General features: G+C 48.3%; 4 protein-coding genes across 9 annotated transcripts; 1 reads left to right on the top strand and 3 right to left on the bottom strand.

The window, feature by feature from the left end:
• Window positions 1–28,123: 28,123 nt before the first annotated feature.
• On the bottom strand, window positions 28,124–55,885 carry TRAF3IP2 (TRAF3 interacting protein 2). 3 transcript variants are annotated; one of them, XM_051613132.1, is made up of 10 exons: window positions 55,615–55,884; window positions 47,412–47,495; window positions 46,396–47,154; window positions 42,880–43,066; window positions 39,739–39,914; window positions 38,784–38,872; window positions 36,594–36,662; window positions 34,224–34,340; window positions 33,006–33,080; window positions 28,124–28,698 (listed from the first exon to the last, which is right to left on the bottom strand). In XM_051613132.1, exons 2-10 carry the CDS (start codon window positions 47,425–47,427, stop codon window positions 28,552–28,554), a joined length of 1,635 nt encoding a protein of 544 aa, XP_051469092.1. In that variant the 5' UTR covers window positions 47,428–47,495; window positions 55,615–55,884; the 3' UTR covers window positions 28,124–28,551. The 3 variants fall into 3 exon arrangements, with proteins under 3 accessions (XP_051469092.1, XP_051469093.1, XP_051469094.1); XM_051613133.1 differs by lacking the exon at window positions 34,224–34,340 and having other exon boundaries at window positions 55,615–55,885; XM_051613134.1 differs by lacking the exon at window positions 46,396–47,154 and having other exon boundaries at window positions 55,615–55,870.
• A 7,980-nt stretch (window positions 55,886–63,865) lies between these two features.
• FYN (FYN proto-oncogene, Src family tyrosine kinase) lies at window positions 63,866–192,905 on the bottom strand. Of its 4 annotated transcripts, XM_051613136.1 has the most exons (14): window positions 192,690–192,905; window positions 166,347–166,494; window positions 135,527–135,596; window positions 101,798–102,055; window positions 100,737–100,833; window positions 96,997–97,095; window positions 95,813–95,916; window positions 91,009–91,158; window positions 87,633–87,797; window positions 82,586–82,765; window positions 80,686–80,762; window positions 80,436–80,589; window positions 71,481–71,612; window positions 63,866–65,905 (listed from the first exon to the last, which is right to left on the bottom strand). In XM_051613136.1, exons 4-14 carry the CDS (start codon window positions 102,042–102,044, stop codon window positions 65,697–65,699), a joined length of 1,614 nt encoding a protein of 537 aa, XP_051469096.1. In that variant the 5' UTR covers window positions 102,045–102,055; window positions 135,527–135,596; window positions 166,347–166,494; window positions 192,690–192,905; the 3' UTR covers window positions 63,866–65,696. The 4 variants fall into 4 exon arrangements, with proteins under 4 accessions (XP_051469096.1, XP_051469095.1, XP_051469097.1 ...); XM_051613135.1 differs by lacking the exon at window positions 166,347–166,494; XM_051613137.1 differs by lacking the exons at window positions 87,633–87,797; window positions 166,347–166,494 and adding an exon at window positions 86,998–87,153.
• On the top strand, window positions 118,693–244,793 carry CCN6 (cellular communication network factor 6). The gene is made up of 5 exons (XM_051613583.1): window positions 118,693–118,838; window positions 238,839–239,101; window positions 240,506–240,736; window positions 243,465–243,658; window positions 244,512–244,793. The coding sequence occupies exons 1-5, from the start codon at window positions 118,693–118,695 to the stop codon at window positions 244,791–244,793; spliced, it is 1,116 nt and encodes a 371-aa protein (XP_051469543.1).
• Window positions 244,794–245,347: 554 nt separating this feature from the next.
• TUBE1 (tubulin epsilon 1) lies at window positions 245,348–258,610 on the bottom strand. The gene is made up of 12 exons (XM_051613149.1): window positions 258,535–258,610; window positions 258,380–258,453; window positions 255,927–255,979; window positions 254,145–254,202; window positions 253,462–253,577; window positions 252,690–252,811; window positions 251,652–251,839; window positions 250,641–250,816; window positions 249,775–249,915; window positions 249,078–249,218; window positions 248,023–248,197; window positions 245,348–246,508 (listed from the first exon to the last, which is right to left on the bottom strand). The coding sequence occupies exons 1-12, from the start codon at window positions 258,557–258,559 to the stop codon at window positions 246,350–246,352; spliced, it is 1,428 nt and encodes a 475-aa protein (XP_051469109.1). The 5' UTR covers window positions 258,560–258,610; the 3' UTR covers window positions 245,348–246,349.
• Between the last annotated feature and the right edge of the window lie 4,664 nt (window positions 258,611–263,274).

Here is a 263,274-nt window from a genome sequence, read left to right as displayed (position 1 = left end):
TTGTGGGAGACATTCCTCATTCATGCAGCAGGCGAAGTGAAAGAAGCCTCATTCCAGCATATAGATCACAAACAGCCATCTGTTATCCAAACATAGAGAGAAGTGTCACCATAAGAGTAAACTTAAAGTGTTTTAAGATTAAATCAGAGATGGTGAAGCTCCATCAAATGCTTTGTCCACCCTGGTCAGTATTTGTCCCTGTAATAAATGCATATGTACATCATGCTGCAGTGTCAGATCCCAGCTGTTTTCTTCTAATAGAGCAGTTACTTATACTTTAGAACTCAGTGTATGTGTCCTGTCTGGTTTAAGTCTGTCTGTTCCTAATTAAGTATGTAAATACAACCTTTTATCACCTCAAAAAAAAATTTTTCCTTCTTGGGGTTTGTTCCTTTGAAATAATTTTCCAGAACAAACTGAATGTTAAAAAAAAAGCATTTTGAACCTCTTACTTGCTTACCTTGAGCACCTGAGGTAAGAGTTGTTTAGATTTGTAATATTTCCTTTTCAGTCTCTCCAGCTGCCCAATAATCTCTGTTATTTTAATGTGAATTCCATACAATTTACAGAGATCTTTCTCACAATATGCCTAGAGCTCCTTGGTGAGTTCCAGGCTTGATTGTAAAGAGCTTGGATAAAGAACTTATGGTTTATGTCCAGGTAGACTTTGTTTCAGGCATCCGTGTGACCTCCACGTGTAGGGCAGAATTAATTACTTGAGGGTATTAATGTTTGGTCCACCAAGAGGATAGAAAGACTTCATTGCCTCTCAACAAAGAAAATGTTGTACAGCCTGCTCTACAGCTGTATGTAGAGAAACTGTTACCTTCCTGCTCCAGGATACAGTGCTTCCAAGAATGCAAGTCAAATCTAAATTAGTCTCTTTGTGGGTACTTTGTTACAAATCTATTTGTAGTTTCTGCTAGCTTGTTATTCCTATATCCTTTACAAATATGATGCCTTTGGAGTGTTTCCGTCTTATGGAATATATTCCAGAATCTGTTCCCTAATATTCCTCTCAGTCCTTTCCATAGCAGTAGCATGCTTTTTCTTGTACTCCATTTTGCTGTTTTCTCACTGTATTTTAGTCACACTAAGTCACTTTGAGGCATCTCAGTATGACCAAAGTTGTCCACATTGTGGCCTCTCAGGGATTAATGGATGATGTCAAATAGCACCTCAGCACAGTTCCTGGGGCACCACACATATAGGTAGGTTGCTACTTGTCCTTTGTCATAGGATTCTTGTATGTGCTGTCAGTTTTCTGGTTTATCATGAACCCACAATACTCACTGTTTTCCTTGAGCTTCAGGATCTGTCCCTGTGTCCTAGTACCTCTTGTTCAGCACTGAAATCCATCCCACACATTCCAGGTGATTTCTGAAGTTTCAGGAGAGCACCAGATGCTTTCCTAAAGCTGATAGGATACCTGAAGATTTCCTTTGCACTGTGTGTTTTGTTCAGCTGTTGGGGAAAGTGGTATTGATTGCCCTGTGGTAACCAAATTGCTTAGTTTTCTGTGGTCCTTTGAGGCTCACATTTGCAGGCTTGCTTGGCCTGAAATTAAGTTTAGTGTAGTTTAGAATTTCAAAGGTAGTGCTCTTATCTAGATGTTTAAGACCCCAATTTTATGACTAGTGAAGCCTAGTTTCAAAAGCATTCACTTACTGAGCACTTCTTGCTAGTGCTCTTGTTTGCTTAGTACCTGCATTGAAGGGACTTTTCAACTTAATGTTTAAGGGTTTGCTCCCTCCAGTGCCCATCTTAATGAAAATAAATAACAAGAGAGCAAAAAAAGAATGGTGTGTGTACATTCAAATGCATCTTCCTAGAATGCAGGAAGCCACAGACTACCATGGAACTATCTACCAGGTATGGATATTTATCCAGAAATTAGTAACATTTTATTTTAGCGTGACAACCCTCAGTTGAACACACCTTCACTTCTTCCCAAAATCAAAGCACACCTACATTTAAGACTAAAATGCTGGTATTAATGCTAATCATTAACACTGCTCAATCAATAACACTTTTCAGAGTCTCAAGGCAGTGCACAAACAAAACATTGTTAGGCATATGACACCTGTGAAAAAGGCTGTGCAAATAGGGATGCACAGGTAATCCCAGACATACATCACTGGAGCTGAGGTGCATCCAGAACATGGTCTTCCTAGATATATATATATTCCCTTTACAAGTACATCTTGGTGTGCTTGAGATCTTCATTATTATTATATTTATTTCTTTATTTTAATGAATTTTTCTTGTTGTTGTTACATTACCAGTTCTAGTAATATCTACTAAAGGATGACACTGGAAGTGCAGGCCCCATCAGCACACAGATCTACCTCAACAACCTTGGAGTCTTGAATTAACATTAATTTTCTTACCACTATATGATTCTTTTTAAATCTCAAAGCATGAGATAGGTAAAGTTGGAGATAGAAACTTTGGAAGAAAACAAATTCCTGGAGTAGAACTGCTATTCTAATGTGATGTTACTTGAAGTTAGGAAAGACTGAGAGGAAAGACACCATCATTGTGTTTCCACATTCTTGGGAGGAAAATATGTGTGTACCTGACTCCAAGTCAGGTACAGAAATAGGGAAGCTGAGCAGTTAAGTGACTGAGCCTGGATTCTGTTATAATATGGTGTGTGTTTCCTGCTGTCTGAGTAATCTTGCAGCTGCTTTGGTTAGAAAATCAGTGTTCCTGCTTTCATCCAAAAGCAGGAACTTGATGACTTGGCTAATGAGATTAAACAACACTGCCCCCAAAATCTGTAAAGCATTAAGTTCTGTGCCATATTCCAGTTTCCCCACCCACTGCACCTCCACCTTCCTTTTCCTGTGCTATTTTAAAAGATATTTTGTGGAAATGGTATTTTGCATAGCTGTTTTTCTGAGGACATAACTTACTTAGACTTTTGTCCTGTTTATTTTTTTTCCTTATAATTGTTTGCATTAGGACCAGGCTTTTTTCAAAGAAAAGGGTTGTTGAGTGAAAGTACTAATATGCAAGGAAAAATAGGAAATTATTATATTGTAAAAATAACTTTGAAAGAGTCTCAGATTGTTCAGAGAGGAAAGAGAGCTTTCCAAGAAGTGATCACATTCTCACACACAGCTTTAAACACATTCTTTATCTTTAAAAGGAAACAGAAGAGAATCAGTCAGTAAATCAAATGTAGTTGTGGGCTTGTCTGCAAAGCTGTATCATTCTGAAATAATGTGCTAAGACTGGACGTGTGAGACAAGAATTCTCAGTGCCAAGGCCTCCTGTGCTGTAAGAAACGTGGGCATGTCTTTCATTAGGTAATTCCTGTCCTGCATCCCCTGCCTGTTTTCCTTCATCATTGTCAAAAGGTAGCTGTTAGGATGATGATTCTGCAGGACTCTTGAGGTACACATTAAAAAGCAGACTAAGCTTTTTTACTTTAAGGAATGAGCTTGTAAAATCACTGCCAATTTTTGGGGGGGTTTGTGGGGGTTTTGTTTGTTTAATATCTATTTGTTTGAAAAGGAAATTGAATTTCTTAACAAGAAATCTCCACCTTTTCTTAGCTGTTGGAGAAAAACATACATGTTTAAAGAGCACTTCTCTAGCAGCAACTTTTAAGACCTGTTTTGTGATAAAGATTTCACGACCAGTAACCTGAGTCTCAGTCTGTTGCTTCAGCATGAGGTCACTAGTCAGTTCCCTTATTTCTTCTTTTCTTGACTGTCACAGAATTGCTTTTTGTCTGGAGTTCTTCAGAAATTGCTTATTTTACACAAAGTAAATTAGCAGCATCTGTGTTTTTCAGGCTTATCTAGAGTAGCTTTATTTTTTATCACACTTGGAAGTAATAGAGTTTTTTTAAATAGTTGTACTTAAAAGTAAATTTCACTCAGATCAAGAGAACATTCAGCAGTAGCTGCCAAAAGGAATTAAGTGCACTACCTGGAAACACCATTATATCTTATCTTCTGACCCAAAAAGGATTCCATCCCTGGCAGTGTTGAAGAGCAGGTTGGATGGGGCTCTGAGCAACCTGGGCTGGTGGGAGGTGTCCCTGCCCATGCAGGGGGTTGGAGCTGGGTGATCTTGAAGGTCCCTTCCAACCCAAACCATTCCATGATTCTCAGCTGCCACACTGCATGCCAGCAGCTTCACAGCCTGAGGAATGAGCAGCCTGGCGTTCAAGCTTAGACCTTGGTACTGTTTTAGTTACCAGAAGAGGCAGAACATCAATATCTCAGATAAGGGTCTTTAAATGTACCAGTTTGCCAAATTCAGAAGAAGACTTGTAGGAACTTTCAGTTCCACTGATTTCTTTCTTTTCTGAGTGCATCAAATCCATTACTTACTTTCCATAACTTTCAAATAAATGAGTAATAAGAGCACTTGCTTAAGAGTCCTTAGTCCCTGCAGTCAGTACCATGTATGCAATCTATATCATTACTGTTTAAAGAAAAAACAAGCATGCCTAGGAGGTGAAAGCTTCCTTATTCTTTTTGGCCTCCACATCTTCCATTCTTCAGCCCTGATTGGCAAAAACCCAGGCTGGATTTAAGAGATGCTTCACGTGCAGCCACCTGCTGATAGGGGCACTCTCCTAGGAGACAGGTTTGGTGTCCTTCAAGCAATGGAAGGCCTAGAATCCAATCTACTGTTGCCTCTTCAGCTGCTGCTGAATAATGCAGTGTCCTAACCCCTCTGCTGCTACCTTGGAGTATGCACCAAAGGTGCATGAGGTACCCTCAACCCCTGCCAAGACTGAGTTGTAGACAAGCTCTTCAGCAGCAAATGTAAAACCGTGCCTAATGACTGACCTGGATTCCACCAAGGAGAGAGACAGACTGAACAGCACTAAGTGGCCTTCTGGAACCTGCTGTCTTAGCTATTGTCAGTGTGTCTCTGGTTGAAACTTGTAAGAATTCAGGAGCCCTGGTGCATTTGTGTTGCTGGTCCTGCTGTTGGGGGACTGAGCTCCCCAGCTCCACACATTCACTGGCCTTTTGCTGGTCGGGTGGCATGCTGGTCAGGAGGGTTCTGTGCACCAGTCCTGTGGGCATGACTGGCCATGCCAAGGACAAAGTTGTAAGGAATTAGGTCAGTAGGTTTTATAGCTAATTAAGCCTCCAACCCTACCAACTGCTCGTGGTTTTGCATTATTGTATGTTCATTGTGCCTTACATGGAGCTACACGTTTGAGTGAAGGTTTGGGTGGAATTGCTTGAGGGATCAGATCAGATCAGATCCCATTTTAGATTATTATTCATCCTGTAGCACTGTTACAAATCAGGTATCTCTGATGCTACCCTTGCCCTTGCAGGGTGAAGGGGTTTCTGAAGCTGAGTATGTTTCTGTGTAATGGCTCCATTTCCATGTCTTTCCAAACCAGGCACTTGCACAAAGGCACATGGAGAGTATGTTAACTGTTAAGAGAATCATAAGGCATAGATTTTCAATGCAGAAGGTCATGAGGCTGCAGTTTCACTAGCTTATGTGCTGCATTTGCATAGACAGATATTCAGGCAGTTAATGGTAGTGCAAAATGCTTTAATGATTTTCATTTGCATCAAGCTGTTCTTGCCTCTTAGGAACATAATGGATAAATAAAAGAGGCCTTTTGTTTGCTCTTCATGAAAGTTACCAGTGATTAAGTGGTGCTGAGGGAACAGACTCATTTAAAAAAAAACCAACAAAACCCAACAAAACAACTGTCCATCAAAGCTGACTTCAAAGTGACCTACTTCATTTGGATTTAAAATGGCACTTGAATAATTTTATTTTAATGTTATGCACATTTCCTAACTTAAAACACAAGAACTGGTCACTCCTAACTTAAAATAGAGAAGGAGTTCTTACATCAGACACAAAATACTCATGATTTGTTAGGGTACTCTTTACAGTGTTGAATTACAAACAAAGCTGTGCACACTTAGATCAGTGTTTCTTCCAAATGGTTTCAGCAGTCACTTCTATTATTTAAAATTATGTCCAGAAAGTAGTTGTGGGAAAACTGATACTTTTTGCACTATACTGTGGTGGTTCATAAAAGAGTTGAAGGCAGGGGTTTGCTAGAGAAAATCTTGTCATTATTTCTTAAGGTGTTTCCTGTAAGTTTTATTCTTAGGGACAGTCTCCTGGTGGAAGATTGCTCCAGACCTTCCTGGATCATGGCATGTGCTCATGAAGGTACCTTTTTGAGAGGTTTCTGTCCTATGTCTTGGCCCCTTGCAGATCAGCATCAGCCTCTTGGGCTCCTCTGCCGTGCATCAGCTTAAAGCCCCTCCTTGAAAAAGGCTCAAAGGAATTCAGCATAATCTCTGGCTGTGTTAAATTTTTAGCCATTTTCTGAAGTATTTTATGTGTAATCTTGAAAAATATCTGAGTGGCCTTCACAGCTCTTTCAGAATAAACCTCTGTTCTTAAATATCTTTGTGTCAGAATGGTCATGCTTAAATTTTTGATCCTAGTTCATAGGCACACACATCATGATTCCAGGGCACCTTGGTGCCAGTATTTTTTTTTTATTACATTTTTCTAAATGTGTTGGAGTTTTGACTTTATGTGTCACCTTGAGAAGCACAGCCAAGATGCTCTATATCCCAATTACCCAGATTTCAGTCTTCTCCAGTTAGGGTGCCAAGAGTACAATGTTCCTGGTAGTAGCTAGGGGGAACAGGCTTTCAAGTACTTGGGTCTCTTGTTTTCAGCTGATAACTTCCAGTCCTTTCAGTGCCTAAGCTCCTGCCTTTCAGATAGTGATCTGGAGTGTTTCTTGTGGCATTCACATTCTCTCTCTCAAGCCTGTGTAATTTAAATCAAGATACAGAACTTGACTTCATGTATTTGGAACACCCTCCATTTCACAGAATTAATAGGATATTTGGGGAACATGGAATATGCAAATTAAGACCTGCTGAATACATAATTTTTATGGCCCTTCTGTTTTCTATTGGCTTTGTAATTTGTCCAGTGTTTGACTGAGGGCTAATTAAATTACTGAATTTACAATGAGAATATATTAGTCCATCCTTCCCTTCACTGATTTTAATTCTTCACTCCTCCAGTTAATTTTCTTTTAAATCTGCCTTTGTGTTCTCAGTGTGGCATAAAGGAGCAGTCGACAGCCTGAATACAGAGGCTGTTGAGGGGAACTTCTGCAGTCAGTGTCCCCACTGCAGGCAGTGCTGGGTCTCCTTACAGCTGCAATAGTGATCACCCCCTGACCAGCTCCACAATTCCATAGTGCTTTCATAGAATCACAGACTGGTTTGGGTTGGAAGGGACCTTCAAGACCATCCAGTTCCAACCCCCTGCATGGGCAGGGACACCTCCCACCAGCCCAGGCTGCTCCAAGCCCCATCCAACCTGCCCTTCAACACTGCCAGGGATGGGGCAGCCACAGCTTCCCTGGGCAACCTGGGCCAGGGTCTTCCTGCCCTCATGGGGAAGAATTTCTTCCTGATGTTTGACCTAAATAACCTCTCTTTCAGTTTAAAACCATTACCCCTTGTCCTATCACTGCCCTCTCTGGTGAAGAGCCCCTCCCCAGCTTTCCTGGAGCCCCTTCAGGCACTGGAAGGTGCTCTAAGGTCTCCCTGGAGCCTTCTCTTCTCCAGGCTGAACACCCCAACTCTCCCAGCCTGTCTCCAGAGCAGAGCTGCTCCAGCCCAAGGATCATTTTTGTGGCCCTTCTCTGAACTCTCTCCAACAGCTCCACATCTCTCCTGTGCTGGGGGCTCCAGAACTGCACACAGCTCTCCAGGTGGGGTCTCACCAGAGCAGAGCAGAGGGGACAATCCCCTCCCTGGCCCTGCTGCCCACGCTGCTGGGGACGCAGCCCAGGACACAATTGCCCTCTAGACTCCAGTATAAAATGGCAGCTCATCTCCAGCTTCTCATCTCCTCCCACCCCCAAGTCCTTCTCCTCAGGGCTGCTCTCCAGCCATTCTCCCCCCAGCTAGGTCTCTTTTAGACCTTTGAGATCTGTTTGGAGGTCTGTGTAATTTCAAAGTCTAGTATAAGAGACAAAGTGTCTTCACATTTGGGAATAAGATCCATTACTGACAATGTACTTAAGTACTTGTGGATAAAAAAGTATTTCACATGTATTATCAGTGTAGGTTTTTAAAATTCTGTGTGTTTATAGCCTTGTTTATAGCCTTGATCATCTTAATCTCAGGTTTTAGTCATCTACTTACGTGCACCAGATGGAACTATAACTTACTAAATATCTATGACTAAAGGAGATACTCCAGAAACAAATCCTACAAGTGAAGGTGAAGTCATGGAGCTGATTCTGACAGAATTATAGCAGCTCCTTGCTGCAGTGGGGAAACTTTGTTCAAACCCAAAATTGTTCTTATGGTTTTAATAGAGTGGCAGAAAATTACTTCTGTGTGGTCATCCCTGCTAAGAGATTCTTTGAAACCAACATTTTCCATTTTTCCTTGTTTATTTCTTCTTTGGCTAGTAGTCGCCACCATGAATTGGAATTAGAACCTATGAGTTTAAGGAGGGTAAAAGGTTTTGTGGATAATTTGATCCAGATGTATATAACTGATTCGATACGTAGATTTTAAGTATTTAAGGTGGAGGAGCTGGTCGTCACCTTTTTTTGGTTCTTTGGGCAGGAGGGGCTTGTGTTTTGTTTTGTTTTTTTAATATCCTGGTTAACTAATATCCAGCCAAATTGTTGCTGTGTAAACTCCAGGAAAGTCAATAGTATTTCAGCAGGGATTCATGTGGCCCTTGGGTTTTGGACTGTATCGTGTTGCAGGCTCCTAAAATAAGACTCTTTGGAAAGCTACAGCTTCCCATCTTTTTGTCTGGAGAAGTTATAAAATGGAGCAGGCAGGCTTTTCACTGAGCTGCTGAGAATGCAGTTCTGGCTGTGCAATCAGGACTAAATAAGGAGCAAGATCTGCACTAAAAATAGAAATGGAGGCTGATCCAACTGCAGCGTGAGTTATAATCCTCACACAGCGAAGGGCTGGCGGGTTCAGCTGAGGACACTGGGTTACAGAGCATCAAACTTTATCCCACTAGCAAAAAGCCACCCTACTCTAGCTGCCCTGACCAGATTGCTACCAGTCAGCAGAACTGCTAATCATGCCTGCAAATTATTATTTCAGATTTAGGGAGGGTTTTTTAATTATTTTTTTTTTAATGGGAGCGGGTTGTACACACAGTAAGAGGGAAATGTGGGTTGGGTTTGTACAGCTGTGTGTGAAGAGCAGGGTGGGAAGTGACGTTGAGAGCTTTACTGCTCTGTCCTCACAGCTCTACAAGTACATAGAATCATTCAGGTTGGAAGGGACCTCAAAGATCATCCAGTTCCAACCCCCCTGCCATGAGCAGGGAACCACTAGACCAGGCTGCACAAAACCTCATCCATCCTGGCCTTAAAAACCTCCAGGGATGGGGCATCAACAACCTCCCTGGGCAGCCCATTCCATTTCCTCACCACCCTTAGAGTGAAGAATTCCTTCCTAATATCTCACCTAAATCTCCCCTCTCTCAGTTTAAAAGCATTACTCTTCTCCTCTCACTATTTTCTCTGATAAAAAGCCCCTCCCCAGCTTTCCTGGAGCCCCTTCAGGCACTGGAAGGTGCCCTAAGGTCTCCAGTGTCACATTCCAGTGTCTTTCTTATCCCTCCTGTGAGCATTAATCTAACATGCCCAGAGACATCACAGGGCTCCCAGTGGGCTTGGCCAGGCCTGGTTCCTTCTCACAGACTGTGCAGTTCTTGGTGTGTCCTTCAAGGGAAGTTGCTCTGCTGGTTTCAAGAACAAAGCACAAGCATTACCGGTCATTCCTGCCCCCTCCCCCCCTTTGCTGGTAAAATAATTCAAAAAATGTTAGTCTTTTACTGTGTATTTCCTTTCAACTGCCACATGCCTCATAAGCTTAAGCCAAAACTTGCCTAGGGAGTTCAAATACATCCTTTGATACAGAATAGATTAGTACTGATTATTTATTGTTAGGAACATTTGGCTATTAAATATTTGGATTACATGAACACAGCCAGCTACAGCTCTGTTCTGCTTGCTTTCTCTGCCTGTTCCTGTGTTTCTTCAGGCAGTGGTAAGAGCAAGCACAACCACATTTTCTGTTACTCCAGTCTTAAAAATGAGAGATTATCTAACAGCCTTTGGTAATTCACCATATGATTTCTATTTCTTTAAAAATAATTACATATGAAAAGTAACAAAATGACACCAGATCAATCTCTCCTATTATCTACATGTTAAAAATATTTGTATTCTTTTTAGTTTTCAGTGAGCTGCAGGATTTTTTCTTGAAAATGCACACTGTGCACCTCATGCCTGTTAATCACAGGAGCAGGTCAGTCAAACTGGAAGACAGTTGCTCAGTGGAGGAGAGACATTTGGGACATTTGACACATGGGAAAGCTTAGACAGCAGTGGGAGTATCTGGAAGGAGACCAGAAGACAGAGATCATCAAACTTGTCCGGGCCAAGAACAAGGCAAATAACATAAACAGTGTCAGTGAGTCACGAATTAATTGTGTGGTTGCATTTTCCTGCCTTGCCTCCCTCTCCACTATAATATGAGCTACAATATTCCCTGTTCCCAGAGTCCTGTCCCAGCACCCTTGTCTCTTCTCTCCCATGTCCCATGCTGAGTGCACAGCAGCTGCCTCCTGGAAGGCAGGCTGAGGTCTTGTCCCTTGGCAGGTGAACTCCAGCTGAGTGCAGAGTTTGGTTTTGTTGTTGTTGTTTGTTTGTTGTTGTTCTCTTCTCATTACTTGTATTTGAAAATCTGCATTTTCAGGGGAAGAAAGGAGTGTGTGCAGACCAGGAGGCACAGAGGAGGGGGTGGTGATCAGGAATTGCTGTGAGGGCTGGACAGAGGAATATGTGTATCCTTATGTTTTGGTCACATTCAAAACTTACACTGGTTAATTCTTTCATCTTACAACTCAAGCTAAATCTTTACAGGACTATGCAGGGCTTTGTATCAGTTTAACTATGGGCTACACACACCCAGGTTTTGTTCAGCTGTGTGGAACAAATCAGTTGGTGTAATAAAAGCCACAGAAGCCTGCGGTGTGGATGCAGTAATTTTAATGAATTTATTAAAATAAGCCAAATACTTGTGTCAGCATAATGATTATGCTTTAAAAAATCACACCAAATCCAACAAAGAGTTGTTAAAATTATATATGGAAAGAGAACAATAATTGTAATAACTTATTTTAGGTAACCAAAGGCTACACAGTTTCAGCCCAGGCTGAGGCTTCCATGAATGTGGTGCCAGTTTACCAGGAGTCTGGCTCTAGATGACAAAACAGTAGAGGTGAACTATGCAGTATAAGTGAAATGTTGAAAAATAACTCCAAAAATAAATATGAGCAGGTGTGCAACTTTACCCCAGCTGCCTCTTCACTATTAATTTTTTAATATAATGAAAATATGGATTAATTCAGTGAGTCCTTACACATGCAGAATGAATGAATTCAAATTAAGAATGTTCTTCTTAAGGAGGATTTGTTTGTTCTGCCAGAGCCCTTTCAAAGTACAAGGGGAGGTCACAGCTGTTCTTTTCATTCACATGTGGTCTGATAAAACAAACAACATATGTATGGGGCATAAGAGTTTAGCACTCAGAACGCAGGATTTGTATATGACTTTGAAAACTGTAAATAACAAATTATGCTCAACCTTGATCCTACTGCCCATCAACCTGACCTGTTGGGAGCAAAGATTTGAGTTGGAACTGAGGTTTTCATCTGTTACATTGTTCAGAAAAACAGAACTTCTCTCACTGATGTGAGATAGCAAGGTCCACATTTACATTCTCAGCTTTAATTCCAATTGTCATAAGTCTTCTGTATTTACATAACTACTACATTTACATAATCACTTATGACCTTCATCTGTACTTAATGAAAGCAGACCAGAAACTTTGCTGAAAATCACATTTAACCACATTTTACATGGCAAGCAACAAGGACTGACCTCAGATTTGTGCACATCACCTTTCCCTTGGAGCACATTGGTATCTGGGCACCTGAGTGAGCTTGGTGGGTTACAGAATCACAGAATCACCTTGGTTGGAAAAGACCTTAAAGATCACCGAGTCCAACTGCCAACCCAACACTGACAAGTCCTTAATTAAACCCTATCCCTCAGTACTATATCCATACTTAAATCCCTCCAGGGATGGTGACTCCATCACTGCCCTGGGCAGCCTGTGCCAGGCCCTGACAGCCCTTTTGGTGAAGAAATTCTTCCTAACATCCAACCTAAACCTCCCCTGGTGCAACTTGAGGCCATCACCTCATGTCCCATCGCTTGTAAGTTCATTGAACAGCCCGATCCCCACCTCTTTACAACCTCCTCTAAACATGGTTAGTACCCTAAGATGGTTAGTACACTGGCGTGCTGGTGCTCACAAGCAGGCTGCTGGTGGTCCTTGCTGCCGTGTGTCTGGGGCTGGAGAGGGCCTGGGGAGAAGGGGTGCAGAACATGCCACACTCACTTCTGGTCCAAAGGACTTTTTGTTCCATTACAGTGTAGCAACAGCTCTGGTGGTCTCATTTACCCCGGGGGTTGGAGCTTCCAAATACTGAGGATTAGAAAACAAACCCCAAATACATCACTCACTTTCTTACAAGTCAGGCAGGAAGGTTAGCTGCACATTTCACAAATACAAATAAATTCATCCCTCCATTTATTTTTTTTTTTCTTGCTGGAGGCAGAGAGCTACAGAAACCCATCAGTTTGCACATTGTCACAAAGAACTTTGCTTTCAATTCAGACCTTGAGCTTCCCTTTGACCTCCTCAAACCACAGGACCCTCACCTCTCATTTTAATCTAAAAATGCCATCAATTCCAGGAAATTATGCTTGCTAGACTGAAACACCAGAAAGCAGGCAAATATTTCAGTGCAGAATAGGTGGTTGCTGTTCTGTTCTGTGATAGTAGCAAAGATTAATTTCCTGTAGGAAACGGTAACTCGCAGGATATAGGTTAGATCTTGATGCCACAAAAGTCATGACAAAAAGTTCATTGGCATCTGATGTGTTTAGATAGCCTTTTTACAGTTAAGTCAGACCCTTACACCAGTTTCCAGTGGACAAATATCTAAACCAGAAAAGCCATCGTGATCACTAGCAATCTTACATGGCTTCATGTCAGTCGTGTGAGAATGTGTGAGGACATTCCTCTCTGTGCCAGGAAGAAATTAAGTTGTGGCACTTGCATAAAATCTTTTTTTGTGTTGTGCTTAGTCTGCAGAATAGCTGGGTAAGAGATTTCAGCAGACACTCCTCTTCAAAACACGGGAAAAATCAAAACCATTTGAAGGCATCTTCTCAAAATAAAGTTATCCTGAATGGACATCTTAAAAGCACAGGTCAACCAGACAATTATTTCCATGTTCCAGGGGTAGCCATTTCCCCTTATACTTACCTGTCAATCCTTCTAATTCCTAGAATACTTGGCAAAATCAAAGTAAGACTCAGCAAAATCAACATTTTTAGATCTCCACATGCCAGAAGAGTCCTGGTTTCCAGATATCCTGAGTAGAACATCTGCAGAACTTAGAGACTTCCTGCATTCGGAGCCACCAAACAAAGGAATGGTTTCATATCTGGACTCCAAGTTGTTCCCTCTCTCAGCCTGCATGCTGCTTGGCTGTTCTCCCCCCTCAGGCTGGAACCTGTGTCTGCATCCATCAGCTCCCAGGCATCCCTATCCTTCACAAAAATGTTGTGTCCCTGATGACTTTTGTCAGCTAGGATGACCTCCTGGCCATCACTTTGGTGAGGAGTGAGGGAGAGGTGCAGCTGATCCTTCTGCTCCACATGGACACAGAGCATTCAGTGGCATCCTCCAGTTGCTGCCAGTGATGAGTATGGAGCTCCAGCTGAACTAGAATATTCATCTTCTGTATTCTTCCCTCAAACCACCTGGTCCTGGAGACAGTCATCACACTTGGGATGTAACAGGCACCCTGTTAACTACAAAAAGTGAACTATTTTAAGATATTCACTTGACTTTTCCTACCTAATCCTTTTCCAGCCTGCAAGTGCATTGTAAGATTGTCATGGCAATTCCAGGTAACCTGTTAGATCATACACTCTCAGAGCAGCAATGTGCTGGCAATTTCACCAAGAAAAGTATTGCTCTTAGACATCTACAGAGCATCAACCTGGAGCTCTGTCCCAGTTCACCAGACAGTACGTGGAGAAGGTTAACAACTCGTGATGGATACAACAGAAAGAGTTTTTCCATCTGCAACCTCCGAAGAAGCTGAGTCTTGCCATGGAAGAAACCAGTGACTGCTAGTGAGTACCCTGTGGTGGGAGTATGGATGGAGATTGCGTGGAGCTAACTGCCAGGAGGGAGCAGGAGGTGAAGCTGCCTGCCAGTAACTGCTCTGTGTGAGGTGTGTGCCTGTCCCGCGCAGCCTGCGGCCCCTTCTCCTTGCACTCCTGCACGCTTGGGCTTCACATACATGTGAGGTGCTCTCAGTGTGTTCTCACCCACACTGGAATCTCCAGGAGCCTGTCACGGGCCACTTCTCGGTGGAGGCATGATGGTTGGCTTCAGCTGTGATCCCAAAATGCAAGAGATGGAGTGGCAATAAGCCAGGCAGTTAAGTTACCAACGCACAGGGACTGGATTGGTCTTGCCCATAAAGCAGCATGTGAGAGAGAGGAAGAAAAAATAGGAAAGATGAGGTAAAAAGGGGTGGGGGGAAAGAGGATAACAGCGACCACCACGGGTCCAAAGGTGTCCCTGTGGTCCTGAATCCAGCAGGTGTTCTGCTGCTGCTTCTCCGATCGTCGGGATCTCTCTGTGGGGAAGGTCTTCCAAGTCTGGTTACTAAGGAACCATCTTTCACCCTGGGGAGCACACCTTGCTCCTCCTTGGACCCACCTCCGCTCCACCTCTGTCCCGTGGAGATGTGCCAGTCCCCAGCTGTCTGGAGTCAGGCTGCCACGCGTGCCCAGAGGCGTGGCCAGCTTTGGAGGTGGGTAGCTTCTCACCAGGAGGAGTGTTTTTGTGTTGGAATAACGTTAGAATGAGGAAAGTTCAACTGAGGCTCCACGGGCGTTGGCACAGCAAGCGTGATCCATCTTCCTCGGCAGCAGTTCTTCTTCCCTTTGCTGCTCCAGTGGAACAGACCTGTACCAGGTGCCAGCACTGCTCCCACCTCACTCCCTGCTCCATGGTTTCTGCATCTGCAAGCCAGTTCAGCAGGACACTGCAAACTCATGTTGTGTTAGTCCCAATTTGGGGGTCTAGTCCCTGATGACAACGTTGAGAAAATGCCCATGTTCTGATCGACTCTTACAGAGGCTCAAGGCTTTCATGTGCTCTGTGGGTCTATCAGCCCCATAAGCCAATGTGCAGCACCAACAGATGTGCATCTATCCCTCTCCCTGACCTCCTGCTGCTAAATCCTGGGTAACTTTTCACCAGAGGCATGGAAAGCTTCCCTCCAGGTTCTCTGTGCAGCCGTGATACCTGACAGCTCAGGATGCTCAGCCAAACAGAGGATAAGGCAATTCTAAAACCCCCACACAAAGCAACAGTGTCTGAACAAAATGCCTCTGGAATAGCATAAGCCATTACTTTTAAAGTATTATCCTTAAACTCCAATTTTTAAAGCCTTCTAAGGAATTTCTAATAAATAGCTTCTTTTAAAGCTATATCTGCATAGGAAGTGTGCAGTCCTGCTGTCATGTACATTGTTTAAGAACCCAAGCAAAATCAACACACACCACCAGGCAAACAATTACACAAAAAATTGGCAAGAACACATCACATTTGCTCTTGAAGAATTCTGTACATTTCCAAATTACAGCCAAGGAAAACACAGGTAGACATCTGTCTGCAATCTGCGTAGTTGCAGGATGTCTCTGCTGCCAATTCAACCCTTAAATAATGAGTGTTTCCTTGCAATTATATTGTTGTCATTCCTTATATACTGTGGCTTGAGCTTTTCAATGTCTCATTAGGAACAACAGTAAACAAAACTGGGAGCTAGAGAATGCAGAGCCTGATAGGAAAATAAGGATTCAGGAGACTATGCAAAAAAGTAGAAAAGACTGGGAAAAAGAGAGCAGAGCAGAAGGAGAGCAAAAGTGTAAGCTTTAAGGAAAGAGTCAGGGCCAGTAACTGCAATATCCTGCTCTCAAGGGAAAGAGTAAAGGACAAAGAGAAACAGGAGGGCAACTTCATCCAAACCTATCATGAGAAGGGAAGACAACTGTTCCCCTCTCATCCTTCCCCATGGCTCAGTACCCCTCTGCAGAGAGCTGTGCATTGTGGCTGTTGAGGGCAAGTGCACCTGGAATTCAGCTACAGTTCCAAGCAAACACTTGCCACACAAAGAGTCGTGAGCCACGAGGGTAGGGAATAAATAATGGTGGTCATTTCTGGAGAATGCAGGGGCCTTCTGAAATCCAGGGATCAAACTGAGACTTGATCCCCCAATTTAGTTCTATAACTGTTACCAGCAGGTTTGTTTTCTTTGTGAGTCAAACTCTTGTCTTACCTTTGCCCTTTTATTTCAGTGGAAGACCAGCATGTACATATGAACAGAGAATTAATTTATTTGCTGTAATGATCAAACCCAAATGTTATTTTACCTTTGCCAGCTCTGTGTAGGGTGATGTGCCATCTTGCATATTTATTTTCCTGGAGTGATTCCCAGAAGTATGCTCTGCTTTTTCTTGCTCCTGTCTCACTAGCTTTATTTATGAGTTGTGCACACCAGGTTTTCAGTCCCTGGGGACAAGGCTGCACAGGAAATCTGTGGACAATATTTAATACATACAAGGATGAGACTAGTAAAAAAGCTGCTTCCAAAGGGTATTCAAAATTTATCTAATTCCAAATGTCAGACTAGATGGTGCATAGGTTAGCATCAGGGGGTTAAACCATAAACACCTTTATCTGTTTTGTCCTACAGAAAGAAGAGAAATGGTAAAATGAATGAATCAGAAGGAAATGTTACACAGCACTCACTGGGGCTCTTCAGGTGCTAAATATTTAAATACTGAAGTCTTACAATAGACCTTTGTAATAGGATTATGTGGAGCTGGGTGAGTGGAAAATGAGGTACCAGTGCCTGGTTTTCTATTTGGAATATCCAGGTTCAGCATACCTCATGTTTTCAAGTCTGCCTTAGTTCTTGGGGAATTTGAGGGGTTCTGTTTCTTAAAACTGGGCACACAGAGCTTGGGGGACACAAAATTAACACAAAAACCATACTGCCTTTTTTTTCCTGTTTATTTGCTTCCTAGAATTAAATTATTTTTACCTGAATTGTTTTAAGTGTGAAGTGGGGAAGAAAAAGACTTTCATGTCCAATACCCATCCCTGATCTGAAATACCAAGCTTGCAAGTAGAACTGACGGGAATGCTTTGGAGGAGGAGATTTAGTTCTGAATACCAGAGTGTGATTAAGGACAATGAGCCAACATTTCCAGGAGTCTTCCTTTTTATGTGGAAGCCAAGTAATTTAAAGAGCAAATTTTCACTTGGTTTACAGAATTGAAGTTCCATTGTTCTCTGATGACTGAGTCTAATAGCAGGACTGTTATTGATTCTTACTGATTCCATAGAAAGTATGATTTAAAGATCCCTTTTTTCTTGCTATTAGTTATATGAATTCCCTTTGGCTGTAAAATAAATCAAGATAAGGGTTGCTTTCTTACCTGCCATCACAACTGATGAGAGCTGATTGGTATCAGATTATCCCTTCCATTCCACCTGTGCAATCCCATTAATTGAAAAATGACATGATCTGGGGAAACTTGATGGCCAGTGCTGGTGCAGGGAAAGCTGCTGCACAAAGCTTGGTGCACATTTTGAACTGCAGTTGTATTTACAGGTTGGCTGCTTGAAAAACACAACCAGTTTTTACCATCCCCTGGGGCTTCTGTGAGATGCCAAAACTGCTGGACCTCAAAGCAGAACTGCTGGATAGGTTTTCTGATGGGTGAAGCCATGGAGCCTGGCCCTTCCCACCTCTGTGATGCTCTGATTCATTTGACAAGTCCGTTTGATACTCATGCATGTGTTCTTACCCGGCTGATGTTTCATCCCCGGGTCTGTCTGTAGCAGCAGCACTCGGTGTGATGAGCCTGTCATCCCATAGGATGCTGTGCTTGGGGGTGCTCCTGGGCTTGCCTCTGGGCTTGTCCCTGCAGCCTGCAAGCCCAGGAGCTCACCGGCAGGGTTGTCTGTGTGTCTGTGCAGTTGTTTGTTGCACTGGTGGTCAGTGGGGTGGTTTAACACCAGGCTCAGCACATCAGACAGGGGATGTGGGGCTGCTCGTGTGCATGAGGAGCAGTCAGGGCAGGGGGCACAGTGAGATGCCAGCCAGAACCAGGGTCATTCTCCAAAGTGCTGCTCAGAAGCAGCCTGGTGGCCAGGCAGGCTTCCCCAGGGTGGTGCACAAGTGATGGCACTGCTGCTGTTCCAGGCTGGGCACTCTTGCCTGGTGTGCAGTGCCTGCCCAACGGGAGGGAAGGGCAAGGGCTGCAGCTGTGGTGGAGGAACCAGCACTGCCAGTTTGCTGCCACCGTGCTCCACTGGCAGATGCCAGACCTGCTGGTGATGTGCAGGGCAGAACTGCTGAGGTGACTTGCCCTTTACCACCTTCTACCCTCTTGCTTCTCCTGACACCTGAACTCCCAAAGCAATTCCCTTTAAGGGGATTCACCCGGTGACCCTGAAGAGCTGATTACTCCGTGGGATGATGCAGGGCGAGGTGGCCTGAGGACAGGCATTACCTGGGGCTGGCTTTGCAGCTTCTGCACTCTCAGCTGCCACTTTATGAAGTCTGGGATCTGACCTGGGGCAAACCTAGTCAGTAAGCAGCTGAAAGGAAGGGCATCATTCATGCCCCCACCACCCCTTCGCTGAATTAAGGGTCCTAAGTAAAAGCAGTTGCCTCAGGTAGAGCCCAGCCCTGCTGTCTCTCTCCCCATGCTCTCTGACAGCCATGCCATACCCAGCTGGAGCTGCTGCCTCCTCTACCCTGGCACCTCCAAGTGCCAGCAGAGCTGCTTGGCCCTCTTCTGTGTAGCAGGCCCTCTTACAGGAATTTTATTCAGTTATCAGACCAGACCAAGGTGTGTGTTCTGGTGCAGAGAGCTGTTGCCCATGGCAGCAGGAGCACGTGGGTGTTGCTCGTCAGAGAGCAGAGGCTGTTGGGGCCTTTCCCTCATTTCAGTCCCAGGACCTGAAGAAGGCTTTTTTAAAGGCTCCCCATCCATCACCCGTGCTGCAGCTGACACCTGAGCCAGGGATGCAGCACTGGCCTTGGAGGAGCAGCAGCACTGTCGTTCCTGACACCTGGGGGGGCAGGAACAAGGACATCCCACCCTCGATGCCCCAGCCTGGGTGCCTTCTGCTGAGACACCAGCTTGTTAGTTGGAGGCAACTGGGGAGAGCGGGGTTGAGAAGAGAGGCTGTGCTGCTGAGAAGGAGGAACAAGAAGCTGCCAACTGGAGGGGAAGGAGAGAGCACAGCAGAGGCTGGTACCTTCCCTTGGTCCCTGGTCCTGCAGGTATGGGGCAGAGCTGCAAGGGATGCTCCTGAACGTGGTCTGCTGCTGGACCTCGCTCACTTGCCAGTGAAATGAGGTTTACCCTGTGGTGATTCAGGTTGAATTATATTTATGTGTTTTAAACAAATCAAACTAGCATATGTTGCTTGTGAGTTTATGCTCAGTTTTCGTTTGGTTGTGGGTTTTTTTGTTTGTGTCATTTTGTTTACTTTGACAAGAAAGAAAACCCTCAGAAGCAGGACTGGACTTGCTGGCAAGTGGTTACGTTTAGCTGCAATCTGCCTGGTGAGCTGCAGCAGGGAAATTGCACTAGTTTGAGCTGGATTTAGTGGCAAGGGTGTTTTAATTTGGGGCAGCAGAGAGAAAACTGCATGAGACTGTTGTGCTGTCCTGAGTAGGCGAAGAAACCAGTGAATTGCATGATTTTTCCACCTTTGTAATCAGTTTGTTATGCAGGGAGCAGTGCTGTGGGATTCAGCATTTTATCTGCTGGGTTTCCCCTGGCAGCATCTGAAGAAGTTCATTATAACTGTTTATCACATGATCCACTTAATCAAACCGCTGAAACTGGGAGAATAAGTCATTCTAACAAGACCCTTCAGAGCTGCCTTGTAAGCTCCTCACTGACAGCCTCTTCCTTGGTGAGGGTACAATGAGCTTCCTTGTATCCCGGGCTGTGACACAGGAAGTTCATTATCCCCACTCCAAATTCAGACGTAAAGAAAGGAAGCAGGGCTTACAAAGGAGTGACAGATAATTTGCAAAGGATTAGAGTCAGCCACTCCAGTCCCAGATAGAGTCAGACTGTAAGCTCTTGGTAAGAACTGCCTCCTGGTTTGCAGCATTAAGCACAGAGCAGCCATCTATGGAGCTGGCTCTCATGTTATAAAATACAGAAAACAGGTGATAAATTATTTTCCTCTTTCGATCAGAGGTTAGCTAATGGAAGCACGTGAGCAGAAAGAGAAATCAGAACTGAGAGTGTGCTTTTAGCTGGGTGACAGCACATGTGCTGCATGGCAGGAGCAGAGCCCCTGTCTGGGCTGATGCAGAGCTGCTTGGTCCCAGTGAGCACTGGGGTCTGAGGTGCTGGGGCTTGTCTGACAGGCTGGGAGCTCACAGAGATGCTGTTTGCCACCTGTGTGTGGGCACTGCACGTCTGGTAGGATGAAATGTTTCCCTGGGATCTACCTGCTCTGGTGGTGGGCAGCAGGGAGCTCAAGGGCTGCTCAGTCCCTGGGAAGGCATTCATTTCGTGAGCTCACTCACAAGCCACGGGACACCAGGCTTTCTGGCAGTCCCTGGATTGTCTCACTGATGCTGTTTCACAGACAGGATCTTGTAAAGGCTGCTTGCTATCTGCTGAAGACCAGTGGTGCCACCACAGATGTAGGCTTGGACCAGCCTCAGTGTAGAAATGCCCTGGATGATTTCCCAAGCCCCACCCCATCTCCAGGTGGTAGCTCTGCTTGGCTACATCTCTTCTTTCACTGGTGTGAAGGCAGCAGAGGGTCACACCAGACCAAATGCTGATTTTGTGCAGGGCTGCAGGCTGAGCATGATGTGGGTCTCCAGATGAACCTATTTTTGTACTGGAAACTGTCACCAGGACAAGGAGCATCAGGCAGTTCAAGGCCAGCAACTCTGTAAGACATCTAAAACAGAGAAGTGTGCAGGAATGAGAAATACAGGCAACAGAAACAAAGCCCTCAGTTTGGTTTGACAGGGATGAGGCTTTTCCCTCAGCAAAGCTCCAGTGAAGCAGGTCCCAGGAGTCACCCCACTGACTGGGCACCACTCGGATGTGATGGTGAAACCTGTCTCTCCGATGCCAAAGCCCAGAGCTTTACCATTCAATCTGTTAATTACTCCTGGGAGTAATTAACTGGACCGAGCAAGGAGTCTGGACTGCATCAATCAACAGATGTGAGGATTTGAGATGTGCAGTTTTCATTCTTTGTGTCCAAGGAAACCCCTCTGTTTTCTGTGTGCTTTGTGCCTGCCTGGTCTTGCAGCTCTTGGTCTCTTCACTGCTGACACACCAGTACACCCACAGGCACCAGTGTGGCTGTGTCCTCACGAGGGACTGTGCTGCTTTGGTAGGTTGGTTTCCAACTAATAAGGTAAAACAGGACACAAAAGCCTGGAGGAGAATACTGTTTTCTCTCTTTTCCCTCTTCCTTTTCCCTTTCCCCTTAATTTAAAAATAATAAATGCTAAATGATTTCACCTCTTTTGAAGTAATACATGAAGCCCGAAAAGATGAATCTATGCTAGCTGGTTGGTTTTGCTACTTCACTCAGTGTTATTACAGTATAGTTCCTTTCCTCTTTCTCACTTCTTTATCCTACTCCTTGTCTGTCTTCTCAGTTCCAACTGTGCCTGTTTGAAGAGCCCCCTTTCATCTCTCTCTCGGGACAGTCTCACTGGCTTTCTGCTGTTTCAGCTTCTACACAGCCAGTGCTTCAAGAAAAAAGTGTCTGTCTTGTAAGGCTGGAAGGAGAATGGACCCATACAAATAAATGTTTGTATGCTCATAGTGCTTCAATCAGTAAGTCTCCAGTAACTTCACCTACATGGCCAGTTTGTTGTCACCTGGGCTCCTTAGGCAAGGAGCAGAGCTGGTAACTTCCTGCTGTCTGCAGTGATGCAGCAGTAAAGTGAGAGTGAAACTTCTGTTTCCCAAATAGTTGTTCAGTGCCTGCCTCACTGCCCTGCTCCTGGGGAACAGCCAGTGCTGAGCATCTGGAATCACTGTTGGCAGGGGTCTCTTCAGTCTGCTGTAGAGAGAAGTGGTCACTTGTGCCCTGTGTCCTGGTCGTTTGGCCTTCAGGAACCACCAGTGCCCCTGTGGATGGTGAGGCTGGATCTCAGTGTCTCTGCATGACCTGCCTGCAGGGAAGGGCTGGGAGGAAGGCTGTGATGGGTGCTGGGTGTGCTCACACCTGGGGGTGAGTTGCACGTGATGCCCAGTGAGAACTGATGAGACCAGATGCTAACATGTCTGGGTTTGGCCAGAGCCAAGCCAGGCTCAACTCTCTCTCCCAGCCCAGGGATGAAAGACTCTTTAATGCTCTTGCTGCTCCTGGGCCATTCACCTCAATCCCCAGGACTGTTCAGAAGTCTTTCTTACTAAATGGCTTCCTTTGAAGACTCCAGGCTTTTTTGCAGTGGACAGAGCACCTGCTGCTTGCTGGGCATCCCAAGGCTGGTGCAGGAGAGCACTGCTGTGCTGGATGTGCCAGTCACAAGGCATCATCTTTACTGGATTTTCACTGGAGGCAGCTGATGAAAACCAGAACAGACGTGCTGCAAGGACTGTCAGCCCAAGTAAAGGGAGGCAGCTTTGAAGGAAGACTCTGAGATAGTATTTCCAGAATACACCCCTTCAGAAAAAAAAAGTGGAAAATCCAAAGAATGAAATTCAGCCAGAATGAGCTCACTGCAGGTGGTGCTGCTCATGATTCTTTGGAATACATTTTAATTATTAACTATTTTAATCACTGGTTTTTGTCCAGTGTCTGCCATCACAGCACCCACTTTCTGGTTCTCTGGGGCTTTCCCACAGCCCCCTTAGGAGACTGGTACAATACAGCAGAGAGGACTTCATCTGCCCACCCTGCAAGCTAGGTGCTGGGAAGTCTCCTGCTCCTTGGCAGGATTTAGGCCCCCCTTTCCTCCTTCCACACCACCTTTCCTGGAGGCTTTCACACCCCTTGGGTGCATCTGTGTCTAGCCTGAGGTTCCCTGGATCCATCCCTCAGTCCCACAGGCTCGGTGGCCACAGAAGTGACTGCGAAGGACCCAAGGGCCAGGGACCCAAGCAGGTACTTGCCCTCCCCTGCCTCTGGAAACTGGAGAAGTCCCCAACACCTTTCAATGAAGAGCAAATGTTTAAAAAACCCCACCCCCCTGCCTTTTCTTCCAGGGGCATTTCTTCCAATTGGTGTGGATCTGCAGAGCGCCGTGCGGCGCCCAGGGCCACCCTGGAGGACAAGTGTGTTTGTATTTATCTGGTCCCATCTACACCAGTGAGTCCTTGAAATGTAGCCTGGCTGGCAGATCTGGTCAGGCTGGGAAACTAAGTTTTACATGTTTTGTTTTTTTTCTTCTTTGTTTACAAGTTCTCTTGGCTGCAGACAGGGACAGGCAGCTGGTGGTCTGTGCGTGGCTGGGAGATCAGGCTGAGGCAGGGCTCCCAGCCCGGGAAGGCTGGATGGAGAGGGGCTGAGCTCTTCCAGCTCACTCCTGCCTCAGTTTGGAGCCAGCAGTGGAGATGCTGCTGCTCTGCTGCCTCCTCCTGCAGGCTGGCACCTCGGGGCTTGGTTTGGGTTTGGCTTCGCCTGCGCCAGCGGCAGCGGCCGCGGCTCCGAGCTGGTGCCTGAGGGACACCCCTGCTTGCTCCAGACATGAAACCACAGCCCAGAGGGCACCTCTCGCTGGCAGCAGCCAGTGCTGTCCCACAAATATCACACAAATCCTGGTATTGTTCTTCCTTCACTGACAAGAGCGCTGGCAAGGTGGGAGAGGTGCGTGTCTGGGAGGTCTCAGGGCTCTGCGAGGGGCTGTTGTGAGACCTTTGTGTGCCCGTGGGGTTTGTGCTGGGGGACCCGTGGCAGCAGCTGTGGGCACAGCTCACCAGAACGGACACAGCCCCTCGGTCCTGCCAGCCTGGCGCGAAGGGAGAGCTCTCCTGCAGCAAGGTTGTGCTGGAGGGAGGTGGAGGGGGAAGCTGCTGAAAGCTCTGACCTTCCAGGCAGGACCTGTTTCCCAAGCACACCCGAATCACTGGCAAACTCCCACAGGCGTGGGCATGGGGAAACCTGTTAAACTAAAGCCAAAGGGTAACAGGAGAGATGTTTGCTTTGGAAGATAACACACACCTGTTCTGCACACTGAGGGCAAGGAAACCCTCCAAGACACGTTTTCCCTTGTTCCCATGGCACCTTTGGCACTGTGAGGCCAGGGTAGCTGCCCCTCTCCCCCTCCATTACATTCTAAGACCAGGTATCTCCTTCAGTTTTACCAGCACCTCCAACCCACTACCCAGAGGCATCATAAATGGTGGCAATGGCTCTTTTACCTCCAGCAGTACCTCTCCCCACCAAAGTCTGCTGCCCAGGCTGATGCTGTTATGAAGATGCCTGGGTCTCCAGTACCTGCAGCCCAACTGCCAGGTGAAGAGGGAAGGGCAGGCTCCTAGCAAAGTGCCCTTCTGTGGGGCTGCTGTCAGGAGCCAGCTTCATTATCTGCCTTGCTGCTGGTCCCAGGGAGGCTGCAGGGACCCCAGCTGCTTTATTTTCTTAAGTGGCACCAAATCACACAGAATCACAGAATCTTAGGAGTTGGAAGGGACCTTGAAAGAGGTCACTCTCACAATAAAGAAGTTTTTTCTGATGTTTATATGTTCCAGTTTGCACCCATTGCCCCTTGTCCTATCACTGGACATCACTGAACAAAGCCTGGCTCCATCCTCCTGACACTGCCCTTAACACATCTGTAAACACTGATGAGGTCACCCCTCAGTCTCCTCCAAGCTCAAGAGACCCAGCTCCCTCAGCCTTTCCTCATCAGGCAGATGTTCCACTCCCTCCATCATCTCTGTGGCTCTTCCAAGCAGTTCCCTGTCCTTCTGGAACTGAGGGGCCCAGAACTGGATACAATATTCCAGATGTGGCCTCACCAAGGCAGAGCAGAGGGGGAGGAGAACCTCCCTTGACCTACTAACCACACCCTTTCTAATGCACCCCAGGATGCCACTGGCCTTCTTGGCCACAAGGGCACATTGCTGGCTCATGGTCATCCTCCTGTCCACCAGGACCCCCAGGTCCCTTTCTCCTACCCTGCTCTCCAGCAGGTCAGCCCCCAACCAGTACTGGCACATGGGGTTGTTCTTCCCCAGATGCAAGACTCTGCACTTGCCCTTGTTGAACTTCATCAAGTTTCTCTCTGCCCAACTCTCCAGCCTGTCCAGGTCTCCCTGAATGGCAGCACAGCCTTCTGGTGTGTCAGCCTCTCCTCCCAGTTTAGTGTCACCAGCAAATGTGCTGAGGGCACACTCTGTTCCCTCATCCAGGTCCTTGATGAAAATGATGGCAGTTAAGAGCCTACCAGGAGAAAACAAGCTCTTTGGGCAGCTTAGGGCAGCATTTCATGTCTTACTTGCAAGGCTTTATTGGATTAACTTTGCACTGGAGTTACGTTCCCTTCCCTCGCTGGAGAGGCCGGTTTAGCTCAGCTGTGGGAGAACAACTTCACAAGCACATTCTGTCACACAGGTGACTTGCACTAAAAAACCTTCACATGCATTAGTGTCACCTGAGCTTTGCCAGCCCACAGAGCAGGCTCTGCCCCAGTGATCTCTGTCCCAGTGCTGGGATGAGCATCCCACTAAGCATGTAACTCTCTTGCTTTGCTTCCTATTTTCTACGTCAGGGACAGTGTTTTGTGTCCCCCACACCCCTTGCAAAGGTAGAGGTGCTGTTAGAGAGACCCCAGCTCTGCTGTCCCCTTCAAGCCTTTTGCCTCTCTGGGTGCCTGCCAGCCTGTGGGAGGGAGACTTGCATTCCTTCAGCTGCCTCCCCATTAGTTACACATAAAGTTAATAACTGACTCAAGAGTTCATCTACCTACAAATAGATTTTTAGGGCTGCTTTTGGTAAGTTTTTTCCCCTCCTGGCCACAAAACTCTTCTTTTCTGTAATTTCCTTCCTACATTTTCTCCCAAACCTAGTCCATTTTAACATGTTGCTTTTCAACCAGCCGGTGTATTCTCAGCCTCTTCTTCTCTCTTACCTGCTGATTATTTCTTCATCTCACTGTCCTCCATCCCTACTTTTGTTGTTTGCAAAAAAAAATAAATAAAAATGAGGCTTTTCTCCTCCCTCTCCCTCTTCACAGCTACCACCATCTGTCTCTCTACAAATACAAAGCTTTAGGGGAGATGATTCACTAGGCTGCTGCCTCATTACTCACACTCTCCCCATCATGGTTCCTGTCCTTGTAGGATGCTCCAACTAATGTAAAGATCAATGAATCCTGGGAATTGTTATTCAATTAAAAAAAAATAAATAATAAAATAATGCCCCAGCAGTTAAATAGATTGGGCTCTTTGTACTTTCTAAACACCAAGGCTTAGTTTAGTTTGTCTTCCTTGCTCTGCTATCCTTGTTTTGCTGGAAGGGATCATTGAAACAGAAGAACAGAAATGATCACTGGGCCATTTAATGCAACCTTGTGTCTCACATGATGCAGGAGTTACTTAATGAAATTCCCTGGCCCAGACCAAGCAAATCTGTGGTAAATCTAGAGCACGTATTTCAGGATGACAGCCAAAATGATGAAAGGAATTGAGTGCCCAGCCTCACTAATCACGCTGAATGCTTAACTGCGCTCCCTAATGCGCTGCTTTGCAAACAGCAAAGCTGACACAGCCTGGCTCCCTGCAGAGCTCCCTCCTCCAGCCTCATGCAGCCCCAAAAGCCCTGCCAGCTCTGGCCAGGGGCAGGGTGGCCAGCTGTGCCTGCTCTGGCCAGCTGCCCACCTCTGGGAAGGGCAGGCCTGAACCCCTGCTGCCTCTGCCTCCACAGCAGGCAGGGCTGGGGCTTAGCTCTGTGCTCAGGTCGTTATCATAGGATCCCAGACTGGTCTGGGTGGGAAGAGACCTTCAAGATCATCCAGTTCCAACCCCCTGCATGGGCAGGGACACCTCCCACCAGCCCAGGCTGCTCCAAGCCCCATCCAACCTGCCCTTCAACACTGCCAGGGATGGGGCAGCCACAGCTTCCCTGGGCAACCTGGGCCAGGCTCTCACCACCCTCACACTCCAGAATTTCCTCCTCATGTCTCACCTCAATCTCCTCTCTTTCAGTTTAAAACCATCACCACTGCCCTCCCTGGTGAAAAGGTCGTTCTATAACTAATACTAAAGCTGAGAAGGATCTTGGAAAGAGCCTGGATTGAGCAGGACTGAAGTGCTCTGTGCCAAGCAGGACATTCTTGTATGACTAGAGAATAAGGGCTGCAGAATTTTAAGCCAAAAGGGTCCACCATTACCTCAGCAAGGTTCAGGCAGTTTTAAAATGTGAACCCTCACCAAAGTCACACTTAAGTGCTCTGTAAGAAAAAAAAAAAACAACCATTACAATTTTAGCAGATATGATGTTGTTGAGCCTTCCTGGTTGCCAACACCCCATGGCTTTCCAGCATCTTGGATCATTTTAGTGTCCCACACTGCACACAAGTTGCAGGAGTCAGAGTTATTTCTCTTAACAGTTGTTGGCTCCAAATGCCAGCTCCTTTGCCATGCTCTGTTTTCAATAAGGACTGAAGAGCAGATGTGGAGCTCTTTGGTGGCAGTGGCAGCACACATGCAGCCATGGGTTCAGCTCTCTTTTTGTGGACTCTGGCTGCGTTTCTGAGAGGAAAAGAACTGCAGAGATTTCAGATCTCAGTCCTCTAATTGCAGACAGTGTCTTTCTGCAAGACAGGCCAAGGAAAACTTGCATCACCCAACAGTTACTGCTCCTCCATTGTTCCCAGTAATCATAAAAGCTGACGCAACGTGTTAAGGTTCCCTTCCAAAAGGCAAAGATATTTAATAGTGTATATACAAATCAACTGGTCCATAATGCTCTACAAGGCAGGAGGATCTTTAAAGAAACCCTGAGCAAAAAGGAGGATGTCATTTTTATTTTACACTTATTGCATCACTATTTCTGGTATTTGTTTGCTCTATGAACTAACAAGGGAATATGTGAATAACAGATGTTATAGTAAAACTGGGCACTCTTTCCACTTGGAAATCTAGAAAACAAGAGTTCTGCCCCATCAGCTTCAGGAACAGATGTTCAACATGGTAGGGAAGAAGCTGAGCCTGAGTTGCCCAAGACAACCAAGTCCTGTAGCAGAAAGTGTCTCCTGTAGTCAGGAAGAGCCACCTGGAGTGTGTTGGTTCCCTGCCCTGCGGCAGCTGCTCCTCCTGCACCTTCAGGTTCATAGGGGCACAACCTGCAGGGTGGGTAAAGGGCCTATGGGAGGAGCAACATACTCCTCCTCCCTCAGCAGCCGCAGCAGGATGTTCTTCTTATTCTTCGGCCAGTTGTAGATGTGGGTGTTCTGCAGCCAGGTAGGCACGTGCTCCTGGAAAACAAGGTGGGGAGAAGCTGAAATCCCATAAATCCTCCTGAGTCTGAACCAGAACCTTGCAAATTCCATCAGAGCCTGCCAAGCAAGATTTCATTCTGTCTGTTCCAGGCACTTCCCCTAACAACAAGAAATTTCAATTTGGCTTCAGAACTGTAGTTGGGTTCCTAAATAAATGAACTTGTGTTATCTCACAGCTTGCCTGTCTCTCTTTCTTTTTTGCCATCACACTGGCTAGTTTCACCCCATTTCAAAGGGACTCTGATCCCAGTGACAGGCATCCAAAAGCTTGTGAAAAAAAATCAACACTGAGAAGACAAGGGAGACCCTTCAGTGCCTGCACCAGGTAAAGGCTGCCACCTTAGTGAGGGATCCACACACCTCTACAGCCTTGGGAAGTCTCCACACAGACAGCCTGTGTTAAAATTAAACTAATTAAAAGAGGGCCAAAGACTGATCCTTGACAAAACCAGCTCATGGCCACTGTGGAGATGGAGATTTGTTCCTGGAAAGGAGTTGTTGGAGACACCAGAACACAGCCAAAGTGAGACAGCATATAAGCAACATTAGCAGTCAAGACATCCAGCACTTGCTTCCTGGACCTCTTATTTTCCCAGGGTGGCCCCTGTTAGGAGCAGCACAGTCCCTGCCAAGCCAGTGGAGCTAGTTCCAAGAGCTGCTGGTGTGCACCATGGCTCTGGCATCTCACCAGGGGATGCCCTGGCATGAACAGCACGTGTCCTTCTTGCCAGCAAACAACTGATCTTCCATTCCCAAGCCTCACGCTTCTCCAGTCAGCTGTCTTTTCCTGGCTGCAGGAACCAGGCATCCTTGCTTCCACTGCTTAGGGAGTGGTTTGTGTTAATGGGTGTGACTGCTTTATTAGGTCCACAGGATTCAGGTGTAGGAAGGAGGAAAGCGACCCAGGCACCTCCAGACCCATCAGTCCCACCTCACACAGGTGCTGAACAAGCAGTCTGGTGGGTGGGAGACGTCTCTACCAAGCCTGGCTTTCTCCTTTCTCCTCTGGCCCAGAGGGAACAGGCTTTGGTGAACAGACTCCCTGAAGTGAAGGTTTTAAAATGCTGCTCTTCCAGGTGGACACCCCCGTGCCCAGCAAGGGTAAGATCCCACAGCATTTGCTTTGGCAGGAGCACAAACAGCATTTCTTGCCTCCACCAGCCCCTGCATGGGGCTGGATTTTAATCTTTGTGAACTTTACTCCTTTGACAAAGCTGTTTGGAATGAGCCAACAGTTTAAAATGTTGCTAGGAGAAAGATAACTATGTTTGCATGCAAGTGCATACCCTTGTTACCTAAACTGTTTTTCTTTACTAAATCTTGTAGCCATAGAAGAAAATGTGATAAAATAGAGGATAGTTTTACCAAATGAGCCCTCACTCTGTCTTTGATAAGAGACTAAATGTTTTTTTGCAGGAGGAAATGCAGCAGACCCAGTCAGTCTGGACTTCAGCAAAGCATTTGATGTAGGCCCACATGGGAAATCATTAGTTAAGCTTGAAAAGATGGAAATTAGTGAGAAATATATAGCAGGTAAGAAACCAGCAAGCAGGGATATAATGAGAGACCCTGCACATCCAAAAGCAGCCTCTGTGCCTTCCCTCCAGAGCTGCTCCTGCAGCCAATTTCATTTAATATCCTCCATAATGAACTTGGTGCAAAAAGCACCTCCACGCTCATCAACTCTGGCAATCATTTTAATTTGGAGGAGGTGTGTAGAGGTAAGGGGTAACTTTAGCTGCTATTTTGATCCAGAAGGTGAGCAGAGGGAGTGAGAAGGGGGGTTTTCCTTGCCACGCGACACCAGCCATCACTGCTGGTGGGAGTAACTGGAAAATGGTTACTGCTCTTTTAATTTTTCTATTCACCTGTGTATCTGTAAGCTGAGAGGAAACTCCCTCTATGCCATTGAGACAGTATCTGGTAACTCTGAGGCTCCAACTGGTAGGAAGAGGGCACAGCATGTTGGTGCAGAGGGCAGGGCCGTGCGCTCAGGGCAGTGCTGGTGGAGCTTGGCTGGAGCTTTCCCTGCTGCCCTGCCCCTCCAGCTGCAGAGGGGCCTCCCGTGTGGGGCAATCCCAGCAGAACACTGCACTTATTGGGTGGCCAGGTCAGGAGGACACATTTCTGTGGACTGGCCCTGAACCAGCAAGCCTCAGGCTTCCTTTAGCAGCGTGCAACGGGAAGCTGGGGATGCCAGTTCCACCTTGACTGTGTGTTGTGCCTTTTCTCCTCATTATTTAACTTCCTAAATGAATGTTCTTTGGATCACAGAGATCTCTTCCCATTGGAGGTCAACTAACTTTCACAGACCAGCAGTGCTTTGTGATGTGTTTCATAGGAGATTAACTCAGCTAATAGCCACATCCCCAAATGATGCCTCCCAAACCTTGCTCCCCTGCTCTTTTCCACTGCTACAGGAGTGCTTGAACATCTAAAGGACAGTATAAAAAAAGACAAAAGGAAAGTAATTTGCCCACCAACATCATCCAGTTGTACATATTCGTGGTGTTTTTCAGGTACCTCACCTCCTCTGACTGCCCACAGACTTCATTACTGCAACTTGTTCAGGCTCTGGTGCTCTCCTTCCACCTGTGATGTCCCCAGTTACATTATCATTAACTAGCTAAGACGAAGGTAGATGATGTACCAAAGACATGTGTGAATTAAGAGACCAAAGCTTAACAGCAACAGAAAATGCTGATCTGCATAATTTAGATGAGAAAGGCACCTCTGGAAGCACTGAAGGGCAATGTGGAGTACAGAGGATGGGTGGGGAGGCTGCCTGGAGCCTGATGCTTTGCTAAGAGCAGCTGAACAAACCAACCCTGGAAATTCCTTATACATCACTGTCCGAGAGAGCCCCTGCTAATATGCTAAACAGTCTTTTGATTCAGCCAGAATTAACCCAAGTTTATTGTTTTTGCATCTGCCTCGAAGCCCAAAGGTGGCTTTAGTGCCTGCTGGGCCACTTCTCCCTGCAGCCCCTGAGCTGCCAGGAGGTGCACGGGCACCCGAGGAGCTCCCGGGGTGAGATCAGTCCTGCCCTTCCCCAGATCAAGCTGCAGTGACTGACTGAAAATGTGGACTAGTTCCTTGCCTTTGGGCTGCCACAGCCCACCAGAGCTGCCCCCCAGCCCACCAGAGCTGCCCCCAGCTTTTCACACTTACAAGTGCCAGGCTGGGATGTTCAGGAAGGAACCTGGATGACATGAACTACCAGAGGCACTCTTAATTCCAAAAGGTGTGCAAACTCAGGGACATATTTTCCCATTTTAGCATATTAACTCAGTGCCTAAATAAATAACTTGATCACACTCAAATCCACAAGTGCTGTGGGATTCCAGGGCCCTACAATCACTGGTACCATTTTTAAATCTGGACTTATGTTCCAAAATTTGGGCACCCAAATAAATATAAAGCATCTTTTCATACCTTCCCAAAAATGCTGCCGTACCTGGGAGTAACAGGACAGCCACTCAGCAGGGCACACAGCATGTAGTCACAAAATGCAAACACAAATCCAACATAGCTGTTCTAAAGTCTGGGGAAGAAAGCCATCTCTCTCTCAGCTATGACTGAAGCTGTTCAACTTTTCTGGCCTTGTAAAAATCCAAGAGATTATTTTGGAGTAAGTACAGGAATCTGTTAATTACTCATTCTCAAATGGGTCCTCAAAACCAATGCAGAGGGCAGATGAAATTGCAAGTCCTAACAAATCTTACAGTTGCCTTTGATGGGCTGCCCTGGTTTGAGCCAGGATGAAGCCACTTTTCCTTTTACTGATTTTTTTTTTTCCCATCAAAGTTGAGGCAATAGCACAGTAATGTAATATTTACTATCCTCTTTATTTTTATATTCTCAACCCACCCTCTTCCAGAGCCTCACTTCACATCAGTCATAAATCTCTCCCATCTCACTCCTTGGCATGACATCTGGATAAAATTATAAAAGGGTTAATACAAAAAGCCTGCTTGCTGGATACATTGTCTCTCTGCCTTTCAGTTATTCCAATGCTCAAGACACTTTAAGTCTCAGTTAAACATTCATCATCAGAAACACATTTATGCCCTGATTAATACTGCAGATGAAAAGTTTTTTTTATTTGTATGGTCATAAAACTATAAACTTTTCATGTAAAATGTAGCTTTGGAATATTACTAGTGGGATGCTGAGAACCAAGGCATTGAGGGTTTGGGTTTTAAGATTTCACCTGGTGCCTTATGATCAAAACAACATGTGCTTAACCACGTGACAAGAACACACACACGTATGGATGTTACCTTTTTGGCATTTGGGAAAAGCACAGGGATAAATCTGAAGTTCATGCTTCCTTGTTGTATAAACTCGATCTGCATCTAGAACAGAACAAATTGCCAGGTTTATTGTACTGACACGTTAATTTTTCTTCACCACTTTTCATGCATCTGAATCCCATGTGTAATCACATTTGCTGCTTTCTTACTCTGCTCTTCCATTAGGTGATTTGATCTGTCACTGGTGGACTCAGTATCATTTTGTTTGGCCACTTAGACTGATTCTTCATTACTACAGAAGGGATCCAGAAAAGGTCTGTCAGTGTTTCTTGAGCATTTAGTTCTGTGGTTTAGAATAACTGTGGGTTTAGCTGCAGTTGCCATCCCATGAAATCCATCTAGAACCAGCACACTCTGACGTGACTAAGGCTCCTGTTCAGCCTCCACTGGGGTGCAAGATTTCAGCTGTGTCCCAGCTCCATGTCCAGGCTGGTACCCAGCCTGTGGTGGGTGTCCTTGGACACAGGCATCCTGGGGGGGGTAAGGACAGCAAGTCCTGCTGAGAGCTCATCTGATGGTGACAGCTGCTGAGACGTGTGGCTGCAGGATCAGAGTGGGGACTCAGATGGGTGACAGGGGGAGAAAGGCAGCAAGCTCTGAACTGAGGGCTAAAGAACGAGTCTCATGGCTCTGCAGGTCCTTCTGGGCTCCATGTCCTGTGACAAACTGCAGGGATGGGGGTCTGGGACCCCCACTGCTCCCCTGCCCTCCTTTTTGCCCCCAGGGACCCCCTGTCTGGCTCTGGCTTTGCTTTGCAATTCCACCTTTCAGCCACTTTTTGCTGCTGCCTGAAAAAGGACCTCAGGTACAGGGAGGCCTGAGCCCCAGGGGCTGGTCAGAGTGAGGAAGGTCAGGCAGGGTTAGGTGAGACTGAGCTCAGGGCTGGATGAGAGGAAACAGGGGCTGGAGAAGGTGAGGGAGGGGAAAAAAATACATAGAACAATAAAGAATATGGAGGAATAAGATGAGCAGGTTTAATAGGATTTTTCTTCCTTGAATCTCTTAGCAGACATTAATGAGCATATGGAGCTGATGAGAGGGAGGATTAATGAATTCCAAAGGGGGGTGTTTAACTATGGGGATTAGGGAAAACAAAGCAAAGCACCTGCCATTTGGAGACAGATTTGTCTTGTGAGAAGAAGAGACAGAGCCTTTGTAAAACAGCAAATGCACGTCCTTGCTTACCATCCTGTGGATGTATTTAGTATGTAAGCCGTGTTCATCCCTGTCCAGCTGGGACTCAGCCCCTTCCACATCCTGTTTGTATTTTGGACTGATTGCTATGATTATCATCACTGTCTTCTGTTGGGGAGAAAAGCACTTTTATGAAACTGGGAAACGCAGCATGTTTGGGAGAGGCAGATGGGAAACCTGCCAGTTTGTGTTTTAAGTGATCTTTATGTTCTTGGCAAACACGGGAGGATCTCGTTCATTCTGGCAGGAAATCCAGGAGAACTTGCACACTCCTCCTCCTCATCATTTCTTGAGATCTCATAATACAGAAAATCTAAATGTCAGGAGGTACATTAGCAGCTACCAGTTTACAGTTGGAATCCCTGTAATAAAAAGCTACTTTTTTATCAGTGTAGAGTCTCTATGTACATACACAGAAAAAAATTATCTTCAAATTCAGATCAAAATGTTTTCCAACAGCTTATGTGAAAGTGCATCTATTTAACCATGTCTGGCTTTTTATACAGCAAGGCACTGCAGGCTGTGGAAGGTACATCTCTGGGCAACAGAAACAAGCTCTTCCTGCTGATCTTAGCAGTGGGCTGTGCAGAGAGGTGGGTTTTTGCAGACAGTCTGGGCAGGTTTAGGGGTACCTAGAAGTTCTGTCCCACCTCGATGCCATGGGCCACAGGAAATGCTCCTCACCTTGCTGGGACAGCTGGGATCCTGCCTGTGACCTTTTTAATCCCAGGCCTCCAGTGAGCTCAGGTTTGCTCAGAGGGGCCATCCTTCATATCTGGGAAGCCTTGCTACTCCTTTGTGGCGGGACGGTGAAGAGGATCAGCAGATGAAAGCCTCCTCCTTGTGCTTAACTAGTGCCTGTCTTTCATCCCTGACACATCAGGCTGTGTAAGGCTTCCAAGCCCGTGGCTCACACTCACCTAATTATCTCCTTCCTTCTGTGCAATATCAAGGGAATCTGCCCCACCACAGCGTCAAATACAGTAAGGAGCCACTATCCCTTACACCAATTTAACATACTCCAGAATTACTTCTAGGTGTGCCTGACATACATGTAAGCACTTACAGAAGTGGAGGGTTTGAAGACATGCCTGGCTGCACACATCCCACTGCTGGTGTCCAAGCAGTCCCTTCTTCCTCAGATGTGTAGAGTTTTTGAAGTTAGAAACTACCTCTACAGTCAGTGGAGGAAAAGACATTTCCAGGGTGGGCAGTCAGAGAAGGGTCCTCATGTGGAGGCAGGGAGTTGTTCTCTGCACACACTGGTCTCTCTTACTGACTGTGCAGGAGTCCCAGAGATCTGCCAGTTTGTATTTTCAGTGATAATGATGCTCTTGGCAAAAGCAAATTCACCCTGGCTTCTAGTTTCAGTCCCCTCCATTACCCATGGTGAACTCAAGCCTAATTTGTCCTGACAAAAGCCCCCAAAGACACATGAATTGTACCAGCAGAGGCCCCGAGCTGGTTTTGCATGCAGAAGCAGCATGCCTGTGTGGTGGTGTGCTTGAACTGAGGTGGACACCTCCAGGAAACACGTGTAGTGGTGCTGTGTCAGATGGTTGAGCTTCCTTGCTCAGGTCAGGGAGAGCCCACCGCCCTGCTGTCCTGCTCCCAGGCCATGGAGATCTGCCCAGAGGGAGTCAGAGGCCTGGTGGCTGCCCAGCAAGGCACAAATCCAAGGAAGCCACCCCACGATGGCATGGGTCTGGTGACAGAATCACCAGTTTGTGTCCAGTTGTGCTGGACCACGTGGCTTGATCCTAAAGGAGACGTGCACTCAATGCTCCTTTCAGCTTCAGAGGAAGCTGCTGCTGCAGGGGACTGCACTAGCATCAAGATGAATCTCCATTTTATTGCTAAGATACACGCCACGTGAGGCAAGGAGGTCACTTGACTAAATAGAATGCCAGTTTCCAGTTTTCATAGAGGATGGTTTATCTAGAAGAGCCCTCCAGTGTTTGAGAGGAGCTAGAGGTGAGCGGCAGGATGAGCACGAGCCACTGCTATGCAGCCTGGGATGAAACACAGGCACAGCCAAAGCCCCCTATTTAGAAACGAGGTGGAGGAATAATTTCTCCAATGGCAGCTTCAGGCTGAAGGTAACAGCCAGCATTGGAATTTGGCAGGAACGCCAAGATTAGCACTTTGTTTCTACAGGAGAGAACCTCGGGAGCATAAGCTGCAGAAGTGAGTGAGCTTGGCCTGTGCTCTCGCTGCAAAACCCGGGCTGTTCCCGCAGGGGCAGGGAAGGTGGCAGCAGGGCCTGGCATTTTGATTCTGCTCCTGTTGCTGTCAGAATAAGCTCAGCCACTTCCCTCAGCCCCCCTCTGCCATGAGCAAGGCCAAGCTGCCCGCACATACATCACCCAGGTAGCGCTCCATCCACTTAATGATGTCGATGCCTCGCACCGTGTCCTCAAATATATCAATCTGCAAGAGAATGAAGGCCTGTGGTGAGCATCCTTCTGCTGGTCCTCCCTGGCTGGTGCCTGCTCTGTCCCCTAGATTCTCACATACATGCCTCATTCCCTTAGGGAAGAAGCATCCCTTAGGAAAGAAGGTTGGACATTAGGAAGAGATTCTTCACCCAGAGGGTGGTGGAGCACTGGAACGGGCTCCCCAGGGAAGCAGGAATGGCACTGAGCCTGGCAATATTCAAGAATCACTTGGAGATGGTGTGAACTTTGGGGTTGTCCTGTTCTGGGGCTGGAGTTGGACTTGCTGATCCAGGCTGTCCCAGGAGGTGGTGGAGCCACCATCCCTGGAGACATCTAAACAGACAGACGTGGTGCCAGGGGACAGGGCTGAGTGGTGGAAGTGGCAGAGTTGGGGTGGTGGTTGGACTCGATGATCTTGAAGGTCTTCTCCAACCAGAATGACACCATGATTCTACACTACTGTGATCCCACAGACAGGTATGTGCAGGCACACCTTCTCCCTGCAATCCAGGGGCAGGCTGGATGGGCACCCCAGATGGGTGGAGAGGTGGGGGTGCTGCAGGACACCCCTGGGCTCCCGCTCAGCCAGCCACCCCACAGCCCTGCCAGCTCCCAGGCACTTTTGCTCACTGGAACAAGAAACAGCCACTGATGGTGAAAGCTGTACACTCAGCTTTTGCTAACTGGCTCCTTTTGCCTCTCTGAACACCTCGGGAAGGTGGATGGCTGCCCACCCTCCCCATCTGCAGAGCTGCAGTTGTCCACCAGTGTCTGCCTGCACAGGCACATGCGGAGTATCAAGGCTGAGCTTCGTATTGAACTACATTTTCAGAGGGTGTGGTGGGAAGTCAGACAGGTCACTGGTGCTGGATGCAGGAACCCAGACCTGAAGGACTTCCCAGGACTGCACAGAACCAACTCTGCTCCCCTCCCTGCACGCCCAGTAGGCCCAGAAACTGGCAATCAGTGACCGGGACCAGTGGTGTAAGTATTAACTTCTCCAAGTTTTTGACAGCATAGTCATGTTCTGCTCTCAAGTCTTCCTTTCTGCCCTTTTGAAATGAAGAGAACATCTTTGTTTTCCCTGCTTTTTGGCCATTTTGCTATTTATTTTATTCTGCAGCAGGCTCCAAGAATTGCCTCTCCAGCAATGGTGCTACTGATGAGCCTTCTACTCTGTGCCTCTGTGGTGCCCAGAGCTTCCTTATGAATTGGTCATAGTACAGAACTGCTGGAGAGAAGTGTAATTGCAGTCTCTGGAAGAAATCTTTGATTCATGAAAATAAATAAGCATGTGCAAAGCCCCCCATGGAGCCTCATTCAGTTTAATGATAGCCACTTGCTTAACTGCTTTCCTGAACTGAAGCCAAGGAGTGAAGGTTGAGGGGTCAGGTAGCACATGCATTTGAGATAGGAAAATATGGCTCCAGATTTTGATAAACACTGAATCCTACAGTCTCTGTGGAGGGTTCCCTCAGACAGGGCTGTTCTGATGCAGCAAACTCATGACAAGTTAGTGAAAATCTGGATGGCTATGGGATAAGACTGTAGGACACAGGCCTTTTCAGGCCAGGGATTTTTAGAATCCCTTTTAAAAGTGTAACAAAGCAAATGAAACCAGGAGATGGGCTGTTTCATTAAGCTGTGTGAAATACACTGATTTTAGATCATTTTTTAGCAGAATGGTATTCACATCTGAGGATCCAAAGATTTAATAGCATCACAGAAAAAAACCTGGGATGGTATGAACATGAAAATTAAGCTTTTTCATATTGGTATTACAGCTCAAATATGAGACAATGTTAATGGAATAGCTCACAAACCTCATACTACTGCCCATCTGGTATCTGGTGTCACTAAATGAAATTTTCCAGGGCCATTATTAAAACACAATTCAAAGCATAAAATTCAGTCAAAATATAAGCAAACAAAGAGGTGAATATTTTAAGTTACAACTTTTAAAGCCACGGCTAGTTATTTCTGTTTGTAGCTTCTTTAACCTACAAAATGCAATGATAAACAGGAGAACATTTACATGGACAGTGCACTGCTCAAAAAAAAAGTCAGTTTTCTCCCCTGGTTGAAAGCCATTTTCTGCAGAAGGAATACTTACAGCAGTCTGAAATCCATTTACTAGCAGGAAGTTCACAAATTTCATAACCTCCACTGCTGTGTCAACCGAATAGGTTATAAAGACCTTCCCTGGGAAAGAGAGTCCATATGAATTTGCAGGCCAGGGCAAAGCAGCTGGTTAATTTAACCCAGCTGTGTGTGTGTAACAAATGACACAACCTCATCCCATAACTCTTGTGCGCAGGACACACTGACTGATGACTGGGGCTTATCCCAGAGAGGTATCCGGCGTCATAGCTCACTCCCACAAGCCAGAGAGATGCAACTCTCTGGATTTGAAAGGTGAGGCACAAAATGAAGACTAAAGGAAGACTCAGAACCCCGGGAGATGTGTGGAGAGCTTTTTGCAGGGTCTGTCTCACCTGCCAGTCAGAAATAAGCCCGTGTTCTGAAACCTGACTTTCCTGTAAGAGTTGAAGGGTGAAAGAGTCTCAGGGTCTGGCAGTGGGGGAAGCACCTCAGCCAGCACCTGTGCTGCCCTCACTGTGGGCTCCTGGCCCTAAGTTCTCTCCACTCACCATGGCAGGGAGAAACTGAGGTCAAGACTCTACATATTTGTCTGGTTTGGGACAGGCAGAAATGCTTTATCCCGGGGGCTTTGTTTGTTATTAATCTTTTACTGTAAGAGTCAGTGCCTCCTCCCTCCAAGGGACATCCTGTTTAGCAAGAAGTCATGAAAGCAATCTAATTGGTATTTATTTTTTGTAAACAAAATAACAAGCAATTAATGTTTTCAGGATTCAAGGGGCTAATTCCCTCCCACCAAACACAAACACTCACACCCTACAGATGTGATGACACTCAGTATTTGCTCTCCTTGTCGTCTCTGTGTCTGAATGTTGCCCCCCTGCCTTCCCCATTCCCCAGCTCTCCCACCTAGAGCTGTCAGGCCCTGCTGCAGGGTCTGGCAGGGGACAGATCTGCCAGGCACTTACTCAACTCCTCAGGCAGATTGCTGGTTCTCAGCGTGCCCCTGGCTGCAGGGCTGCTGGGAGGTCTGGGGACAGCAGCTGGAGATGGAAAATTGTCAGAAGGGCAGCAGCAACCTTCCTCTGGGCCACATGCCTTGGGGGGCAGCTGCCCGTTAGGGAGCTGGTTGTACAGCTGGTTTCTACAGAGAGAAAAGCAAGGGAGGATTTTAAAAATACATATATTTCTTTTCAGGAAAAGTTCAGATTGTTTTTTTTCTCTTTTAATAGCACACGAAGAGCTTTATCTGCACACCAGCTAGGAAAAGTTCTTGCAGAAATGCCTGGCTCAGCACTTCTATTTACTTATTACAGCATCTTGTGAATGGCTACCTTGGTGACAGTCTTACCACAGGCTGCAGTTCATTGCAGAAGCAACATTAGCCACAGGAAGTAAACGCGCTCGTAGCTGAAAGCTGAACTGGCAGAAGCAAAGGCTGCTCCTGAGCAAGAACGCTGTGCCCTGGGGGTTCTTATGTGGCAGCAGGGTGGCACCTGGGTAACCTCTTCCCACTACCCAAAGGGGGCTTCATGGCGCCTCCAATGCTCTCAGGATGTTCTCTGCAGCAAAGGAGGCACAGCACAAATGGTGGACCTTGGGAAAAGGGGGGTACAAGGGCTCTCCAGCTCTGGCACAGATTGGAAGGGCTGCAGTTTTGGACAAAAATCAAAGTTTTGCCAAAGGGAACAAAGTTGATTTCTTGACCAGCAACAGCAGACCCAGTGAGGGTTTCTCATGTCAGGGACCTGCTCTCCAGACCTGCCATAACTTTGGCCAGTGTCCTCTCCATTGTAACAAACAGAGAGAAAGGGATGATCATAGGAAGCTTAGCAGTTCTCCTACTGCACTTTGGCTTCACAGTTCAAGGTAATAAGAAGAGGAATCTATAGAGATTTTTAAGTGAGGTGTGCTTTAATTCTGTTGGGTTGGATCAGCTGGATGAAGGTTAGGTTTCTCTGAAAGCCTTTCCCCACAGAGCAGTGAAGTTTAGTCAATCAAGCCCACTCTCTTTTTTTGCTTTGCCTTCCTTAAATGACTGATGACAGGCTGGTCACAGCATGTTTTCTGTTGTCACATTAAGATTTGGTTTATTCATTTTGTACAGATGTTTTCTGTTACAAAATACTCTATAGGCAAATATTACCAACATATAACTGCTGTTCCTGGAAGCAGCATGGGAACACCAGCCACACAGGCACAGGACAGACCCTGCGTATTCCTCATTTATTTTGGCAGGAGAAAGTACCAAGAAAAGCAACACAAACCTCATCAGTAGCTCATCAAAAAAACCAGCCCTGTGGCTAAGTGACCGATCTGCTCAAAACTTCACCTGATCTAACAAATGTGCCAAAAGTTAGGAGTCTGGTTTTAAATTTTCCTGCTGCAAAGGAGGATACCCACTGTTCCTCAGCATTTTTACATTCCCATGCAAACTCTTCAGCACAATGACCTCTGCTGCAGGTACTTGCAGTCACTTTTCTGTCACAGCCCCTAACTTTTCACAGCCCAGAGCACACTCTCTCACTCACCTGCCTCCTTCGGTCCCACCTGCTCTCCCAGCTTTCTGCCAAGACCGTGTCACACAAGTGTACATTTTCTAACACAAATTACTGTAAGTTCAGCACCTCTAAAGTTATTGTGGCACTTAAATACAAACAGCCTGATTTCAGATGCCCTCAATACCTAAAGCTTGGGTTTGCCCTCAGGTAGCTCAGTCTAGAGAAAACCCTGCCCAGATATTCTTTCCCATCTGTCAATGACATGCTGACAGGGAGGGAGACAGAAAGCCTGGTGAATTAATATTTGAAAACCAGTCAAAAAGCCCTAGATGAAAAGTGCTGGACACGTGGTGTTTTATTACTACATGAAAAATCACAGAAAAGGCTGCAAGCTGCAATGTAGAGATCTGTGAGTCATGGAAGAGCTTTTCTCCCTTTTTTTCCTGCACTACAGAAGAGTTAAGAAGGAAATCACTGGGAGCCAATGATTGAGGCATCCCAGGCTGGTACAGCATAAAGCTGAAGGCTGCAGCAAGCCACCAAATTGACCTTTCCTCTGAAGCAGGAGAGCTCTAAGGTTTCAACTGAGATGTTTTTCAACCCCTCATCCTTTTAACCTTCAAGCGTTTATCTTCCTTAATGCCTCCATTTAGGGTGCACTGTAACCACATATCAGGTATCCAGCTTTGAAGTTCTCTGGGGTAAGGTCAGGACCCTGCTGGGTGTAAAATAGCAAATAAAGACAACTACCCAGCATCCTGCCTGTAGCCCTGCAACTCTAGCATGCTGAGCTGGCAAGGCTTCAGAATTATTGGTTGAAAACCCACAGAAAAGCACAAAGACAGGCTGGGTGGAGAACGGACCGAAAACAACCCTGAGGAAAAGGACCTGGGGGTGATGGTGGATGAGAAGCCCAACATGAACCAGTGCCATGTGCTGGAGCCCAGAAACAAACCATGTCCTGGGCTGCATCCCCAGCAGCGTTGGCAGCAGGGCCAGGGAGGGGATTGTCCCCTCTACTCTGCTCTGGTGAGACCCCACCTGGAGAGCTGTGACCAGTTCTGGAGCCCCCAGCACAGGAAGGACATGGGGCTGTTGGAGAGAGTCCAGAGGAGGCCACCAAGATGATCCCTGGGCTGGAGCAGCTCTGCTCTGGAGACAGGCTGGGAGAGTTGAGGTGTTCAGCCTGGAGAAGAGAAGGCTCCAGGGAGACCTTAGAGCACCTTCCAGGGCCTGAAGGGGCTCCAGGAAAGCTGGGCAGGGGCTTGGGACAAGGGCAGGGAGGGAGAGGACAAGGGGGAATGGATGAAAACTGGAGGAGGGGAGATTGAGGTGAGACATGAGGAGGAAATTCTGGAGTGTGAGGGTGGTGAGAGCCTGGCCCAGGTTGCCCAGGGAAGCTGTGGCTGCCCCATCCCTGGCAGTGTTGAAGGGCAGGTTGGATGGGGCTTGGAGCAGCCTGGTCTGGTGGGAGGTGTCCCTGCCCATGCAGGGGGTGGAACTGGATGATCTTGAAGGTCCCTTCCAGCCCAAACCATTCCATGATTCTATGAAAGCCAGACCAGAGGAGCTGCCACTGTGCACACCCCACCCCTCAGGGGTACTTACAGGAACCGAGGAGCAGGGGAGGAGCATGTCCTCTGGGGAGGTCGGTCTCCAGCGCCCTTGGGAGCACGCAGGTTTGAGTAGTTGGGGATGAGGTGCTGGGCTGGGAGGATCACTCTCTTGCAAGGTGCAGGCACAGGAGGAAGGGGCTGCGGGGTGTGTGCGCAGGGCTGGCCCGGGGCTCTGCCATCTGCGGGGGGAGACAGGGGCAGCAACTGTAAATTCACCCTACACGTTCCTGCCTCCGTTTGTGCTTATTCCTTTCCAGGCACGTCCTCTGTCATGCTTATGGGAAACTGAGCAGTTGGGAGGCATTTGCAGGTGTCTTGGTTTGCAAGGAGCCGGATTAAGGAACGTTTCACAGTCTGAAGTTTCCTTTTCCCCATTCACACGCGACACGGTTCAGATCCCTGCCCTGGGTTGGGCTGTTGGGACACCTGGCAGCTCAACCTGCAGGGCTGCTTTGTCCCTGCACTCCCCATGCCTCTGTTTTTTATCTCTGTGTGCTTTTTGTGGTGGGTTTGTTTTTTCAAATTTCTTTCTTTTTGGCAGTAGCTTGCAAAAATGAACCATCCCAACGTTCTCATGAAAGCAGATGCAAAATCCTGGAACAAATCAGTTTGCAACACTAAGGCTAAACAGACTGTGATTATTGGAAATGAAAAGAGAGGGGAAAGAAAAAAAAAAATAATCTCTTGGTTTGTTACTTCACCCTGTTTGGATTTTCTGCCTAAGTGACCTCTGAAGGCCTTGCTGCTGCTCCTCTTGCTACCCAGAGGCTGCAGGAGAAGCCTAAAGTGACAGTTTTGCTCAAGTAATTCTGCACAACCTCACATGTTGGCCATGCTCATGAAATGCTGTTTAACGACTAACGTGCAGTGGAACTGTTGGCATAAACTGAAAGAGAAGGCAATGTGAGCTGGTTTGTTTCCCAAATGGGGAAAACTGGTGGCTTTTTTCTGTTGTGTTTTTTTTTTTGGTGTTTTTTTTTTTTTCCCCCCAATCTTTCTGCTTGCAGTTTTCATCAGGCAGCAGCTCTGTGCACTTTCAAGCTGCTGTGCACAGATCAAAGTCCAGCCTGGCAGGGCTTATTAGCACTGCATGATTGTGGTGTTATGAGCTGGCTCTAAAAGCTGCAGTACTCAAACACTCTTTTTTTGCCCCATAGATTGCTTTTAAAAATAGTTTTAGTTATTTGGGGGTCATGCTTTCCTTTTCCTGGCAGCCATGAGGACTCAATCTCTTTTTTAAAAGAGGGAGGAGAAAAACCCAGAAAGAAAACAAAGCTTTAATGAAATTCTCCAATTCCAGGAGCCAATACTTTAAGCAACCCCAAAATTGCAAGGAGATTCCTGATGAAAGGGTGAGTTAGCAACATTATATTTGTTGAGATTGTTTTAGGAGATTTTCATGCTCCCTCTCTTAACTATGAACCTGGCACAGGTTGCCCAGGGAGATTGTGGATGCCCCATTCCTGGAGGTGTTCAAGGTTGGATGAGGCTTGTGCAGCCTGGTCTGGTGGGAGGTGTCCCTGCTCATGGCAGGGGGTTGGAACCTGATGGTCTTTAAGGTCCCTTCCAACCCAAACCATTCTATGATTCTATGATTCTATTTGCAACAGGACAGGGTGAAAGAGGCTGGGAGAACAAAATTGAACCTAAGTATGGTCCTCCAGTGGGTCCCTCCTGACCAGCTCTGGGGAAGGTGGCCAGGGCTCTGGGAGACTCAGCTTGGTTTACAGGATTTCAGGTCAATGTTTCACCAGCTCCCTTCGGATCCATCTGCTGCTACAGTATTTTCATGGACACAAGCACTGCCACCCAGAAGCACAGCACGGCCAAGTGTGTGTGCCCACACACACCAACAGCTCTCCTGTGGGAACACCTGAAATAATGGGCCCTGGGCACACGGCATCTGCCAGCACTTATTGGACTTCAGAAGCAGTTTTGCTCTTGTATCTCCAATAGCAGGTGTCCAGAGCCAGCTTAAAGCCTCTGGGCACAATCCAGGCTATTGGGAGAGGCATGTTGCAACACACAAACTGGAGAGCTTTGTTGTGGGTTGCCACTGCCCAACAATAACCTGAAAGGCAAGGAGCTGTCAGGAGGTGATTTACACTGTGCTGGGCATGTGACAAACAGGAGTACAGTTGCCAGCTTCTTGGTCCTGTCTAAATCTGCTCCAGCCATCTGAGTTTATTTTATTCTTTTTGCCCTCTGGATATGGTTGAAATGCTAGTGATTTTTCTAAAGAAAGCTTTTCAAAGCTCCTGCTTTAAAACAAAATGGCCTCATTCAGTAAATGTCCTACTTCTCACGATGCTTGCATGTGGAGGAGGTAAACGGAGGTAAATAGCCAGGGGTGTTGGGCAACCAGCTCTTTGTCTGCTTGAAGCTGAACTGAAAGCAGAAGGTGCAGAGAGAAAACCAGAGGATGTTTTGCAAATGTTCAGCTGTAGTCAATGATAAAAGTCCATCTGTAGCCCCTTCCCCTTTACAAAGTCCCAAGATCAGGAGTGAAAACTGGGGTTCTGACACTCTCTCTCTCTCATATATCTAATTATAATACATTACTGGAATAACAAAACTCATTAAACAGATGTAACAGAAATGCTGTGGAGCCAACAGAAGGTTTAAAAAAAAAAAAGAAGAAAGGGTTATCAGAACAGGCCTACAGCTTTTTATTACAAAGCCAGCCCAAAATGGGTTGGGGTCTCCTGAGTCTAATGTAATATAAATTATATTAAAACAATGATATTGCTGTTGAATGTTCAAAGCTCACTTCATAACAGATAAAAATCTCCGAGACTGAAAAGGAATACTAATTAATAGCAGGCTGTAAACTGCCTGGTAGTCTCCAAGAGCCAAAACCCCCATATTGAGGGAGTCACATCAGGGCTCAGTGATCCAATCACCAGCAGCTGAGAGGGCTCCATCTTAAGTAATGAGCTTTCATTTCAGCTGACAGCAGAAAAAAATGAGGATGATGGATGTCACGCTCTTTTCACATAGAAATAAAACACATGGGTGAGCCTGGTCATAATGCTGGGAGATGCTATTTGCAGAGATCAAGGGTAAGCTGCCATCCTGATTCTGGCAGGAAATTCTCAACTTTGGGGATCTGAGTGGGAGCAAGGGAATGTATGAACACAACAGGAATGAAGCCAGTATAGGAGGCTGCAGAGTGACTGATGCAAGGAGGAAGGAAATGACTAGAATATGAAAGAACAGCAGGGAGAGGGCTGGGTAAGCTCAGCATGACCCACAAAGGCTAGTTCCTAGGTAAAATCATTAGCCCTTGTTTGATGAATAACTGTGAGCTCTTCAACTTTTGATCTGGCTCAGAGGTTCTGCAGCAGAGAGCCTGGCTGCACAACCCAAAAACCTGACAATATAAATAAGAGATTTGAAAAGGTGAATAATTGCACGCCCTGCATTGCCAGGAGGGAAACAAAAGCCTGGTGGGTGATGGCTGTGACAGACACAGAAAAACCCCCGAGGGGTGAGTGGTGCTACTCACATGGGCCCTGGGGGAGCTGCTCTGCAGGGCAGCAGTGCCCAAAGCAGCCGTGGGCTGGCGAGGAGGTGTTGGGGTGGCACAAGTGCTGGCACATGGGGCACTGCTGACGCTCAGGTCCCAAAAACTCCCGGGAAATCAGCGGTCCTGGCAGGTCCTGGGGGTTCAGCACTGACACCAGAGGTAAGGGGGGCTCCAGGTGCCTGATGCCCATGACGTCTTGTGACTGGGAGCTGGAGCCTGTGGTGTCCACAGTCCTCAGCTCTGCTGGGGGTCTGTTTTCTAAGGGTAGCATTGACTGTGAACTCCCTTGGCTGCTCTCCTCCAGGGAGTCCTTGGGAGTGTTAGACAAGCTCTGCTCTGGTTTCCTGGAGTTGTGCCCAGTGTCAGCTGAAAGCTGTGATCTTGGCTGCATGCCTGGTTTGTCCACAGCTACAAGATGCACCTCGGAGGGAAGTGCTCCAGTCATTGATTCACCAGGGGAACAGAAGTGTCCATGGCCATCAGGACTGGTGTATTTTGCCCACAAGCTGCTGCCTGGCTCCATAGACAGGGCTGGCTGATGACCTGCTGGTGCTCTGCAGAGGCATGATGCATTGTCCACAGGCTGAGACATTCGAGTGATATGCGGTCTCTGGGACTCCTCATCCTCTCTATCCTCTCCAGAAGGCTGTGAGGCCTTTTCCAAGACATGCTCAGGAAATGGGGACCACGGCATGGATTCATCCACCTCGACTGGTATGCTTCGGCCCTCAAAACTGCCTGTAAAAGTGGGAGAAGAGACACTGCATATGGGCAGCTACACAGACACATGCCTGTCGTCAGCTGTCACTCAGTGACCACGGGCTGCAGTACTGAAGAGCAGCTTGTATTGGTTATGCTCTTTATATCTTTATTCTTTTTTTAAAAAAAAATGACAGGCAGAAATCAGCAAGAAAGGTCTGGATGAATTTTGGCAAAGCAAGAAAGCAGAGGGTTAGCTGGAGTGTGGCTGGCACAGAGTTATCATCTGGACTAACCTGAGATGGAGGCCATCTCCAAGTTCTGGAGTCGCACTGGAAACGAGAGTCAGCTGCCTTGCTGCAAGCCTGGGATTCTCCAAACTGGAAAACAAGAGAAAGTACTCTTGTGAACATGGGACAGTTTCACACAGGCAATAATCCCAAAATAACTCTATCTCAGAAGCTGGAAAAGAAATGCTGGTTAGAGTTCTGGAAATCACATGGTGCAAAACAAACGCTTTTATGGGATTTCGGGAACTTACTGTTCCTGCTGAGACTGGAGCAGGGAAAAGCACATGAACTGTGTCTCAGAGGTAATTTCTGCACCTGACAAAAGGGCAGGCTGCTTAGATTTGGAGGTTTGGCTCAAGCATATTCCAAGGAATACAATCACTTGCAATATTTTACTCTGGACCTGCTAAGATGCCTCAGATCTCACCTCCACCGCACACGTAGCTGCATCATTTCAATTCCAAAGCTGCTTTCCAAGTGATGATGCTTATTTTATTGAACCACTTCATCCATCCTATTATCACATGGCTGTTGTTATTTCAAGTTATTGAGAATTTTGAGATGCTAGTTACTGTTTGAATTGTTCTTTCCCTTCCTTTGGAGCTGGCTTGGGATCCAAACATCCTTTTGGGGGTGTTGTAAGGAAACTCGGTCCATCCAAATGATCCCTGATGATGGGCATCTCTGCTCCACCTTCACTCAGAACAATGGCAGCAGTGATGGGTGAATGCTGAGTGGGCTTCAGGAAATGCAGCCACCTTCATCCTCTGGTACAGGGGTGCAGATCAGCTTGCTCTCAGCAAATTTTATCTGTTGCCAGGGAGCAGAGAAACAAGCCCAGTGCTCACCATTTCCCCAGCCATTTTCCTTCTATGGATAATGGTTTTAAGCTGGAAGAGGGTAGATTTAAGTGAGACATGAGGAAGAAATTCTGGAGTGTGAGGGTGGTGAGAGCCTGGCCCAGGTTGCCCAGGGAAGCTGTGGCTGCCCCATCCCTGGCAGTGTTGAAGGGCAGGTTGGATGGGGCTTGGAGCAACCTGGTCTGGTGGGAGGTGTCCCTGCCCATGCAGGAGGTTGGAACTGGATGGTCTTGAAGGTCCCTTCCAACCCAAATCAGTCTGTGATTCTATCACATTGGAGAAACTAAAATCCCAAGCAGGAGAATTATCAGAAAAGAATGGACTAAACACTCCAGCAAAGGGAGTGACAGTGCTTGGCATCAGAAACTGGCTTGAAAGCCTGGTAAAGAAGGTCAAAATCACAGCATATCTGAGGAACAATCCAAGATTTTTTCCCAACTTCAGTCACAGTAGCTTTAACAGAAAGATCAAATGAAGAACATATTAAAATGACCATAGTATTAAGAACACTAGAACAGGAGCTGTGACGCAGTGTCCCAGCATTGACCCTGGCTCCCTCAGCAATCCTATAAAAGCAAAGGAAGTGTCCCATGCCATGGGGCAAGAGCCAGCCTTTACATTCATGATAATCAGATCAAGTGACCTGTATTCCCCCTGAAAGTGTCTTTGGCATAGAGAACTCTGGGTTTAACATTTGCTGGGAAGCAGGATAAAAGCTGTGCTTTGCTTCTGGGCTACAATGTCAATATTCCTCCTCTGTGTAACTTAAACCTCATCTATACATAAGATTTACCCTATATGCAAAATACACATCCTATGTTATAATAAGCACGCCCACAGGGAGAGTTATCCTGGGATAATTACAGTGGGATAATTATGCTGGTAAATATTCCCATGCAGGCAAGTCCTGGGAGCAGCTCTTAGTTGCCCAAACACAGGAACACTCTGCTGTTCTGACAGCTGCAGCCCCTGCCTGAGAGCTCAGCTGCCAAACCAGCTCCTTCCCGTGCAAGCATCCAGGCTTGGCATCCTGCTGGCCAGCTCACCAGAACCACACAGCTCTCCCTGTGGTTCCCATCCCTCTTCCTCCACCCACACGTCCCTAACACCCTTCCCTGCTTGCTGAGTCACGCTGCTCTGACAGTCAGAGCCACTGGGGTGGGAGAGCCCTGAGCTCTCATAGTTCAGGGCCGTGACAGACTTGTGCTGTGCTGTCCTGTGCAGCCGTGGCAGCACGTCCTTTGGTCAGATGGCAGCTTAAATCATGACTGCCCTGTGGGGATGACTCACAGGACAGCACAGGGCAAGGTCAGATCTGCACCGTCCCCTGCCAGACTTGGTGAAACGCCTAGGAAGTTCAGAGATCAAACTCCCTGCAAGGCATCTGCCTTTGGCTCATCTCAACAGCTTTGTAAACCTGACCCTTGGGTCATCCGGCCTCAAAGCGCCTGCTCAGACATGCTTGGACTTGTGGATATCTCTGCCCGTTTGCTCGTGGGCTGAACAATGCAGACTGGAGCAGCACAAATGGTACTGCAAACTTCTTTCCCCCCTGAGCATCTCCAGTAACTGATCCTCTGTGCCAAATTCCCTGGGGAATTCCTCTGTGCCAAATTCCCCCTGGGGTTCACGAGGCGCAGGTTCAGCTGTGGGTGTCAGGGGACAACTCCAGCTCTTCAGCCACACATGGTGTCTGATCATCCCACCCCACGAGGCACAACCCTTAGCACCCAAGCATGGCTTTCCAGAAACAAATTAGCAATGCCTGAAGATGCTGCTTTGATTGTCTCTGATGTCAGATCAAAACGCGAGGAAACACTTTGAATTCACATCCTCCATGCTCAACAACAGCCTTTAGTTTAGCATCGTGACAAGAAGAAAAGATTTCTGTGGGGAAACCACCAACCCAGCCCAGAGCTCAATGAAGTAAATGGGAATCTCTCTAGTGACTTCAGTAGGTTTTGGATTGGGTGTCAGATGGGATTTAAAAGCTACTAAATTCCTTTGGAAGCTCCAGCCTCCCAGGCTTTTGGTCTTTGTTGTTTTGTTGGGTTTTTTTTCCAGTTGCACTGCTAACATCTGGCCATATGTGAGAAAGACCATGCACAGACTGTGTGAACCTAATGAGAGGCACAACAGGGGCAGGAAAAATTCAGACTTGTTTTCTCCAGGTTTGTTGTTTAGTGTATTTACTCTGCCTTTTGGAGGAGTGATATTAAGATTTTATGACACTGTACTGCAAACGAGAGGCTACCAAACTCTTAAAAATAGCTTATTTCAGAATAGTTTTAAGATGTCTTTCCAAATAGTTTAGCCCTATGAAAGGATAAACCCCTCTTTATCTCTCCAATCAGCTTAATATTGAAACGAGAGCCTTATTTCCTTCCTGTGTAACATGAGCTAAAACATGAAAATTACGCCAAATATCTGAGAGAAGAGGCCTGATTCCATCAGCTTTTTACCTGCAAAAGCTTCTAGGTCTTTTTTTTTTAAATATGATTTTGCTTAGACCTGGCTGTGGGATAGCAGAGCAGGGAAAGCTGAGCTCTGATACCCACGCACAGCCCCTGCCCCTGGGGGCTGAGGTAGGAGGCACCGAAGGGCCAAAGGCTTTAGCATTAAAACAGACACAACATTAAAAGGAAGAAAAGTGACTTCAAGCTCCGCCTCCTCCCTCAGTAACTCTGGCTGGAGAGAGAAGCTGTTAAACAGCAGAGCTCAGTCTGCAGAGATGGCCCCGAGGATAATTTAACCCCAGGATATGCTGAACACTTTTTGAGCAATGTGGATGGGAATTCCCGAGAGAAATCCCCAAGCTGCTGGAAATGCTAGAGATGATTCAGAGACACCCTCTTCCAAAAACAGTGCTTCAGGACGCTGTTTCTGCCCTGGTGAAGATCCTCAGCTTTTGGAAAAAGACACAACCCTGGGCCCATTATCCCGGTGTTTTACGTTGCCTCGTGCTGCAGAGCTCCATGAGGTTTCCTTGGACTTTTCTAGTTAGCTTATCCTGCAAGTACAGTCATGCATAAGACAGAAAAATAACTCGCTTAGGTCTCCTGTGCTGAAAAATTAAAGGAATGCTCCAGCATATGGAAATACCCTCAGGAACCTGTAGCCTGATCCCTTTTCTGGCACGGAGACCACCGGAGAGTGGAGATCGTGCCCAATCTCATTTCCAAAGACACTGCAGCCTCAAGTGAGATCCTGATATTGCCAGAAAGCTTTGAGAACTCAATATCCCCCCTGCACCTATGACTATGCAGGAGATTACTGATAACCAGCAGGAGCTGCTGCATATATTCCTGCTTGTAATAAACTGAAGGGGCCCTTCCTAAAGGGACAGAGTAGCCAGGCCTGGGCTGCTCTCAAAAATGTTGAGGGAACTCCTTAAACAACCCTTCCTCCTCTTCCTTCCTCTGCTCTTGCACCCAGTTCTGTAGCATGCATTAATTCAGCAAATAGCCTTCCTGGGTGGGTGCTGAGTGACCCAAGATTCTGGGAAGAAACCCCATTGCAGCTCCCTTGTGATGCTTCCCAGACCTGGACAAGTTTTTCTGCTGCTCCTGTCAGGGAGCTGGGACACAGGCTGCCCAGCCTTCCCACTCACGGCCAGCTGCTGCTGCTGGTGGCCACTTCTGGGAAGCTTTAGGGAGCACCCAAGTTTGAAGCTAGGGCCAAAACTCCCCTAAAAAATGTCCAGTAGAGGAAAGGGGCTGGTCAGGGAGAGGAAGGGTGTCTAGCTTGGGCTCATCTGTGCAAGTTTTCTTGTGGCTGATTGCAAAACCCATCAGGTATTTCATCTGTTTCCCAGCACAAAGACTTGTCAGGATGCTCTGTCCCAAAACACATGCTAACCATCGATCTGCTTTTGATTAGAGAACTTCTGTCGTGGAGAAACAGAAGAGAGACTCTGCACCACCTACACAGCTGCACTCCCTGTCTTCCGGAGAGGGGGAAAATACCTTTGCTCTTTTGATCAAAGTTACATTGCCTACATTGATAAAAAATAAAATAGTAGGACAAGAAAAAAAGAATCTCACCCTCCTTGGTGCACAACACACAAGGGAGGGTTGTTTTATTCACTGGTCATGGCATTCCTGAATGGCACTGGAATACAGCAAGGCCAAGCTGAGATCTCACAGGGTGGAGATGGGCAGGAATTTCTTTATTTCCAAATCATTCCTGTGTACTTTGGCTGAATCCTTGCAGCTGCCTGGTGCTGCTGATACTCATCTGCAGGGTGGGAGTAAGCAGATGCAGAATGTGCAAGCTGCTGTGAGGACCTACGTGTTGAGATTGCAACAAAAGCTGTTGCCAGGGGGTCAGATAAGCCCAAATCTGCAGGTACCCGTGACTTCAGTGCAGCTTTCTCTCCAGAAACACTTGACACAACCTTCTTCAAAAAAAACCCAGGACAAATCCTTTTACGAAGAGCAAGTGCAAATGTGGGAACAGTTTTGAGTCTATAACCTAAATAACCACAGCCAAGGAAACCCAAGCTCCGGAGTTTCACACCTCACCATGAAGAATTTTGGCTGCTGTCATCACGGACACTTACCCTCTCCCTTGGGTGCCCTCCACAGTGAGGACTAAGGCAACGTGTCACATTCCTAGCCCAGATTTTCAGCCCTCAAGGGCAGTTAATGTTTATTTTTACGACTTCTGGAAAAAGTAGAAAAATAATATGAAAACAATGTTCCTCTTCCAACACGGACTATATGGTTGCTCTTACGTATTTTCTGCAGCTATGGCTTGGAAGTCTACGTATGCCAGGAGAACAGGAGAGCATACTTCCACCCCTCCCTGCATGGCAAACATCACATTCCCTTGTGCAGCTCTAATAGTGCTTCACTGGGCAATCCATGGTGCAAAAGCTGGCGCAGACCTGGTATTTTTTGCCTCAAACAGGATCCAAACAGGCATCTCTCACATAGGCAGCACTGCCAGTTTTCTGGAATTTGTGAAACATGAAAATGTCTGTATTGATCTTAGGTATCCTTAAAAATGCATTTGTTTGCCAGAGATTACTTCCCACCCATTTTTTTATGCTGATAAAACTTCTATAGGCTCCCTAACCCCAAAACTGGGCTATTCCATGGCCCTGGGACATCTATGAATCCTGGCACAAAACCGGGGCTGGGCTGGGGGACCACCCTGTGAGGTGTAAATCTCCCCAGCCTGCTTTCCTCTAGCTTACACTGGAGCCTCCAGTTCCTAATAAGGGAGAACCTCTGGCATTTTGTGGGGCTGACGTATCCGTCCCTCACCTCTCTCCGCTCCGCAGCGCCAGGGCTGCCGGCCGTGTGGGTGGTGGGAGGCATGGGGAAGCCTTGGGGACCTGATGTGTGTCCCTCAGCTGGCATGAGAACAGCCTCACTCGCTTCCATGAAATGCCCAGAACTTAAAAATCTTTCAGGCACGTACCCTGCGTGTGACAAACTTCCAAAGCCACCGCGGAGGGTGGTGGGCACTGACAGACACCAACACCACAGTCGCACACGTCTTCCTTCACAAAATCACCAAGGCTGGAAAAGACCTTTAGGATCACCAAGCCCAGCCTGTGACCAACACCACCACATCTCCAGAGCAGGGCACCAAGTGCCACCTCCAGCCTTGCCTTGAACACCTCCAGGGATGGTGCCTCCACCACTTCCCTGGGCAGCCCATTCCAAGGTCTGATCACCCTCTCCATGAGGAAGTGCTTCCTGATATCCAACCTACACCTCCCCGGGAGCAGCTTCCCGCCTTAGAAAGACAAAAAGCAAACGTGACCCCATAAAAAACCAGAAACCAAACCCAGTGCAGCACACTCCAAGGCAGGGCTGGTGCTCAGCAAGCACAAGCCCGACCTCAGAGCTCACGGCAGGCAGCAGCACGGCCAGCAGACGCCTGCCAGCGGCAACCGGCCCTGCTGCCTGGCCCCCTCGGACCCCCATCTTGGGCCCTATGTGGTCTCGGGGGGCATTGCCCCCCACCTGAGACACCACAGACACGGCCAGTCCAGGCCTTGGACCCGCCTGGGGCTTGCAGGACATGGGAACTTCTGGTTTGGTGGCCCCGGAGGTGGTGGAGGATCAGTGAGGCCAGACCTGCTGCTCTCAGTCAGTGCCTGCGTCCTGGAACAGCTGCTGCGTGAAATGGGAGTGGGTTCTGTGTGGCTGATTTTATCCCAATCAACAAGAAATACTACCGGCGTGCTCGCGCTGTTTCCATACCAACGCCACGGGGGACGGTGCAGAAGGGGTTTGTGGACCTGTTTTCTGCATGTTTTTTTAGCCACCTCTCCCTCAGCAGGACCTGTCCTACAGAGCTGCGGGGCAGGGCTTGGCAGGGGGGAGAGAGAGGAGAGGAGAGAGAGGAGAGAGAGGTGGGAGAGGGAGGAGAGGGAGGAGAGGGAGGAGAGGGAGAGGAGAGAAAGGAGAGAAAGGAGAGAAAGGAGAGAAAGGAGAGAAAGGAGAGAAAGGAGAGAAAGGAGAGAAAGGAGGAGAAGGGGAGGAAGGAGGAGAAGGGGAGGAAGGAGGAGAAGGGGAGGAAGGAGAGGGGAAGGGGAGGAAGGAGAGGGGAAGGGGAGGAAGGAGAGGGGAAGGGGAGGAAGGAGAGGGGAAGGGGAGGAAGGAGAGGGGAAGGGGAGGAAGGAGAGGGGAAGGAGAGGGGAAGGAGAAGAGGAGAGGGGAAGGAGAGGGGAAGGAGAGGAGGGAGAGGAAGGAGAGGAGGGAGAGAGAGGAGAGGGAGAGGAAGGAGAGGGGAAGGAGAGAAGGAGAGGAGGAGAGGAGAAGGAGAGGAGAAGAGGAAGGAGAGGAGAAGGAGGGGGGAAGGAGAAGAGAAGGAGAGGGGAAGAGGAAGGAGAGTGGAAGGAGAGGAGGGAGAGGGAGAGGAAGGAGAGGAGGGAGAGGAGAGGAGAGGGAGAGGAAGGAGAGGGCGAGGAGCCGTGGGCCAAGAAGCCAGCTGGAGCTTGCAGCGCCGGGCGGGAGCGGGCCCGTCCGGCGGGCACTGCCAGGCAGCTGCGCAACCCGGCGGGACATTTCGACACCAGCCGTGCCTCTTCCCGGTGCTCACCCTGAAACCCTCCTGCTTTACACACGCACCAAAAAAAAACAAAACACAAAACAACAACCAAACACCCGAAACCCAACAAAACGCAGCACGACCGAACTGCAGCGAAATGGCTGAAACGTGTTGCAACCATCTGTGGAACTCGGCGGGGGGGGGGAACCGAGCAGCAGTTTTCGGGGAAATAAAAAAAACCCACACACGCACATCCCCCCCCCTAAACAAGAAGCAGAAGTGGCTCAACAGGTAACGAGAAGCGGGGAGGGAGACGAGCAGCACCTCTAACACTTCCTTACCTGCTGGGAGGCTGAGGCCAGGCAGGGGCTGGGGGGGCTGCCTCTCCTTCCTCAGCCCGGCTCCGCTCCCTCCTTTCCCGACGCCCTTCCTGCCTCTCCCAGGTGAGCGGCAGGACCGGCTCTGCAGCAGGAAGTGGGGGAGGCGGGCACGGCTCGGCTCGGCACGGGAGAGCGGGGAACGACCCTTGGCAGGTTCCCGGCCGCCCGAGCCCCGCGGGGCAGGAGCGGCGGGCACGGGCGGTGCGGGTCCCGGCGGGGGGCTGGCCGGGAAACCATCCCGTGCCGTCCGCCCGGGGCACTCCCTGCCGTGCCGGGCGGTGATTCAGAGCATCACATGGCGGGGCTGCGGGCTGCAATGGGGGGGGAAAACAGGGCTTGTTTTGTTTTGGTTTGGGTTGTTCAAGAGTTCTAGACGCTTCCGAGTTTCCCTCGGCGCCCGCCAGGAGCTGAAGGAACTGGCTTTTCCTGCCGGCTGGAACGCTCCGGGGGTGGTCGGTGGGGTCCGGGCCGGGCCAGCGGGGGCTGCTCCCACGGGGTGTTCCTCAGGGCTCGGCCTCGGGGCCTCTCTGTGCGTGGATGCTGTGCCTGGACCTGAGCCAGTGTGTGCCAAGAGAGCCCCTGGCATCCTGGCCTGTGCTAGAAACAGCGTGAACAGCAGCAGCAGAGAGGGGATTGTCCCCCTGTGCTCAGCCCTGGTGAGCACACCTGGAGTGTTGTGTCCAGTCTTGGGCACCTCAATTCCAGAGATCTCGAGGTGCTGGAGCGAGGACAGAGGAGGGCAAGGAAGCTGGGGAAGGGCCTGGAGAATCCATCTGATGAAGAACCCTTGAAGGAGCTGGGAATGGTTAGTTTGGGGAAGAGGAGGCTGAGGGGAGACCTCATCAGTCTCTACCTGGAAGGTCATTGTGGAGAGGTGGGTGCTGGTCTCTCCTCACAGGTGATCAGTGACAGAACAAGAGGGAAGGGCTTCAAGCTGCACCAGGGCAGGGTCAGACTGGACATTAGGAAGCATTTATTCAAGAAAGAGTGGTCAGACACTGGAATGGGCTGCCCAGGGAGGTGGTGGAGTCACCATCCCTGGGTGTGTTGAAGGGTGGTTTGGATGTGGTGTTGGTGGACGTGGTTTAGGGGAGAAGTTTGCAGAGCAGGGATGATGGTTGGACTGGGTGATCCCCAGGGGCTTTTCCAACCTTAATGGTTCTGTGATTCAGGTCTTCCCACAGCCCCTGGCAGGCGGTGGTGCCGGTGCTGCTGATGGGCATGGAGGGGTTCATGGCAGCCACGCAGGCTGTGCCAGCCCCTCAGCAGCCATCCCACTATGCTGGGTGGACACAGCTGTGGATCCCAGCCTTCACTGCTTCCCTCATCCTCCACCACATCTCCCAGCCAAGAAGCTCTTCCCGGTCCTTCGCTTACATTTTCTCAGTTTAACCCTCGGAGGAGTCTGACTCGGCTGCACCTTTGGCACGGATCTTCATCTTCTGGGTGTCCACGGGCTGCCACCACATGCTGCTGTCATGTTTGATGGGCCAGCCTGCACCTTCTCCTTCCTCACCCCCCAGTGCCACGGGACGGCTGCCTCCTTGGCAGCCCCTCCAGGACGGGCCCTCTCTGGGCACCTGCTGCCCTGCCAGCCCCACGTTGTGGTGGCAAGGTGAAGCTGTGACCCAGGCATTTATTTCTTCTTGTCAGGGACTGACTGCCCACATTTCTGGAATGAACATTCAAGCGGCTGGGAGCCGTGTGTGCCTTCAAGCTGGGCACTAACGGTGGCTGTATCAGTGACACCCTGCAGCCTGAGCCTGCCTTCCTCCTGGAGAAACCCCAGCCAGCCCTGTCGTCCTGCCGACAGCCCTGACCTTCTCCTGCCCTCCCTCCTTCCCAGCAGGATACCAAGCCTCCCTTTGGGGATGTCCCAGTCACAAAATCACCACTGTTGTCCTTTGCTGCCCCCCAGACTGCCTGGGCAGTCCCTGCTCTGCCAAAGGGTCCCAGCCAGACCCAGACACTATGGGCAGCCAGTGCTTGTGGCCAGAGAGGCTGTGCTGCAACCACGGCCGGGTCAGTCAGCTCAGGTTTTAGTCCCTCTGGTTTGGACTCAAGCATAACAACTCTGCTGCATGGCTGGTTTGCCCCACAAACCCCTGACAGCTGAAAAGAGGGCTGCACGAGCCCCGAGTCCTGCTAAAGAGCTCCAGCAGGTGCCCTGCTTGCTGGGCTCCCACCCGAGAGCAGCAATGGCCCCTCTGTGGCCTGGGAGCTACGGTGGGGAAGGACGGTGAGGGGCCCCAGGACCCAACGTCAGGGCATTGGGGAAGGCAGGAAGGTGGGAGCAATCATCTGGTCCACCCTCCCTACTCAAGCAGGAACACCTGGAGATGGTTACCCAGGACCATGACCAGCTGGGTTTTGAATATCTTCAAGGACAGAGACTCCACAGCCTCTCTGGGCAACTTGTGCCAGTGCTAGGTCACTCTTACAACAGAAAAGTGTTCTCTGATGTTCAGAGGGAACCTCTTGTGTTTCAGCTTGTGCCTGCTGCCTCTAGTCCTGTCACTGAGCACCACTGAAAAGAGCCTGGCTCCACTCTCCTTGCATCCTCTCTCCAGGTATATGTTAATAAGATCCCCCTGTGCCTTCTTTTCTCCAGGCTGCACGGTCCCAGCTCTCTCAGCTTTTCCTCATAGGAGACTCCAGGCCGTTTCATGATCTCTGTGGCCATTCCCCAGGCTCCCTCTAGTAGCTCCATATATATTTTACTTGGCCACCTAGAAATGCCCCTGGGAATTACTGCCATCTCAGTCAGCATTCAGTCTCCTGGGGTCATTTCCATCCTGACCACTCCTACATGTATTAATTTGAAGTGGTATTTGTGGCCCAAAGACAGGAGTGTGGAACAATGGTACCTGCAGCCACAGCCAAAGGACCCATCTCTGTCCTCTCTTTAACTTGCCAGACCCCAGAAGCCAGCAGGTACTTGGAGCAGCTTCTCTCACTTCAGCTTTAAGTACAGTCCTAGCAGTCTGAGACAGGAAAAAATCCCCAAACAAAACAATAAAAACCAAACTTGAAAGCTACTCTCTGCTGTGTTAACAGCACTGTCTGCTGAGTGGGTTTCAAAGCAGAGATGAGGTCCAGCCCAAACCTAAGTACCCTCCCAGAGAGCTGCAGAAGCTGCTATCAGTTTACTCATTTTTGGGTTAGGAAACATAAAGAACAGATATGCATGTTTATTTCAGCATTTCAAAAGCCTCCCCTGTCCTCCAAACGGAGACCATCCTCGTTGCTTTCTGAAGGCCTGGTTTATGTTTCTGAAGTCTTCCTACTGACCTCTGCAAAGTTAGTACCTCTAACTGAGGCAGAAAGTGATGCCTCACGTTGGGGCCGTCATAGAAAGTACAGATTAACATCCAAGTGTGGAATGAGTGTTTTCATTGGCAAGGCAGCTAACCTGGACCTATTGTTTTTTTTTTGCAAAAAGTGGTTCCTGGTCCTTCAGGAGTTGTACTGTTTCTTTTTGATGAGGAAGATAATGGCAATGCCAAGTGCTGCTTCTCGTGTTTCCTACCACATCTGCACATTCAGGGAACTAAATCATAAATGTTTTTGCTGCCAAATGATTAACAGTTCAAATAAAGCACTGTCACATCGCTCCACTTTTAGCTTGGGTGCTGTGCGTTAACCTGGGGACACTGCAGTGAGCATTTGATCCCCCCTGCCCTGCTGTAACACACAGGACACTCTGGTTCTGGTGCTCTGCTTTGGGTTTACACCCCCCTGCTCCCGCACTGCCAGGGAACCTGGGGCTTGCTGGTTTCATTGCGAGGCACATGCCCACAAAAAGAGTTTTCCACCTCTTTTTTTTATTAAGGTTCTTGCTTTGGCATTTTTCAGTTACACCCTGGGGAGACACCTGAAAGGAAAGGAAGCAGTACCTGGATGTTTGCTTGGGCTTCTAATTAAAACCTTGCATCATGACAAAAAACCCTCCTGCCATTTGTTAAGATGTTCCCCTCAGCATCGTGCATCCTCTTAATTAAGAGCGGAAGCTAACTAATACCTGTTCTGTTCCCCCCTTGCTTCCAATTAGTGGCCCATTGATCGTTACCCACTCAACGTCTGACAATTAGCAGAGCCCCCCACTCCACAGGCCCAGGGGGTGCAGTCCTTCAGGAGTGACAGGTCTGGAGCAGTCCTGGGGCGAGAGGCAGGGGGAAGGGGAGGAGGGGGCCACCCAAGTGGAACAAAAGACCTGCACCATATGCAAATGTTCAGCCTGTGGTGTGTGTTTCATGTGCTGGAGGGGGCTGAGGTCACATCCACAGCTCAGCTGGCGGCCGCGCTGCTTGTTGGGAGGCTTGGGGCTTGCGGGGAAGGCTGGAGCTCTCCTGTGATCAAACGTTCCTAGTCCTGCCTCTTTAAGATGAGAAGCGGTTGCTGATTTGGCTCCTTGCCTCTGCTTTCTTAAGAGAGCAGAAGTTAGCAGCATCTGCTGCTCCGCTGTCAGCAGGACTGGGGGCTGTGTCAACCCAGCGGGGCTGCCACCCCAGACCCAGCTGCAGCTACAGGCAGTCCTGCTGGAGCTGCTGCCACCAGCCAGGAGCCCGGGGGCAAAGGGGGCTCTGGAGAAGCCACAGGAGCCTTCTGCATCACTGCTCCAGGAGCCTGGCCCCGTGGCAGGGACAGCCCTGATCCCACACGGGGCTAGGAAGGGTGTGCCTGGACCACTGCGCCCCGTTCCCAACACCGGGAACCCTTCCTGTACTGGAAGATTCCAGCTGGGGACATCCAGCAGAGCAGAGGAGCTGGAAGGCAGCCCAGAGACTGAGCTGTGGCAGTGAACAAAGCTCAGGAGATGTCAGGGCTTTTGGGTAAGCCTCTGGCATGAGGGTGAGCCCCAGCGTCAGCAAGCAAGGCTACCAGATGCTCAGAAAGCTTCCCTGCATCCTTTTCACTCTTTCCAGATGAAAATCCATCCATTACAGAGGGCTCAGGGAATTATTTTGTGTGAAGCTGTGACAGTAAGTAGCTGAGTAAACGTCACAAGGCTCTGGGTGGGGGGGCTGAGCAACAAATGCTGATGCACACAAAAAGCAAACTGGAGCCCTTGGCGAGCTCTGGCCTGGCCAAGGAGGAAGGAGGATAATCTCCTTTGTTTGCTCTTTGCCCTTTTGGCTGTTCACAGAGGTTCCCAACCATCAGCCAGACAATGGAACTCCCATCTGGCCTGGCCACTTGCCTTTCAGTCAGAGGTGCAGCATTTTGCCCACCTCCTAAGAGATACTGTTTACTCCTCTCCCTAACAAGGAAGATGTTTACACTTGGTAACAGAAACTGCAGCTGAGGCTCACCAGCCTGCTCTGCTCTGCTCACCCAAGCCCCTGGGCACAGCCAAACGCAGGCACTGGGAGCACAGCTGGTGCTGCAGCTTCTGGGTCTCCCTCTGCATGAGGTGCTGCACAGCCCACCAGCTAATGGCCCGGTTTTCCTGGGGGGGAGGAACCCTTCTCCCCTGGCAGACCTCATACCACAGCCCCCAGGCTGCAGCTGTGCCCCTGGGGGAAATGTCTTCCCTCCCTGCCTCCCCAGCAGCTGCAGGTTGCTCTCTGCTCTAGCCAGAGACCCACAGCACCAGCAGGCTGCTTGCTGCTCCCACTGGGAACAGGGGTTAGAACTGATCAGGCAGTGGGAGCCAGGGGAAACATGAAAATAATTAAAAAAAAAAAAAGGAAAAAAGAAAAAAGCCAGTTTTTCCCTGTTAGCACCATTCTGTCCTCCAGTCCACTCACGTCCCAGCCTTACGTTTTTGTTAAGTGTTCAGCTGCAGGGGAGGAACACCAGGAGATGGACTGATGTCTGTGGAGGTACAGGTGCTTTTCTGTGCGAGTTGCATTTTGAGATACACACACGCACATCAGAACACTGCCTGTGTTAAAAGTGAATGGAAGATACTGGATGGCCAGGTAGCATTTGACACTCCAAAGGAATCTCAGCAACCTGGCTTTAGCTGCCAGAGGTTCTCCTGACAAATTCAGAAGCACCGGGATGGACAGACTGACACCCTATGCCCGTGGCATCCTGGCAAGGGCCTCTTTCCCTTTTCTGCCAAGAGGACCCAGGTTCTGGTTTGAGCTGAGCAGGAAAACCCAAATTTGAAGTGCCCCTTCTTCAGTGGAGACGGCAGGGAACGCTGGCCCGAACACCAGCAGCCCCTTCACTGATAAAATGTCCCTGTGTATGAGTCACAGGAAATTGTAATCACTGCTTAGTGAGATTGCAGAACACAATGAGATCTCTGAGCTACAAACAGACTTCAATTATGCTTGAACGACAGACAGACCCTCCAACTGACGCGGCTGGGGAAAATAAATATCCTTTTGTCTGCACTGCTGGTGGTAATTTCTCATTAGACAGGAAAAGCCTTCTTTGATGAATGAATATTGTCTACACATTAGAAGAGGAGCTACTGTATATCTCCTAATAGCTCCTGCATGCTCGGGCTCAGGCTCACGTGAGGCTCTGAAGCCCCTTGGGTACAATGTGGTAGCATTCATTACTGCACTGCATTTTTTATTGCAGCATTTGAGGAAAGGATGGTGCATATTAACATACATTTGAGCAACTCCCTACTCACCTTGAAGTAACGTGGCAAGGTCAAATCCAGCTAGCAATCTGCCTTCTGCAGGTAGTCCTTCCCAGGCTAGAGACTTCAGGAGGAACACTTACACTGGAGAGACAGATTTTCCATTTGTGCTCATTCTTGTAATTTTAGCAATCACATTCCTTTTTTTGTCTTTGCTTTTCTACAGAGGTAGTGAAATCCAAACAAGAACATTACACTGAACTAAGTCAGGCACTGTTTGCAGAAACCACAAAATACCATGTTAGTGCCTCTGACAAACTTGGGGCCTTTCAGAAGACCCGCCAAGTCTCACGTCATTTCCTTCCCCCAGAAATATTTTCACAGGCACTGATCACAGCAACAATCCCTTTTGCAGCATTTCCTGGGACTGTCATTTTTGCTGGGACTGGCATTGGATTAGGCTTGGCTGAGATACCTGGGTCACCCCCTGGAGTCCTCCCAGCTGCTGGTAGGTCACCTTTTCTGGAGCTTTGCTGCCACGCCAAGGACTGGTTGTCAGGTGTAGTGGTGGGCAGAACGTTTGGCCAGTTGTTTTAATCTGGATAGGATCTGTTTAGCCTTACGTTGGAAAACTGGTGAACAGGAGGCTTTTAATCTGCTAATTCAGTCTTAACAGTCACCACACAGCTCTTTGTGGTGCATACACAGTGTTTAGGGAAAGGTTTTCATTGATTCCTAGCAAAAATGCTAACAACCTTGTTTACATTTTTTGCTAATGTTTTTTTTTTTAATTATTATTTGAGAGATTAAAAAACCCAAACAACAAAACTCCCAACATTAAGAAAAAGAAGCAGTAGAGCTACTGATGAGGAATGGTCTGGATGTGCCACTCAAGAGTGGCAGCACCAGCCTGCACACAAGCCAGCTGCAGGCAGAGATGTGGCAGAGACCACCACGGTGCTCCCGGACCGGGCGCGGTACAAGGAACGACAAACCACAGAATCCCAAGTACAGGCCATCAAACCCCAACAACACCCCAGCTGAGTCCTACTTCCAAGGAGGAGCAGAGGCAAAACGAGTGTTTGAGGCTCATCCCGCGTTACAGACGGAGACTGCAGTGGAGTTTGTGGCTGCTGAGGAGCTGGGCAGGACGGCCACGCGTCGCCAGCCCGCCGAGCGGCCTCAGGTCAGGGGATGGCCTTTTAAGGCAGGGGGGTAGCTGTGGGACAGGGAGGGCCACAGCTTGCTTTGTAGGTACTAAGAGGGGGCTAAAAGTCCAACAGGAATGATGGCCTCTCCAGTACTCCACAGCTACAGGTACAGCAACATTGAATAGATCATGTACAGGACATTGTTACAGACTCTACACGTGAAGCGTTAACCGATCTGTCATGGAAATCTGGTAACAAGCAACATTGCCATATAAACCCACACTTCAAGAAAGGCAGAGTGTGGAACCTTCCTTTGCAAGAAGATGTTCAGTCAATGCTTTGTATAGAAAACATTAAAACAACGATGATCATCTGTTCTCTGACTCTCAATTCATTATTGGGTTAGTTTTCAGGAACGGGAACAGGTTCTCTTTAGAAAAGGTGTGAATATTCAGATTATGAATTCACAATCTAAGTATTAAATAAGTAGAAAAAAAGTTTCAACTGCCAGGAAGTCTTACTTGGCTGCAATATTTTAAAGCAACAGCATCAATACAAGGCATAGAAAATATTTTCCTCCAACAGTTGTAAACGTGAAAGTATTCATGTTAAATGCAACAGAACTATGGAAGAATAACCTGCTTGTAGAACAGAAATGAGAGAACAGTTATGCACTCAGCCATCTTCCTTACAGTTGAACTCCAGCTGTTACAAAACAGATTGACTTCATGATTTGGAAAATGATGTCCCAGAGGTGACTGGTCTGCATAGTCCTATGAAATACGATGCCCCAAATGGCCTGACACCCCTTCTGGAAAAGTTTTTATCTCCACCATTATCTCCAGAGTTTAAACAAAAGAACAACTATCCAGATGTAAAATGCTCTTTCTTTTTTTTTTTTTTTTTCTTTTTTTTTTTTTTTAATTACTAAATTAAGAAAGTTAAACAGTTTTAAAATGTAAACTTGCAAATCAACCATAACAAAATGTAATTAAGACTTTAAAATTTGCAACTCAGTATTAAAAACTCAATAGAAATAGAAAGGAATTTCTTTTTTTTTGGTTAAACGTAAGTAATTCAAGGCTGGTACAGACAACTGAAAAGGTAATACTTTGTTCTGTGCATCCCCCATGAAATGTACAGAAGTGCATAGTAATTCCACTGGAGAACTTGCAGACACAGAGAAAGTAATTTCATTAGCAGTACAGGACAATTAACACACTTATTTTTACAGTGGAAAAATGTTACACACGAAACAGAAAAATCCGAGCTGCGTGACCAACAGCTGAGCAGGTGGGCGTGGCTGAAACGCTGGGATTTTCAGACCACCTGAAGGTAGTTACACTCTTTAATAAACCTTCTCAAAACGTTTCAGCGCACAGGTTTTTGAGACAAGCAGTCCTTGCAGTTCCCATTTTTCCAGTTCACACGGTGGTGGTGGAGTTTTCTGGCTTTAAATGTGTTCGCTTTAAATTTCAAGAACAAATCATCACACACTTGTCAAACGCTGGAAACATCACTGTAAATACAGCACATGATTCCTGAAAGAGCAAAGGTACAACCATCTACAGGTACATAATCATGAACAAAAAAAGTGCAATCCAATTTAAAAAAAAAATCATGCTTGGCAAAAGCCAAAAATTAGATCACTGGCTTTCAGAATCCCACCAGTGGTTTCATGTCTGCAGTAAAATTATCACTTTCTGGGTACTGCTGCAGCAGGAGTCATTCCATTCCAAATGAGTTTCCTCTGCACTAGCACCCATATACTGTATGTACAGGTATGTATATATATTATATATATTTTATATATAAAAAAGCAAAAAACCCAAACACCTGTCCTGATTTTTTTATTATTTTTTTTTAAAATTTATTTTATTTGTTAAAACATGAAAAAAAATGTTTTAGACAAAGAGGCCACTTCTGGAAAATAATACTTTTAGTTGAATCAGGAGAAGACTAGTTAAAATCACATAGGTTTTGCATTTTAAAAAAAGGAAAGCACTAGGATCAGTTATTGGCACTGAGTTACTATTTACACTGGACAGAGGTTTTGCAGTTTACATAACATCAAGACAATGCAGTTTTGGAGTCTTTGATTAAGGAAAAAAGAAAAGAAAAAAAAAAGTGTTTTTTTTTTCTCCTTTTCATCCAGGACATTCAGATTATTTAGGACAAGTGGTGGTAGGCAGGGGCTGCTGAAGGTCCCAGCTCCAGCCCCTCCCGTGCACGGCGGTGCTGGAAGATGCTGCCCTCTGGAGAAGCTGGTCATGGAGCTGGGAGGTGAAGGACAGGTGGGGCAGGGCTGAGGAACCTGGTGATTGTTGACAGTGCCTGAAGAGCAGGGTTTACAGGTTGTCCCCGGGCTGGTACTGGGGTTCTGTTGCAGTGAAGTAGTCTTCAAGGAATCCCTGCAAGTACTCGAAAGTTGGACGCTCCTCTGGGTCTTTTTTCCAGCAGTGGATCATGAGCTCGTGCAAGGAGATGGGGCAGTCCTGAGGACAGGGCATCCTGTAGCCACGTTCTACTTGCTCCAAGACCTCACGGTTATTCATGCCTGGAAAGGGCAGAAAAACCCAGGCTGTTAAATCACAGGAACATTACCCTGAGTAACTAACTAGGTCTACTTACACTTCTTTCAATCATGCTCATTTCTTTTGGTTCAGACGAGCGAAACAAAATCACCCCAGTGTCCTGTTCCAGTTCCTCACCTACTGCCAGGTAACCTGGATTATTTTCTTTCTCAGGAGAGGGCTTTAGAACCCAGGGATGAGTTAAATGCTGCTCCCATGGTTACCCTCCTGGCTCCCTCCCAGCTGGCAGGACTTGGTGTGGTCCCTCCCCAACAACAGGAGCCGTGAAATGTACTGTGTGAAGTGGGTCAATAGCAAACACTATTCAAAAGACTGGAGATTAAGAGGAATTTCTGAATCCCTCACACTGAGTGTGGGCCTTTCTTGAAGTGCCCTGTGGGGTCATGCTGCAGGGACTTCAAGACAAACCCTGCTACTTTGGGCCACCAGGGATGTCCAGCAGCGTTGCCCTCAAGGCTGGCTCAGCTCACTCCCGTTAACAAGCTGCACTCCCTCTGTCTGTGCTGGTCAGTATTGTCTTCTGCATTATTCCACTGTTCCATCCCAACCCAGAAGAGAACAAAGCTGCTCAGAAGACAAGTCAACCCCTGAGCAAAGCAGCTCCACTGCAGAACCACACCCCACCATTCTTGTCTCTAAGAGGCAAGCCAGGCCCTGTGCTACCTTGTCTTCTCTGTGCAACCCCTTCCACCCTTCATTCCTCTGCTGAACTGGTTTTCACTGCATGTTAACTGAATGAAAAGTATCTGCAGGTTCCACTCCCCTGAATTAGTGGGTCCTGCCAAGCAGCTCTGCAGGGGAACTGGGAGGGACACTGAAGCTTCTCCATGACTGAATCGAGAAACCCTGGCCTTGATGTTTGCTCTTTCTGGTAGCTTATCACCCCCTTGGCTTCCAGGACACCATCTTTCCCTGGGTCTCCTCCACTCTGTTCTTCCAGGGTGTCCTCTTGAAGAACTTTCCTTTCTCACCTTTAGGACCCAGGGGATCTTCTCTTTTCCCTCTACCTCATATTTTGCTAAACTTATTTGTGGAAAATAATTCAACCACCTTCTTCAATACAGATTTATTTGTCTACTCTACACCTTGACTAGTGGGAATAATATCCTTACACTGCATGGCATTTAGGCCAGTAGCTTATCTGCAGTCTTGGATACTCTGTCCTCATGTTCTGGCTTTGTTTAGTTCTTAAAGATGTTTTGGAAGAAGCATCTGCAAAATACAGCCTTTCCTGACCATCCATATCTAGATTCTCACCTCATGTTAGGATTACAAAATACCTTTTCCTCTTGCCTTGACAGAGTAGTTTTCTGCTGCTGATACTATAGAATCACAGACTGGTTTGGGTTGGAAGGGACCTTCAAGATCATCCAGTCCCAACCCCCTGCATGGGCAGGGACACCTCCCACCAGCCCAGGTTGCTCCAAGCCCCATCCAACCTGCCCTTCAACACTGCCAGGGATGGGGCAGCCACAGCTTCCCTGGGCAACCTGGGCCAGGCTCTCACCACCCTCACACTCCAGAATTTCCTCCTCATGTCTCACCTCAATCTTCCCTCCTCCAGTTTTCATCCATTCCCCTTGTCCTCTCCCTCCCTGCCCTCGTCCCAAGCCCCTCCCCAGCTTTCCTGGAGCCCCTTCAGGCACTGGAAGGTGCTCTAAGGGCTCCCTGGAGCCTTCTCTTCTCCAGGCTGAACACCCCAACTCTCCCAGCCTGTCTCCAGAGCAGAGCTGCCCTTTTCTTTAGCAGTGATCATTGCAAAAAGAAAGGTGATGTTACTGATTTCCCATGTTCCCTGTCCCGCAGCCCAAACACTCTAGCACTGGTTTCTTGTGTTCCATCACCTGTATCCACCCACTGTATTTTTGCTGTTAAATGTTTATGAGCAGGGATGAACACCTTGTGTGGCACCTAAACTGGTCCATGGGACCACAGAGTGATAAAAACAGTGTAATACTGGTCCTCTGCAGACTGATGTTGTTAGGTCCTACAGGCTCCCAACCAGAAAAGCTTGCCACACACTGAACAAACTTTTGGGTGTTCCTCATTACCCAACAGGAACATTTACAAACATATTCTGCTTTTTAAATTAAATTACAAAACAATGCTAGTGGGCTGTTAGTCATTGCCACCCCAGACCTTCTGGACTTGCTGTTTTCAAGATGCTACAAGAAAAAAACAAAGGGCATTTAGTTCACGTTGTGCTCTCAAATATTAGGTTTTTTAACTTTGTGTTTTGAATATAAAACCACATCCTTTTTTCATACCCTTGTCTTTGGATTGGCTGAATTACCTCATGTTTTGGGACAAGAACTTCTCCTTTGCCTTGCTCCCTTTATATATGAAAGGCTACAAAAATAATTGCTAGCAGTGACTCATCTATCATATACACCTAAACCAAAACCAAGCTGCATTCTTTCCTTTGATTGTGGCAGTGCCCCTTTAAATACAACACGGGAGGCAGCAATGGCAGAAGAAAAGCTCCTTCCCAACTGATTTGTTATTCTAAGATACCACATTTAGTATTTTTATCCAGTGCATTACTCAGTGCTGCAAAGCACATGCTGAAACTTGATCATGAACTCTGCACTGGAAGATAAACCCTGAGGAGAGAGAGGAGGGAGAAAAAACATAAACAGCTCTTCACTTCCCTTTTTTTTTTAAAAAAAAAAAAAAAAAAGAGGATAGGAAAAAAACCCCCAACAACCCACAGAAAAGAGACCCTGCTGTCTGAAATCACAGTCATTTGTTGTCCCTGGAAAGTCAGTGAAGCCAGGTTTTGCTCATCACAGTATAAACCAGGAAAATGCCCTTCCTTTCCTTTCTCCTTTCTTCTCCTCTCAGTAAAACCCAGATATGAAGCTAAATCAAGTAACTCTCATGTTCCTCCCTGGAACTCACACGTCCAGCAAGGGCTGCAGCAGCCTGGACTTGCCAAAGACATTCTGCTGATGCTGAGCTGTGCTAGGAATTTAAAAAAGGATTTTCAAATAATTTCTTTTTCACAATTGATTGGATTATTAGTCAGACTTGTAAAAACAGCAGTGTTTCAAGGTATGCTTTTTACATCTTAAAAGGCCTATTTATGTTTACAAACCTAGTCTCTAGATCTGCTTTTCTTATCCTGCAAGTATCAGTGTTTCTCTTTTGACTGCAGGAGCCTGTTGTGTCAGCACTTCTAACACCACAGAGAGAATATCTGAACAGCCTGTACAACTCCTCTCTCCTAATGAATACCCAAGAGTTTCAACTCTTTTGGTAAATAATAAATGAAATTCTGCTTGCAGTATGCTGTTACACCCCTTAAAACCTTATCCTAAAATCCTTGAATCTGTGGAACAAGCTACTCAGCGATATTCTTCCATAGGCTACAGCCATCTCACCTGCTTGAACATCAGCTTGAGCTCATCATGTTTCTAGAACTACCAAAAAGGAAGCATCCAATTTCCAGAAGATGGCTTTTCCATTGGCTCTTTATTCACTGAGAGGAGCAAAACTGAAATAACCTCCCACCATCCAGCTTTATTAGTGAAGCCTCCAATAACCACAGGATATGGCGACTTGAATACTCAGTACAGTAAGAACCTCCTGCTCATGTGGCCTGGAGGGAGAAATGCAATGCTGCCTGACTTGTCCTAGAAAAGCTGCAGTCTAAGAGTTCCTGTGACACGGAAAAGGATGTAAAGCTTCCAGTTGTGGCTAAAGGAAACACTGGAAAGTGCTTTGGAGTGCTCTGAGGGGCTTCATTAGAGGCAGCACAGCAGATGAGCAGCTAGCACAGATCTGGGCAACGCTGCTCTTCCAGAAGACAGGAAATATTCCTGCATCTAGGCAGCTTCCCCACATCCAGAGCTAATAACCTATGTAATTACTCTGGGCAACGTGAAGCCCAGTGAGGGCAGTGATGGTTTTAAGCCACATTACTCCTCCTTTCTTCTCCCTCAAGCTCTAGTGCATCCTCTCAGACCAACGATCCAACAGATACAGACACACAGGCTTGAAGCGGGACTCTGAAAACAACAGCTCAGTTGCTGCCCATCCCCAGGAACGCTGTCTTTCTCCAGATTCTCCAGGAACCTAGAGATGTGCCTCTGATCGTGTTCAAAGGTTCCTCAGACACAGACATGTTGGCCCTTCTCTAGTACAGTTGAGAAGGTAAAGCTGTGGAGTCCTCCAGAGGGGCTGGATCATGATGGCAGTCAGAGCGTGCTCTCAAAAGAGAGAGGTACAACAGGCACAGGCTGATTTGGGGTTATTGTTCAGCTTGATCTAGAAGCAGAATTCCTAACGTCCATGGACAGCCCCGAAGAAAAGCCAGAGGTGAGGGCACTGGGATGGGATATGGGCTTAGGCAGGGGGATGATTCCCCAGGCAGGCACGATGGGCACTGCAGGGGACAGCACAGCTGGTCCTGAAGGGAGCCACCACCTTTGCAGCACGATGCTGTTCTTACTGAGTGCACTATGAACCTAGCTATTTCTGTACAAAAGCAGTAACAAGTTTTACAAATCTGGACGTCGTGCCACTTGTTAGAAATCCAGGCTGCCACCAGACAAACTCAGCTCCACCTGGATGCTTCTCCTGTGCAGTCTGATGTAGGGATCGGACAGCTTGATCATGGCACATGACTGGAAAATTGAAACTGCTTTAGGGCACTTTCCATTAAATCAGCTGCAGTGCACACAGCCATGCTGATGAGTATTTAGAGAATTCTTATTTCTGTAAACAGAATAAAGATGCAGCTAAATGCCCCCTTGTTAGTTAGTGTCTGTGCTGATGAGAAAATGCAGGGATTAAGTTCTTTTCCATGCACTGCACTGCTTTCCCCTCACCCCCTCCTCTTCACCTGAATGCCTACAGTCTGCAGGGGGGCAACAGAAGGGAAAGCAGATCCAATCAGCCCTCCTGCAAACCTTAATCCCTCGGATTCTTGGCAGGGTTTCAACAAAGAGCCACGGGGCCTCCAGTTCCCCCATGCAGAGAATCTGTCCCCACTGTGACCCTGCCGTGAGCTCTGGCCTGCACACCACAGAATTACTGTCTTTCCTTTCCAGCCACCTCAAAAGGAAGGACTGAAGTGTAAGAGTTTATAAAGAAGAGCTTTGGTGACACCAGAGATTCAGACAGTCATCAAAACCTTGCAGAGAACCTGACAGACAGCACGAGTGGAGTAATGCCACCCTGGGAGTCTAACTGTTGTTATCTCACAGTGAACAGTGCTACGGAGAGCTATTTGCTCCACAGCACAGTAATTCTACATTGCTTTCATTATTTGGCTAGAAAGTATATTAATGGAATTGAGAACAACTACAACACGTAGCAATGACTATGTTGGACTTCCTGTCCTCTTGTAATTTTTCTCCTGACCATCACACAGCAGCTTCCAGCCTCGGGACCCTCTGCAAGCACACACAGAGGTTATGCACGACAATCATCCCCCTTGGAGCCCAGTGGAAAGAAACAAACATTCCAACTGAAGCATCGGGTTCCTTCCCACTCCTTTCCCCAGGTGAAGCAGGGCTGGGGCTGTTTTCTTACCTGGATATGGCACTCTCCCTTTTGTTACCAGCTCTGTCAGCAAGATCCCAAAGGACCACACATCCGACTTTATCGTGAACCTTCCGTACAAAGCTGCTTCTGGTGCAGTCCATTTAATGGGAAACTTTGCACCTAAGGAATGAAAAAATGGGTCTTAATCAGCACAGGGACAGCATCAGAGGCCCAGCTGGCAGGTGGGTGTTGTGCTCTGCAGCCGTGAAGGTGGACAGAGCTGCAGGCAAGGGGGAACTAACAGCTCCAGGGAGTATGGTCAGAGGGCAGAAGGGTGGAAGATGGAGGGCAGAAGGAAAGACCCAGCAGGGAAGGGGTGGGTTTGTCCCCAGGAGAAGGTGAAGACATTTAAATTCAGGTTTGAAGTTCTGTAACAGAAAGAAAAACAACCAACCAACTTTTAAAAACCAATAAGCCAAATATAATAGAAATTCTTTCTCCCGAAATGTTTTAAATTAACTTTTCCCTGAGATATTTGCAAGTCAAACACAGCACGTCTGAACAGAAGTGAGATTTATTGGAAATGCACCTCCCAGTTCCCCTGCTCAAGCAGAGCGAAATGCAAAACAAACATGGTAACCCGTAAATTAAAAACAAACCTAATATTTCATTAGAAACATGCAAGGACTTCAGAATAATACTGTCATTCGAGTTGCTGGGAGTGCAGGGATGTCAAGGCCCAGCCCTGGCCTCTGATTTATAACTTGACAGTTACTTTAAGCTCCTGGCACTGAAAAGCCTGTAGTGCCTTCAATACGTGCAGCCCTAATGTGCTCATCCATCATCAGAGCCTGCAGGAGCCAGTTGTGGTAAGGATGGTAAGATAACAAGCCTTTACACACTGATTTATTTGCTTTTCCAATAATTCACTGTTTTCTCAGGGAAAATATTTTCAGTATGACTTTAAAGAGAAGTCTTGTGGTAATAATCAACTCACAGGACGCATGACAAACTATGCAGACATTTCCCTGGTGCCTGGTGTTAAGATGCAGTCAAAGGAGTTGCGTGGCTTGTTGCTGATCCCTGGGGACAAACACTCCCAAATTTGGAAAGAGACTGACTTGGAGTTCTCATCACCCTCTCATAAAAGTTCCCTTGGCTTTCAGGAGGAGTGTGGAAACTGTAACAACGTGGACAAACCACTCTCAGGGAGTGAAGTTATGGCCCTTTTTTACAGTTCCCTGCTGGCACGGTGCTGCTGTCACCTCCCCTCTCCATGCCCTCTGTCTCCTGCTCTACACCCTGCTCTGATGGGACTCAGAGTACACAGTAAACATGGGAATTCTCATCTCCTTACTCAGTAAAACATCAGGTGTGCTAAATTTTTTCCTGCACTACATGTCAGTGATCCTAAGAGAGAATATTCACAGAATCCCAGAGTGGTGGGGTTGGCAGGGAGCTCTGGAGATCACCCAGTCCAACCCCTGCCAGAGCAGGATCCCCTAGAGCAGATCCCACAGGAACACGTCCAGGTGGGGCTGGAATGTCTCCAGGGATGGAGACTCCACAGCCTCCCTGGGCAGCCTGGCCCAGGGCTCTGGGACCCTCAGAGTCAAGAAGGGTTTTCCCATCTCCAGGTTCAACCTCCTGTGCTCCAGTTTGTGCCCATTGCCCCTTGTCCTGTCCCTGGACACCCCTGAGCAGAGTCTGAGTTCTGGTATCACTCAGAAACAAGTTTGTTTTTCTAGGGAAAAATGCAGTTGCTCAAGTAAGTGCTGCTAAATTAAAAGATGCCAGACAAAGTTTCACATCCCTAATGCTTGAAGTCAGGAACTTACATCTGGTTAAGAGCCAACACATCAGAGATTAGATTTGCAAAGGAGCTGGAGGATTTTGGATGTCTGTTCACTTTCAGAGAAGTCTACCTCCTCTGTGTTTTCATTAGCTGATATGCAGGCAGGAGCTAAATTTCAGGTGCTTGGCTTTGGTCTCAGCCTCCCTGACCTTACACTTCCTCATGGGACCAATCTTAGTTTACAAGACTCCACATTTGCAGAACTTCATCTTCTCTTAAAAACCACCTTATCTGAGATGTCTGAGATGTCTGCAGCCTCTGCCCTGGAATCTGGCCCTGCTTCAGCAGCACCAACACGTGGGGTTGGCAACCAGCTCCCCCAGCCCCTGGGGCTCTACACCTCTTGCTGACCCCTGGAAAACCTGTGGGTTGGGTTCCCCAGGCCTACAGGGCATGGCTTCAGATGGGCTCCAACAGGCAAGCTGGGAACACCAGGGCTCATCTCTGCTCTCCCACGGGCAGCTGAGATGGTGCTCACACCATGGGAGCTGCAGGAATAGCTCCAGGCTGGCCAGCAGCCCAGGGGCCTGGATGTTGGCTGGTGGTGGGTGGGACAGCCAAGCAGGAGGGTTTGATCATTCACATGTCGCAGGCATTTTACTCAACTTTCCTTTTTTCTTTAATCAGTTGTGTTTTTCTGAGAAGCTGAGCCAAACATGGTCTAATTCCCCTGTGCTTCATGCTCAGATGCAAGGGTAGCAACCACCTACAACTCATCTTTGGAGGAAAGAAATCTCTTCAGACTCCTTTGTGTCCAACTCCCCTGGTATTTCTGCCTTCCTCATCTACTGCTGGTGTGGCACTGGGAGGTGAGTATGTGGTGTGTTGAGGGACCATGAGAAGATGAGAAGCAAGGTGAGAAGGGGGGACAATTCCAGCACATTCCTTTTCCTGAGAGCAGTACAAATCCCACTGGGCTGTGATGAGCACTGCTGGAGAAGACAAATGGTCTGTGCTGTGGATTTTCTGATAAACAGGACAGCTAATCATTATGTTCCTGTGCTGTTCCTCCTGTGGGTGATTCTCTGGCTACAACAGCTAATACAAAAATCATGTTCTGTATTTTGTGCAGTATTTCCTGAACTTTGGTTTGAAGAGATGGATGGGGAGGAGGGAAAGGCAAGGTTGGCAGAGGGGCTCTAGCAGAGCCCTGCTCTGGTTTTCATCAAATCGTAGAAACATCACAGAATGGTTTGGGTTGGAAGGGAACTTCAAGATCATCAGGTTCCAGCCCCCTGCATGGGCAGGGACACCTCCCACCAGCCCAGGTTGCTCCAAGCCCCATCCAACCTGCCCTTCAACACTGCCAGGGATGGGGCAGCCACAGCTTCCCTGGGCAACCTGGGCCAGGGTCTCACCACCCTCACACTCCAGAATTTCCTCCTCATGTCTCACCTCAATCTCCCTCCTCCAGTTTTAATCCATTCCCCCTTGTCCTCTCCCTCCCTGCCCTTGTCCCAAGCCCCTCCCCAGCTTTCCTGGAGCCCCTTCAGGCACTGGAAGGTGCTCTAAGGTCTCCCTGGAGCCTTCTCTTCTCCAGGCTGAACACCCCAACTCTCCCAGCCTGTCTCCAGAGCAGAGCTGCTCCAGCCCAAGGATCATCTTCTTCTGGCCATGCAACATATGCCAGAGTCTATATGGTCCAAGAGAGCTGGAGACCCAGTATGGTAGAGCCATCACTAAGGGGAAAGCAGAGAGCAGAGAGGATGCTCCAGGCTGGCCACCTGCTCAGCACTGCCCTAACAGAGATCACACAGACTGTGAATGGATCTATGTGTGTGTGTGTGACCCCGCTCAGGTGCTGCCTCCCACCTGATGTCTGTCCCTGGAGGCACAGGCAGTGTGAAAACACAGAAGCCCTGTGTGCTGAGCTCTGTTCTGAAGCCTCCCCACTGCCTCTGCCCAGGCTCCTGACTGACACACAGTCTCTGCACTTACCCTCTTCCCAACACACCAATTAAACCCATCCCTCCCCTCTGCCCAGGCCTCAGCAGCTTATTAAACAAGCTGACTTTGTGCTGCAAACGAATTACAGCACCAGATCATCAGATAAAATGCCTATTACTGACAAGCATGTTAATACATCAGATAACCCAAATTGCCCCAGCTGACAAGGAGCCTATCTCTGACTTGGAGGGCAGATTTTACATCAGTGGAGGGGGGATTTATCTTTTTGATTTTTCCTGGAACAGAATGCACCGCATCCATCAGGTCAGGATAGCCTGTCTTTGCCCCACGGCAAGGAACTGATCTGCAGCTTTTATCTCTGTCCCTGTTTGGAAACCTTTCAGCCTGGGGAAGCCTTTTTTGGTTTCTGTGCTGCTTGCAACCTCCTCGAGCCAAAGCTGCTCACACAATTCACTGTCAGGGCAGCTGGCCCTGCCTCCTGCCTCTGAGGATTTTTGTGAAGCTCCTGGGACCTCTGCCCAGGCCTTCACACAGGTTATCTCCCAGGAGGATTTCCTTGGGAAAAATCAATCAGTGGCCCTGCTTTAATTCTTCGTTGGCTGTAAGCAGGTCGCGTGACGAGAAGGAGCGGAGGGAGCTGGGATAATTGGGTGACCTTGGCGTTCAGCTCTCAGCGTGGTTTCTTCTGAGGCGAGCAGAAATCCCTCAGAGCTTTGGTTTTTTCAGATCTAAATCTCTATGAAGCAGAAACCTCAGAAATTCAGGCCCCAGAGCCACTGCCAGCTTGATAATGATCGTGTTTGCGGAAACGCTACAAAGGTGCTGCCTCTCCGAGCTTAAACCCAAACCCAATGCAGCACCCCAAGCTCTAAGACCCAAAAAATGGGGGAACTCTCAGGTTAGTGACCAGAGGAGGTCATGTAGGACCAAACTGCTGCTGGGGCTGGAAAGGGAAAGTCACAGAAGGTAAAACCAAAGCGCTGAAGCACGTAAGAGCAAACGAGTCAGCCCAGCGCCGTGTGGGAGGGACTGAGCGACTGCACTTTGTGTGCTGGGAGAGCCAACACCAAGTGACAAGCCTGGCAACACCAGCAATCAGGAGCAGGCTCTGGAGGCTGACCCCTTCCCTGGAAGCGGGGGCAAGGGGCAGAACTGCAGGTCTGAACACCCCTCTCACCCTCCGCCTGCTTTCCTCTTGGCCTGGCTGCGCCCTTTCTCCCAGAGCAGATGGCAGGTCTGTAGGAGTGTATCAGTGACCCCCCAGGCCCCCGGGGCTGGCTGTTGGGAAGCAAGAGTCCTTCCTCCTCTCTGCTCCATGGCTGGGCTGGGGAATGGCAGGTAAAGAGCAAGAACAAAGCCCTGAACGTTCCAGCCCGCGGGACAGTCGGTCGCAAACCAGAGAGATGGGATGAGCTGGGAGCCAAGTCTCTACAGAAGGACTGGGGAGAGCCTGGAAGGGTGAAAAAGTCCCTGCTCATTTCTAGGAAACCAAAATAAGAAGCATCACTTGTTCTGAAGCAGGGCAGGAAGGAGATCTTTCTAAGCGTTAAGGAGGCAAAAATTATCTGGGAGTTTATAAACATGTACTAGAGCTCCAAAAATAGCTCTGACTTGTCTGGAAGGCATCAGAAAGATCCGTATTGTTTCATGTGTGCTTGGAGCAGCCCTGCTGCAAGTTCTGCCAGTGTGTGCAGCAGAATCATGGCCTGGAAAATAACTCTGCCTTTTTAATTTTTTTTTTTTAAATTTATTTTTTATTAAGGCAATTTAAAATTTGTATCAGCTGCTACTGCCCAGAATAGTAACAACCCTTCCCCAGCAACTCCGTGGAGCACTCGGCACTCTCCACAAAAATGCCATGTGCTTGGCCAGGACCCCATGGAGCTGCAGCCCAGCTCAGTGCAGGGGCAGCAGGGCTGCCTGGGACATCCTGTCCCGGAGCCGAGGGGAAGTTTCTCTCCGCCCCACAGGGCACCAGGAGTTTCCCAGTCCTGCTTTGCAGGACGGACACAAGCACCACCACGGATGGAAGGAGGCAGGGCTGGGGTTGCCTGGCATGGTGGGCTGGGGGCAGATGTTGCAGCAGCAGCATCCAGGAGCAGCAAGGCCCAGGGGTGCAGCACAGTCCAGCAGTGCAGCCCTTCCAATGGGCGTCACTTCAACATGGATTTCCCCCTTTGATTACTCACTTCCTCTAAAAGCCAGAGGAGCCAAATGCTCATTACAAGCCAAGACCTTTTTTTTTTTTTTTTTTTTGGTCTTATTTAATGGCAGTGTATAGCTGCTAGTCACACACTTTAAATCATTAGTGGCATGACCATTTCTTTCCTTCCTGACGATTGCTGGGAAATGGCAGCGCAGGCAACAAACTGCTTTCTATTTACCTCTCATAAATCAGGAGCAGCCAGGCCTCCTTTGTTCCAACCAAAAAGAAAACAAACCGGTCAGTAAAACGTTACCACCAGGCTGAGTAACACCCATACAGGTTCAGGAATCCTGCACTCCAGCCCGCTGGGGCTCAAAGCATCCCCATCTGTTTCCTTTCAAAATATTTAATTGGAGACAAAAGTGACAGTGGGGGAAGGGAGTAGGAGATCAAGCAAGGCTGGAGAAAACCACCTCTTCCCCACGCTGACAATGAGCTCTGTACTAACACACTAAAGCCAAGAGAAGGATGACTGCTGAGAAGAGAGTGAGCAGGGGCTTTAATCTTCAGATTTTGTAAGGCAAAACATTTCCCTTCTCCTGCTGCACTCTCTGGCCCCCTCCCTCTGCTGGCCAGGCTCTCCTCCCGTGTCAGAATTCCCACTGCAGCAGCAGGCAGCCAGACAAACAGAGCAGTCCCCAGATGCATCCCCTCGGAGGATGAAGTAATAGGTCATGGGAAACAAGCAGAGGCAACCATTTCCTTCTGATACTGTGGTCTCCACCAAGCAGTGCTCTAAGTGAAGTTTAACTAAACAAACTGGGACTGAATCTCACTCGGAGAAAAATTCCAGTGGTGCATTAAAAACCATCTTTCTTCCTCAATAAATCAAAGGTCCTAGCCAGCTCACCCGGGCTGCCCAGCTGGCTTGGAAGCCAGGTTGACTGCAATGAAATGTAAATGGAGAGGGTGCTGCTTGTTCCAAAAATGCACCCCTCCCTAGAACAAGCTGCCACTTAAGAAAGGATCAAAAAAACATTAGTGAAAGCAGGAAAGCCTTCCCACAAGATGGCTGGGATTACAGCTCTTTGGGTCTCCCTTTTAAGGAATTCTGCAGCTCTGAAAGATTTAAGCCTGGCCCTGAGGTCAAGGGAAGGAAGTATTGTCCCCTGCTCTCAAGTATGGGAGGGATGGATGATTTCTCCATATTTACACCACAAGATGAAGCCAGGCAAACATGACTCAGATCTCCAGATCATCAGCAATGCAGGTTAAAAGCCAAACTACTTGTCCCTTCCCAGCCACTTTTTCCACAATACAAGTGATTTCTGCCATGGAAGAAGGGCAGGAGATACCCATGACTACCCTCCCTGCCAGTCCTTGACATGATGCTTTTCTTAGCCTAAAGCTTTTCCACCCAAAATCAGGTGACATTTATTGACTTAAACAATCTAAGCCTCTCCTCAACAGCAGGCAGGCAGGTTTTCACAGCTTTTAACCACATGAAGAGGGCAAAACAATTCTAAGAGATTTAAACTAGGAAGCAAACAGGTCATCAGAGGATTTCCCAGGGATCAGGAGCCTGAAGAGATCTGGCCGGAAGTAGGTCACATTCTTGTCTATTAAAACAAATGATTAATCATGTCAAACTATATGTTGGGTGGTTTCCAAAGGGAACAAAAGATGTGACAGTAAAACAGACAAAAATGGAGGTAGTACAGGACACCGTTTCAAAGCCATTTAGTAGACTGGATCTGGCTGCCTTGTTCAAGGAAAATTCTCTTTTTACACAGGGGAAGGGCAAGCAGGCAGCTTTCTGTTCACCAGAGCCTGCAGACACTCTTGTTACTCTGGTGAGAATGACACCAGGCTATTTTTTCTAGCATTGAGCAATTCCCACCCTCGGGCTGACACGAATAGTGGTTAACTCTCTGCACTAGCACCCACCACGGGTTCTTACAGACCCTCCCCAGGGTCTCTAAGACACAACCAGGCCTGAGTATGAAGCAGGCAGTTTTCAGGGGACAGGCAGCCCATGTCCCACATGAGAGCTGCTGCTTCCAGGCCAAGAGAAGGCATGCTGGAAACTCTCTGGCTCCTTCTGTCAACACTTTGAAGCTACAGAAAGAGCTCAGCTTTCCTAAGAATAAAAGGCAAACCCCGCGCTGAAACGGGGACTCCTGGTCAAGAGAAAAAAGCTCCCAACAGGAAGGGGTGAATGCAGGTGAGCAGCACCCAGAGGGCCTGTGCTTTCTGGTGGCCCACACGAGGGTGGAACGGGGCAGTCTCGGCTTTGGCACCGCCGCTGGCGGCATTTACCGGCACGGCTGGGCCAGCGCTGCCCGCGGCTGCCGCAGCCGGGGAACACCACCCTGGCTCTGCAGGCTTGGACCCACATCTGACAGCTGAGCGTCTCTTGGGAAGAACCACTAACTACAAAGAGCCTGTGTGGTGGCTCAGTCTGAAAAACACACATGCTTCTTCGCTCTTTTTTTTTTTTTTTAAAAAAAAAAAAAAAGCTACAATTCTCTGTGATAGATTTTTGCAGGGAATCGGAGCTCGGCGGTGCCCAGCTCTCTGCATGGCCCTGGAAAAGGCCCTTCCTACTAATGGAGCTTTTCAAGTTCCCAAAGAAAACACAGTGCTCAGAGAGACAGCTCCACTGCAGAGACACGATTCTTTGACCTGCTTGAAATAAAAAAACCCACATAAGAATAGCACAGCAATGTTGACAGTGGTTAGTAAATACTGGAAGGCACTCTGTGGAATAAATAGTTTAGGTAGGGTTTTCTGAATCACCCTGTTCAGGCTTCCAGGGCTGGTAAGTGAAGTATCCTCTTTGTTATGGCACCATGAGGAGCTTGTCTTCACTATCAGTTCACCCCCCTGTGCTCTCACTCATCACCTTTGTTTCATTTTGGCCAGTTTTTAAGGGAGGACAACTAAAGCAGCCTCTCACTTGAGGACACACATTCAGCAGTGAAGTCTGGGCTAGGAGTCAGAGCGTGTGTGAGAGACAGCTTCTTCAAGCCACGTCCCACCATTCCCCTGCCACAGGGATGACCCTCAGGGCCCCGTCTGCCCCTGTATCTACCTTGTCTGGCTGTATATTCATTGTCTTCAATCAGTCTTGCCAAGCCAAAGTCAGCAATCTTGCATATGAGGCCGTTCCCCACCAGGATGTTGGCGGAGCGCAGGTCCCTGTGGATGTAGTTCATCCTCTCGATGTACGCCATCCCGGCTGCCACCTGCAGCAGCAGGAACACAACTGGGCATTGGAAAACCAACTCAGACACACACACACACAGGCTATAAAAACACCCACGGGCTCAAAAAAGACAGACCTGGGCTGCCATGTCCACCAAATTGGGAAGCTTCAAAGCTCTTCCTTCTCCGTCTTTCAAGAAATCTAGCAAGCTCCCTGCAAAGGCAAAGTTGACACAACAGAGATGTTAGGGACACAATGGCTGCTCATCAGGGTGGAGGCACAGCAGTAGGGGCAGCACTGAAGGCAAGCAGTGTCAGGAGCTCCAGTGGACAGCCTCAAAAAGCCCCCACAATACTTTGGAATCCTCCTATTATACTCTTCTTTCAGGTTGGCCTGCAGAAGAGGGTCACTAGTCCAAAACCAGTTGCAAGGGAAAGAACCAGCATTGTTTTTCATTTTCCTGACCATAACTGAGAAAGCTGATCTTCCTTAAATTCTCCAGTGCTCTTTGAAACTGTATACCTGCTGCTCTCTAACGGCCTCAGTTAGCAGCAAAGCATCAGCTCAGTTCCAAGCCACACAAGCTATGGAAAAAATCAGATCCCAGCTCAACCTACTCCAAAAGAAAGGTCAGCCTGGAGCCTGGTAAACCCAAAGGGGCTGGCGTTAACAAAGACTAATTTTCCTTAGAAACTGGTAGTGCTCCTTCTCTAGGTAACCCGTAACTAAACGTAGCATGAACCATTAATTTTAGAAGACCACTATGCAAAAACCAGAGGAGACCAAGCAGAGATCAAATGAAAGCAATTTTAGCAAAAGCAGTAAGGACACAGCTCCCCTGTGCAAGGGAAAATAGGGAGCTTCCCTGTAGCTTTTGGAAACAGCCTAGGATGAGAGAGCTCCCTTCCCAATCTTGTATTTAAGCAGGCAAGTGTGAGAGTCTCCTTTAAATAAGGTCAGTGAATTGATTTAATAAATAAGGGGAGAAGACAGATGATGAGGCGTTTCTCCCCTGATAACTCGTCAGCCTGGAGCTCAGATCCAAAGATGTAAAATGTTACAGTAAAAACTAGTAAAGTGAGCCAAAACAAACCACATACTTCTGAAGGGTTGCAAGAGGTCTCATTTTTAAAGAGGAAAAAGCACATGCTCGTTGCTGAGACATATGATTAAAGTGTGAGTTACTCAGGGCTTGGACGCCTCTGAAGAGGGAGGTGGGCAGGCACCTGCCAGGAAAATAAAAATCAACTCCAAACAGACTGAAAAAAAATGCACTTAAAATTTCAGAATGTATCCTCCGATGTGCAATGAAACTTCCCTGTGAGAACTTATGTTTCCTATTTGGTTCCTCTGCTTTTCCAAAACAAGCACATTTTTCTGCTCTGCTCTCAGCACCCCCGCTGGAGATCTGACGGAGCAAAAAGTTTTCCTTTTCTCATTTTACTGCATCGTTACCAGTTCAGTAGCTTAAAGACAAAGAAAAGGGAGAAGGGGAAAGGGGAGGGCGGAGAGGAGACAAAGCACTGTATGTGCAAATCATGTACTAAAATGATAAATGAGGTGGACTGAAAATTAAGCCGAGGTCTGAGAGCGAGGTGCACGTGACACAACTCAGGATTGCTGGAAGAAGGAACAGAAATCTTAGGCTGACAAAGAAACACTGAAGATGCCAGATAGGAACTCTCTGGCGCCAGGAAAAGTGAGGGTCTTGGGAAGCAGCATGTGATACCCTTCCAACCTAGAAAATGCAAAGCCCCCCTTGCCAGGGGAGCTGAGATGCTGATGCAGTTGGGATGAACCAACTTCTCCCTCCCCCGCCCAGCCAAATTTTCTTTGTACATCTGGTGGACTTCAGGTTTTGGGCCCAGTTCAAAGTGGAATTAACAACTTCTGAAGCCAGAGGTGAATTTAGCTTCCTGTTCCCTCTCTCCTGCCTCACATGCTGTTCATGCATCACAGTGCACCTCCCCCTGCATCCACACCGAGCACCAACAAAGACAGAAAATGGTTATCAAGAGCAGCAGCTGCAGCTTCACCTTTGCTCATGTACTCCGTGACAATATAGATAGGTTCTTCAGATACCACAGCATAAAGTTGCACCAGTTTGTCATGTTTTAGCTTCTTCATGATTTGGGCTTCCTCTAAGAAGGATTCTGGAGACATAGTGCCAGGCTTCAGGGTCTTTATAGCCACTTTAGTATTTCCATTCCACGTACCTACAAGCACAGATACTTAAGTTAGATGGAGCATCTTCTGCTCCTTTTTCTACCTGATGCCTAATGCAACCAAGGAATAAACTAGCAGGGACACTTAACAGAACAGTATTTTTTAAAATGTGGTTTCCCATGTTGCCTCATCGTTCTGTTCCTCCCACGCCTCCCTCATATTTGAGTCTTTTTCTATTATACTGAAAAAAAATAACACCCCCTCTGGCACTCGGGCATGGTTGCTGTTGTCCTACTCAGACAATGCTCCCTCTGATGCCCAGAGAAACCTTCTCTGAGCAAGGAACGTGGGATTGCTGAAACCCATCTTCATGCATTCCCAGTAATTGCTACAGAACAACAACACAGCTCCAGTCACAGATCTGGGTGACAAAAAAAACAGTTAAACCCAGAACTTCCCATTTTCAAGACATTTTAACATTTTGGGTTGTTGGTTTTTTTTTTTCTGATTCAGAGGGGAAAAAAAAAATACCAAGAAAAATTCCCAAGAAATGAATTCTGAATTGATTTCATTTTAGAAACATGTGTTTCCAAACAGCAATGCGTTTTTTTCCTCCCCCTCACTCATCCCCAGAAACCCAGCAGCTGCTGATTGAAGAGGAGGTGGTTCCTGTCCAAAAAAAACAAACCAAACCAAACACCTACCTACGTGAAGTTTCTGGGGGGCATGGGGGACTGGGGGAAGACAGGAAAATGAAAATGGGCAGAAATATCACTTTTCCTGGAGCCTTCTGGTTGTCCCTTGCCCAGACTTGCTAGAACCCTGCTCTAGAAATGGCTTTGATCTGTGATCTGTTGATAGGGAGCTGCTGTGTGATAGATAAGGCAGAACAACACTAAATGACTTCAGGAATTGGTGAGATTGGGTAAAAATGACTCCTCTGCACTCAAGCATGAGGAAGGCAGAAGACCTACCAAGTACGTGAGGACTCAAACTCAGAAACAGCTTCTATAAACTAAGATGTCATAAAAAAAGGTCACATGTAAAGCAAGCCTGGTTTGCCTTTGGTAAAAGCACATTAACAGTTTACCAGGGCTCAGCTGCTTCATGGGAACTGGTTAAGCCAAAATATCTTCATCAGGAGCTTTTGCCACCTCCCAGAGCATGAAATGAGCTGGGCTGGTTTCTGTGCAAGTGGCCAGGTCCCACCTCAGCAGCCATGGTGGAATCACAGCCTGGGGAGTCCCCCACCTTCAGGGCAAGCCTGTATCTTAAAACGAGCTGTCTGAGGGTGAACTGAGGCACGAGTTAGCCAGGAGTGTGCAGTGCAAGCACTTCACTAGGCTTTGCCTTTCTTCTGCCAGCTCAGTGTTAGGGGCTGCCACCTCTACCAGCGGTGGGGAATTGTCCTGAGCTCCCACCACCCGACCCAGCGGGCCTGAGGGGCACTCTTCAGGTCTTAGTTTCACCCAGTCCTTCACACCAGAGCCGAAGCAGGACTTTGCTTTAGGGGCACTCCCATGTAAGCTGGGAGGGACGAGGTTTCACCTCCTCATTTCAAGCAAGGTGCAGCCTCACCTGGAGCCCTGCCTGCAGTTCTGGGCACCACAATATCAAAAGGACATTGAGCTATTGGAGAGAGTCCAAAGGAGAGCCACGAGGATGGGGAAGGGTCTGGATGGGGTGACTTATGAGGAGCAGCTGAGGTCACTGGGATTGTTCAGCCTGGAGAAGAGGAGGCTGAGGGGTGAGCTCACTGCAGCCTGTGGTTCCTCAGGAGGGAGGAGATGGGGCAGGTCCTGATCTCCTCACTCCTGTGACCAGTGACAGGACTGGGGGAAATGGCAGGAAGCTGGATCAGGGGAGGCTGAGGTTGGGTATCAGGACAAGGTTTTTCACCCAGAGGGTGGCTGAGCACTGGAACCAGCTCCCCAGGGCAGTGGTCCCAGCACCAAGCCTGCCTGAGCTCAAGAAGCCTTTGGGTGATGCTCTCAGGCACATGGGGTGATTCTTGGGGTGCCCTACACAGGGACAGGAGTTGGACTCATGGCCCTGATGGGTCCCTTCCAAATCTGCAGATTCTGTGATTCTATGAGTCTATGATGGGTGAGAGGGAGCATGTTCTGTCTGGAGCCACCGAGCTCTGGACAGCAGAGTGTCCTCAGTCACAGCCACGCTGCAGACATGCTGCCCATTCTTTGAAGCAGGAATGAAACCTGAGTTTCATGGCCACCAGGATTTCTGTCACTGACATTAATAAACTCGGATTTTACCTGGTGTGTTAACAGGATTAATGGTGTATTATCTCTTTACATTGATCTAATGAAAATCCCCAGACTTGTTCTATCACCATGAAGGGTTTTCAGCAGTTCTACTTTAAAATACTTTTCCGGATTTCTCCCGTTAAAAAAAGAAAATAAAACAAAAAGGTTAACTTATCCTTGCAGCCAGATTTCAGTTTAAATCATTAAATCTTCTTCTTGTGGTTTGGAATGTTTCTATCTAATAGAAAATTAGCACAGGCTCCCCTCTGAATTCCTCCCATATGCAGATGGTCATTACTTTATCAATTTTTAATTAGTTTTTACTGTGTTAATCTATACCAATTTGGTGATGCTTCTGTTAACATATTTTTACTATACGTTACTTTAAGAAACACAATGTTATAATTGTAATAATCATTTTTGCATTGGGGAGGGGCTTTGGACAAGGGCAGGGAGGGAGAGGACAAGGGGGAATGGATCAAAACTGGAAGAGGGGAGACTGAGGTGAGACATGAGGAGGAAATTCTGGAGTGTGAGGGTGGTGAGAGCCTGGCCCAGGTTGCCCAGGGAAGCTGTGGCTGCCCCATCCCTGGCAGTGTTGAAGGGCAGGTTGGATGGGGCTTGGAGCAACCTGGGCTGGTGGGAGGTGTCCCTGCCCATGCAGGGGGTTGGGACTGGATGGTCTTGAAGGGCCCTTCCAACCCAAACCATTCCATGATTCTATGATTCTGTGATTTCTGACAGATATTTGGTACTGGTACTTGGCACTTTATTTCTCACAGGTGATTTTTTAAAAAAGATTTTTAATTCCATCTGCTCCTTCAGCTTATTGCATCAGTTTCAGATCTATGGCACACAAACCTGGCCACTGAATACTAACCTCAAACTGAAACTCTCCCATGCATCCAAGATGGAGGAGAAGGAGGTGAAAACTGCAGCTGGGGATACTATTAAAAAACACAGGTAGCTTTTTTTTTGCAACAGGTCAACTGTAATTCTGTGAAATTCTATACCTTTCTATATTTCTAGTCTATACATTTCAGAGACTTGCTAGAGTCTTGCAAGGGAAAACAGCTGCCAGAAGCCAGGAGAGCCTGCTGGTTATTTGGGTTGTGTCACTGGGACAAAAAGAGTGGCCAAACTGCTCCACCAAATTTTTCTGAAGAAACAACGTATTGTGATTCTTTACTTGAATATTTCTTTAATTGAATTGGTCAATTTAAAGGAGCAACACAGAATGGAAGTTGGCACAAAAATGGAGCCCACATCTCATTAAATGGTCACTATATTGTGTTTCCATGCTATGGCCATACTAAGATTTATGTATGTTTAAATTCCTATTGTTTTATAGTAATTAAAAGAAGAGGCCCTTGGAGGGGGGGTAGTAAGTAAAGCTGGCAAGTGTGCAGGAAACAGTCAGTGGGTTTGGGAAATGTCAGTAATTCTAGACTTCAAAGCGGGGGTTCAGCTGGGCTGGGCAAGTCTTGCCTCTATTGTCCCTGGTCTCTAGATGGAGTTATGGGGTCCTGCTGCAGATACAAACTTCAAAACAGACTTCACAAACTGGATGCAAAGCCAGCCTGACAATACCAGCTTGCTGATCCTTGCCATTATTTTTAAACTGGGAGAGCAGATGGGAGCATTTTCAGGGGCTGATCCCATCAGTGCTAAAACACACGAGGAAATGAGAATGTCTACTTACCAGGCTAATTTCTGGTGAGCCATTCTGCCTTACAAGCCCAGCATTGTTCCTATGGTAATTGTAATTGTGTGGTCACCCAGGTAAACCCAAGGCAGTGAATGGAGTTTAATGCCCTGACCTCTCACACCAGTGTGTGCAAATGAAAGGAAGTTTCCCCCTGGATTACTGGAGTTGGGTCTGACTGGTTGAGGCAATCTGGACCACCATGTCACACTACTCTGACCTTTTAGCTTAAAGATCTCAACTTGAAATTGTTTATTTCTGCCAAGAGGGCCTTAAAAGATCCATCCAAAGCAAAATATATTCTCTGCCTTACCACGCCACACTTCAGCGAAACAGCCCTGACCAAGCTTCTGCTCCAGAAATAATGAATCACGTGCAACTTCCCATGCATCTTTAGCCAATCCAACAGTTTGTGGGGTATTATTCGTAGCAATCACAGTTAAGTTAAAACACAAACCATCAGCTTTCTCTATAGGAGAGGAAATTAATAAAAAAAACACACTTATAATCCAAAATTATGCATGCATTGAGAAAGATGGAAGGTGACTTGTCTCCCAGTGCTGCCTTAAAGTCCATCTGCAAACACTGAGTTTTGGATGCTGAAGGTGTGGAGCTTTCTGTCAGCTCACAGAAAAAGGCTCCTTGGTCTAATTAATAGATTACTGCTCGAGCCTTGATTTATTATTAAGACAGTGGTAATTTGTCAAGATCAAAACCTTGCAAGGAAACACGGATGTTCAGTTTTCTTTTGCCATCAATTACAGTGAAAGTTGAAGATTAAAGAATTTCAGTGTCAAAGGCACGATCCCAAAGACACTTCTCCTAAAGGCTTGAGCTTTGTTCTTTCTTTTTGTCTTCCCCTGGGGGTCACAGTGCCCTACATTTCCACCTTCCATCTTGTAATCCCCACACAGAGAGCGATTTTAGAATAATCATTGTGCTCCATACCCATCCATACTTCCCCAAACTGCCCATTGCCCAGTCTCTTGATCAACTGTAGGGATTCTCGTGGAATTTCCCAGACATCTTTGGTTTTGACAGACAGATCAGTAAGCCTTGGCATTCCTTTATGACAGGGCACTACTAAGCGGCAGCAAAGACCTGCAGCTCTCTCTGATGGAGCCAGAAGTGAAGCCAACAGCAAAGGAGAGGAAAGAAAAAAAAGGGTGACATGAAACAAAAACAGTAAGCATAAAAAAAACCAACGCTACTCACAACAGCTGTTAGTTGCAAAAACCACAGAGCATCCTGGAGGATTAGAAAATGAACATTGAGGCATATTCATTGGAGACAGAACAGGAAACATTTTAGTCTCTGCTTCCACAGCCTGACACGGAAGGGACCACCAGGGGTTCCTCTGAGGGACTCAGGGTTTCCCTTCTCCCACAGGGCTGTGTGAGGGTCACTTCACAAGCAGCTGGTGCACCAGAGTGCTGCGTGACTTCTGAAAAACCAGCTGTAGGTCACCAACTGGATTGCTTCTGTACTGAGCAACAGAAGCACAGAGAAGATTCACTTGTTCCGAAAATCACAGCAAGGAAAATTTGGTGGACTTCTGGTTTTTTTTTTACAGGCATCCTGGGAAAAGGTATTTTCTGTATTATACTCAGCAAAAAGGTGGTTTTGGGGGTGACTTGTAAAAGACTTTTTCTGCCATTCTTTCCAGAGCAAACCTTTTATCAGCCTATGCAGCCAGTCCTGCATCACTTGGGGCAGATCCTTTACACTTGTCCCTTGCAGAGCTCCACAGAAGACTGAACTGTGACAGAAGTCACAGGATATTTTAGCAGGAGTAAAAATAAGTTTATTTATAAAAATGTGTATATAAACGCACAGATTGCTGTGTAGCATACTGTGCTGCACAAAGCAGGCTACAGCAGAGCAGAACAAGGTGGGGAACTGCAGCTGCATTTCAGCCTCAAACATAATTTTTATTCTCCTGTGCAGGATTTCTTTCTGGGCCGGTGAGGGGTTTGTTTCAGCATCACAAGGTGGGCAAGCAGTGAAGCTCTTGGCAACACCAAGCTCTGCCTCCTCAGCACAGGTGTTGGGGGGTGGTGGGGAAGTCCCTACAGACACCCTGACACAGACCTCATTGTGTCTACTGAAGCAAGACAGCAAAGAGCACAAAACAGGGAAGATTAGCTGACCAGTTGGCATGTCTTATTCCAGGATAATTCCAATAGGAACATTAGGATAGGGACTACTTGAAACATGGACCATATCTGGAAAGCTTCCTCATGAGTTTGGGCAGCTCCAGAAAGAAACAGCAAGTTTTTAAGACCTCCTTGTTTTCTTTAGTGGAAAAATGAAAGCTCTGAGGAAATGACCTCAAGCCAGGGGAGGTTTAGATTGGATATTAGGAAAAAATTCTTCACCGAAAGAGTGGTCAGGCATTGGAACAGGCTTCCCAGGGAAATGGTAGAGTCACCACCCCTGGAGGTGTTTAAAAAACCTGCAAACTTGGCATTTTGAGACATGGTTTCATTGGCATGGTTGGGTTGACAGTTGGACTTGATGATCTTAGAGGTCTTTTCTAACCTCAGTGATTCTATGATACCATGAACTTTTATTATTCAGGTAAGAAGGAGCTGGGGTAAGAGGAAAGTCTGGGTAACAAGGGTACCCAGCAGAGGCAGGAGAGCCCATTGCAGGGACACCTGTGTTGTGTCTGCACTAGGGGACAACTTCAACTGCCAGCTCCTGACCCAGGACTGCTACAGGAGACCAAACTGCCTGCTGTCCACCTGGCTGCCTGGTTTCCAGGTGCCTGGAGAGGAGGGCTCCTCTAGTCTGGACAGCTTTGGGGAGAAGGCTGAAGGGTGGGCTGCAGAGAACCCCTGTCCTGCTGTGAAGGCACTGCCCTCAGCAGTAGCACTGATGCTGGTCTTTATGGAGTCATTGGGGCAGCTTCCAGCTCTCCCTAGGAGTAAATCCAGGCACTCACGAGGTGCTGTGCTGATCTACCTCCCACAATCCAGAGTGCAGAGAGGGGGCAAAAAGCAGCCTTTATGTTCTAAGCCAGCTGGGGCTGGCATGGAATGAGGACTCCTGGGTTCATCTGGGTCTGGGAGACTGCAGGTGGAACTCTGGACTGTGGGTCTGTACCCTCCTGAGCTACCCTCCCTGTGTGGCACAGAAAGGGCTGTTTCCAGATCTATTTGTATCTGCATCTGTGCATGGAAAATCCACCACCCAAGTCATCTGACCACAGAAAATTAAAAGTTGACATATTCCAGCTGGTAGAGCGGGGCTGAAAATTATCTTCCTTGTATGTGAGTTTTTCTACATTACTTAGCTAAGTTTAATGTAGAGTCACCAGAAACAACTAGAACTTCTCCCAGGCAGGAAACATCCATCAGAAACTGGGCAGAGAAGACAGCCAGATGTCTAGTATGAATAGCATAAGAATACAGCAGACGGAATACAAAGAATACAGAAAAAAACACCCCACAGAGAAGTTGATTTCCCAAGTAAAAAAAACGCAAATTTTGGAGCAGCGAGCACTTGAGGTCATCTGTTAATATGAGAGACTAAAGTAAGGAAAAAATGAAAAGGAAAATGATTCAAAACACAAATTTCTGCTTAAAAAAATGACCATGGTGAGAAGCATGTCTTCTGTGTGAGAACTGGTTGTCTTATGCAGCATTTTGGGGCATTTAAAGTTGTTGGACACTAATCACCAGGGACAGCAGGATGCACTTTTGGGGTGACTAGTGCATGACAGATTTTAATCCCTGGAATTTAAAAACCAGAAATGAAATAAAAAGGTTGGTGGGTGGGCACAAGCAGTGCACAAAGCAACACCCATTTAAAAAAAATTAGACCAGTTACAACTTAAATGTTAATCTTTAGCACACTGAACACACATCCAGTGAGAAAACTGGGAGTCAGGTGATCTATGTGAACCTTCTGGTCATTGCTTTAGGTGACTGCATCCCAGAGTGCAATTCCCTGCTGGCTTTATGAGCAATATTAGCAATTACAGCAGGCTGCCAAATGGCACAGGTTACACGTGCAGGGAATTCATGCTCTGAGCTGAGCCAGTCAAAGTCAGGAATCCTGTTTGCTTAGAAGAGGAAGAGCAGGTAAAACCTCTCCCTCAGCAGAGCAGCAGCTTTTAAAAGCTCTGCTGCTGTGCACTGTGAATGGCCCTCAAAGCCACTGATAACTGCAGTGGGAAGGGGTAACAGCAGATGCTTTACAAGAAGCAAGAGACACAGCTCAAACGACTCTTCCGGGCCTCCCACACATATATCAGCTCAGCAGCAAACACTTGTGTTTTAAAATACATCAGAGGGCTGTGTATTATCTGAAAAATTACCTGAGTAGTGCTGAACCAGCTGCTGAAGAGTTTCAAATTGTGCCCGAGTTGTGATATAATATCCTCCATTGTCGAGTTTACGAATCTTGTAATGTTTGACATGATCTCCTTTCATATCGTCCCAGTCTCGAATAGACAGGGAATAGGCACCTGTTCCAAGCAAAGGAGAAACAAAAAATGGTAAGCAGCTTTTAGACAGAAAGGTGGTGTTTTGCTGGCCAGTGGATAGAAAGGGAAAGAGAAATTGCTTCCAAAAAAATGCTGACTGCACCTTGGGAAAACCTGAGTGGATCTCACACAAGGAGCTAAGGATCAGAGAAATCCTATCCTGATCACACCGTGTCCCTTTCATGCTTCTCTAGAAAGACATCAGGACAAAACCCACACTTTAACATTTACTGCCTCAGGTTGTTAAATTGACAAGGGGTGATGGTTTTAAACTGAGAGAGGGGAGATTGAGGTGAGACACGAGGAAGGAATTCTTCACTCTAAGGGTGGTGAGGAACTGGGATGGGCTGCCCAGGGAGGTTGTTGATGCCCCATCCCTGGAGGTTTTTAAGGCCAGGTTGGATGAGGTTTTGTGCAGCCTGGTCTAGTGGTTCCCTGCTCATGGCAGGGGGGTTGGAACTGGGTGATCTTTAAGGTCCCTTCCAACATGAATGATTCTATGATGGAGGCAACTGGCAGCTGCAGAGATCTCAGGAAGGTCCTTCTTCTGGAGCCTGGGCTGCTTTCACTGGTAACCATGTCAGCTGAGGGCAGGAAAGGCAAAACACCAGCAGACAATTCTGGACAAGGTGAAAGGTGGGTCCTGTGGTTCTGACAGCAAACAGCACTGCCTGCTGCTTATCCCAGCTCAGGGCAGGCAGGCCCACATCCTCCAGTACCACCTCCAGCTAAGCAAAATGGTTTAAAGACACGCACACACACACAACCCCCCCAGCTTAGGGGGCTGAGATTCCTGGTGTGAAATGCCTTTCCTGGATGTCTCTCCAGGGAGATGTTTCCCTGACCACATAAACCTGCCACAGGTCCCACTGGGAGTGGCTCGGTGCCAAGGGAGCTGCAGTGGACAAAATGTCTCCACCCTGACTCCAAGGACTTCTTAAACTCCCTGTTGTTTGTCCTCTGAACAGGAGGAAAAGAACCAGATGACTCTGATTTCTGCGAAGGGGAGACACCCTGAGAGGAGGGACAGGGTTTTTCTTTCTAAGTGCCAAAAAAGTCCTGTCTCTTCAGGATATTTTTCTGAGGAGCTTCTCCTGCAAGGTCCAGCTCAAGGCTTTCTGGGGATTTCAAGCACATCTTGTGCATGCTTGGTGCCACCTCTCTGGGTGGCCCCTCTCTGCACCACTTCTGACATTGCCCACCTCCCCGTTTGGGAGTTCTGACCCCCTGGCAGCAGCTGGGTCTGCTTCAGTCTCACTCCCTGCCTATCAGGTCACTATTTTAGATTCTTTAGGAAGATGTAAACAATCTGTGGCTCCAGGTCTGCAACCAGAGCTGCGTGGGTGGCCCTCTGTGGACCCCCACTGACCTCAGATCAAGTTGCAGGGCTGGAGCTTTAGTTCAAATCTGGACAAAAACAAGAACTGAGATGGATTTCATTATTAACTTATTTAGACTGCTGGTTATTTATACCATTCATTACCATCTGATGATAAACTCCAATATAAGAGATATACATAATTAAAATTTTGGATAGGAATATGACATAACAATCTATCATACTAATGAATTTAAAACAACAACAGCAACAACAAACCTAAAACCAGACAGGCTCGGAGGGTAGAGATTGAAACCTGGTGAAGGATCACACAGACAAGAGCTGACAAAGTACCTGGGTAGTTGGGCACTGAAAATATGAAAAGCCAGCTCCATGTGATTTATTTTGGAAGTAAGAAGAGAAGGCAACAATGATCAAGAGAGGTTGAGTTTCTGCTGGACTCATCCATGATGATACTTTTAACACAATTCTGATTCATTTTATTATTGGTATTATTTAAAGCAGAAGGGACAATTCTAGGTCACAAAATAATTCCTGCCTCAAGCCCAAGAGGACTAGCTGGAGAAGGGCATTTCTAGAGGACTTCAGGGACAGGCACCACTCGAGCTGTCCCAGCTGACTTTTGTCTCTCCCATGAACAACAAGCTCCCCCTGTTTTCTTCTAACACACTGAAATGCCACAAGGATGAGAGGGGAAATAGGCATTTCTGACAAAAACCATGCATGTTTGTTTTTTTCCAATGGCTTTGATCCAAACTTAGCCTGAAGATGTAGAAAGCCTTGAGTTCCACCACAGAGAAATTAAGCTGGCTGCTCTAAGACCTTCCATGACGGATGACTCCATTTCCCTGATGCTTTTGTGTCTCACGAGAAGCTCCACCAAAAAGCCCTGTCTTGGCTAAGTAAAGAGCCCTGCACAACATATTCCCCATTGCTGTATAAAAACTGGCCACAACAGTGGCCATGTGCTCTGATAAAGTGCTGTCTTTGCTTGGAAGCTCCAGGCTGGCCTGCAGGACTGAGTTTTCAAACTCAGCCCAGGGAGGAATGAAGTCCATCACACCAACTGCTGGTGCAAAGGAGCAGGTGGAGGCTATTTGCAGAAAAAGAGCAAGTTGGAGCCTGCCTTGCTCCTGGGGACAATGCCTCCCTGCTACGTCAGGGAGGGTGAAGCTCTGGGGTGACAAGATGGGAAAACAGCTGGATGAAACAGCAGCATGTCCAGCCAGGTTTTGCACCAGAAACAGTCCCCAGAGTTAAGGGCGGTGAGTAAAAAATGTAAAACATGGAATCTTGGCTGACAGAGCATCTGAAGATAGGGCAGGCAGAGAGGAGTGGGCTGTGCTTCTCCTGAAGGAGAGGAAGGACAAGAACTACTGGAGAGAGGCCAGCCCAGGGCACTGAGGTGCTGAAGGGGCTGGAGCATCTGCCTGGGAGGAAAGGCTGGGAGAGCTGGGGCTGCTCAGCTGGAGAAAAGGAGGCTGAGGGGGGATCTGATCAGTGCTGGTCAATATCTGCAGGGGGTGTCAGGAGGATGGGCCAGACTCTGCTCAGGGGTGTCCAGGGACAGGACAAGGGGCAATGGGCACAAACTGGAGCACAGGAGCTTGAACCTGGAGATGGGAAAACCCTTCTTGACTCTGAGGGTCCCAGAGCCCTGGGACAGGCTGCCCAGGGAGGCTGTGGAGTCTCCATCCCTGGAGACATTCCAGCCCCACCTGGACGTGTTCCTGTGGGATCTGCTCTAGGGGATCCTGCTCTGGCAGGGGTTGGACTGGGTGATCTCCAGAGGTCCCTTCCAACCCTGACAACTGTGTGATTCTGTGATTCTTCCTTAAGCTCCTTTCCAACCGTGACTCCAACCTCTTTGCTATCTCCAGCTCCCAGTGTCTGCTCTGACAAGTCAGTGCTTTAATTATATGAACCATCATGAGACTTCAGAACTTACATGGAATTAATTTTAGTGATTTATACTTCCCACAGCTATTGTTTTGGATTGCTGGTTAATTTAGAAATGGCCAGGTTTGTTTTCACTTAGTTGCAGGTTATCTCCTCAATAGTTGTATGAATTAGAGAAATCTCTTCATACACATGAAGCTTTGAAGATGTTGACAGGCCTCATGAACAAAATGTAAAAGCAAAGACAGCACCCACCAAGAAAACTGGAACTCCTCCAATATTTTAGAGGGAAGGAGGAGAATAAATCCTTCCACTTGACTTCAACAGAATGGATACAGTTGAATACTTTATGAATATATTAATTAGAAATATTTTCAAGTCTTTTCACTGTTAATTTGTGCATTTAAAAATGTTACTTTTTTCTTTTTTCTTTCTCCAGGCATCCAGATTTTCATAGAATCACAGCCTGGTTTGGGTTGGAAGGGACCTTCAAGACCATCCAGTCCCAACCCCCTGCATGGGCAGGGACACCTCCCACCAGACCAGGTTGCTCCAAGCCCCATCCAACCTGCCCTTCAACACTGCCAGGGATGGGGCAGCCACAGCTTCCCTGGGCAACCTGGGCCAGGGTCTCCCCACCCTCACACTCCAGAATTCCCTCCTCATGTCTCACCTCAATCTCCCTCCTCCAGTTTTCATCCATTCCCCCTTGTCCTCTCCCTCCCTGCCCTTGTCCCAAGCCCCTCCCCAGCTTTCCTGGAGCCCCTTCAGGCACTGGAAGGTGCTCTAAGGTCTCCCTGGAGCCTTCTCTTCTCCAGGCTGAACAGCCCCGTTTCAAAGGCCAAAAATCCCCAAATAAAACCAGTAGTTCCACCCCCCAAAATAACATTCTCTTACATCTACGAGGCAAGAAGGTGAAAACATTCTGCTTGTCCAGAAGCAAGCAGTAATTCTCACTAAACCAGCTTCCCAGCATCTGCTCACAGGAAGCCAGCTGGCTGTGACTGGAGCTGGATGTGGACACCAGATCTGTCTCCTGTAGCTCCGCAGCTGCAGTTCTGAGGGGCCACTCTCCACCCAGCCCCTTGGTAGCAGCAGTATCCTCAGCACAGGCACGGAGGAGATGGGGGGATGCTCTGAGGGTGGCAGCAGAGCAGACCACCCTGCCTGGCATGGCAGGCACCAGGGGTTGAGCATGGCAAGGGCTGCACTTGGGTTGTTCTCTGCCTTGAACACCAGGACCTGCTATGTCCAGACATCTAACTCCCTAGCACACACATCCACAAGATGACACTTATCTCTACCTTCACACCACTGCAAAGGGCACTGCACAAACCTAGCACCATCGTTCTCACGTATCTTCCCCTTCATAGCCAGGGTAGCTCTGGCCAGACTTACCTTTGGTAGTTTCACTTTCCCGGATCAGGAAGGTACCTCTGGGGTTTCCAAATGACAACAGCTGCCTCTCTGCATCTTTTCGGCCCAGTTTGCCAAAGTACCACCTGAGGGAAAGACCAGGAGCAGTGAGATGGATGCTGCACAGCCCCACCGGCCTGTCGCAGCGCTGGGACACGGGACCGTGCAGCAACTACCGTGACTCAGGGGTACGCAACCATTTTTGTCACACTGTGGCCCTGTGGTGGGAAGGGAACCTGGAGGGATGTGTAGCAGATGCTGTACACGTGGTGCAGCAGCACCTTGCATGAAGCTGTACCAGCAGGTGCTGGGAATGTTTGTTCAGTGCCCTCTGGAAGTGGCTGGACTTTGACAACCAGAGCAAGACGTGGCAGGGGCAGGGACAGACAAGGGAAAGGGCAGAAAAGTGTGGTGCTGCTGGAAAGCAGGATTTTTACAGGTGTTGCTATAACCTCCATGTTTGACCTACACAGTGGTGTGGTAGTGTTCAGTCTCTCTGTTGCAGCACAGCTACAAAACCCCAGTAGATGGGCCAGATGTGACCACTTCACTGTGGCTCTACAAGGCTCTCAGACTTCTGGCATCTTTTCCTTTCTGCAGCAGTTTTTGTGTTTCGTTTCGTGTTTCTGTCTGCTTAGGTTTGCTTTTTGCTTCACCATAAAGCAAGTACGAGCTGAAGTACAGGCTACAGCAGCATCTGCTCAGCTACATCCACTCCTCCGGGGTCTCCTGCAGACTGGAAGCCATGGGGATGCACACAGCATTCCATCTTCCCACTGACACCTCCCCATGGTGCTGCCTCCTACCTACTGGTGGGTGTTTGCTGCCCCCTTGAAGAGACAGTTTGCCCACTAATTGACCCCAAATATTTTAACGAGTTGACTCAGGCAAAGCAAGGGCACCTTCCAATTGAAGCTTGGAATTAGATGGCACTTGGATAAAGGAAGCAGACCTTTAGGTTTTCTTCCTTTGTTTTTGACACCGAAAAAGCACCCAGCTTGTGCTCCCTTTGTTACCAATTACCTAATTTTTCATCAGTGCAGTTAAGAACTGAAATAAAAATAACGTGAGTCATTTGAAAAATGGCTGCAATCAATCAAAGCCAACTGCTCAAACCTCCTCCAAATGCAGCACTAATGGGTCCTTGCAAGAAAAAGAAAACATACTCCTCTGCTTGGATGGAATCGACTGGAGCCACATAATTGCTGGGAATGTAACCAGTTTCTCCTGTTGTCAAGGACCGGGCCTCCCACCAGTCTCCTTCCCTGCAGAAACAGAGGTGAGGAAGAGAAATGAGAGTGAGACACACCTTAAAGACAGGGGTTATGGCTTTGCTGGCAGCACCCACAGCTGCAGGGGCTGAGGAGCCTCAGTAACTCATCCGACGCGCTTCTGAGGGAGCTGTTTGCTTCTAAACACCAATAATACCCACATTTCTTCACACCTACTATTATTTCCGTGGTGATCAGTGATGTTGCCTTCCAAATGTAGCATAATGGTATGAACAGCGAAGTCAGGGTTGGGGGGGGCTGGATTTGGACTAGAATACTGAAAACTGCCTCCACAGCAGGTTTTCTAACACAGACCCTTGAGAGAGCTTGCAGAAAAGCTGCCACACTGAGCACTGTCACATCCACAGCGCATTTTAAGCTTCCACAGGGATAACGAATCCAAAACCCAAAAGCACCAAGAAGTCATCTGTCAGCTGGAGCCTTAGATGGCCCTCAAGGATCACACTTCATTGTCTGAGATTCCCTCTTCTGGCCACCTAGAGGAGGTATCTCTGAAGCAGCAAAGGACTTGGCTGCATTTTCAAAGACTTAAAAAAACCCCCACTCTTCTACAACATGTAGGTACGATGAGGTCCATGCAGGACCATCTTGCTGCAGTGCTGCACAGGCTGAGCATCATCACCACTGTGAGGGTGGGGAGAGCCTGGCCCAGGTTGCCCAGGGAAGCTGTGGCTGCCCCATCCCTGGCAGTGTTGAAGAGCAGGTTGGATGGGGCTTGGAGCAACCTGGGCTGGTGGGAGGTGTCCCTGCCCATGCAGGGGGTTGGCACTGGATGGTCTTGAAGGTCCCTTCCAACCCAAACCAGTCTGTGGACCTATGACTCTATGATTTCTGGTTGTACACTGGTGCCCACAGTGGGACAGGGGCCTGCCCTTCAGCCAGTTGCTGTAGAGGGCCCAGCTTTAAGAGAAGTTTATTTCTCAGCTTTTTACAGGACACAACAACTTGTGATTTAGCAATTTGTATCTGTCTCTTTCTCAGCAGGACATTCTCCAGTGTTTATCTCCTACCACTACTAAGAAACATTATCTTTTCTATTTCTGGGCTGCTTGGAAAATCTTTCTCAGTTCCCCTCTCTGCAAAGCAGAGATCTGCTCACTAAATAAAACACTGCTCTCCAACGTGGCAGAGAATGTAGCCTCTTCTGTAAGCAAGTGGTCACAGAAAGCACACTGTGTAAGCTATTGCTGGCAGGAAGGGTTGTAGCAAGGTGAGCTCTTACTTGAAATTTTCAACTCCACTTTCTGTGACAGTTTGAACGAGTGTGGAAAGCAACTAGAAACCAGCTGTGATTAGTCAAAAAGGAGGCGTTCTGGACTTTACAGTTCAAAAAAGTGAAGAACGAGCAGCTTTTCTAGGGGCTGGCAACTGATGCTGTTTTAACACACCCTGAACACGTGTGTCAGCACGTCAGACAAATGCCCCTGTATCTGTCTGTGTCCCTCCTTTGCCCAGCTGAAGTACTAACCCTTCCCCCACGTGTTGCTGTTGAGTATTTCTGAGAGGTAATGCCAAACTGTGGCTGATAAATCTTACCAGTCCATTTCCTCCCCTTGCTGTACAGACAGTCCACTAGATGGAGGTATTTTATCATGGCCAGGGAGGAAAAAAAATATCAGTCCCCTGGATGATCACAACATCAGGAACAAGCCTCTCTGCTTTGACAGATAAGCTGAAACCTCTCAAAGCACTGCCAGGAAGGAGGAGGAAGGCAGAGGGTTTCCACAGCTCTGAATTTTGGACACCCAGCTGTGGCAGGAGGAGACTAATCCATGGAGCTGCCAGGGAGGGCAGGATGGGGATGCAGGGGGGGGCTGAGTCTTGCTGAGCCCCCAAGTCAGGCTCTGCTCTGAACCAGCCCTGCAGGCACTTCTTTTTTTGAGATAATTTCTGATTTCAAATTCCAGGGATACCCTCCCCACACCCTTTCAGGTACTGCTGCCCGGGGCTTTCAATCGAATTTCATTTGTTGAGAGCTAAAAAAAATAATAAATAAATCCACCCCCAAAAAAATTTACAAACTATTTGTGTGCATGTAGATGCTCTGTGGTTGCAAGCAGCATTGGCCGACTCTTAAAAAAATGGGCTTCTTTCATATGATTTCTGATACAAGTGAAGAGGGGAAGCATTCTCCCAGAAAAGCTGCTTTCTGGAGACGTCCAGCCTGGCTCCAGGAGTGTGCTGAGGTCTGTGCTCCCAAGCAGACAGAGCTGACTGTGATGGGAACTGGGCTCTATAATCCTACAAGAAAAGCAGTGGATACTTGCTTTTTTTTCCTTAGGAAACCTTCCTCCAGGCAGTCATCACCTGCATGAAAATGCATGTACTGCAACTGCCCACACGTGGGGGAATCTCTCTGTCCCACCAACTCCAGGTACGAATGTTCCTCAAGTCCCAGGGAGCTCTCCCTGCTTTCATCAGCTGCCGTGTCTATGGAATTTACAATGGGTGGGATTTCTTCTTGGTTCAAGCTATGGCACAGAGTGTGCAAGGTTAGGAAAGCAGCAGGCAACATGAACAATAAAAGGGTTTTTTTCCAAGTGCTAATTTAGAAGTAGAGAGGTTTTTACACTGCTGCTCCCTCTACCAGTTGTAACTGAAGTTTCTGAGCTTTCATCTATTTCAAAGCTCTTCAGCTTCATGAAATATTCCACAGAAATACCTGGTGGGGTTTTATTTTATTATTATTTTTTTTTACTTTAATGCACATTGAGCCAACTCCAACCCTGGAGTTGTTCTATTAAAATTAACAGGAGTTGCACCAGGGATGAATTTGCCTCAGTGTCATGTTGTGTAAGAAGAAAAGATGAGAGCAGCATCCCAAAGCCTCTGGAAAGTGACACCCTTGGTTGGTAACCCACTTTTACCTCTTCATGAGAGCAACACTGAACATAAAATAAAACCTTCAACTTCATGTTCTTAGCCAAGAATTACAAGATGTGCAGATATAGGTCAGTAGCACAGTAAGTTTTAGATGTTATTTTTAAATTGCTAAGGGATTTTTGTTTGCTATGGGAAGTTAATAAAATTCATTTTAAGTTGATGACTTTTGAGATGGAATTGCAGTTTCATGCCACATTCAACTGTTCAATGGTGCATTCTCACTTAACAGAACTTCCTAGCATGTTCTGACTGTATCAGCTACCTTTAAAAGGTAAAAACCAAAATCTGTAAAGTTGGCAGGCAAGCCTGGGGAGGGTCTCTCCCATGAATCAGTTTTTAGCTCACTCTGTCTAGAGATAGTTACAGCAGGTTGCAAAAAGTTTTAGTACACACCTTGCAGAAATTCTGTGATTACTGGTAAAGTCCAGAGCTGGTCCTCTCAGTTCTGAGGGGGAGCTCAGTGTGAAATGTAAGCAGTGAATCACACAACCTAACTCTTCTTTTGGAACTAAAGCTGCACGTGATTGAAGGTTGTGGGCTTTTTTTTCAGTAATAAAGTACTCTGCAAAAGTGCACTGAAGGCAAAGATGGGGGAGCAGGCATGGAGTAACCCCCTACCTATCTTGAATATCCAGTATTAGATTTTACTAATAACATAAGCAGACAAATATAATTGTCAACATTATAAGTTACAAAATACTAAAAAGCATATTCCCGAGCTGAAAACTTACGAGCTGTTCAGTATTTGAAATTTTTCTCCTTTGTGAAAACTCAAGTCATCTTCTGTTCTTGCTTCATAGTCATAAAGCGCCACAAAAAGAGTTACACCTGGGGAAGAAGAGAGGTGAGTTACACTCCAGCACAAACAACAGGAGGGAAAGGAGCCTCAGGAGACAAGATGGCAAACCAAATGTAAGCTATGCTGGTCGCTGAGGAGCAAAAGAAACTGAACCATAGAATCATGGAATGGTTTGGGTTGGAAGGGACCTTCAAGACCATCCAGTCCCAACCCCCTGCATGGGCAGGGACACCTCCCACCAGCCCAGGTTGCTCCAAGCCCCATCCAACCTGCCCTTCAACACTGCCAGGGATGGGGCAGCCACAGCTTCCCTGGGCAACCTGGGCCAGGCTCTCACCACCCTCACACTCCAGAATTTCCTCCTCATGTCTCACCTCAATCTCCCCTCCTCCAGTTTTCATCCATTCCCCCTTGTCCTCTCCCTCCCTGCCCTTGTCCCAAGCCCCTCCCCAGCTTTCCTGGAGCCCCTCCAGGCACTGGAAGGTGCTCTAAGGTCTCCCTGGAGCCTTCTCTTCTCCAGGCTGAACACATTGAAGCCTCCTACTTTTGGACAACCCTTCTAGTCCCTGAGCCTTCATGCAGCCAGTGGGCACACCACTGCCTTCAGCTTCTGGAGTCATCAGTCCTCTTGGCTTGGTACCCACACACAGTGCAGAGGATCCCAAGCAGGCAAAGGGGGTTTGAAGAAAGGTTTTAGACACAGCTAATCCAAGTATTTCCTCTTAACCACTTGAGCTGGCTCAGACCACACTTTCCATTCCCTGGCAGAGGGGTGAAGCAGCCAAACTGGGCATGTACACATAATTTCTGACCCCCCCCCAAGTGAACTAGCACCTGCAAGTCAGCAGAGGTAGGGCTGAAGACCCAGCTTTGATTCTTTGCACCAGAATGAAAGAGCTGCTCCCAAAAGCAGGTTGCTGAGATCTAGCCCTGCCCAGCTGTGCTCACCTGCCTGGTACCCACCGGAGCACAGAAAGAGACACTGACACTCACCAGTTCCTCCTCTTGTCCGCAGCGTCCCTGTGTGGGAGGAGGAATTGACTCCACCAAACACAGTCAGTCCTTGGCCTCCTGTGGCATGGAAGTTGTTGTAGTTGGGGATTGAAGTGACACCAAAGCTAGGATAGTGCTGCGGAGTGGGGTCTGTCCCATAGCGGTAGCCTGAGCTCTGAGTTAAACTGCCATCCCTCTCATCAGTCAGTTTTGTTGCTTCTTTATCCTTACATTGCACACAGCCCATTATCTAAAATCCTAGGACAGGAAGGAAAGGACAGGTGTTCATACATGGATGCTCAGCAGATCTCCTCCACACCCACATATAACCAGGCTCAAAGTTCACCACTAGTTAAGTCCTTTGAAACCCCCCCCTGCAGTGGTTTGAATATAAACAGAACCACAGAATCACAGAACATTAGAGGTTGGAAGGGACCTCAAAGATCATTGAGTCCAAACCCCCTGCCCGAGCAGGACCAAAAAAGAAAACAAGAAACCCTAGGGCAGGTCACACAAGGCATCCAGGTGGGTCCTGAAAGTCTCCAGAGAAGGAGACTCCTCAACCTCCCTGGGCAGCCTGTCCCAGGGCTCTGCCACCCTCACAGGAAAGAAGTTCCTCCTTACATTGAGGCGGAACATCCTGTGCTCCAGTTTGAATCCACTGCCCCTCATCCTGTCACAGGGCACAAGTGACAAGAGCTTGTTCCTGCCTTCCTGCTGCCCTCGTGTATTGATAGATGTTAATTAGATGCCCCCTCAGTCTTCTCCCCTCCAGGCTGAACAGCCCCAGGTCTCTCAGCCTTTCCTCCTAAGCAACACGCTGAGAAAAGCTCACACAAAATCTTCCTTGCAGTGGTTTCCCACTGGACAAACGGGTCCTGCCAGGCCAGGTCTGGCACAGAGGTGGTGAGAAGATGAAGCCCCTCTTTGCTCGGCCTCCCCCAGGGAGAGCACGACTGGCAGGCAAAGGCTGCAGCCAGAGAGTGCAGCTGGAGCTGCTCCAGTTTGCCCCCAAAACACAGAGTGGCATCCCAGACAGGAGGAAACAGACAGTCCTGCTGGGAAAGGTCTTGCCTGGCACCTCGTGGGCACTACCAAGACCTGGCTTGATGTCTCTGAAGTTTAGGTGCCTACCTCTCTCCAGGTAAGGGAGACAGAGGGTGAGCGGACACATCCCAGAAGCAGCCCTCTGAGAACAGACCTGTTACCTGACCCTGCCTGTCACCTCAGCACCAACACCTCCCCATCCCCGTGCTGCTGTGACCAGACTCTTCCCGATGGGCTCCAGCTGAACCTAAACACAGACCCTGAGTTTCTGAGCCTCCATGAGAAACACAGTGATCAGCTGCTGGTCTGGCTGCTCCCTTGCTCTGAACCAGCACAGTGACTCTGACGTGTAAACTGCCACAGCAACAGCAGCCCCCAAGCACCGTGGCTGCAAGAGCAGCAATGACCAAAGAAAAATATTTGGAAAAAAAAATAATACAATGACTGGACATCCTTTGTCCAGGGTATACACACAGAGAGGGATAAAGAAATCACAGAATAGAAAAAATAAGTATAGCGAAGAACTTTCATTTCCCATTTCAGCCAATATCCATTGCCTAGAACAAATAAACAGCCTGTTATTTTTTTGAAATACCCTCTTTTTGCTGTGGCTGCCAGGCTGGCTGTTTTGTTTGCCTGACACCAACATCTACACGGGCAATCGGTTTTGCCAAACTCCTGCTACTCAGAAGAAGCACATTCCTCTGCTGCTAACGCCTCAAGGATGAAGGAGATGTCTTTGGAGATGTTACTCAAAGGTGAGGTTTGCAGAGCTCCTCCCAGAGCCAAGGAGCCCCGTCAGCATTGCCAGGGAGCCAAGCAGGACCACAGGGAGGGTGAGGACCCCATGGGGCTTATCTCACTGCTATCAGCACAAGGAGGCTCTGGGTGGGAGGATGAGTCCAGGACTCATGCTGGAACACAGGCTTGTTCACTTCCAAACAGTTGTGTGATATTCAGGCTTTACAACTCAAAGAAGAACCTCAGCAGCCTTTCTGTTGGCTTGCAACTTTGCCTCCCTGTGAAACTCCACTGCTTCTTCCCTATTCTCTCCTAGCTCTGCTTCCCCCCTTATTTTCTCCCATGTGTTTTCATGGGAAAAAGTAGAAGAGAAAATGAAAGAATGAAAGAAAAAAAGAGATGTGAAACATGAAATCTGGGAGAATAGTGAGGGGAAAGGGTTCTTCTTGTTGCTCATTTGCAAACTCTCAGCTGAGCAGGGAAAAAAAAATCTGCACTCAAATCTAGGAAGATTTATCAACTTCCAAGTACTGAGAAGACAGCCCGACACACTGCACTGGCACATTGATGAGGAAGAAGTTAGAACTATAAATCAGCTGCAAAATTAAGATTGTTCAAAATATTAATTCTGAAAAAACAGAATAAATCAGGAACTGGGATGCAGACATCTTGGTAGTTGAAGAAAAAGAGTGGTTTGGGGGGTTCTTTTTATTAGGAATGATGGATAGAACACCAGCCAATTACCATTGTCTTGATTTTTGCTTGGTTTTTGCTCCCTTTATCTCTTTGCTGGCACTGGCAGCACAAGGGGAAGGAGAATTTGATGCCAAGTGAATGCATGATAAAAGGGGCTTTTTCTTCCACTTTGCCCTCTCCCACTTTGTCACAGTGTCTAGACAATCCAAGTGAAAAGACTGCTTGACTGTAGCCACTTGTGAGATGTGACAGAGGGTGTTCCATGCACACATCTTTTCAAGGCAAGGCCCTGGAATTGGTCTGTTCCTGGCTCAGAGAAACCAGCATCACGAGGAGTTGGCTACATGTGAGAGAACACAGGGATGCATGTACATGCTCCAAGTGATCGCAGCTAACTCAGGCTTTCAGAGACAATAAATATCACCTCCATCCAGCACTGGTCTTTGTGTCAGCCTTCCTGAGAGGTCTGCAACCCACCTCATGCAGATCAACTTCCCTAATTCAAGCCAGTTGAATCTGCTTCGTTTTGTTTTTAAAGTTGTGCTTTTATGGGCAATATAAAATGTGTGTTTTCATGAAAACATAAAGACATTTACTTGTTTTTTGAGATTTCCTTCGAGACAAATGAAAATAGCCATTATGTCATTTGTCTCCTTTCTTGTCCTTGCTACGTTTCTTCCTGCTTTCCAGTATGGACACTGCCAGCCATCCAACATCAGCCCCATCAGAACAGTAGTTTCCTCCCACATGGTGGAAACAGTACTTGGCAAAGGCAGAAAATTAATTATGTCATTATTAATTATTTATATAATCTTAGCACCTTAATTACTTTCAGTTAGGAAGCAGATGGGGGCTAAGGAGATGTTATTAACACTGCTATTATTATCCTACATCACTCTCCTTCAGTTTTTCTTGTTGGTTCTTGATACAAAATGGAAGCCAAGGCTGCAGCCCCTGCCAAAGGCAGACACCCACCCCTCTAACAGGAACAAAGCTAGCTGAAATCCAGGAAAAGCCCAGGAGGAACTCCATTTTTCATGCTTCTTTTGAAAGGAAATTCTCCAACATGTGATTTTTGAAAGGCAGAAAGTATTGATAAGCCTGTGCTCAGTCCAGCTCCTGCAGTTGTAAGTTACCAGGGAAGGCTGGATGGGAGGAAATCTGGTGTGAATTCAGCCCTTCAGAGCATCAGAAGTTTTTCCATCAGATTTTGCAACTTGTGGCTGAAACTCTGAATGATGGCATCTCTTCAGAACCTGCTTTTTTGAGTGCTGTAGAAGACAGTGGGTCCTCACAAAGTCTGAGGGAGGGGGACAGGGAGATGCAGGGAGGCAACAGTCTACTCTGCAGGCTCCTGCCCATGCCGTGGCCTCTGTCCTCCCACCCCTTGCCTGGGAAAGAAAAGGAGACCTCCATGGGAGAGGGCTCCAACCTGCCCGAGAGACAGGGAGTGGGTTCAGACCCAGCTGGCTGCTTTCTCCCTCCTGTCCATGGTCTTCTTTGGACTGAAATTTGATGGTATATTTTTAGGAGAAGTTCTTTCAGCAAGAGACATGAAAGAGAAAGGCTGGGTGACTGCTAACTGTCAACTGTTTTCTTCTTACTAAGTCTCAGGAATCTTGTCTGGAAAGCACCAGCAGGAAAGCTGAGTTAAGAAGCAGTTATGTTAAAAGGGAATCAGAAGAATAAAATCCTTGGCTTTTACTCAGCCTCTGCAGTGAACATGCTTGTTAATCAAACCAAGGGCTCCGTCCTGCATGACTGTGAAAAATATTCTCTGAGGGATATGTTCTTGCTGTTTTATGTTTTGCTGAAAGCCCTACAGAAGCATCAGTCTGTGACATCAAATAAGGCAAATTTCATGAGCTCCAGTAGGATTTAATATTCAAAATGCCACATTCTGAGGGACTGTGAAGATGCAAGAAGGACAGAAAAGGCGTTCCAAGAATAAGAGCTACAAAAAATGTTAAAAAAGACTTTAGTTTCCTATGGAATGTCTCCTGCAGGCTGGAGAGGGGGAATAATCAACAGAGACATTTACCATGAATTTGAAATACCTAACTTTCCACCCCACAATCACTAGTTCCCTAGAGACAGTGATGGAGTACATCTTTTGAAACAGAAGCCTGAGACACATTAAACCCCCAATTTTTCAGAAAAGGTTTGCTCACCCATTGTGACTATCCCAAGTCATTAGGGAGGCATTCCAAGCTGGGCAACAAACAGGCACTTAAAATGAGTCCTGTGTAGGTCCAGCAACTCTCCTCCTTGCTGACCTCTCTCTGGCTTACATCTATGCTGATGGGAGCATTTTGGATTTCCAGAATTCATTCTGTGTCAGTTTCAAGCCAACCCAAATTAAACAGATGGAATAAACCAGCAACACTTGCTGCATCACTTTTGTTTATATCTGTTAACTCTGGGTCTTTTTAGAGGATTGCCTTCATCCAGCTTGACCAGTGACTCCATGATTTTTAGGAGTCATTAAGCAGGTCAGAAAGATACAAAAGATGCTGTAAAAAAAATTAGAACTGTTGGGTGTTATTCATTATTTCTCCAGCTTGTGGGTTTCTGTGTATATGGATATAATTTTTATACTAATGGCCTGATCTAGGAAAAAATACAATTTTACTGCAATGTGATAGATCTGGTTCATGCCTAAAAGAGGCTGGAGAGTGGGGATTTGTGTAGGATGCCTGCAAACCTACATGTGCACCTCATCTGCCATGGGGCATTAAAAAAGGTGGATCAGAGAAGACACAGCACTAGGGCTGGATCTCCTGGGACTGGAGAAGTTATGCAAAAAATCTCACATACACAATGTGGTATTCCTGAACAAAAGGGCAAAAGTTCAATTCAAGGATCAAGATGTATCAGGATCAGAGACTACACAGCAACAGCACTTTCAAAGAAAAACAGCCCTGAAAAATGCCTGAGCTGCACTCGTTTCATTTTTGAAGAGAGTCCTTTAATGCTTCACCCCTGGACTCTGCCTTAGGGGGCTGAGCAGAAAAATTTCATCATAGAATCCAATAATGGTTTGGGTTAGAAGGGACCTTCAAGATCATCCAGTCCCAACCCCCTGCATGGGCAGGGACACCTCCCACCAGCCCAGGCTGCTCCAAGCCCCATCCAACCTGCCCTTCAACACTGCCAGGGATGGGGCAGCCACAGCTTCCCTGGGCAACCTGGGCCAGGCTCTCACCACCCTCACACTCCAGAATTCCCTCCTCATGTCTCACCTCAATCTCCCCTCCTCCAGTTTTCATCCATCCCCCTTGTCCTCTCCCTCCCTGCCCTTGTCCCAAGCCCCTCCCCAGCTTTCCTGGAGCCCCTTCAGGCACTGGAAGGTGCTCTAAGGTCTCCCTGGAGCCTTCTCTTCTCCAGGCTGAACACCCCAACTCTCCCAGCCTGTCTCCACAGGAGAGATTTAGCAGTTACATTGCTTGTTTGTTTGCAGCAGTCCCAGGTCAGGCCAATGCCCAGTGTCAGTGGACATCCATGGCTGGAGGAGCAGGAGGACCAGTCTGACACCAGCTCCTGCTCCCAGGCTGCCCTGGCTCCAAGCTGACAGTGCTGGAGTGCTCTTACTGTTGTTTCTTGTGGGCAGAAGGTTGCTTTGGAAGTCTTCTACAAGGCTGTCAGAAGGGATTCAGGGAAACAAGCAGCTCGTGCTGCCATGAGAAAAGCAGAGCCTGCAAGGAGCTTTGAAGTGCCACGTCCTGCCCTGCTCCTCTTCCCTGTTCTCGGGGTGGCTGGGGATGTGACCCTGGGAATGGCAGCTTCCTGACCCTGCAGACAAGGCTGAAGTTGTAGCACATCTGCAGAGCAGAGCACTGTGCCTGCCTCCCCTCTCTTTCCCCTTTGGGACCTGAACTAAGAGTCAGTTACGGAAGGTGAAGATTTGGGCTTCTTGCCCGTTTAAATGACAGCCACCCTCACAGGCCAGGACCAACAAAGAGAGGGTGCATGTTGAAGGATTTAATGGAACTAGAACCAGCCCCTTGGTTTCTGCCAGAGGTTGTGAGCACAGCTGTCCATGGGGCAGAAGAGCTGGCCATGGAATAGCAGGAAGAAAGAGCAATGACTGTCTTGACAACCAGATCCATCATCTGGCTGGTGGGGTATGGTCCCTCTCTGGCAAGAGGTTTGTTACCATCTAGGCAATCTATTTATTATCTATATATCTATATTTATTACAAGCTAAAGAGGAAATAGGCAGTCCATGGTCCAGCCAGGCAGGCAGGACAATAACCATGTCCATGTGTGGGGCTTGCTTTGAGGGCCAGCTGTGGAGGTGGGACTGGCTGGTAAATGGCTGGTGTGGGGGTCACCTGGCAAGGCCCCAAGAAGATGCATTAGCACAAGGCAGCTGTTGGAGCAGCTGGAATTCCAATGGTGAAAGAGGAGGAGACAAACCCTCCAGACTGCCCACGAAAGGAGACCCTGCCACCTGTGCTGCTTTCTGCAGCCCCTTTGCCAGCCCAATCTGTGAATGTTTCGGCCTCATCTTTTTCAAAACCCAGCAGATTCTTTCCTGCTCTCCATCAGGCACCTGGAGCAGAACCAGGGCAGAGCAAAACATCACAAGTGATGGCAGCAGAGTCTCTGCAACCTCTTAGCACAGCAGTCACTGGCTTACACCTGGTGCTGGCTCAGGCTTTTGTTACTTTACAAAAAAAACAACACTGACCCAGAAACATGCAGAGCAGGAAGATCAGCTCCGAAGAGAGGTTTTCTTTTCCAACATCCAACCAAACCAACATCCAAACTCCATTTGTAATCCAAAAGAAAGAAGTTTGCTCACAGATAACTTGAGCAGGAAGGTTTCACATCCATACACGGAAGAGCAAGTCAGACTCAAATCTCCACTTGGGATTGTTTTCTTTCCTTTTTTTTTTTTTTTTCCCCCTGTTTGTTTGTTTGTTTGTTTTTCTTAAGATGCACTAAAGGAAACCTTGAAGTTAACAGCAGAAGGCAGCAGCTACACAGAGTCAACACATGGCTTACTCTTAACTACAGTTAAACCCCAAAGGATGGGTCTGTCCTTGGTTCTGACTAACACAAGACCATCATGTAAATTCAACAGCATCATTTCCAGCTACATCCCTCCGTCAGGTGGCCTGGAGTAGCTCTGTTCACCAGCAGAGAGAAATGGCTGGATGGTCTGCATAACTATTTTGAGCTAATGCACCTAAATTTTCAAGTGCTTTTTAAGTATATAAATTAGAAAGCCTGTATCAGGAGAACTGCTGCTGCAAATGCCAGAGTAATTTTATCTTGGAAAAAGAGGTGAAACCATTTCTCCACTGATATCCTCTTTCTTTCCCACCATTAAGAGAACAGAAAGATGATTGCATCTTGATTCACACTGTTCCATTTTTTTTTTCTTTCCTTTCAATTCTTATTTTTAGAATTTCCCCAGGATTAATGGGCACTGCTCTGCAGTATGGCAGCAGCATGGAGCAGAACTCAAAATGTGCATCAGGAGGAGCAGGGAAGGAAGGGGCACAGGAAGCAGTACAGAAGCTCTGCCCCTTCCTTCATTCTGGAGATGTAAGAGACACAGAGAAAGATTTCCTCTCAAAAAAACCTTATTGCTCCATCCCCACCCCCCTTTGCCTACCCACAAACAAACCCAACCTCTTTCCTGCCTTTTCTGATTTCTGTTTTGTGACTGAAGAACTCAAAGGCTGTGAAAGCAAGGAAATGGGAGCAAGCTGAACATCAGATCAGGAGATGACTTACTTCCAGACCATTCCAGGTGCCGTTCTCTCCCGAAGGGGCTCTTGTTTCACCCACACTGCTACTGCTAATCTTTCACAAGTGGTATTTAAAATTCTGTATTTGTACAGTTAGATTAGGGAAATAAAACACTTCCTTTCCTAAGCAGGAGCAGAAATGTGCCTGCGGCCAGCCCACAGAGAAACCCCCCAGTCTCTCCCCATCCCTGCAGCTGGCTTCAGCCCCAGCAGCAAAGATGAAAGACCCCAGAGAAGGTGGGAACCACATGGTGGCAAAGGCCAGGGAGCAACCAGAGGGCTGAGGGGACCCACTGCCTGGGTAACAGGCAGACATGAAAGCTCTGCCTACACCTACACACACACACCAAGTGCTGACAGTGAGACCTGTTTTCTCAAACCCAGCTGTTGCCACCGTGGTTTCACGGCAGGACGGCTACGAAAAGTGCAGCAGGCTTGGATGGGGTTAAGTTTCTTCTCAGCTACCCCTGCTGTGCTTCAGATGTGTGACCACAGCAGTGCTGGTCACAGCCCTGAGCTGCTGCTGAGCAGAGCTTGCTCAGTGCCCAGCTCTTCGTTTCTCACTCTGCCCCCACAGTGAGGGTGGGCAAGAGGTGGGGAGGGGGCACAGCTGGCACAGTGGACCCCAACCAGCCCAAGGGATACTGCACACCATAGGATGGCATGCTAAGCCTTAAAAGTTGAGTTTTAGGAAAGCAGCCACTGCTGGGAGACTGGCTGAGCACTGGTCTGCTGGTGGGAGGTGGTGGGTGGGTGGGTGCCTGTGCATCACTTGTTTGCTTTTTGTTTCCTTCGCTTATTAAACTTTTCCACAAACTGTTTTTATCTCAACCCAGCAGTTCTCTTGCTTTTGCCTTTCTGATTCTCTCCCCCTTCTTGCTGGGGGGCAGTGAGTGAGTGACTGGGTGGGGGGCTTAGCTGCTGGCCAAGGTTGGCCCACCAGCGAGAGCTGTTCTTGGTCCAGAAAATGACTTCAGAAGCACACAGGATAAGCCACATTAACCAGACAGGCAAGAGTTGAGATACTGCCTGGAGATGAATTTGTCAGGATTACAAAGATGACACGTTACCATCTAGTCCATTTTTAGCAGAGATTTTGAAATCTGGAAAACAAGAGAGTGGGAGGCTTAGATGGTAATGGAGAACACACTGGGTCATGGGAAGAGACAGGTCCTAGCGTGCATTCTCCCTCACAGAGAGTGGCAGCATTGACACATCCAGTCCTCTGCTGGGCAACCACCAGGCCACTAACACCTGTGATTCTCACAATTGTGTTCTACAATCATGTTCTACACGTGTTCTCAACCCTGTGCTGCTGCAGGCTGCATCTGGGCCACCAAGGATGTCTTCTAGGAAGTTTATGGTCTATGTCTCCTTCCCTTTAACCACACACAGTCCTTTGTGCCAAAAAGCTTGGAAATACCCCTAGAAACAGTGATAACCTCCACAGACCTGGGTGGGCCACAACACTGGAATGACTTTGCAAATGCACATCCACTGGATGCTCTGGCAACCTTTTGCTAGTGGTGCTTGAGCTCCTCCTTGCTCTGCCTGCACATCTGCCTCTGGTCTGACTGGTTCTCTGAGTATGAGCAGTAGAAAGCACTGACCCAAAGTGCCCCTGAGGATGGCTCCAACCATCCTCATCAGGAGAATGAAAAGAGGAAGAGGTGGACGACAGCAGCTTCCCTGTATCTTTGTATTCAAGACAGAAAGGGAAAGGAAGGATGGGATGGTAATCTGGGACAGACAAGGCAGGGTTTCACTGGACGTGACCATTTTGTGATACACCTTCTGGACTACACAACTGTCAACAATTTAGGAGACCTGGAGACCGTGTCTGGACTTCCTCCCTGTCCCCGAGCACAGAGAGACAAAAAAATGAAGACCGAGGAAGTTAAAAAGCAGGTGAACAGAGCAGGGGACAGAAGTCAGATCTGTGGATTGTGTTGGAAAGAAGAAGTGACCTCTTAACAGAGGAGGAATGCCCACTCTGCCAGCCAGGCTGGCTGGGTGAGTCTGACTAAATAAGCAACCAAAAGAACATTCAGCAGAAAAACATGGGATCAAGACCAATGGTAACCAAAGCAGAGGCTGTAAAATGACCTTCTCTGTTGCCTATTTGCTAATTACAAGCACATGATAAAAATGGATAAACTCTCTGTCTGCAGAGCAGACACACAGAAAACTGATAGATTTAGATTATTAGACTATTAAAACAGTTGTAGCAAATTTAAGAAATCCAAATGGAAGAGGGGAGTCGACAGGCTCTGTGTGTCACAAACGATGTCTGAGTGACTGTCAAGTTGGAATTAGGTAGTCATGGGTATTTCTGAATCAAGATCCACCCAAGTGGGGGTATGAGTTATCTGGTGCAGACCAGGAATGACTGCAGAGCACAAGATAACTGGTTTCTTCAACCCCTGCACACAGTAAGTATTAAAAAACCCCTTGTGTTACCATCTCAGGGCCATTCAATCTGGACAACTTCTGCTGCAGACCTCATGTCACTGGCACTAGGACGTGCCTGTACTTTTCAAAAGGCTATGGATGACAAGTTACTAACTCCTCATTTAAAGGCAGATTAGTCTTCCCAGCCCTGTGAACTAAAGCTCCTGTCAATTATCTAAATGAGTCACATACATTACAGGCCTCGCAGCATCAAAGAGAAATCAGGAGCAGTTCCCAGCACGATGACCACAAGGTGCAGACCCTGTGGGATGTAGGTGAGCCCCACTGCACACATCTGAGCCCCACCGTGGTGGCCCCACCAGGCCGTGCAGCAGCAGGACCTGCTGGCTTGCCCCCTGCCCAGCCAGGGACAGCAGCACCAGGAGCTGGTCCCAGGGTGTAGCTGCACTTCCATGGCCTGGGAGTCACACGTGGTTTAGCAGAGGAGCCAGACAAGCCCTGCTCTAGACCTTATCTCAGGAGGAAGGAAATGATCAGAAACCAGAGGGTCACTGGTTGTTTAGGCTGAAAAGGACTGACACTTTCTGTGCAAATAACCAACATTGTCTGAGGTAAAATCCAGACTACTCAGTTTTATACAGTATTTGATTCATAGACTCACAGAGTGGCGGGGTTGGCAGGGACCTCTGGAGATCACCTGGTCCAACCCCTGCCAGAGCAGGATCCCCTAGAGCAGATCCCACAGGAACACGTCCAGGTGGGGCTGGAATGTCTCCAGGGATGGAGACTCCACAGCCTCCCTGGGCAGCCTGGCCCAGGGCTCTGGGACCCTCAGAGTCAAGAAGGGTTTTCTCATCTCCAGGTTCAAGCTCCTGTGCTCCAGTTTGTGCCCATTGCCCCTTGTCCTGTCCCTGGACACCCCTGAGCAGAGTCTGGCCCATCCTCCTGACACCCCCTGCAGATATTGACCAGCACTGATCAGATCCCCCCTCAGCCTCCTTTTCTCCAGCTGAGCAGCCCCAGCTCTCCCAGCCTTTCCTCCCAGGCAGATGCTCCAGCCCCTTCAGCACCTCAGTGCCCTGTGCTGGCCTCTCTCCAGTAGTTCTTGTCCTTCTGGAACTGGGGAGCCCAGACCTGCCCCCAGTGCTCTTGAACATGATCTCCTCAGGTATACATAAATTAAAATCACACTGTATGTTTTCTGAGAGGCAACATCATAAAACTATGGCAAACAGGAGTCAAATCAGGCTGGAGACAGAATGTACAGAAAGTTGCTGACATCTGTGAATGGCTTAAGACATTTCCTAAGTGCCTACAATGTTACAACCAAAGCAGACTGGGCTAGATAAAAATAACACACAACAACAAAACCCCTCAGCTGGGTTTGCCAGAGAAGTGAAAAGACACAAAGTGTCATATACAAAACCAACACATCAAAAGGGGAAAGGGAAAAAGATGGTAATGAGTCAAAAAGCTAAAATAAAGATTATATACAGGAAGCAAGAAAATACCAGAAAAATGGAAGCAGGTAGAATCAGGTATGCCAGTTCTTGTTTTTCTAAGCAGGTGATGGAAATGCTGAACAATGAGAGCAGTAGAATTGTTCATAACAATATAACAGCAGCAGAAGTTATTCAAGAAATATTTCTGATGAGGGCACAGGTAAGTGCCAGATGATCTCTTCATGATGACAATGAAATAACTTCCCCACTACAGCAGCCCCTGGAAAGGGGATGTTAAAGCAGCAGACACAGGAACCCAGGAGTTTCAGGTTATTTGCCAGAAATAAACCTCTCTCAGAAGGTTTCAGGGAGCTCCTCTTGGAGCTGCTGCTGCTGATCTAAGGCAGTTCTGGTCTGCTGGGGAGGGACCAGGAGGAAGGCTCATGTTGAGCCTCTGCTTAAGAAGGGTGAACAGTAATTACAGGCCAGGTGGCCAAGTTTCCAGTACTTTGCATAGGACAGAAGAACTGATTAATAAAATCTTAAAATAAAAAGAGAAGCCCTATAATTACAGTCAATCTACTTGTTTTTAGGGAAAACGGAGGATCCTGTCAAACTAATCTGATGTAATTTCTTGCAAAAATTACAAGTCCACTTGTAAGAAATAAAAAGTCTTGACTGTGTTACAAGCCTAAGTCATCTGACTTGTTCTGTAGAACATCCTTATGAGGAAACTGGATGCTCTGGAACCTGTATGGAGTGTGGTCCATCTGCACCTGGAGAGCAGGGCCCCAGAGATGGGGAGCACCACGGGAGATGAGGCAAAAAAATCAAATGTATTTTCTACTGCAGTCACTTTGGAGTCCACAAGCATATGAAATGTACCAAAAAGAAGTGAAGGAAGCCAAAGTGTAACTGTAAATGGGAAACTATTTAGTAGCAAACAGATGGGTTTCTGTTGGGTACCCACAGGTATTGGTGATCATCCCTTTACTATTTAATCACCTAACCAGTGATCTGGGTTAAATTTCAGTCATTATGGTTAGACACCAGACTGGGGACAGCACAAAACAAGGAGTGAAAGGACAAGCCTGACACAGACCAACTGGGCTCTGTAGAAGCATGGGAGAAACCAGTTTAGCTGTTCATATGGCCCAGGGCAGAACCCTCTGGTTAGAATAAAGAATTCAGGCCATCCTTACAGGGTGAGAGGAAGAGAGAGGACTCTGTCCTCCAAAGCAGAGACTGAATGTGAGACCAGGGGTCCGGGGATGCAATCAGCATGAATTCCCCACGCAAGGCTGTGGCCAGCAGGGCTGCTGTGAGCCTCAGCTGTAGGGACAGATGGAAATCAAGGTGTGAGTGGGCAGGTTACAGTGACGCCGTGTGTGGCTGTCATGCCTCTGCTCTGGGAAGAAAGCATCAGGTTCTGCTGCTCCGTTTTTCAAACAGAGTGTTGGAAAAACTGGAAGAGTGTTCAGAGGAGAGGGAATAAAGAACTGAAAACACTGGGTAGCAGGAAGGTTTTGTTACAGACACAAAGCTTAAAGGGAATTTTCATAGAACCATATAATCATAGAGTGTCAGGGGCTGGAAAGGACCCCTGGAGACCATCGAGTCCAACCCCCTGCCAGAGCAGGACCACCTAGGGCAGGTCACACAGACCCCAGATGGGTCTTGAAAGTCTTTTAGAGACAAGATTTGGTTATTCTGTTCACAGTACAGAAGTATTCATACGGGGAATATATTTGATCACAGAAAGCTCTAATCTAGCAACAGCAGAAAACTCACTGGAACTGGATCCAATCCAGACTGTGAACAGGCAACTTTGTTTTGCTTTTTCAGCAATGATCTGTTATGGACAATTAACCAGTAATTAACCCTTTGCAGCACAGCTGTGATGTACTGCTCATCTCTGCAGAGCTGTGAAAAGAGCTTTAAAACAGGATACACACCAATGCAGCTTGGGTTCTAGGCATGAAGCCGGAGCCCCAGAGATCTGATCATCTGCAGGCTCTGAACATTTCCCTCTAAACATGCTTGTCTGATGTGACTCCAGTTCCAGTGACACCAAGTTCTGGGTTGTTTCCCTACCTATTTTCCTTACTGTATTTTGCAGCAGGAAATGTGTATTCCATACGTAAGGAGACTGCACTTACAAGAAATAATGCAGGAAAGGAAAGTGATCTAATTTCTATGCTGCTTCCTTCCTTCTGCAGTGTGCTGCATTGAGATGTTTGTTCCAGAACACAGATATTACTTCAAGGCCAAGATTTTATTTACCATGACCCTACAAAACAAGCCTTCAGCTAAACTGCAGTTCAGACACCTCAAGCTGTTGTCATTCTTCAAAGTGATTTAGTTAAGTGGGCTTAAAATTTATCTTTTCAAGGTTATTGAGCCTGCCTTGTCCATGGCCGTATTTTTTGGAGTCAATGCCACAGTTTTAAAACTCCTGTGACTTAAGAACGCTTCAAGAAGATGCAAACAGTACTTCAAGCAGGAAAGATCAGCTCTGAAGGGTCCCTGTGTGATCCTGACCATCAGCGCTGCCGACTGTAAGAAAGTGGCTGTTGTGCTGCATTTAGGGAAGCAGCACAAGCTCTTCACGAGCTGCTCCCATCCATGGACTTACCAGTGCTGAACACAGACACCTGCCTGACTGCCACGCTTCTCTTCTCAGCTTTTGCAAAACCAGGTTTTAATTTAGGCAGCCTGAGGTAGCTCTTTAAGAGGAAAATGTCGAGCATTCCCTCAAACTTTTCCCGTTTGTTGCTGCGACCGACAACACCCGTGACTAATCCATTATAAATGGCCACATGCAACTGCCTCCTGCCTGCCAGCCAAGAGCTGGCAAGAGGCTCTGTCCTGCTTCAGGGCCAAATCTGCATCAGGGAGGATGGGGAGTTTTGAGCACCAGCAGATTGGCAAGGTGTTGGCTCAGTGCCTGCTGCTCATTGCCAGAGTTGTTGGGAAGGGACAAACAGATCATAGTCATAGCATCTTTCAGGTTGGAAGGGACCTTAAAGATCACCAAGTTCCAACCTCCCTGCCAGAGCAGTGAACCCCACCACTAGACCAGGTTGCACAGATGGGCTGGGAGAGGCCAGTGCCCTGGATTGCATGGCTGTGGAAATAACATCCAGCCTTCATTTTCTCTGTCTTCTCTGCTGTTCTAACACAGAAGATAAAACCATTATAAAACATTCAACCTTTTAAGTCACCTCCACTATGCCCAGTATTTCTGGTGAGCTGACAGCACCAACTCTTTCATACTTTTATGTTAAAGAGGTATGGGAGTTCAAAAAATAAATAAAATCAAGGCATAATTCAAAAAGTTATGTTTGTGTTGTTTGTGATGCAAGCAGTGTGCTCTTCTGGCAAGACAATATTGACTCTGAAACGCAGATTTGCCTCAGGCTGGGCTGGAGCTTCTGCTTTTTGTTTGCATTTGGGTACTTAACCATCTCCAGTGAAGATTTTCTTCAGCGGGAAGAATGAGGCTACATGTTCTCTTTTGTACATACACTTTTCTCAGAGCAGTTTTTCAGATGCCAGGAGCATAAATCCGAGTGAAAGAAAACAGCCCCAACTTTCTTGCAAGCTCAGCAGTGCTTTGCCTGGGCTGCCCCTGCCCCCAGCAAGTGATACATCTTAGTACATCTGTTTTCTCGGCGAAGTCTTTTTGCATTCTTTGCAGGGCACAGGAAGGATGTGGGCTCCTTTTCACATTCAAATGAGGCAAATTAGCCTGTGCCTGGTTCCTACAGTATAATGCTTATTTTACATCTAAGCGTGAGAAAAGGGGAGGAAATAAAACCCAGCACATTGGGTGGGTTACATGGTTTACTTTGGTACAAGTTAAGTCTTCCTTTGCAAACTGCTTTCCACAGGACAAAGTTGCAGGATGGGGTTCAAAAGTTTAACCATGTCAAGCGACTGAACAGGTTGCAGGTGGGAACAGGAGCCACAGGTCCCTTAAGCAGGAGAAAAAGCTGAAAATGGCAACCTGAATCAGCAGGGCTCCAGCAACCCAGGAGATTCCTGAAGAGCACTGACGGTCACTTCTTCACAGGGGTGACAGAAGGGCTGATGGTGGGAAATGCTGAGCTGGACCTTGCACCTACAGACACGGACCAGGGATGTGCAGGGCACGGGCTGCACTGACCAGGAGGTGGTGGATGTTCTTTTTTTCCAAAAACTGGGGTCACAACCCTGGACTTCAACAGAGCAGACTTTGGTCTCTGCAGGGATCTGCTTATCATGGGATATAGTCCTGGAGAAAAAAGAGGTCCAGGAGAACTAGTTGATGTTCAAGGCTCACCTCTTGTATGCAAGGAGTCAACACAGGCAACAAGGGGCCCATAGGGATGAACAAGGAACTCCTGGCTAAACTGAAACATGAAATGAAAGTGTACAAGGATGGAAGCAGGGTCAGATAGGGTTAGAAAACCCAAAGTCCACCTGGAGTTGAACCCGGGGAGAGCTGTCAAAAGCAGCAAGAAGGGTTTTCACAGCAGCAAAAAGACTCGGGGAGAAATGCTGAACGGGGCATCAGTGGTGTACTCCTGACCTCAGTACTGTTTAACCTCTTAATTCAGGATCTGCATGAGAGCAGACAGTGCAGTCTTAGAAAGTCTGGGAGGAGCAGTTGATACACCAGATGGTTTTGCTGCCGTTCACAGGCACCTTGACAGGCTGGAGAAATGAGCCAACTGGAGCCTTATGAAGTTCAACAAAGAGAAATGCAAAAGCCCTGTGCTTGGGAAGGAACAACCCCCATGCTGGAGGGTACATGCTGAGTGAAAACCTGAGTGTCCCAGTGGACCTGAACATGAGCCAGCAACGCTCCCCTATGGCAAAGAAGGCCATCAGTGCCCTGGCCTGCGTTAGAAACAGCACTTCCAGCAGGATGAGGAAGGTGTCTGCTACACAGCACTGGTGAGACACAGCTGGACTCTTGGGCCCAATCTGGGGATCCCCGACATTTCAGAGCTCCCCAGTGCTGAAGAGATATGGGCTTACTCAAGCAGGTCCAGCAAAGGGCTGCGAAGATGGTGAAGAGTTAGGAGCAGCTCTCTTGTGAAGAAAGGCTGAGAGAGCTGGGACTGCTCAGCACGGGGAAGGAAGGCTCAGGGGGATCTTACTCATGTGCATAAACACCTGATGTGAGGCAGCAGAGAAGACAAGGCAAAACCTCTCAGTGGTGCTTAGTGGCAGGACAAGGGGCAGAGGGAACAAACCGAAACCCAGGAAATGCTATTTAAGGATAAGAACTTCACTGTGAGGGTGTTGAGCACTGGAACACGCTGCCCAGAGAGGCTGTGGAGTCTCCACTGCTGGAGATGCTCAAAACCCAGCTGGACACAGCTCTGACACACCAAATGTAAACTGACCCTGCTTTGAGCAGGGGGTTTGGACTAGATGATCTCCAGAGGCCCTTTCTAACCACAGAGATGTGTGATTCTGTCAAGTCATACTTGGACCTGCTGTGCTATTAATGTCCTTTCCCTCCTCTTAGAAACCAGAGACAAATGCAACAATTCAGCAACACAACAAAAACCAGGGAGACATTTTGCAAGGAAATTGTGTGGTTCAAATTCCTGCAGTTTTAGAACCTGTGCTCTCATCCAAGTGGCAAAGCTCAGAGACAGGATGCAAGAAAAAAAAACAAACAACTGCTTGGTAACCTGTGGTTTACCTCAGGCAGTCAGCACGAGCTGGAAATCCAGTGCACACTCTTTATGCTACAGCAGCTTCTTGCACACTTGCACATGCTCTGCAGGAGGTGACATACTCCACATGCAGGGAACTGGTTTGAAGTAGTCAGGTGCTGCAAATTCACACTTGGCTTTACTGATGGCAACCTCCCTGGGTAAACAGGCCCTTAGCTTTGGTGACAGGCAGTCCAGGATTGACAGGACTTACCAAGTGAGCTGGAAGAAGTTTTGACACACCTGCTAAAGTATGGCAGTGCTTTCTCCAGCTCTGCTGCCATCCTGGACCAGTTTTGTAGCAACTGATGAGCTGTATCCTTGGTGTGGGGGCCTGCACAATCCATGTCCCAAGTCCCTGTTCTGACCACAAACTACCCCTTGAAATCAGTTACTCACAGTCTCTTCTTGGTTTTCCCTCTGCTCTGACCTGGGTCACTATATAAAGACCTCTCTTCTGGGCCTGCATGACCCCAGCCCTGCCATGGCCTCACACTCACCCTGTGGAAGCCCTGGAGCCAGGTCTGGCTGCAACAGGGAGGACATGGAGGAGCAGCAAGAGTCCCTGCTCCCTCGGAGCTGACACTGGTTTTCCAGACATCAGGCTGTCCAAAGCACACAAGCACCCACTGTTCTTCCCCACCACTCTCCCCTCCAAAGCCCAAGGCATCCAAATTGATTAGTCTTGCAGCTCTCAGCAGAACAGTGACACCACTATGTGTGCCGGCCTGAGCCTCCCTTCTCCTCCAAGCTCTCACCTTAAAACAGCAGCACAAAGCTCCAGCTCAGAGACCTAGAACAAAGATCATCAGGTCTGGGTTTAGATCCAGGCTTCCTCCAAACCCTGAGCTTGCTCAGTGTCTGGCTCTGGCTGCCCTTGAGCTGTAGGAGCAAGGAGGCTGCTCGATGGGAGCCCAGAGTCTTTGCACTGATTTAGTGAAAAATGCATTTCTGGCCTTCTAGGAACAGTTTCTCTCTGCTGAGCACTTTTAATCCCTAACTTCCATTGTAACCTGCTGAATTAATGCAATCTCTTTATTCCTGTCACATGCTCTTTATGAAGATGCTGGAAGGATGGGGGATCAGGAAAAGAGAAAATCAGTTATCAGTCACCACTTGCCAACAGTAGATTAAGCACTCAGGACTTACACATTCATGTATAAATTACTCAAGAGAGTTTCATTTATTTCTTCTTGTCTACCTTATACCTTTTTCCTCCTGTCCTACAGCCCTTGCTCCCCTGTTGTACTTGGTCACAACCTGCCTGCAGTGGATGAGCTGGAGAGTGGTAAACAACTCTGGACTTTTCTCCTTTCACCATGAGATTTCATTTGAGCTCCCTTTCCCACACCTCAAAGCATGCCTGATTTCTGGGAGCAGAACAGAGAACAAGAATAGTTAATCTTTAGTGATGTGATAAAATCACTCTCTCACACAGACAACTGGAGAAGGATTTCAAAAGAGCTGTTGTGCCAAGCACCTGATAGCAAAACCTGAAATTGAAGCCAACCCACACTTTCCTGCTCACAGACACAGCTCACTCATTTTCTCCTCAGCACTCTCTCTTAGAATCACAGCCTGGTTTGGGTTGGAAGGGACCTTCAAGACCATCCAGTCCCAACCCCCTGCTTGGGAAGGGACACCTCCCACCAGCCCAGGTTGCTCCAAGCCCCATCCAACCTGCCCTTCAACACTGCCAGGGATGGGGCAGCCACAGCTTCCCTGGGCAACCTGGGCCAGGCTCTCACCACCCTCATACTCCAGAATTCCCTCCTCATGTCTCACCTCAATCTCCCCTCCTCCAGTTTTCATCCATTCCCCCTTGTCCTCTCCCTCCCTGCCCTTGTCCCAAGCCCCTCCCCAGCTTTCCTGGAGCCCCTTCAGGCACTGGAAGGTGCTCTAAGGTCTCCCTGGAGCCTTCTCTTCTCCAGGCTGAACACCCCAACTCTCCCAGCCTGTCTCCAGAGCAGAGCTGCTCCAGCCCAAGGATCATTTTTGTGGCCCTTCTCTGGACCCTTTCCAACAGGTCCATGTTTTTCCCCTTCTCTACTAATTCTTCCTGGTACTAACATGTAAGTCCCTGCTTAGCACACCCTCTCACCACAAGCTGCTGTGCTTTGGAAGAGGCCACTCTTTCCATAACAAAAGCAAAAGCGTTGCAGTGCTGCAAGTGGGGGCACCTCATCTCCCTCCCTCTTTTGAAAGCAATTAAAAAAAAGAAGATTTAAAAAAAAGATAGTAAAAACCCACTTAAACAACCATGTAGGAGAACAGGACACATGGAGATTGGGTGGCCCTGGTGCAGTCCAGGAGAGGGAGGAGCGGGCAGGTGAGCGGAGCGGCTGTGCAGGATGGGGAGCAGGGCAGGGGGCTGGCAGCCTGCACTGCAGAGACTGTGCCAGCTGGCTGCCACTGCCTGCTGCTTCTGTGTGGGCTGGGAATAGAACAGAAGAGCCTTGAGGGGAGGAGCTGTCTGATAAATCATTAATGAATGAAAACATGAAGTCATCTGTCTGCCTCCGAGGCAGAATCCTCTGATAACGAGGGTGGTGGACTAGGGAGCCAGAGGTGATGCACCTACCTCACCCACAAGACCCCTGGCACAGCAGCTCCTTTTGCTGTGCACAAGAAGGTGCCCCCACCTCCTGGCAAGGGAAGGGCTGCTTTCCTGAAGCCAGCACAGAAACCCCACGATCTAGGTGGAAACACAGCACTAAAACTTACAGCACGCTTCGTGAGGGCTGCGCACTCTGCTCCCCTTGTGTCGCAGGCTGCTCGCCAAGAAACAATCTCCCTCCTCAGACCTTTCAACGGGGCCTTTCTCAAAGCCACAGCAAAACCTAGTATGACCTTTCCCAAGCACCAGTGGCATCTAATTTTAAATCAATTACCTACGTATACAGCACTAATTACCCATGGGTGTTTTTCAGCGATCAGGCGATCGACGGGGAACGTTAAGGCTCTGCCTGTGTGTGGGCAGGGACACGCTGCCTCCTCTCCGCTGCGTGAAGAGGAAAAAGCCCAAGAAGTGATGCTGAAAGGTGCATCTGTGTTTGTGGCCATGGCTGCAGGGGCTCCAGGCCTGGGCAGCGAGGGGGCAGGCGGTTGATCTGGGCTGCTCTGCACAGAGCAACCAAGCCAGGCCCTGCACGGCAGAGTGGTGGCGGGGCTGGTACAATCCTGGGAAGATCCTCGCCAAAGCGGTGTCCAACCCGTGGGAAATCTTTGATTGTCCTGTCTTTCCTCTGTATTAACCCCCCCAGGATGTTCAGGGGCTAACATAGTTTTAAAATAAGCACCTAAGAAAGAGAAGGCAGGAACCCCCTGTGAACCCACCTAATGTTGGTGCATTTGTGGGGTAGGAGACACGGGAATTTTACCGATTCGTTTCCTGAAAAAACATGATTTTCCGGAGCAAATTATCCATATCCCAGTTATCCAAACCATAAATATAATACACATAAGGCCATGAGAGCCCATGTACACAGACACCCAACCAAGCGCCTGGGCAGATCTGTGGAGTTTAACTGCAGATCTACTTGCAGCCCTGAAGTCCAGTTTAATTATCCTGCCAAACGCCCCTGAGCCACAACAAGCTTATTACCCTTTACCAAAGGACCTGCTCAGGCAATTTTACAAGGAAATTGCCTGTGCCTAATCTAATTGTTAAGAAGTCACTACAATTACCTTGGATCTGGAAAGACCAACAAAGAAGCAGGAAGTTCTGAAAGGTTCAAGAAGCTTCATGAGGCTGTTCCTGTAAATCACAGTTGCAGTGATTTGAGGATGAGCTCCCTGGAGTAGCTCCCAGTCACAGTCAGACACAGTTTCCCACCCAGAACAACCATAATGCAGGTGAGATGACTTCCAGCACACAAAATTATGATTTCTCACAGACACAAGCCTTCTCCTGGTTACTGAATACATTTACATAATTAGCAGGGTTTGTAAATGATCCACTGATGATGCCATACAGATTTAAATAATCTGCAGCCTCAGCCTCTGGCATTTGTGAGCTGTACCTGACACTTTAACAGCTTTTGCAAAAAGGTTTAACTGGGGCCCACTGAAGAATCCTATTTTTCAAGCTTTTGTTTAATCATAAGATGAGGAACATCTATAAAATCTAATGAATGGTTTTGGATGGCTTAGACCTTTCTAAGTTTTCCTTGCAGGAAAACTACCCATTATCACAAGGAACTGCTCCTGTAAATCACAGAAAGTTAAACTGGAGAATGCTGGGTGTGTGAAGCTACAGCCCGGCTTGGTATTTTACTCGTGTTTTGGGTTTAAAAAGAAAAAGAAGAGAAAAAAAACCCCTCTCTTCACACTCCACCACTGACACAGATGAGCCTAGGACAGATGACCTGGATTCAAACTGGTTAGATACAGGGAAGGGCTCGTGGTGAGCAGACAGTGCCAGCTCCAAGGGGATTTCTTTCAGACTTCCACAGCTTCCTCATGCTTCAACCAACCCTGACTTGCAGAGCATATTACATTTGCTGCTCTCCCTGTTCTGTGTCATTAAAGAACTGTCTGTCAAGGAACAGATTTCTACTGGAGCTGGTTATCAACCTGAAGAAACTACAATTAATTGCCAGATGTGCCTGTGGGTGTCTTCCTCCTCCACTGTGGAACTGAACAGAGTTACATATTTTTATAGATACATCAACACCCCCCCATTTCTTGTTTTAAATAAGGAAAGCTCATGTCTGGGTGGCATCTCCAATGCAGCAACGCCTAGAGCTACACCTTAAAGCTCCTGGAATTTATCCCAGATGTAAGAGATCAAAAAAGGAAGATAGCAAGACATTGACTAAACTCACGGGGAGGTTAAAAAAGAGAGGAAATATTCTAGGAAAAACATACCACGAGAATTGCTGGTTACAGTGGAAGTGAAATAGCAGTGACCATTTGACACCAAAATTCTCTACACAGCAACACTCAAGCTGAAGCAGGATGGTGGCCTGGGGGGGTACTGGTCTCCCATAGTATTGAGGCAGTTATTTTAGAGAAGAAAGGGGTGGTTAAAAGTCAAGGCTTAGGAGGTTTTTATTTGTTTAATCAGAAGCATGACTAGGAAGTATTTAATGCAGCAACAGAAACTTCTGATGCTAAGCAACAAAAATATTTAATACAGCAACTAGAGGTCTCCTGCAATGCACATGATGTTCAGTGATGTCTCTAATGTTGGCCTCAAAGGAAAAACTTGATTTTCTTTTTATTTCTGGAAACTTAAAGGTGCTGTAAGAGGGGTCTTGCAACACCAGAGGAACTGGTCTGTGTTTCCCACAAAATTAAAAACTCCTATCTCAGATATATTCACCCAGATCACACACGCATAAAAGCATTGGTGAAACTTGATGGGAAAAGCAAAGTACCAACTCTGATGTGAGTGTGAGCTCCTCCCAAAGATCCCCAGCCATGCACAGGGAGCAGCAGGTCTCTGTGCCTGGAAACAGAGCTCCTTTCTCCCAGCTCTGCCCAACATCCCACCCTCCAAAATGTCTCCAGGTGGGCTGCCTGCCGTGCAGCAGGGACAGCAGTGGTTCTGCACACAGCTGCAGGAGGTGTCAGATGAAAGGTGCCACATCTCCTGCAGAGCAGAAGCTACGTGAAACTGCTCAGAGCAAGACAGGAGCCACAGCACGTGCCAGATCCACTGCTGCTGGTACCAGTCGATGGCACGTTCCACAGACCTGGCCAGATGGGTTTCTGCAGATAACTGTTTGTGGAGAACATCTACCAGCCACGCAGAGGGGGACACAGATGTGGAAGGCACATACCACACTAACACAGAAATGATCAATACTTCAGTACTAACATGCAAGAGCTCTGCTTGAAACTAGCAGAGCAGCCCCTGTCTTCAGCCTGCTCGTACGTCCTTGGGGTGAGCACAGGGCGGCTGCAACAGCCCCTTAATTCCACACAAGCTGCCATAGAATCATAGAAGGGTTATGGTTGGAAGGGACCTTCAAGACCATCCAGTCCCAACCCCCTGCATGGGCAGGGACACCTCCCACCAGCCCAGGCTGCTCCAAGCCCCATCCAACCTGCCCTTCAACACTGCCAGGGATGGGGCAGCCACAGCTTCCCTGGGCAACCTGGGCCAGTGCCTTCCTGCCCTCATGGGGAAGAATTTCTTCCTGATGTCTCACCTCAATCTCCTCTCTTTCAGTTTCAAACCATTGCCAACAACAACAAACTGTCCTTCTGCCTTGTCAGCTTTGAGTAACGGGCTCTCCCTCTCTCTCTTCTAAAACACTTGGCTTATAAACAGTCTCATCTAAAAAAGAAAACGAGGATCTATGCTGTCATTTACAACTGTGCATGCTAATCCCCCAGAAACATCTAATGACACACAGGAAAGCTGGTGGTTAGACTCAAACTAAGCCTCCTGTGTAATTACAGTCAGTCAGGGGGCAAAACTCAAGAGCAAAGCATTTTAAAAAGCAAATGGAATGACCTTGGGCTGCTGCAAAGGCAGATACCAAAATGGTCGTACAGAAGATCTTAAACATAGGACTGTGCATGCTGAGTAGTCTTCCCAGCTCCCCAGAAAAGCTACTTCATTCATTTCCTGGTTTGCTTCTCTGTGTTTTGACACATTTGGCATAATCTTCATGGTAGAAAACAAGAAGGCTACAGCTTCTCTCAGCTGCCAGTCTCTGTGCTCACTCTCTGTCTGCAGACGTATTTGGAGACTCAGGTAATGGATTTTCCATCGGCCTCTGTCTTACAGGAATAAGGGCACGGAGTGGCCTAAATATCTCTCATCAAAGGATGTAAATGGAAAGAAATGAGGGGGAAGGGGATGATGCTTGATAGTAAATGTCATGCAGAGAGAGACTAATGCCCTGATGCTGCAGAGTTAGCAGAGGGGGGGAAAATGAACAAAAATTGTCATGCACAACCAACAAACACCACAGGAAAACGAGGACTGTCCTAAGCTGATGATTAGTTACAGCTAACCAGACCCAGCAACCACCACAGCAAGGGGTGCTGGGGCACCCATGCAACCACTAGCTCTAAGTGTACTGTACTATCATTTGGTCTAAGTTCCCACCGAAAATACCCCAAACTTTTAACTAAAACAGGACAAGAAATGACCTGAAATCCTGTTTCCAAAGTGTACAGTCAAAGTTTCTTCCCACAGGTCTTCTTTTTAACTAGCATCCTAACTGCATGAATGGGAAGGTTGGTTAATCAGGGACCAAAGTAATTAACATTTCAGATCACAACTAATACCCATGCATATTTTTAAGTAATAATTTTACAAAGAATCTAAGAAGTCTCATGCTGTTTCTATTTTGCTTCTTCTGCCTGTAAAGCCACTTGCTTCAGTATCATGATTTGCAAAAAATTAAATGCAAGGTAAGAAATGGAGTTTGAGTTAAAAAACAACAACAAAACCCCACAAAAGTTGTATCAGTAAATCAATACAGGCTGAAAGGTTGTCACAGGATTAGATGCCACCTTGCAAGACTAGAAAGGCAGGATTCTCTGCACAACACTGAAAATCCCAGCAGACTGAGCAAGTAGATTTTATATGGCTGCTGTTGTCTGCCAGGATCAAGGATGCACACAATCTTCAAGGCTTTTCAAGCTTTTGCTAGAGGGCAAATTTCAAAGCAGACTTCTCCCTGTCTAGTAATACTAAATGGGCTGGGCAGGAATGACATTTACACAGTTGAATCTTTCATTCTTTTCTCTTCCCTAAAAAGAATAGGAGCAATATGACTTGCTAAATTGGATATATTCCTGTAGGTGGGTGGAGAACAGGTGTAAAGGGCACAAGGACAAACCCCCATTTAATGGAAGGCTGTATAAACCTCTCTTACCTCTGAGGTTTCCAGAGTGATACCTTCAGCATCAACATGAATTTCCCAGGAATTGTAGCTCACTGGTTCTTGTTCTAAAAATCCCCATCAGCGATTTCGCTGATCACGAGTCTTGGGAAGAGCTGCCTCTCCCTGAGTGGGACTCCCTGGAGCCCCTGTCCCCCACTGCTAGGACTGCTGCAGGATGCTGTGCCCTGCTCCCTGGCTGCTGGAGGGTGCCGGGTCACACAGGACTCTCCCCACCACTGAGCACAGCTCTGCAGGTGTTCTCACAGCATCTGCTCACGCAGGGGCTTCACACTAGCTCCTTTAGTTTCTCTTCCTGGTTTTTCTGGATTGCTTCCCAGGCTTTCTTTTATCTTTGAGCTTAGCAAACTGATTCATATAAATAACTCGGTGCCCAAAAATATTCAGCTTTGGTAATCTGCAATGAGATCTCTCCTCTTCCTCATGCTCCTTTACATGCAGTTTCATTATGTTCGTGCCAGATGAGCATGTGAGCCAGAGGGAGACGCAATGAGAGATAAAGAACCAGAGCAATGTGCTTATGCTATGAGGTGGAAACAGGCACTTGTGCCTCGAGAGCCACACCAAACTGTCATTGAGAATATAACCTGTATAGATGCAAAAAACTTAGAAACACAGAATCATGGAATGGTTTGGGTTGGAAGGGATCATCCAGTTCCAACCCCCTTCCAACCTGGGCCAGGGTGTCACCACCCTCACACTCCAGAATTTCCTTCTCATGTCTCAATCTCCCCTCCTCCAGTTTTCATCCATTCCCCCTTGTCCTCTCACTGCCCTCTCTGGTGAAACTCAGTGCCCAAGATAAAGTTCAGCAAAAGGCACAGAGAAATCTCCTCAGCAACTCCCATAATAATGAGATCCTCTATCACACACACACGCATTCTGTCCTCCCATCAGCTTCAGCAGCCTCCACTGTGCTTGGCTGATAAAATAATCTCCCAAATGATTGTAGCTCTAAAACCTATTAAATCCATGAAGTATTGATGAGGCAGAATTCATGTTGAGAGAATTACTTTAACTCCCCCCTCCTGTATTTCCTCACAGCAAAGCCCAAGAGGTAAAGCAGCAGGTGTCTGCACTGCAGAACTCAGCAGGCTAGGGGCAGGGAACCTGCATCCCTCCCTGCTCCTCAGACTCCACCTAGAGATGGATTTATCCCCACAACATCTGCTCATTGAGCAAGAGCCTCATCCACAGAAACAGCCACATCTGATGCCCAGAAATCATGCTCTCTGTTCCTTTTAATCCCAGCTATGATTCGTGCCCTACACACAGCCCATCTTGCCCAGCAGAGCCCTCCTGTCCCTGCAGGGCTCATTACCTGGGGGTCAGGAGCATTACCTACTAACACCCTCTTGCTGCCTGATTATAAACTTGGCACAAGCAGCTCCAAGCTGGGCAATATTCTCCATGCTGGATGTTTGCTGGGAGGTTTGTTTCTTTTTTTTCTTTCCCCTTGCTTTGTTGCTGTTCTGGAATTTTTGGCGTGACTTCAACCAGAAGTTTTCAGGCTAATTCTGAAATCAAGGCATGGGAAACTGGCGTGATTTGTTCACGTTAAAATTTCTGGTTTAACCCCTTGAACAGCTCAAAAGGTTTTGTGATTTGGACCATAAACTTGCCAGGTGTCAGGGCAAAATGCTTGTATTTTAATCTCCGCAGAAAACTCCCAAACATGAATGCATTACTGAGCTCCATTGGCATGAGCTCATTAAGGAGGGGATGCTTCCTAGCAGCTGAATTCCCTGGAGATCCCACCTACAATGCCCTAGGATCCTACTACCAGCTGGGTGGGACCTTCCTGCTCCAAGCTGCACTTACACTTCAGTATGAAGTGGTCAGAGCTGGACGTGCAGCCCAGGGCAAGGCTGCTCTGAACCTAAAGCTCGTTCCGGGCGGGATGGCAGTGGTCCCTGCAGCCTGGCACACCCCTGCTTTTATTCAGCTCTCTAGAGGGAAGGAAGGGAAAAAGAAGGTATGAGGACAGGCCAGTGTGGTGGAACTGGAGTTTTGGTATCAACTGCACACTGACAAAAACCACCCCAGTTCCCAGAGAGAGAAGAGCAAAGCCGATGTGACACTCCCTAAAGCAACGTCGGGAGGGGGCCTGGCCCTCAACAGCACACGTGGAGGGCTTGTTATCTGGGTTTAAGAAAACAACCACTTTACCACTTGCAAAAATCCTATCATGGATCTTCAAGCTGCTGTAACATCACGACCCACTGCAAACACCTCTGCCATTGAGCCTGCTAAGAAAGCTGGGAGGTGAAGAGCTCTGCTCCACTTGCTGCCTTAGCTGTCCTTCCCTGTTTCTATCCCAATGGCTACAGCAAGAGGGACATCCAGACACATGGCCCACAAACCAACTCTCCTTTGCTGAGCAATTCTAATAACTGGATCACCTCAATCCCAGGGCAAAGAAAAAAGAGGGAAAAAAAAAAGAAAAAGAAAAAAGAAGAAAAGCTATACCAAATGGATTACAGTGAGATGTAGGAAAACACTTGGAAAAATGACAGAGACTGACATAAAGATACCTTCAGTTGGAGACTGAAATGTAACCTTCTTGGGGGCTCCAGGAAAGCTGGGGAGGGCTTGGGACAAGGGCAGGGAGGGAGAGGACAAGGGGGGATGGATGAAAACTAGAGGAGGGGAGATTGAGGGGAGACATGAGGAAGAAATTCTGGAATGTGAGGGTGGGGAGAGCCTGGCCCAGGTTGCCCAGGGAAGCTGTGGCTGCCCCATCCCTGGCAGTGTTGAAGGGCAGGTTGGATGGGGCTTGGAGCAGCCTGGGCTGCTGGGAGGTGTCCCTGCCCATGCAGGGGGTTGGGACTGGATGATCCTGAAGGTCCCTCCAACCCAAACCATTCCCTGATTCTCCCTGTGTAGGGTTTCTGACTTAGTAAACACCACAAGTGAAATGCTTCTCATCTCTGAGGAAGGCAGCCCAAACCCAACCTGGCTGGCACTGGAAAAGGGCAGCTTTGAAATCTTATAGGCCAGATTTAACACTCACCACCCCAGTGGCACCAACAGGCGCATCTTGTGCACAAACTGGACTGGAAGAAAAGAAACAGACTAAAACTGAAGGAGCTACAAGCAGAGCCCAGCAAACCTTGGTAAATCCCGAGATACTTTCAAATGCTCAAGCATTTCCACACATGTTCTTTCCTAAGGATGCATGACAATCTTCTGCCCACGGGGAGAGATAATGAAGATATGCAAGAGAAGCACATTTTGAGGCACTTCACTGCCCAAATTAATGAATCTGGAAAATGAAAAGTTACTAGAAATAGGACCAAAATCCACCAGGTCATCCCTAATTACAGAGAACAGCTAATGATTCTAGCAGAGCCTCTTGTGGGCATTGCAGAATACAGGTAATAGAAGATACAGGGGGTTATTTCTGCAGTGAGGGCACATATTCCAGGCTCTCTGCAGATAATGCCTACTTGCTGTGCAATGCTTTCTGCCAGAAACCTGACATAAGAAGAAGAATCACCAAGGGAAATTCAATAGCATTTCTGCTAGACCTCGAGGATGTAAATAATCATGTCACACAACCAGGGCACCCAGGAATGCACAGTGCACAGCAACCTTCCCAAGGCAAACTCATTGACTATGAATAAGTTACTGAAAATCTGTTTTTACAGAATTTCTAAAAATCAAAGCAACCACTTTCTGCTAAATATTTATTTGTCTAAATAAAGAAAGAATATGTATGTGACTGTCCTTAATGGGAAAAAAACCCACAACAAACACCAAAACAAAGTACAAAATGCTGTCTTAGCAGCTGACATCCAAATTTTTCACTATCGAGCTGAGCAACTAGGAATAACTGAACCATTGTTTAAGATGTGCAGTTGCTTCTGATCTACAGAGAAGTGGGCAGAGGGGAGCACAGCATCTCAGATGGCAGCTGAAACAACAGAAAGCCCCAGACTTGTGGAGGAACTCCTGCCTAAGTTCAGAGTGAAAAGAGCAGAGGAATTCCAGGCCCTGAGGGATGCACTGAACTTCAAGGCCTGTGCCTGAAGCATTCACAGCTTTCCTGGGAAGAGGAAATCTACAGGAGAAGGATGAGCACCCAGTGGCACAGCTGGTGCAGGAAGGTGCAGGTCAGGGTTATGATACAGCAGCCCCTCTGTTCACTTCACAGCTGGATCTTCCTCTGAGCCTGGTGGCAAAAGGCACAGGACAAGTCATGCTTGGAAAGATAAAAAAATCTTGTGAAAGGCAAGAGTTTTGAGGGGGGGCTGGACTGGCAAAGAGCAGTCTGACTAGGGAAAAAACTGAAACAGATGAACCAAAGGCTTTCTGTCCTACATCTGTGCTGCTTCTTCTGCATCCCCAGCAGCGTGGGCAGCAGGTCAAGGGAGGGGATTGTCCCCTCTGCTCTGCTCTGGTGAGACCCCACCTGGAGAGCTGTGTCCAGTTCTGGAGCCCCCAGCACAGGAGAGACATGGAGCTGTTGGAGAGAGTCCAGAGGAGGCCACAAAGATGATCCCTGGGCTGGAGCAGCTCTGCTCTGGAGACAGGCTGGGAGAGTTGGGGTGTTCAGCCTGGAGAAGAGAAGGCTCCAGGGAGACCTTAGAGCACCTTCCAGTGCCTGAAGGGGCTCCAGGAAAGCTGGGGAGGGGCTTGGGACAAGGGCAGGGAGGGAGAGGACAAGGGGGGATGGATGAAAACTGTAGGAGGGGAGATTGAGGTGAGACATGAGGAGGGAATTCTGGAGTGTGAGGGTGGGGAGAGCCTGGCCCAGGTTGCCCAGGGAAGCTGTGGCTGCCCCATCCCTAGAAAGACTCAAGGTCAGGCCTCTGAGCAACCTGATCTAGTCAAAAAGGTCCCTGTGCACTGCAGGGGGGCTGGACTAGATGAGCTTTCAAGGTCCCTTCCAACCCCAGACACTGTGATTCTATGATTTGTGGGACTCCTTGCAGCCATGTCAGTTTGGGATGTGGGAGGGATGGCCACTCCGTGACCACCTGAATGCTGTGCTCAGTGCGAGGCAGGGTAAACCTGCAGTGCCACACCAGTGTCTGCTCTGACATCCACGAGGCTGCTCTGCAGAAAGACCATCAGAAGAGGCCCCTCCTCACACTGCTCAGAAAGGTATCATCAGCCTAGCTGAGGGGGTTTCACGTTCAGCCAAGGTTTCCCTCCCAGCACGCAGGTGTTCTTCTCTGATCAGCCCCTAAAGCCACGATGAATTTTTGATCTGGAGGCTGCATGACCTTTTCTAGGACTTTGATACAAGATGAATAAATAACCACTGAGCCTCTAAGCTCAGCTTCGACGTCAAGATAAATTCAAAACATTCTCTTGACACCCAGCCCTTCTTGGATTCAGTGGCTTAGGGACAGAGACTGGGCAAAACTGTTTCCCTGTCTTACAACGTTTGCAATGACTTTGAAATTCTCTAGGAATTTGCAGTGCCACAGGCAAACCTCCTGTGGGGTCAGGGACCCTTCAGAGATCCTTACAGATGAGAAGCCCAAGGTTCCTGATTACTCTACCTCAAAATAAGATTTTGTAAAGAGTTTGAAGTGGGAAGAGGGGAGAGAACAGCTGTGAAAACAAGCAAAATTTGCAGAGTCTGTTTACTTATTATAATGGCTCCAGGAAAACTATATTAAGTTCTAGGGCAAAATCCTAGAGCGTGGAGTGGTAGGAACTCAGCTTCAGATTGGCTTGAAGAAATTCCAGGATGTTTACAATCCAGCAATGGGAAGTGTGTTTTTTTCAATAGCTTATACTCTGAGCAAGTCAGGGAAACAGGCAGTTTCCAGGAGCACCAGTTTGTTCCCTACCCTTCTCCCAAGCTTTGAGATCCAACCAAGTCAAGCAGCCACACTCTCCAAGTTTGAACATGACCTATATCGCCCAAGTAGAACCTCTGTGAACCAGATTGTGGGTTTTCCACCCCCACTAACAAGTTTACTGGATCTGTGTGACACCATGTTTCCTTGGAGCCACAAGAAGCAGATTCCCTGATTTTGGGGTCTTCTCCAAGACTCCTCTCTCACAGACAGAGAAGAGGCAAAGTCTGCACTGATCAACAGTGAGCAACAACCCTGAGAGGCAACAAGGAAGCACTTTTCACTGAGGATGGTCAGACAGAGGAACAGGTGCCCAGAGAGACTGTAGAGCTTCCATCCTTGGCACCCAGTTGAATTTTGAGTATGAAGACCCTGAGCAACCTGACCTAATATGACCTGTTTCAAGTGGGGGTTTGGACAAGATGACATCTGGCAGTTTCTTCCAACCCAAAGTATCCAGTGATTCTAAGCAACGTGCTGCTGCTGTCCCTTTCCTCTTGCTGCTCTGCAACTCTGCTCTTTTACTAAGGCCAGCCATGGAGATGAGGCTGGTCTCAGGGGATGCATCTTTGAAGGGAAATTGAAACACAACCATCTGACTACCAGCTCTGCTGACAAACTTTTTTCCCTTGGTGATAACACCCCTTGACCTGTGAGCACCGCCACAGCTTTGCCACACACAAAGACCAGCCTATCTGTAAGGACACTGAGCAACTTCTAGGCTCAAAGTATCATTACTACTGCCAGGAAGAAAACTAGATAGAGATCCTACCCTCTTCAGCAGGAACAGGAGTCAGCACAAAATCTGATGGACTCATGAGCTCATGCTGCTGGTCTGGGGCTCATCTTTGGCCCTACGACTAAATCCCAGATACAGAATTGTTGGTATTTCCCAGTGGATGGACAGGATTTAGGTGCAAGCTCACAACATGCCCAGCTGTCAGAAAAGCCCAGCTGCAGAGAGAAAACCCCCAAAGAGGATGGGCTACAGCAGGGCTTGCCCAGGTAGCCCTGCATGGGAGAGTTCATGTGTTTGGGCAAAATCTTTGCCAAATTCTGGTCTTGGTTAGTTTTTCTGATCTTTAAGACATTCTGCAGAAGGCTAAACAATCTACATTTAAACATCTGCTAGCTAATCCAGATCTTTCTGAATGATGTAACAACATCTGGTTGTTTGGGTTTTTTTAATGGCAGAAAAGAACAAGTGTTCTCACAGAGCCAGGCTTTGATTTGCAGTTTTCTACCCCGCAGGCCATCGGCTCTGAAGTCTTCTGCCAGTGGAGAACCAGCCACTTTTCATCTGCAATCCGCACATGCTGGCTGAAGAGAAAACACCAGTCCAACACTCTGCTTGGCCAAGGGAAAGAAGGGACACAATCTTCTGCTGGCTTTTTTTTCCTGAGGGTGATGGATTGGCACCAGCCAGAACGGTGTGTACTGACAGTCTCCTCGAGGGAAAAGCAAAAGGAGCCCACAGAGTGCTCCAGGTCTGCTGCCTTTCTGCAGGTTGGAAGGGTTTTCTCAGGATCACCCCTCTCCAGTCGGGGCATGTCACTAATGACCTCCTCTGCCTCCTCCCAGCAGCACAGACACAGCACACATGCCATATTCCCAGAGTGCCTGGAGGACCAGAACTCCATAGGAAGCTGGTGCCTCTGGAAGTGGCGCACAGAGAACAGCCAGGGAAGCAGCAAAGCTTGTCTGTGGGATGGAAAGGAGGAACAGGAAACCTGGCACAGCACACAGGAGCACTTGCTACCTCCTCATCTCACAGGTGTAAGCAAATCATCCCAGCTCCGTGGGCCAAGTGTGCCAGTCAGGGAACAGATAGAAAGACTGCAGAGGGACTGGATATTCCCATCACTTAGAGGGGTATGTGCCCCTCTGCATTATTTTTGCTCCCAATTTCTTTATATCACCAGCATGCTTTTCTGTCCCTCTTGCTCTGAAATTAGGCCTTTGTGTTTCTTCTGCTCTAGGTTCAGCTCAGCCACTCCTCAGCAGAACGTAACAGCTACAAGCCCTGAGGCCCAGCCTGCTGCTTCCTGCCACTGCTTCTCAAACAGCCAGTCTCCCTACCAGGGGGCAGAAAACACAAACCTCGACTGTGTCTCTGCACTTCTCACCAGCTAAAAAGAAAAAAAGCAAAACCACCCAAAAAAAGGCACAAAAAAACAATCCTTCTGAAATTCTCACCGAAACGTAGAATTTACCAAGACAGCATCACTTACCAGAATTTCCCCCCAAGCAGAGTGAGTTTACATCCACCACATTTCCTCAACAGTGGCTGGAAAACATGCCCTGTGAAATAAGACAGAAAGGAAAAGAAAAAATTAGTGACAGGAACACCACAAATGATGGGATGCTTCTTTCTCACTCTGCTAGCATTTTTTATCACCACATCTCCAGCATTTTTCCTGTCTTAGGGAAGGAGGTAATTGGATTTGAACCTTCACAACTAATGATTAAATTCCACCGGTATTATGCAAGATATTCTAATAACTGCAAGACTCCCTTGGATGGCTCAGACACCACCCTGCCACTGGCACCACAGCTACTCAGACCTAAGGGAGGCAAGGTCAGCAACATGCAGCAGCACCCAGCAAATGAGCCAATTATTTTAGATACAGCCCCCAAAAAACTGGTCAACCCGGTATCTCTCAGTGATTTTGCTTGGGTAAACTGGTTTTGGAATATGGTGCCTGTCAGGCTCTCAACAGCTTCTTGGTTTGAAAACTACACCAAGGGGGGGGGGGAAAGGGTTTGTGCCACATTTTTATACTGTATTAATTACTGAGTGTTCCCTAGAACAAAGAGGGAGAAGGAGTAAGTGAATGCAATATTCAGTTTGACACACACGAGGGCAGTTGGAAGAAGATGGAGAGCAGAAGTGACAAATGCCATCATTTTGCCAACACTTGAGTACATTTCCCATGACAGCTACTCCTCGTTTTTCCTGGAGGCAAAATCTTTGCAAGAACAACTGGTGGAGCACAGGCTCCCAATGATGTGACAACGCTTAGTTTGGAACATCCTGAAAGATGGAGGAGCTATGACTCCACTGGTGTTCAGGTTTGGGATCTGTAACTGTACAGCAAACAGAGGACACACGTTTCAGTGCCCAGATGCCCACACCAGGAATGCCAGATGGAATTTGAACTGCTTCAAACTCCACTCCCCTCCAAGTCCGTGGCTGAATTTTCCACGAGAGAGTCATCTGTGAAATTACTGCTGGGTGAGTAACTTCACAGCCACACACAGACGACTTGCAGCCCTGCTTTGCTGATCCTGAAAACCTGCCCCAGCTGCAGAAGCAGCAGATCTTTGCTCCCCTGGAGGATGCTGCAGGCACGCACAGGAAAGGAAGGGGGAAGGAATTTTTAGGTCCAATTACTTTTACTGGTCATCATTGCATGAAAAGCAGCTAAGGAAAGAAAATTTCTATTGGGGAACAACCAAACAAATCTGCCTTAAAACATGACAACTGGATTACTCTGCTCTAAATCCTGATTAACAAGCAGAGCTCTGATCTCATAAGGCTGAGAGTTCATTTTGGGTGGAGGGTTCAGGGCGGGGAGAGAAGGAAAAAAATAAAAGAATCACTAGAAATCAGAAGAGGCTCTTGTGAAAGATTTTAAGAACAGACACTTTTATTCACAACACTACAAAGCAAAGTGCCTTCTCTGCTGGCTCATTTAGGGCTTGAGAAAAAATCCTGGGTGTATCAAGGAATAAGGGAACCCCCCACCAACACCTTTTGTGCAGCTTGGCAAAACTGGTGAGAACACTGAAGAAAAGATGGTTTTTTAGCTGCTTTGCTCGCACTCGGGGAAGGTGGTTATTTTTCCAGTGCCATCCATTTCCCTCCCTAGCTTCCAGGCATTTGGCCTGCAAAGAAAAAAAACCCCAAACAAAAATCAGAATCAAATCTAGAAACTCTGCTTCTGCCTCTGAACTAATTGGGCAACATCTGCAGGCAGGGAAGTTGGGAGCTGACGAGCGGAGCCGGGTCCGAACCAACCCAGCAGCACCGCCGCTCCTGGGCAGCTCGTTATTTTCTTCTGCCCCAAGAGACTGATTTAATGATTTCCCCAGAGACGTGACAAATAAGGGAAGCTCTGTACTCCCTGCTGCCCATCCCGTGAATACTTGTAAGATGGGCTGGCTCTGCTGCCAAGAGGGGCTGAGCATCCCCAGCACTGGTGCTGAGCTTCTGGATGTGGCACCAGCAACGCTCCCTGCCTCCCTCCTTCCCTGCCTCCCTACTTCCCTGCCTCCCTACTTCCCTGCCTCCCTCTTTCCCTGCCTCCCTCCTTCCCTGCCTCCCTCTTTCCCTGCCTCCCTCCCTGGCTACAGAGCAGATGAGGTATTTTGGGGCAGATCTGGGCAGGGAGAGGGGAAGGGAACCTTTTTTGCTGCTTCATAGGGGGCAAGGGCTGAACGTGGCTTGCAGAGAAAACCACAGCTCTTTGTGTTCAGCCTGAGGTCTGAAGAGAACCCAGTTTTAGCCTTAATGATCTGCATTTTACCTAAGAGTACAGGAGGGATGTTCCCTTTTCTTCAAGGCTTTGGATAATGTTACTGATCTCAAAAATCCTGACCAGCCCTTTTCAGAAAATCTTTGCTGGCTTTGGAGAACACAGCATAGGAAATGCAAAATGCATGAATACAGACTTGGAGGCACACCCATTTTGGCTTCTTAAGTATAATAAACAGAAGAGGTGACAAAGAATTCTGACCAGAATTCCTGATAGCAGAGACCTTGCCTTCCCAAGGTTCTGTGCTTGGAAAAAGGGACAACTTAGGAAGGTTCACTTCTTTCAGGTAAGTCTGTTTTCACAAACGGTTCTTTAAACAGAAGGCATTTACCAGAAAAGGTTTTGCTTTGCTTTGCTATGAAGAGTTGGATGTAAGTGTACAAGGTACACTCTAATTTGCCCCTGTACTGGGCACTGGTGGGGCTGCAGCTCCAGCCCTGGGGGCAGTTCTGGGCCCCTCACTGCAGGAAGGACATGGAGGGGCTGGAGCGTGTCCAGAGGAGAGACACCAAGCTGGGGAAGGGCTGGAGAACAAGTCCTGTGAGGAGAGGCTGAGGGAGCTGGGGGTGTTTAGTCTGGAGAAGAGGAGGCTGAGGGGAGACCTCATTGCCCTCTGCAGCTGCCTGAGGAGGTTGCAGGGAGGTGGGAGTTGGGCTCTGCTCCCCAGTGAATAACGACCAGAGGAAATGGCCTGAAGCTGCAGCAGGGAAGGGTTAGCCTGGATGTCAGGAAGAATTTCTGTACTGAAAGAGTGGTCAGGCCTGGAACAGCTGCCCAGGGAGGAGATGGAGTCACCATTCCTGGAGGTGTTCAAAAGCCATGTAGAGTTCCTGGAAGTAGCTGCAACTTCCTACCCATCCCAGACCAAAGCACTGACAACAGGGTCACCCCCACCAGTGGCACACACATCACTGCCCATAGGGAAGGGTGGTCCAAATCAAAGCTGCCCAGGCACCTCCTCCTAAATGGTGGGACATGGTACAATCCTTAAGACACCAGACATAAAACATTGCTCTGAAGGTCAGAAAGACTTGATTTGAAACTTTAGAGAAAACCAAAACACTCTTGGGAGATAATCAGGCTTTTTGCCTGCTGAGAACAGGCTTTCCTGTAAGCAGCAGCAGCTTCAACAAACTGGAATTTTTCACCAAAAAAAACATGCACCCTCCTAGTGTTTTTATGTAGCTTTGTGTAAAAATTACTTTCTTTTTGTACAGAACATGCATTTGGTGAAACTGGATGTAGTGAGCAGCAGAACCACAGGTCATTCCCAGGCTGGGCTTCATGCCTGCTTCGTGAGGCAAACCCTGCTTATTCTCATCAGCTTCCCAGATACATTTTTGTGAGTTCAAAGTGGGATCAGGATTAAGTTTGTTGCTACCAGCAAAAGACAAACCTCTGTAAGGAGACACAGCAACTTCTTTTTCAAGCCTGCACTCCTAAATCCATTAACATCGACCAACTTCAAGGATCGACTCCACTGTGAACAATCCTAGACAAGAACTCACAAAACCCTCTTATTTTTAATTAAAGCAAAAATGGTTCTGTGACAATTCACTCACCATTTGAAACCGACAAAACCAGGAGAAAAGCCCTAAAAACAGTTACAGGGAGGATTCTGGTCTGGTGCATGCTGCAGTTGTTGCAGTTCATGTGAACTTCACCCAGGCAGAGGCTGAAGTCCTAAGTGGTTTTAAACACCTTTCAAATGCCAGCAGATGCAATTCAGTTTATGATACTCAAACCCAGAAGAAAAACTATGCAATGATAAGCATCTCTCAGGTTTGTATCTGTAACATACTTCTGCTGCTGTTTTTTCAAAGCTCAGGCAGAAGCAGGCAGCCCTGGTTCTTGGGCTGCTATTTTACTTGGCAAAACTTGGGCACAAGAAGGTTTTCATGTTGGAGAAGAGTTTATAAATGAATGTATCTGGGTCAGGGTGTGTAACCTGTAAATGAGCTGGAGCCACTTTGTAGAAAGTCTTGGTTAGTCTGCAGATCAATATCCTTCCTTTTTCATATGTCCTGTCATTTGTGCTTGCTTTACAACACATCATCCTAGTACGTAGAGTTTGGGCCATGAATTAGACCAGCAAGTGTTTTTCAGTAGTAGGTTACTGTGGCCCTGGAGTAACAGAGCCCTGAGTCACCCTTTTTAGTCAGCTTGAGGACCCTGCTGCCCCAAGATGCTGCTGACACTGATGTTTGAACCCGTGTACAGAGCTCTGCATGTTCAGACTGCCTAGAGCGCAGCACTTGCCTCCTAGTGCCACCACCTGAAGATGTTTAATACTAAACCCCAACATATTTTAAAAAAACCCATCTAAAAGCAACTTTGAACACAAGAACAGAAACAATCTCCTGCATACTGACTTTGTACAGCCAGTTTATGAACTGCTCTTTTCAACTTACATAAAGCAACCTTTAATGTGCAATGCCAGCTTGCATATAAAGACCCCTTATCCTGTGAACATCTGAAAGCTTTTCCAACAATGGAACGTTTAAAGTTTAAGGAAAGCTTCTGGGCTTGCTCTTAGACAGAGACAGAAGCCTCCCTGTCATCCTGAAACTATCCCTTGCTGAGCCAGGGTCCCAGAGAACAGGCACATCAAATGAAAAGGCCTGCGTGGTCATCAATGGTGGGGGAGAGCTGAGCTGCAGAAACAGGCAGGGAGGTCCCACAGAAAACAGCTCTTGCAGTGAGGACAGACACCACCCTGGGCACCAGCAGAGGGGAAAAAACACCAGCACCACCATCAGAAGACTCGACTGAGACTGAACACTACTGGCACCGTTTGACTCAGGATCCACAACAACGCTCCCAACAATTCTGGTGGCTGCTCCTGCCATGCAACAGTGCCAAAACCTGGCAGAGGAGACTGGCTACAGGACAAACACTCTGCATTTTTTTAATGGGAAACTCACTGGATTTCTAAAACAGTTACTTGAAGGCTTCAGGCAGTTGCAGGACGTAAATAAGAACAACTAGGTTCCTCTCTTGAAGGAGACTCAAAGGAGATCAGTAGTTTCAAAACAAAAATGCTTGCACCACCAAACTTTTGGCAGTCTGAAAACACATCTTTCTAACTGCTGCCCTTTCCGTTTGGAGCAGAAGAAGCCCAGGTGCTAAGTCACTGTTACAGTGGCAACAAGTCCTAGGAAACAGGAAACAAGGGAGAAAAACATCAGGAAAACACAGACACTGCGTGAACGTTTTCTACTTTCATAAATGGGGTTATGAAGAGATGAAAAAAAGCTAACTATGTTAAAGAGCAGAAGCTGAACAGCTTCTTTCCTGTGCCACTTTAATCTCCTCACACATTGGCTTTGTTGACTCCTCTTCAGCAGATGTGCTGCTGTCAGCTGGTCCCTGTGCCCTGTGGCTTCCAGCCCTGCTGATGCACCCGCTGTCCTCCCTGGGATGCTCCACTCTCACAGCTGAAGCCCTGCAACCATGCCAGCTCTGCATCAGCCATATTAGTACCTTTTTCCCCTCTCGACGTGCAATCAGGTTAAGCAAAACTGTCTCTTCCTTACAGTCACAAGGCATCAACATGCACTGAAACACAGTAGAGAGCTGAAAGGAGCTGGGATCTGGAAATGTCAAGACACCATCTCAGCAAGCCCTCCAGCACAGAGCTCCAGCACTGGGGATGCACAGAGAGGCAGCAGAGCTGGCTGTAAGGAATCACGAGATGCCAAAGCATTATGAAATACACGGTGGGACACCCAGAAGTTATGGGGAGCACAGCACTGCCAGGATAGCAGCAGAAAGGCAGATGTGATGGCACTCACAGCTTGCTCCTAATTCATAGAATCCAATAATGGTTTTTGTTGGAAGGGACCTTCAAGATCATCCAGTCCCAACCCCCTGCATGGGCAAGGAGACCTCCCACCAGCCCAGGTTGCTCCAAGCCCCATCCAACCTGCCCTTCAACACTGCCAGGGATGGGGCAGCCACAGCTTCCCTGGGCAACCTGGGCCAGGCTCTCACCACCCTCACACTCCAGAATTCCCTCCTCATGTCTCACCTCAATCTCCCCTCCTCCAGTTTTCATCCATCCCCCTTGTCCTCTCCCTCCCTGCCCTTGTCCCAAGTCCCTCCCCAGCTTTCCTGGAGCCCCTTCAGGCACTGGAAGGTGCTCTCAGGTCTCCCTGGAGCCTTCTCTTCTCCAGGCTGAACACCCCAACTCTCCCAGCCTGTCTCCAGAGCAGAGCTGCTCCAGCCCAAGGATCATCTTTATGGCCCACCTATTTGCATGAACTATTTCTCCTTTTATCAATATATGGGAAGCCTGTGATTGCAGCAACAAACTTTAGTTCTCCAAAGAGCAGAAAAATGACTTCATCAATTGCGGGAAGTCAGTTCATCCTTCTCTTCACAGAAGAAATGAGAAGTACTGTGCCCCAAACAAGTTTTTTGTTGTTTTTAATTCTTCCTCTTATTATTTTTTTAAATAAATGAATGGAGCCCATAGTCCTAAAAATAACTTGCACTCTCCAGCCCTCTGAGCTGGCTCCTAGGAATGCTGCTGGACACCCTGGGGCTGAGGGAGGCCCCAGGGGCGGCTGGAGGCAGCGCTGCCTCCTGCGCATCCTCACCTGCCTGAGGCCCCAGTGGCATCAGGAGCCCTCACCTCCTGACGGAAGCTAAAATAAACAGCAAGGAAAATAATAAAACCAAAAAGCATCACGTAAGATTTTAGAAGCTTTTGTTTTAACCGTTGATTTTGCCGTTTGTCTTAGAGCAGGAAATGTTCTTCTTCAGAAGAACCCACCCTAAAGTACCTTTAGCAGCCACTGGCTGAACAGCACGTTTATACACCCAGTGAGGAGCAGGAAAGGCCACTGAGAAGTGCAAATACCTTGCAATGGAAATAGAGGGCTTTATATTTTAAAAAATGCTGTTATAAACAATTTTTAATAAACTTTAAAAAATAAACAATTGTTTCCATAAACCATTCCCTTCCCACCCCCTTAAGAGAGAATCTTACTTCTGCAAGAAATATTTCTGTGGTTTAATCAGTGTCCAGGGGTTTTAATTAAGGATGTTATATCCATGCCATACAATAGAATTTAACACATCTATATGCCTTATATATAGAATATATATGCTAATGTTGCAGTGCTATAGTGCCCACGATGTCAGCCATTTCCATTGTGCAAGAAGCCATAAAAAATACACACATGGGAAGAAATAATCTGAAGTCATGGCCAATTTACTTCCAGGCTTTAAAGAATTCAGCATATATCCTATATTCTTAGGACAAAAACTGGGTGAAAAGGGAACAGTGTATTACTAGGAGCCTGTAGTTCAGTCACTTCACAGATCTAGCTAGTTTTGAGCATGTCAAATAATATTTGTATCTTGTACATGTAATTAATCACTCCATACTTTGTACATTTGGTTTTCCTAATTACTGTTAATTCTGGAGTGGTCTGAGAGTGATGCAGCAGCATGGCATGGCCTGCACTCTTGCCCCACGAGCTGGGAGGGCAGGGGAAGGCACAAGATGTCTTTGCAGAAGTGACACCACCTACACATGGTCACATTTCCTGATGGGAAATGCAGAAATGTCGAAAAGAGGCTGAAATTTTGCAAGAGAGGGCTGCTTGTAAACCTGCTGCTGCATCAAAGAAAGCCCGTGAAGGGAAAAGCAAACAGTGTAAGAAAGGATATAGCAACAGGAGCAAAACACAAACAATGAAACCGCTGCACTGCAAACAAATTATTAACTACAACAAGCTGAAAATAAACTGTTTCCTTTTTGCTATGTTCACTTTAATCATCTAAGAGGCAGGAAGAGGGAAGACGGGAGGAGGCAGCAGTTTCAGACTTGAGGAGCTTATCAAATCCCAAATCGGATGATTAGAGCAAAGCTGAGGAGAAAACATCCTCTCTCCCCACCTCCTTCCCTCCCCAGAAAGGAAGCACAGCCTTTAAGACCAATCTGCACTCTTTCTTTGTTGCTCTTTAAAGGATTGCTCTGGAGAGCATTTTCCCTAAGCTGTTTTTATCACTTTCTGGAAGTTTCAAAACAAACAAGAGTACTGGAAATGGAAGAACAGAAAGGTGACATTCTGCCTTGTTTTTGTCTCCTTGTAGTGAGAGGAGTTGTGTAAAGCAAATAAATACAGTCCTTGGTTGTCACACAACACAAAGCAGAGGGGGAAAGAGCTTCACATCCGAGACGTATCCCTGCAAAACCTAGGAAAAATTATGGATGGGCTAAGGGTGGGGAGAAATGGAATAAAAGAGGGATGTCTCTCATGCTGCTTCATTGGTTTACTCATTTTAATGAGATTTCACGTTGCTGAGTTCTATAGCCAGGAGAGAGAGAGAGAGAGAAAGAGAGAGAGAGGGAAAGAAAGGGAGAAAGAGAGAGGGAAAGAGGGAGGGAAGGAGAGAGGGAGAGAGAGAGGGAGAGAGGGAGGGAGAGAGGAAAAAAGAGAGAGAAAGAAAGAAAGACAGAGAGAGAAAGGGAGAGAGAAAGAAAGAAACTGAATTTTAACATTTTACTTTCAAAACAAACCAACAACCAACCCCTGCTCTCTAGCGGCTTCCAAAAAAGACTCTCCCACAATGACAAACAGGAAATCGAATTCTCAGGACAACACACTAGGAGTACAAATGACAAGGCTGTGCAGTGACAAAAAGCTTTGGCCCCATGTGTGGGATCAAGCCCTTGTTCTTTCATGCTGCCTCACAGAAAGTCTCAGACTTTCCCTCAGAAAGTCTGGGCTGAACCAGAATAAACACCAGGTCCATGTCACTCCAGGACTGAGCTACATTAATATAAACCTCTTTACAATACAAGAGCCACACGAAAGCATTTATTTTGCTGAAATATGATACGGATTTTAAATGTTATTATTACTCAGTGTAACACCCCCCCACACACTTTGTCTTTTGCTTTTCAAGATGGAGCAAATGCCTGAGTGGTGGACCTCATGAGACTGGATTTCCAGCTTGTTTGGGCTCGTGATGCTAAATTTACAACATGAGTCCCTGCTGGGCTGCATCCCAGGGCTCCTGGCTGCCTTTCCCTGGAGCCCATCCCCACGGGCTGGGCAGGCTTGGCTGCAGCTGCTGCCCGACTGCTGCGGGGTGCCCGTGGCACCTGCCCCCCCCAAACCCAGCCCAGCTCCTCGCAGCCCCTCACGCACCGGGGAAAGGGCCAGGAAGCTTGGTTCTGCCCCTGGAACCCCCTCCCTGGCAGGAGGCAGGCTGCAGAGCTGCAGCGCAGGCAGCCGCCCCGCGCACAGCCCGGCCCCGCTTCCGCAGGAAACCGGCCCAGAAATCTGGTTTTTCTCCTCCTCGTGCCCCCCCCTCCCCACCCCCAGCCACGCAGATGCAGTGCTAAAAAAGAGTAGCACAAATGTAAGGCTTAAGGGCTACGCTGCATCCCCAAAGAGCATCTGGATGACTGTCTCAGGCATGTTTCAGAAGTGTCTTGGGCTTCCTGTTTAATATTCGTGTTTTATTGCTGCCTCCGCTCCAGGAGCAGGGTATTTCTCTCACATCCTCGGAGCAGATCTTTAATGAGGATATTCTGGTTTCTTGATATTCAGAGACCTGCTGTTGGTATCAGCAGCAGATTAGCATACGCCTGAACACACAGCACGAAGAGAAGTCAGCTCTTCCTATTAAACCTGAGCCATAGGATGAAAAGGGACCTTGAATGACCATCTAGGCTGCTTCCCTGCTCCAGGCAGGATCAAGTAAAATCATATTGTTCTTTTTTATTAGGCCACCTGACCCAGCTGGGGGAAAACAGATATGCTTTGGGGCTCTGAGTCCCTTCCTGAGCCTGAAACCTCAACCCTGAGTCGCCCTGGTCCAGCCCTCAGCCACACCAGCTGCTCTCCTCAGAGATCCCTGCCTGCAAACCTGCCTTCCTCCCATTGCCATGGTTACAACGCTGCCACTGCCATGCACGTTGAGCCTATTTTTAAAAACCTGCAATGACAGGAGATGCTGGCTGAGGCCTTAATCTCAGTAAGTCTCAAATTCCTCCAGTGCTTACTATTTGTACAAGGGCTGCACCTGGAAAGCAAAAGATGGAGGTGAGCTGCCTCAGACAGGGACTCTGCATTGCCCGCATCCCTGGAAAAAAAAAGAAGGGTATCTTAAAGGAGAGACCTGAAAGACAAGAAGAAAGTAGTTCTGCCAACACTAATGGGCTAGATCAGGTCAGAAGAAAACACTGACCTACTTGTTAGAAAGCAACTGGTGTGTGCTGGAGAGACTGGCATGATGGGGGGCTGGGGGGGGAAAGACCCCCTGTGGGAACTGGGTGCAGGGGGAAGCAGAAGGAGCCAGGGTCTGTGGTGGTGGGATGGGCACCTCGTGCTGAACAACAGAGAAACCAGGAGAGGAATGCAGAGGGGAAGCTACACAGTTAAAAATGAGGAAGCAGGACAAATTCCTTTTGCAAAGACATTCTGGACTGATGGATTTATAATGTGAAAAGGATGTTGCAGTAATTCAAGGCATCAAATGAGTCCCTAGATGTGAATTTCAGTGGTGTGGTCAGGATACCACAGGGCCTTTCTTGAGAGATATTATGCAGGAAGAATCTGCTGATCTGGGAGGAAAGACAGAAGGAACTGGGAGATGGAGAGATTTTGGCCTGACTGAGGGACACTGGTGTTGTCCTTGGCAACAGAGGCAGGAGACAATGGGGAGAGCTGCAGGTGGAGGGAGGAAAGGATGTATCATTGGATGCCTGTTTAGCCACATTGAATGATACTTTATGGGTTGGTATCCACAAAGAAATGAAGAAAGACTAAATGAGGTTATTGCTTGGACAAGGGAGAGATGACTAGTTTTATGTCCCTGCCCTAAGAACCATGTATGTATCTCTACATACCTGTGACTCTGTGATTGGGGGTTTTTGTGTTGACAGTTGGACCCGGTGATCGTTGGAGGTCTTTTCCAACCATGACAATTCTAAATTCTGTGATGATTTTTATGTATCTATTTGTATATAAATGCATATTTAAATATATATATGTAATAACTCTGTCTGTAGGCAAAGGAATATGAAATAAAGTTGTAGTCAGAAGAACAGAAGAGAAAGAACATGGACCTGCACTCCGTGCCAAAAACAAGAAGTGGAAAAAGGTCTTTTCCCCTATTCCTCTTCATAGCATGAAAGCTCACAGGTAACACAGCATGTGGCAGAAAATGCTTGCCTGTTAACCCCCTGGAAAGTTTAAGTCATCGAAAAAACCCCACATACTAGAGAAATGATTGTTGTGGCCAGCTCCTGCATCCTGCAGCTTGACAAACCCCTCCAGGCTCGGAGGGCAGGCACCCCCTGTGCTCACACACCTTGCAGGAGGTGCCAGCAGCCCCTGGCCCTGCCAGCAGCCCCTCAGCTGCCCCCCTTGCCCTGCCCGGGCTGTGTGTTGTGCTCCAGCGAGGGACGTGTGTGTAGCCACGTGTCAAATCTGCCAGCACGATGAGTGCCAGAAGCAAATGGCACTTCCAGAGCAGTGGAGCATCTGGGTCATTGCCTGCTCTTGCTGTGCCTGCAGGGACCTTCGGCAAGAAGAGGGGAGCAGGCTGCAGGTCTGGGGAGCTGTGCTGGGGAGGCTGACACAGGGCACTGGCTGTGAGCTGGACACCCTCACCCTGGAAGAAGAAAAGTGGATTTTTGGCATCATAAGGGTAGGTCTTTTGTACCCCTAAGTGATGAGTAGCAGGGGTTTATTTTTTCCTTACTGACAGCTTTGCAGGTGCAATCAGGGTTTTCATAGGAAGCACCTTCGACCTCCCCTCAGCCCCCAGTAAAGACAGGCCGTACAGCGCTGAGAAGTGACACACAGAAAGCACTCACACACAGGCTCTGCTTTTCAGGGCTGTAACTAGTTTGTACTCACACATTTAGGAAATGTCACATTAGATTCTGACCTAGAATCAAGCTCACGCCGCCCGGCTGGGACACAAGCCGCGCCATTCACGCTGCCCGGAGCGCAGCCTCCAGCTGCAGAATGTGGGTTACCAGAAGCAGGAGACATCTGAGAAGGAGCATTCAGAGCAGCACGTGTGCCACTTGCAGCCACGAACACACTCAATTATCAACTCTGCAAAATGTATGAATGGGGCAGGCTGATGGTACAACCCCTGGAAGTACAAATCCGTAATAATCCTATAGGAAAAAGAGGGGGATTCATGCCTGAGAGCCACAAAGAACCAAGACTTTTTTTTTTTTTCTTTTGAGTATGCAAACAAGCTAATTAATTTTCCTCCTCAAAACGGTTTGCACAGTCTGGGAGTCACTGCCAGGGCCAGTTGTGAAGATTTCAACAGCAGACATCATCAACAGCAGATAAGGGAACCATTATATCAAGTCACATTTCAAAACCCAACCGTACATGCCAAAAACGTCGAGTTCACTTCTCACACACACACTCTTACGTCTAATGGCAAAGTGTCAACAGAATTTGGGCCTGTGACAGTCCCACAGAGCCCCTGGCACTGCAGCTGGACAGCCTATGCCACGTCAACACCACCATCTCCCCGTGCACTGCAGCGCTCACCACAGACCACATCCAGTTGGCTAGGTCTGCTCGCTCTCCCTGTGTGACATCCCTGCCCATCCTGCTCACTCCCCTCCCAGCCCCCCAGGCAGACGTGCAGCCAGAGCCAGTCCTTTGAAGCACCTCATGCACCAGAGGGCATCAAGAGAGGGAATTGCTTGTGACCTTGTCATACAGGCGTGCGGGGAGTGAGACCAGCACAGGCTCCGCGAGCAGACAGATGCATTAAAAAAAAAAAAAGGGCAGAAGGTGGGAGAGAGCATGCTTCCTCATCAACACCTGTGTTTCATCAACTGCCTGAACTCCAAATCGCTTCCCTTTTCCACACAGACACCTCTGGGTCACATCTTTCAGCTCCACTGAAGTTTCAGCAGCTGACCAGCTGCCGCTTCCTGCACGGAGGGGATGGGGTGGGGATGGTGCCCCAGGGTCAAATAAAGAAACGGGTTTAATCAGAAACAAAAAGTCTTCTCACAAGGAGAGCACTTCCAGGACCAGGACCATGTAGGATGAAGAAGATAAAATCCTGCAGTTCTGCAGAATGAGAGAGGCAAATCACACAGCTGGGACCATTTCTGTCTGTAGCTTCCACCGCTTCAGCGGTCACAGAAGACGTGTTCCTGCTGGGCAAGCCCCTTCTCCCTCCAGGATTCACAGCGGAGCAATGACAAGCCTCTTAAAAGCTGTGCAGAGCTTTCAAGGCTTCTGACCCAGACTGACTGCCAGGATGCGTGGAGAGCGGGGTGGCAGAAAACATCACAGCCCAGTTGAAGGCTGAAACGCGGGCGAGCGTGGCCTGCAGCACCCTCGGTCCTCCTCGCCTTTCGCTGTCGATGATGTGAAAAACAAAAGCCATGACAGGTCTGTTGGCAAAGGCTGACCCCTCAGGGCACCGCGGGGCAGTGTCACCCTGCAAGCACCAGGCTCACCTCTCCTTTTGAGGGGAAACTGCCAGCTCCCCGAACCAGCACGTACAAAACGGCAAGGGCACAGAAAAGCATTTTGTAGGCTTGGAACAGACCCCTGCTTGTGGGATTCCCTTAGTGAAAGAATTGATGTTAACAGAGAGAGCTGTTGATAGCAACTCTCCACAGACATGAACTGTCTCTTGGTTCCTGTCCTTGAGAAAGGGCTTGTAGTGAGAGGACAAGGGGAATGGATGAAAACTGGAGGAGGGGAGATTGAGGTGAGACATGAGGAGGGAATTCTGGAGTGTGAGGGTGGTGAGAGCCTGGCCCAGGTTGCCCAGGGAAGCTGTGGCTGCCCCATCCCTGGCAGTGTTGAAGGGCAGGTTGGATGGGGCTTGGAGCAACCTGGGCTGGTGGGAGGTGTCCCTGCCCATGCAGGGGGTGGGACTGGATGGTCTTGAAGGTCCCTTCCAACCCAAACCAGTCTGTGGTTCTATGATAACCAAGATGAACTGCTCTTCCCAGGCTCCTCAAGCCACACACATCTAATTACAGGCTCTGAGCCAAAACTGACATGAGTGTACCCAAAGGAAAACTGCAGTTCCTTGAAAGAGCAGAGGGACAACCCAGGAGGGAGAGATCCTGGTCTCTCCCTACCCAGCCCTTTAGAAGATCCCAAACCAGAGTGTGTTTAAATATCTTCATGTTTTTTATGATCTCCAAAATAAATCACAGAATCCCAGAGTGGTGGGGTTGGCAGGGACCTCTGGGGATCACCAAGTCCAACCCCTGCCAGAGCAGGATCCCCTAGAGCAGATCCCACAGGAACACGTCCAGGTGGGGCTGGAATGTCTCCAGGGATGGAGACTCCACAGCCTCCCTGGGCAGCCTGGCCCAGCAGTATTAAAGTGTACTTACTTCCATTCTGATCACACACAGCCAGCTAGAAACCCCACCCCTGGTATGAACACCTCATTATGTTGGCAAAACTGTCTCACAAAACCTCACCTACTTGTTACTAATGACCCAGATCCATAATCCACATACTAGCCAAGCTTAATAAATTATTTCTACAGGTTTCCCTAGACAAGAAGCTGAGCAAGCTGCAGGCACATGACTTCTTTTAATTAAACAAAAAAGCCATTTTGAAGAACAGCAAAACAGAGCAAGTTCACTCTTCCTACAAAAAAAAAGGAGATAAACAAATAAATTAGAAGATAAATCACACACAGGAAACTGAAAAATCATGTAAGAAAGAGATTCACACTTTGGCAAAAGCTTTAGTTGAGAGTAAAGTAACCTCACTTTTTCCAGTTGGGTCCCTAAATATTCTCACTCTGTCCTGCCCCTTCCAAACTCTAGACAAAACAGGCTCTCACTGCATCTCCCTGGCCCCTAAATCTAACCCATCAACAGCTTTGCAATAAAATCCCTCATAATTGGTTCCCTTGCGCTGCTTCTTGCCAGTATCTCACACTGACATCTTTGTTGGTTGAGAAAAAAGGGCATATCTGAAATCTAATAATTGTACCAATAAACCTAAATTAGACTAATGGGAATCCTGAATTAAAATAAAGCTCTAAAAGCTATAGGGCATCCATATATCATGAGACTTTATTAAACTATAAATCTGTTGATTACAAGTTTATTTTCTAAAGATAGAATTATCTTAAGCCAATTTGTTGCCCAACCTAATAGCATTTGGTGTGTATAATGACAATTAGATTACAGCAGGGCAAGTTTGTTTATAATTTGAGATTAAGAGCATTAGACACAGTGAAGCATTTGGGTGGATGAAATAATGAAATGCAGGATGTCTTTCTTTTCATGTCGTGACATACCCAGGCCTCTCCCAGCCACAAGCCAGCGTTTTGCTTCACAGTTCTTGAAATCTTATTTGAAAAGGGCTAATTTCCCCTTCCACATTCCCCGAAGAGTTACATTAAGCTATGACATCACTCATGGTGAAGGCAGAGTTCCTGAACAAACTGGCAGTGCGGATGAAGACAAATCCCGAGCTGCTCCCAACCCTCAGGGAGGTGCTGGAGGCTGCTCTCCTGCAACCCCTCACTGCTCCAGTTCCACCCATGGTTACACTGCACTGACCCCCGGGTCCTGGGGAGATGGGGGTTTGCATCACTCCCCAGGTTTTGTTTCAAATCCTGCAACAGCAGCGGGTGAGACGTGCAGGAGAGGGAGCGTGAGCAGGAACTGCAGAGGCTGGCTGTGTTGCCCCAGGAAGCCTGTCTTGAACCACAACCTGGAGGAAAAAGCAGAGAGCACCCCAAGTTTCCACACCCCTGCTCTCAACACAAGCAGAAAGGCACACATGCTAAAATGCAAGTGACCTTTTCTTGGGGTGTCTGACAGCTCAAACTTGGAGAGCTTCAGACTCACACTGACTCAGGAACTTTGCACCACTGATGACTGAATCACAAACCTCTGTATGGAAAACATCCCACAAGTGTCTACAGGGCCTCCCCACCACCCCCACCTCCTTCCCAGCAGGGGCTGTGGGACAGTGTGTCCATAGCACCCCAAGGTCTTGCTCACGGCTGCATCCGGATTCCTTCAGGAATAACTGGGTGCCATTTGCTCTGCCTGGAGCCACAGTTCCTCCACACAGGCTGTTTGTGAGGACTGGGAGGAGATGGCTGGTGGTCTGCAGCCAGAGCTGCTGCTGAGCTCTCACCCTGCTCAGCCCTTCCACTCTCCATCTGCTTCTTTATAGTGGCTGGAGATCAATAGCACAATAAGAAAGTTCTCCTTCTGGCAGGCTCATCTTTTTTATTCTCTCTGTCCAGTGTCACAGCCAAGGAAGGGATCCCACCAGCTTCAGCCACTTATTTAGGTTTGCTGCAAAGGCTCAGAGGTCTCTGCTACCCAGTGCTCTGCTACCCAGAAGGTACAGAGCAGCAGTGACACACTCCAAGAGAGCACCCCCAAGGCTGCTCCCAACAACCAAAATAACTCCTGCCAGCACCAACTGCCATGTGTCAAAACTCACTGCTATTCCTGGAGCAGATGCAGGCTCAGGAATTGTCTTCTTCTTTTTTTTTTTTCTGTTAGCAAAGTGGTTTCAAACCAGTCCAACCAACAGGCGCGACGTGTGCGATGGTCTTGGCAGCTGCTCGTTTTCTACGTGATAATCACTGGCAGTTTATCAGTCTGAACAGCCTGAGACAGGCAGCTTGACAGTGGTAACGGATGCTGCAGAACCAAAACACAGGTCCCACGGGCTCCCCCCGTGCTCGCTTCTTCCTTCCTGCAGGTTGGAGGATTTCAAGGGCTCTGCTGCGCCCTGGCAAAGCCTGGCCCTGGCCCCGCGCTGCTCCTCAGCTCCCTGCCAGCAGAGCTGCCACTACAGCTCCACAGCACACGCCATTCCACAAAATCTTCATTTTTACAATGCATTAATTGTGCCCCCTCTGCCACATGGTTGCAAACAGCCCTGGCAAACAACTGCACCTCAGTGAATAAAAAGTTTGTTTGACCAAGGAGTAATTGGAGTTGCTTGGCACTGAGGATGAATACAGCAACGCTCCAGCTGACACATCTTGCACAGACAGTCCTATGGGGTCTCCTGGACTCAGCTGTATATACAACACACACCAAATAACCTTTCTTGGAGCTCCAGACTTAAAAGAGTGAGTTTTCTGGGGAAACTGAAATAGTAGCCTCTTTAGACTCTGAATGACTGGATGAATCTACCAGCCCTTTACATTCAGTGAGCCACCATAAAGTGCCTTCACAGATGAACTTTGACAAGTTGTACTTTATTCCTCTAGCAGATGCAGGCATTTATAAACAAATCCACAGTCACAAATAAACTGGCATTAAATTAACTATTAAAAAAAAAAAAAAAAAAGGAAAATGAAAAGAAGAAGAAGAAGATAGCTTTAGGAGATAGCACCAACAGAACATACCAACAACTGAAAACTGCTCTTCCACATTCCATTAAAAAGCTGTAACTCTACCTTAGTCTTGGGTGAGTTGAGCAGGTTCAATCACAGTCACTAAATCCCTGGCACTTCCAAGTGCTCTGCCCATTTTCAGTCAAACCTTTGGTGTTCCTGATGTTTTTTGCTCCTGCTCAGCCCACCTGCTGTTAAGTGTTCACATGATGCAAACAGTCACCAGGTTTTCCCCTCTTGCAGGTTTTTATACCCTCTGTCCTTTAGAGTTTCTAATGATGAACTTCTCTGTGCTGGCAATTCCAAAGTTCCTGCCATGGAGAAGAAATGTGCTTTTTATCCTCTTTCTGCACCCAGAAGTCCCCGTTCTCGTTGCCAGGGATCTTAGGGAGTAGGATCTTCACTGGGGCAAATCCAGATGCTTTACACCAAAAGAACCACCACCAGTAACCTAGTGTGGAAGTTTTGTGTTTGTCTGATCATCTTTCCTGCCAAATCAACATGAAAATTCCCACTCATTTCTACAGGAGCAGAGACAAAGCCAGGGAAGAACACAAAGCACGTGCAGCTGCTTCCTACTGTCAGTAAAATGGAAGAGGTTCCTTTTCAGGCATTGGCAGCAGAACCCACCACAAAAGCTACATTCAGAAAATCACAACTCTTCTCTTCTAACATAAAATATGACCCCTTTGTGAAAATATATTGCAGGTCTTTGGAAAAGCAAAAGGGACAAATAAGCCATTTAATCTTTCTGTTTGACAACCTCAGACTTCAACTGCAACCTTCTGTCTCACCTTCACACCAGGATAGTGGCCTGAGTGCCCAGGCAAAGTGCCCAGCTCTCAGCAGGGACTGTAGCCCAGCCTGGGCCTCTTCTGCCTGCCTGCCAGCTCTGTCTGTGACTTCCACAGATACCAATGTTGGTATGAAATTAAATGCCCCCCTTGTGAATCAGAACAGTTTAGATACCGAAAGTCATCCCCTTCCTCTTCCAGTGCTTCAGGAGAAACATCAGTTACAAAAACCCAAGCAGTGGAACAGGAACTAAAGAGGACATACACCAGGAGGCAGGTTGGCAGTGGATCAAACCTTCACCCCTGTGTAGGAACCTCAGCAGAAACCTTAACCTGCAGATAAGGAGGCATGGAGTGAAAACCTACTAATGGCAGAAGGAGGCCCTTGACAGAAGGTGGAGGAAATGTAACGTCAGTGTTAAGTCAATGCCAGGTGATGCTGTCCTGTTACTGGAGGGAACTTCCAGGCCAGTGAAGAAGGGTGGTGGTGGTGGGGGGGAAGTACTTCCATGCAGAAATCCCCACCAAGGCTCCTCCCTTCACAGTGACACGAGCAGCTTGCCAGGGTAGCATCCATGGTAGGGCTGGGTCAGCAGAGAGCTGCACAGTGCTCCCCTGGTGGGACCAGGACAGGGAGGCACACCTGGGAGCAGGTGTGAAAACCAGAAGGTCACAAACGTATGAGAGTTCTGGAAATACCAAAGCCAGTTTCTTCTCTGGTGAGCTCCTTCAGCACCACACGCCTCACACCCGAGACTCCCGCAGCTGGATCCTAGGGTCTCTGGGTGGCCATGCACATGTCCTAGGGGTCCACAAGCAGAACCTCACCCAGCAAGAAAAAAGCAGTAAAAGCAAGCAAAAAACAGTCTTAAGAGTTTCACAGCTTCTCTTGAATGTCTGCATTCTTCTGCTCTCGTCTCTCTGCTCTCAGTTTGTGGCTTTCTCAGCTGTGACAAACTGTGAAGATCAGAGAATCATAGAATGTCTTGGGTTGGAAGGGGCCTCTAAAGGTAATCTACTCCAACCCCCCTGCAATAAGCAGGGACATCTCCAACTAGAACAGATTGCTCAGAGCCCCAGCAAGCCTGACCTGGAATGTCTCCAATGAATGTGGCAACTCCTGTTAGAAGATTTAGGGTCTGTCATTAGTTTAACTGCTGCCCTGTATTAAACTGTGACAATAATTGACCAAAATTATTTAAATATCAAATAATTTTAAAAAGTATTTTGGAATATAGCTTATAAATCCTATTCAGTGTAAGTTTAAACTCCTAAGCACGTCCTCAGCTTTAGCCCTACAACTCTTAACAGGGAAGCAAACAACATTTTGAACCATCCCATGTTCTTTCAACTTTGTGCTCTTGCTTCCATGAAAGAAAATGTGGCAAGATAACTAGATCATATTTCTTATGAGACTGGATAAGGGGACAGCCTGTGGTATGCAGCAGTGACTGAAAGTTAAGGATTTTAAATATCTGGCATTTGTATTTCTGAATGTAACCTACATTACAGGCACCCACCCGGACAGCTAACCACCACTGCCAGCAGCCTCATGCCTGCATGTGAAACACAGAAGCTTTCATTATTTGTCACCTGATGGACATGGGTGACCATGCAACTCTCAGACATCTACGTCTGCCCACTTTCTCTTTCGGCCAACCTCCTTGCAGCTCTCTGTGCTGTGATTAGTCCCCTGTGCCTGGGAGGGGAAGACCAAGACCAACAGCAAGGTCAGCGGGTGCAAATGCTGTTTTTTCTGTGGTCACTCTAGAGGTTCCTCAAAGCACCTAAAAATAACAGGCTCTGGGGCTCACCCTGTCCAGCAGAGCATACAAAACTAAGTTGAGTAGTACTTGAGTAGGCTCCTGAAGCTAATGGGGATGGCAGCTTACTAAATGTTGTGAGTTGCCACAACCACCTGTGTTGAAGTGGGGAACTGAGGTGCTGGCGATCACCTTTCCCACTGAAAGCACTTGAGCACCTCCTTGTTCCTGACAGAAAATGGTGTCCCAAAAAGGGAAATATTCTACAAAGCATTGTACTGCCTCTGGCTGAGATGGAGGTGACTCTCCCCACAGCAGCTCTCAGTGCTGTGCTTGGTACTGGTAGCTCGAAAGGTGCTGCTGGGGCAGCACTGGGGCTGCCTCTCCAGCATTTTCCCCCTTCCCAGCAGGATGGGGGGGTGGGCACAATCTTGGGAGGGGACATAGTCAGGACAGCTGACCCAAACTGACCAAAGGGATATGGGATACAGAATCATAGAATCAATCAGGTTGGAAGGTACCTCAAAGATCATCCAGTTCCAACCCCCCTGCCACGAGCAGGGAACCACCAGACCCGGCTGCACAAAACCTCATCCATCCTGGCCTTAAAAACCTCCAGGGATGGGGCATCAACAACCTCCCTGGGCAACCCATCCCAGTTCCTATAACCTCTATTTTATTCCACACCCTATAACCACTGCTCAGCCATAACAGCCAAGGGAAAGGAAGAGGGTGGGAGGATTTGCTATCACAGTATTTGTCTTGCAGAGAAACCCCTCTGTGTACTGACACCCTATTTTCCTGGGCATCGCCTGCTGATGGGAAGCGGAGAATAAATCTTTTGTTTGCCTTTGCTTTAGCTGTATTAAACTGCCCTTATCTTGACACATAAGGGTTTTTATCCATTTCATTTTCTCCCGTCCTGTCCTGCTGAGGAGGGGACAGAGCGGCTCGGGGGGCACCTGGCATCCAGCAAGGAATGGGAGATAAGGATAGTAATTGGCAAAGATAATGGGCAAGACATGGGCTGAACACAGGTGGGAACTGAAAAGTGGAATGTAATTGTGGTGAAGGGATGAGGGGTGAACTGTGTGTAAATTGTCCCCTTCCATTTGGTGGTATTTTGTTATTTTTTTTTTAATGTGAGTGAAGTTTGTGAAGATGGTTTGATGAAGGAATGTGGGTGTTAGTGATCACTCTTAAATCTCTGATTCACAGAGGCAAGAGATGGAAGGCAGTGGGTTTGCACAGCAAGGTTTTGGCAGTGGGGGGGCTACACGGGTGGCTTCTGTGAGAAGCTGCCAGAAGCTTCCTCCATATCTGAGAGAAGCAAAGCCAGCTGGCTCCAGGAGGGACCTGCCCCTGGCCAAGGCACCACTGCACAGAAGGAAAGCCCAAGACATGAAGCAATCCCCTCTTTTCCTCAAGGCCCCAAGATTCTCAAGATAGCTCCTGTTGTTGCAGCCTCAGTCACAAGCTGGAGGTTCAGCCAACTCACTTCACACCCACCCGCGAGAGCCATTTCACACAGACATCATCATCATCACCACCATTTCACCACTGATTTCCTTGCACAGGTCACAAGTCAGTGAGCAGCATTACCTCCTGCCTGCAGGTTTCTCTTCACACAGCTCTACCTCTAAGCAGCAACCTCAGCCTCTTCAGCCACACAGTTTTTCTAGTTAGGAGGTGCTGCTCTCAACTCCATCATCTGCAGTCACTCCAGAAGAAGTAAAATAGATATACATTGCTAATTCAGATACTGACCCTGTGCCATGAGATCAGACCTTTTATTCTAGTGCTTCCTCTTCACCTCCACCCCCTCCCAGTCCAACATTACGTGCAGTTCCCATGACTTGCCCAACAGTCAGTAGCAGAGACGTGTGTAGGATGGCAGCTCTACAGAAATCACCCCTGGCCTGCTTCTCCTTTTCTCCAGTAAAGTGAATACAAAGTGGTTTCTTCAGAATATCTGCTCATTGTTTGCACAGTGGACATTGCAACACCTTCAGGATTTTCTACAGGAAGTAAGTCATCTGCAACTGGAAGGTCAGACACATCTGAGACAGCCCTACAGTTACGCCAGTTGGCAGCGAAAGGAAACGGCACAAGCAGAGGCAGTTGCAAGTCTGGCAGGGGTGAGAAGGACACCCTGTAGACTGAAGTCTACCACTTTAGCACAGAAGAGTTACAGTGACCACTGCCACACAGGAAGGAGCATCTCTAAGCATGAGATTACCCAGAATATTACTATTTCAAGACATCAGCTGAACCTCACAGGACTGAGCACGCTGATGTCAGCTTCCACTTTGGCACACTAGTATTTCCAGGTAGGACCAAGACCGTGGTTACTGGAAAGGCTCTGTGTCCAGCTTTTGCAAAGGTAGCTGATCAGTATCCTGTGCTACTTCATCTTCATAGTATCAACTGCTCAGCTGGTAGGCCTGTCCATAAGGTGATCAGTGTATTTTCCCAATGTACAGCTTGTTCTGTGCATATTGGAGAGAATCACCCTGCACCAGTTAGGTCTCTGACTCACAAGGTTCCTGCCCCAGGACCCTCAGCACAGCACTGGGTGCCCCTGGGGCTGGGAGCCCCTGGCTGACCAGCCTGCCTGCTCAGCCTGCCATGCCTGGCCCTGGCCCCAGGGCAACATCATGAAGCAGCTGGATGTGCTTCCCGTTATACACCCCAGTAAGGAATTGGGGCAGTCAGATTCTGTCCAGAGCATCTGCTCAGTGGAATGCACCTCGTGGATCAAGATGAATAGAAATTACACTAGGAACTCTCTACCTTCTGGCATAATTTCTCATCCTCATTTGTTTCAAAACTTGAGATTTGTTTCCAAGGAATTCACTTGTGTGTGTTTGTACATAATATATTCATGATTTCATCATCTGCTTTCTCACAGGTACTGACTTCATTATAATGACTCCTAGGAGAGATACACAAAAGACTCTGCCTGAAGCAGTTTAAATTAAGACTTAAAGGCCTGAGAACTGGGTGGATCTCAAATTCTAATTCCAGATACCTTGCTGTTGATGTTCATGTTTTTAACTCCTTGTCTAGCTAATCTGGCAAAGTGATGGTGAGGTTGTGTTCACTAAGAAACCTCCAAAACCTGTCAGTTTTGGGGGTGAAAAATGTCTGTGTCCTTTCCCCCATGGCTTCTAATCTCAGGTAAGAGCCCATAAACAAGTGGCCACCATAGAGGTGATTCTATGATTCTAGGATACAAACCTTTTCCAAACTAATAACAAGGAAAAAGAACATTTCCAGGGCAGTTTTTAATTTTTGTGTTTGTGCAAAGCTCTTTCTCTGGCCATCAAAAATAACCTATCAGGTTATTCTCTTTACTTTTTAGCTTCCATGCACCACCTTCACCATTAAACTGATAGACCTTCACTGCACAGCTTTAGCTGGGTGTGGTGACAGCCTGAGAAGTTCCCTATTGTAGCAGCACTGCCTTGCTGAGCTGTCCCACAAAGCCAGCAGTGTAGCAGGAATGATTAATGATCAAATCTCAAAATAAATTAAGAAAAAGGGACGTAAAAGGATGTTTACAGATTTCCACATGGCTGTGGTCTATTATGAAGCTATAACTTCCTATCCATTGAGTGTTTACTAGAAAGGCTGAGAATTAAGATAGAGTCTTTTGTGGACAGGAAATGATCCAAGGAAAATTAAACAGCTACAGCAATTCACCATCAAAATGGGAGGAAACACTTTAACTGCTAAATAACCAAAAGCTTGTGTGGTACTAGGATGCTATTTAAAATTAGGAATAAAAATTTCTCTTAGACATGCACTTCTCCAAGACCTTAGAGGAGATTTTATCCAGCCCTGCTTTGCTTGATCAGATGGCTGTAAGTTCCAGTGCAAGTCTGACAGATTAATAACCGTGGGATCAGACACATGTTTAATTAAACACAAACATACATGATGTGATATGAATGTTTTAAAAGCCCATTCATTTTAAGCATGACTGATGCGATATCCAGAGATGCACCCACACTTGAAAAAAGCTAAATCAAAAGCATTACACACCCATACAGGAACAGAGAACCTCCAGGAAATAACATGCAGTAATATTTTAACCCTGGGCTCACACCTAACGGGCAAAACATTGCTTCATTTTTTCCTGTAAAAATTTCACGAAGTTGCTTTAACACAAACAGCACTGAGCTTGGGGAAGAAAGATATCACCCAGCAGGATCATACATTTAAAAATTCAGCATCCGTTTTATCAGTTACAACCTACTCTAGATTTTCAAACTGCAGAATGGTGCTACGTGTGGCAATTTTAATCTAGATTCCGCAGGAAAGGCACTTCCCATCTGCAGCTGAGCTCCCGGTTCACACCCAGAGGCTTTGTTCAAAATCTGCTCTTCAGCAGCCAGCAAGAGCCCTGCACGTGCAGCCACGCGGGCAGCAAACACAAAGAGCTGCTCACTATTAATCCCAGAATCCCAGAATCATAGAGTGTGTGGGGCTGGAAGGCTCTGATTTCCAGCTCCTGGAAATGTGATGCTCACACAAGCATGAGTTCACCACCCGTGAAAGCATCATGTAGGTCCTGTCACCCAACAAGCAGGTATCTGGGCCAAATTACTAAGCTGCAAAAAAAATTAAAAATATGCTAGCAAAATAATGTTTCATTAGCAATCACTTGTCAGGGCAGCAGAAGTGCTGGGGAAAGACAAAAAGGAAAAGGTTTAGCTCTCATTCTCATTTCCATCCTTCCTCTCATCACTCCACAGCTAAGTAGTTTTTGGCTTCCTTACCACAACAAAGCTGAGACTCCTCTATCTTTTTAACCAAGATAAATGTCAGCCTGACATATTATCAAGGAATGAAACTTGTGCTATTTATATTCAGAAAGGCAACAGCAGAAATAAACCTGGGGTTTGGTTTTAGGTTACTGCGGAACAGAGAAAACTAAACAAAACCAAGGATCTGGTCACTTTGGGGTTATTCTGAAGTGGGCTCAGTCTCAGGAGGGAAACATCCAGCTCGGCCAGAGATCAACAAACAATGGCAGCTCAAGAGAAGAGAGTGATTAGATCCTGAATCCACATGCTGTAAATGATGATAGCGAGTTTATCTAAGAGTTTCAAATGCCAGGGTCATTGGGAATGGAACTGAACAGGCACACAAAGGCAACTGCAGTGTCCTCACCCAGGCTGATTGGGAAAGGTTGTTTCCCAGGAGGACAGAACATGGGCTCCTTCAACCTCCCTGTCCCCAAAAGCTGATTGCACCAGCAGGGCCACAAGGACAACGTTTAACACAGGCCTCTTTGTACATGGAAACACTGGCTGAGCCACCCAAGTTAATGAACATTGAGCCAGAATTACCACTTTATGGTCTCAGCTGCTACAAAATACCTTGTGGTAGCTTATGACCTTCCACCAGAAGGTGCAGGTTGTGTGCTAGTTTGCCACAACCATCCTGTTAGACACAGAAAAGCACAGGGCTGCCCAAGGCAAAGGGCTGAGCATCTATCAAGCAGCTGCTGCCCAGGAACCCAGGAGCTGCAAGCAGGCACCCCAGCTTACCCCCGCTCACTTGTTTCCTCTTCATGTCTTTTTTCTCTTAACTACACATTCCCCTCCCCATTTAATGGGTGCTGAAATCACCTTTAAAAACGTTGGCAAGCAATTTTTTTCCTTGCACGCACGCACTGATGGCAAATATCCTAGAAGTTAAATTTCCCAGCTGGAAGGAACCAAAAGGATGAAACTGCCCTCATTAGAAAGAAAGCCACAACCAAAAGCTTCATGCATGGTTACCAGAAAAGTTGTTCTTCATCTCGCTGGTCAAATTTAAAATTAAAATTAGATTGACTCATTAGAACTCAGATTCACAAGCCGACAATTTAAAAGCACCTGGAAGGTTAAAGATTTAGTCTCAATAAAAGATTTTTAAATTAAAAAGAGAAACCAAAATGAAAAAAAAAATAAAATCCCAAAGGCTCTAATTAAACACCTGAAGTGCTAATTTCTAGAAGAAAATAGAAAACCTGCTGGAGCCATTAATGAACATATTGCTAAATTAAAACTTACATGCCAACTACATAAAAATTATCCCCAGTGCAGCTGTCCCCCCAAAAAGAAATGCACAACAGTTTTTGTACTCTAAAAACATGCAAATGCTTATGCTGCACAAAACTGGGGCAATCTAGCAGTTATTTTGGCAAAGGAAGTGTCTCTGAAGCTGTGGCATCTCACACGCAGCCTGCGCTGCGGAAGATGGAGGTTGCATTTCCAGGCACAGAGAGAAGACTAGAAAAGCAACCCAAACCAGTGAACGACTAGAGATGAGACTCGATTAAGAGAAATCCCCCTGGCTTGTGCAATGAAATCCCACCCAGCCCCCAGCAGACATCCCCATCCTTCCATCCACAGGTGAGGAAGCGAACAGAATTTAAATTAAACTTGCCCAAGTCTGGCTCCAACTGCTGCTGCTGCAACACACACCAGAAATGATCAAATCGCTTCAGTAGCCAAGATGACTCCAGCTTTCTTAGAGCTGCCAGGGTCATATGCAGTGGAAGCAGAGACCTCCAGCAAACACTTGAGCTTGGTGGAAAGCACCGTTTCCCTTCCATCAAAGCCACACAGATTCAGCCTGAGCAAACCCCCAGGAAGAGGGGCAGAAGCTGCTGATGCTGACACAGAGATGCTGATGGGGAGGAAGACTGGAAGCTGAGCTCCCTGTTTCCCTGCCCAATGTCCTAACATGAACCCCTAGATAAAACGAGCCAATTCTGTCAAAGAGGCAAACACTGGATGGAATTCAGCCCTGCATTTTGTTTCCCAGGAATTGAGAGTCCTGAGGAATCTCAGTGAAAGAGCGGGATGACAGATGCAGCCCCACAAGAAAACCGAGGGGGAGGAGCATGTCCCCCACCATCAGGCACCACAAGAGATCTTGTCTCACTTCCCAGATGAGCTCTGCACTAGAGTCCTGTTCTCAACTGCAGCTCAATGTCCTCCTGTCCCCTGGGCAGCTGCACCTTGTGCAGGGCAGAGGGAGCTTCCCCTCCGCCCCAAAACGCCAACCACAAGTTCTGCCTCCTCTGCCCAGCTGGCCTCCCAAGAGTTTGGGGTTCCTCTGCAGAGGAAGAGCAGGAGCCTCTCCTGTGGCTCTGGCCACACGCCTCAGCACCAGCCATAACCACTGCCTCCTTTCAACAGGGTAGAAACCCAAGAGCTGGCGCGAGGCAGGAGCCCGACAACACCATGGAGGGCATCAGGCAGCGCATCACTGCAGCCCCCGGCAGCTGGAACCTGAAGTGTCGAGACACTGGGTTCCCTGCTCATGGCAGGGGGGTTGGAACTGGATGATCTTTGAGGTCCCTTCCAACCTGAATGATTCTATGATTCTGTGATTCTATTGACACAGACTCCATTCCGGAACCACCAACACTAGAAAACTGAGGGAAGAAAAAAATTGTGGAAGAAGCTGAGACAACTCAGTTGTTGTCACACTGTTTTCTGCATTATAAACAGTAATAATTCTTGTTTATAAAGTCTTCTGTTTCAGGGGTTTGAAGCAGCAGGTTTACACCAGATTTCCTTTCAGATGGGGGAAGTTTGGCAATTTTTACCTGATTTTGCCAGTTACGTGATGGCGGCAACGCTGAACATCTCGATGAAAGGAACCTCAGCCAAAGCCTGTGTTCCCTCCTTCCTACTTCTTAGAGCTTATTCTGCAGCACTTCAGAGGGCTCCAAGCCATCACTGTGCCCCTGCCCCAGGAGGCACGGTGCAGATACAGCTGCTGCTTGGGTTTTCAACAATAATTAAGGGCAAGATACAACAAAGGAAGTATGGAAGAAAGGGAAATGTGACATAAGTAACAAGAATCTCTTGCAGACAAACGCACGCACATTCAAGCCTATTCAAAGGGGCACCTCTGCCCATGTTATATGTTAATCTTGCCTACAAAGCCAACTTGATAGAATTATTCCAAGAAAGCAACATGGCCCAAGTTCATTAATTTTGTTACAACTTTGCTACGTTTCAACACCCTCCCAGAATTTAAAGCCTTCCTATTCTTTTTAAAAGTTGCAACCGATTAAAACGAAAACAACTTAGGTGGTTTTGCTGAAAGCAGGTTTGTATTTGACAGTATTAAGATGACAGCCACTGTTTGAGCTGTTCATTCTTAGTGGCAGTTCAGAAGCTTCCTCAGTCACACTATGGAAACTGCTACCAAACAAAACAACAATTAAAAAGACAGCAACAAGCCAAACAGCAGCAGCAAACCCAGCCCAATGGAAGAGGAAGGCAGGCTGCTTCACTGTAGGAGGGGCTGCCCCAGCTTCCTGGAGGTCTAAAGCCACTTGCAGTCTGTGTGCAGGTGCCAAAGAGGGCTCTGCTGGAGAGGTCTCACCCTCCCTACACATCTCTGCTTCAACCCACCCGGCCACGGCAGTAGGTGGTTGAGAAGTGCCCTCAACCTGAGGCACCCAGAAGGGTGGGGAAACAGCCACAGGAACCCTTAGGCATGGAAATCAAATATCACACAGCCTGTTGTAGCTCTCTTGGCAGTGTCCTTCTGAACTGCATTAATAACATCTGCACCTGGTAAGGCTGAAATTGCCTCTTCCCCAGTTAGCCCAGTGCTCCTCAAAGAGGTGAGCTCCAGGACCTCTGCAAGCCCCTTACGAGCCAGGTCCTGGAGAGCTGCAGCAGGGCAATGGCACCTCAGCCCTGCTGCCCTGCAGCACAACACTGGAATGGAAACCCACCAGCAGCCCCTGCCCCAGGGCATGACGACAGGACAAAGGCACTTCTTGGAGGAACTGTCCCATAAGGAGCTGACAGAAGTATGACCCATCACTCCCAGCCCCCCTGTCTTCTCCCCCAGAGCAAGAAGCTCTTTCGTAAGCACTTCAGTAATCACAAACAGAAAGCAACATGGATAAGGCTAGGCTGGAGATGGAATAATTTCTGCACACATACCATACAAATTAGTAAATCTATTAACATAAACATGTAGTATTTATGGATGAAATGCATAACTTAGCACCACTGCCATCCAGAGCACTTAGAATCATAGAATCACAGACTGGTTTGGGTTGGAAGGACCTTCAAGATCATCCAGTGCCAACCCCGTGCATGGGCAGGGACACCTCCCACCAGCCCAGGCTGCTCCAAGCCCCATCCAACCTGCCCTTCAACACTGCCAGGGATGGGGCAGCCACAGCTTCCCTGGGCAACCTGGGCCAGGCTCTCACCACCCTCACACTCCAGAATTTCCTCCTCATGTCTCACCTCAATCTCCCCTCCTCCAGTTTTAATTCATTCCCCCTTGTCCTCTCACTACACTATCTGGAGAAAAGTGTCTCCCCATCTTTCCACGTAACAGTTTCCAGAGTGAGGGAAATGCTCACGAAGCACAGTTTGTCATTTTATCAACAGCTCTCAAACCTCCAAAAATACTTTCTAACTACATCCATAAAAATTACAGACCACAGCCATGTTTGCCTTGTGATTACTTTAAAGCTAAATAAATCTTTTCTTTGAAGCGGAAACAAGGTTTTTGAAGTTTTTTACCAAGTTTTTGGCCACAGATCTTATATATAACAACACAGATTTAAAACTTATTATACCCCGACTAGAATAATTTTTGGAAACACCCTGCTTGCTTCTTGGATGGGTTTCCATCTGATTCAATCACAGTAATTGCACAGCTCTCATAGTACTCAGAACTAGTCAGGAAAACAAAGAATACTGCAGAAGTTTCCATTTATAGATGACTGGGCTGCAGTTTAGTGATCCTGCAACCAGGAGTGGGAGAAGTCATTCTTCTCATTATCACATGGCAGAAACAATTAGAAACAGCCCCAAATTACATGAATTCTTTTCCTGATTTCACACACACTTGTGTGTATATGTATCTCCTACATAAGCCTTCAGATCACCCTCAAGCTCCCACTCTGAAAAACTAACACTACGTGTACATCTTCAGTCCCGTCTTTGCAAGCAGAGGCTTCATTAGGTGCATATATTTCCTGTGCTTTGTTTGCAAGGATTACTTCAGGACCATGTCAGTCCTGAGGAAACGCTGAGGCCCCTTCACAAAAGCCCTTGTGAAGAGATGGTGCTTGGCAACCTCTGGCAGCTGCAGAACCATCTGGGCAGGTTACTTGCAGGAAACATGAAGGTGGGACATGACTTGTCTCTGGTTATTGCAGCCCCTTAAGAGGCTCAAACTCCAGAAGAAGAGGCATGAGAAGAGCTAGTAAACACTACATGTAAGGATTCATTACTGTCTAATTAAAAGGAGGTAAGAGAAGATTGTCTCCCCCCTGTCTCCTATGGCATTAAAAACCTTGCCCAAAGCACCACAACCTGGTTAAGTCAGAGACCAGCTCCTGGGTTGGTTGTGCCACAGGTATGACCCGGGTGCAGCACCTCAGGCTTCTGTTTAACATGCAGGAGAAAAGCACATAAATAAAGGCTGTGTTGATGGTACCAGCAGAAAAGGAGGAAATGGCCCAAACTGAATTCTGACACGCACATTTAAAATCCTGAAGCTTAGAGGAAAAAAGCAGCATTTGAGGTCTGGGGGTACCTGTGCCTTCCCAACACGGTGCTCCTCATTGCTTAGGAAACCTTTGTGACTCTGCTGGCCTTTTGTGCTGAAGCTGTAAGCACCGAGTTCAGGCTGGGTTTTCTGAGGAGCTGCAGCCAAAACAACCCAGTCACTTCCAAGAATGTAGCTGGGCAAAAAGAAAAAAAAAAAAAAGAAAAAAAAAAGGAACCTTTTATTTGGAGAACAGAGGGCATTGAAAACTGTCCCAGTGTAAATGCTGTTCACTCCCCAGCTTGTGAGCACTTGAGCTCGGGATCCTCAGGCAGCTCTTCCGTGGAGTTTTATCTGGGGGTTCCTGTAAGTCAGGTGAAATAAAAACACCATTCTGACTACTTTTTTTGCAAAACCTTCCCCTTTAAAATTAGGTCTGAGGGAGCAGATGGCCAGGCTGCTAAAGCAAAGCACAGAATTAAGACTTCACAGTCATTTGAAAAGCCCAGGCCTCAGCAGCGCTCCCTGGTACAGAGATGGTGTTGGGATTTGTGATACTTTCATCTCCCAGATGTAACCAAGTTCAACTAAAGCCCATCGAGGACTCTTACCAGATGAAGTCTGAAGAGATATTTACTTGAAAGAGATGAGAGAAATATTTAAACCATAGTCCATGTGATTTTCTTGAGAAACTTTTGCTTCCACCCATCAAGGACGTGAAGCCTACAAATAAAATACAGTGTTCTACAGCATCTTCCCTTCCATTCAAAAAGGCTGATTCCCCTTTTAATATAAAGTGGAATTAAACTGTGATCTCAGCTTAGCACCAACTGGGACAGCAAACATAGCACCCTAAGACAGAGTGCCTGTAGCATCCAGAATTTATCTGTGCAGAACAAGCTGGCAGAGCAGCTACGTCTTTAGCAAACCAGACTCAATAAAAAAAGGATTTACTTGCATGCAAGAACATTTGTGGTCTCTGTGCAGTTTTACTTTGAATAGATTTAACATTTAACTAGTTCAACCACATTAATCCTTGAGCTCTAGACTCCTGGAAACATATTTATCATTTTTCATTCAGAACTAAAAATGACATTGGCAGCAACAAAAGGTGGAATTTCAAAGGGCTGTATGCAAATTTTAAAACATCACTATCTAAATAAATATGAAAACCTCACAACTTTCTTGAAAAAGTAAGATTCCTAGCAAAGCTACACTTTTCTCATTTATATCAGAATTAGTTTTAAGCCTTAAAAGCTAGAACTTGATGCAGCTTTTTCTTAGATAGGAAAGCCCATCATTTTTGAAGTGTCCCAATTGCAAAGGCTAAATTGCAGCAGTAATGATGAAATAAACCAGTCAAAAGGAGCTCTAGATTGAAAATTTAAATGAGAAACCAACTCAGTGCAGTTACTGATAATGCAAGTTAATTAAGAGCATTTTTGAACATTTGTCCCATTTCTTCACTGTGATTTCCAGGTTTGCTGAAGAGCTCCCTGATGTGCTGCCCACCAGACTTCAGGGCATGGCAGTAGCTGCCCTTTATGCAGCTCCTTTATTTGGGAGTCTGAATTTTAAAGTTTGTCTTGGGATAAAAATGTAGATAAGTAGATTGAAGGGAAGTGTGTTTTCCTGCCACTGTGCTCGCTTTCCTGATGGAGATGGGCAGATGGGTGTCTGGCTAAATCCATCTCCAGTTGTCTCCCATTCCCTGCCACTATTCACACTGCCTGCTCCCTCTGCTGCAGAGCACACCCTTCCAAAAAACCCCCCCAAAACACAATCCCCCTGCCTCCAGATGTGAATCCAAGAAAGAGAACAAAACATGAAGGAACTGAGGAAACAGGAGAGCAGCAGACCTCCCCCTCCCAGCTCGCTGGAGCAATGCAGCAGGTCTGCCACTGCCACGTGTGTTTCACTGGGGCAGGACACACGGACCAGAAGGCAGAGAGACCAGCCACCCTGACCATCCTGAGTAACTCCAGTGCAAGCCCCCCTGGCACCCGGCCTGCAGTTCCTTCAGCCACGCAGAACTTCTCTTCACCTTGACGTAACTTTGACCCTCTGACAGAAGGAGCATCACACAACACAGTCACTGTGGCTGCTAACATTTCCCGGGCAGCCAAGGGCTCCTCTTGGCTTCAGATGGACGTGGAAGATGACTGCCTTCTGTGGTGGGGTCTGATGCCTCAAAACCAGCTCGTGCACTGGTTTGTGGAACTGAGTCTTAAAGTGTGTCTCCTACTAGCTTAATCGGGTTCCCTGCCCCAATAAGCCACATGCCTGGTAAGTCCAGGTCCTCATCCTTTCCCTGGAGAGCTGCTGCCTTGCAGCCAGCAGGAGAAGGGAAGCTGCCTCCTGTACCCCAGGCAGGGAATCCCTGTCCCTCTCCAGCAGGCAGCACTCCACCTGCCTCTCAGTGTCTCCAATAACTTGTCTTGAAAAACCACCACAGCTTGAGCAAGTCTCATCTGACTTTGGGGTCTGAAGGCAGATACTCCTTCACTGCTCAAATCTCCCCCCTCACACCTCACCAAATCATCCCTTTTTGCTTTCTTTTTTAAAGATAATTTTACTCTCCCAGGCAGACCTCAGGAGACCCTTGTACAGCAACTTTTGTTCCCTGTACCACATTCAGTTTGCATCTCCCAAGCATAAATTCTCATCTTTCTTCCCCACCAGCTGAAACTTCTGCTGCCAACTCTCCCAGCCTTTGTAGTCAAGCACATTTGTCAAAGCACTTGCAAACATTCACACTGCAAACCTGAGTGCTTGCTGAGGCCAAGGTACGTGTAGGAATAAGTAGCCAAACAGATTTACAACTTGAACAAGACATTAACCTCCCTCCTGCTTCCCCAGTTCAATCCCTCTCCAAGGGCTCGTATCCTCCTGCCTGCAGCCACCTCCGTGCCTGTTGTGCTGAGCTGTCATGTCCTCAGCTCGGTTCAGCATTTCCTATTTCAGCACCTTCCCCTCTCTCTCACCAGCCTCCTGCTCCTATTGGGACAATGCAAAAAAACCCATTTTTCCAATCTCAGGACAACCCAGATTAAACAAAAAAGCTCTGCTCTGCCACACCCAAGAATATTCTGAAACACCAAACTGCATATTATTGTGCTTAACAACAACACAACCAAGCAGCTTTCTGGTCAGTGAAGAGCAGCTCTGGTGGTTTTGTTAAAAACTTCTTTTGACTTGTTGGCTTCAATCCCCTCTCACCTGTATCACACAGCCCTGCGAGTTTTCTCTCCCCTCAAGGCTATGCTTTTTTGCTTTAGCTTCAACGTTTCTGCCTTCTGCGGACCCCTTCCTGCCCTGGCTGCATTTGCTGCCTCCAACACTTCCTCCCTAGAACCTTTTCTCAACCTTTATCATATAAAAAAAGCCACCCCCCCATGTTCCCTCCCACGCTGCCACAGCCGCCCGCTCCAGCACCCGGGCTTGGTTGTGCTCTGTGCCCACGGGCTCCAGACAGCCCTGCTGCCCCCAGCTCCCTGCAACACACACTGCAGAGAGGGGGAAGCCACAAAACAAGCCCACCTGGAGCGAAGGAGAAAGAGCAGCACCTCACCAGAGCCAGGCTGCCTTTCGGAAAACGGGCTGGCTGCAGCTCTGCTCTCCCAGGCAGCATCAGCTCACCCCACGGCGAGGAAGAGGTTTTGTTGCCCAACAAATAACCAGCACTGAGGACGGGAGGAAAGAAGCACAGAAAAGGAAATAATGCAAACGTACAATATCTAGTCAGTCTTTGGCAGTAAATCTTCGTTTCTTGGCTTCTTGCAGAGCCTACAACACCAATCCGCTCAAACAGGGTTTTGTTTGCAGGACACAGCGCCTTCTTCCTCACCACTGGCTTCCTGACTGCAGCAGGTTCACTGGAGGGTTCACAGCCCCTTTACTGTCCACTTGATTAGGAAGCCTTCCACTTACTACTTCAGCTTTCTGTGAGCTCTAAAGATCAGGAGATACACACTAAATTTTCTTTCAAGTAAGCACAGAAAGGATAAAGCGGAACAAAACCCTGCAGGTTATTTCAGGGCTTGTGGCTGGAGCTAAGATCCCTCACTTTGTGGCTAAATGCTACTTCTTCTTCAAAGACTGAGCAGCAGAAGCAGCAACTCCCCTGACTGCTCCACTAACACCACTCTTTCCCTGAACACAACGTCAGGCAACATGGTTTTCACTCCTGGAGACTGACTGGCCTGGGTTGCAGCCACTTCTGATCCTTAGAAGAGTTTGGAAATCATACAGATGAGGGATTTCCTTCCTTTAGGCCTCAGTGGAGTTTTGCAAGCAGAATTTTCATGGTACTAAGACCCCGCAAGATAGATTGAAGTCTGGGCTTCACTGACCTCCCCAGGTGGAATGAAAGAGGCCTGAATAAAACAACAGATGGCAGAGAATTTCAGGTATCAAATAAGCAAAACCCTCAGTACCATGGGCATCTATCATCTTTCCCCAGTGTTTTTGTGGCATGGATGGTTTGGTCATCTTGGTAATCTCGCTTACAAGCATCTTTCCCGGGTGCAAGGGGACTTGAGCTGTACTTCACACATGTTTTTATTGAGTAATTTTTCCTTCACACGTGGCTTTAATAGATGAGTGCCCCTGGAGAACATCTCCACAAACACACACTACTACAGTGAACCAGGACAAAACCAGCACACTTGAACAGAAACAAGCAAAAAAGACCAAATAAGACCAAAGGACCATAGGGTCCATTTGGGAAACACTTCCTGCAGCTGGAGCAGGAGAAGCTCCACTGGAACATCTGCATGAGCCAGAGGAAGAATTTATTTCCCCCTCTCCCCAGAAAGAAACAGGCTGGGAGGGAGAAGAGGAAATGGCAGATGGCAGATAATTTCTATTTCACACTGACAGACAAAATGACAATGGATAAGACCACTGTCCTCTGGAGACCACAGGAAACCAGTGACAGGATGTGCCCCTTTCCACCCAGTACGTTAAGTGCACGCTCTGGTCACTTGTGTCCTGCATTTTGCAGACCCTCTTAATATTTGTATATCAAAGAATATGAATATATTCTTAAATAAATATACCTACATTTAGGTCTAGAAGCAACGATGCAAAACTTGTTGATACACACAGAGCACTTGACCTGCTTTACTTTGTTCTCTTCAGAAAACCTCTTACAGACACACCTGACCCAGGCTGCTTGGTTGTTTGCTTTGGCTTGGGTTTTGTTTGTTTGTTTTGGTGTGGGGTTTTTTCTGTTTAAAGAAGAAAAGGCAAAATTGCAAATCCAAGCTCCACCAGAAGGCTTTCATGTAACCTTTTCTCAGAGCACAGTATAAATGTTTACCCATCTCTCTCAAAATGTCACCAGCCTGATGCTGGGGACATGCAGTGTGGGCACTGAGCCAGCTTCTCCTAACCCAGTAAGAGGCACAGGAAAATGGTCAGGGTTGTTTTTTTTTTCTTTTATTTAGATTCCTTAAGAGTTTCATCAAGTCTCTAAATACTTGTGACCAAGGATTTTCAGGATTTCTTTTCTTTTTTTTTTTTGGTTATGATTCATAAGCAGCTTATCCAAGCACACCAGGGATTAGATGAAGCAAACGCTATTTTGTGGCTTTAAAAATATTTTTACTTCAAATAGGAGTCAACTGCCAAGTAAGATCTCCTCTGTCCTAACTTCTCTCACAGTCCTCTCCTTTTAAATAGTGAGAAGAAGTAGCAAAAAAAAAAAAAAAAAAAAAAAAGGAAAAAAAATTACTCATCCCCTGGTAAACAAAATAAACCCCATCTGATAATTTATCAAGTCTGTCATGTTTAATTTAAAAAGTCATTATAACACTACAACCCAGAATCTTTCAGAAAGCAAAAAGAACCTAACTTTTCCTTTTTATTCATATTGATACTTTTTTTCTGACTGCCACATTGCCAGCTGTTCAGTTGCTGCCTTTGTGCCTTATATTTGCACTGCTAGTAAAAACAACAACAACAAAATCAATTCACTTTTAACAAAGGATCCATATAGAAACACCTCATTTAAGCAGGTAAAAGTCACAGGCAGTTTCTTCCTTGCAAGTCTTCTGTGCATCCTATGATCTCACTCACCAGCACAAGTGCATTTCTCACCATCCCATCCTCCCCACTGCAAGCATGCCAGGGATTTATGGATTTTCCTGAGGTCTCTTGCTGAGAATCAGAAGAGGATGATGGCACCAACTTGAATTTGTGCTTTGACGTGCAGGGGGGGCTCCGAACCCTTTTGAGAAGAGTTTGACCCCCTTGTTTTTAAACAGAAGATAGACCAGCTTATAAAGTTAAGAGAAATTAATCTGGGAGTATTAACTCTCAAATGAGATGAGGGAAGTGAGAGCGCAAGGCTGGAGCTCTTCACAGAAATGCATGCAAAGGGGTGGTGATGGTTAATTAAGATTGTGCTGTTAAGTGCCAAAAGTCAAGTTCCCAATTTCCCCTACAGCTTTCAAGTGTAATTAGGTCTAAAGTAAAACAGAGTCACTGTGCTGACAGACACGGGGTCGCCTGTTTATGTTCTGACTCTGCTTTGTGTTACCTGTGCAGGACAGTTAGATACAATACAGATGCACCAAAGAGCTGTTCCACATTCCTGAACTGAAGAGCTCTTCACACGGTGCAGGTCAGACCCCCCACTATTAGTGTTTAAAGCAGAAAAGAAGCCGCTTCCGTCACCCAGAGCCACGCGGCGTGAGCCAGGCAGCTAGAAAAACAGAAGCTGTAAGCTCCCCCAAAGGCATCAGGCCCCCTCACATTGCAAAACACCTTCTCTCCCCCTCTCAGGAAGCCAACCTGTGGCTCAGCCCATTCCCCCCATCCCACCTGCGGGGACATCGCCCCGGGGAGCCTGCCAAGCCTGCAGTCCCACCAGCACCCACTTCCCATCCTGCGCTGTGCCTCCCTGCTGTCTCACCCACACCAAGGCTGCTTTGTCACCCTTCCCACTGCACTGCAGGACACGGCCCATCAATAGGAAGGTTATGAAGCTCTGCAGGCAAACACCAGGCTTCCCAGAGCTGTTCCTGGTGGAGCTGCTGGCCCTTGCCTGCCATCCCCAACCTGCCCCAGACTTCACTGCGACCCAGCTCTTCCTTACGTGATCACACAGAAAGTCTTCCCTGAGAGCACAGCCTCCTTCAGCGCCCAAACTGGCTGGTGCTTATTCAATGCACTCATTTCATACTGTTATTTTCTCTTTGACACCCACTGTCATTTCACTGAGCACTCTTCCCAGTCTGCTCTGGAAACACAACCAGCTCCCTGACGGGTCCCCGCACCACTCAGTGCCCGAGCTGTTCCTCACAAGGCATGCATTTTTTTCACAGCACCCTAAGACACCGGAGTATTATTGACACTTCATGATGAAGAGAAGATAAAGTCAAAAGTGCTCTTTATTTAGGTGCCCAGTTTGAGACAACCAGGGCCTGACTATTCAGCACACTCAAAGCAATGAGCCCATTGACCTCCCTCACTGTTGGGTCTACCCAACACTTCTCCAGGCACCCCACAGTCTATTACCATGACTGTGCAGCAAAATAAGTCACTTTTCTTAACAGTGTGCTTAAGTGGATTTTCTTTCCTGAATGCCCAGCAGATCCTTGTCTTTTCCTTCCTACAAGCCTCCCCACTTCTTTCAGGTGGAACCTCACAGCCCCTGTGACAGATAAAGCTGTGATTCAGGAGGGGCCAATTTCTCCCTTTAACCTTCTTAGGTTGCTCAAGATCAGCAGGGAACATCCCAGCTGACCCGCCCAGGATCCCATCATGCAACTAAACCCCAACTGTCATGCACAGACACTAACACTGCAAGCATTTATGCATCCTTGACTTGAGAAAAAAAAAAACAACCAACAACAAAATAACGGAAACGTTCTTTGAAATGGGGCTATTTTAAGATTGTTAAAAGCAAACAAACCATTCCCATCCCCTGAGAAATTTTCATCACATGGGTGCCTGTGATTAATCAGCAGGCTGATGTACAGTCTCCCCCTCTCAAGCTCAGGGAGAACCTGAACACGCTGCTTCAACCTCTGTGCTAACAAGGATCGAGGGGGAGAGCAGGGGGTGCATAACTCTTCATTTCTCAATAGATTCCACAGGCTGTTGCTACCAGCAGAAGAGAACAATCCAGGCCCTTCAAATCCTCAGTTCAAGTATGTCCAGATAAGGCAAATCACACTCTGGAATCAATAACATCTTCCTCAAGCTGCTTTAAGGTCTTTTCCCTGCCAAGGCCAATGCAGAGAGGCTAGAGACATGGATTTGATTAAAAAGAGAAAGAATGGGAAGTGAGGACATGAGCAGCCTTGAAAGATGGAGAAGGGTTTCACAAAGAGGCAATTTAGCACAAAGGGACAGTCTAATTTACTAGCCTAAGTAATGCAGGCAGTTATAACAAACAGGCTTCCAGGACCTGTGTCCTTTCAGTCTTCTGCTTCTCCACACACACTGCAGGTAAGATACTCTGCATACATACCAATGCCAGCTGGCTAGTGGGAGCTCTCCACAGACTGTAGAAGAGAGTAGCTGGGCATGCTGGAGATGCTCTTCCCCCTCTGGGATCCAGTAATGACCTGTGTTCACTGTGTCCTAACTCATACCATCAGAAAAGGAATGATTCGAGATCCCTCCCCATCCTTAAGTTTCTACAACGCCCCATTTTGTGCCACGCTCTGAAGCTGTTCTCAGAAAAGCAACATTCATAAAACCTTACCTTGCACCCATCCACCCCGATTTCAACATGACTGTGAGCTTTGTGGTTTAAGACCCAGCCTGAGTCAATGCTGACTTGAATACTTACATGTTATGGCAGTACTGGAAACAGACTCTGCAAAAAGCCAAGTGAGATACTTGGTAGAGATTATGGGCAGGCACTCCTCCCACTCAGCACCCATGACTGAACGTTGCTGAGGTTCATGCTCTAACAGCAGCCAGGGAGCTCTGGGCATGTGTTTGTAACGGAGCTGGCAATAAAAACTATCACTTGCCATTCCAGTACTGAGGAAAAACAATTTCCTTTACAGAAGCAGGAGCTATTAGTATACAGGCATTGGCAATTCTTGAGAGTGACACATCTCCCAGCACTTCACCCTTCTTTATGAGGAGTGTAGCAAGTCTCTCTTGAAAAGCTGCAGAGCTATTGCAACTGCAAGCTCCTCACTCTCTTGAGAAGCTGTGAAATTATCTGTTCTGGACATGAATCAGCAGCCCACATAAATACATAACACGGGGAAGATAATAAAACCAAATTACTCTCTATATGATATTTTCCCTCTAGACACTTCTGTGTAGCGGCTTAAGGTGAAGGTGACTGGGAAGAAAAGAACAGGGTGTGAGGAGCCACAGCTAAACCTACTGGAGTTCAAGGTGCCATAGAATCATCATAGACTCACAGAATGGTTTGGGTTGGAAGGAACCTTCAAGATCATCCAGTCCCAACCCCCTGCATGGGCAGGGACACCTCCCACCAGCCCAGGCTGCTCCAAGCCCCATCCAACCTGCCCTTCAACACTGCCAGGGATGGGGCAGCCACAGCTTCCCTGGGCAACCTGGGCCAGGGTCTCACCACCCTCACATTAAACCATTTCCTCCTCATGTCTCACCTCAATCTCCCTCCTCCAGTTTTCATCCAATCCCCCTTGTCCTCTCCCTCCCTGCCCTTGTCCCAAGCCCCTCCCCAGCTTTCCTGGAGCCCCTTCAGGCACTGGAAGGTGCTCTCAGGTCTCCCTGGAGCCTTCTCTTCTCCAGGCTGAACACCCCAACTCTCCTAGCCTGTCTCCAGAGCAGAGCTGCTCCAGCCCTTTGGTCATCTTGGTGGCCTCCTCTGGACTCTCTCCAACAGCTCCATGTCCTTCCTGTGTTGACATGTGGACATGTCTGCCCACAGCCCAGTGCCTGCAGCCACCAGGATGCCTTTGCAGCAAAATGTCAGCCCAGGCACTCCAGCCCTTTACTCTTGTGGCCAGCACCTCAGTCTGAGCAAGTTGCCCAGGCCTGAGCAGTCTGCGATGGGCAGACATTCCTTCTGCTGTCTGGCAGGCTCCTGTACTGAACAAGCAGGTGAAACAAGCACAAACCATGGCTCAGTGGAACCAGAAGGGTCCCCACAGCTCTGCACAGAGGCTGCTGCTTCATCATACCTACGGGGTGGCACCCTCCAGCAGAAGGGCAAGCCCCAGGTCAGTAACACACTAACAAAAAAAGAGAAGCACTGTCAAATCTTGAGTATATCCATTAGAGACCCCACATGGGCAGAACAATTCCTTTCACCATATCACTTTTATTAAAGAAAATATAAAATGAAGCTAAGGTGGCAGGGTTTGTCCAGCCCCACTCAATGAAAACTAATGCAGGATCTTTACTCACAAAAATTGAAAAGAGGAAACGATGGTTAACAAAACTGACAAACCATTCCATGTTTAACTGGAATTCCCAAGAAACACAAAGTTTCTCACCCCCCCAAAATTGTAGCAATAGGTTTCTTCCTCTCCCCCACTCCACCTTCTTTCTTCTGCTCTAGCTGATGCACTTATCTGGAGGAAGTTCAGTAAAAGCAGGAGCAGCACAGAAAAAAAGCAGCATATTGACTGTTACCTTTGCTGCTGCAGAAAAAGCAGAATCAATCTGAAGCCTCAGAGCCTGATACTCTCAAAGAAATGGACTGGCCCTGGTGAAAAGTGCTCGATAATACGGAAAGACAGAAAGCTCAGCCTAGAAACAGAATGAAAATTTTGTCTACTTCTCTTTCTTCTCTTTTCAGCCCCAAATTCCTCCTATACCGACTAGTTCCTATAGTTGTCACTGAAATCAGACCAGCAAGACCTTAAAGGGACCAGGAAGACAGTTCCTGGAATGGCAAATGAAAGAGAAATGAAACGTCACCTTTAGGATGTTAAAACCCCCTACTCCTAGGAAGAAGGGGCTGAAAGCCAGTTCTACATATTCTGCATATTACCCACAGGAATTTAAATATAGTAAGGCATTATTTCTGGTTACACACAAGTCAAGTGTTCTTCTGACAGGCTCGAGGAGAACATTACTCAGACACAGAGGCAGTCAGGTCCTGTCAATAAAATGCTGTGACTGGCTGGTAGAGCCAGTCTGGGTTTGCCTAGGAGGCAAACTGGCTCTCAGGCTTTCAAATCCTCTATTGAGCCCTCCAAGTTCCAGTGGCTTGTGTTACTTTTGCTCTATAAAAGCCTGATAAACAAATCTGCTGACAAAGATTCTGCATTTAAAAAAAAATAATAAAACTACTTCAGGTATGGAGCAGCTACAGTTTTGAACTTCCAAGAAACAAGGGTCACTGAATTGAAATACCAAGTTGTATCAGCAGGCCAACAAAGCTTTGTGTCCTACTGATGCCTCCTCCTGTTCTCCCTCTTACTGTGTAGTCACTTGGATCCTTCAGTCTTCTCTTTCACCCCCCTTTTTCTGCCACGTCTCCTGCTGCCCCAAGCAGATGAGAGAAGAGCTACAGCTGGTTGAGCAGCAGATCCGAGCTGACTGGGTTTGGCAGCACTCAGTTAGTTGTCTGACACCCATAAGCCCCAGATCTGGCTGTCCCTGCAGGAGGATTAGCAGCAGTGTCTCCTCTCCTGAGGAAAGCAGGTCATTCCCAGCCACCTTCAAACCTACCCTGAGACACCACAGGCTCCAAGTTGGAGGGATGAGTGAACAAACTATGTAAGGCTCATGCCTACAGGAAGCCCAGAATATACTCAAATCCATGCCTTGACATTTATTTCTTTTCTATAACAAACCCCACACTATACTTTTTAATCCTTCTTTAATTCTGCAACATAGAGTCAGCTGGACTGTGTGGTCTCTCACGCTACAGCAAGAGGGACAGGAATCTGCAGGTACAGCTTCAGGAAGCCATAAAAGTGGCCCAAATCTTCAAGTGTTCATTATATGGACTTGAAGAATTTATTCTACCTGGTATCGTTAGGCTTAGTTTGTTTGATAAATATTCTTCTCAAAGAAAGCCAATTTGTACTCAGGGAAAAAAATGAAATGGCATTAAAAAAGGTGAAGCAATGAAACCCAACCCACAGGTGCCAGTAAGGAACTTAAAATGTATTTTGGGAATTCTGGCAACTCATCATAAATGAGCTCTCATAGGAATACCAAAATTAGGTTAGCAGCTTCTTGAAAACACCAGGTAAAGAAAAAAAAATAAAAAGAATGTTGTTCTTTCAGGGCTCAGACACTGCTAATTAGTACAAATCATCATCTGGGTCTCTCTCTCCCCTTGAGCCAAAAACGGGTCAGACTCCTTCTTCAACACGTTCCATCAATCCCCCCCAAAAACAACCCCAAAACCCAAAGAAAAAAACTCTGGAAAAGGAGGTGTACACCCAGAGGCAATGGCCAGTACTGTGCCTGCAGCCCCAGCACCTGGCACACATGCAGAGTTAAGTGCACCAGCAAAGGCCATTTGCAAAAGCTGAGACACTCCCTACACCTTCTGCTCCTGTTTCAATACACCCTAGCCCCTGCTTTCTCCTTACCAAATGTCGTAATTGCTTTGAAGTTGCTAAAAAGTAATTCTTTCCAAGACTCACACTTGAAAATTCCTACAGCAAAGAAGCAGCGGGAATAAAGAGCCACCTTAAAGCAGAAGTCATTAAGTGATGTGCTTAGAGGCAAAACCCAAGAAGCTGCTTTTCAAGCAGCAAGCCACCAGAAACTTGTCAGGGAATATGAGATGTTGGGGGGGGAAATAATCTGATGTCTATAACACAAAAGGACAATTTCTGTCATTTTTGATTCAGACACACGGCACACAGGTCGTGGGTGTGCTTGAGCAGCCCAAGGTCAGCTGCCCTGCAAGGCAACCACATCTGCAGGAGGTACGAGACTTGGCTGGGCCAGGGAGGGGGCTGCTCTGTCTGGGGAGCAGTGCTAAGGCTTCAACTAGTGCAGAACAGAGGAGAGAAAGTGGGTTTAAATTACTTATTCCTCCTAAACAGCACCCTGCGGTGGCCCCAAGTGCCTCCCACTGAGCAGTGACCCAGCTCTACCACTTCTTTTCTAGAGGCCTGTGCTTCCTTATTGTTTTGGGGTTTCTTCTTGCCAGAGATATTAAAAACGATACACAAAGAAGTCAGTGTGTTGCTTGGAAACATCTGCCAACATTAACAGAAGGAAACTGAGATCATTTTTAGGATCAACCTCTATTACACCCATCTCTGCACCATCCATTTCAGAACAGCAAATGTTAGCCACAAATCAACTCTACCAACAGGTCTTCCAGACAGGGAAATCAAAACACATGTATTAATTCCTGAGTCACACTGGTGGAACCCATCTCCAACGTGACTCGAGTATCTCAGATTTAATTAGAAGGTGTTAACAAGCACACACACCTTTTTCCCCTAAGAAACAGACAGCAACCTCTGAGATCTCCAGCAGCAGCTGCTGCCAGCCCAAGCTGAACCTCGGCAGCCCCATGAACCCAGGTAACATCTCCAGCTCCAAACGCCAGAACAACTGCAATATTTAACATCTGGGGTTGGTTACACTTGCTTCCAGTCCTGCCCCCACTCAAATTTTACTCAGATGAGTGATCAGGTGCAGGATGCAGCAGACTGAAGGTGCTGGCATTGCTGGGGTAGGTGCTGAGCTCCTGCATTCAGGACTGTTGCCTCCTCTCCCAGAGTTTCCAACAAATCAATACACTTTGCACTCTTTGGAGAAAGACATCTTGGGTGACTTCTCTAGTTTGCCAACATTAACCTAAGTCATCTTGCATAACCTGCTTAAACAAAGACTAAGTATGAGCCGAAATCCATTCCCCTCATCTTCCCCCTGCAACTCCTTTACTCAAGCTGCTGAGGAAGCTGGTGAGCTTCTCACACAAATCAGAACTGGAACAAAAATCCAAAATGCACAGAACTCTGACCATCCACCCTGGCAGAGCCCACGTGTGACACTGAACCAGCCCAGCTTCTGCCTGAAATAAAAGCACAGCCCCTCCCGAGATGAACCTCAGCTGAGCAGCCATGGCCAGAGCTGCTCTCCAGCACTGCCAGTGGCACCAGGGCAAGGTCTGTGTCCCCCAGGGGTGCATTTATTTCTGCCACCAGGCAAAGCTTCACATGTCCCCACGCGGAGGGGTTGGTCTAGCAGCCAAGCCACCACTTTGGTGTCTCACACTGTCCTTCTGCTGCACAAGGAAGCCTGGGTGACCTGAAAAACCTGTGTAACCCAAGGCTCATTTCCACACCAGGAGGGTCTTTGTACCCACCTCTGAGCCTTCATCAACTCAGCCTACACTGACAGCTGTGCAGAGTGAGAATACACAGCTAATTCCATGGGGTTGGGCACGAAATAATCCATCCTTTCATTTTTTAATCGCCGTGAATATAAGCAGTTGTGCAGCGCTGTGATGGGAGCTTTGTGCACACACATTAGCTCCAGGATAAACAACTGGTTTGTGTTGGGAGACAAGAGGATTTGTGGGCAAGGCAAAGAAGTTGAGCAATGGAGACGACTGAGGTGAGCCAGCGTGAAAATGGATTGCTCTAAGCAGGGCTATGGCAGCAAAACCACTCAGAGGGGCCTTGACAGGCTGGAGAGGTGAGCCCAGGCCAACCTCAGGAAGCTCAATAAGGCCAAGTGAAAGGTCCTGCAACCCGGGTCAGGGCAATCCCAAGCACAAATACAGGTTGGATGGAGAATGCATGGAGAACAGCCCAGAGGAAAAGGACTTGGAGGTGATAGTACACAAGAAGCTCAACAATGTGCACTAGACCCCAGAAGCCAACAGTGTCCTGGGCTGTGTCACCCGCAGCATGGGCAGCAGAGCCAGGGAGGGGATTGTCCCCTCTGCTCTGCTCTGCTGAGACCCCACCTGGAGAGCTGTGTCCAGTTCTGGAGCCCCCAGCACAGGAAGGACATGGAGCTGTTGGAGAGGGTCCAGAGGAGGCCACAAAGATGATCCCAGGGCTGGAGCAGCTCTGCTCTGGAGACAGGCTGGGAGAGTTGGGGTGTTCAGCCTGGAGAAGAGAAGGCTCCAGGGAGACCTGAGAGCACCTTCCAGTGCCTGAAGGGGCTCCAGGAAAGCTGGAGTCCTCTCCAACAGCTCCATGTCTCTCCTGTGCTGAGGGCACTAGAACTGCACACAGCTCTCCAGGTGGGGTCTCACCAGAGCAGAGCAGAGGGGACATTCCCCTCCCTGGCCCTGCTGGCCACACTTCTTGTGATGCAGCCCAGGACACAATTGCCCCTCTGGGCTCCAGCACACACTGGGGGCTCACGTCCAGCTCCTCATCTCCTCCCACCCCCAAGTCCTTCTCCTCAGGGCTGCTCTCCAGCTGTTCTCCCCCTGGATTTGTGCCTGGGGTTGTGCTGACCCAGGGGCAGGACCCTGCACTTGGCCTTGGCTAACAGCTGAAGTTCTGCCAGGGAAACAAGCAGCCTGCACACCCTGCACCGCTTGGCATGCGCTGTTTGCTAACGCATCCTCTTCGCCCTCTTACCTCAGTGATCGCTGTGATACCATCTTACTGCTCCAGGTTACACGCCGCACGCAGCCTGAAAGTCTGGGGCAAGAATTCACTACAGAGAAACAGAAACCTTTGCAGGTTTGTGTAGGTGAACGCTGGTGTGGACATCTGCTTCATGGAATCGAAGCAAAAGGCCATCTCTGTTCAGCTCTTTCTGAGGTGACACAGAAGCCTACAAGTACTCCCCTGGCAAGGGAGAGTTTCCACCCCTCCAGCTCTAGGGAAGTGAAGACAACTGACAGCAGCTCAAGATCTGGCACCAAATAAGCAATTTAATTAGCTGGCAGGTGGAGGGAAGTAATTATTCCTCTCTATGCAACATTTGTGAGACCACATCTGGAGAGCTCGGTCTGGTTTTGGGAGTCCTGGGTAAAGACGGATTGACATACTGGAGTGAATCCAGTCAATGGCCACCACGATGCTGCAGCACTTGATGTATGAAAGAGAAATCAAGGGAGCTTGTCCAGACTGTCCTGGGAGACACAACCTGCCTGGAGGAGGCCCCAGCTTTGAAGTTATACCTGGCTCTGAGGTTAGCCCTGTTCTGTGCAGGGAGATGACTTCCAGAAGTCCCTTCAAACACAGATTCTTCTGTTTAAGTTTTAAAAGGAAGAGCTCATCCCTAGGACTATTAAAAAGTACTTTAATAGAAGAACTATTTAAAAAGTACTTTTAGATGAGAAGTCTATTATGTCTAGAGAGAGCTCAATTACAGACAAATTAATGTTTACAACATGATTGGGAAAAACAAACCCAACCACCAAACATACCTCAACATTCAAAGTGACCACTCCTTCAAATAAAACTAGGATGTTTTTCTTCCCTAGGCTTGAAGTTTGATGTGAGAGAGTCCAAAGCTACACACTTGTCATGACATATTCAGCAAGTTCTCACAACAACAATCAAACAGTAAATCTACACAGGCTGGTTCGACTGCCATTTTCAAGATACCTTCTCAGAAATGACACCCCATGGTGGCCACATGTTGCTGACTACGGGAGAAATCCTTATTATCACAGTTTGAGGTGACTGCCTTGTTGGTGAACACAGACCTTATTTCCCTTGCTGACTTGTTGACACCAGCAGTCTCTTAAGATCTGTGATATTTCACTTTTGGAAGAGAGTGTTAACAATGGTCAAGTGGCACAAAAAAATTTACAGAAATATTTTAAGAGTACAAAATGAAAATTGAGGCAGGAAGCCCTTTAAGCCAGTTTAATTTGAAAAGATCTGATTAAGACGCACCCTCCCACTCTCATGGTGAAATACTTTGAGGGGGGATTTTGCCCTTCTTTTTTTGAAAATAAATCATAAATTGATAGAGTAATTTTGGTTGAAAAAGACCTTTAAGACCATGAAGTCCAATTGTTAACCTAGCACACCACCAAGTCCACCAGCAAACAGGCTGGGAGAGTTGGGGTTGTTCAGCCTGGAGAAGAGAAGGCTCCAGGGAGACCTGAGAGCACCTTCCAGTGCCTGAAGGGGCTCCAGGAAAGCTGGGGAGGGGCTTGGGACAAGGGCAGGGAGGGAGAGGACAAGGGGGAATGGATGAAAACTGGAGGAGGGGAGATTGAGGTGAGACATGAGGAGGAAATTCTGGAGTGTGAGGGTGGTGAGACCCTGGCCCAGGCTGCCCAGGGAAGCTGTGGCTGCCCCATCCCTGGCAGTGTTGAAGGGCAGGTTGGATGGGGCTTGGAGCAGCCTGGGCTGGTGGGAGGTGTCCCTGCCCATGCAGGGGGTTGGGACTGGATGATCTTGAAGGTCCCTTCCAACCCAAGCCATTCGATGAGAAACCATGTCCCTAGGTACCAGTGCTGCCTACAATTGCAGCACTGAGTCATTTTACAGCTCGTGTGTAGGTGTCATAGGTGGAACAGAATCACCCTTCTTCAGTGGGGCAGATAAAGCAAAAAAAAAAATAATGATAGATGATTTATTTTAAATTTAGCAACAATTTTTTTTTTACACCTAGTTTGAGGAGTCTTTGGAACTGTGAAAATCAACATTCATCTAGTCAATCCACTCTCTCAGGTCATTGCTCTCATATCTTTCCTTTTTTGTGCCACAAAGCAAAGTGCAGCCTCCACAGCACCACCCGGGGCGGTGCAGAAACACTGACAAACACCATTAACACATCATGGTCGTCCTGGAAGTGGTGCAGGCACATCAGGGAAGTGCTCCTGCTGAGCTGCTGGGCTGCCCTGACTCTCACACATGAGCTCCTCTCACCACCTCCACCCAGTGCCACGCAGACGTCTCCCGACTCTGGGGCCTGTTGTACCCCAGGAAGCACAACCAAAGGAACGTTTTTTTGACCCACCACCCACATTCAGGTCCAGAGTATTCTCAGCACATCCCTGCTGTGCCACACGAGCTCTAAAAGGATGACAACTCTCTGTCACCAGACACAGACATACGTGGTATACCCTGGAGGAACTGACCACAACACCAAAATCTGGCTGACTTGTTTAAACACCTCCAGCTACAACAGAGCAGAACTCACTCTTTTGCATGGGGAGGAAACAAAGCAAAACACCCCAAGCAACAAAACCTTACAACAGTTCAAATTAAGAATCGCTGAAAACACAGCAAGAGCAGAGAGGACCTCACCCCTGAAGAGGTCGCTGAATCCCGCTGATGTCCGAGGAAGCCCACAGTTCTCAAAATAATTAAAAAAAAAAAGCCTGTAAACAAAGTAAGGTTTTTAACCTTTTACAGAACTGGCAGCAAATCGCCCTGAGTGCCATGTCACCAAGCAGTGCAAACTGGTGCCCTCCCCATCCTGCCTGTGATGACTGAGGAGGAAGAGGGACACAGTCTTCCCTGCACACTCTGTCCACAGCCCTGTTTGTTCCTTTTTGGCAGCCCCTCTAGGACGTCAGGACAAGGAGTTCTGCAGTTGTTAAGCATGTCAGTAATGCTGCCCTAAGCAAGAAAGACAATCGAGTCTCTGCCTCCCCCAATGCACACGAGGTCATTTCTGACCTTCAGATGTTTCTTCCACAAGGTCACACTGTGTAGCAGTTCTCGGCCAAAGTTGGATTCATCACATTTCCTACTGTGGGTAAACAGCCCCACACGGAATTAAAGAAACCTACAGAAGGGAAACTTCTAGAGAGGCAGTCAAAAGAAGCAGAAGGCAACACTAGGTGTGTTTTTGTGAGAGCACACAGCCTGTTACATCGAGAATGAAACCTGGCTCTTCAGATTGCCAGCTCCTGGATGCTGACCTCCTGCCAGCTGTAGCCTGATGGGCTTACCCAGCTTTTCAGCCCTGATTCTAGCTAATAAAATGGATTGTGTTAAACACGTATTTGATTTTTCTTTTCCTTTTGAGGCAGTCTGCCTCAGGCTATTGGAATAAAATTTTTTAAAAAAAGAGATTAAAAAATAAAACTAAATCAAGTATTCCCCCTCGCTGGTCCCAAGTATGAGGTCTTCTGAACATAAGGTTGCTGACCATTCAATGATACCCAGGGAACTTTAAAGGAAAATTATTAATTGCATCAGTTACCATGCTATTCAAAAGATTAGGCTGAAATAGTTTTATTCCTTCCTGAAGAATGAAACCAGCAAAACACAACCAACGCATTTGGGAAGGGCAACCTAGAATGTCTTTTGCTGAAATCACCAATTCACAAATGCTGCCCAGAGTGATAACAACCAGAACTGCCATCATCTACTGGCTATTCCATATTCAAATCCCAGAAAGAAATTTAGGAGTTTTCATTTACTTCCCAGGAAGTCAGACAGGGAACAGAACCAGCATTTTTGTTGGTCTCCAGAGAAAAATCTTACTGGAAACATTATTATTTAGACCTGCCCATTTTCAAGCCTGCTTAGGCTCCCATGACAGTGTGCAAGAGGACCTGTCCACAGAGAGGTCTACAAACATGCAAGAGGTCATTAACCTCACCATAAACCCCCCCCCCACCATTAACCCCACCACTAAAAATAAACACTAAGCATTTACATATAGTTTCAGACATAAAACAGCCTAATTGCCTAGTCAGACAATAGAGGTTTTCATTCCGAGTCTAAGAGATGCCTTTTTTTCCCTGGAAAAATATATCATTGCTTCTGAGTGAGAAGCTGCCTACAAAGAAATACTCACTCCCAGGGACAAACAAATAATCCTTCTTCTAACAGTCTGAGAGCTGCTTTCTCTTCCACCTGCTCTCCTCCCCCCTCGGGGTGAAAGCAGCTGGCTGTGGGACACAACCATCACCATCTTCCAGCAGGGGTACCAGCTGGTCATGCTAAGTCCTAAGAAACCACCAGGTATCGGATTAAGTTGTCCCAGAAAAGGGGAAAGTAATTCCGTGGAGAAGTGATCCAAATCCAGAAGTCAGAAAGCAACAGACAAGCTTCCGCTGTGTGTTTTTTGGTAGAGTTAACCCAGAGTTGCAGGTTGTTGGTTGATACAAAGACACAGCCCTCATCAGCATGGCTGTGAGGTTTGCAGGGGCTAAACAGAGAGAGAAAAACCCCACAAACACTCATAGGGTGGACCTCGCTGATGGCCCAGAGGTTGTTCATCCACGTGGCTGATCATCTCAGCTCCAAGGAGGTGGCCAGAGCTTTCAGCCCCCAGCACGATGCTGCTGTGGCTCCAGCCTTGGAGAACTGCTGACCCTGCCAGAGGGTACCCTTCTGAGGGTCCCAGAGCCCTGGGACAGGCTGCCCAGGGAGGCTGTGGAGTCTCCATCCCTGGAGACATTCCAGCCCCACCTGGACGTGTTCCTGTGGGATCTGCTCTAGGGGATCCTGCTCTGGCAGGGGTTGGACTGGGTGATGTCCAGAGGTCCCTGCCAACCCCACCGCTCTGTCATCCTGTGAAGTCTACCTAATTATTCTGAGCAAGGGCATCAACACCTTCAATTATAATCCCCAGGGCAACTCTGCAGTTTAAATGTCAGGCACGAAAGGCAAAAAACAAACATATTTGTAAAAAAAAAAAAAAATTTAAATTAAACCACCAACAATTATCTGCACAGTGACATCAGGAGCCAAGAGAGGAACTGCACGATATTCCAAAGTCATGCCAGGAAAACCTTCAGAGCTGCCTCTTTTGTAAGTGGTACAGCTGCAAGTCAAAGATCAACGAGACACAAAGTGCTCTTTCACACACAGGTTGTTCTAAAACAAGGGAGGTTGGAAGGTCTTTATTAATGCAATAAAAATACTTTAGATGGATGTTAAAGTTTTTTTGTTTAAAAAAACACCACACAAGTGAAATAATAGGAACAGTAAAGAAAAGGGATGCAGGGAACCACCAGGTATGGTCGTTAGAGAACTCTCATGGAACAGAAAAGTTTTTCTTAAAAAAAACCCTAAATGGGTATTTAATATTAACCTTTATTCTCATTTCCTGCTTGACTTCTGGGTATAGTTTCATACAGCAAACTGAGGCCTGACAAGATAAAAATTATCTGGCAGTAATATTTTCATCTTGGACTACACCAAAAAAGGCTTGAGAACTATTTTGATGAAATCTGTTAATGTGGGAAAACTGGAGCCAAGAGGAAAAGTGCAATTTCAAACAGAGAAGATACTTCATCAAAGTCAAGCCAATCATTTGAGGTTTCCTCCTTCCGCCTCCAAAAATCGCTAAAACAAGAGTTATTTGCAAGTTTAAGTGGTGCCAAACAGTTCTGTTACAGCAAATGTCCTCACTCTCTCACACACACACACAAGAGCAGCTTCCTCTGCCTGCTTCAGCCAGCTCTTCCCTCGCTCTGCTCCATGTCCCTGCACCCCAAGTACTTCTCTGCTTCTCTGTGTCTTGTGCTGGTGCCATTAACATCACTTTCAACTTCAAGCCACCCCAAATTCACCACTGTGAGTGATGCAGCTTTGGCAAAAAAAAACACCCCAACATGTCTAAAGCATTTCTAGAAGCTTGAGTACTGATGGCACATTTTGCCTGAAACGTCCTGCAGCCCAGAACCCACCCGTGTCCTGGGCTGTGTCACCAGCAGCGTGGGCAGCAGGGCCAGGGAGGGGATTGTCCCCTCTGCTCTGGTGAGACCCCACCTGGAGAACTGTGGCCAGTTCTGGAGCCCCCAGCACAGGAAGGACATGGAGCTGTTGGAGAGGGTCCAGAGGAGGCCACAAAAGTGACCCAAGGGCTGGAGCAGCTCTGCTCTGGAGACAGGCTGGGAGAGTTACTGGCTTAGTCAAGTAGGGCTTGTTACTCATGGATAACCTAGAAAATTAAAGCATGGAAGAAGCAACTTTTAGTGCTACAAGACTTCCCTGAATCCAGAGTAGCCGAGCTGGAAAACCTGGGGTAACTTCTCCCCGTCTCGCCTTGTCACATGCAACATCAGTGGATCCATTCAAGTTGGGATGTCTTGGATAGGAAAAAGGAGCTGCAGTTTGGGAAGGACAGCAAGTTGAAAATGCATTTGCTGTTCTCTCCCCTGTCGAAAAACCGATTTCACACAGGCCACCCAACTCAAATCAGGGGATATTGCCAGGCTTTCTGATGGCTTTTTCAGATGAAAAGCAGCCATTTGGATTCATGGAACACAAGTAATAGAGCTGGTCAGGAAAAATCCAACAGTCATTTGCTGCAAGGAAGTTTAGTTCTATCCATACCTGAATTCTCTGTAGAACTGTTGCTGATTTTATACTTCAGTAAAAAGTCAAGATGTCAAAGGTTCTATTTTGTTCCAAACAGGTGCCAATATTTTGAGCTGAAATCCTTGCCTTCATAGCCAGTTCCCATTCAAAACAGCCAGAACCAAGACGAGGTGACATGTTTTGACTGACTTGAAGTAATTTGATTTTTCACCTCCCTCAGTGCTCACACTGTTCACTTTTGTACCCGTTCCAAGTGAAGGAAAGCTCTGAAAATCCTTTACAAAATGTCATTGTTTTTCTGCAGCCAGTGGTGAGGACAACAGGCACTTCTCCCTGGCTGCAAATTCCCGTAAGGACAAGGCTGTTCCTAGTTTCAGGGCTCAAGGACACCTCCCAGAGACAGGTTTAACTTGACCACTCTCAAACTGAGAGGTGGTTTATCTGCCCAAAACCAAACCAGCACTTGATCACGTCAAGAAGTGAGACTGCCCTTTGGCACAGAGCTCAGCAGGCCTGTCCACTCCTTAAGGGTCTTCATGTCCTTCTTGCCTCTGCCCCAAAACCTTCAACCTTTCCCCTTTCCTCTGGACCGGTTATTCCTCAGTCTAGAAGTCATTCACTAAGGGTAAAACCCATGAGGGGGATGCAAATGGTCAAAATCCAAGTCCTTCTACACCTGCATGTTTCTCACCTACTGAAATCCAAAATACAACACTTCAAAAAACAAACAAACAACAAAAAAACTTATTATTACTATCTTGTCAAAAGCAGGTTGGGGTTTTTAAGCAAACCACTGTGGTGCCTTGTGAGACACCCAGCAGGCAGGCAGATGCAGCACTGGAGTTCCTCCTGAGGCACTTTGCACTGGGTGGCCCTGGCAGAATTGCCCCCAGCACCCTGCCAGCTGGAGGTGCAGTGTGCCCAGCAGGGTCCCTCGGCCAGGGCTGTGAGACCTGTCCCTGGCAGAGGCCTCAGGAGGCTCCACACTGAAGCACACAAACCCTTTTCGACTGGCACGACACGGACCTGCCGGCCATTTGTCACCAAGGGAGCCCTTCATTGCTAGAGCTCAACGAGGCTGCTGGGGTGAATGAGAGTGGTTGGTTCAAGTTGAGGAATCATAGAATAATTCAGGTTGGAAGGGACCTCAAAGATCATCCAGTTCCAACCCCCCTGCCACGAGCAGGGAACCACTAGACCAGGTTGCACAAAACCTCATCCATCTTGGCCTTAAAAACCTTCAGGGATGGGGCATCAACAACCTCCCTGGGCAACCCATCCCAGTTCCTCACCACCCTTAGAGTGAAGAATTTCTTCCTAAGATCTCACCTCAATCTCCCCTCTCTCAGTTTAAAACCATTACCCCTTGTCCTATCACTAACTTCTCTGATGAAAAAAGGGTCAATTGGGTCGAAAAGACCTGTGAAGGCACATCTGTGGGAGCTGCAGGGGTGGGAACGGGACGGGAGTGATTGGTTCTCTCCCTCTCCAAGAAGGTCACTTTGTCACTACACGCTGCCAGCAGCAGACCTGCCCACAAAGCAGATGACACAGCGCTGTCCCTGACACCAACCAACACCATCATTACACATTCAAAGTCGGGCCCAACCTGAATCAAGAGGGATTTTAGAGAGCAGGTCTGAATCAAGTATTAAGGCGAGAGAGAAGCAGGAAGGGAAACCCAGGCATGCAGCTCCTTCCCTCCCTGCAGCAAACAGGGACAGCAAAGTGACAGCGCCAGGTAAGCAGAAGTTATGGGGCACAAGGTGGCCAACAGCTCTGAGCCTTCCTTAGCACAACTGAAGAGAGGACACTGCAGATGTTCCATATCACAGCGTGAAATCATCACAAAGGCACCGGGCAGTTTTCACCTGTCTACCCACAGGTTAATTACCCCGTACAGCCAGTGTAGACCACACCACGTCCAGACTGGCACTCCCAGCTAAGTCAGCTAAGCCACAGGGCCAGTGGCCACAGAGGCCACTCTGGGTACCAGACCCTCCACCCATGCCATCCAGGTGACACTCTTCACATAAAGATACTGTGAAATCTGGTGCAGTGTCTCAAAAATAACTAGCCCCTCAGCAGTGTGTTCACTTACTACGGTGTCAACGGGTCCTAACTTTTAAAGGTACTTAAAATGAAAGTGATTAATAAGCAACTTCTCTGCACCACCTTCTTCCCTTCTGCCCTACTCGACTGCTGTGCCCAAAGCTGTTTATCCCTCACTCAAGACATGCATTTATTCAACATCAAAACAATTTCCAGAGAAGCCTGTCCAGGGTTTTACACTTAACTGGTATTTCATGCCACTACATCTTCCACCAGCAGGCAACAGAGAATTTCTGAAACAATATGCCTGGAGCACAAACCACAAAACCCCACAGTCAGTGGCCTACCATTAGGCAACCTCATGTTGGAAACTCTATTTTTTGCCAAAGATGAGCCAAGCAGATGAGGCAGTGATTTGTCAGAGGTGGAGAAGAAGCAGGGTTATAGGCTCCCTTTAAGAAGCATCCAAATGTTTCAACAAACCAAGAGAAACCTGCAGCCTACTACCAGCAAAACACACATTTTGATGGCACTAATTAGGCAATATTCCTTTCTCTTTTTCATCCACATCACAGCTTTGTGGGGTGAAAAAAAAAAAGAATCCCAAGTAGAACAGAACCCATTGTTGTGTTGGTTCCCCCCCCCCCCCATCACCCCAAGAGATTCCCTTCTTAAAACTGGTTTTAAAAATGTGTGAAAAGGCCCTGACCTACTCACACTCATCAAGTGTTGCCAGTTTTCTGAGCACATACATCAAGGTGCTGGGAAACCCCTGTGTCACCAGGGGGAAGGTAACAACCTTTCCACTTCACTAAGTGCACGTTCAGCTGTAAACACTAATTTCTCCAGCTTCCCGCCAGGTCAAGCGGCGGCTGCAAGGGTTATGAGTGGGAAGCTGGAGATTCTGGCTTTCCTACCCTTCCCACTCCAGTCCTTTTCTTCTGGCCCCCTTTGTTCACTCAACAGAACTTTGTCTGAAGGGTGTTTTGACTCCCTCCCTGCGTGACAAACCCAGCCAGCCAGAAGACAAGGCTTATAGAAGCCCCAGCTCCCCGGCAGCGGGCCGGCCGGCGGGTGTAGGATTGGACACAGCTCTCCATTCATCATGCACATTCCCAGGATTTCAAGCTGCCCGTGTCCCCCTCAGCCTGCTGCTCCTCCCCAGGGGGGACCAGCCCAGGCAGCTCTGATGAACACGCTTCCTCCACCGGCACATAAACAAACATCTTCACCTGCGATTGTTCCGAGCGGCAGCCGCCGAGCGTGAGCTAACAGGGCCAGCAAGACAGAACAAAAAGAGACAGAAAGGAAAAAAAAAGAGATGGGTGTGTGGGGAGGAGATGCTGGAAAGCGTTACAGCTGCGGGGACGGTGGAAGGAAGGATGTGGGAGTCGAGGCAGTTGTGTACCAGGAGGAAAATGACAAGGTCTCCCAGGCGTTCCCAGCCCCGTGTGCCTGCGGTTTCAAAAGCCGGGTCCGACCCTCCCCGTCACTGAAGCCTTTCGCGAGCGGGAGCGGATCAGGATGACGGATGCACAGCCGCAGGGGGCTGCTCTCCCGCGGGTCTGAGCCTGCCCCCCCTGCCCCCCTGCCCTCCCGCCCCCTCCCCGCGCCCGCCGGGAGCGGCCAGAAGGGATCCCGAGGGAGCAGCAGAGCCCCGGCCCTGCAGAGGCACCCACCCCCCCCGGCCCTCCCGCAGCTCCCGGGGGGCTGGGCAGGGGCTGGCAGCGGCTCGGCGGCCTCCCCGGGGGAGCCGCAGCGAGCGGGGCTCCGGCGGGACGGGGGGAACAAGCCTCTTCTTCACGTCCTGCCACCCGCGGGCATCTCGCGCGGCCCTGCTCCGCTTCCCTGAAAGGGGCCTTTGTCACAGGGCGCGCAAATCCCACGCGATTTGTTTCAGCGGCGAGAGAAGGGGCTTTTCATCGGTTTCCACATTCCGCCCCCCCCCGCCTTCCCCTTGTTCGCGGCGGCAACAAACGCCGCCCTGCGCTGCCCCCCCCGCTGCGGGGCCGCGGGTGACCCTCGGGGGGGGGGGGGCAGCGCCCGCAGCCCCGGCCCCGCACAGCCGGTCCCCGGGGCTGCCCACCGGCCTCCCCGCGCCGCAGGCCGCGGCCGCCGGCTCCCGAGGGGGCTCGGGGACCCCTCCCCGCCCCGGCAGCCCCCGCAACCGCCCGGGCGCACAAAGGGAACGGCCGCGCCGCAGCATCCGCCCCGCTCCCTTCCCCTCCCTTACCTGCGGGCAGCCGGGCTGGGCGCGGGGCCGGGGCGCTGCCTTCTCCGCACTCACATCCTCCTCGCCCCGCTCACCTCCGCCCGATGCCGGGGGGCTCCGCTCCGTCCGACGCGCCGCGGGGGCGCGGGCAGCAGCAGCAGCAGCCGCGGAGCCGCAGCCCGGGCGGGGATGAGCTCAGAGGGGCTCTCGGCGCTGCCGCCCCCGCTCCTCCGCCCGGCTCCGGGCGCTCCCGTCCCTCCCTCCCTCCCTCCCGGCGGGGCTCCCGACAGACGGCGCAACCGCAGCGCAGCCGCCCGGCCCCGCAGCCGCCTCCCCCCGCCGCGGGAGGCCCCAGACGGGCAGCGCGGGCGGCCTATGGCGGGGCGGGAGGCGGGGAGCGGGGCGGCAGGAGGGCAGCGCCCGGGGGCTGCTCCGGGCTGAGAGCAGGAGGAGGAAGGGGAGGAGGAGGAGGGGAGGGGGGTCGGTCGGTCGGGCCGTGGTCGCGGCCCCGCAGCCGCCCGCACCCGCTGCTCCGGGGGATGATGATGATGATGATGCCTCGGGGTGCGTCAGCTGAACGTCTCGGCATTCCCGGCCAATGGGAAAGCAACCTGAACCTCTTTGTCAAAAAAAAAAAAACAACACAACCACACAAAACAAAACAAAACACGAACGCCTCGTTTTGCTGCTACGGTTATTGTTCTTATTTCAGCCCCGCTTTCTCCCGCCCGGCAGCCGCGGGGCTGCGGGGCCAGCGGCGGCACCGAGGTGCGCAGAGGCTGCCCAGAGCTGGTTCCGTTCTCCGCAGGGAACGGCAGAGTGTTCGGGGCGGCTGCGCGGGGAGAACAGCCCCGCCGTGTGTCCCTGGCAGCGCTGCCCCGCTCCCCGGGACGGGGCCGGGTGGTCCCCAAACCCGCAGCCTCGGGGACCCCCCGTCGGGGAGCAGCAGCAGCAGCAGGTGTCCGTGCTCTTCCTTCCTTCCTTCTTTTCGCGTCCTCATCAGCCCCGCGGCTCCTCCTGGCACTTCCCAAGGTGTGTCACACGGGTGTCCCGACACCCACGGGGAGCACCGTGCGCTCCAGCCTCGGGATCCCCCCCCGACGGCGCCCTGCCCGTCCCCCCGGGTGGCAGCGGCACATCCCCGAGGCTTGGGCAGCTCCTTGCTCCCCGGGTGGCAGCGGCACATCCCCGAGGCTTGGGCAGCTCCTTGCTCTGGCTCCAACAAGAACAGGACAAACATGGAAAATGCAGATGCAGAGAAACTTAATAAAACACGTCGGAACAGCAAAGAGAAGTATAATACAAACTTTCGACACACGGGGTTTAGGTTTCTCTGTCCCTTCTCCCCCTGCATTTCGTTTTTGGCTGCTGGTATCTAAGCGGAGAGTCATTAGTGACTCGGTTTCCTGATGAAATGGCAGCTTTGCAAGGCCCGAGGTAACCCCGTTCCCGGGAGGATGCCCACAGCCCTGGCTTTGCAACAAAACAGGGGTTTCACTTCTCTGTCTGGGTGGCCGTGCAGGGGGGGTGTAGGTGGCTCTGCAGCATCACACTTGAGGACCCTGAGGAATCTGGAGAACACAAAGAATCTGGAGAAGAGGGGAATTCCAAAATAAAGTGTCCCGTGTCCCTTCTCATTTAAAGCCCTACTATTGGTGTCTAAACAAAGAAAACTCCCAGGAAGCTCATTTTTAGTCTCCTTCCTGGTCTTTCCACACATCAATTTATTTTATTTTTTTATTTTTTTTTTATAAACTATTTTACCACACAGGAGGTATAAACGGCACGAAAGTAGAATGGATAGATTGATTGGGAAAAAACCCCACAAATTTTGCTTTTCCTCCTGGTGGCCAACAGCAGCTCAGTGGAGAGGTCTGGCTCTGCCTTTCCCGAAATTCCTGGTGGGATCCTGATTCTCTGGACCTTGAGGAGCTCAGGCTGGATTCCCTGGGGCAGTGGCAGTGCACTGGCCTGGGCAGAGGAGCTGCTGGCCCAAGACCAGCCTCAGGTGGCCCAGCAGAGGCTGGAAGGAGAGCAGAGTTACAGGCTTCCAGCTTGACGTCTGCCAGGGCTGCAAATGGAGCCTCAGTACCCTGAGCTGCTCAGCAAGAAACCAGCACCTGGCTCTCAGAAAAGGTGTTTTATTGAATGCTCTAAATTTGCCTTTTTTTTTTTTTTTTTTACAGGGTGATGCATAAATCTTGCCTCTCCATAAGGCAAGAGAGGTTTGTATTCCTGGGCATCTTCAGCATCCTGGAAACTACTCAAAGAACCAGATCTTCTTCCTGCAAGAACTATAGGAAAGAAAAGTACCAAGTTTTATCATCAAGAAACTGGGAATAAAGAATCTTTGTCTAAAACCTTGAATGCTCTTGCCGTGAATTAAAACCAGAAAGGCACAAAGAAAACAAAACAAACCAACAACCAACAAGCAAAGAACAATCTGCCCCTCTCTTGTGAGCCAAACCAGAAAGTAACCAGCTCCTCAATGAAGATCACTGAGTCCAACCATCCACCCAGGGGGAAAGCCAAACAAACAGTCAAACAAAACCAAATTTGTAAAAGAACCCCAAACAAGCCACAAAACCACAACCATACACCCCACAGAACTAAAAACAACACACCTGAAAATCCCCCCATGCCCAGGAGAGCGTGACCTGAAGTGCCACATCTGCCTGTTTCTCGAGGACCTCCAGGGATGGATGGTGACTCCACCACCCCCCTGGTCAGCCTGTGCCAGTCCTAACCAGTCTTTTGGTAAAGAAATTCTTCCTGACATCCAGTCTCAACCTCCCCTGGGCAACTTCAGGCCATTTCCTCTGTTCCTGTTGTTATTCACTTGGGAGAAGAGGCCAGCCCCCCCCCCTACACCCTCCTCCCAGGCAGCTGTACAGAGCACACTTCTCCCACCTTCATCCGTGTGCCCTTCCTCCTCGTGCCAAACTACTTTTTCCTTCTTTCTCCAACCTCATCTGAAAAAACCGTATTCATCCACGCCTTGAAATGGTGCCCCCTGAAATGCTGCTCCCCCTTCAGCAGTTTTCATGGACAACATGACAAATACTGTCAAAACCTTCATTCTGCAAAGAGCCACAGGTGCTCAGGGACGTGGTGACGAGGCTTCCCCTTTTCCTTCCTCCTCCCTGCTCCTGTCTTCCCATGGAGCTGCAACAAAGCCACGACATTTTTGCAGCTGAGCAGCGTGAAAACGACAGAGCCTGCAGAGGGTTTATTTGCATCACTAATTCAGCAGCTGGGGGCAGAGAGCAGCAGGCACGGGGGACACAGGGGTGCTGGTGGGGCTGCTCAGCAGGCAAGGCACCAATGGCAGGTACTCTGAATGTCCACGGCATGAATAACAGCCACGGGTTGTACTGAGAGGCCACGTTTTGAGAAGCAAAACATAGTGAGGTTTGTAACAGCAGGGAGATGCAAGGGCAGTTCTTTTGTACGCCAGGGCAGCACTTGGTGTTTCCAAGCCCTGCTGGTAAAACCAGGCTGAGAAACCCCACCAGCATCACTTGGCTTAGTCTGAGCCATCATTTGTGAAAGGGAGAACCAAGGAACTCATGTTTTAATAGATGACCTTCTTATCACTCACTTTTGGATTGGGACTACCTTTCAGAGGATAAACAAAAGTCTTGTTCAAATTCTTCCCTCAACCCAGTACACTAATCAGACTAATTGGTCACTAATTGGCCTCACCATTTGATGTCCTCTCCTATGCTTCCTTCCTCTCTACATGGCTAACTCGGGCCGTGCTTCCAGCCCTTTGGGTCTTGGCTGTGTGCATTTCCCCAGCTATAGCCTGCCATGTGTAGCATATTATAATAATAATTACAGAGCTGTGGGGAAAATGAGGATCTGAACTTGCCCACAGTGTTTTAAGAAGCTGGCAGAATGTGCCTGAAACATCCCACTGGGTTTCCAGGAGGTGCTGAAGGGCTCCTGCTGACTCACAGGCACTTACTGCCAGGGGATGCTGAGGTGGCAGGTTTGCCTCCCTGGGGAGACCATCTTGGAGGTGGGAACTGCAGCCTGGAAGCTGGAGGGAAGGGTCTGAGCCGAGTGCTTCACCCTGCCCCTCAGCGACCATCACGCAACGCTGTGAAGCTGGAGGAAGGGAACTGGCAGGGGTAGGGAAAGAGAGCTTTGCATGTTGTGTCCTAGATGGTTTGTGGGAGCAGGCAGACAGAGGGAACTTGATTACAGTCATGTCTTCAAAGGATAAACAGAAGAGACCTTCCTCAGTGCTGTCCCAAATGTGTATGTCTCACTGTCCTAGGACATAAGACGTGAACTGGAGGAGGTGTTTCCTCAGACACTGCACAGGCAGCTTTTCCAAAGCAGCAAAGCAGGTGCTGAACTGTAGGAACAACATCTTGACACAGGATCTTGCATTTTCTGAAAGGTGAATGTCTGTGTTTACAAGCTCTGGGTGTGTTTGCACTCTCTGTGGACATGGGGAAAACAAACCCAAACACATGGAGCTACCTGAGGAAATCCAGAAATAACATCAAAAGATTATATCCAACTGTTCCCAACTTCCAGACTTATTAAAAGTTGCATCCTACTGAAGTCAGAAGAAAAAAGATTCTTACTGTTATTTTGCTTAGCAAAACATTTTAAAGTCTCTGTGAAAGCTGGTAGAAATTATTGACTTCCTTTTTGTAAATGACAAGGAGGAGCCTGCAGGAGAAGGACACAGGGAGCAGCAGGGCATCTATAATGCAGCTAAGAAAGGTATTGATTCTTTTTTTGGGAGAGTATCTTTTCATCGATCTGGGAAGGTGTGTGTGTTACCTTGCATCATGCTGTAGGAATTAAGAGCAGTTACTACAGTTAAAGATGCATCATTGCCATCCTCCTGCTGCCATCAGCAGCCCTCTGCATCAGCAGGGCACTGGGAAGGTGGCTTCCCGAGGTGGAATCGACCTGGAGCAACAAGTCTGAGTTTATTCTTAAATATCTCTTTGAACATGTACTTAGGGAGATCATCCCCATAGCAGATGCATTGAGAAACTACAGACTGACACTCCATCTTCCAAAAAACAGGCCCACGCACAGCTTTGGGATTCTCAGAATCACAGAACAGTTTGGGTTGGAAGGGACCTTCAAGACCACCCAGTCCCACCCCTGCATGGGCAGGGACACCTCCCACCAGCCCAGGTTGCTCCAAGCCCCATCCAACCTGCCCTTCAACACTGCCAGGGATGGGGCAGCCACAGCTTCCCTGGGCAATCTGGGCCAGGCTCTCACCACCCTCACACCCAAGAATTTCTTCCTAATTTAGGTGAGACATTCAGAATAAATTCTTCCATGTGAGGGTGGCACACTTACCAAAGAATTATCCCCAAGTAGATGAAAACTGTCTCTGTCCCCCTGTGTGACAGAGCTAACACAGCAGTCTTCAGGGCCAAACTGTAAACAGGTGCTGAGAAATAAGCGACCCCATGGGGACACCTCGGGTAACCTGACTTTTGATTTTGGTGCTTCCCTCTCCAACACACAAACAGAGACACCGGCGTCTTCCTGCCTGTGCAACACGCAGACTAATGACTGTTTGTAAAGAATGAAAGACATTCTGGAGAAGCTGTTCAGCAGGAACTCATGAATCAAGCTAATAAACCTGTTTCCATTCTGGGGCTGGGCTTCTGCACAGTGCCAGCTGCCTGAGTGTCAGGAGAGCAATACTTGGTTAACCTCTTCAATCCTTCTGGCCGTTGTGTCACCAAGTGAGTCAGGGTTCTCTGGCCAAACAGACCCAGGATCCTGTGACTAACTTGGGCATCCAGTCAGGGAGGCTACCCCAAGGTTATGGAAACTGTCCCACGACTCAACTGTTGAACCCTTGACCTTCCACTTCTCATGTTCTTTTCATCTATTTTTGGATGTGATTTCCCAGGGTTTTCTTTTTTTCATGGTAAAACAACCCCTGGCAGAGGGGAGTAGTCTGGCTCCATAGGTCTTGTTAGCAAAGACAAATGCTAGTGAGCTCCTCAGAGGGTTGCGAGAGTCCTTTGGCTGCCTGCACTGCTCCTGCAGGCTGCAGTTGCCACCCAGCAGCAGCTGGGCTGCTCTCCTATCTCTGGGACAACGATTAGGGGGGTACAAAGGGCTCATGTCACCAGGGGGTTTCCAGCCACCTGCTGGCAGGGGGTGCTGCTGCCTGGTCCCACGGTTCGGGGCAGGGGCCAGACTACTCATAGATTGTCCTGCTCATCTTTCCCAAATCTGCCCTTTCTACACGAGCTGATAGAGGCTGCCTTGGCTCTCGTGCCCTGTCCATGAATCCCTGTCCCATACCCAGGGCCCTGCAGTGCTGCTTTGCTGCTGCCAACCCCACCGCCCCACGTCTAACGCCGTGCTGACCCGGAGACAGGATGCCAAGCTTTCTGCTCATTAATCAGAGCCTCTCCTGCTGCTCCTGTCTCCAAGGAAAGCACATCCAAGCCAATGCCCACAGGGTGTCTGCTGGCACCTGCAGACGGGTGTGATTCAGTGCAAGCCTCCCATGAAGCAGCCACCACCTCGGCTGTCGTCACGCAGGCAGCACCACGGGCTGCTGTGGAGCTGCAGGTCTGAGTGCCACCACCCTCCCTTTCCCTCTTCTTACCTCTTGAAGTATTTTGAGTTGACTATTTGGGGCCATTCACCGTCAGGTTTGGGGCATTTTTGGGTTGGTTCGGGGGCAGTTTATGTCATTTTTGTGACCATATTTGGGCCATTTCAGGTCAGTTTTGGGTGTCCTGTGGAGGGACTTTGAACAAGGGCAGGGAGGGAGAGGACAAGGGGGATGGATGAAAACTGGAGGAGGGGAGATGGAGGTGAGACATGAGGAGGGAATTCTGGAGTGTGAGGGTGGTGAGAGCCTGGCCCAGGTTGCCCAGGGAAGCTGTGGCTGCCCCATCCCTGGCAGTGTTGAAGGGCAGGTTGGATGGGGCTTGGAGCAGCCTGGGCTGGTGGGAGGTGTCCCTGCCCATGCAGGGGGTTGGAGTCTAAGGTTTTTAAGATCCCTTCCAACCTGAACCAGCCCATGGTTCTATGACTCTCTAATAGGGTGCTGTGGGTGTCACCAGTTGTACAAGCTGGGGCAGGAGAAGCACCTTTTGTTACCCAGATCACAATAACTTTGTGCACGCCTGTTTTGCTGCACCCTTCTCTTGTGCACTTTTCCTACCCAACAGGATGCTCTTTGTTTTCAGACACCTTCACTTCAGAGCTTCCTTCCTTTGAAAGCTTAGAAGAGTTGGCTGGTAGTCACAGGATCACAGGATGGTTTGGTCCCTACAGCAGAGACAGCTGGTCGCTTTTGGCCTGAGACTTATCACCATAGAACCAAGAGACTCCCAAAGCAAGAGGACACATCTTTGCTGTGAGTTTCATGATGAAGTTTGAGGATGCAAAGCAACTGAAGTGGAAAATGACACTAAGTCACTAGAGAGCATTTTAAAGGAGTTGTTGCTTGTGACTGTCCATGAGGCTGAAACTGCAACGCTGCAGTTCTGAGGTACACAAGGAAAAGAGGGATTTTGATACACACAGTGGGCTTCATTTCCTGGTCATGGAGGGACAGCAAACCACCCAAAATGCAAGAGCCTCAAATTGCTAGAAAAACAGGCACCAAAAAGGCCCAGAAAGCAACCAAGCTGATGATTTGCCATTGTCAAGGAAGCATCTGAAAGGAATCCGAGAACAAACCCATTGAAACAAGTGCTCACGTCTATAATTCTGCAGAGCTGGGCTCATGCCAAAGCAGAACTCCCACCCACAGGCACCAAGTGCTTGAATTATGGAGACAGTCCGAGCTTAGGGGACAGCACCCTGGTTAACAGCAGTTGGCTTGCAAGGCTGGGATCACAGGAGCTTCCACAGGGCACCTTCTGAAACTGGAGCGTGTCTCCACAAACCTGGAGATGTCACTGTTTGGCAGACATGACCAGGGATATCAAAGACCTGGTAAACATTAGAGGTTCATATGGGAATGTGCAAAACCAGCCCAAAGCTGATGAAATGTACACAGCGTGTGGTTTGTCTGTGCTCTCCAGAAGGAGCAGCATGGGAATGTTCTTGAGCACGGGTAGCACATTGTCCACACTGTTTAATTATCACTCCTGGCTTCTCTCGCATGACTCAAACTTTGCTTTCTTCAGAGCGGTCTGCTGTGTGAGAGAACTACCCCACAGATGGCTGGACTTGATCTAGTTGGGTGGGGACACCCTGGCCCAGGTTGCCCAGGGAAGCTGTGGAAGCCCCATCCCTGGCAGTGTTGAAGGGCAGGTTGGATGGGGTTGAAGGGCAGCCAAAGTGAAAGCATGAGAAATCACTGGAGCGGGCGACGGGTGCAGCGAGAGGGAAAAGGGGACACGGAGGGAATAGCAGCATTCCCGTCAGTTTCAGGACAGGCTGGATCACACCCACTGAGGCCCGAGGCCAGAAGCAGGACATGTGATGCTGAATATTGGGAAACAAACTGTGGCAGGGAGTGCAATTAAGCAGTTTGTGCACAGGGAGGGAGCAGAGCCTTGCCCTACAGCTGGTGAGATGCTATTGCAGAATCCTTTAGAATCTCACTGTTAAGGAACCTTTTTGGGTTCAAGCCATTGTGTTCTGAAAGAAGAATACAAAGAGAACCCTCTTCTTCCCTCCATCCTTGGGAATAGCAGGTGGCTTCAGGCAGAGAAACCCCTGACACTTCAAGCAGCAGCAGCAGAGCCAACAGGTTTAATGAATTCCTTGGCGACACGACGTGTCAGTGCCCAAGAGACTCACCCTTTGAAAAATATTTGTGTTTTTTAAAGAAAGGAAAATTTGAATCTCAAGCCAGGAGTCCCTCTTTTCTCCCTGGGGCCTGTTCCTTTGCTCTGCTTTGAGGAATGCTACATTTACTTTGACATCCCTTGGTTTGGGAATATTTTAAGTGAAAGCTAATGTTTTGAGGAAGCAATCTCAGTTTCAGAGGTTTGTGTTTCAACACTCCACAGATGCTTGGAGTCCAATGGGCCAGATTCTCAGCCTTACAAGAAAAAAAAAAGAGCCAAACCCAATGTTAATTGACCACTGAGGTGGTTCCCTTAGGACAGAGGGAACCCTTAGGTTCAGCACAGCAAAAAAAACAGGGGAATTCAGGATGATCATGTCTTTACATCATGGATGTAAAGAACTAGGATCAGCTACCAGATGTGTGGTGTGCTCTTCACTCATGTACAGTCTTCTCCTGAATCTCTGTGGATTATTTTATCTGAAAAGTTTGCATTGTTGATACTGAAAAAAACAGAGCTGGGAAACCCTCCGTAGACAACCCCCAAATGCCCAGAAAACCAGCGACCTGCAGCTTCTCCCTCTTCTTCTGATCCGGGCTGTTCTTGTGAGCTGTTGCTGGCACCCAACGTGGGTTGTGTCCCACATCTTTTCCAAGTGCAGCAGCTCAAGAGCTGATCAGGGTTAATGACCCAAGGACCCTGAAGGCACCAGCAGCTCACACTGCAGTGCTGCCCCTAGAGAGTGGGATGTCAATGGTAGCACCTGCACTGGTGGCTGAGGAGAAACATCACTGAGCCCTCCCTTCCAGTACAGCCCCTGCTGGCAGCACCAGGGTCCTCTTGGCAGTGGCATTTGGGCTTTCTCTTGTGAAGGAAATTCCCTGTTTGTTAGCTGGTGGGGCCATAGCTGTTATTCTGCCATTTGTTTCTGTCCAGTTACATCTTTTTTGAAGCTCGGTGCCCAAAACTGGACAATCCCTCATCCACTGAACAATCCATCCATCAAATCCACACCTCCCCAACTGAGAGAGAAGGCTGTTGTCAGGGACTGTGTCAAAGGCCTTGCAGAAATCTAGATAGTTGGCATCTGTAGCTCTTCCCTTGTCCACTGCTGCAGTCACTCCACCACAGAAGGTGGGTCAGGCAGGACTTGCCCCTGGTAAAGCTGTGCTGGCTTGAATCACCTTCCTGTCCTCCACGTGCCTTAGCACAGCTTCTAGGAGGATCTGTTCCATGATCTTCCCAGGCACAGAGGTGGGGCTGACAGGTTGGTAGTTCCCAGCCTCCTCCTTTCTACCCTTTTCAAAAAATGGGTGCAATGTTTCCCTTTTTCCAGTCACCAGGGACTTCACCCAACTGCCAGGACTTCTGGATATCAAGGAGAGTGGTTTGGCAACTACATCAGCCAAATCCCTCAGGACTCTGGGATGCATCTCATCAGGTCCCACAGACTGATGCGTGCTCAGGTTCCTCAGGTGGTCACAAACCTGATCTTCTCTTACAGCAGAAGGGACTTTGCTCCCCCAGGCTCTGTCTTGTGGCCCATCCACTCGAGAGGTGTGGGAAGAGAGGCTGCCAGGGAGGGCTGAGGCAAAAAAGTTCTCCAGCAAAGAAAGAGAACAGTAAGATTATTTTCTATATTTTAATAACAATTCTTGGGCATGGCCTCCTGGAGACCACTGGAGCCCATGTAAACTTCATCAGCCTTTTAAGCCCCAGTTTCCAGCAAGCTCAGGTGCAAGTCGTTTCCTCCAAGGGAGTGCTGAAGCTCCCAGTGACCCTGAAGAGAGGTGCCATTTGAAGATGTAACAAGGAAAGCCTGGAAACCAAACCAGAGGAGTGGGGACCCGCTGCAGGAAGCCCTGTGCAGACAGTCTCTCTGTGCTTTCAGTCTGTTTGGATTCCTGGAATATAAACCAGTGAAGATATCTGAACTTGTCCTAGGAAACAACCCAGACCTGTTTAAGATGCAGATTTCACAAGTGCTGAAGGGATTGAAGAAGTTATCCAAAATGAAAGAGACTGGAGTTGTCCAAGTCTGAATCTGCCCAAGTCTGTGAGGAGTTTGAGAGTGGGACACAAGTGCTCTGGTTTCAGCAAGCCAGAAGCAGCAGTGGAACAACAAGGGAGGATGTGGGATGCTGAACTAATTCTGGGGTGATTAATAAAAACAACATCATTCTTCACTTACATACATCAGAGGAGTGAGCCGAACATTTGGCTTCTCACTGTGGATGAGATAGTTTGTCCAGAGGACATTCAGGCACTGCCATCTGACCTGGAAAAATGCCCGAAGGAGAATGTTAATTTTTCAGATGTTTTAAATTAAGAAATGGATCTGGAAGTTAACTTTTCACTTAACAATGAAACCTCACTTCAATCCACTGCGTCTCTAGTATAAGCAGAGCTACCACCAGTCGTGCCTCTCCCAGCTCAGTGCTGACTTTACGAGTTGCACATGGTTTGGAAATGAGGGGATAAATAGGATACCAAATGCTCTGTGCAAATTTACCACAGAGACATCTGGATCTGAGAACCTCCCAGCAGGCAAGTTGCTAATGATCTCAAATGTTCCCTTCAAAGAGAATGACTTGGTTTGGCCTCTGTTCTTTAGAGATCTACAGGAAGTTCAAGTAGGGAAATGGCATAGGCTTATTTTTAGTCATGGACAGAGCTTCCTTCAAAATAATAAGCATCTCTGTGATGGCTGTGATTGTGAAGTAACCTGCTTCTTGGTGTTGAGCACTCTCAAAACGCCCGTGCCCTCCTGCCCTTCAGAATTAGCAATCCCTCTGTTGAAATGGCAAGAGTTCAACATGGCAATCATGAGTAGCCCTGTTTTGTGGATTCTCTGTTGGGCAGGGACACGTTTCCTGAAGGGAAGCACATTTTGGGTAACTCTGCTTCAAGGACTACTTCTCACTACCTCTCATCAGCCTGGGGATTGAGGAGGAACAGGGCATGGTAGAGAGACAGTGACACAGTTCCTAACCCCTGGTCCCAGCCAGTGCTGGGCTTCAGCAGATCCTGTGTGGTGGCTCTTCAGGACCCACCACTACCAGTTTGACTTCCAGCCTCCAGGCATCAGTTCACTCTCTTATCCCTGCCCCAGTGGGGCTGGCTACACGGAGAAGCCATGGCAGCTGATCAAACCAGCTTGCTGCTGCTCCAGGAGAAATTAAGGGTGAGGACAAAAAAGCCTTCGGGATCTGTGTAGCCATGGGTGTCCTCACCCAGGTCCTGGGTCCTGAATAGCCCGTGTGTCCCTAAATCCCTCCCCACAGCTTCCTCTGAGGGCTGGAGCATCAGACCATAGCATGGATGGAGATGCAGTCTGGTGCAGGACCCCATGGCCCCCAGGGTTCCCTCTGCATTGAAAGGCCCAAGGCTTTTCTCAGTCTAAATAAAGATGTTGCTACCTCTTGCTGAATACATCACTAGAATACTCAGGGAGACCCAACTGTTTAGTCTCTAGCATCACTTTTAACCTTTTTTTTTGTTTTGTCTTTTTTTTGTTGTTTTTTTGTTTGTTTGTTTGTTTTAACCCACAAAAGGGATCTTTGCCTTTAAGTCCAGTCCATGCAGACACGTGTACACAAAGTCCATCTTCTCCCGGAAAGCAAGGCCCCAGGATGGAGGATGTTGACATTGGAAAGATTTCCTAGTCAAACTGTTTTCCTGCCCTGATTCCTCTCTGGGGTCCTGGGCATCATATGTGTGTGGTGACAGAGGCAGAGAGGGGAGGGGGGGGGGAAAAAAGCCTTCAGAAGGCTTTGTGCTGCACGTTGCCAAGCTTTGTGCAGTAACAGGCTGCAGAAACCAGGTTTCTTTTGGAAACCCGTCCTTGGGGAGATCCCTCCTTCCCCTGGGGATCAGCCCAGGCCCATCCAGTGGCTGGATCACACCCCAGCAAAGCAGAACTGCTCGAGGCTACTGGTCCCTGTCCTGCTGTTTCCCACCAGCTCACGTTTCACACAGCCCGTGGCCTTCTTGAGGTGGCCTCAGGTGGGCTTTGGTGGCTTTTCCCCACCTGCTGTCTGGGCAGCCAGGCTTTAGAAGCCTTGTGTGAATCCTGTGGTAGCCTGAAGCAGAAAAGACCACTGTAGTGGTGGCACTGGCAGCTGAGAGCCCACACAAACCCAGCGTAAATCTGAGGAGGCTCTGCCGGTTGATGAGGAGAGAAGGAGGTGGCAGGGAGTCCCTCCCAGGGTAAGTCCCAAAGGGAGTAAAACCCCAGCTTCCCTCTCCCCTGTCCAAGTGGTTGCACGGGTGGTTACGACCAGGGAGGCCTGCTGAAAGGAGAGAAAGGCAAAAATGGCTCTGGAGAGATGTGGCTTGTTGCTCTGGCTGTCCTGCTCAGGATGCAGGACCCACTGATGCAGCTCCCTCTGCTCCTCCTGCAGGGGCTGTGTTCAGCAGATGCCCCCGGGCAGGTATTCCCCTCTCTCCTCCGATGGAAATGGTTGGGAGGAAAAGGACAAGTTTGGCTACAGGGCTTTTGACCTATGGAGAGGAGGCTGAAAAAGCCTGGCGTGAGAAGGGATTTTTCTCTGGCACTTTGGCAAGGGACACATCGGGGCACGTTCACTTGGTGCCTGGAGTCTGTCTGTCCCCCTGCCAGCTGCCACTGGTCAGAGCTTCACATCTCTTGCCTGGACTAATGGAGGCAAACAAAGCAAAATGCAGCCAGAAATAGGTGTGTGCAACCTCCTGGTAATCCTGATTTGGATTGGGTGATAACTCAACCCGGGACTGGAAAGTGACTGCTGTTGTTGCTTAGGCAGAAAAGCACAGAAATGACAGCACGGTGAGGCAGCACCAGCAGGAGCTCCGGGCTGAGTCCCATGATGACCCCTTGGCAGCACTCGGGTGCTACGACAAACAAGGGAGGGGATTCCCTTGCCAGGGAGGCAGGAGCGAGTTGGCACAACAGCTCTGCCCTAGCCCGACCCAGCCCCTGGGATGTGATTGAACACAGCCCCACAGCAAACGTAACACAGGAAAGCAGCTGACAAGATAAAGACATGTCCACACCCTAGTTTTACATGTGCCCAGATCCTCTGCAGTGCTCCCAGATCCAAAGCCAGAGCTGACAGGAGCAGCCAGGAGCCCCGGTGACCTCCGTGGAGTCATGTCTCTCCCCAGGGCTGCTCCCCTTGCTGTTCCACCCCATCCCCCAGGGGTTTGCCATGCCTCCCCTGCCTTTTGCTCCCTCTCTGGTTTGATCACAGCTGATCCAGGCTGTGACAAGAAGCGTGTGTTCCCTATGCAGCCCCACCAGGGATTTATGCTTGGACCACTGGCTGCCCGTGGGCAGAAGGGTAGGAGGTGTAGGGTAGAAGGGTAGAAGAAGGCCTCCTTAGATGGAGCTGACAGGAGCTGCTAAGCTTCTTCCAGGGCTGTCTACAAGTGTCTTCTCATACCTGTATCCCCTGTTGAAAGACTGGACTCAACCCTTTAGCCTTTCATCTCTCGTACGTAAGCCATGTTTTCTTCCTCTCTCTCTCTCCATGGGTCTGCTGTTCAGAACAGCCACTCTGGGCAGGCTCCTACCTAAACAAATGCTTGGGGAAAGGAAAACAGGAATTCCAGACCACGTGGTAGGAACTGTTACTGGGAGAGGTCCAATACTCTGTGTAATGCTCCGGACCCATCGGGGGTGTGTGTATCTCCCTCCTGCTAAAAGGGCTGCCATTCTCCTTGGAGACTGAGATGAGAATACAAAAATTAGCATCCAAGTGTACACTTCTAAAATTATTTACTGCTGTAAGTCTTTTGTGCAAGTTTCGAAGAAGTGACCAGAAGGCAAAACTGACACCAAGATGCTGTTTGGATCTACTGACACACCAGGGGCACAAGGTGACATTCGGGATGCTGGGGCCAGGTGGTGGGGGCAGCTCAGGCTCACACGGGGACATTCCCCTCCTGTCCACACAGTCTGGTCCCATCCCAGCTGTGTAGGGGAAGTGCTCCCTGGCACCCCCTCACTGAGGAGCCTGGATGGGCTCAAAGACAGGGAGGCAGGAGGCTCCTCAGTGCCAAGCTCTGCACCACCAGCGCTGCGTGGGCTTCTTTGCCTTTGGGGTGGCTTACGAGGCTGCTTTCTTGGGATCATCATAACACCACTAAACTGCTTTCTACAGCTTCAGAATTAGCAGCACCACTCAGAAACTGATTTTTTTTTTTTTTTTTTCTGGTCAGTTTTCCTCTGAAGCTGATTGTTTCCATTCCCAAAATACCACCTCAGGGTGGGTTTTGATCCTTGGGAATGGATGATGATGTTTGCTGCTCCCAGCAGGAGCCCTGCAGCACGCTGGCTGAAAGGAAAGAAAACAAACCCCCACACCACCCTCAAAATCAGCTGTGATAATAAACATCACTGTCCTGAAGGGTGAGAGAGGAGAGTGACGGGATAGGAAGCATGGGAAGCTGCCAGCTTAGGTCAGGCTTTCAGATCTCCCTGGCCAAGGCTGCTTCTGTGTGAGCAGCAGTGAGGAGCTGCTCCGGGTAGGACAGGGAAACACTCGGTCACCCTGGGTCCTTTCAGCACAACTGGTAACTGAGCCCCAAAGGGCAGGAGGAATGGGTGTGATCCCCCAAATCTGAGGGGCACAGCTGGTTTCTGCCGTGAGTTGCAACTCCTCTCCTCCCAGCCAGCTGTGTGGTACACCCAGCTCACCCAGCTGGGCTGTCCTGGGTGAGTCGAGCTGGTGCTTGCCAAGCCTTCCTCTGGCCCAGCAGCATCTTCTAAACTGCACCATCTCGTAACCCCCGCTGGCAAGCTGTGTAGCTCTTCCCTCTTTGCCCTCCCCTTTACAGCACGTGCTCTCTTATGAATGAGATCCCAGCGTGACCTGCTGTTGAAATCTCCTGTTTAGGAAAAGCCTCTTGTGTTTATTTGAAAGCATCATCAGAGAAGTGAAGGGCTTTGAGATGGGATGTAGGAAGTCAGATGAGGAGGCTGATAAGCTCTGGCTTTGCTCCAGATGACGTAGCTGAAGAAGACTATTTTGCTATGTACTAACCTGATGAAATAGACTGTTTAGATGAGCCAAATTCCAGACAGGGATAATAAACCCACAGATTTTACAAATGATGCCATTGACAGGCCTTGTCAGGAAGGCAGTTGGATGCTAGATGGACCAGGGCAAAGCCAGCCTGTGCCCAGGAGGACAGCGTGGTGGCCAAGGCAGGGCAGGCACAGCCTGTCCCCCTGCAGCCAGGACTCTGCCTGCAGGCTTCCTGGGATGCTTCTCTCCCCTCCACAGCCGAGGCTTTCCCTGCATGCTTCCCGGGATGCTTGACAGCCATTTGTTCTTGCAAAATCTTTCTTGGCTGAAATAGCTCTCCCCTCCCCCTGACCTTCCTCCACCAGTGTATTTATAGAGGGCAGTGGCAATCCTGCCCAGCCAGGCTGTTCAAATCTCACTGCTTTCCCCTCACCCGTGCTGCCAGGGCCTGTGTCTAATAAACATTCAGTCCCTTGGCTCCAAGTCCAGGGCTCTGATCAGTGCACAAAAGCAAATGCAAATACAGGAGATGTCCTGCTGGTTGATGCAGGTGATCAGAGGATGATGCTGCCCTGCTGTTCATTTTTTTCCTATCTTGGCTTTTATTTTTGACCTTATTCCAGTTCTTGACTCTGGACTCTTCACGGCCTTTTTCCTGTGGAGTTCCTTGTACAGGGGACAGAATACATCAGCAATCAGCACCATTTCCCCCCTCTGTCTGGGACCCTGCAGCTCTCAGGTGTCACCTCTCCTGCTGGTAACTCTGAAGCTACTTTTTACCACCTCAAAAGTGATGCTAAATGTTGAGACATCTTGTTAGGACAGATGGGGAGATGTTGCTGTTCAATTTTCTTTCCATTTCTCCACTCAATTATGTCTCAGCACAACTCATCATAACATGCAATCATACTCTTTCTGACCAGCATGAATTCCAGCCAGTTGATTTTCCATCAAATGCAATTTTTGCTATTGTTTCACTTTTTAATTCTTTTGTTTTTATTTTTCAGTGTTTCTAGCACATAAGATTCCTACAAAATAATCAGTACAATTTCCCAGCCTATTTCTGCAGCTTCTTTATTGCTATCTAGAAATGTTTAACTTTCATTTTGAATACACGTATTTTAGAGCCTTGGTTTTTGGCAGTTCTGTTCCACACTTGGGTCACCAACTCCTTGTTAGTTTCTGGACAGCATCTCCTCTGTCATGTTACCTGGTTACCCTGCTTTTGGTTAGGGATGGGCCAGCCAATTTAGTTCAAGTACAAACGGGTCAGAGCCATCATTCCTCTGCCATACTCAGAGGGGAACAGCCAAAACTGTGGGAATAAGGTAGATTTTTTTTTTTCCCCGTGGCTGCAGTGAAAGTTTCATTTAGGAGGTTCATCCTGTTCCTCTTCAGATGTCAGTCAGGGAAACTGTTCCTTCGACAAGGAGGAGAGCAGACAGAGAGCTCAGCCTGATGGTGCAGAGGTTTGTCTGCTGTCCCTTTTCAAGCAAAACAGATTAATACGGTTCTGTGGGGCTGGCTGAATAAAAAAAAAAACAACAACAGGTGGAGTTAAAAAAAGCACTCTGGAAAATCCCTGCAGTGGACAGATCAGGAAATGAAAGGGGAGTGCAGCAGAGCCAGCCCCCTCGCCAGGGCAGCCCGTGCCCTGCCAGGTTCATCAAAAACAAGGGCTGGGGACCCATACATCTCGGCTGAGATGGTGCTGCTGTCTGCCTGCTGCCCCTGCTGCCCCACGGGTGCCCCTCTGCCTGCAGGGGCTTGTCTGCCCTGCTCCCCTCTGCCCAGCCTGCCCCGAGGCAGCTGGGATCTGTTAAGTTTGTTTAACGAGAACCGAAACCAACGTTTAACGAGCATCGAGACCAAGAGGCCTCCCCGGGTGACCAGCTGGGGCTGGTGACAGCAGGGAGCTGTGTGGGCTGACCCCAGCAGAGGGGCTGCCTCCTTCTGCTGCCAGGCCTTACTCCTCTGCTGGGGGCTGCCTGCCCCAGGGCTGCCTTTGTCCCGATTCTGTTCAGGTGGACTCAGCTCTCTAAGAGGTTTTTCTCTTCTTAGTGACACAGTGAGGTCCCCCTGCCAAGTGCAGGGATTTTCGCAGTATCACAGGATCATTCTGGTTGGAAAAGACCTTCAAGATCATCGAGTCCAACCACCACCCCAACTCTGCCACTTCCACCACTCAGCCCTGTCCCCTGGCACCACGTCTGTCTGTTTAGATGTCTCCAGGGATGGTGGCTCCACCACCTCCTGGGACAGCCTGGATCAGCAAGTCCAACTCCAGCCCCAGAACAGGACAACCCCAAAGTTCACACCATCTCCAAGTGATTCTTGAATATTGCCAGGCTCAGTGCCATTCCTGCTTCCCTGGGGAGCCCGTTCCAGTGCTCCACCACCCTCTGGGTGAAGAATCTCTTCCTAATGTCCAAACTAAACCTCCCCTGCTCATCTTCCTACCATTCCCTCGGGTCCTATCATTGGTCAGTAGAGAGAAGGGGTCTGTAATAGATGAATTTCTACCTCATGAGAAAGGCCCAGGGTAAAATAGGTAATTTGCTGTCATTTTTGGTGTGCTGTGCGTGTTACATTTTTGCTTTAATTCATATTAACTTCTGCTGGCAGTTCTCTGGTAAGCATCACTCAAGCTGGAGGAACCTGGAGGGATTTTCCAGATCCAAAGCTGCTCCAGGGAGGAATCTGCAGCCTTGTGGTTCAGCACAGCCCATCCCTGGTTTCTGTCCCACCCAGTCACGGGGCTGTGTCACTGGGAAGGTCACAGGATGGCAGAGCACACCAGGGGCTGGACTTGGGGTTTCTTCCATCATAACCTCAGCTGTTACCTCCTCTCCCTCAGGGACCTCCTGTGGGTTGGTACAAGGTCTAAGCCTCACACAGAGCTGACTTAGAGCCAGCCGGTCGATACCGAGCTTCCTGGGAAGTGTCCCCTCCGTGTGGATGTCACCACTGTTCCCTACCCACAGACCGGTTTCCATAGTAACTAATGTGCTTCAATGAGAGGGGGAAGATCAGGGGAAAGTGAAAGGCAAAGACTAATACTGGAAGGGAGTAAGTGGAACAAGCAGGGTGCGCGGTGGCTTGCAGCACACCCCGGGTTTTATGATGTGTGTCTCAGGAAGACCGGCACGGCTGGCGAGCCATTCCTTTCCTCAGGAGCCGTGCAGGGGTGCCAGAGGCTTGGCAGTGCCAAGTGAAACGGTACTTCACAGCACTGAACTCATCCAGACCCTGTGGCAGCTCATACTCGTTCACACGCTCGTGAGCACAGGGAGACAAGAGGAAATGGAAAATGAGGTTTTATTGGATACTTCAACAAAGAGTGTCGTGCCAGTGTTTTATGGGAAGCACACGTGTTCTGCCAACACTCCTTTGTCATCCCTGCTGCAGCAGCGGGGGAATCCAAACAGCAGAACAGCCCGGGACTCGGGCAGAGCCACTTTCCAGCTTCTCATTTATTCCTCGCTGTCACAAGTGCCACATCAGTGGGTATAAAATGGTGGTGCTGCTACCGTGTTCTTACATGTGCTGGAGAGTCACTGCTACTGATCCATCTCTGCTGGAGCTGTGGGGTCTGATGGACAGGACAGAAGTGTGCACATTCTCCTCCAGCCGCGTGGCAGAACTCAGAGAACAGCCATGTGGGTTAAAAATACAACTGAAATTAATTTATGATGTGAATCACATCAGATTGTGTGGCATGGCATATAGTCCCCTGGAAAGCAAATGTTCAGACCATCAGTTGTGCACAAATAATCATTCAGAAGCCAGGGATGATCAGTTCAAAAGCACACAGGGAACTCTGCGTTAGCCCATTAGTACCAGGAGTTACTGGTTTGACTGACAGCAGGGATATTGCACTGCTTGTCCTGGGGCTCAGTCAGCTAGCTAGAGGCACAAACACGAAGCAGGATCACATCACCCAAGTTCAGCTGGGTGAATACAGTTGTCTGAGTTAGCCTTCTTGGCTCCATCTGTAATTAGTGGATAGTAACAGATGTCTCCTGTTGGTGACTCACCCCATCTATTTTAGGTTGCCCAGCAGAGGTTCCTGTTTCTGTCTCTTTACTGAGGAGGGAGGCTAAAGATTGCAGTTTAGACTTCAACAGCCAAAGGCTGGTGAGGTGAAGCCCACCCCGAGACGTCCAGCCAGTGAAGGTCACAAGGTGACAACTCTACGGAGAAGGAAGTTTGGCTCTCTAGTCCTTATCCCCACCTATAAAAAGAGCTAGGATCCATTTGTTGTCACTGAGGCACAGCATGGGCCCTGCTTCTAGTTACACATTTCACCTTCCAGATCAGGTAACTGCACCCACTCTGTTTAGTGGAGACAGTCCCTACCCAGGGCCAACCCTAGGCTGGCCCTGGGCACTGTCTGGGAGAGCACTGAGACCTGCTACTTAACCCCACTGACAGCTTGACAGTGGAAAAACCCCAGAAGAGCCATGACACACCAGTGCTCAGCTTGGTGGTGGAGGTGGAGCCACAGCATCAGAACCAGAACCCTGTACATGGACAGGCACAGCGGCCGGTGTGACACTGTGGCTGGTAGATGAGGAAATGACTGGTTTATCTGGTAGATAAGGAAACTTGCTGTGACTTGGGCATCACAAGCACAGGCTGTGACAGAATTAAAAAGGAAAACCCACACGGGTGGTGAAGATCGGGGGCACACAGAGAGCACTGCCCTTCTGGGCCTGGAGAGGCTAACAGCCAGACCCAGCATTTTACAGAGTCACAGAACCATCCTGGTTGGAAGGGACCTTGAAGATCATCAAGTCCAACCATAACCTAAATCCCCCTACCATAACCTGATTTACCCATTCAGTGCTTGGGAGCAGAGCCCAACTCCCACCTCCCTGCAACCTCCTCTCAGGCAGCTGCAGAGGGCAATGAGGTCTCCCCTCAGCCTCCCCTTCTCCAGACTAAACACCCCCAGCTCCCTCAGCCTCTCCTCACAGGACTTGTTCTCCAGCCCTTCCCCAGCTTGGTGTCTCTCCTCTGGACACGCTCCAGCCCCTCCATGTCCTTCCTGCAGTGAGGGGCCCAGAACTGCCCCCAGGGCTGGAGCTGCAGCCCCACCAGTGCCAGCACAGGGCACCAGCACCTCCCTGCTCCTGCTGGACACACCATTCCTGATCCAGGCCAGGATGGGGCTGGTGTCCTTGCCCACCTGGGCACACGCTGGCTCATGTTAAGTCAACTGTCCACCAGCACTCCCAGGTCCTTCTCCACCACGGAGCTTTCCAGCCACATTTTCTGGCTCTGTGCTCAGGAGCAGCGGCTGGATGTTCAGTTCAGATGTCACTTCAGAGGAACTTCTTGCCTCCATACCCAACACAGGCAGGAGCTGCTGAGTGGGGAACGTCACACAAGGCAGCTCCCCATCTGCACGGTCCTTCTCCAAAACGAACCAAACCCCCCAAAGCAAAGGCAGGGCCTTTGTCCAATACCCCATGGGGGGATTTGGGAATGGTCCCTGTGCTCTTTTCCAGGTGGGTCCATGTTCCTGGGGAACAAGGCTGAGCATCCGAGCAGGATTTGACATCTCCTAGTGCTTTGGAGCCCACTGCAGGATGGCTCAGACACTGGAGGGAGAAAGAGCAGCGGCTGCCAGGCAGAAGTGCCCTGAGGACTGAGCTTTGCATTCCTCACGGAGGGTGAACTGGGGTAAGGGAGCCAGGTAAGAGCTAAGAAATTGTGGCAGAAGCTTTGATATTTGACATTTTTTATTGCTATCTGATTCATTACCTGATTTTGTTGTCATAGAAGCCTCAGGATCTATCAAGGACTCAGAGCTTTTAGGTTTTAATTAAAACACTGTCACTTCAGACTGTGCTGTAAGAAATAAGCAGCTCATTGTTTGAGAGTGAAGGAACAGACACCACGTAATCATGTTAGGGGAAATTAATTTGATACCTGCCTGTCAGCCAGTCTGTTGATGTATCACTCGTAGCCTTCCCCAGCACAAGGTAACGTTGCTGTTCTGAGCTTCAGGGAGGGTGTGTTGATCTACAGTAGGTTTATTTTGTCCTCAGGCAAGTGTGAGGGCTCATCTTGCTCCTTGACCCCAAATATTTGCATGGCAAAAGCCTATGGAAAGATAAGTTTTTACTATATAAATCTGGAATATATGTATCTATATATATATTTATCTGGAAATCTGGAATATAGCAGATATCCACTTTATATACTGGGAAGAGTCCAAGGGAGGCTACAAAGATGGTGTGTACCTGGGCAGGTCCCACTCTGCTTGCCTTGCAATGGCAGGGGGCAGCCGGGGACCCAGGGGTGAGAAACAGTGCAGAAACAGGTGATAAACTGGGCTCTGGGAATATTGCACCCAGCAAGTGCAGTATCCCAGCAGATGGGCAGCAACTCCCAAAGCCCCTGCTTCTGGTTGCAGGCTCAAGTTTGTGCCCATGGCCTGAATCCCAGAAAAGTGAGTGAGTAATGCTGGAGAACTGAAGTCTAGGGGTTGGTTTACCCGTCTTCAGAAGACCAAACTCCCATTTCTACATCTACTTCAGCCTCTTGTACGCTGGTGGGTAATTGCTTAAAAGCACGTTTTCCGAAATAATGCACTGGAAACTTCCTTTGGGGCAGCTTCCTTGAGTATCTGTGGATTGACTCCTAGGAGCTGGTCTATGAGAAGATATTTTAGATTGTGTTTGATGGTGGGACGTGGGAGAGCCTCCCAACCCAGTCAGGACAATGTCTGGATGCTGGTAATTCCCTCTCTGCTCTCTGTGATCTGGTTTCCCTCAGAAGGAAGCCTTCATATTGGGAGGGAGAGACAGCTTGCCCCACTTGGCTTTCCATCACCTGGACCAATCCTCAGTTTAGCCTCCCTGTGCTGAGGCTAAACACCTACTGATGCTGAGGGAACAGCCTGACCATGAAGTGAGCTTCTGCTAGGGCACTGAGCATGAGGTTCAGAAAAACTGCTCAGGAGGAAGTTGAGAGAGCCCTGGAGACATAAAGTATTTCAGTTACACGGTCTGGTTTGGGTGTTTAAATGCAGACAAGGATTAACAAGTTAACACTGTCCACCCAAACTCAAAATGTCAGCCTAATAAAGTTTGCAAAAGTTTGTGCAAATATTGGAAGTGGAAGATGAAAGAAAGATTATTGGAAATAGAGACCTTGAATAACTATGAGAGTTTTATAACTTGCTACTGTTATTTTGACCTTTCAATATGTTTTCCTAAGTTTTATTATAAGGAAATACTATGTTTGGAAAGGAGGTGTATGACCTGTGAGGTAGATTGCATAAGCAGTGAGGAATTGGCTCCCTTCCACACTGGGCAGGGTAAATTAAACAAAATGTTATTAATCTAGTTTCCTAACTCACTGTGCTTTCCACAGCCCAGCACACCCGTGTGCAGATCAGCCCTGAAGGTCTCACTTTGTGCACTTCTGAAAGGAGGACAGATGAACAAATCCTCTCTGCTTTTTTTTTTTTTAAAGAATGTGACTTCTTCTTTCCTTTCCGTAGCAGAAGGTTGGGAATGCAATCCCTCACATTCTTGTCAAGCAAGAGCATAGGCCAGATGACCCTTTTAGCCTCTGACCTTGAGTATCTGTGCATGGTCAAAGTGCTACTGTCATCTTTGCAAGCAGTGTCTCCTGCTGGCCGTGCTTCTTGGCTCTGTGTCTGGGTTTCTCCGTGGATGTGAGGTCTGTTAGAAGAACATCTAGTGGGCTCCTCCCTCAGAGGCAGCACCTCAGGCAGTGCCCTTAGTGTCACTCTTCCCTAGTAAGAACAATCCTCAGGCCCAGGGGTTTTGCTGGTAGGTGGGTGTTCTCCGTGGGCACCCAGCACAGCTCTGGGGGCATCCCTGGAGTTTCCTTGTTACCATTCCTGCTGAACCAAAACTAAAAAACATTAAAATGTAAGGCTCTAACTTTCAGAATTCCTCAGACTCACATAGCAGTCCCTTGTCCAAAAGAGGTTCATCTTAAGTATGGTGCTCAGTAGGATGAAGCACCGACGCGGGATGGTCAGTCCCTTGCTGCTCATTTGCACTGACGTGTGAGACACCCCGTGTCAGAAACACTTTCTGGCTGCATTCAAGCAGGTGCCATGTCTTGGTAGGCCCTTCATGGGACATCATGGAATCATAGAATGGTTTGGGTTGGAAGGGACCTTCAAGATCATCCATTTCCACCCCCTGCATGGGCAGGGACACCTCCCACCAGCCCAGGCTGCTCCAAGCCCCATCCAACCTGCCCTTCAACACTGCCAGGGATGGGGCAGCCACAGCTTCCCTGGGCAACCTGGGCCAGGCTCTCACCACCCTCATAGTGAAGAATTTCTTCCTAATGTCTAAACTGACTCTCCTCTCTTCCAGTTTACAGCCATTCCCCCTTGTCCTGTAGCTACCTGTCTCTGTGAAAGTCCCTCCCCAGCAGTGTCCTTGCAGACAGCAAGGAAAGCTGTCACTGCTCAGAAATCCTTCAGTGTCAGGTCTGGCCGTGCACAACTGTTACTGCTGTTTCCCCTGTTTGTCCATGACTCTGGGGCCTGGGAGGTTCTGGCATGGCAGCACACTTGGCTGTGCTTTATGAGTCATTTTTGGACATTTCTGAGCTCATTTTCTTTGGAGCTCTCATTTCTCTTTTATAATATTATTCCTATTTTTTGGAGTCTAATTATTTTTACTTAAAGATTTTGATTCTGGAAGCAGGGTACTCTGACTTTACTGCACCTTTCACAAGATTAAGGTGGTGTTCCTTGCCTGGAAGTAAATGATACATCAGTAGTTTCACAATGGATGCTCCTGGTTAGCTAAGGGCTACTTGTGGGCTGAAGCTCAATGGGGAGGGAAGGAGGGAAGGAGGGAAGGAGGGAGGGAGGGAGGGAGGGAGGGAGGGAGGGAAGGAAGGAAGGAAGGAAGGAAGGAAGGAAGGAAGGAAGGAAGGAAGGAAGGAAGGAAGGAAGGAAGGAAGGAAGGAAGGAAGGAAGGAAGGAAGGAAGGAAGGAAGGAAGGAAGGAAGGAAGGAAGGAAGGAAGGAAGGAAGGAAGGAGTAACACAAGTGTTTTCTGAGCAAATGCTGTAGCCACTGGTTGACATGTTGGTTAACAGCTGCATCAAGTTCTTCAGGTGCTATTCCTCTTTTGCACTTTATCCACCTCAAAATAGTATTTACTATAGAAATTCCTTGTCAGGGCAGATGCTTCCATTTCAAACTGCACTTGCACCTTTAAAATCCTCGGTTTGGTGTTGATTCCAGACAGGTGAGCAATACACAGCACCCATGTGTGCAAACAGTGATGAGCTGCAGCAGGGACAAGCCTTGCTTTCCCCCCCTGTCTGAGCGTGGTTTTGTTTATTTGGATCCTTGTGTAATCTGAGTGCTCTCTAATAGTACTGGTGCTCCAGTTGCCACTGCAGGAACCTCTCTGGGAATATGGATGCATGGCACTATTGCAGTTTTTCTTGGAAAGTGCCCCTTTATGTATTCCAAGCTTCTGCCTCAGTGGCTGCCCTAGAGCCAGTCCTCATTCCCTCCTCTTCCCTCCTGAGCTACTGTCATTTCTGATTAACTTGTCAGAATCTTTATAAATTAACAACCTTATTCCATTTTCCAAGACTTCGTGGAGCAGGGAATGATGTTTTTAAGTACTTTGTTTTATCTGGGTTGTGTCTGATGCCTCCTTCTCCCCTAGATTTCCCTGTTGTGCTGCCCCTGTCCTGGTACAGTTTTTTTGTGCCTGGTTTTATGTTACACTCCCTGTTCCTGGTGAGGAGCACTGATGGTTTTCCTTTTGCTTCTTTCTAATTTTACCAAGGCTGATAATCTCACTCCCTTCTGGTCCTCTATTTTAGCAGATTCATTTTTTCTTGCACAGCTGTTAGGACAGAGAATATTCTTTTAAGATGACATCTTTCAAACTGAAATGGAAAATGTTCATCTGGCAACTCCTTGTCCAGCCTGACCAGCAGCAGTGGGGAGAGCAGAACTCAGGGTGCAGTTGCTGAGGGAAAGCCTTTGTGAGGAGGGTTTTTTCTTAAAAACAGTTCATAAAATCATAGAATGTCTTGGGTTGGAAGTGACCTCTAAATGTTGTCTAGTCCAACCCTCCTGCCATAAGCAGGGACATCTCCCACCAGACCAGGCGCTCAGAGCCCCATCAAGCCTGACCTTGAATGTCTCCAGGGATGGGGCCTCCACCACCTCTCTAGGCAACCTGTGCCACTGATCCACCAGCCTCACAGTAAATTTTTCTTAATGTCCAACTTAACTCTGCCCTTTTCTAGCTTAAAACCATTTCCCCTTGTCCTGTCGTTCCATGGCCTTTGAACAGCTCCTCCCCAGCCTTCTCATAGGCCCCTTCAGGCACTGGAAGGTGCTCTCAGGTCTCCCTGGAGCCTTCTCTTCTCCAGGCTGAACACCCCAACTCTCCCAGCCTGTCTCCAGAGCAGAGCTGCTCCAGCCCAAGGATCATCTCTGTGGCCTCCTCTAGACTGTCTCCAGGAGCTCCATGTCCTTCCTGTGTTGGGTGCTCCAGAACTGGTCACAGTGCTCCAAGTGGAGCTGAGAGCTGAGCAGAAGGGCAGAATCCCCTCCCTGGCCCTCCTGGCCATGCTGCCTCTGATGCTGCCCAGGACACGGGTGGTTTCTGGGCTTCAGTGCATGGTGCTGGGTCATGTTGGGCTTCTTGTCCAACATCACCCCCAGGTACTTCTCCTCTAGGCTGTTTTCAATCCATTTTCCACCCAGCCTGTATTTGTGCTTGGGATTGCCCTGACCCAGGTGCAGGACCTTGCACTTGCTCTTGTTGAACTTCCTGCAGTTTGCATGAGCCCACTTCTCAAGCCTGTCCAGGTCCCTCTGGGTGGCCTTCCAGTGAAAGTGTCTCATGAGGATGGTTCAGCTGGTACTGCTGAACGGGACAGCACTCTGGTACCACACAAACCTCTTGGATGCTTTTATAGCATGAAGATGGATTGGTCCTCTAAACAGCCCCAGATTATGGTGGAATCAATAGAGGTGGAATCAATGGTTTGGAGCTTCCTGTCCCAAAAGCCTGAGAATGTCCTAAAGGACTGAGAACTAGCTCTGTGGTTTCTGGGTCTGCCTGTGCAGTCTGGTATTAGTCTCCAAGACCTTTCCAAAATCACCATTGGAAAAATTAAGGAGGAGGTTATAAGGAGGCTGGTGCCAGGCCTTGAACATTCTCAAAAGTCCACCTGGGAAAAAGAGAAAAGCCCAAACCATTCCAACCATGCAGTCCTGCCCACAGATCTCCACAGCTTTGCAGTACTTCATGCTAAATGTTAACAGTGATCTGCTTAGCATCCAAAAATCCATCCTACGCCTGCATCCCAGCCCCAGGAAGCGTTCAGCCAAGTGACATCATGATATTTGGCTTGTACAGTTGAGATCCCACTCCTTGACATCACTTGAAAACAATGCAAACCTTCCTCTGTGCAAAGCCCGCGGGAGGGCATGGGCTGGGCTGGGGAGCAGCACGGGGCCAGCAGGCTGAGCCCTGGGGGGCTGGGGGCAGCAGGCGTGGAAATCCTGGCCTGGAGAGGACCTGAGGGCTGCTAAGGTCAGGCCCCTGTGCAGGAAGCTGTGCAATACATCTCAACCCAGCATCCTTGGAGTGAGAGGACAAGAGGGAGTGGATGAAAACTGGAGGAGGGGAGATTGAGGTGAGACATGAGGAGGAAATTCTGGAGTGTGAGGGTGGTGAGAGCCTGGCCCAGGTTGCCCAGGGAAGCTGTGGCTGCCCCATCCCTGGCAGTGTTGAAGGGCAGGTTGGATGGGGCTTGGAGCAGCCTGGGCTGGTGGGAGGTGTCCCTGCCCATGCAGGGGGTTGGAACTGGATGGTCTTGAAGGTCCCTTCCAACCCAAACCAGTCTGTGATTCCATGATTCTATGATCCCCATCCCAATTTAGGGTGTTTGTCCTTCCCCCACTCCTGTTTTGGAAGTTCTCTTTAATCTGACATTAAAATTTTTGCTTATATCTGCACCCGTGTGTCTTCCTGACCTGGGGGTCCTAGTGGATCAAAGGCTGGACACGAGCCACCCATGTGCAGCTGCAGCCCAGAGGCCCAACCTCATCCTGGGCTGCATCAACAGAAGTGTGGCCAGCAGATGGAGAGGGGTGATTTCTGCCCCTCTGCTCTGCCCTGGTGAGACCTCACCTGGCTTAGGCTGAGCAAAACTTGTGTGTAGATGTGGAGCATGTACAGCCATCCAGCTTGAAGGTGGAGGCAGGTTCTGGATGTATTGCATGTAACGACATCAAAACACACCCAACCTGAAAGCAGCCTCTGTGAGTTCTGTCAGCGTGAGCAATGATTTGTAAACGCTTTTGAAAGCATCTTTTGAGAAAAAAAAAAACTACAGTCTGAAGGACTGATCTTCAAACTTGTCTCCTCGTGACCTTGATTTTCCATGGCCTCCAGTGGCAGTGTCACTGGCATGAGGGCTTCCCAGCTCCTGGCCCCAAGAGAGGAAACCAGGGACCTAGAAGCACTGTCTGGCCAGCAGCTCTGAGGCAGCCCCCTCTCTTTGTTATTTCTTTGCATTGCAGGGAGGCCTGGAGAGCTGCTGCAGGGTCAGGGCCCAGCAGGGCTCCCAGCAGCTGCTGGCAGGGAGGGGAGGATGCAGCAGAGCAGCTGGATCCCTGTCCCCAGGCTGGGACAGGCAGTGTGGCACAGGGCTGTCATGGGGACAGCAGAGAGGGCTGGGCTGCTGATGGGCTTCTGGTGGGGACTTCTGCACGCAGAAGACACAAGGCAGAGCAGGAAGCATGTCTGTAAGTGCTGGGAAAGGTTTGCCATGGCTGTGCAGTCCTGGGGGAACTAGGCTACGGTGGGAATTCCTTTGGATCACCCCCAGGTGACAGCTGCTCACTGTGTGCAGGGCCTGGGAACAAAACCTTCAAGCCTCTCTGCGTTTCAGCAGCATCACAGGAAGGTTGTTTCCTATGACAAGGAAGTGCCAGGCATGGGATGGTCTTCACCAGAGACATTGTGGCAGAAAGCAATGTCCTGCCATGCAGGAAACACTCCCAGCACTCACAGTCCCGGGTTTGTTCTGCCCCAGTTTTGCTCTAGCACACTGTGCTTCGGGCAGAAAATTCTACTCCACGTGAACATTATCAGACTGAAATAAAATATGAAAATTGTTTTCATGGTAATTTTTCTTGGGCAGGGGGAGGCTCATACAGTGGGATTCCTATTGGAAACAGTCTGGCCTTGGAGTTTCTGGGGTACTCACGTGGGAAATGGATACCCAGGGAGAGCAGGAGGACACCTGGGAAATGTTTGTGCTGGAAAGGGCAGAGGAGAAATAACAGATGCAGGCAAAGGATGAACTGGACCTGAAAACGGAATATGAAGTAGCTTTAAAAAGCTTTAAAGAGCTGACCAGAAGTGTCAGGTGCAGATGTAAATCCTAAAAGGCTTATCAAATGTCAGAAGGAAAACAATAACTTGCAGCTATTTGAACAATGTTGCCACTGGAGATAAAGAGACATTCTTTGGCTCCCCTGAGCTGGGGAAAAGGGCAGAAGAGGAAGACTACTTGGAGATAAGGAAAATGATAGCTAGAAATGAAATATAGAAAGTTGAGTGTCCTGGAGAATTATTTGGCAGAAAGCTGTATGGGGTTGGGGTGATCTGATGAGACCTTAGATAGTTTGTCTTGGCTGGTGACATCTGACCAAGATGGAACATGAGGGAGCATACAAGAAGTTAGCATGAGATGGGCTGGGGCTGTGGGTGGAACTGATCTGGTGTGATCATGGTGGCCCAGCACAAAACACCTTTCCCCATCACGTCCTTGCTCCACGCAAGAAAACAACAGAATTGTGAAAAATAAAGTGAATGGGATAAAATAAAGCTGGAACTAAGACTGAACAGGGAGAAACAGCTGACAAAATATGTTGTTGACCACTGTGATAAGAGATTCCCTGGACAGGATGTGCCACATGAAGATGTGCAAAAGCACCAGGAGCCGTGGTGCCTGGAAAGGAAACAAAACAGGAAACATGTCATGAATCACCAGCAAACAGGCCCTGGACAGGTTACGTGGCTTGATCCTGAATTAAGTGAATAATTCACTGGAGCTGGGAAGAAGATATTTAAATAGCATCGTAGCAGAGGCTTAGGAAAGACAGGCTGGTCGTGTCTGCTCAGCAGCACACCAGAGAGAGGAGTTAGCAGGGCCTGAGTGTGGGATGCCTCAGGAAATCAACAGTCCCAGACACTATTTAAGGGAATACAGAAACAGACACAAAAAGGCAAGTGTGCTTGGAGGTGTAGGAAGCCTCAGGGCAAGCTGACTGGCCCCATGGTCAGCAGCGACAACCTCTCTACAGGCAGGTGTTTCACCTGCATCCCACCTGTACTGCTCAGCTGATCCCCCCCTGCTTTGCAGCTCTGGTTTGTGTTCAAGTGCCGTCTCCGTTTACTGCCAGCACCGTTTAGCAAAACTGGGGTGTGGGAGCTGAGGGCAGCATTAGGTTTTTGGGCAAGATGAGCCAAACCAGTAGAACCCCGTGCAGGGAAAAAAAAAAAAATAATAAAAAGGTCAAACAAACAGAAATCCCACGGGCCAAGGTGATTTTCCAGTTCCAGTTAAACCCACTGAAACTGCTGGAAGTGAACTGGTGATGGAGGGGGGGGTGCCACACCTCTGTCTTCATCCCTTTCTCCAGACAGCTGAAGACCTCCCAGTTTTCCTCTGCAGCCCCACAGCCTCACTGAGGGCTTCTCTCCCCTCGGCAGTGGCTCAGGAGGTGCTGCCTGCCGGTGGGTCCCTGGTGCGGCGGGGCAGGGCAGCCCTGCCTCACCTGCTGCTGCCTCTCTCCTGTTTTCTAGCAGTGACCTCTAGTGTGCAGCTCCCAGCATCCAGCCCTGGCCCTTCCAGCTCACGGAGCGAGGCCATTTGCCATCTTTGCAGCCGTGCAAAGCGACCTTGCTGTGTCTTTGGGATCCCATTCAACAAAAATTAAAAATAAAAATAAAAATAAAATGCTCCCTTGAGCCTGGGGGGCTGGGTAGGAGAGCCCCAGCAGAGGGCTGGGTCTGTGCCTGCCCAGCCCTTCTGCTCCAAAGCATTCTCATTCTGGGGGGGGGTTCTGCAGCCTGTAGCCCTGCCTGCACTGCTGGTTTTTATTTTGACAAGGTAGGTGACCTGCCCACCCATACATCTTTGTTAGAAAGCGAAATCTCAGGTGCAGTTTAGTGCAGGACATACTGATCTAGTGCCTAGGAGGTAAAGTCAGCTGGGGTTTCCTGAAATGAAATGTGCTAATTACTTCTAAGATGAGTGATGTTTAATTTGCTTCTGCCGTAGAAATTCCAGGGGAACCAGGAGGAGAGGCAGGAATAATCCTTCTCTGGCTCAGAGCTCAGCCTGTGATGGAGGCCAGCACAGAATGTTTCACTCCTTGGACTCCTGCAGGCATGTTGTGCTTTTCACTGTGTGATGCTCCCTAAGAACACCTTCCCAGCCCGGGAGGAGGGAGGGTGTCCTCTCCTGCTGTAGCTGCCTGGAGGGAGGCCTCTCCCACAGGTGAGTTACCTGTCTGTGCAGAGGGGTGGGGTGACTTGGGAAGATCAGAGGGGTGGCCCTGAGCTCTCCCTCCATGGACCAGGGAGGGTTCCCGGAGAACTGGATCTTTACCCCTCTCTCTGGATCACCCAGAAGACCTACAGCCACCCCATCCTTATCCCCCCTGCAAGCAGAACTGGATGGTGCTTGGAGAGGAGCTTGTCAGTGGCATGTGATGGGTTCTCACTAGGGATCTCTCCAGGCTTCTCTCTTCCCCACAGAGGGGCTGGGATACAGGGCTGGGATACAGGGATGGGCAGGTAGCCATGGGGATTTCATGCCCACAAAGCCAGCCCAGGGTGGGATACCACATCCTCTGGTCATCTGGCAGCACAGGGCACCTCTGACCTCCCACAACCAAATCCCCAAGGTTGCATTTTCATAATCAAGGGCAGGTTGCTAATTACCAGTGCTAATTTAGCTGAAGGACATTAAGGACCACATCAGGAAAACAGCTCTTCCTAGAAAGACAGGTATTTCCATTCAGCAGCCAGATGTGTGAACATAATTGCTAGAAAGGAACCATGCTGCAGGTACTGAGGAGGTGGCTGGAAGGGTCTCTGCACTGCTGTAAAGAAGGTGACCTCACCTGTTAATTGCCTTCTAGTTGGGGAGGCTACAGAAATTCATGGAGGAGGGGGCCAGGAACTGGCAGGAAAGTGAAGAAAACACATTTCAATGCATTTGGCTGCCTGCTGCAAAACACCCAGCCTTGCTGCTGGAGTGTTCCAAAAATAGACAAGCTTGCTCATTAGCCTTATGAGCATTTAAACAGGAGAGGGATCGTTACCCAAATTACAGCCCTGAAAAGGGACTTTCACACTGGGGTAAACTTAAAAAAGAACATTTACGCAAGAAGCAATTTGCTTTGCCTGCAATCTTCTGTATTCCCCTAACTCTCATCGGAGTAAAAAACTTCCTCCCTCTGCTGCCTGATTCTCTTTTTTCCCTAATCCAGCTGTGAAATCATAAAGCTCAGTGTTTGTGACAATAGTTTGCTGCCATGGAAACTGTTATGTCGTCATAAATGTAGCCTTCTGGGATGGCCTCCCTGGCTGCAGGAGCAAGTCGAAAAGGAAGATGTGCTAGAAACAAGCCCTTGTTTAACCAGAAGTGCCTACTTTACGTGCCTACTTTACATGCCTTAGCAGAGCACACTCAGCAGCTCTCTAACAAGAGGACCTTTGCTATGAACTGTGTGCAGTTACACACTGCTTTGTTCTGCTGTGTGAACTGCTTGGAATGTCACCTTTGAATGTGAGGCCTCGTTTTGTTGTTGGACATTCTGGATTCCCAGAGTCCTGTCAGTGCTGCAGTGGTGTCTGTGACTTCAGATCCCTGCCCTTCTGGGCAGCTATTTGTGCCCTGTCGTTCTGCTTGTTTTCTTCTTTTCAAACTGAACAACGTTTTCAAAGAAAAACCTATTCGTGTGTAAATGTTGGAAGGAACCTATTGGGATTCTTGGGCACCTCCTGTCACTGCACTGTGTGTTCAGTCCTCTCATTATCCATGTACAGATGAAGGGTCTTTTGTGCCTTGCTGTAGCCAGACATTTCAAATGTGCAGGTCTGGGCATCTGTCACGCTGTGCCACAGTGTCCTCTGCTCCCCTGGGAGCACACTCCACGTGCACACATGCATGTCTGGTTTCTAACATGGAAGCTGCTGTCAAAATATAAAACCTAAACAGCAAAGGGCCTGATGAAAGACAAGAGCAGCATGACCCTCACTTGACAGAAGCAGACATACAATTTGGCAGCCAGGGCCATATACAATCTGGTCCTCCTGTGTCCTTGCTCACTGAGCCTGGACAAGGTTTCCCTGCAGACCTTCCTGCTCTCTAATGAATGTCCCCCTCTGCTGTTGTCACCAAGCCAAGTGGCTTTGGGGGGCTGCAGAACCTCAGGGGGGCTCTGAGGGGCTTCCTGCTCCTGAGGCTCTGCAGAAAGGGGAGACTGCTGCAAAACCTGCCCTTCCCTGTGAGTGTCAATAAAAAAAACACTTTCAGAAAATCCACATTACAACATTTGGGGAAAACAAAACCAAACAAGCCCCGAAGCTAGGAAAAGGGTTGCAAATTTCTCCTCAGTGTTTCTGAACAGCAGCCTGCTCTTTCTGCAAGAGCCAGTTGTCAGCTCCTGTGTGGGGCAGAGAGAGCCACCAAAGCTGTCACACCATGGGAAGGTCCCTCTGCACCCCTCTGTGCTGGCTGGTGTGTTGCTTTGGATTTCCAGCAAGGGAAATTCACATTATTTTCAGTACAATACCTGTGGTGTAAAACAAGGGAAAATGAAAGCCTCTGTGGGCAAGATGAGGAACTTTTTAAAGTGTCTGTAGTTGCAAGTGAGCACATCCCACTGAGGAGAGCTGAGCAGAGAATCCTCATTAAAAGGATGACACTGAATGGTGTGTGGGCAGGGTTATCAGGCAGGAGATGGGAGAAGGCTCTGGGGAGCAGGAGGGGAAGGGGACTTCAAGAGCCACCTCACCCTGCAGGAGCAGGAGGGGCTGCTGAGCCTGCCTGGTCTGGCTCTGCTCTGCCTGCCCCAGCTGCAGCTGGGAGCACAGGCCTGAACAGCCCATCTCTTTCCACCACTTATGGCCATTCTGCAAATCTTCTTAAAAATACGTGGAATTTGTCCTCGTTTTCTCTTCATGTCCCCTGCTTGTTATCCTGTCCTCAATAAATGGGTAGGGCAGTGGTCTGTGCAATGGTAGAAATACTCTGCTACACCTCACTGACCTCTCTGGACACACTCCCACCCCTCTTCAACACACTCAGTTTTGCTGACCTTCCCCAACTCTCTGATATATATATTTGTCTCTGTAAAAATGTCTTTCTTTGTCTTGGTGGTCACTGTTAGACTGAGATACTGCAACAGGATGAGAAGCAGCAGCAAAAAGCAAAGCTGGGGAAACCAGTTACCCTATTGCTTTGCCTTTGGATGAGGTGACACTGCATGTTTAACTGCACTGGAACCAGAGTCCAAACACCCCAGTGTTTGGGAAAAGCCAGAGGACAGCCAGGGAAATGCAGACATGGTCTGAAAGGCAGGTGCTGAGTGAGGGTGGCCAGGTCAGAGCAGCAGCAGCCAGTTTTCACACAGGCTACTGAAGTCAAGGTTTTTGATCTGGACAGAGAAACTTCACATGTCAGAAGGGCATCTCTCCTGATAGCCACTGGCATGTTCTGCCTCTGGACAGGAGGTGAATTTGGCCTTGAGGCTGTAGAGGGGAACCCAGCAACCAGCTGCTGTAATGGCTGTGTACATTTGTGATAACATCCTCATTTTTTTCTTTCCCCATTTATTTTAATTTCCTGCCCCCCCTCCCCCCCCCCCCCCCCACACTTTATTCCCCTGCATAGTAGCTACTAACAGGTTAGAAATACTGTGCAACACATCCATGGCAGTGCTGTGTGTATGTATTCCTGGTACAGCTGGTCTCCTGAAATGCAGGTTTCCCTGCTAACAGCTGTGCATGGAAACCATGACCCTGGAACCTCCTCCCTCTGCACGTCCTGAGTCTGACGAAAGGATGAACAGCAGAAGCAGCTGCTGATAATCCAAGGTAAATTCAGACAGGAGAAGGAGCCCCTCAAGCTGAAGTGTATTCCCTATCCCCACATCCCCTGGCTCACCTGAGTGTCTGAAACCCCTCGTGTTCAGGAGAGAGGCAGGAGCCTTTGGCTGCTCCGTGTGAACCATCCTGCCCCTGGGAAGGAAGGTGCTGCCATGGCCCTTGTGCCAGGAGCCCCTCAGGTGAGTGCTTTTTCAGCACTCTTCATTTCTTTCACCTTCATCTTCTTTATGAGGGGAGAATCCTGTCCCTCTTTGCCAGCTGGGGACATGGAGCTGCTGTGGTGGGTACCAGCAGGTTGATTCCTGGGGCAATGTCAGTGTGTGGGTGCAGTCCCTGCACTGGGCTCCTTGGGGCTCTGCCAGCAGAGCTCTGCAGGTAGCACTGCAACACTGCTCGTGCTGTGCCAAGACAACAGCTCTGACAAGGGGAACTGTCACTGCACCACCAGGAGAGCTTCAACTGGGAAATACTAGGGCCAATAAAGCCATTAAAGTTGAGAGCTACCAACCAGCAGCCTGGAATGATACAACATCCTGCGGTCTCTGAGGGAAGAGGTCTCTGAGGTTCAGATCAAAGACATTTTCCCTGAGCAAATGCTCAATTAAATCATCAGGGAATTGTTTTAAATTCACATATGGGCATCAGTGGGGGCAGAAAGTGCAGGTACAGGGAGGGGGTCCTGCCTGGGTTTGTACAGAATGGGAGCCAATGGAGGGAGCTGTGGTGGCCCAGAGCCACCACCACCAGACCTCAGCTCTTCGGGGCCAGTCTCAGTGGTAGGCTGGTCCTGTGCAGCTCTCCAGTCATAGAATCATAGAATCACAGGGGTTGGAAGTGACCTCTGAAGGTCATCCAGTCCAACCCCTGCTGCAGCAGGAACACCCAGGGCAGATCACACAGGAACTTGTCCAGATGGGGTTTGAATGTCTCCAGGGATGGAGACTCCACAGCCTCTCTGGGCAGCCTGTCCCAGGGCTCTGCCACCCTCACAGGGAAGGGAAATGCAAACATGGTCTGAAAGGCAGCCCTGAGGGTGCAGGGTGCTGGTGTGCTGGGGGTAATACATGTTGGGAGGACTCTGCTCATCAGAAATAGCTTCTTGAGGGGAAGGGAGAAGACGTCGATGTGCTGTGGAACCTCATCGCCTAAAATTGGATTTTCCCTTAGGTCCGACTAAGAATAAATTAGCTAATAGTATATTCAATTAATTCTGCCAAATCTGAGCAATTCTTTTAATTAGGAGGGAAGAACTTAATCTCCCAGAAAAGAGACAATTTCCAGAGGCTGGCACGAGATTGTGCCACCAGAGTGTGTCCCTCGCTGGGAGATGAGGCACACGCAGCCTGACAGGGGAATTAGAATTCCATGCAAGGAGCAGGGAGAGCAGTGCAGTGTGAGCTGTGTGACCTTGAGCAAGTGGCATGTGCTGCTGGGAGGACAGGAACCGTGGAGTTTCTGGTATCTTTCAGGGACAGGGATTGGCAGGCTGGAGGACAGTGCTGGAATCAGGATTTCTTCTTGTTGCTGAGGCACGTTAGTCGGGCGTCCTTACACACGTACGGGCATGAGGACAAGCAGCTGCAGCTTTCACAGGCACGTTCCTGCAGAGCACGTTTGTCTGCAGCTTAGCAAGTGCTGCAAGAAGCTCATTTATTAAGCTGGGGGGGAGCAGGAGGGGAGAGACCAGTGGTGACCACAGCTTTACTGGAGTTACAGGGGAACGGCACCAGTTGCAGGCGGGGATGTCGGGGCACGTGAAGGCCTTGGGGTGGTTGTGCCTTTTGCCTCCTGCCCAGCTCCACTGGTGTGAAAGGGCTGGTGATGGAGGACACACTAACTCCCCAGCTTTAAAAACGCCTGTGTTGGGTCACTTGTGATGCCTGGAACCACATTTTGTAGACACTCAGAACTCTGGAGCAGAGGGAACTCCGTTCTGGTCCCTGGCTGCTCCTCTCTGCTCCCTTCCTGGCAGCTCAGACAAAATGCAGAGCAGCACAATTTTTTGCTACTTCCCATTTCTTGCTCAGGCAGCTGGGAACCCACTGGCAGTGAGCCATGCCAGCTTCTTGTTTCTTTAACTAGGTTAACATAACTGGGGGAGGGGGAATTTCAAAGGAGGAAATCTGGCAAAACTCTTTTGACCTATTTTACAAATTGATTTTTTCTTGTGCTTTGCATTTATTTCCGTTTTCTGTCTATCCAGCTGCACAATAGAAAAAGTCAGGTTAGTATTTAGCCCCAGTCATGTCATTCCAGAATCCCAACTAGGAAATACACTGAAGACAGGAGTCAAAGTTTCCCAGCTGAATCCACCTGGACAGACAGGGCTGAATGCTCCCTGCCCCTGTCACATCCTGAAATGCTGAGCATCTAAATAGGCTGAGCACTTCAGGTACCACACTGGTGCCAAGGGAAGGAGAAGAAAGGAAAGGAAAAAGAAAAGGAGAGGAAGGGAAAGGAAAGGAAAGGAAAGGAAAGGAAAGGAAAGGAAAGGAAAGGAAAGGAAAGGAAAGGAAAGGAAAGGAAAGGAAAAGAAAGGAAAGGAAAGGAAAGGAAAGGAAAGGAAAGGAAAAAGGGAATGGAAGGAAAAAGGAAAGGGAAGGAAAAAGGGAAGGGGAAGGGAAAGAAAAAGGGGAGGAAAGGAAAAAGGGATGGGAATGGAAGGGAAGGGAAAAGAAGGGAAAAGGGAAGGGGAGGAAAGGGTTAAATAGGAAAATCCAATACTCAGTTCTTCAGGCATTTCCATAAAACCAGAGAGCATTCCTGATGATTTTGAAACCATCTTTCTCTGCAGGCTTACATGACAAGTCATCTGTGATGCCAAGTCCAGAAAATTATTAAGAGTCTTGTGATCTTTGGTGGTTTTTTTCTTAAAAATCTCATTTTGTGAGACTAAACAGGCCTTGAGGAGCTTGGCTTTCGTTTTTGGAAAAAGTCTGCAGCCCTTTGGCTGCAGAGCTGACCTCAGGGACCAGAAGTCTAGAGACTGAGTAAACAGAAAAATATTTAAAATAATGTCCATTATATATATAAATATAAAATATATATATATAAAAAAAATCATGTGGTTTTCAAAACAACTCCATGAGTTCTGCAATTTGTGGCATGACTGCTGTGTGTGCTGACCTGGCAGGACTGATCCCTGGTTGGGAAGGGGCTGCTTTTCTCCCCTGCCAACCTGGGGCTGCCCTTTCTGCTGGGGACGAGTGACAGGGACTCGGGTGATGCTCCCAGGAGTCCTGGCCCTGCAGCCCAAACCTGCAGCTTTTCCAGGCAAGTCATGGAGTTCTGTTGCCTTTTTGTGGCTGGGAGCTGGCCTCCTGCATGGAAAGGTGGGCTGGGGCAGTTTGTAGGCAGGTCTCTCCTGGGCCCAGCGCTGTCATGGAGCCCATTTTGGCCACTTTTTCAAATGCAAAACTCAAAGCAGCAGTTTGTTTCCCCCCCCCCCTGTGTATTTTCCTGCAGTGTTGCTATCAGGTGTGGTTCCTGAAGTCCAGACACCTTTCCTGACCCGCCCCTGGGGATGGGGGTGACAGAAGATGCAGCAGGTGATTGGGGGCCCTCCCCAAAACGCTGGGAGGGAGAACCAGGAGTGAAACCTGGAGCCACCTCAGGTGTGAGAGAAATCTGGGGTTCTGGGGTTTCCTGAGACTGGGGGGCACCCGTGGAGAGGAGCCCAGTTTGCTCTGCCTGGCACAGGAGGGGGTGACTGCTGGCTTTGCAGGTCTGAGAGGGACATGGTCATTATCTGCACCACCAAGACTGGACTGGATAAAGGAAGATGTGTTTATGGGCTTCTTCAGAATTTATCTGATGTAAGAGTAAGGGCTGAGGAAGAAAAGGCAGAAAACATGGGCAGATGTTATGTGTACAGCACCAAATACCTCCCAAGACTCAACATTTTTTTCTTTTGAAGCCACAGTGATGGTCACAGCAGAGACACTTCCTGTAGCTCCAGTGGCTACAGCTGCACTTAAATAATAAGCATTTCTCTTCTTAGCTGAATTAACACATTGTTGTTCTGTCCTTTCCCAGATTGCCACTTGTCAGATGAACAGCCCGTTTTGCTAAACTCTTCCCACTTGAAAAGCATTCCTTATTATTAATATTTCTTGTCTCCCAACAAGTTTGGAGACAGAAGTTGGTGACTGCTGGGTGGCTGTAACACTGGTTGAATAAAGTCAGCTTTAATAATAGCAATTTCTCCATATAGTGGAGACTCCAGATCTCCAGAGTAGGAGACTCTAGGTCCTGTTAGCAGAAGGTACCTGGACAAACAAGCAGGCACTTTCTGGGCCCAGAGGCTGTCTCTCCACTGTTATAAAACAGACCAGAGCCCATGAGCTGGCCCTGGGTGCAGCAGGGACAGCACAGCTCATGTCTGTGCTGCCAAAGTCACCCCAAAACTGGAGGGATTGGTGTCTCCACCCCCACTGCTTTAGAGGGGCCAGACCCACCCTGGCCACGGGCAGGGACAGTGTGAGTGGCTGGAGGAAATCCCTGAGGAAACGTCCAGGTCCAGCTCTTTGAAGATGCCTGGAGACCCACGTGGGCTGTGTGTAGAGCTGAGGTGTTGCAATCCTTGTGCAACCTGCTTCATTAGCTGGCCTGGCCACCCTGCCTGACCCGGCGTGTCCTGGTGTCCTCCCCTCCAGCCTCCCTCCTGGCTGGGGAAGCTCAGGCTGGCAACGTGGGGGCTCAGTCAGGTTTTGATGAGATCTGAGCTGGCAGTGGAGCTTTTCCCCCTCCCTACCCACGCAGTTCTGTGCTCTGGGCTGTGGCTGTGCCCCTGGCAAAGGGCTGGACTGCAGCTCCTGCCCCTCATCTCACCTCCCAGCCATGTCATGGCTCAGTGTCACTCATCCCTGCCTGTCTGCCCCAGGCTGTCCCACTGCCACCTTGCCTTCCATCAGATGCATGACTCAGGGGAGCATTTTTGATTTGGTTCTCCATCATTTTTGCCAGGCTGCAGCTGCAGTCAGGGCAGGGCCAAGTTCCCCAAGTGGTTTTGAATGAATCTGTTGTGGGGAAGAACTTCTGGGGGGGTGGGCAAAGCCCTCAAGTGCAGGATAGATAGGAGCTTTGTCCTGTTGTTTCCTTTAGCTGCCTCCTAGCTTTCAGAAGGGAAATTTGCCTCTGTTTTGTCACAGCAGTAAGAGTTGTAGTGTGAGACAGGACAAGGCAGTTGGAAGCAGAGTGCAAGCTCCCCTCTGTGAACACACCAGCTTTTCTAAAAATCCCACCAGCCTGCTTCAGGGAGGGAGTGTCCTCTGCCATGGCCTGCAGCTGCAGCAGCATCTTCAAGAAGCAGTTTCTAAGCCCTGCCTTCCGTATTTTCCTCAGAAAAAAAGTTCCAGGGGCCAGGTTAACCAACCTTCCTTGGGTCTCTCAATAGAAAACACGAAATCACAGCACTGTCAGAGGTAGAAGGGACCTCCAGGGATCATCCAGTCCAACCCTCACTCCAGCAGGATCCCCAGGAGCACATCTCACAGGGCTGCACCCAGGGGTTGAATACCTCCAGAGAAGGGACTTGCCAAGCAGAATGGGCACCAGCTCCAGGGAGGGCTCTGAGATGAGGGGGTGTCTCTGGCTTGCAGAGAGCATCACGTCCTGCCCCTGCAGAGTGAAGAGCTGAGCTTGTCTTTCAGGTGACTTTATGCCAAAATAAACCTGGTGATAGCAGCGGGAACACACCAATATTGAGGTGGGATGGTTTTTTTCAAGAGTTTAATAGCAGATGTACCAGGAATAAAAAAATAAAATTGTGTTGCCAGCCAGTGGGTTTGGGAAAAAAGTACAGCTCTTCTTCTGTGTGTCTCCTGTGCCCTCCCCTTGAGGAAGGTTTGGGTAGAACATTGGCCGGGACCTTATTTTCATTTCCATCAGGTATGTTTTTTAGCTGGCACACAAACTGCATGTGCAAACAGCCCAGGAGCTGGAGAAGCTGCTTCTCTGTTTCCTCCCGTGACAATGGAGACCCTTTGAGAACTGTAGGAGCCTTGGGGGCAGCTTCTGTGTGTCCTGCCCCGCGGGGTTCGCTGCCCTGCTCACCCTGTGTCCTGAGGGTGCTGCTCCCCAGAGCAGTCTTGTCCAGCTCCCACAGGGCACTGGAAAAAGCCCTGGGACAGGCTGCCCAGGGGGGCTGGGGAGTCCCCTTCTCTGGAGATATTCAACCCCCTGGATGCAGCCCTGTGGGATGTGCTCCAGGGGGTCCTGCTGGAGCGGGGGTTGGACTAGATGATGTCTAGAGATCCCTTCCAGCCCTGACAGTGCTGTGACTCTCCTGTGACTGCCAGCCTTGCACTGGCCACGTGCTTTATTTCTGTGATGCAAAGAGGAGCAACACATTCCAAATGAATGCTCTTGTGCTTCCCTGCAGCCCCAGGAGGATGGGGATGGATGTCCTAGTCCTCTGACCTTCCTTGTTTCTTCCAGGCTGGAGAACCAAAGGGCTGTCTTTGGGTCTGCAGGAGAAAACTGTGCTTGGGCCCTGCTCATGGCTGTCAGCTGGGAGAGCTTTGGCAATCTTCAGCCTTGCAGGTTTGTCAGACCCCAACAGAGCCCTGAGCAACCTGGTCTGATCTCAGGGCAGACCCTGCTCCAGCAGGGGTTGGACTAGAGACCTCGTGGGCCCCTTCCAACTTCAGCTGTCCTTCGATCCTATTGAACAAGCTGTGTTTTGAAAGTACACAGAAGAGATTTTTGAGAAGCCCAGGTGCTGTGTGCCTGAGCTCCTGAGCAGAAACACAGGGCTGCAGTCAGACCTGGTCTGCACGGATGCACCATCAGAGCCACCTCACTGAGATGAACCCACCTGCTCATCCCCTTGGTACCTGGGCTCTGTTTGGCCTTTATGTTGAAGTGTGTGACAAAGGGGATGGGCTCAAGAACAGCAGTTTTCCAGGGATTTACAGCTGTCAGGCCCACAGTTTGGAAGGGCAGTTCAGGGCTCATTTGTAGCTGCAGAGGGAATGTGGAAGCAAAGCAGAACTGCTCAGGCTGGGTTTGATTTGGGGCTCCCACCACCCCCTCTGTCCACACACAGCTCTGCAGGAGCTGGGCTGGGGCAGCCTCTGCAGCTCTTGGACTGCACAGAGGGGACTGGGAGAGAACGAACAAACATTCCCCAGGGCACCAGCAACATCAGTGTTGCAGGGATGGAGCTTTGGTCCTACCCTGGAGACCCTCGTTGCTTAGCCCCAACGTCAGGTGTGTCACCTCAGTCCTATCAGGCAGGAGGAAATCTGGAGACTGGAATGGGTTTGTGCTTAAGCAAGGGTGCCATAGCTGGGAGACAAGGTGTGTACTCCAGGGAAAAGTCCATTAGGGTTTGGGTTTCCCCATCAGGATGCCACGGAAAGCACCAGTGCAGAGCGTGTGACGAGTGTCACAACAGAGCGGTTCCCTGCCTGTGCAGCCTGCAGGTACTGGTGGGGTTTATTTTCATGCCAGGATTCCGCTAGGCACAGCACACCAGGAATTTCTAGGAACTGTCTCAAAAAGTATCTGGGGCTCTACTCGTTGGATTTCAGAAATTCCTGTAAGGTGGACTTAAATGCAAGATAAAAACAAGGCTACGTTTCCAGCAGCAAGACCCTGAGAATCAGGTGCCACCCCACCCGACCTCAATTAAAGCCAGGCAGAATCTGCTGAAGCAGCTGGATGGGATTAAGCAGGGTGTGAAAAATCTGTATTTTAGCATCAGGCAGAGGAAAGACCAGTTGGAAATGTCAGCGTGGAGCTGGTTCTGTGTGAAGTGGAGAATTTCAAGTGTGAATGTGTCTATGTGTTCGTGCGTGTGCTGGGGAAGGTCGGGTTGGCAAGGCAGACAGAGGAGAGCTTTGTGTGCAGGGCTTCCTCTGCCCAGCCCAGCCTGCTCCCTATCTCCCAGCTCCACTCCTCAGTGTGCAGGAACATGCAGTGGCTCCTTTTTCCCACCATCTTCTTCATCCCTTGTACACAACAGGTAAGTTCATTCGAAAGAAAAAGAAGATTCCTCCCTTCCTTACCCCTGTCCTGGCTTAAAGGTTTTGTTTGCTTAATGACAAAATGAATCTCAGAGGAGCAAATTCCTCATGAAGAACAAGGAGCCATTCCCTACTCGTGAGGAAATTTCATTTGCAGCTTCTTTAGTGCATGATGATTTGGTATTTTTTTTTCCTGTCTAATCTGTTAATTAATATGATTCATTGGGGGGGGGGGGAAGTGTGAGGGAACCTGAAATTGCCACTGACCTCACTTTTGGGTTTTTAAATATAAGCCCCAATGGTTTATCTGCTGCAGCAAGGGAGGAACCATTTCCCCAGGCTCATGTTCCAGCTGGGTGTATCTAGAGACACAGGGATCTGACTTCAGGTGGGTTTTACAGAGGAGAAAGGCACCTGGGCTGTGTTTTGCTCTGTCTCCTGTGAGCAGGTTGGAAGTGCCAGCTTTTGTGAAGGTCTGTGTGTCAAAGGCCAATTTAATTGTTTATTTCCTGAATTCTGAAAATCCCCTGTCTGTGTAGACTATGTGTTTCCCCTCTGCAACCCAGATGAATGCCAAATGGAGAATTTTCAGACTACTGCCTCTCCCTGCAGACTCCTTGCATGTTTGAAGCCAGGCTAAGATAACCCAGCATTGGCAATAACACATTCCCTACTTCTGCTGGTTGCTTATTTATGCCAGACAGACCTTGTTCAATCTGTGAAACATAAGAAAACAAACATCAGCACGTGAAGGGTTCCTACACAATGGCCTCATTTTCTGACCTGCCCATTGGATCTGGAAGGGTCAGTTTGTGTGCTGGGGACAACTTTGGTTTAGGAAGCAAGAAGTAGAAAAATATTTGGCCTGTCCCCTTTACAAGCAGCCTTCAAATTGTCATTGCAACTGAACAGATTTTTTGAAGATTCTTCAGGCAGACCAAGCTTGTCAGCAACTCCACAGTTAAGCTGCCAGGTATTTGCCTGGGGCTGTTTTTCTTACTGGGAAATCCATAGTATCACACTTTTCAGTTGATACTGTAAAAACAAAGAAAGGAGAGAGAGAGAAAAAAAAAACACCACTTGCTTAGGTCAAATTTTGTGGGTTTAATTCGTAATTAAGCATTTGAATTGGGACTAGACATTTAAGCATTTTAATTTGTAGGACAAATCAAACAGCTGGATTGAAGCACATGGGTGGTTTCCTGCCACATGTACCTGCTTTTGAAACGTGATCTTGGGTTCCAGCCTCACAACCTCCTGGAGCTGGCAGGTGGTCAAGTCCCTGGCACTAATAATCTGCTGAAAAATGGGAAAAAAAAAAAGAGGGGAAAAAAAAAAAAAAGGAGCAATAAAGTGATTTTCCTAAATCAACCACAGAGTCCTGAGCACTGCTGAATGTATAGACACATCTGGGGGTCTTGTTTCTGGAAGGAGCCTATAAGAAGTGCATGTGTTCATCAAATTAACAGGATGCTTCATGGGAGAGGTTTTCAGGCTTGGCTGCCTAAAAAAGAAAAAAAAAAAAAAAAGAGAGACTGAAGTTGGTTGTTTGTATATTATTGCTGCATTTAGTTAGAAAGGATTACAAGAAATCCTGTGTCAGCAAACTCTTGACAAAGTAACACATGTATGAATCTCTCCCGCGGGTGCTTCATGGAGTGCCATCTAATGTTCATTTATTATCTGAATTACTATGTATCTTAAAAATCACTCAGGCAAAGGAACTTGAAAGCAACTACTTTGGAGCTTCATTAGTAGCTGTGGATTAAGATATTGTAAGTATAGTTGTAAATGACCATGACGAATGGAAATTAGTGTTAGAAAAAGGCCTTTAATAGGTGGTTTGCTGCTGCGTGTGCTGAGGAGGGCTCAGCTGTGCTGTGAGAGCTTCCCTGGGATGAGCCACAGGGAATGCTGGATTCTGGGGGTGCTTCCAGTTGGAAAGCTGGGCTAGAAGGAAAGTCAGCAGAAAATCCCTTCCCCAGCTCTCCCACAGTGTCTCTGTCTGAGGTGGTTCCACATCAGCAGAGCTCCACAGCTTGGAGGAGCAGAGAGAAACTGGTGGCTGGGGCTTTGTGGGCCCAGGAAAGGTCTAATGGCAGATTTTTTCCCTTTTTTCCTGTAAGCTCATCGGTCATCCCAGCTCCTGATAAAGGGCTGGATCTTGTCTTTCCTCCTTGCTTTTTGGGCACAGGTGTTTGATGGAAGCAGCTCCCAGGGCTTACATTCTAGGGGTGACCAAGCCCTGCGTGTATCCCCTGTGAACTGCAGACCCAGGCACCATGGAGCTGCATTGCTGCTGGGATCAGCAGCAGGGAAGGATGTAGTGCCCAGACCTAAGCTGTTGCCATCAGATGTAGCTCTTCACCAAAGCAGACACGGTGTGACTAGCTCAAAGAAATCCCTTCTCACTCTGTGCTGACTTAGTCTCCCCCCATGCCTCAGAAAAGCAAACTCAGCAAGAGTTCCCTGGGACTTCCTTTTCTTACAATGAAAAGGAAAAAAAAATAAAAAAGACAGGACTTCTGAGACAGAAGATGGAGAACAGTAAATTCTGGCTAGATCTTGACTTTCTGCTGCTGTTGTAAATCTCTTGGAGAGAGATGTCTTTGCCTTGTCAGCCCTGGTGCCAACGAGCACCCACGCAAACAGAGACCCTCTTAGGAGATGGTGGGTCAGAGCCTGTGCACCTCCTTGCCTCCTGTCCTGCTTGCAGGGTCCATTTGTGCATCTAGCACAGGAGACTCTGTCAAGACAGCTCCTTACATTTTTGAGCCAAGGGAACACACAAAGAGATTCACTCTTAAAAAGTGAAGCTGCACCCAGGGCAGTGCTGGGCTGGCAACAGCGGGAGGAACCAAAAGCGAATTAATTGGATGGGAGGTTGGTGGAAAGGAATATTCGAAATAAATCCACCACCTACTTTAAAACACTCTTCTCCTGCTTGAGCTCTACTGCAGGTTTTGCTCTGTTGAAGGCAAAGGAAGGGCCCGTGGGTTGTGTGGTGGGGTGGCACCTCAGCGCTTGGCAGGGACTGAAGGTGCCAGCCCTGTCTCCTGCCTCAGCCTCACAGCATCACACTTTTTGCGACCTGCCAGATGAGAAATGCTAATCGTCTTCACGTAGCTCCACAATTTTTTTCCATCCCCACCTTCCTTTCGTGCCCTCCCACCCTTATCCCTAAGGCATCCAGCTCTCAAAATACCCCCCCCATCCCCTCCCCTTGTCTGCAAGTCTTTCCCCAGCCCACCAGCGAAGCCCGGAGGAGATCCCGCGGCCGGAGCAGCCCAGCGGCGCCCGCAGCTGTGCCAGTGGCCGTGCAGATGCCCCCCCGTGCCCGCCTGCAGCCCCGGGGTCAGCCTGGTGCAGGACGGCTGTGGCTGCTGCAGGGTGTGTGCCAGGCAGGCAGGGGAGCCCTGCGACGAGGCTGCCACCTGTGACCCCCACAAAGGGCTCTACTGCGACTACTCGGGAGACCAGCCTAGGTATGAAACGGGCGTGTGTGCATGTAAGTTGTTCTTTCACCTCCTCTTCTTGAAACCTTGGGGGGGGAGGGGGGTGTGTTTGGGACTGGACAGCTGAAACTAGTGGGAGCTAGATGATGTTTAAAGGTCCTTTGTGACCCAGACCGTCCCGTGCGGGGTCTGGCGGGAGGGACGCTCTGCGGGCTGGCGCGGCACAGCCCGTCCTGCTGGAGTCAGAGCATCTGGGTGCAGGGCTGGGGTGGAACCAGTGCAGCGACACAAGCCTGCTGTTTGAAGGCCTGTTGATGACTGATTTCCAGTTAGGCAGGCGAAGTCGGTGCTGGGACTGGTGTTCAACATCTTCATCAACGACCTGGATGAGGGTACAGAATGTACCCTCAGCAAGTTTGCTGATGACACCAAGCTGGGAGGAGTGGCTGACACACCAGAAGGCTGTGCTGCCATTCAGAGAGACTTAGACAGGCTGGAGACTTGGGCGGGGAAAAACCTGATGAAGTTTAACAAGGGCAAGTGTAGAGTTTTGCATTTGGGGAAGAAAAACGCCATGCACCAGTACAGGTTGGGGGCTGACCTGCTGGAGAGCAGGGTAGGTGAAAGGGACCTGGGGGTCCTGGTAGACAGGAGGATGACCATGAGCCAGCAGTGTGCCCTTGTGGCTAAGAAGGCCAATGGCATCCTGGGGTGTATTAGAAAGGGTGTGGTTAGTAGGTCAAGAGAGGTTCTCCTCCCCCTCTATTCTGCATTGGTGAGGCCCCATCTGGAGTATTGTGTCCAGTTCTGGGCCCCTCAGTTCAGGAAGGACAGGGAAGTGCTTGAAAGAGTCCAGCGCAGAGCTACTAAGATGATTAAGGGAGTGGAACATCTCCCTTATGAGGAAAGGCTGAGGGAGCTGGGTCTCTTTAGTTTGGAGAAAAGGAGACTGAGGGGTCACCTCATCAATGTTTACAAATACGTAAAGGGTGAGTGTCAGGAAGATGGAGTTAAGCTTTTTTCAGTGATGACCAGTGATAGGACAAGGAGTAATGGATACAAATTGGAGCATAGGAGGTTTAAGGTCAATATCAGAAAATTTTTTTTTTACTGGGAGAGTGACAGAGCCTGGAACAGGCTGCCCAGAGAGGTTGTGGAGTCTCCTTCTCTGGAGACATTCAAACCCCCCTGGATGCCTTCCTGTGTGATGTACTCTAGGTGACCCTGCTCTGGCAGGGGGGTTGGACTAGATGATCTTTCGAGGTCCCTTCCAACCCCTATGATTCTATGATTCTATGATTCTATGAAGTTATCACTGGGCATGAACAAAACCAGGAGCTCTTGGGCTGGGAGGAGGTGGGAGCCGCGGGCGCGGTGGAGGCTGATGGCTTCGGGCTGCTCTTCAAGCCACAGCCACGTGCTCCTCCTGTGCTGTTAACTGCTGTTACCATTTGCAGATCTGGTGGCTGTAGGATGTGAGCTCGATGGAGTTTATTATCTTAACGGGCAGAGCTTCCAGCCTCACCCCCTGTACCAGTGCCTGTGCGTCAGCGGGGCCATCGGCTGCACGCCCGCCTTCGCGCCCCGAGCGGCCGCCGGGGCCCCGGGCAGACACGAGCCTGGACGCTCCACCTGTGGGCCCGGACGGCAGAAGCAGCTTCAACCCGCCAAGTACAGACTGCTCTCAGGTGTGCTGCCTGCCCCGCCAGCCCGCTCCGCGCCGGGCCGTTGCCTCCAGCAGCCCTGCAGCCAGGCTGCTCTTGCTCGCGGCCCCTGCCAGGGGGGCTGCTCTGCCCCAACCGCCCCTTTTACTCTTAGGTCACAGACCCTTTACTCTAAACCTGGTTGGTGTGAGGAAAAAGACTCTCCGGCCCCGTGAAGCTCTAAAGCAGGTTCTTTATTGCAGCCCTGGGATCGCTCCTTCCATCCCCGCGCACCCACGGGCGAGAAGGAGGGATTCACTTATAAACAGGCACAAGCATCACCTACAAAAGAATAGGGAGGGTTCTGCAGATTAACTCCCTGAATTCATGATAAGATTTCAGTCATTTCCCTGAAGTCATTTACCTCAGCCCTGCCCGCTGCCGCTTGGGGCTTGTGGGCAGGGCTCTCTGGGAGGAAGGCTGGGAGTCTTCTTCCCTGCGCTGGGTCATCTTGTTCCTCGTTCTGAGTCCTGCTGCTTGGGCTCTCAGGGAGACACATCCCAGTTCAACGCTCCTCTGACAAAGATTAACAGGTTCTGCTATTCAGCGTCATCTAGGCTTGGCAAATTTGACCCCTAAGCCTCTGATTCAGATGAACACGAAGAGCAAAAAGCCTCCTGGCCCAGGCCAGCAGGGGGTTGGCCAAGCTCCCTGCAGCCCAGCTTCCCGCAGAGGTTTGGTGCCCATCAGACCAGCCCTGCTGGGGCTGTGCTGGGCAGACCCCGTGCAGCCTGGGAGCTGTGTCACTTTCCCCTGCTCTGTGCTGGGAGGGAGGTTTGGTGGCACAGACGTTCATCAGCGGGTTGCAGCCCTCTTCTTCCAGGAGACGGCAGGAAATTGCAGAGTCTGCCTTGCAGCTTTCATCAGCCCACAAACTGTCAGGTCACTGCAAGGGCAAACCTCTCCCGTTTCTTCACAATTCAGTTTGATCAAAATCAGTGATGTTAACCAAGCAGTTCTCCCAGGCTCAGCTGACGTTCCCTTGAACTTCAGTCTGGCTTTGCTGCTGACACCGTAGGTCTCTTTTCCCTTTGAAGGAAAGGGCCAGAAGCAGCAGTCCTGGCCCTCCCCTGCCCACAGCTGCCTGCCCTGGTGCTGCCTCCTTCCTTGTGCAGCTGCCATCTCCATGGTGAAACTCATCTTCCTTGCAACTAGTGTGGGTACCAGAATGCTGAGCCAGTTACTTGGCAGCCACTTGAATTGTGGCCTTGAATCATCACCATGAATCAGTAACATAAAAATAAGGATCACAAAACTGATCAGAAAATCTTTGTAAAAGACTTTGTGAGTCGATTGGCAGGTGAACAGACACACAACATCTGAAGTTGGACAACATCTAACCTGTTAGCTGTGGTTAGGCATGTGAGCAAGATACAAAGGAAGCTCATCTTTATTTCAAAATGAGGTTACAAGACCTGTAACTGGTGTCAGAGCCTTTTTAGAGCAGAATACTTAATGCTGTGTAGAAACAAACTGCAGCAGCCCATTTCAAGTGAAGAGAGACTTAATTTCTAGAGAACACTGCTGATCTGATCAAAAAGAGACCATAACATATTGAGAGCAAGGGCAACCAAACCAGCTGACCTCATGGAATTCATTGATTGGGTATGTGGGTGTTTCAGAGCCCTGGGGGCAGAATTAAACCATTTACTTCACAGCACATCAATGGATTGAAAAGCTGAAGTCCAGCTTCCAGTGCCTCCTTCCCCAGCAGAACCAAGCCCTGCACTTCACATTTTCCTTCCACACGTGGACATTTTTGTTCCACATGAGGTGTCCCCCTCTTCCCCTTCCCAGAGCAAGCAGAAGGATGACATTGACTTGTGCATGAGCACCATGAGGGGCCTCAATGGACCAATGTCTATTGTGAGAAGTGTTTTTTCCTGGATAACCAGGGCCAGGTTTCATTCCTCTGCTTGCCCTGTTCTCTGGCTTTCCGTGTCACTTCTGTTCACCTCATTTAGACACCTGGGGAGGTACCTGGCTCCTACTGGAACAACACAGCAAGTGTGAACAACCACTTACCTCCCTTTTTGTTGCTGCAGATCTGGGAGAGGTTTCACCCTGCTTGCTGCAATGAGATCTTTAAATTGCTCTCTGCTTTCCAGGTATCCTTGTTGTTCTGCCCCTGCTCTTCCTTAAATGCAGATTCCGATAACCAGGGTGGGTTATTTTTTTGCAGAATTTCACCATGAACTTTTACACTGCAATTTTTATTATTTGTTGTTTTTTTAAATGCACTCCACCTAATCCAGCCCTGATCCATCAGAAAATAGGTTTTTGGTGGTATCTAGAAGTGTTGGGAGAATTTTACTCCTCAAAAAACCACCCAAGGCCACTATGATGCCTACAAAGAAACCATCATTTCTGGTTTCAGCACCTTTTCTTGAGCTGTGCTTGGCCTTCAGCAAATTTCAATGGTTCACCCATTCTGGACATTTCATAAAAATTCCAGAAATAACTCTCTTCATGTAACTTTTTAATCCCATTGGACCGGGCAGGCAGACAAGATGTGTGATTCTGCAGTCCTTGGTAGGACCTGAGCATCCAGCCTCAGTAGATGTGAGGGGCAGCCTTGGGACTTTTGTGTCACTTTGGGCCTCATTTTTAGGTTTGCCTACAAAATGAACAGAGCTCATGTGATTACCCTTTAATTTCCAATTAATCCTTGGGGGGGCTGTTCTGCTGCATAAGGAATATCTTGCTGTCTCAGCTTACAGAAGCCCACCAGTGGTGCCGAAGAACAAGTGCCTGGTGCAGGTGACCCGCTGGAGCCCCTGCTCCAGGACCTGTGGCCTTGGCATCTCCAGCAGGGTGACCAACGACAACAGGAGGTGTGAGATGAAAAGGGAAAAGAGGTTGTGCTTCATCCAGCCCTGCCTGACCAATACCCTGAAGGTGATCAAGGTACTCACTGGTGTGAAATGATTTCCTGATAGGAAATGGAAAATGTGGAGGCAAGTGATGAGTGGTGCTCCTCAAGGGTCAGTACTGGGACCAGTGCTGTTCAGTATCTTTGCCAGTGACATGGACAGTGGGATTGAGTGTCTCCTCAACAAGTTGCTTATGATACCAAGCTGTGTGGTGTGGTTGACACCCAAGAGGGAATGGGCTTGGGACAAGGGCAGGGAGGGAGAGGACAAGGGGGAATGGATCAAAACGGGAGGAGGGGAGATTGAGGTGAGACATGAGGAGGGAATTCTGGAGTGTGAGGGTGGTGAGAGCCTGGCCCAGGTTGCCCAGGGAAGCTGTGGCTGCCCCATCCCTGGCAGTGTTGAAGGGCAGGTTGGATGGGGCTTGGAGCAGCCTGGGCTGGTGGGAGGTGTCCCTGCCCATGCAGGGGCTGGGACTGGATGATCTTGAAGGTCCCTTCCAACCCAACCCATTCTGTGGTTCCATATTGGAAGAGATGGGAAAAGGGATGCATTAGCAACTACTCATATAAAATACCTTCTCCCTTTTCTCAAGGATTTTAAAATAGCTCCTCACTGTTTTCTACCTTCAATATTCAGCTTTTAATAGTAAACCACAGGTATGTAATGTCAAACACAACATCATGTCCTGAAATGCAAGTGCTGCTCGTGCTGTCCTGCTTCACAGTCACTCAGAAAGTATTTTCTATCTGTTGACTGCAGAGAGAAACAAGCCAGCTTTCAGGGCAGGAATTACCAAGATATTTTTACACCAATATTGTAATTTTTCCTTCCACGTTCCATTTTGCACGGGCAGAGATTCAGGCTTTCCTGTTTTTATCTTAAAGATTCCCAGAGGGAAAACATGCCAGCCCACTTTCCAGCTGCCTGCAGCAGAAAAACTGTTTTTCTCCGGGTGCTCCAGCACACGAAGCTACAAACTGACCTTCTGTGGGGTGTGCCTGGACAGGAGGTGCTGCGTCCCCAGCCAGGCCAGCACGGTCACCGTGCAGTTCGAGTGCCCCCGGGAAGGCTCCTTCCAGTGGAGGATGCTCTGGATCAGCTCCTGCGTGTGCCAGAGGGCCTGCACAGCTCCAGGGGACACCTTCTCTGAGCTCAGAGCCTTGTGACAAGTGACAGCCCTGTCCAGGGCAGCAGAGGACGTGTCACCCCCTGCCTCAGCCACGGGTACAGTCAAACTACACCTGTGAATGCTCTTTTTAAAATTAATATCACCTGGAAAACACAAGTGAGGGCCCCACTTCTGAGGGGTAATTGTGTAGTGGAGACAGATCCTTGGGAAGGCTGCATTCATCACTGGCACGGTCACAATGAGAAGGCCCAGCAGGACAGGTTTGTGGCCCACAAGGACAAGCACCTTCACAGGGGTCTGACTGAGCTGTGGGGAAAAGGAATTACCCTGCAACACCTCATCTCTCACTCTTACCAAATGAATGCTTCCCACCAGGTACAGGCAAGGGCAGAACATACCAAGGCTGCTTCAAAAAGTGAATTCTAAGCCAAGATTGCTTGCTAAACCAGGAAATCTTTCTCTAGAGTTGTGAATATAAACAATGCACTTGTAAAGGAACAAACTAACAGACACTTGCAGGTACCAGAAGGGCAAAACTTCAAGAAAATTACTATTTTTAGGATGCTTTGTTAGGAAACCACTCTCAGCAGATGTTATCACAAGGTTTTATTCAACACTTCTGGACTTACACATTGAAAACTGTGCTTACACACCCACTCCAGCTCAGCTAGAAGAATCCAAGCTGCAAGGAATGATTGTGTGGATCCATCCTGAGCTGGGCAGTTCCCTGCTCTGGCTGCTCTAACACAGCCAAGCCTGGCAAGCACCTGGGAGCACCTGTTCCTTGTGTTTTGTACAAGGTGTTACTGTAATGTAAAAATCTACTTACACGCATCATTATAAATATTAAATCATCTATTTTAATTGCATTCTTTTAAGCCTATAAACTTTGTTCTCCACTGTAACTTCATTACAAGTGCACATTTCACTCAGAGGTATGTTGTGTTAGATCAACGTGCAACTCAGCACTCATGGATATGAATCATTGAAAGATGTCATTAATATTTCAAGTATAATACTTGAAACAAAAGATATTTTGTTGAATCTTCTGATATTGCCAGTTTGGGTATCAGCTCAGAATGCTCTAATACAGCTGAGTAGACCATGGGAGCAACAGCATTAAACTGGTGAGCACCCTGAAATGACAACTGTCCTGCAAAGCTTAAGAAACCAGTTCCATCAGGGACTTGCTTTCCCCTTTGAAAAGACTTCTGCTGTCCAGAGCTGCTGTTAGCACACAGACCCCACCTCAGTGACCTTCCTCTGCAGCAAGGCCTGACCTGTATTTCACCATAAGCTGAAAGCTTGAGACAAAACCTACATTTTTTTGGCTGCTACAGCCTCTCCTCTTCACAGCCTGTGGGATGTCAAGGCACTCTACAGTTGGCAATACTGCTCTTCCTGGTCTCCACCCCAGTGAGGTGCCTGACAGGTGGGTCACTTCAGTGGATCCCTCTAGGAGAGCTGAGGAAGCCCTTGTCCCAGTCTGGCTCTGGGATGACAAGAGCCAGCAGGCTGCAGTTCCTGCTGGTTAACTGAAGGGGCTGGATGCTCTGGGGAGTTTTGTTCTTTACAAAAGCAGTTCTTCCCCCTTCAAACAGCTATCTTCAGTCTTGATGGATCTGTTCTAGGCCCACCTTTTGTGGCATCCAGCTCATTGTACTCTTCTATGAGGTCAGACAAAGATGAGATTGCTTCAGAGAAGCAGCTTTGCTCCATCCCATCGACATGCAGGTAATGGTGCAGGTGAGCCTGTGAGAAGAACAAGAGCAGAGTTACCCTTTTCCTTGGCTCCTCACTCCTTTGGCTCAGGAAGTATCATCCAGCCTGCACCGAGGAGGGGAGTGCAAGCACTGTACAAAGTCGATTTGAAGACTTATGACTTCCCTTGAAAAACACTTGGCAACTTGAGGAGCAATCCCCTAAGGAATCACAGTTGATCATACTGGTTTCTTAGACATTTGTCTTTCCATATTCTGCCTCCTTGGGTGACCTGAACTGCACTGGGTTTGTGTGGCCAGGCTGGAGGGGCAGGGGGTTGTGGAGGCCCCACAGGGATGGTTTTTGCAAGAAGACACCAGAAGCTGCCTCCTTGTTGGGCAGAGCCAGTGGCTGCCAGCTCCAAGATGGACCTGCTGCTGGCCAGAGCAGAGCCCATCAGCAGTGCTGGCAGTGCCTTGGTGACTTGTTTAAGGAGGGGGAGAAATGCTGCATAACACCTGTGAGGGAGTGAGAGAAGGGCAGGAGAAACAGCCCTGCAGGCACCAAGGCCAGTGGGGAAGGAGGGGGAGGAACTGCTCCAGGCACTGCAGCAGATTCCACTGCAGCCTGTGGAGAAGACCATGGCATAGAAGGTTGTCCCCTGCAGCCCACAGAAGATGATGGTGGAGCAGAGATCCACACCCCAGCTCATGGAAGCTGCAGCAGGTGGATGTGCCCTGAAGGAAGCTGCCCCTGGACAGTCCATGCAGGTGGAGGCTCCTGGCAGGAACTCCAGCCCACAGTGGAGCAGGTTTTCTGGCAGGACCTGTGACCCCATGGGGAACTCAGGCTGGAACAGTCTCTTCCAGAAGGACTGTACCTGGTCAGAAGGACCCACGTTGGAGCAGTTCATGAAGGACTGCACCCTGTGGAAGGGCCCCATGGCTGGAGGGAAAGGCATGAGGAGGAGGGGCTGGCAGGGATGAAGTGTCATGGACTGATCACAATCCCTGCTCCCCATCCCACTGTGCTGCTCACCCTGAGGAAGAGCTAAAGGAGTGAGGAATGAAACTGAGCCTGTGAAGAAGTGGGAGTGTAGTGAAGGTGGTTTGAGTTTTGGTTTTATTTCTTGCTGTCCTACTCTGTTATTAATTTGCAATAGATGAACATTCCCCAAGTCAATCCTGTGTTGTGTTTGATGGCAACTGGTGAGTGATCTCCCTGCTTATCTTGACCCACGAGCTTTTCATCCTATTTTCTCCCCTGCCCTGCTGGGGAGGGGGAGTGAGAGCACAGGCTGGTGGGCACTGGGCAACCAGCCCAGGTCTCTCCAGCACCAACTGGAAGGCAGGTCTGTCAGATACTGCCTCACAGCTGAAGAAAATAAGGGTACTGCCTGCAGCACAGCTCAGTCATGGGTGTACCCTTTCTAAGCAGCAGCTGCTGGAATGATTCCTTGACAGGTAACACAGTCTTGGGCTGTTACTCCTAAGCAGTCCCTTTGTGTCTCCCAATAATGCAAATTATTAGTGACTGTGAGTGTTACAGTGATTAAAGAGTTGTACCTTTTTCTTGTAGAGCTTCATAAACCTGTCTTTAAGTTCAATAAAAGTTGGTTTCACGCAGGTGTTGTTTGCCAAAGCCAAAAGGGAATGGGAATGGCCCACAGGAGGTACTGAGCACAAGCCAGTTTTCCAGCCCTCCTGATTCCAGGAGACAAAGTGCAGAGAAGGCTTCAACCTGTGATACAAAAATGTAGTTACTGAGGGAAAGAACACACAGCCTACATTTGCCTTAGCTCAGTCTGGAAAGGTTGACATTAAAGCTTTCAGGAGACAGACAGACAGTTGTAACTAGATAACCAGCATTTTGAATAAGACATTTTAGACTTCAGACTAAATCAGTGTCTACTTTAAATTCAAACTGCAACCACTGTTTTTGTTTTGCTAACTTAATGTATCAGGGTTTGAAAAGTAAAGTCACAAGCACCTATTTCTGTAGAAGGGACTGCAGGCACTCTGAGATGCAGGAGAGGGCCAGATTAACCCTATGCAGGGACAACCAGTACACCTAGAGTTTAGAAGTAAAATGCTTGTGATTCTCAGAGATTTTCCCCATGTGCCTCTGTCTGGCTGTTCAATCCATCCTGTGTGTGCAGCTGCTGCCTCTGCTGCTGTGACTGGGCAACAGGTACCAAACAGTGCTGGCAACACAGACTTGTTAAAGTAAGGAGGAGTCCCTGTCTACACAAGAATAACCAGGACAGAGAGCAGACTTCCCATCAGAAAAAATGAACTTCCCCTAGAGAGTCCATTCCTGCAACATCCCTCCCTGGCAGGAGACCTCTGGAAGGTTGGGGTTTGCTCTCTTTTGCATTTTTGAGAATGGGAGGAGCAGCACAAGGTCTCCTACTCAGGTCCCTTCCTTCGGAAGTCCCAGAATGCTGTGCCTTTTCCTTACTCACTAAGATACTTTCCACCTTTCTGAAATTAAGGAAAAATACTTCTGACCCAACTGACTTAGTACTGAAACTCTTCAGAGGAAAAGTGAGAGTGCTCTGGACAACTGGCAAGAGTTTCAGTTGCAAATCCCAGGAGTGGCTGGTGTGGGGATCACAAACCTCTCAATATTCCTGCGAAGGTCCGAGACCTGCACGTTGCCTCGGAGCAGCAGAGCACAGGCCAGGTAGAGGCTGTGCTTGGGGTCTGCCCCAAGCAGCTGATGGTCCCTGCTAAAAGCATCTGAGAACATCTGGTCCAACCTAGGCAGAAAGAAAACAGTTGTCTGTTCTTGGTAAAGCAGGCTAGGGAAGTTCTTCAGAATGCCCATTTTCAGGCTTTGAAAGTCAGTAAAATTCTGGAAATAATGGTACATTTAACCTGGGAATAACAGGGAAGAGTCAAAGCTTTGTGTGTAAACATGTTGGCATTAGAAGCTTTTAAAAACAGAGCAGATCCATTTCTCCCTCACGTTACAACCCACTGTTGAGTCTGAAGTCAGAGAAGCAAACAGACCAAGAAACCTTTACTGAGGAAATTTTAGGTTTGCGGTCACAAAGTATTAAAATATGTCAAAGGATTTAAATCCTTGAGGTTCTGGTTGTGACAATTTAAGCAGAGAACCTGCAGATCCAGAGAGAAAAGCAGAGAAAAGGCCAAAGGATGTTCTCAAAATCAGAATTTGACAATCTGGCAGACTTAAATCTTTCAGACCTTCTACCCTCAGTTTTGCAATAGGGTGGAATTCTAAAATGAAGGCTATGGAAGGATTAGAAATTAACCTTCAAAGGTAAAGCCTCCATAATATTTTTGTCTTACCTTCTAGAGGGTACATTAACATCAGCCAAGGTGTACAGAGGAGTCAAGCTTGAAACCAAGTAATGAAGTCGAGGAAATGGAACCAAATTCATGCTGATTTCATTAAGATCCATGTTAAGGGACCCTTCAAACCTAGCAGAGCTGGAAAATTAACGAACTTATAAAACTGTTATAGACTAAGCAAATTACTTTTATAAGGTAAATGTTCATGACATCTGTTCTTCAGTTGTTCCCTACAACAAAGCAGTAACACAACATTCCAGAGGCTGTGGATGTTCAGGGCCTAAGCTGTCAGGTCTGGCAGCAGCAGTGCCATTTCTGATTTCCTTACACTTCTCTTCAGAGAAAAGCTAATCCTCAAGAAAGGAGAGCCCACCTGTCCCAGCTGCAGTCTGCAGCACTGCTTTCAGCAGGTGGCCACAGCTGCTGCACACCAGTTGTAATGCACAGGCCATCACAGACCAGGCATGGCTTAGCATTCCTGCCAAGCTGTTTGAAGGAAAAGCAGGCCAATTTCACCAGGGGTTTCTCACAGCAATAGATAGTGAGCAGCAACATTGGTCTGGTGGCACTTATAAAATAAAACCATTGGCCTAGAAAGGCAAACCCCCCTGGGCTCCATTAAGCACTGGTGGCAGACAATAGCCTGCTGCCCAGAAACCTCTTCCTTCAGCCCCAAAGCTACCCTGCCTGCAGCACCAGCCCTGCAGCCTGATGCTTCCAAACACCTGAACATTTATTTACTAATTCTTAAAAAAACAGAGACTTGTATCAAATGGAAAACAATTCCTGTTCACTGAGTTGCTGCAGGCCTGTGTATTTGCAGCACACACCACCTTCTCCAGAGGGATAAGCTGTCACCTTACCTGGTCAGGTTGAGCAGCAAGTTGGCTACAATATTATTCATGGCATCAAATGGCTTCTCTGGAAGGATTCTGGCATGGCCTGCACTGGATGTGACCAAGCTGTTGTGCTTCACAGCTGACCCTAGCCTCCCAGAACTGGTCACTTGATGGATTTTATTAACTATATCAAACAGAGACTTTGAGAGAGAGAAAAAAAGTAGAGAGGAAGTCTTGAGGACAGATCTTTCAAATTCAGCACCTCTGTTTTTAAATTCAATTAATCGTAAAGGAAGAGCCAAGACATGACATTGTTAGTTCAAAGATTACACCTTTGATACACTTAAGTCCAACTTCTGACCAACTCCAATGCTCTGAAGTGGTTCTAAAAGGGTGTTTGTTCCTTGAATATCACGAACATGTACAAAGCTTGACTCAGAAGTTTGGATTTTACCGAGCTACTCAGAACCCTCATCTTCTAAAATTAAATTTTAAAGCCCCATAATTCCTGCAAAAGCAAAGATATATTCCCTAAATAGATTTCTCTTGCTGTTTTTCTTGTTTGGTTGGTTGTTTTTTTCATAAGCAAACAGCAGTAGAGCCATCACAGTTAAATTCAGATGAGGTTCATGTGGCCAAGTGTGCCTGTGGTGCCCACACTGTTAACCAGTCAAGCCCAATCTGTTGGGATTTGGAATGGTTCATCACCTCCCTTGGGATTCTGCTAACTCCATGCACAAAGTGATTGCTAAAAGAATATAAACCAGTCCCAGTAAATAGAAGCTTCTCACTGTTTACCTTGAAATAGACATGAAAAGGATCACTCCAGACTACTTTGAAGGTGCAGAGCCACCTTTAGTGGTACACATCAATTTCAAAAGCCTGCAAGTGACTTAGGAGTTCAATTATTGTTTTAAAAAATGAAATCATGCTTTTTTAAGAACTGGCACTCAAATCAAGGCACAGAAAGAAGAAACAGTTCCTATGTGTAGCCTCATAAAAAAAAGTTTACAGAAAGAAAACATTACTTCTTACTTCATTCTCTATTGGTATCACACAGTCTGCGTGTTCATTAAGCTCCTTCATTGCCAGAACACTGTTATATGGAGAAGTAATAACATCATCTTCACCAGAGGGGTAAACTGAAGTGACAAATCTATACACTTCTGGGAATTCATCTTCCAGCAAACTTAGTACAAAAGTTCCAAGACCAGATCCAGTCCCTAATTATGAAGGGAGAATGAGAGAAGATAAAAGGTTCCCCACGTTAGCATATGCCTTATACCTCACATGTTGGAAACACACAACTTTTAAATTAATGAACGTTTTCTGAAGCTCCTGGCTGACAGTGGAGGCTACTCAAATGTAAACTGAGGCAGGAAGGTTTTTCCCAGACAGGAAAATAATGAAGTGATACAAGTATTCCCCAGAGTGCACCAGACATGATGAAGTACACAAGCTCAAAAAATTTCTGCAAACAAAAAAGTCCTATTACATGACCAACATTCTTCTGACCTAGTATTTTTATTTCTTATTTTGAAATCTTTAATTTGAAATTTGAAATAAAACATTTGGGGTTCTCCCTTCTGATTTATTAACAAAGTAGCTAGGCCAGATTTGAGAGAATTATGTGGAAGGAAAAGAGAAAAACAAAGTCTTTCTCTGGCAACATTAGCAGTCTCCTTCAAAGACTTCTGGAGAACTCCTTCCCATGATCAAAAGCACCTTGGTTGCAACAATGGGGTCAGTGTTCTGAGGCCACTGTCCTTTCTTCTGATCATAACACCATAGGGCTTCCTTGTATTTGGTGCTTGTCTTGACTCACTGCCTTGTATTTAAAATTTTAGCTGTATTTTTGTTCTGGGTAGCACTTACCTTAGGTCACTAGTAGGGCTCCTCAGTGCTCTAACAAAACAAATAAATAATTGCAGGTCCACTTAACTGAACTGCATTCAGAATTTTTTATTCCGCATTCTTAATGATGTAAATCATTGCATCAGCTTTCTTTTCAAGATCCAGGATTTTCTTTTTCACCTGTGGTGCAGTCATACCAGCCATGAAAACATTACTTACCACCCCCCATAGAGTGAATGATGAAAAAGCACTGCAGGCAGTCACAGTGCTCTGCAGCTCTCCTCAGCTTTTCCACAATGCTCTCCCGGTACCGACAGCCGTACAGCTTATGCCCTACAGCCCTGGAGATAGGAAAAGTACTTAAAATTCCAGCAAAAAAGACCAAAAAGCTCATTTTCAACACACTTGCAGGCTAGATGGTGAAGGTCTGGGATGCTTTGCTCCCTCTATTGCACTCTCAGTACACTTGCTAATGAGTTGCTTTCCAGTGGACCAAATATTATCAGAGGCACATGAAGGTCTTGGTGAAAAATCTCAATTAATTATTTTAATCTCTCTTTTTCTGAATGTCTCTTTTTGGTAGAATACCCACTATGCACAGAGCCACCACCACTCTGTGGTGCTTAGAATCAGAAGTGCATGTGTTGATATGCTTCATTTCCACACTAGCTGCACAGTCTCAAACTAGATCGTGGCTTTGACTGCACAGTGGAAGCAGCTGAACACCAAGGAAACAAATAAAAAGCACGCTCTTTTGAAAGAGAAAATTTAAAAAGAGAACAAATAGACAAAATGATGTATCACCAGAATGATCCTTCTGTAAAAGGGTTTTCAAAGCCCTTCTCCAGGCAGCAGTGACTCCAAAGTTTCCTGGCAATAAGCTGCAGCTCCCCAGGTGCAGCAGAACGAACCAGAAAGCTCCCGTTATCACCCCCCTTTTCAAAGGCCAGCTCATGAGTTGCCAAGAAATGATTTCTGAAGAGGTTCTCACCAGTTGTTTCCTGAACCAGAAACATCTGTGACAAGCTGCTTGCTATCAAACACATCCCTCAGTGGTCCCTGCAGAATCTCATTTACCACTCCCTCCTCCATGTCAATCAACAGCGCCTTGGAGAAAGGAAAGAATGAGAATTCAGCCAGTCAGCAAACCACTCTGCAGAGAGACCATGCAAGGGAACAGAAAGGGATTTACAGTATTAAAGGTGTGTTGTTCCTACTGTGCTCCAGAGAAACAACTTGTTTTTAAGTTGTGAACTAGAAGACCAACTGGATTCACCTTGACTGACTGGCTAGAAATCATTCCACAGGACAGTGCCTCAGGCAGTGACACCTTGTTAGCATTTTGCACTATTCTGACTCAATACTTCAGAGAAAAGAAAAGATACCAATTTTTATGTTTCAGGTTTTCTTAATCCCTTAAAGTGGGTCAAAAGAAACTCCCTCCTTAGAAAATTCAAATGAAAGCTTGGTAACATCTGCAATCATTTTATTAAAATTGTAAGTTAAATGACTCAACAAGACTGGCAGCAACTGAACCAGGAATGTTACTATCAGAAACGTTACTACCCAAAGCAGCACTTGCAAATAAGCAGTTACAAGGACCTCATGAAAATGCCCACACAGCTGGATGTAAACATGCAGTGTAAAAAGATCAACCTTTACAGATTGCCTTACTCGGGCTTTTAAAGAGCAGATTTTTCCTTTGGAAATATCAGGACCATCACCACCACTTCTGGAAAAAAATAAAAATAAAAATTCAAGCTCAGAAACATAACAGAAAATAAGACAGTATGATATAAGAGTGAAATTCCCTCCTTAATCCTTCGTGTTCAGAGGACTGTTACAATGCACACAAACAGGCCCTGAAGAAAGGCCTTGTAATTCCCCAAATAATGCCAGTACAGGACACCACTATTTCCCATGGGGTAGCCCAGCATGTGCTGCTGCTCAAGGTGATATCTGAGTGACTGCTGCAGGCACCTCTCAGCTGACAGCTCACAGCCCCTCCAGGACTCATGTCATTACTGAGGCCTACACAGCTCCCTGCAGGAGGCACAGGATCTTCATGGTTGGAAAAGACTTCTGAGATCACCCAGTCCAACCACCAACACAAACTAACACAACCAACCACACACTCGCCACCAGAAAATACCAACTGAAAAACAACCCACAACCTTGGCCACTAGAGCATGCTCTGAAGTGCCACATCTGCACGTTTCTTGAACACCTCCAAGGATGGTGTCCACTACAGCACCAGGAAATCCAGCTAGAGAAGCTCTGATTCATAGAATGGTTCAGGTTGGAAGGGACCTTAAAGATCATCAGGTTCCAGGGACACCTCCCACCAGCCCAGGCTGCTCCAAGCCCCATCCAACCTGCCCTTCAACACTGCCAGGGATGGGGCAGCCACAGCTTCCCTGGGCAGCCTGGGCCAGGGTCTCACCACCCTCACACTCCAGAACTTCCTCCTCATGTCTCACCTCAATCTCTCCAGTTTTCATCCATTGCCCCTTGTCCTCTCCCTCCCTGCCCTTGTCCCAAGCCCCTCCTCAGCTTTCCTGGAGCCCCTTCAGGCACTGGAAGGTGCTCTCAGGTCTCCCTGGAACCTTATCTTCTCCAGGCTGAACATCCCAACTCTTCCAGCCTGTCTTCAGGGACTAACAAAACTCAAAGTGGAAAAAAACCCAAACAACCTCAATTGATGTTTTTTCTCTTCAGACTGTCTTTGTGGTCTCTCATGCCAGCCCATACCTTCCATCACATTTACATGCACCTGCATGTTCCTTCAAAGAGGTAAAATTTGAAACAAAACCATTATTATTTTGATGCCCTTTTAGCTACAACTGCATGGCACACTGCAGCCTTGCCACGGGATGGAAAGAAAAGGAGGCTGCTCAAATGCTTCTTAATTAATAAAAATGCAACAGCCCATCCAAGTGCACAACTGTTTTATTCTTGCAGACTGCAGAGATTTTTGTAACTGAATAGTTGAGACTGAAGGCTTGTAAGGTATGAATTGGGTAACTTAAAACAAGTATCATAGCCACCACTTCGTGTGACAAACTAGTCAGATACAAGGGATTTAAAAACTGACATGACCTTTTCTGCCTACCTTGTACAAGATTCCTCTTGCAGCTCTTCCATAGGTGCTGCTGGGGTGGCACTCCCAGGGCTTGCAGCCTGATCATGAATCACAACAGCTAAAGCTGTCAGATCCTCACTGCCCACTTCTGGGGCAGAAGGAAAGGAAAACAAACCCAAACACTTTCAGTACCTTTAGCTACTGAGGTAAGAATAGTTGAAAAGGAAAAGTAAAGCTCGTGTTCTGAGGAGAACACAAACAAGCAAAATATTCTTCTAGCACAAGTTAAGTATGACCTTAAGCAAAGAAAACTGTAAATTCAGTTAGAATTTTTGATCTGTGAAATGTCTGAGCTGCTTGTTAAAAGGACTTACCTTGTATCCACGTTCCTGAAGAAACTGCTTAATGCTTCATCATAAATTCCTTTCTAAAAGGAAACAATGCAACATAAGATGACATGTAGTGCCAGAAATTCTAAGTGCTTTTCCATAAAATAATTTAAGTTGGAAGGGATATCTGAAGGTCCCTGTCAAACCTCCCCACTCAAAACAGAGGGAACATCCATGTTGACTCCAGCTAGCTCTAGTCAGCACTCACTGAAGCACCAGTTTGATATTAAAGAGTGACAGGAGGATGTAACTAGGAAATTACTTTTTCAGCACAATATTAAATAACTACTCTCCCTTCATTTCTAAAGACTTAGAACTTTACTAAAGATCCCAATGCAATTATTAACTTGAATGTCTGCTGTTCAGCTGACTCAGCTCATCACTGATGCAACAGAGTTGCATCCCTGCCCATGATACTGATGTCCCTGAAGTTCTGGGTAAAGGAAAACATATCACGCTGTGCCAGTGATTCCTAAACTCCATGTGGAAAATACCCCAGCATGAAGCTAAAGAGAAGCTGAAATACTTTAAACAGTATTTTAAGACTGCTCATCATACTCCTAAGCAGAATTTGGAAGTCACTGTTCCCTAGAACGTGAAAACCAAGAGACTCTCCATTTGTACATGAACTTCATCCATTGCCATTTTATAGCTGCTTCAGCAGAAGGGACTGACAAGGATGCTCACCAGCAGCTGCTAACTTAGCTGCTCACCAGGAAACAGGATCGTTACAGGCAGGCAAGGACAGAGGATTTGGTTCAGGGTGCTCAGCACCTCCCTATCGCCTCTTCCCGCTGCTGCTGGGGTCAGAACAAACCCTGGACCACACTGCTCCACAGGGGCTGGCATGGAAAGGGGGGTTGTTTGGTGGCTGGCATGGAAAGGGGGTTGGTGGCTGGCATGGAAAGGGGGTTGGTGGCTGGCATGGAAAGGGGCTGGTGGCTGGCATGGAAAGGGGTTGGTGGCTGGCATGGAAAGGGGGTTGGTGGCTGGCATGGAAAGGGGGTTGGTGGCTGGCATGGAAAGGGGGTTGGTGGCTGGCATGGAAAGGGGGTTGGTGGCTGGCATGGAAAGGGGCTGGTGGCTGGCATGGAAAGGGGGTTGGTGGCTGGCATGGAAAGGGGGTTGGTGGCTGGCATGGAAAGGGGGCTGGTGGCTGGCATGGAAAGGGGGCTGGTGGCTGGCATGGAAAGGGGGCTGGTGGCTGGCATGGAAAGGGGGCTGGTGGCTGGCATGGAAAGGGGGCTGGTGGCTGGCATGGAAAGGGGGCTGGTGGCTGGCATGGAAAGGGGCTGGTGGCTGGCATGGAAAGGGGGTTGGTGGCTGGCATGGAAAGGGGGTTGGTGGCTGGCATGGAAAGGGGGTTGGTGGCTGGCATGGAAAGGGGGTTGGTGGCTGGCATGGAAAGGGGGTTGGTGGCTGGCATGGAAAGGGGGTTGGTGGCTGGCATGGAAACGGGGTTGGTGGCTGGCATGGAAACGGGGTTGGTGGCTGGCATGGAAAGGGGGCTGGTGGCTGGCATGGAAAGGGGTTGGTGGCTGGCATGGAAAGGGGCTGGTGGCTGGCATGGAAAGGGGCTGGTGGCTGGCATGGAAAGGGGCTGGTGGCTGGCATGGAAAGGGGCTGGTGGCTGGCATGGAAAGGGGGTTGGTGGCTGGCATGGAAAGGGGGTTGGTGGCTGGCATGGAAAGGGGCTGGTGGCTGGCATGGAAAGGGGTTGGTGGCTGGCATGGAAAGGGGTTGGTGGCTGGCATGGAAAGGGGTTAGGGGCTGGCATGGAAAGGGGTTGGTGGCTGGCATGGAAAGGGGTTGGTGGCTGGCATGGAAAGGGGGTTGGTGGCTGGCATGGAAAGGGGCTGGTGGCTGGCATGGAAAGGGGGTTGGTGGCTGGCATGGAAAGGGGCTGGTGGCTGGCATGGAAAGGGGGTTGGTGGCTGGCATGGAAAGGGGGTTGGTGGCTGGCATGGAAAGGGGCTGGTGGCTGGCATGGAAAGGGGTTGGTGGCTGGCATGGAAAGGGGTTGGTGGCTGGCATGGAAAGGGGTTAGGGGCTGGCATGGAAAGGGGTTGGTGGCTGGCATGGAAACGGGGTTGGTGGCTGGCATGGAAAGGGGTTAGGGGCTGGCATGGAAAGGGGTTGGTGGCTGGCATGGAAAGGGGTTAGGGGCTGGCAAGACAAGGGGCCGGTCCTGGCTGCTGCTCTCTGCTGCAGCCTGCACCAACACCCCTCCCTCTTCCCTGCCCGCCCCAAGCTGGCAGCCGCGGCCTGCAGGAGACATCCCGGGCTCTTGGGGATGGCAGGGCCGGGAAAGCCGGCCCGGAGCGGGGAGGCACGGCCGAGGAGCACAGAAACCCGCCGGCACTCCCGCGGGCCGGCAGGCGGCCCGGGCCGGGCGGGCTCCTTCCCCGCGGCGGGAGAAGGGGCCGCGGCCGCCTTACCTGGTTGACAGCGGCGTGTTCCCGCAGCGCCAGCTCCCAGAAGCGGCCGCCCAGCTGGTTCCCGCACTGCCCCACTGCCGGGAGGGACGGGAGAGAGCGCGCTCAGCCCGGCCCCGCGTCCTGCCCCGCGCCCGGCCCCGCGCCCGGGCCCTTACCCTGCACCACCACCGACTGCGCCATGCCCGGGCCTCTCCTTGGCTCTCCCAGGCTGTCCCGGGCTCTCCCGGGCTGTCCCGGGCTCCCCCGGGCTCCCCCGGGCTCTCCCGGGCCGCCTTCCCGCGGCCTGCCCGGCCCGGGGCGGGCCCTGCCCGCGCTGCCTCCCGCCCCGCCCGCCGCGGCCTGCGGGCGGGAACAAACGGACACAGCAACGCACGACACGCCCAGGGGAGGCCATAAAATGATCCCAGGGCTGGAGCAGCTCTGGAGCCAGGCTGGGAGAGCTGGGGTGTTCAGCCTGGAGAAGAGAAGGCTCCAGGGAGAGCTCAGAGCTGTCACGATGTACCCTCCCATCAGGCCTGCTCATCATGTGCTTCAAGCTCAGTTTCATATTTCCTGGGCCCATCATTTTTTCACAGTGCAATTAGGAGCTGCTTTTGCCTGCGTGTCAAACAGAGCGTCTGTGGGACTGAAGATGAGAGGCAAGAAACACAGAGATGCAAGGTAAAAGTGGCAAGAAACACAGATGCAAGGTAAAAGTGGCAAGAAACAGAGAGATGCAAGGTAAAAGAGGCAAGAAACACAGATGCAAGGTAAAAGTGGCAAGAAACAGATGCAAGGTAAAAGAGGCAAGAAACAGAGATGCAAGGTAAACAAGGGAAGAAACACAGAGATGCAAGGTAAAAGTGGCAAGAAACAGAGATGCAAGGTAAAAGAGGCAAGAAACAGAGAGATGCAAGGTAAAAGAGGCAAGAAACACAGAGATGCAAGGTAAAAGTGGCAAGAAACAGAGATGCAAGGTAAAAGTGGCAAGAAACAGAGATGCAAGGTAAAAGAGGCAAGAAACAGAGAGATGCAAGGTAAAAGTGGCAAGAAACACAGAGATGCAAGGTAAAAGAGGCAAGAAACACAGAGATGCAAGGTAAACGAGGGAAGAAACACAGAGATGCAAGGTAAAAGTGGCAAGAAACAGAGATGCAAGGTAAAAGTGGCAAGAAACACAGAGATGCAAGGTAAAAGTGGCAAGAAACACAGAGATGCAAGGTAAACGAGGGAAGAAACACAGAGATGCAAGGTAAAAGTGGCAAGAAACAGAGAGATGCAAGGTAAAAGTGGCAAGAAACAGAGATGCAAGGTAAAAGTGGCAAGAAACAGAGAGATGCAAGGTAAAAGTGGCAAGAAACAGAGAGATGCAAGGTAAAAGTGGCAAGAAACAGAGATGCAAGGTAAAAGTGGCAAGAAACACAGATGCAAGGTAAAAGTGGCAAGAAACACAGATGCAAGGTAAAAGTGGCAAGAAACAGATGCAAGGTAAAAGTGGCAAGAAACAGAGATGCAAGGTAAAAGAGGCAAGAAACAGATGCAAGGTAAAAGAGGCAAGAAACAGATGCAAGGTGAAAGTGGCAAGAAACAGATGCAAGGTAAAAGAGGCAAGAAACAGAGAGATGCAAGGTAAAAGTGGCAAGAAACAGAGAGATGCAAGGTAAAAGTGGCAAGAAACAGAGAGATGCAAGGTAAAAGTGGCAAGAAACAGAGAGATGCAAGGTAAAAGTGGCAAGAAACAGAGAGATGCAAGGTAAAAGTGGCAAGAAACAGATGCAAGGTAAAAGTGGCAAGAAACACAGATGCAAGGTAAAAGTGGCAAGAAACACAGAGATGCAAGGTAAAAGTGGCAAGAAACAGAGAGATGCAAGGTAAAAGAGGCAAGAAACAGAGAGATGCAAGGTAAAAGAGGCAAGAAACACAGAGATGCAAGATAAAAGTAGTCCACAGCATGGCTGCACCACACAGTCCTGTAAGGAATTCTGACACACAAAGCACTCTCTTGCAGAAAGCTCTCTGGGGACCCAGGTGGCATTTCTGCTTGTTGTGAGAGAGCAAAAGTAGTTCCACGAACCCCAGTTCATTGGGTTTTATGGGTAAAACTACCCAACAAAACACGCTTTTGCCAAAAATACCATGTCTGGTGCTGGTGTGCAAGCAGGATCTGCTAAATGAAAACAGAAACCTGAAGTTCAGTGTGTCTTAATCATCCCACTGGACATGACCTAAAATCCAGTGGAGATCAATTACAAGTCTCCAGGAAAATAAAGTGATCCCAAAGGACTATTTAAAAAAACACAAACTTTCCTGGAAAGATGAGAGATGTATTGCACCAAACACAATATTGTACAATACAACATAATAATGCATTATATACAATAAATATAATACATATATATATGAGAAATCTCAAGACTTATTTTCTAAAACTTAATTGGAAGAGTAGAATCCATCTACTGGAAATTTGTATTGCTCTTAAGAAAATGTAACAGGTGCCCCAAGCTTCCTCCAGCTTCATGTTTGAAGTTGCAAAGGACCCATGGCTTCAGTGTTACAGGCAGGTGGGAAGTCTAGCATGAATCACAGAATCACAGAATTGCCTTGGTTGGTAAAGACATTGAAGATCACCCAGCCCAACCATCAAGAATAGGTTCTGAGAGTTCACAGCTCATCTATCTTCAAAAAAACCTGTTGGTTTTGATTCAGTTATTTTAAAAGAAGCTTAAAAATAAGTTCATATTTTGTGTTACTTTTTCTAGGAACTTTTGTGGGGAAAAAGCAACCAGCCCTGGCATAGAAGACAATGTCTGTACAGAATCTGATTGCTGTCTACAGTACCTCAGTAATTGCTGATGAGCAGTAATAAGGCTCCCATGCCTCAGCCTCTGTTCCACTCCAGCACCCACCTATTAAGTTATAACTTCTATTTACAGCTTTGCTTGATGTGCTGTTCTATTCGTACAGCTGGAAACTGAGCCAAGGGGAAAAAAAAAATAAAATGTGTCCCTAATGGGCACTATTATTGCCAGGGCTGGGTGATTTTTTTATGCTGCTCAAAGGCTGTTTTATCATCACTTCCCTGTGCGTGAGAGAGCTCCAGGAAGGTTTGGTTTCTAACACAGTGTCCTCCTGAAGTCAGACACTAAATAACACCTTAAAAGTCCCTTGAAACACCAATGGAAAACACACCTAGAAACTGTTTAATGTTATGAACCCCTTCAATAATCTTCTGGATATTTTCTGCTCAGGAGCTTAACACTTCAGAGCAATTTAAAAAAAAAATACTCTAATTAGTGATGTACCGGGGTCTTTCTGTCTTACTCAACACATAAAGATTGAGAAAAAACGATCAGACAAAAGTAACAATTTCTTGTTTTGGGGTGACTGAAAATCTGGGTACTTCTGTTTCCACAGCCTGTCCTTTCTCTCACCCCTAGGAGGCTGCCCTCTCAGTTATCTGAGTTCAGCCTCAAGGCCTTGAGATTGCTGGCACTGCTACAAACCAAGCACACACACCACTTTACTGTATGAACATCAGTAATGAAACATCAAAAATACCATGCACCTGCTTAACTTCTTTGCTCAAGCATTGGAAGAAGCATTTGCATCTTTTAGACTTGAACTTAAAACTAGAAAAAGCACAGAGCAAAGAAAGTGGTACTGTTATCTCACAATACAAATACCACCCCACCCATCTAGGACAGATACCCTCACAAAACGTGAGCTCCCTGCACACGCAGCACAATACTGCCTCAAACTCCCAGTTTATAAACCAGTCTCCTAAATTTACATTAATATGAATCAGGAAAGCAGGTAGTAATTTCTTACCTCTCTCTGGACAGACTAGTTGCAGCCTATAGCTGAGTTCTGTTCCCTGGGGTTACCTGCCCTGGTATGGACCTGCAGGCTGTGGTCTGTTGTAGCTGCTGGATCTGAAAGGGTTTCCAAACCTCTTTGCCCACTGCCCTGTCCTTGAGGCCTTCCCCTTGCCTGTCTTTTTTGCCTCACTTAGGCTGAAAGCAGTACAACGTTGCTTGTGCAACTTCTAAACCTTAACTTAAAGTCTACAGAAATCTCCTAGCATTACTGTATCTGGCTTGCTGTCCTCTTGTGTAGTTAGCTACACTAAGTGCTGTCAGCGGCACTTGCTACCTGTTCTTTCAGTTTGTTTTTGTGTCCTGTGTCCTCTCAAGATGCAGCTTAATGGGATTTGCTTCGTTGAACATGAAGTTTCAGCAAGAAACCTTGTGCTTTGGCTTCCAAAGTGCTGTTAAGAGGTCTGTGCTGGCCAGTGTAAAGTGATTGTTCTGACTGAGCTTGGAAACACTGGGAACCAGAGGAGCAATTGAGATCCATATTCATGTGGGAATTGTTTTTTAGCTCCCAGAGGAGGTCCAAGGGCAGGAAGTGGGTGTGTGATGAGAATGTGGCCTGGTGCACGTGCTCAGAGAGTTAATGAAGCAGCTCAACTATGTGAAAGGAATAATGACCCACTGACTTTCTCCACTGTGGTACCATAGTATAAATGCATTAATCCAGTCAGGTTCCCTCAGAGACTCTCTGTGTTAATCTTTCAGTCATCAGGCTTCTGCTAATGTGTGTTTCTTACCCTTATCTTCTCAGTAACCTTCCATTCTTGATGCTGTACAGTAATAGCTTTCCTCATTAATGGAGTCATTGAATCGTAGGAATAACTCACAATGTTATTGAAAGGAAATGAGTTGACATGACCACTGTGAGTCTGTGACTAACCCTTCCATCCCAGCCATAACAAGAGCCAAATGGACAGCAGGAGTTCAAATGCATGTGCTGTGCTCCCAGCAGCTTGTCTGGGACAGTCACTGGCCTCTTCAGGTCACAGCTGCTGCAGGGAGGGTACGTTGGAACCTGAACTCATGATGTTCCTTCATGTTTAT

Source organism: Apus apus, chromosome 3 (genome assembly GCF_020740795.1).
Source record: "Apus apus isolate bApuApu2 chromosome 3, bApuApu2.pri.cur, whole genome shotgun sequence".
In the NCBI taxonomy this organism is placed as follows: Eukaryota; Metazoa; Chordata; class Aves; order Apodiformes; family Apodidae; genus Apus; species Apus apus.
This window is presented reverse-complemented; position numbering and strand designations above follow the sequence as displayed.

What these genes read in the sequence shown, in the direction of transcription:
- TRAF3IP2 (XM_051613132.1), bottom strand. An exon ending in CAATCTGCCTGAGGAGTTGA is followed by an intron (nt 38,873 to 39,738) that starts GTAAGTGCCTGG and finishes TCTCTTTCCCAG; the next exon opens with GGAAGGTCTTTATAACCTAT. An exon ending in TGGAGCGCTACCTGGGTGAT is followed by an intron (nt 34,341 to 36,593) that starts GTATGTGCGGGC and finishes TCTCCCCAACAG; the next exon opens with AAGACAGTGATGATAATCAT.
- FYN (XM_051613136.1), bottom strand. Translation starts at nt 102,044, where the DNA reads ATGGGCTGTGTGCAATGTAAGGATAAAGAAGCAACAAAACTGACTGAT. An exon ending in GCTGGTTCAGCACTACTCAG is followed by an intron (nt 87,798 to 91,008) that starts GTAATTTTTCAG and finishes TGGCTCCATCAG; the next exon opens with AGAGAGCTGCAGGTCTTTGC. An exon ending in CACGGAGTACATGAGCAAAG is followed by an intron (nt 80,763 to 82,585) that starts GTGAAGCTGCAG and finishes TTGCCTTTGCAG; the next exon opens with GGAGCTTGCTAGATTTCTTG.
- CCN6 (XM_051613583.1), top strand. Translation starts at nt 118,693, where the DNA reads ATGCTGAGTGAAAACCTGAGTGTCCCAGTGGACCTGAACATGAGCCAG. An exon ending in CAAGTACAGACTGCTCTCAG is followed by an intron (nt 240,737 to 243,464) that starts GTGTGCTGCCTG and finishes TTGCTGTCTCAG; the next exon opens with CTTACAGAAGCCCACCAGTG. An exon ending in ATACCCTGAAGGTGATCAAG is followed by an intron (nt 243,659 to 244,511) that starts GTACTCACTGGT and finishes TTTATCTTAAAG; the next exon opens with ATTCCCAGAGGGAAAACATG.
- TUBE1 (XM_051613149.1), bottom strand. Translation starts at nt 258,559, where the DNA reads ATGGCGCAGTCGGTGGTGGTGCAGG. An exon ending in TCTGGTTCAGGAAACAACTG is followed by an intron (nt 252,812 to 253,461) that starts GTGAGAACCTCT and finishes TCCTATCTCCAG; the next exon opens with GGCTGTAGGGCATAAGCTGT. An exon ending in CATTCACTCTATGGGGGGTG is followed by an intron (nt 251,840 to 252,689) that starts GTAAGTAATGTT and finishes CTTCATAATTAG; the next exon opens with GGACTGGATCTGGTCTTGGA.